The 214,941-nt window shown below is 49.3% G+C and overlaps 7 protein-coding genes, 4 long non-coding RNA genes and 1 pseudogene across 27 annotated transcripts; 6 read left to right on the top strand and 6 right to left on the bottom strand.

The window, feature by feature from the left end:
• Positions 1-24,708: 24,708 nt before the first annotated feature.
• Hexim2 (HEXIM P-TEFb complex subunit 2) lies at positions 24,709-34,396 on the bottom strand. Of its 7 annotated transcripts, none has more exons than XM_048367227.1 (3): positions 33,496-34,396; positions 31,992-32,101; positions 24,709-25,771 (listed from the first exon to the last, which is right to left on the bottom strand). In XM_048367227.1, the coding sequence occupies exons 2-3, from the start codon at positions 32,052-32,054 to the stop codon at positions 24,977-24,979; spliced, it is 858 nt and encodes a 285-aa protein (XP_048223184.1). In that variant the 5' UTR covers positions 32,055-32,101; positions 33,496-34,396; the 3' UTR covers positions 24,709-24,976. The 7 variants fall into 7 exon arrangements, with proteins under 7 accessions (XP_048223184.1, XP_048223182.1, XP_048223187.1 ...); XM_048367225.1 differs by having other exon boundaries at positions 31,992-32,098; XM_048367230.1 differs by lacking the exon at positions 33,496-34,396 and adding an exon at positions 32,803-32,828 and having other exon boundaries at positions 31,992-32,098.
• A 7,116-nt stretch (positions 34,397-41,512) lies between these two features.
• Positions 41,513-44,687, bottom strand: Hexim1 (HEXIM P-TEFb complex subunit 1). 2 transcript variants are annotated; one of them, XM_048367217.1, is made up of 2 exons: positions 43,881-44,687; positions 41,513-42,988 (listed from the first exon to the last, which is right to left on the bottom strand). In XM_048367217.1, exon 2 carries the CDS (start codon positions 42,952-42,954, stop codon positions 41,884-41,886), a length of 1,071 nt encoding a protein of 356 aa, XP_048223174.1. In that variant the 5' UTR covers positions 42,955-42,988; positions 43,881-44,687; the 3' UTR covers positions 41,513-41,883. The 2 variants fall into 2 exon arrangements, with proteins under 2 accessions (XP_048223174.1, XP_048223173.1); XM_048367216.1 differs by lacking the exon at positions 43,881-44,687 and adding an exon at positions 43,609-43,832.
• An 86-nt stretch (positions 44,688-44,773) lies between these two features.
• Positions 44,774-49,281, top strand: LOC125366493. The gene is made up of 3 exons (XR_007213848.1): positions 44,774-45,183; positions 45,842-45,910; positions 49,144-49,281. It is a non-coding gene; the product is annotated as an uncharacterized LOC125366493 (long non-coding RNA).
• Positions 48,578-56,368, bottom strand: Acbd4 (acyl-CoA binding domain containing 4). 6 transcript variants are annotated; one of them, XM_048367224.1, is made up of 11 exons: positions 56,285-56,368; positions 55,928-56,048; positions 55,764-55,848; positions 55,364-55,484; positions 55,054-55,140; positions 54,709-54,779; positions 54,524-54,614; positions 53,366-53,505; positions 49,746-49,766; positions 49,607-49,708; positions 49,217-49,337 (listed from the first exon to the last, which is right to left on the bottom strand). In XM_048367224.1, exons 1-10 carry the CDS (start codon positions 56,364-56,366, stop codon positions 49,655-49,657), a joined length of 873 nt encoding a protein of 290 aa, XP_048223181.1. In that variant the 5' UTR covers positions 56,367-56,368; the 3' UTR covers positions 49,217-49,337; positions 49,607-49,654. The 6 variants fall into 6 exon arrangements, with proteins under 6 accessions (XP_048223180.1, XP_048223175.1, XP_048223177.1 ...); XM_048367223.1 differs by having other exon boundaries at positions 48,578-49,708; XM_048367218.1 differs by lacking the exons at positions 49,607-49,708; positions 49,746-49,766 and having other exon boundaries at positions 48,578-49,337.
• Positions 56,369-56,517: 149 nt separating this feature from the next.
• LOC125366494 lies at positions 56,518-58,305 on the bottom strand. Its single transcript, XR_007213849.1, has 3 exons — positions 58,138-58,305; positions 56,750-56,826; positions 56,518-56,623 (listed from the first exon to the last, which is right to left on the bottom strand). It is a non-coding gene; the product is annotated as an uncharacterized LOC125366494 (long non-coding RNA).
• Positions 58,306-58,350: 45 nt separating this feature from the next.
• On the top strand, positions 58,351-81,938 carry Plcd3 (phospholipase C delta 3). Of its 2 annotated transcripts, none has more exons than XM_048367214.1 (15): positions 58,351-58,617; positions 70,324-70,485; positions 70,583-70,811; positions 71,253-71,382; positions 72,434-72,662; positions 74,000-74,201; positions 74,335-74,479; positions 75,353-75,505; positions 77,861-78,004; positions 78,123-78,273; positions 78,978-79,094; positions 80,372-80,538; positions 80,754-80,889; positions 80,970-81,119; positions 81,243-81,938. In XM_048367214.1, exons 1-15 carry the CDS (start codon positions 58,467-58,469, stop codon positions 81,329-81,331), a joined length of 2,355 nt encoding a protein of 784 aa, XP_048223171.1. In that variant the 5' UTR covers positions 58,351-58,466; the 3' UTR covers positions 81,332-81,938. The 2 variants fall into 2 exon arrangements, with proteins under 2 accessions (XP_048223171.1, XP_048223172.1); XM_048367215.1 differs by lacking the exon at positions 58,351-58,617 and adding an exon at positions 66,679-67,485.
• A 2,348-nt stretch (positions 81,939-84,286) lies between these two features.
• Nmt1 (N-myristoyltransferase 1) lies at positions 84,287-120,816 on the bottom strand. The gene is made up of 12 exons (XM_048365048.1): positions 120,650-120,816; positions 103,050-103,158; positions 100,093-100,237; positions 97,142-97,260; positions 95,641-95,732; positions 93,918-94,034; positions 92,786-92,956; positions 91,931-92,039; positions 89,154-89,324; positions 88,486-88,653; positions 88,091-88,228; positions 84,287-87,277 (listed from the first exon to the last, which is right to left on the bottom strand). Exons 1-12 carry the CDS (start codon positions 120,778-120,780, stop codon positions 87,257-87,259), a joined length of 1,491 nt encoding a protein of 496 aa, XP_048221005.1. The 5' UTR covers positions 120,781-120,816; the 3' UTR covers positions 84,287-87,256.
• Positions 90,869-98,363, top strand: LOC125365163. The gene is made up of 3 exons (XR_007213660.1): positions 90,869-90,899; positions 91,613-91,615; positions 98,142-98,363. It is a non-coding gene; the product is annotated as an uncharacterized LOC125365163 (long non-coding RNA).
• LOC125365737 lies at positions 107,418-109,903 on the top strand (annotated as a pseudogene).
• On the bottom strand, positions 118,752-120,642 carry LOC125365162. Its single transcript, XR_007213659.1, has 2 exons — positions 119,357-120,642; positions 118,752-119,271 (listed from the first exon to the last, which is right to left on the bottom strand). It is a non-coding gene; the product is annotated as an uncharacterized LOC125365162 (long non-coding RNA).
• A 6,594-nt stretch (positions 120,817-127,410) lies between the features above and the next one.
• Positions 127,411-163,241, top strand: Dcakd (dephospho-CoA kinase domain containing). Of its 4 annotated transcripts, XM_048365052.1 has the most exons (6): positions 143,538-144,403; positions 145,281-145,481; positions 145,993-146,196; positions 149,948-150,035; positions 152,082-152,431; positions 163,194-163,241. In XM_048365052.1, the coding sequence occupies exons 2-5, from the start codon at positions 145,370-145,372 to the stop codon at positions 152,419-152,421; spliced, it is 744 nt and encodes a 247-aa protein (XP_048221009.1). In that variant the 5' UTR covers positions 143,538-144,403; positions 145,281-145,369; the 3' UTR covers positions 152,422-152,431; positions 163,194-163,241. The 4 variants fall into 4 exon arrangements, with proteins under 4 accessions (XP_048221008.1, XP_048221007.1, XP_048221009.1 ...); XM_048365051.1 differs by lacking the exons at positions 143,538-144,403; positions 163,194-163,241 and adding an exon at positions 127,411-127,519 and having other exon boundaries at positions 152,082-153,260; XM_048365050.1 differs by lacking the exons at positions 143,538-144,403; positions 163,194-163,241 and adding an exon at positions 127,422-127,519 and having other exon boundaries at positions 145,284-145,481; positions 152,082-153,260.
• A 38,329-nt stretch (positions 163,242-201,570) lies between these two features.
• C1ql1 (complement C1q like 1) lies at positions 201,571-209,093 on the top strand. Its single transcript, XM_048366119.1, has 2 exons — positions 201,571-202,167; positions 207,954-209,093. The coding sequence occupies exons 1-2, from the start codon at positions 201,571-201,573 to the stop codon at positions 208,131-208,133; spliced, it is 777 nt and encodes a 258-aa protein (XP_048222076.1). The 3' UTR covers positions 208,134-209,093.
• The last annotated feature ends 5,848 nt before the right edge of the window (positions 209,094-214,941 follow it).

Raw genomic sequence — 214,941 nt, 5'->3', positions numbered from 1 at the left:
AAGTAGTTGATAAAAGATGAGCTGTGCTGGATGGGAAAGGTGGCTTGAATCTGTAATCCTAGCTACTCAGGAAGTTCAAGGCCAACTAGGGCAAAAAGTCCTTCACACACACACACACACACACACACACACACACAGAACCCCATCTCAAATAATAAGCTGAGCATGGTAGCTGAGATTTGAGAATTGAGGTCCAGAAGCAATCCAGCCAGACAAATCCAAGAAATTCTTTTTTATTTGCACCATGGGGCTTGAACTCAGGGCCTGAGCACTGTCCCTGGCTTCTTTTTGGTCAAGGCTAGCACTCTACCACTTGGGCCACAGCGCCACTTCTGGCCATTTTCTATATATGTGGTGCTGAGGAATCGAACCCAGGGCTTCATGTATGTGAGGGCAAGCTCTCTACCACTAGGCCACATTCTCAACCCAAATCCAAGAAATTCTTATCTCCAATTAACTAGCAAAAAAAAAAGCAAAAAGTTGCAAGTGGAGGTGTGGCTCAAGTGGTAGTTAAGTGGAGAGAAGAGTTTTACAGACTTCCTACCCAGGCTGACCATGAACCATAAGCATCAGATCGCAGCCTCCTGAGTAGCTAGGATTACAGGCGTGCGGTTACCTGCACCCAGCATTGAAAAATCTGATTTTTTTTTTTTTGAAGGACAGCTCAGGGCTTAATCCTCAGAGAGGAACTCAAAAGTTCTGTGAATCCCTTGAGGTGGAGAATCCTCACCCCAAGAATACAGCATGAGGTACAGTCATACTAGAAGTTCATACCCTGAATCTACACAGAAAAAAAATCCTAGACAGGGGCTATAGATGTATCTCAGTGATAAAGTCCTTACCTTACCTTAGGTTGTGCAAGGCCCTGGACTCCATCCCAAAACCCACCAAAAATAAATAAAAATAAACAGACAAACCTAAAGTAAGAAACATTCACTAAAAGGAAAAATGGGAAGGGCTCGACTTTGAAGAAATAACCAAGAAAGATGAAAGAGGAGAAGTAATTGCTCTAGATGACAGAAGTCTGGAGGTAAACATGTGACCCTAGTCTAGATCATACACTGGAGACACACATTCTAGAGGCTCCCTATTGAGTAAGAGCTAGCACTGGAGCATGGAACAGAGATAAGTCTCCTACCAATGTGAAATTTCCTGGGTTGATGCAAGAAAATGTTCTGTTCTTAGGAAATATATGCCCAGTGGAGCAGTTGTGGGTCAAGGAGCACAGCGGCTGCCAGTTACTCTCATTCAGAAAAAAAAAAAAATTCTGTCTGTATAGATATATTTGTGTGTGTGTGTACGTGTACGTGAGGGCTTGGGTACGTGCGTGCGTGCGCACACATGCATAGCCCCTGAACCCAGGGGCTAGTGTGCTAAGCACACATTGAACTATTGATCTATACCCAGCCCAAATGTATATGAGAGAGAGAGAGAGAGAGAGAGAGAGAGAGAGAGAGAGAGAGAGAGAGAGAGAGAGAATGAAGGAAAATTTTAACAGCTAGCAAAATCTGGGTAAAATATATAGAGGATTTTTTGGGGTTTTTTTCTCTATATAGAGCATTTTTATGTTTTTATGTCTCTTATTGTCTTGGTGGTGGTACTGGGGTTTGGAATTCGGGCCTCACACTTGTTAAGTGTGTACTCTATCATCTAAGCAACACTTCTAGTCCCTTTGGGGGTTGGTTATTTTCCTCCTCTCTTTTTTCTTTTTTTGTTTCTTTCTTTGTGTGTATGATTCATAGATAAGAGAAGCCTGACACCAGTAGCTCAGGCCTGTAATCCTAGCTATTCATGAGGCTGAGATCTGAGGATCAGAGTTGAAAGCCAAACTGGGCAGAAAAGTCCCTGAAAGACTCTTCTCTCCAATTAACCAACCGTTCAAAAACCGGAAGTGATGATGTGACCCAAAGTGGTAGAACGCTAGCCTTGAGCAAAAGAACTCAGGGGCAGTGCCTAGCCCCTGAGTTCAAGCCCCTGACTCCCCCCCACACACACACACACACACACACCCCTCAAAGAAAAGTGTTAAGAGTCTCACTGACTTTTCTGCCCAAGCTGACTTCTGCCCTGGCAATCCTCCTGAGTAGCTAAAATTTCAGGCATGAGCCACCAGTGCCCAGTTTGTCTTGGTTATTTTCAAGATAAGGTCTTGCTTTATGTGGAGGGCCTGCCTAGGCTGTGATCCTCCTACTTATGCTTCTTCCATCATGTTGCTGGGATGGCAGAGGTGTAGCACTGTGCCCACTCATTGTTTGAGATGGTGTGTTATGAACTTTCCGGCTCAGACTAACCTCATGGACCACATTCCTCCATATTTGAATCCTAAGTAGTTGGGATTACAAACAGTAGCCATGCTGGCCAGCTTTGTATCATTCTTGAAACTCTTCTGCAGATGTCAAATTACGTCCATATAAATGATATTTATGTATTTATTTATGCTGGTGCTGGGGCTTGAACTCAAGGCCTGGGCACTGCCCCTTAGGTGTTTTGTTTTGTTTTCTCAAGGCTAGCACTCCACCACTTGAGCCACAGCTCCTTGTCCAGCTTTTTGCCGGATGATTGGCGGTAAGAGCTTTGCATGCTCTCTGGGGGTTGGCTTCGATCCTCACTCAGATCTCCGCCTCCGAAATTAACTAAGATTACAGGTGTGGGATTTTACTTATTTTTTTTACAGGGCAAGTGTATTCGAAAGCAAAAGTTAGCCAGACTCTTCCATTCCATTTGGAGAGGGAGCCCGAAGAGAACTCCCAGATAAAAGAAATTTTTTTTTTAATACAAAAAATGATCCACACCAGGAGCTTCTTAAAGTTAGGGATCTTTATTCCGCTTCCCACCCCCCCCCCCGCCCCCCAACGTTGACCCAGGAAGCTGCCCTGGGTCTGTGTCCCGGGTGCGCAGGCTGTAGTCAGGGACACGGGTGGCCACCGGGGAGGCCGAGGCCCGCTCCAGGACACTGCTTGGCCCGGGATGGGTCTGGCCGCCGGGGAGGCCCGGAGTGGCTGCGTGGCGGGGTCCCTGGGGGGGGGGGGGGGGGAGTCCGCCCGCCTGCAGGGACGGCCTGGGCCGGTAGGCGCCGCTGTGGAGCCGGCTCCCACAGAACCTGGCTGAGCTCTGCGGGGACCCGGACCCGGTCAACCCTGGGAGTTTTCTTCCAGAGCCCAACCCTCCAGGGGCTGGGAGCTCCGCTCACCCCCCCCCCGCCCCGCCCTCCCCCCTGGCGATCTGGCCCGGTGCCCCAGCCCAGGGCTTCGCCGGGCCCCACCGCGGAGGCCCCGGGTGGAGGAGGGGAGGTCGGCGCCCACAGGCCCAGGCGCCCCGAGCAGCAAGTGAATCTCCGCTTTCCCACCTTCCCATCTCCCTCCCCACCTCCTCCTCCTCCCTCCTCACCTCCTCCTCCTCCCCCACTCCTTCCGTCCTCCCCTTGCCTTCCCCACCCCCTCCAGCAGCCCCATCTAGCCGAGCACAGTTGTTCAAAACAAACCCATCCCTGCCCATCCCAGCGCGCGGCGGGGCGGCCGAGGCCTTTCCTGGGAGTCGCGCGCGCGCGGGTCCCCGGCTCCAGTTCCTCCCGTGGGGTCCAGGGGGCAGGGTGGAGCCCGAGTGGGGGGGACCCGGAGGTGCCGTGCGGGGTGGGGGAGGGGACCGACCGTGCTCCCTAACACGATTTCCTCGCTGTCTGCTGGAGCTGCCCTCGCGGAGGACGCTCTGCAAGTCATTTTGCCCATCCCGACTCCAGGAAGGACCCATGCCTTCACTCAAGACACCCAGGAGCTCCAGGGAATGCAAGCGCCCACCTTAATGCTAACTAGGACCAGGGGAGACAGATGCCATTATTTAAGACTTCCTGTCCAGAGATCTAGTTCAATCCAGTTCTGCTTCCAGCCATTCCTTCTTTGGGCCAGCAATACACTGCAAATAAAAGTGTGTGTGTGTGTGTGTGTGTGTGTGTGTGTGTGTGTGTGTGTGTGCAGGTACTAAGGCTAGAACTCAGGGCCTATGTGTGGCCGCTTAAGTGTTTTTGTTCAAGGTTGGGGCTCTGCCACTTGAGCCACAGCTCCACTTCTAGCTTTTGGACAGGCAATTGGAGATAAGAGTCTAACAGACTTTCTTGCCTGGACTGGCTTTTAACAGTGATCCTCAGGTCTCAGCCTCTGGGTATCTAGGATTACAAGCATGAGCCACTAGCACTTGGCTTTCAAATAAAATTTTCTGTACTGAATTTGTTCCGGCAACCTCCATGTATTTGGTTTAATCCTCCCTTCCTCATCTACTTACACCACTAGACTGGGCCTCAGGTCATGGTGACCAGGACAATAATGCCTGGGGACCTTGCATTGGAGCATACCTTGTGGCCTTAAAGAAGGTCCCTAGGGGTTTAGTGTGTAGCTCAATGGTAGAACATGTATTTACCATTTAAGAGGCCCTGGGTTCAAGAGAGAAAGATACAGAGAAAGGAAAGCACCTTAACTTCTTCAGGTTCAGATTTCTCATCTATAAAAAAAAATTTAAACAGCAACACCTTCCTTATGGAGTTGACATGAAGGCCAAATAAAAGGTGCATATAAAGTACTTAGCCCAATAAATTTAAAGGGAAGAATATATCCAGGCACTGGCAGCTCACATCTACGATCCTAGGTATTCAGGAAGCTAAGATCTGAGGATCTCAGTTCAAAGCCAGCCCAGGCAAGAAAGTCTATCAGATTCTTATCTCCAGTTAGCTACCAAAGAGCCAGAAGTTGAGCTGTGATTCATGTATTAGAGTGCTAGCCTTGAGCAAAAAGAACTCAGGGACAGCATCCAGGCCTTGATTTGAATCTGATCGGTGGGACCTGCATACACACAAAATGAAGAGGAGGAGGAGGAGGAGGAGGAGGAGGAGGAGGAGGAGGAGGAGGAGGAGGAGGAGGAGGAAGGGGAAGGAGGGGGGGAGAAGGAGAAGGAGGGGAAGAGGGGAGGAGGGAGGAGAAGGAGGTGGAGGGAAAGGATGGGGGGAGGAGGAAGAGGAGGAGAAAATAAACCAAGCCAAGTGTGGTGGTACACACTTTTATTGCCAACACTCAAAAGTTGAAGTACACGGGCTGGGAATATGGCCTAATGGCAAGAGCGCTTGCCTCCTACACATGAAGCTCTCAGTTCGATTCCCCAGCACCACATATATGGAAAACGGCCAGAAGGGGCGCTGTGGCTCAGGTGGCAGAGTGCTAGCCTTGAGCGGGTAGAAGCCAGGGACAGTGCTCAGACCCTGAGTCCAAGGCCCAGGACTGGCCAAAAAAAAAACGTTGAAGTACAGCCAGGAGCTGGTGGCTCATGTCTGTAATCCTAGCTACTCAGGAGGATGAGACCTAAGAATCATAGTTCAAAGCCATCCTGAGTAAAAAAGTCTGTGAGGCTCCTATCTCCAGTTAACCACCAGAAAACTGAAGTAAGCTATGGCTCAAGGTGGTAGAGTGCTAGCTTTGAGCAAATAAGCCCAGGGACAGCACCTAGGCCCTGAGTTCAAACCCCACAACCAACAACAACAACAACAAAATTGACATAGTAGAATCTAGAGTTCAAGGCCAGCCTGAGCTACATAACAAGAGGAGACACTGGGATTTCAATATCAAGTGCCCTTCTCAGGTTCACATGTTAAACATTTGGCCCCAGCTGGTAGCACTATTTGGGGAAATTGTGGAAACTTCAAGAAGTGGTGCCTAGGAAGAAATGGTCACTGAAGTATACCTTATAATTAGGTCCCTTTCCCAGCCTGGTGGGCTTTGTTTCCTGTCTACCATGAGGAAAACACCTCTTCCTCCTGCCATGATGCCTCGCCACAGACCCAGAAACAATGCCGTCAAGGACAGTGGCCTGAAACCACCAGCCAAAATAAATGATTCCCTCCCCTCCTTTTTTTTTTTTTTTTTTGCCAGTCCTGGGCCTTGAACTCAGGGCCTGAGCACTGTCCCTGGCTTATTTTTTGCTCAAGGCTAGCACTCTGCCACTTGAGCCACAGTGCCTTCTGGCCATTTTCTACATATGTGGTGCTTGGGGAATCAAACCCAGGGCTTCATGTGTACGAGGCAAGCACTCTTGCCACTAGGCTATATTCCCAAACCTAATTCCCTCGTTTAAATTAGTTTTTAAGGCATTTGCTACAGAAACACAAAAGTAACTAACATAGGTGGAAACCAGAACAGCAGCAGCAACAACAAAAACATGTCTAGCATGCACAAAGCCCTCTGTTTGATCTTCAGTAGAGAGTTTTTTTTAAATCACATTAATATTAAAACAGGACAAAAGATTTTAACTATGAGTATTACATAAATAAATCTTATAGCAAAAATTTTTGAAGAAGCTAGACAATGGCTCATTCTAGTAATAATAGCTACTCAGGTACCTGAGATGTGAGGATTGTGGTTCATAGCCAGCCCAGGCAGGAAAGTCTGTGAGACTTTTATCTCCAGTTAACTACAAAAAGAAAGGAAGAAGCCAGAGGTAGATCTGTGACTCAAGTGGTAGAATGCTAGCCTTGAGCAAAATAGCTCAAGGCTAACATCCAGGCCTTGAGTTTAAGTCCCAGGATCATTACAAACAAACAACAAGAAGAAAAGAAAGAAGAAAGAAGAAAAAGAAGAAGAACAACAACAACAACGAGGAGGAGGAGGAGGAGGAAGAGGAGAAGGAGGAGGATCCAGACCTAAGGATTGTGATTTGAAACCAGCCTGGACAGAAAAGTCCTCCATCTCCAATTAGCCAGAAAAAATGCTGGGCTGAAAGTGTGGCTTAAGTGCTTGAGCATTAGTCAGGAGCAAAGAAGCTGAGCAAGAGCATGATACTATTACCCTGATACTATTGTGCCCTTGCGCGTGCGCGCGCGCACACACACACACACACACACACACACGATTTTGTCTGTAGGGGTTACCAGTAGATATTCTATAATTGCCTAACGCTTTATATTGTTTAAGCCTAGATACATTCCTCGGTAACACAAATCAAAGGAATGGGGGGAGTGATGATAAACACAAACTGTAAAACAGGCTTCTTTCCAATGAGAGAGAAAAAACTGAGATATGAACAAGGAATGTCTAATGTTTTTCTAGCTTTTTATTTTGTAAATTAAGTGGTTATCATGTATTGTTTACTTGATTTCAAATGTTTTATTGTTATTATAAAGGTCATGTACCGAGGGAAATGGAGTTTTTGGGGGGAAGAGGATTATTCTTGTCTGTCATGGGGCTTGAACTCAAGGCCTGGGTGCTTTCTCACTCAAGGCTAGCTAACACTTTACCACCTGGAGGCACTTCGGGTTTTCTGGTGATTAACTGGAGATAAGAATCTCATGGAGTCTCCTGTCCAAGCTAGCTTCAAACTGTTATGTTCAGATCTCAGCCTCCTGAGTAGCTAGGATTACAGGTATGAGCTACCAGCGCCCAGCAGGAATTATTTATTATCCAAGCAGTTTATACTTGTCTGATTTAAAATTACTTCACGGAGCTGGGAATGTGGCTTAGTGGTAGAATGCCCACCGAGCATGCATGAAGCCCTGGGTTTATTCCTCAGCACCACATAAACAGAATAAGACAGAAGGTGCTGTGACTCAAGTGGTAGAGTGCTAGCCTTGAACAGGGAAAGGCTCAGGGACAGAGCCCAGGCCCTGAGTTCAAGCCCCAGGACTGGCTAAATAAACAAATGAAATTTCATAATTAAAAAAACAAACTCTTCAACCAAGCACAGTGGCACTTACCTGTAATCTCAGTTACTTGGAAGGCAGGAAGATAAACAGGTTGAAGCTAGCCTGGCCTACATTTCAAGATCCTCTCGTATAAAAAGTGAGGAGAAGAGGCTAGCTAGGATGCCTGGTTAGAAAGAGCTGGAGACCCTGATTTCAAACCTCAGAACAAAACAACAATAAAAATTCATCTGTTAAAGTAAAATGGGAAACAAAAGGTAAAGAAAACTTAGAAGGAGAAAATTGTGTGTTACTTATCTTTGTATTTCTAACACCAACCTATTCTGTGCCTGGATTACCCAAATGGGCTGAAGAACGTTTATATGTTTGTGGGAGGCTGATATTTCACTAACTCCAATCAGAGCTCACTCTATCAACTAAGCCAGAAAAACATCAGAAGCAGGGTTCAATATTAGGTCTTCCCAATTGAATCCTAATTCCAGAGTGTTCTTTACTCTGTGCAAAGAATGAGCAGTTGAGGAGGGGCAGCAATAGTGGAGCCCCGGTTACGACGTAGTATTCTCTGTACCTAAGCACAGAAAAGCAAGAAAACAGTCTCACTATGGGAGTATACACCTGTAATCCCAGCATTGTGAATTTGAAGCCAGTTTGGGCTTCATAGTGAGATCATGTCTAGAAATAAATAAGAGATGAGTACCAGTGACTCACATCTATAATCCTTAGCTACTCAGGAGGCTGAGATTTAGAAGATGATGGTTTAAAGCCAACCCAGGGAAGAAATAAATGTCTATGAGACTGAATTTACAAAATAATCAGCAAAAAAGCAAGGCTGGAAGCATGGCTCAAATGGTAGAGCACCAGCCTAGCAAGTATGCTGAACTGAGTTCAAACCCCAGTACTGCCACAAATACGGGGGAGGGAAAAGAAAGACTTTATTAATAGTAATTCTCAAACTCAGAATCAAGTGAATACTATCAATACTGCCAATTCAGGAGGCTGAGATCTGAGGATCACAGTTCAAAGCTAGCCTGGATAGGAAAGTCTGTGTGACTCTTAGTTCCAAGTAACTACAAAAAAAGCCAGAAGTCAACCCCCAGTACCAGCTCAGAGAGAGAGAGAGACAGAGACAGACAGACAGACTTAGATCTGAGGGCTGCAAGAAAAGAAGCAAGCAGTCCTCAGCACGTTAAGTCTTTGCAAGCAGAGATGCCACTAATTACAGATGCGTTTTATCTGAGGAAAGCACTGTGCACCACTCAAAACCCACCGAAGCGAAGCTCACCCAGCCTGGAGAGGGACTTCTAAGAATGCAAATGACAGCCGCCTGGGCGACAGTGAGCAGAGCTAACCACCCAGTGGGTGCACTGGGGGCGGGGGGGGGGGGGAATGTGAGGATTGTTTTGAGGGAAGAGAAATCGGTCTTCCTTCTGTGGGAGCCTGAGGATTCGCTTAACTCCAATCAGAGCTAATCGTTTGAAGGGTTGTGAATGATGCCACTGGTGGTGCAAGCTGTGGGAATCCCATCTGGTCAGCGCATCGTTGCACACCTGTCTGCACAGAGGATTTCTCACCCTTGCTGACAGGCACGAAGGCAGCAGCTCTTCAAGGCAGAGGGCTTGCTGTTGTGATGGTGATAACAATGAAGATTTGTGTAGAACTTTGTTTTCTGTCCTCTTGTCACTAGCTACCTCCCTACCAGGCATGCTGAAATCAATGGAAGTCACTCATTGATCTATCTACTATTTAATAAATGCCTATGTGTGCCAACTACTGGGTGAGAAGTGACTAGTAGGGTCCCTACCCTCATGATTTCCAAGTAAAGCTAACTCTTAATCACTAAGGTTCCATGTGATTTCATGATCGAAAATGCAGGTCAGGCCCCAGAGGTTAGGATGGCTGCTTTTCTGTTTCTTTGACTTAGTCCATTTGGTGCTGTGGCTGTAACCCAATACAACAGACTGGGGATTTAAAAAAAGAGATTTAGGGGGCTGGGAGTATGGCCTAGTGGTAGAGTGCTTACGTTGCATATATGAAACCCTGGGTTCGACTCGGCACTACATATATAGAAAAAGCCAGAAGTGGCGCTATGGTTGAAGTGGTAGAGTGCTAGCCTTGAGCTAGCCTTGAGTGAAGCCAGGGGGCTGGGAATATGGCCTTGTGGCAAGAGTGTTTGCCTCGTATACGTGAAGCCCTGTGTTCGATTCCCCAGCACCACATATATAGAAAACGACCAGAAGTGGCACTGTGGCTCAAGTAGTAGAGTGCTAGCCAGGGACAGTGCTCACTCCCTGAGTCCAAGCCCCAGGACTGGCAAAAAAAAAAAAAAAAAAGAAGCCAGGGACAGTGCTCAAGCCCTGAGTTCAAGGCCCAGGACTAACAGAGAGAGAGAGAGAAAGAGAGAGAGACAGACAGAGAGAGACAGAGAGAGACAGAGAGAGAGAGAGAGAGAGACAGAGAGAGAGAGAGAGATATTTAGGCCAGGGCTGAAGTGGTAGACAGCCTGTCTTGCAAGGCCCTAGGATCAAATCCCAGTACTACCACACACACATACGCGTGCACGCGTGCACACACACACACACACACAGTTGTTGTTCTTTTTTAAGATGATATGTTCCAAAGGAAAACAAAATTGGCTTCACCACAATTTCAAAAGAGAAAGAAATGTATTTCTTCTTATAGTTATTAAGGCCAAAAAGTCCAAAGGCTAGTGAAAGGGCCATGACTGCAGGCTAGATCATGCATGGTGGCAGGCAGAAGGAATAAGGGCAATAATCTGTGCTCAAGAGATTGCTGGAGGGGCTGTGTGCTGGCGGCTGGCACCTATAATCCTAGATACTCGGGAGGCTAAGATCTAAGGATCATGGTTTGAAGCCAATTTGAGTAGAAAAGTCTTTGAGATTCTTTTTATCTCCAATTAACCAGCAAAAATCTGGAGGTGGAGGTATGGCTTAAATAGTAGAGTACCAGTCTTCAGTGAAAAAGCTAAGCAAGAGGCCCTGAGTTCAAGCCCTAGTACCTACAGAGGAGAAGGCAGAAATCATCTTTTTATTTTTTTTAAATCTATGACCTCATCAGATCAATAATGGATTAATATATTCCTTTGGGGTCTTTGTGACCTAAACACCTGTTTTGAGCTCCCACCTCCCAACACAGCTGCACTGAAGATCAAGTTCCCAACACATGAACTTGGAGGGACACATTCAAACCATAGAATTCCCCAAACCTGCCTCACACCCCTCCAGAAAACACAGTTTGACAGCCGTGTCCAACACCCAGCTCCCAAGGTCACTGCTCTGGGTCTTTGCTCAGCTCTGCTCAGCTCTGCTCAGCTCTGCTCTTGGGGAATGGTGCACACTTAGCCACACTCCCCTTCTCTCCCTTTCTCTAATTCAGGAATTGGTTCACTGGAATGATCAGGAATACAATTCCTGGGGAGTATTCATTTTTGCCAGTACTGGAGTTTGAACTCAGGGCCTTGTACTTGCTAGGCAGGTGCTCAACCACTTGAGCCATGCCCCCAACTCCTTTATTATTATTATTTTTTTTTTTTTTGGCCAGTCCTGGGCCTTGGACTCAGGGCCTGAGCACTGTCCCTGGCTTCCTTTTTGCTCAAGGCTAGCACTCTGCCACTTGAGCCACAGCGCCACTTCTGGCCATTTTCTGTATATGTGGTGCTGGGGAATCGAACCCAGGGCCTCATGTATACGAGGCAAGCTCTCTTGCCACTAGGCAATATCCCCAGCCCCTCCTTTATTATTTTTTAAATAGGATCTTAAATGTATGTCTTGGTGGGCCAAGATCTTCCCAATCTACATCTCCAGAGTGGCTAAGATTAACAGGCAACCCCTGCACCCAGCTCCTGGAATCTATTTTTAATGTGGTTTAGTCTATTATTCTCTATATACTTGCTCCGTCTGAAATAGCTCACCCATAACTTATTTTCAAGAAAAATTCAACTAGATCCTCTCCACTGATGCTCCCTGTTGATCTCACCCCACCTCTCGCTGTGCTTTTCTTGTCCAGAATTGAGCTCCAAAATCTCCTGCTGTCAGTCAAAGGCAACTTTGTGTTTTTAAGGATGCATGGAAGTGACTCATGTCACAGAATCCCAGATGCACGAGGGTGTGGGGTAATACCGGAGCTTACACAACCTCAGCAATGTGCTTCTTAAACCAGATGGCGGGTACAGAGGTGGTTCTCGGAAGGCTAAAATGTTGTGTAATAAACACTTGAAAAGCAACACTGAGGCCAGGCACTGGTGGCTCATACCTGTAATCCTAGCTACTGAGAAGGCTGAGATCTGAGGATCACGGTTCAAAACCAGCCCAAGCAGGAAAGTCCCCATGAGACTCTTATCTCCAATTAACCACTCTAAAACCAGAAGTGACACTGTGGCTCAAAGTAGTAGAGCGCTAGCCTTGAGCAAGAAGAGCTCAGGGACAGTGCCCAGGCCCGGAGTTCAAGCCCCACAACCAATTTAAAAAAAAAACAGGTAGGCAAGGAGAGACAGTGAGCAAACAGGTCTGATTTTCTGGGGAAGGAGACACTATAGCCACCTACAGTAAGCTATATTATATTGAAGAGCTGAATATTGGAGCTGTAATGCCCGGGGTCAGGCAATAATTCAATCTCTTTCTCATTAGCTACATGACATTGGGCAACTTAGTTCAACTTCTTTTTAAAAATTCTATCAATTCCTTTTTCTCTTGGACCTCCTTGTCCTGGGCTTCTGTTATCTGTTTTTTGTTTTGTTTTCTTTGTGCTGGTCCTGAGGCTTGAACTCTGGGCCTGTCCCTAAGCTTGTTTTTGCTCAAGGATAATGCTCCATCTGAGGGGAGCTGGGAAGAGGGCATAGAATGAGTGGAAGGAGAGTGGAGGGGCCCATTGGCCACATCCCACATTGAGGAAAGGGAACTAAGCAACTCAAAGGCAGTGATGGGAGGGAGGGAATGAGAGAGAAAGAGGGAACAGCTGATACTAAACAAAAGGAAAGAAATGTACATATCACCCAACCTGGAAGAATAGTTTTATTGTTAAAGTTCATAGAGTTAGTAAGCTTTGTAGAGAATGATGATTTTCACCATTGTGAAAGTTCAAATGTATACTGTGAAATATAAATAGTTTCTTAAACTCAATAAAAAAATAATTTGTGTGCAAAACAACAACAACAACAAAGGATAACCCTGTATCACTTTGAGCCACAGTGCCATTTCTGGATTTTTGGAGATAAGAGATCTCACAGATTTTCCTTCCCAGGTTGGCTTCTAACAGTGATCCTCAAATCTCAGTCTCTTGAGTAGCTAGGATTATAGGCATGAGCCTCCAGCTTTTAGTTATCTTCCCTGAAGATCAATTCTTCAATTCCTTCATTTTCCTGGTTTTTAATTTGCTGAGGTCTTGCTCCTGCACATGAATCCTCTCATAAAGTGTACCAAAAGTATCAGAAGAGAAGGTTTTCTTCTTTTGCTTGAGAGCTTTTGGCATTTTTTTTTTTTTACAAAAAATACCTTATAAAAGTCATCTGACACAGGCTGGGAATGTGCCTTAGTGGTACAGTGCTTGCCTAGCATGCATGAAATCCTGAGTTCAAATCCTCAGTACCACATACACAGAAAAAGCTGGAAGTAGCGCTGTGGCTCAAGTGGTAGAGTGCTAACCTTGAGCAAAGGAAGCTCAGGGACAGTGCCCAGGCCCTGAGTTCAAGCCCTAAGACTGGCAAAAAAAGATAAAAAAGTCATCTGATGCTAGCTGGGTCTTCCTCATAACCACATCCAATTAAAGCCCTATTTCTTTCAATTCCCTCTGTGATCTTTTGCAGTCAGATTTAATCAACAATTTAGATCATCAAAAGTAAACCTTTCCATTTAGTGCAATGAAATTCAGAACCTACTCCAATCCAGCCAGGTTTTTGGTTTGTTTTTGCACAGTTCAATTTACTTGTTTATTTACTTTGCAGTGCTGGGCATTGAACTTGGGGTCTTTGGCATGCTAGGTAAGTGTTCTACCACTGAACTACATCCAAAGTCCTGTCCCCTATTAAATTTTTAAACAGATTTTTTTATTAGTATGTATTAGTTGTAAAAGGGGGAGTTTCATTGTGACATATTCTTACATCATACAATGAAACCCATTAATCTCACCCTCTCTACCACTCTCCTTCTTCTCTCCTTCCTTTCTCGAAAACAATCACAGAATCAGGTGCCAGTGGCTCACATCTGTAATCCTAGCAACTCAAGAAGCTGAAATCTGAGGATCCTGGGTCAAATCCCAGGCAGGAAAATTTGTGACTCTCTTATCTGCAAATAATCACCAGAAAACCAGAAGTGGCACTGTGGCTCAAAGTGGGAGAACACTAGCCTTGAGTCAAAAAAGCTCATGGACAGTGCCCAGGCCCTGAGTTCAAGCCCCATGACAGACAAAAAAAAAATTACAACAGGTTTAATTGTTCTATTTTCATACATGCATATAAAATACCTGGACCATATTCATACCCATTCAATGGACCTCTTGTGACTGACACTCACTGCCCCCTCAACAGAACCTGTTTCACTGTTCAAATGGGTATGAGATACAGCAGAGCCCCCCCCAAAAAAAATCAGTCTTTAAAGTCTTCTTGTTACATCAAAATCAACAGCAAATACAAGAGTTTTGCTCCCTCAAGATGTTTATTCTTCTATCGTTTAAAGAACCAAATTTCTCAATCCCTAATTCAATGATATCCAGCAAATGGTAGTCATACATATGACCTGTCATTAGATTATTTTTCCTCCTCCTCCTCTTCCTGTTTCTTACTTCTTCTCTTCTCCTTCTCCTTCTCCTTCTCCTCCTTCTTCTTCTTTTCTTCTCCTCCTTCTTCTTCCTCCTCCTGGCCATGAAATTGAACTCAGGGCCTGGGCACTGTCCTTTATTTTGCTTTTTTATTTTGTTCAAGGCTAGTGCTCTACCACTTGAGCCTCAGCCGCATTTCCAGCTTTTTTGGGTGCTTAATTGGAGATATAAAAGTCTCATGAGGCTGAGAATGTAGCTTAGTAGAGTGCTTGCCCAGCATGCATGAAGCTCTGGGTTCCATAGTTCAGTTCCACATAAACAGAAAAAAGCCAGAAGTGGCACTGTGGCTCAAGAGGTAGAGTGCTACTCTTGAGCAAAAAAATAAAATAAGGGACAGTGCTCAGGCCTTGAATTCAAGCTCAAGGCAGGACCTGTACAAACAAACAAAACCCAATACCAGGGGCTGGGAATATGGCCTAGTATCAAGAGTGCTTGCCGCCTATACATGAAGCCCTGGGTTCAATTCCCCAGCACCACATATACAGAAAACGGCCAGGAGTGGCACTGTGACTCAAGTGGCAGAGTGCTAGCCTTGAGCAAAAAGAAACCAGGGAGGGGTTGGGGATATAGCCTAGTGGCAAGAGTGCCTGCCTCGGATACACGAGGCCCTAGGTTCCATTCCCCAGCACCACGTATACAGAAAACGGCCAGAAGCGGCGCTGTGGCTCAAGTGGCAGAGTGCTAGCCTTGAGCGGGAAGAAGCCAGGGACAGTGCTCAGGCCCTGAGTCCAAGGCCCAGGACTGGCAAAAAAAAAAAAAAAAAAAAAAAACTTCCAGGAATGACACCCAAGCAACTTTTAAATTTTCCCCAAGTAGTTCCAGTGGGCAGTCAGTAGGGAAGCAATGATTCCTTGAACAAAGAAATTCTGCAAGAGGTGGCAAGATGGGCCGCCAGCAGGGAAGCAGTCATGTATGTATAGAGACTTCTAGAAAAAAAAGAGGAGGTGATTGCTACAGGCCAGGGGGATGCAAGTGCGGAGTCATTGTTTTATGTGTACACAGTCTTAGTTTGAGAAAATAAAAAGGAGTGTTTTGGAGCTAGGTGGTGATAATGATTACACAATAATGTGAATGTATGAAATATCACTGAACTGTACATGTAAAAATGGTTAAAATGAGGGCTGGAAATGTGTCCTAGTGGTAGAGTGCTCGCCTAACATGCGTGAAGCCCTGGGTTGGATTCCTCAGTAACACAAACACAGAAAAAGCCACAAGTGGCACTATGGCTCAAGTGGTAGAGTGCTAGCCTTGAGCAAAACAGAAGCAAGGGACAGTACTCAGGTCCTGAGTTCAAGCCCCAGAACTGGCAAAAAAAAAAAAAAAAGTTAATATGAAATGGTAACCCCTCTGTACAAGACTTTAATAATCACAGTAAAATTATATTTAAAGAAATTGCTAAAATGGCATTTATAAACTGCTTTGTTGAATGGTAACTACTTTGTACAGCTACTTAAAGATACTAAAAAATACAGAAATAAAATATAAGCTAGGCCCTGTGCCTGTGGCTCACACCTTTAATTCTAGCTACTCAAGAGACTAAGATCCGAGGATCTTGGTTGTTTGAAGCCAGCCTGGGCAGGAAAATCCATGAGAGTCTTATCTCCAGTTAACCACTAGAAAACTGGAATTAGCGCTGTGATTCAAATTGATAGAGTGCTATCCTTGAGCAAAAAAGCTCAGGGATAGCACCCAGGCCCTGATATATACATAGTTAAAATGTGGGCTAGAGGTGTGATTCAAGTGGTAGAGTGCCTGTTGAGCAAGCGCAAGGCTCTGAGTTCAAATCCTAGTACAATATGCACAAAAATGAGTAAAATGAAGAAAGATGTGCTGGTGCATACCTATAATTCCTATAATACAAGCACTTTGGAGGCAGAGGCACAAAGATTGTAAATTCTAGGCTAGCCTGGGCTATGAGACTCTTTCAGGGAAATTAAAAAAAAAAAGCAGTGAAAAATGTACAATTTTATATTATATACATGTTCTAGTACACACAGACAGATGTATATAAAATAAAATAGATTTAGAAAGGTATTTAACCCAGCCTAAAGTTAGGGGATAGAATTAGGTAACATCTAAGAGTACCTTGAATGTCTCCAAGATATCTGTGTCTGTATCTACAATTGCATGTCTATCTACCTATCTGTATCATTACATAGCCATCTATAAATGTACACTTTGTAGGGAGAATTAGACAGGCTAATTTTAAGGGTATTCTGGAAGAAATTAATAAATGGGCAAGAGAATTGAAGACAGTTCTCAGAAGAAATGCGAAGAGCTAATAGATACATAAAGAAATGCCCATATGCTAAATTATTTGTTCATTTGATGGTTTGTTTGCCAGTACAAGGGCTTAAACTCAAGGCCTGGGCAGTATCCCTTAGTGTTTTTTTTTTTGTACTCAAAGCTTATGATCTATCACTTGAGCTATGTAGCTTCATTCCTGGCTTTTTGGTGGTTAATTGGAGATAAAGAGTCTCCCAGATTTTCCTGTCCTGGCTGACCTTGTGGTCCTTACACCTCAGCCTCTTGAATAGCTAGGAGTGAGCCAATTGGCACCTGGCTCATTTGTTCTTTTGCTGTTAATTTTTGGATTGATTTTTCTATTGGAGGTTTTGATAGATACTGCATTGAATCTGTAGATTCAATTGTTTTGACAATATGGCCATTTTATTTTCCTTTCCTTTCCTTTCCTTCCTTCCTTCTTTCCCTTCCTTCCTTCCTTCCTTCCTTCCTTCCTTCCTTCCTTCCTTCCTTCCTTCCTTCCTTCCTTTCTGTCAGTTGTGGGGCTTGAACTCTGGGCTTGGGTGCTGTTCCTGAGCTCTTCAGCTCAAGGCTAGTGCTCTATCCCTTGAACCACAGCGCTACTTCCGGTTTTCTGGTGGTTGATTGGAGCTAAGAGTCTCTGCTTTCCTGCCCAGGCTGGCTTTGAACTGCAATCCTCGGATCTCAGTCTCCTGAGTAGCTAGGATGACAGGTGTAAGTCACGGGTGCCCAGCAGTATGACCATTTTCACAATATTACTTCTGCCAATCCATGAGCATGAGAGATCTTTCTAGTGGTTGTCTTCAATTTCTTTAAGGTCTTAGTTTTCACTTAAGTTTCTCACTATTATTGTGCTGGGCTCTATCAGTACTTCTAAGTCCAGAAGTATTTGTTCAGTGAGTCTCGGTATACTGCTATTTGATGCATATATATGAACGTCTAATTTTCTCCTGATGAATTGTTCTCTTTATTAATATGACATACCTTGTCTCTTCTGACAGATTTTAATTTAAGTCTATTTATTTTTATCAGATATAAATATAGCTACTCCTGCCTGCTTCTGAGGTCTATTTGCTTGGAGGATCTTTTCCCATCCTTTTACCTAAGTTTATATTTGTCTTTGTTAATGAGATGTGTTTTCCTTTTTTTGGTGCTGAACCTTGTGCTTGAACTCGGGGCCTGGAAAATCTCTGAGCTTCTTTTGTTGAGCCACAGCTTTACTTCTGGGTTATTTTTGCTTTTTTTTTTTTGTTTTTGTTTTTGTAATTTAGTGTAGTTTAGTGGAGATGAGAGTCTCACAGATTTTCCTGCTTAAGCTGGCTTTGAACCACAATCTTAGTCTCCTAAGTACCTAGGATTATGAGTATAAGCCACCAGTGCCCAGCTTGAGTTGTTTTCTGTTTTGTTTTTGCCAATCCTGGAGCTTGAACTCAGGGCCTGAGCACTGTTCCTGGCTTCTTTTTGCTCAGGGCTAGCACTCTACCACTTGAGCCCCAGCGCCACTTCTGGCCTTGAGCCCCAGCGCCACTTCTGGCCTTTTCTGTTTATGTGGTACTGAGGAATCAAACCCAGGGTTTCATGTATTTGAGGCAAGCACTCTACCACTAGGCCATATTCCCAGTCCCAGCTTGAGTTTTTATTTTATTTATTTATTTAATTAACTCTGAGATGTGTTTCTTTTTTTTTTTTTTTTTAGCCAGTTCTGGGCCTTGGACTCAGGGCCTGAGCACTGTCCTTGGCTTCTTTTTGCTCAAGGCTAGCACTCTGCCACTTGAGTCACAGCGCCACTTCTGGCCATTTTCTGTATATGTGGTGCTGGGGAATCAAACCCAGGGCTTCAAGTATAGGAGGCAAGCGCTCTTGCCACTAGGCCATATCCCCAGCCCTGAGATGTGTTTCTTATAGTGTTGGGCCATGGTTATCAGTTCACGATGCCATTCTCCATGTCTATGGAGAGTTAAGACTATTTACCTTCAAAGTTAATATCGAAAGTAGCTATGAGAGAATGCAGCTTAGTGGTAGAGTGCTTGCCTGCCATGCATTGGGCCCTGGGTTCGATTCCTCAGCACCATATAAACAGAAAATGCCAGAAGTGGTGCTGTGGCTCAAGAGGTAGGGTGCTAGCCTTGAGCTAAAGAAGCTCAGGGACAGTGCCCAAGGCATGAGTTCAAGCCCCACAACTGGCACAATAAAGAAGGAAGGAAGGAAGGAAAGAAAGAAAGAAAGAAAAAAAGGAAGAAAGAAAGAGAAGAAAGAGTAGCTAGGATTACAGGTCTGAGCCACCAGTGCCTGTTCCCTTCCTTCTATCTTCTGTGAAACTGGGAAGGCTCTGAAGGCCTGTGGCTGGGGCACCCTGTTATCTCTTCTTTACAACTCAGTCTCTGGAGACTTCCTCCAGGAGCCACTAGGGTAAGGAGGGAGCAAGAGATGTGGGCTATTCTGGTAGACTGCGCATGCTTAGAAGTCTGAGCTAGGATGTCCATCTTGGATGGGGTCCAGAGAAGACCTCTGGGGCATTTGGATTCTGGAACACAGGCAGCTGGGACACACTGACCAACTGGGGGGCAGCTGCTCAGTCTGTCACATTGCCAGGCAAGGCCTGTGCAATCCCTTCTTCTCTGGATCCACAAAGGACTTTCTGTTTGTGGGGCAAGGGTGGGTGTTCAACCATGGTTTGGAGGAGGGGAAAGGTGCTATCAGCCTGTAGGCCTTTGGGTTCAGGCAGCTCCTTCCTGTCCCATAAAGGCTGTCACCCTACCCAGGTCAGAAAAGACAGCAGAAATTCTCTCTTAAAGCTAAGGGGAGGGGCTGGGAATATGGCCTAGTGGTAGAGTGCTTGCCTCGTATACATGAAGCCCTGGGTTCGAGTCCTCAGCACCACATATAAGGAAAATGGCCAGACTTAGCGCTGTGGCTCAAGTGGCAGAGTGCTAGCCTTGAGCAAAAAGAAGCCAGGGACAGTGCTCAGGCCCTGAGGCCAAGCCCCAGGACTGGCAAAAAAAAAAAAAAAAGCTAAGGGAAGGAGCCAGTGCCAACTCCCAAGAACCACCTTGGAATGGAGCTATTCATGATTACACAATGCCCAGAAAAGTAGTAAAATTTATGGCTGCTTCCATCCCAGAGTACCTCCCACAAAGCTGGCACTTAAGTGAAGCCCTTGACTTACTTATCTCTTTGAAGATGAGAGAGTAAAGCCAGTGGTCAGGGGCTGAGATTACAATCAGACAGAACCTGTTGCAACCCCAGCAACCCCAAGGAGCAGGAGTTGTGTGGCCTTGGGCAAGTTTCTCAACCTCTCTGAGCTAAAGTTTCTTCATCTCCATTGTGACCCCAGACCACACAATGTGAGTCACACTGTCCCCAGGGGCCACCTTCATAGTCTGGACCTACAGAGAGGAAACCAAGAGCGTAAAGGTAAGAAGCTAGATTTTTTTTTTTCAGTCCAAGGCAGGATAGCCTTATCTAGAGGGCCCAGGATATCCAGGTTAAAGCTTCTGACCCCTCTTTTGGCCAAATGAAGAAAGGAGGCCCCCAAGTCAGAACAAAAATGGGGGTGGCAGCATGCTTGGCCCAGTGGTCCCTCCTTCGTGGCAGACCATAGATGAAGAATACATCCAGGCTGAGTAAACTCAGAGGCACAGAAAGCTGATGAGTGGGTGTCAGGGCTGGAGAAAGGGGGGTGGGGGAGTGGGTGGGAAATAATTGTTTAATGGGTTTGGAGCTTCCTTCTCAACTGACAAAAGAGTTTGCCACTAAATGGGGAGGGGCACACTTTGTGAGTATACCAAATGCCACTGAATTGCTCTGTTGAAGGGTACATTTCACTTTACATGTATTTCCCATCCATTTAAAGAAGATAATGGGTATTTGAGGCTCAGAGAGGAGCAGGCACTGAGGAGGTAGGAAATCTCCCTGAGGGGCTACAGAAACACTACAGACACAGGTGAGTTACAAGTGGAGAGATTGGGGGGGGGAGGAGAAGATGCCCCCATCTGCAGCAAAGGATGCTACAGGTTGAGGATACCTGCTTTGGTCCCCTGGACCAGGTAACTGGACTCTAGAGAGAGAAGGGAGGAAGGGACGGAGAGGGAAGCTGGGGTAGGGCTTGCAGTCAGTCTCTGCTTCCTCTCCTCGGGGAAGCTCCTGGCGGGTGGGGGCGGGGCCTCACCCTTTCCACCGTCTTTCATTTTCAGAGCAGCATCACAGAGTTCTCTTAAAAACTCTGGCACCAATGGAATGAAATCGAACACGTCAAGCAGCTGGAAGACTGGCCACCGCCCACACCCGGGGAGGAAAGCCTGGCACTGGCTGAGTTGGCGCCGCCTTCAGGCAACTGGGAGACTTCCCAGAGCCAGGGGGCCTGCCCAGCACCCTGGGCAGCTCAGCCCTCAGGAGGGCGGTGCCCTCTGGGTCTGGGGTTGAGGAAGGGGCTAGGGCAGCAGGATGGGCTCCTTTGTCAGCCCCAAGAAGGAGGGTGAAGGCAGCTACAGGAAACAAGGGGGGGGGGGGAGAGCCCTCTGGAATCTATTCCCCACCCCCACCCCTCCTCTCTTGCACAGCTCCTGCACATGCTCAGTGTGCCCATGAATTGGGTTGGCTGGGGGAGGGCATTGCCTGGCACCCCCACTTAAAGGGCCAGTGCCAGCCTTCTGCGCTCAACAGGGGCGAAGGGACCTGGCTGTACTTTCCCCGATACTGAGTTACTTCCCCCTCTTGCTGGCAGCTTCCTCCTGATCCACCCCACTACCTCTGGCCACTCCATCACCACCTTTAACCCCTGGCCTCACTGCAGGCAGGGTCTGCTCCTGGGCACAGGGTCAGGGGGTCCCTAGTAGGAAAGAAGTGGGGGATCCCAGACCAGCCAGGCAGGCTTGGTGGGAAGGACTTGCTCTCTCTGCCTCCTCCCCTGGCCCAGATGAACAGGAAAGCAATGAAAGGGTTTTGTTTTTGGTTTTACTTTCCCCCCTCCATACTGGGGCTTGAACCACAGGCTCCACTTCTGGCTTTTGGTGGTTAATAAGTCTCACAGACTTTCCTCCCCAGGGCTGGCTACAAACCAGGATCCTCTAATCTCAGCCTCTAGAGGAGCCACCACACCCAACTCCTAGAAAGAAAAGAGCTGAGAGAAATAAGCCCTGAAAAGCCTGGGAAGGTGGGGGTGGGGATGGGGTGAGGTGGGGTTTGTCCAGGCCTCTGTTCCCCAGGCCCCTGGCTGAGGGAGTGTAGACAAAGGTGTCTGTGAACTTGACTGGCACTCACTGCAGACTCAGTAGACTAAAAGCCCAGGCTCAGGACCTGGCTGCTCCAGCTAAGGGAACAACAGGAAGGGGGAAAATGGAAGACTACAAAAAGTGGGCCCCTACCTCTCCCCAATACTGAACCTCCTCCCTCCACACCCCTCACCCTGGAGGTGGAGCCCAGAGGTGTGGAGGGAAGCAACTGGGACCTAGCTGATGGACAGCCTCTCTTCCACTGACCCCTCCCCTCCAGTCCTGAGTGACAAAGCCCCAGTTCCCACGCTCTCCTTTGCCCCCCATTCCCAACCCCCACCAGCCTTGGGAAAATGAATTCACCTCAGTGCTGATCTGGCCAAGAGCCCTTTAGCCATTTGATGTGTGTTTGTGATGGGGGAGGGAGCTGGCAGCTTTCCTCCGCAGACTCTTCAGCTCCCGAGTCAAGAAGGGCCAAACTCCTCACCCCTACCCCCCTTCCCCTACCCCCTTAGCAGCTGGGACTCACTCAGGGACCCATACACCCCTCCAACACCCTCCCCCACACTCCAGCAACCCTCTGGAATCTTCTGTTCCCTAAGCACACACACACACACACACACACACACACATCACACACCACACACACACACACACACACACACACAGTGCCTGGCCTCTGGGTAAACAACCTTTTCTGGCCTTCCTCCTCCCTCAGCACCAGGCCCCATGCAACAGCTGAGAGGCTGCCCACCTCGGGTCCGGGTCCCAGGCTAGTACACCCTTGGGAAAGGCAGGCCTCCGGTCTGCATTCCCACAATGTAGAAAGCTACTTCCTTTCTGAGCCTTGGGTTTCCCATCTGCAAAGTGGGGATCACCATTCCTGACAGCTATATGGGGATCAGAGGCTAAGGAGGCCAGGGCGGTAGGGATGGACTCCCCCCACCCCACCCCTTGCTGCCCCAGCAAGATTCTTTGCTTCCCCTTGAAACCTATCCCTTCCTAGAATCTGTTCTAAACTTGCTCTGCTGTATAGAAGGTGCTGGCCAGGCCTGGGTGTGGTGGTGCAGAAATAAAAGTTGTCCTGGCAATACACAGGCTTCGTCAACATTTCCATCCCCAGCAGCTCCCGGGCCAGAGATCTTTCCTTGCCCAATGTGGTGTCCCAATGAGTACCCAGAAGAGAAGCCAGGTTGGGCTGGCTGGGTCTCTACTCCTCCTGTGGCCGGAGGTGGAGAGACAAGGGCTCACTGGTGAGCTACCTTCCCCTGCCACCTGCTGAAATGATCCTTGTTGCTAGCCTGCCCCCCCACCCCCCCACCCCCCGCGCAGCGGCACAGAGGGGGTGGGAGCTCAATGCTGGCAAGCAGAGGGTTTTGCATCTGATGTGATCTCTGTGGAGCACAGCCAGGTGGGGGTAAGGCAGCGGAGACCCCCACTTCTGAGGAAAGGGACCACACATTGGATGGGCAGCTCCCCTAAGGATTCATGCACTGCTGCTCCTCCCTTCCAGCTACATTTGCCACATCTGCCTCCTTTCCTTGAGGCCTTACTTCTAAATAAATGTCCTTTCAGCAGGTGTTGGTGGCTCATGTCTGGAAACCTAGCTACTCAGGAGGCTGAGACCTCGGGGTTAGGTTCAAGGCCAACCAGGTAGGAAAGCTCATGTGATTCCTATCTCCAACTAACCACCAAAAAGCTGGAAGTGGAACTGTGGCTCAAATGGCAAGGTGCTAGTCCTGAGCAAAACAAAAAACAAACAAACAAACATAAAACAAACTCAGGGGCAGGAAACAAGCCTCGAGTAAAAGCCCCAGGACCAGCACAAAAATAAATAAATGCCCTTTTAGTAGGGAAGAGGACTTATAACCAACTGGGCACTGTAATGGGTGGAGAGGAGAGGCTGTGTAGGAGTAGGAGGCCCAGCCCTCTAATCTGTGGGGAGAATACAAGGGGAACCTGGGAACAAGTGCTGAAAGAACCTGGGGAACTCCACACTTCAGCCTTTTCCAAAAATCTTCCTTTCCTCCCTTCCACCCCACTACTTCTCCTCTAGGGGAGGCATCTAGCTTCTGCCATCTTTTTCTCCTTTCATGCTGGTACTGGAGCTTGAACTCAGGGCCTGGGCACTGTCCCTGGTTTTTTTTTTTTTTGCAAGGCTGGCACTCTACCACTTGGATCACAGCTCCTCTTCCAGCTTTTCTTCTGATTAGGGATGAGTCTCACAGACATTCCTGCCCTGGATGGCTTTGGACTTTGATCCTCAGATCTCAGCCTCACAGGTAGCTAGCATTACCGGTGTAAGCCACTGGTGTTGGCCCTTTTATTCATTCTATCTATCTACCTACTTACCTACCTATTTTCTGGAGACAGGCTCTTGAAAGATGCTGGCCTGGAAGTCTCAATCATCCTGCCTTAGCCTCCCTCACACTGAGATGGCAGCTATGTACCGCCACTCCCAGCTGCCATCTGAAATCATGGGCATCAGGTTCTGGCTCCACTTGGGTGTTCGTGACTGAGGGCCCTCCCACTTGTAAACTCCTCAGCACAGGCCACTTGATGCAGGACACAGAGCAGAACTGGGGTACTTTGACACCTTTCCAAGGCCCCATTTCGAGGTCTGCTGACCTCCCTAGCTCTGAGCAAGGAGGGGGAGGGGGCTGAGATATCTTTAGAATGAAAAAGTCTTGATTCTCAGAAGAGTACTGATGAAAGCAATCCTAGCCACTTCCATTGGGGTTCATCAACATCATTTAATTTCTCTGTAAAAAGTAAAATGAATAACAACCAAACAAGAGAGAGAGAGAAGAAGAAGAAGGGAAAAAGTAAGAAGACATCAAAAAGCCCACTGCAGAAGTTGGAACTTGTCTCAGCTGTTCTCAGGGGCCAGGCGTGCTGAGAGTGATTTTTGTTTGTTTGCCACTAGTGCCTTGAGACCCATCTAGCCTAAGTGGGTTGGAAATGGGGCCTTGTCCTTGGGTCCACACGCCTGGGGGTGCTCCTAGGTGCCAGGCTCCCCACTGCGGTGGCTGCCCTCTCGGAATCGCACTTCGTTCTCCTGCCGAAGCCGTTGGTTCTCCGTCCTGAGCCTCTTGACCTCAGCAGCCAGCTCCTCCACCTGGTGACAGGGCTGCTGGCCGGTGCCCCCCTGCCTCTGCTGCAGCCTCCGCGTCTCCTCCTCGGCCTGCGACAGCCGCCTCTCCAGATCCAGGTAGTCTTGAACCAGCTCCTGCTTGCTGCGGCCCTGCAGGCTCTCCGTGTGGTAACGCTCGTAGGTCTCAGAGAAGTCCCTCTGCTGGAACTCCCCGCGGGCCAGGTCCTTCCCATCACTGTCCTCTGCCTCACTGTCCCCACTGGAGCCTGGATGGGACACCCCATGAGACACATCCAGGTTGGGCTCCTCTGGGTCGCGGTCATTCATGAGGAACTGGGTGGTATTGTAGGGTGCCACGGGCTGGCCTTTGGCGAACATCTCCTCCCGCACTCGGGAGGCCCTCTGGCTCTGCCTCTCATCCCGCTGCTGCTTCTCAGCCCAGCTCAGCTCTAAGTAGGGCCGCCAGTGCCGCTTGCGCTTCGATGACCGCCTCCGGTGCTTCTTCCTGCCCAGCACAGCCCCAGAGGCACACGCCCCTGCGCTCTGGGCTGGTGGCCCCCCACTGCTGGGCCCTGGACCACTGCCAGCCTGGGCAAGATCTTCATCTTCGGAGATGCTCTCCTTTCGGGCGGTCAGGAACAGGCAACTACCATGGTCTGGAGTCTCAGGGGGTCCCTGGGGGCTCCCTGGGGCGTCAGAAGCCTAAAGAAAGGGTAGAGAGGATGGATCAGGACAGCGTCTCCTAAGGACAGACTCCATCCCTGCTCACCTAAGCATGGGGTCCAACCTTCCCACACCAGCTCACCTCGTCCCCTGCTCTGCCCTCTCACCTTTGAAACTGTTTACCCTCCTTACTATCTGGCTCCCAGCCCTTCTGGTAAACTCAGGTAAGAGCAGTATTTTCCCTGGATCTTTCACTACCGGTCATTTCAAACCCTAGAACAATATGAGCTACAGAGTTAGGTGGTTTATTTTTCTCTCTCTTTCTTTTTTCCTTCTTTTTGGTTACTGTTGTTTTATGTGCCAGTCCTGGAGCTTGAACGCAGGGCCTGGGTGCTATCCCTGAGCTTCTTTTGCTCAAGACTAGTGCTCCATCACTTGAGCCACAGCTCTACTTCTGACTCTCCCACCTCCCCCCAGTTTATTAGAGATAACCTTTGAGCTGCGATCCTCAGATCTCAGCCTTCTGAGCTGCTAGGATTACAGGCATGAGCCTCTGGCCTCCAGCAAGAATAGGGGTTTTATAAATACTATGGAAAAAGGGCTGGGAATGTAGCTTAGTGGTAGAGTGCTTGCCTAGCATGCATGAAGCCCTAGGTTCAATTCCTCAGCACCACATAAACAGGAAAAGCCGGAAGTGGTGCTGTGGCTCAAGAAGTAGAGTGCTAGCCTGGAGCAAAAGGAAGCCAGGGACAGTGCTCAGGCCCTGAGTCCAAGCCGCAGGACTAGCAAAACAATCAAACAAGAGTCTCAGGGGATCTGAGGTTTAAAACTAGATCCAGCAGGAAAAAGTCTGTGGGACTCTACCTCCAAATAACCACCAAAAAGCCAGAAGTAGAGCTGTGGTTCAAGTGGAAGAGCACCAGCCTTGAGAGAAAAAAAAACAACTAAGAGATAGTACCACAGGCTGGGAGTTCAAATCCCAGTACTGGCACATGAGAATGAACAGATAAAGAAAACAAATAAATAAATATTATGAACATGAAGGGCTGGGAATATGGCTTAGCGGTAGAGTGCTTGCCTTGCATGCATGAAGCCCTGGCTGGGTTCGATTCCCCAGCACCACATAAACAGAAAAAGCCGGAAGTGGCGCTGTGGCTCAAGAGGTAGAGTGCTAGCCTGGAGCAAAAGGAAGCCAGGGACAGTGCTCAGGCCCTGAGTCCAAGCTGCAGGACTGGCAAAAAAAATTTTTTTTTAATAAATATATTATGAACATGAAGAAACCAGGAAAGTTAACGGGGGATGGAAGACAGGTCCTGATGTAGCTGCTTTTCCCTCTTTCTGGAATGTGTGTCAGAGTGGCTTTCCATGATAAGCAACCTGTGCACTTACACAAAGGCCCCCATACTTACTCTGCTGTCCCTGACTACAATTGTGTGTATGTGCACTGGTACTTAGGGTCTGGGCACTGTCTTTGAGTTTTTATTGTTCAAGGCTGGCACTCTACCACCTGAGCCACAGCTCCACTTCTGGCTTTGTTGGTAGTTAATTGGGGGTAAGTGTCTCATGGGCTTTCCTGCCTGGGCTGGCTTTGCTTGCTTTTTTTTTTTTGGCCAGTCCTGGGCCTTGGTCTCAGGGACTGAGCACTGTCCCTGGCTTCTTTTTGCTCAAGGCTAGCACTCTGCCACTTGAGCCACAGCGCCACTTCTGGCCATTTTCTGTATATGTGGTGCTGGGGAATTGAACCCAGGGCTTTATGTATACGAGGTGAGCACTCTTGCCACTAGGCCATATCCCCAGCCCCCCGGGCTGGCTTTGAACAATGATCCTTAGATCTCAGCCTCCTGAGTTACTAAGATTACTTTTTCTTTTCTTTTTAAGATGAGAGCTTTGCTGTGTATCTCAGGGTACATTCAAAACTCATGATCCTCTTGCCTCACCCTCCCAAATAAATAAGCTTGCCAGGTGCCACCTATAATCCTAGCTACTCAGAAGGCTAAGATCTGAGGATACCAGTTCAAAGCCAGCCTATGCAAAAACATCTGTGAAACTCTTGCCTCCAATTAGCTAGCCAAAAAAAAGTCAGAAATGGAGGTATAGATCACATCGTAGAATGCTAGCTTTGAACAAAAAAGTTAAGGGAGAGCGCCCTGGGCCCTGAGTTCAAGCCCCAGTACTAGCACTGAACAACAACAACAAAAAAGCCAAGGTTCACAGGCACGTGACATTATGCCCAGCTTTTATTTGGTATTTGTTTTTGTTGCCAGTCCTGGGGCTTGGACTCAGGGCCTGAGCACTTTCCCTGGCTTCTTTTTGCTCAAGGCTAGCACTCTACCTCTTGAGCCACAGCGCCACTTCCAGCTTTTTTCTATATATGTGGTGCTGAGGAATCGAACCCAGGGCTTCATGTATACGAGGCGAGCACTTTACCACTAGGCCATATTCCCAGCTATGCCCAGCTTTTAAAAATTTTTTATTTTATTTTATTTTATTTTGCCAGCCCTGGGCTTTGAACTCAGGGCCTGAGCACTGTCCCTGGCTTCTTCTTGCTCAAGGCTAGCACTCTGCCACTTGAGCCACAGCGCCACTTCTGGCCATTTTCTGTATATGCGGGGCTGAGGAATCGAACCCAGGGCTTTATGTACACGAGGCAAGCACTCTTGCCACTAGGCCATATTCCCAGCCCTTATGCCCAGCTTTGAACTAAAAAAATAACCTTTTTTTGTCTTGTTGTTGTTGTTGATACTGCGGTTTGAACTCAGGTCCTTTAATCACGAAGGCAGGCACTCTACCACTTGAGTCACACCTTCAACCCTAAACTCAGTAATTTACATACAAGGGGCTGGCAACTGTATAGCTAGCTGATCCTGCTTCAGCCTTTTGACTCTTATTCTTTAGGGCTCAGTGCCAGTGTCACCAGTTCAAGGAGGCTCTCTGTGACTATCCTACTTTAAGCAGCTCTCCCTCCCTCCCCAGTGACTTTCTATCATGTCACACAGGTAACATACCACTCAATCTTCAACATTTTGCCATTTACTTAACCATCTTCCTTCCTCCCCTGAGAATGTCAGAATGTCTTATCTGTTCAATTTACCATTCTACCCCTATGCATGGCATACAGTAAGTGCTCAATAAGTATTTGTTAAGTGACCTAAATTTTCTAAGATAAGAGGATCCAGGGTGGCTATAATCTTTCCTTTGGAGGTGGGGATGAGGAGGATTTGGGGTTGAGGCCAGCCCAGGCAAAAAACTCCAATGAATTCCTCATCTAAACAAGCTGGAGAGCAAGTGGAGGTATGGCTCAAGTGGTAGAGCACCAGGCTTGAGCAGAAAAAAACAACAAGTGAGAGCACATGGCCGTGGGTTCCAGGCCCCTGAACAGGCAAAAATTAAACAAACAAGGGCTGGGGATATGGCCTAGTGGCGAGAGAGCTTGCCTCGTATACATGAGGCCCTGGGTTCGATTCCCCAGCACCACACATACAGAAAACGGCCAGAAGTGGCGCTGTGGCTCAAGTGGCAGAGTGCTAGCCTTGAGCAAAAAGGAAGCCAGGGACAGTGTTCAGGCCCTGAGTCCAAGGCCCAGGACTGGCCAAAAATAAAAAAAAATAAAAAAATAAAATAAAATAAACAAGCTTGGTATGGTGGCACATGTCTGTCACCCCAGCTACACAGGCAGGCAGGAAGATCAAGGTCCAAGGCTGCCTTGGGAAATAATGTGAGACCCTGACCTGAAAAGTAACTAAAACAAAAAAGAGGCTGGAGATGCAGCTCAAGTTGTAGGCCCTCAGTTCAAACCTCAGTACTGCCAACCAATCAATCAATAAATGGGATCCAAAAGGTGCTGGAAGAGACTACTTTCCTTTTTATCCTTCTAAAGGATGGAAGATAGAATGTGTTTATGCCAAGCACTTGTCTATATGAGTGTCAGAAAGAGGTCCTAACACAAAAGGGTCAATTCTATTCTGCAGTGCAAGCTCCAGAACTTACAAGAGATAGAAAGGATCTGTCCAGACAGTGTGTCTGTCTATCTCTGTTGTGGTGAGGGTAGGAATATTGGGTGTGGGGGATGGGAAATGAATTGCTCTAAGTTTGTGGTTTGGAGGATTTCTAATAATAACCAAACCATCAGCCTGTTGTTTTATAAAATACAACATGGGACCGAGAAGGTGGCTGAGTGGTAGAGTGCTTACCTAGCATGCACGAAGCCCTGGGTTCGATTCCTCAGCACCACATAAACAGAAAAAGACAGAAGTAGCGCTGTGGCTCAAGTGGTAGAGTGCTCGCCTTGAACAAAAGAAGCTCAGGAATAGTGCCCAGGGCCTGGGTTCAAGCCCCAGGACAGGGAAAAAATAAAATTCAACATGCTATCTGTGCATGGGTCCATACAGGTGGAGAGTGTATTTGGCTAATGTATTAGTTTTTGTTTTTTTCCATGGCATATTGGGGTTTGAACTCAGGACTTCATGCTTGCTAGGCAGTTATGCTATCACTTGAACTATGATTCAGCTCCAGCAAAGTGGTCTTTGCAGCCCTATAAGATCCAGGAACATATTATGTGTGTTTTGCAGATTCTGAGAACTTCAGGGGAAAGGAGGTTACAGAGAATGAGAGAGTAGGGAATGTGTGTGTGTGTGTGTGTGTGTGTGTGTGTGTGTGTGTGTGTGTGTGTGTTGTGTTACTTCACTTGCAGAGAGTTCATCAATCATGAACAACAGGTCTTGTCTCCATCAATTTGGGCCAACTAAGTCACAGCTGTTGTCTCACCCAGAGGAGAAAAGGCCTCTTGGAACTAAGTCAGGATGGCTGTGTGTTCATGATCATTCACTAGTTCTCTGCACTTAGTAATTGTCCCCTAGTGATCCTTCCCCCAGTCTTACATTCCACCTCCCTTCTGAAGTCTGCTCCCTCAACCACCATTATCATTACTGAAGATAAGTTGTGTGACCTGGGTGAGTCATTTGCCCTCTCTGAACCTTCTTGCCTTAACATGTCATGAATCCCAAATAAGATAAATCCATGAAACACTGAAACTGGCTAGGTAGGGTAGTTCAAAGCTTCTCTGAACCAGGTACAGTGGCACATGCCTGTAATCCCAGCATCTGGAAGGAAGAGGATCAATTCAAAAGCAGCCTGACCTACATGGTGAGACTGTTTAAAAACAAATCAAACAAACAAAAAACCAAGGGCTTGGGATGTAGCTTGGTGGTAAAATGCTTGCCTAACATGCAGAAGACCTGGAGTTTGATCCCTAGTACTTAAAAAAAATAAAATAAAATAAAAATGTGTAATAAAAGCTTATCTGTCCTTCGAAATCCTCATCTATGAGAAATTGTAAGGAGAAGAGAATGGGTAAGGTAAGGCAGAGTGACAGAATGAGCTAGAAGGGGTTGTTGTTGTTCTGTTTTGTTCTTGTTTTTGTTTTGTAGGTTGTAGGGCTTGAACTCAGGGCCTAGGTGCTGTCCCTGAGCTTCTTTGTGCTCACAGCATCACTTCCAGTTTTCTGGTGGTTAATTGGAGTTGAGTCTCGGGGACTTTCCTGCCCTTCCTTTCCTTTGAACCATGGTCCTCAGATTTCAGCCTCCAGAGTAGCTAGGATTACAGGAGTGAGCCACTGGCACCTAGCCGGATTCGGATTCTTATTGTCAGACTAGAAGTTGACATTCTCTAAGGGCCTAATATCTGTTTCTGTCTCTCTCCTGGGTTATTTCCCACTCCCTACTTATATCTCAAACTTTGATCCTAAACTATTTTTCTTGCTTCAGACTTGGTTCTTAGCCTGAACAAAATATAAATATTCAGCCAAATTATTTGCCCTTGAGTTTAAGACAATATTCTGTTGACAGAAGACCCTAAGTTTTCTTTAATCTATTTTTTAAATCTTAAATCTATTTTTAATCTTGGCAGTTCTGGAGTTTGAACTGAGGCCTTGCACTTGCTAGGTAGGCGTTCTACCACTTAACCACAGGCACAGCCCCAGAAGGCCCTAAGTTTAAACCTGATGCTTGTAGGTGACATGAATTCTAGAAAAGACATTTCAGCTCTTAGAACCTTAACTTCTGTGAACTGGAAGTGAAGGGCTACTAGGAACTCATGCTTTAGCACTGATTTACTGTCTGGCTTATTACCCAGAGCACAGTGGAGACTCAATTAAAATACTGGCTTTCCAACTCTGCCAGCACATCTGAGACAGGAAATTTGAAATGACAACTGGCAGTTCCCACGTTCAGGGTACTCAGGTGACTTGGAAGGCAGGACTTACCTTCACCTCCTCCAGGGCTGTTGGTGACTCTGTATTACAGTTGGGCTGATTCACAGTGGCCATCTTCTGTTCCCAATGTTTTGCCAGATGCCTTTAACTCCTGACACCTGCTTTGAACAACAGGAAAACCTAAATCCTGACGAGCAATTCTTAGGAAGAAGCTGGCTGCTCAAGAATTGTTTGCCCAGGCAGTGGCAGCCATTTTGTAGCCCCAGAACTGCACGGGGCCAGGCTTTGAAGGCCACTTCCACAGCCCGATTTTCACACCTCCAGCCAGAAAGAGGCCAAATGGGATTAAGTGGTCATCTTCCCAGTCCTGTTCCTCAGGCCTCAAACTATGGCTTCACCTGTACTTTTTCCTCTGAGAAGTCACTGAGGCCTGATAGGATGATAGGCCTACGCTTTGTTACCCCAATAACCAACAGAGAAAGGAGACTGGGAGCTCCTATGTTTTGACCTCAGTTCCACCTCAACCTCCTCCCCGGGCCAGGCAAAACCTCTGGAAGTTTGGCTAAGATCAGGGAGGAGCGTAGAGCTGAGGCCATTTTGTCTTGAACCTTGCCAGCCTCCCTCCTTCCTCTAGGGAAGGGAAACAGAGGAAAAAGGTTAAGAGGACTGCACTACATGCAGTTGGGAAGGAAATCCAACTTGGATAAGGACGGGTTTATTGGGGAAGGGGAAAAAAATCATGGAAGGGTTTTGCAAAGGTGGAACTGACCTACTTGCTGTCAGGGTTATGCACACCACTACCTCTCGTGTGTCTTTCTGTGCGATCCCCTGGCTGTGAGATTCCCAACGCCTCAGCCCTAACCTCTTACTGCAGTAGCAGCAGCTCGGTCCGAGGCAGCCGCTCAAGTACTAAAGGGGGGGGGCGGGGGGGAAGAAACAGCCTGGCAGCGCAGTGTCTGCTGGGGATTGTAGTTCTTCCATCTTGGGACAGCAGCCAAAGGTAGGGCACGTCAACAACCACACCCTAGAACTTCAAAACCCATCTGCCCTTGCGCGGAGTCCCGCGCACACCGCTCCCTTTTCTGATTGGTGCAATTTCCTGCCAATATTTTCAATGTCGTTAACGATTAGCTGTGCGGAAGCAGAAAACGGCCTCCCTGTCAGCCCTCAATTAAAGAGTTCATTGATAGTATTCATCTTTACAAGAGGAATACCGTAGATCCGGCCCGTGGGGGCGGGGCTTAGGCGCGGAGGGATCCCCAGCCCTTGAGGAAGGCGACGAGAAGATCGGCGGCCGCCACCGCCGCCATTTTGGGCTGGGAGGAGGCAGCGGAGGGACTCGCTGCGCAGTGAGAGCACCCCATGGGGGGTGGTCCGGGCGCGGGGAGAGGCCGGGCCGAGTGGGCTGCCTGAAGTGGCTGCGCCGGGAGACGACGGGGAGGGATACGGGGGTGGGTGAAGGTTGGAGTCTTCCCCGGCGGAGCCTGGTCCTCAAACCGTCCCGGCAGCCCCGCAGCCTCGCTTCTCCCGGAGCGCGGGGTTCTTTGATAATTACCGTGCGTTTCCCGAGAGCCCAGAGCCGGGGAGAGACCACCGAGACGAGGCTCTCTCTCCTCTTAGATCGAGGCCGGACTCCGCCAAGGCCTCTCCCCCCCGTCCCCCTTCTTCCTGGGAAGGTGGCGGCCCGGCAGGCCCGGCGTAGCGGGTCCCCCCACTCTTGACAGCCGAGGTGGGCGCGACGCCGGGTTCCAGTCTCCGGCACCGGTACCGCGGGGAAGGGCAGAGGTCGCAGCTCTGGTTCTCCCGACCCCCCACCCCCTCCCCAGGCGTGGTGGTTCGCTGGAGGCTCCGGGGGCGGAGATCCGATGCGTAGTCCCCTCCCCCGCGCCCCAACACTAAGGCCGTCCTGCCACTCTGGCTGCGAAAAGTAACCAATCTTCGAACTAACTGTAGCAACCATGAGTTCCAGTGGGACCGAGTGGATGGCGATGGGGGCACGCGGGAGTCCGGGGCTCCTCCAGCGTGGAGATGTCTGCGCGCGCGCTTGCCCTCAAAGTTTCTCCTGTCCAGTCCTGATTCCCAGAACCACCTGACCCCCCCCCCCCCCCCGCACATCGCCCAGCCACTTTTGGAAAACTGTGTCCTCACACTCCCTACAAAAGTGTGTCCTTACACACCAAAGGCATGGCGGGTGGGGTGGGGGCGTTTCTGCCTTTTGTAGGGTTGAGACATAAAATGATTCAGAATCGCCATTCGGATGCTTCAGAAACATCTGTTTGCATTTTGAAATCCGAGCCATACGTTTTACTAAGAGAAAAAAAAAAAAAAAACTTTTGGAAAAACGGCTGCCTTCCTAGAGGGGTAAAAGGAACTAATTCCAGTGTAATCTTTGTAAGACTCCACAATCTTTCCAGTTTGAAGAATTTTGACCCACCGATTAGACAAGATTTTGTGTGTGTGTGTGTGCCACTGACGTATTATTGTTGCTAAGGGAATCTCTTTTATAGATCTTGAAGCCACTAAAGTAGATAACAGCAACTTAAAAAAAAACCTTCCATATATATAGGGTGTGAGGAGAGACCTGCTTTAAAAGAATAAACTCTCAACCTGAAAGTATAGTTGTACCAGCTTCTTAAAACTTGAAGTTTGATGTAAAGTCATTGAATTGTGGCTTGTTTCCTCCTGTTTGACATCTAAATCCATAGAGGTTTGTGGCTTGGATATCTTCAAATTACAGTTTTGTGGCTAAAATGTCAGTTAAAATTATGAGTAGGTAAGCTCTGAAGTAGAAAGGTAACTGGGCAGTAAACTTTTATCTTTGTGGATACTTTGAAGTGAATCTTATTACCAGTTACAGAAGGTCAAATTCCTGAGCCTTACTAGCCAGACCTGTACAACTTTTTTTTTTTTCTTTGCCAGTCCTGGGGCTTGGGACTCAGGACCTGAGCACTATTCCTGGCTTCTTTTTGCTCAAGTCTAGCACTCTACTTCTTGAGCCACAGCACCACTTCTGGCATTTTCTGTTTATGTGGTGCTGAGGAATTGAACCCTGGACTTCATGCATGCTAGGCAAGCACTACCACTAAGCCACATTCCCAGCCCTGTACAACTTTCTTGAGAGCTAGAAGTACTAGAAGTACTCCCCCTAGTAATACTAGTTTTAAGTTTCCTTTTTTTATTTGTGGTCTTTGGGCTTGAACTCTAGGCCCAGGTTCTGTCCCTAAGCTCTTTAGCTCAAGGCTAGCACTCTACCACTTGAGCCATAGAGCCACTTCCAGCTTTTTCTGTGGTTAATTGGAGATAAGAGTCTCATGGACTTTACTACTTGGTCTGGCTTTGAACTGCAATCCCCAGATCTCAACCTCCTAAGCAACTATGATTACAGGCATGAGCCACCAGTGACCAGCTAGTTTTAAGTTTTATGAGTGATAATTCTCTTATCTTTATTTTTTTTCTTTCTCCACCCCTCAGACTTTCTCAGGATAAAATGTTACAACTAAATTGCAAAAGTAGGGTCACCATTGACCTGAGTTTTTGTTTTTTGTTAAAAGACAGGATCTCTTGCTGAGGCTGTGGTGCAATGGTAGAGCAAGTGCTGACGTGCTTGAGGCTCTGGGTTCCATCCTTAGCACTGGAAAGCAATAAAAATAAAACGTTTGAACTGTAAGCATGGCTCAAGGAGTAGAGTCCCTGGCTACCTAGTAAGAAGCTCTGAGTTCAAGCCCAAGTGCTTCTGGGGGTGGGGGAAGGTTAGGCTAAAACTAGGTAGTTCAGGCTAGCTTTAAACTCCCAATCTTCCTGCCTCAGCCTCTCAAGTTATGGGATTGTAGTCATATATTTCCACACTCATCTTTCTTTCTTTTTTTTTTCTTTTTTCTGGCCAGTCCTGGGGCTTAAACTCAGGGCCTGGGCACTGCCCTCGAGCTTTTGCTCAATGCCAGCACTATATACCACTTGAGCCATAGCACCACTTCCGGCTTCTTCTGGCTTTTTCTGTTTAAATGATACTGAAGAATCGAACTCAAGGCTTCATGCATGCTAGGCAAGCACTCTACCACTAAGCCACACTCCCCACACTCATCCTTATAGTTCTTCCTCAAAAATTTAAGCTGGGCACCAGTTGCTCACCCTGTTCATTCTAGCTACTCAGAAGGCTGAGATCTAAAGATTGTAGTTCAATGCAACAAGCCCAGGTAAGAAAGTCCATGAGATACTCTCACCTCTTCTAAAAACTTGTAAGTGGAGCTGTGACAAATAGTAGAGCAGGAGCCTTCAGTGAATAAGTTGGGGACAGCACCCAGTAGTAGCACCAAAAAAAAAAAAAAAGGCCAGGCACTGGTAGCTCACGTCTGCAATCCACACTGTTCAGGAGGCTGAGATGTAAGAATCATGATTCAAAGCCAGCCTGGCAGAAAAGTCCTAAGATTGTTCTCCAAATAAACACTGGGAAAAAAAAAAAGAAAGTGGAGCCTACATGGTAGAGAGCTAACCTTGAGCAAAGCTCAGGGACAGTACCCAGGCCCTGAGTTTCAAGCCCCAGGACCAGCACAAAAAATAAAAATTGAAACACTCCTAGGTATATGATGCCTCAGTGCACTTGTGTTGGTCGTAATTTGATCTTTGGCATGTTCATTTTATCCTGGTCAAAAAAATAAGTAAAAGACCTGGCCTGGTGATACATTCCCGTAATCCCAGAAATTAGGCTAGGCAGGAACATCTTGAGTTTGAAGCTGCCTAGACTGCATAGCAAGACCTTATATAAAACAAAACAAAAACCAGAAAAGATTAAGGATATCATCACTCAGTGTAATAGTGCTTGCCTAGAACATGCAAGGCCCTGAGTTCTGAGTTCAATCCCCAGTCCTGACACATTTGGTAGGAGTCCAGTTAAATAGTCATAAAAACTGCAAAGGGGGTTGAGAATATGGCCTAGTGGTAGAGTGCCTGCCTTACATACATGAAGCCCTGCGTTCGATTCCCCCGCACCACATATATAGAAAAAGCCGGAAGTGGCGCTGTGGCTTAAGAGCTAGCGTATTAGCCTGAGCAAAAAGAAGCCAGGGACAGTGCTCAGGCCCTGAGTCCAAGCCCCGGGACTGGCCAAAAAAAAAGCAAAGGATTTTAGAGATTATTATTTTGTTTTGTTTTTAACTAAGAATCTATCCAGAGAGGATCCTAGACTTGTGATTCATCCTCCATTGTGAAGAAATCTAGTTAAGCCTTCAGTGAGGTGACTGTACCAGGTACAGAAATTTGTTACATATAAATGAAAGATTCTTAAGGCTGACCCATAAACTTTTGCATTCTTTGACTTTAAAAAGTAGAGGATAAAGCCAATTTATTAATGGTCCTCTGGTTATGTACTTAGCAAAACAGTGAGCTGGAAGTTTAGAACTCCAAGTTCTATTTCTGTGTGTGCTGCTACTTGGTTAGCTTGGCTAGGAGCCAAATCCTGACAATGAGGCCAAACTGGACATTTGTTGAGTCTGTTGTTCATCTGATATTCTGCCAGAACATCAACTTCCTCCTCAGCATGTCCCTTGCAGATGAGTTGATTGGTGTTTGCAGACACATTTTTCAACCATGTAGCGTTGAATTCTTCATATGAAAATGGTATCAATGCTGTCTTTCTTATAAACACATTAAAAGTAACTCCTCTTCAGTAGTTACGTAAACATCTCTCTAAATGATTCTAAGGCAATTGGGAAGCCTGCCTTACTAAAGGATGGCCTTGGTTGTTGGACATTCCAAATTATGTCCGTGGTAGCCTGAAGGCTGCCATGTAGGTTGAATGAAGGTCAACTCTCAGGGTGCTTAGTTGTTACTGTGAAGTCTTAGACATTTTGCATGTGGCTGATGGCTAACTCCTTGGGAGGAGTGACTTTTATAAATGGGATTTAGAGATAGGAGTTAATTGTTTACAGCATTCCTCTTCAGGCTGAAGATGCTTGTTTTGAACTATTTGCTTTTTGTAGTTAATTTCTTCCTCTCTGTGTTTAGGTCCCAATATCCTCTATATAGGGTTTTGTTAAGTACTCTTTTGGTAGTAACTAGAGAGAAAGAACTAACTTATTAGCTAGTCCTTCTAGCCCCAAATTTGGTCTTTCGCCTTTCCTGAAAGTTGTACAAGTATTAGCTACATATACAGAATTGCATGTTGAAACATGTCATTTAGTTTAGAACTGTGTGTGCACATGTGCACGCACATGTGCATTGCTACTGGTGCTTGAACTCAGGGCTTTTGAGCTTTTGCATAGCTTTTTCACTCAAGGCTGGCGCTCTTACCACTTGAGCTTCCCGTAGCCCTCTAGAGGCTAGGCCTTCATACAACATAACCCAATTATGTGGTATGAAGTACGAAGTTTCCACATTTTCCTTCGGGAATATATTTTTTCTCAGTGCAGACCAGGGGCTTTTTAACACTTCATACACACAAAGCCAATTTTGATATTTCTAAAAGAATATGACTCCAGATGAGAATTTACAACTGCCTTCTGAATTTGTTCTCTTGGGAAAAAACATTAAGCCTAGCTTAACTGCTTTTGGTACCATATTGAAAGAAACATCACATTTCCTATGTCAAGACTTACTGACACTTTACTGTAGCAGCTCAACTATTTGAATTTTATTGATGTGTAAAGGAGGACCAGAGTTCAAGCCAGCCTGAGCTACATAGTAAATTTCAGGTGACCCTGAGATACAGAGCAAGGCCCTATCTCAAGGCTAGCAATTCTAACATTTGAGGGACAGCTCCACTTCTGGCTTTTTCTCTGTATGTGGTACTGAAGAATCTAATCTAGGGCTTTGTGCATGCTAGGCAAGCACTCTACCACTAAGCCATATTCCTAGCCGCAAAGTATTGTGAGAGTTACTTAAAACTATTTGAAACCATCCAGCCCCGGCAGGAAAGTCCATGAGACTCATCTCCACGTAACCACCAGAAAACTGGAAGTGGCTCTGTGGTAGAGCACTAGCCTCGAGCCAAGGAGCTCAGGGATAAGAGTCCAGGTCCAGAAGCCAAGCCTCATGACCGACAAAAAAGAAAAAAAAATTATTTGTACCCTGACGCTAGTGGTTCACACATGTAATCCTAGCTACCCAAGAGTCCATGATCTAAGAATCCTGGTTCATAGCCAGCCCAGGCAGGAAAGTCTGTGATACTCTTATCTCCAGTGAACTACCACAAAACCTGGATCCAATGGAGCTGTGACTCAAGTGGTATAGTGCTAGCCTTGAGCAAAAGCAGCTCAGGGACAACACCCAGGCCTTCAAGCCCAGGGCCCACAAAACAAAAAATGAAATATTTGTATATTCAAAAACAAAACAGTATATCTCCTAAAAGAACATTTTTTTCTTCTGATAAATGTATTTATGGGCTTTTCAAGATTCATTTTGGGACTTTCATACTTCTAATAGTTGTCTTCCTTAGGAAGAATATCTAAAATTAGAGGTTATCACTGCTGCATCCTTCAAAAGGAAGTAAGGCTCTATACAGTAAAGCCAGAGGGCACTCAAACTGCTGCCTTTTCACCACCCATTTTTTCTAGGGCTACTGCATGATGTCATGGCAGAAAAAATGAAAAACATGAAGAAAACTATTTCAAAATAAACATTTAATGTAATTTTTAGGCAGAAGAAAAAACTGATCATACAGTATGTCCCCAGTACAAAAAATAAACAGCTTCCTTAGGAAGTGGAGGTGTGATTCAAGAGGTAGAAAACCAGCCTTGAGTAAAAAAGCCAAATGAAAGAGTATGGAGACAAGTCCAGCCCTCCCACCCCCTAAAATAAAAGAGGGTCTCCAGAGTTACCACTTGGTAGAATAGGACCAACACAGTCCAGGATGAAGGCAAATTCCACTCTACTGCCATACATTCTCTTGATTTATTGATTAGTATATGTTTATGCATCACAAGGTGTATTTCACTTCTTGGGTTGTACTGGGTTTGAACTCAGTGCCTTGTGCTTGCTAGTCTGCCACTCTATTTCTTGAGCCATACCACCAGTCCAGCTTCTTGCTGGTTACTTTGGAGATGGAGTCTAACCTTTCAGGTCTAAGCTAGCTTCAAATCTTGATCCTCTAGGTCTCAGCCTCTTGTAAAGTACCTGTACCCTTGCAAGGGCCTTTCATTCTTGAAATTTCTACCTCCACTGTTGGCCATTTAGCTACAAAACAGCATCCCAATCGGGGTTTCCTTTCTCAGCTCAGGGTGTGTATGTGTGTGTACGTGCATGTGTAGGCACCAGTACCTGGGCTTGAACTCAAGGCCTGAGCAGTGTCCCTTGGCCCTTAGCTTATTCCACTCAAGGTTAGCACTTTACCACTTGAGCCACAGCTCCATAAATTGCTCTAGGGAAACACTGATGAAGAGCAGGTGCAGGAGGGCTATCCATAGTGACAAAAGGAATAGTCCTATCTTCCTATTTTGATTTGTGTTCCTCAGGCTCTGAGCATTTTGAAGAGAACTACTTAACCTAAACAGCCATTAGCATAAGTTAGGGGACTAAAAATAATTGACTGTAGAGAATATATAGGGTTCAGCCCCTCAAGACCTCATATAGGTCCTTATCAGAAGCAGTATAATTTTATTTGCAATGAGGGGCATCTTATCTCAATTTGACCATACGGAGAGGTGGTGGACAGCTCCCCCCCCCCCCTTTTTTTTTAAAGAGATTACTTTGTTGGGCAATTAGGACAAGTCCTTGGATTCCCTACAGCTATTTTCCTTTATAAATCCAATATTCTCCATCTTAAACATTGGATATAAAGAATTGCCCTACAAGTTTCTAACTAGTCACTGTTCGCAATAAGAAAGCAAAAAGTTTACCAAGAGATTCATGCAGTAACTCCTAGCTTTTTTATAGGGAGAATGGAGGATTACTGAAAACTAACTTGTAGGAATGAGGCTGTCAGGACAGACACCCTAACAGATTGCCAAATTAGATTTTTGTACTGGTTTTTTTTTTTTTTAATGTTGTGATCTAACTCCGGGCTTTGTCCTCAGCTCATTAGTAGCTTTGGCCAACAAGAAGCAGGATTTAAGCTTCTGATTGTGGCCACTTTCCACTCCCCAAAACACTCATTACTGTTTTATGTTTCCAGAATCAAGAAAGAAAAGCACAGCCAGGCACTGGTGGCTCATGCCTATAATCCTAGCTACTCATAAGGCTGAGACTGTTCGAAGCCAGCTCAGGCAGGAAAGTCCTAACCACCAGAAAACTGAAGTAGAGCTGTGGCTTAACATGGTGGAGCTCTAGCCTTGAGCAAAGAAAGCTCAGGGACAGTGTCCCGGCTCTGAGTTCAAGCCCCACAACTAGCACAAAGAAGAAGAAAACCAATATACTACAAAGCAACCATAGTTAAGTATTGAAGGTAATTAAGTCTTTATATTTTGCTTGAACTATATATTGTAGCATTCTGAAACCCATTCAAGAAAAAACATGGGAAACCACTTTGAGTGGGAAATATTGAGTTTCTTAAAAGACAAATTCAACACTTTTCTGTTATCCTTCGAAAGTTCAGTCACATAAATCATTATTTTGAATTAAGTCTAGAAATCACACTGGAACCATTACATTTACAAATATTAAATTTATTATAACTAGAATTTATTGGTTCTCAGATTTGGCCACCTTATAGCTTGGTTTGAGGGGGATTTCTCTTAACAGAAAAATGCATTATAATTTGGTCAAATTACACATTAAAAAACTTTAAAAAGGAAAACAAGAAAACAACCCTTCAGTTTCACATAATTAAAGAACAGGAGAAAGCACGCAAAGCTACATCATAGCTAAGTTTACCAAACCAACCAAAGCCGGAGGGGATTTTCTCTTCTGATTATGTCATAAAAAGATCCACTGTCTTATATACACATGTATATAATGTTACATTCCAGCACTGTAAAAAGTCCCCCTTTGCCCCCTCCCCCCAGAAGTTTACAGTCTAGTCTCCAAACTTGGAAAGCGGCGCCCGCTCCTGCTGCCGATGGAGTTCGTTCTCCGTCTGCAGCTGGAGGTTCTCGGCGCGCAGCCGGGCCAGCTCCAGCTCCAGCTCCCGCACGCGCGCGTCATCGCCCCCCAGCCGCTTGCTTTCCAGCCGCAGCCGGTTGTTCTCGTCCTCCATGCGCGAGAGGCACTTCTCCAGCTCCAGGTACTCCTTGATGAGCTCCTGCTTGCTCATGTTCTGCAGGCTTTCCGCGTGGTACCGCTCGTACGTCTCCGAGAAGTCCCGCTGCAGAAACTCGCTGCCGTCGCCCCCCATACCGTCGCTGCCCCCGTCCTCCTCGCCCGCCTCCTCCATAAAGTCCTCGTCGCTGGTGTCGTCGGACTTGGCCGCAGCCCGCTTGGGGTAGAGGCCGGTTTTGAGATCCGGCTCCTCTTGGTCGTGATCATCCATGAGGAACTGCGTGGTGTTGTAGGGCGCAACCGGTTGGCCCTTGGCGAACATCTCGGCTCGAATCCTCGAAGCTCGTAGGCTCTGCTTCTCGTCAAACTTTTTCTTTTCCTCCCAGGTCAGCTTGTAGTACGGTTTCCAGTGCCGCTTCTTCTTGGAGGGGCGTCTCCTATGTTTCTTCTTGCCCAGCTGCCTCAGCTGCTGTCCCCACGCCTCCTCGCCCCCAGCGGCGGGAGCCCCCAACTTGATGGTCTCAGGGTCAGGAACCGGCTGGGCGGGCGGCTCGGACGTCGGCTCCCCTCCCGCCGGCGGAGAGGCGCCGCCGGCGGACAGGTCGTCCCCATTCTGGCCTTTCTCACCCGCGTCCAGGCAGCTAGATTCCGGACAGGCCTGGGTCTGCATGGGAGGCGGCTGGGGCTCCAGGCTCCCTTCTCCCTCCAGCCCCGGACAGCCGCCCGACAGGGGGGACGCTCTCGATTGCCACCTACCGTCCTCCTTGGGCACCCGCTCCTCCGCGCCCGGGGGGCGGTCGGGGTTCTGCTCCTCACGGACAACAGCAGCACCTGTACAGTTGCTAGTTTGAGGCTGGTGTTGATATTCTGACAAGAGTGGCTCGGCCATGGCTAGTTAAGTCCTCCTCTTGAAGTTTGAAGTCCTTGTGGAGAAAAGAGGTTTACGTTTTAGAAAAATGTCCAAAAGTCCTCTTTAACCTGTAATTCCTCCAGTGACGACTTAGCGTCTTCCTGTCAGCGAACTCCCAATTGCAACTTGAAATCAAGTCAGCAAAGGGTTAAGCGCCCACTGCGCGGTCAGCGAGCAGGTCCGAGGGGTGCAGCGGCACAAACAGTAATGTGAGCAGGGGGTGGGCTTCGAGCCTCCCCGCCGAGGGCCCCCACGGTCTCGGGAGTCGGGTGGCCAGGAGATGAGGTTTAAGTCCAACGGGTTAAAACTCAACCCCGAAGGGGTTAAAACTACCCGATGACGCTGCCTCCGAGGGGCCGAATCCACAAAGGGTTAAATCCCCTGCCGCAGAGCCCACAAGGGGTTAAAGTCCCAGAGCCACCTCCTCCCACTTCCACGGGTGTCGCTCCAACCCGAGCTCTTAGTTCCCTAGGCCGGGCCAGAGCCTTAGCCGAGGACAGACAAACTCATCTCCCCTTTGGCTCGATGCTCTGCTCAGCTCAGTTCTCCTCCGCCTCCTCCTCTTTTCCTCCCTCCCTCCTCCCCCATCCGACAGCTCCTCTTCCGCCTCCTCCCCCGACTTCCCCTCCCAACCTGCTTTTCCACCTGCCAACTTCCAACTGCTGCCTCCCAGGCCTCTGCACCGCTTTTATATAGAAGCCTGTTCGCCCCGCCCATGCGCACGCGTAATAGGGTTCCCCAGGCGGGGAGCCGGGAAGCGTAGTCCTCGGCTCTCAGGCCCGCCCTCCCCTTGCACCGTGCGACGTAGCCAATCCCTGGGCCCGAAGGGGGCGTCCCCCAGACCGCAGCTTGCCTTCGCTGGTCCCTCGCTAGAGAACCGTGGGTGCCCATTGGCCAAGACTTACTCGTCTCTCCTAGGAAGGAAGACCAATCGCGGAGAAGACGGGGCGGGCTCTGGACCATACCATTCTGAGTCAGGAATATGAGAAGATTCCATGACCGATGGGAGCCCACACAGAGTATCTTTAAGAAAAGGTGTGTTTAAGAGACTGTTAGCGTACTGTGCCTTCGGCGGGAAGGTTCTGGCGGTCACAAACACTTGCTAACAAAACTTTAAAATGGTTTATTCCCAAAAAAGTAGTCCCTAAAGTGTAAAAGGATTAAAAATCACATACAGAGAGGCTGAACATCGCTGCAAACTCCTGATTTACGAGATTTGCAGTAATAGCTTCAAGGCAGGTAGCTCGGCTCCAGAACGGATCTTTGCGGAAGGATATTGTGGATATAATTCTCAAAAAAAAAAAAAAACCGAAGAGCGCAAGAAGAAGTAAACAAATGCCGAGTAAAAAGTGCCGCCTTAAAGGGACAGTGCGACAGTTCGTTTTCCAGCAGCCGCCACAGACTTAGGCCTCTGGGGATGAGAGGGCGGGTTCGAGTCCCGGTGACGTCGACTCCCGCCTACCCGGGGGACCCTCCGCTGGAAGCGGCCCGGATCCCGGCCCCCCGCCAGGGATCGGCTATTTCCTCCCTGTCCCCGAGGCCAGTGCACTGTGATCCACGACAAAACCTCTCCTGGGCCAGATAGGAAGCGCCGGGTGGGGCTGAGGGAGCCGACCCCGGCCTCGGCTTTGGTCAAAGAAAATGGCCTCCCGGGGCCGGTTTGGTCTCGTCACTGCCCTGTCTGGGGGAGTGCATGACCGCCGACGAGTGTCTTTATTGGGGAAGGGTTCAAAATGAATGAGTTTAATCTAGACGGAGCTCTCCCCCAGGAGCCCTCCCTCCTCGGGCGCCTGGGAGCACGCCGGCCGGGCCGGGCCCGAGGCCGCCCCGAGGTGGAGGCCGGGCCCGGGAATGAGGCGCGCGGGGCCTGTTCTCCCGGAGAAGCCTCCTCTGGACTCCACCCGGGCCCCCAGACCCCTCTGAAGACCGAAGACGAGGAGGGCTCGGCGGGATCGCTGCTCCTCCCCGCGACGCCCGTGCAGTAACACATTATTTCTTACTCAAAAGCCATTCCTTCCGTTCCATCCCCGGTGGGCTGCCCGGCGTCCCACGCGCGCAGCCGGTGGGCCTCGCCACGGCCCCCAAGCCCGGCAGAGTAGGAACTATAACCGTCTCCATTTTAGAAATAGGTACTCAGTAAAGACTTAAATCTCTTAAAGAGTTAAAGACTAGGGGAAAACAAGTGACTTGTCCAAGGTCACATGACAAGTAAGTGGTTCTGACTAGAGTGACTCCTGTGCCATTTGTCTTTGTCATAAACACAAAAATGCCTTTTTTATTTCTTTTTTTCTCAACAACTCTGAATTGAGTTCCTTTTTCGATCCAACAGTTTCCTTCTAATGCAAAACCCACGGCAGACGCATTTGGCAGTCATTTGTTAGGAAGGCACAAAGCTGAATCAAACGTCATCCAAAATGGCAAGTGATGAAAACCTGTACAAGGAGCTTGTGAGCCAAGCCATTGGCAGGTTAGGGTTTACCAATAGGCAGTGTGGAGGGAGCCACTTCTTGGTCACCCCTGAATGATAAAGAATTTGTGAGCAAAGTAGCACAACAAAAAGGGGGTATTTTACCTTCCTGTCTTTATTTTTGAGTTTCTATATAACGCAGGCTGGCTTCAAATTTATGTCACTACTACTTCAGCCTTTAAAATACTGTATTATAGGTATGAGCAATCGCTCGAGTAATTTGTATTTGATTTAGGATTTTTGTTTTGTTTTGTTTACCAAGGTTTGGTTGCAGTCTTGTGCTGCTAGGCAGGCACTCTGTCTCTCCAGCCCCAGTATTTGTATTTGAGAAGTCATTATGTTGCCTAGGCTGGCCTCAAACTCTGGTCTTAAGTGATTCTCTTGCCTGGTCTTCCATAGTAGATGGACTACAGACCTGCCAGGCAAAGAGGAGCATTTTATGAAAAGCAGACATCTCTCATGTGAGAAGTCAGTGATTGTCTGAGAACTTCAGAGTGGTCTGCAGGGCAGAGGTGACCCCTAAAGGGAAAAGCAAGCAAGAATGGCCCTGGGGCATATCTAGCAGTTTTGGAAATGACTTGTTAGGAAAATGGAGAATGGACTCGGGACTCATCATCAACAGGGGAGGGCCAACAGGGGAGGACCGTTTATACAGCGGGAGGCACAGATCATCCCTCCGGATTGGAGGTTGTGCGAGAGGGTGAGTTTGGGACCAGGCTTGTATGGGGGTCTGAGCAAGGAGGCAGAGGTTAATGAAAGTGCCACTAGGTCTAGGAAGTTGGGGCTTTTCCATTTGGCCCACAAGGATTGTTTACAGCTGGGCCTAGGTGATATGTCCTGCCTGCTTATCAAAGCAGGTTCCAATATTGAGGTTTTGCCTGGTGTCTGCATATCAAAGCAGGTTCACATATTGAGGTTCTCTGCCTGGTGTCTGTATGGGCCTGAGGCAATGGGGTGGGGGGAGGTCAATCCTTCATATTCCATCTTTGGATACATAGAAAGAATGGGCCTAGAGGGGAGAGGCAAGTCCTTTAGATAGGACCTTTGGATACATAAAAAAGAATGTGTTGAGAGGGGAGCAACATGGATTTAGAACAAAGCAGACTCCCATCAACTGTCACAGTTGGTATTTCTAGGCTTTTTGAAATTTAGGTCTAGCCTGGTGCTGGTGGGTCACGCCTATAATCCAAGCTACTCAGGAGAGGGAGATCTGCGGATTGCAGTTCAAAGCCACCCAGGCAGGAGTTATCTCCAATAAATTACAAAAAAAAAAAAAAAAAAAAAAAAAAAGCTAGATGCAGGGCTGTGCCTCTAGTGGTAGAGCGCTAGCCTTGAATACAGAGAAGCTCTGGACAGCACCTAGGCCTAGAGTTCAGGTCCCAGGGCAGGCTAAAAAGGAAAGGTCTATCCGAATGAGAAACCTCTTCTGTTTCTTTATCCATCAGTTGGGAGGGTCCAGGAGAGCAAGAACCAGAAGAAAAAGGTCTTTGCAGAAAATCTTCTAAACTGCCACTGTATTTTCAGGCTTCAGAGGACTTGGGTCCCCCCACTCCCCCCCCCCCCCCGGCTCCCAGGGGATTCGGAGGGTGCATCTCTGAACCTGGGCTCAGTTGTAGGCTGTCATTTGTAATATTAGGAAAGGGGTGATCAGAATGATAGGTTATGGATTTCTAGAGTTCTCTCAAACAAGAGCCAGGCACCTCCATATTAGATGTGGTTTGCAACCCTTTGCCAGGCATTTTATGTTTCTTCTTTCCTTGTAAAATCCCCAGACCTCATCATGATGTTGGGGAATCTTTCCTATTTTACAAAGAAGGCAACCTTGCCTCAGGGTCTGGGCTTATTCCAGCCAGCAAGAGGAAGAGCAGGCTCCAATCTCCCTGCATCCTGGCAGTTACATTGCTCCCACTGCCCTCCACCATCCATCCCTATTGGGTTTATTCAGCCTCTCTGCTTGTGACCCTGGCTGTGCCCTGTAGAGCTACAGAATGTGTAAGGACTATCCTCTATACTTTGAGAGAATTAAAGGTCAAGAATGGCCTAGGGCCGGGCATCGGTGGCTCACACCTGTAATCCTAGCTACTCAGGAGGCTGAGACCTGAGGATTGTGGTCCAAAGCCAGCCCAGGCAGGAAAGCCCACAAGACCTTTATTAACCACCAGAAAACCAAAGTGGCGCTGGTGGCTGAAGTGGTAGAGCACTAGCCTTGAGCTGAAGAGCTCAAGAACAGCACCCAGGCCCAGAGTTCAAGCCCCATAACTGACAACAAGCAAACAAAAAAACCTGTGGCCTAGGATTCTAGTGAAGGAAATGATGGTCAAGGCTGGGGCAAAGATCAAGGCTAGGGGCTGACAGGAGACCCTTCGGAGTCTAAGTGTCTCCAAATTGGGCCTTCAGGTCTGCTTCTTCCTCACAGCCCAGGGAGCAGCTTTAGGGTATTCAATGCTTCCGTAGCCCTTCTTCACTTGCAGTTTTGGCCAGGGTCCCAGAGCCATGGCTTGCCAGGAATGGCCAATTTGAAGCCAAATACACATTTGTGGCTAAAGCCAGTGAAGTCCAGTGGGACAAGAGGACTGGCAATCACTGGAGGCCAGGGTGGCTAGCCAAAGTCCGGAAGCTAAGCAGCTCATGAGGTCTTCTTCATAGGCCATAACTGCATCAACTGGGACTCTGGAGGATGCACAGCTCTGCCCTTCCAGAAAGTTCTCTGGGAGGGCCAGAGGGCATGGGAGGGCAGCACCAGCTGAGCAGGCAGCAAGTATGTCTGGGATCAGGGCCTGGTGCCCCTACTTTATATCCAGAGATCAGAGCAGGAAGCAGCTGCCCTCCCTTCAGGCTGGGTCCCCAACCAATACCCCCGCCTCCCTCTCCGATGTTATCCCTTCGGCTCCCACCTTGTCGACCTCCAGCCAGGACCAAGACCAGGTAGGAGGCCCACCCTGCACCCTGATTCCCTCCCAAGCCCACCTGAGACCGGCTTCCCCAGAGAGAGGAAGCATTTCTCACAGGGAAACACAAGCGGCCTCTGGGGGTGCCACGTAGCCCTGGGGAGGCCAGCAGGGCAGATTCTTTTGCCCCATGCCCCAACACACCCCACTTCTGCTTCCCTCCCCTCCAAGGGGGGCCCAGAAAGCAGAAGATTAAAATTTTATTTTATTTGGTGAAACATTCATTTGCAAATGAATCTTCAGTGAGGATGACCTGAGCTTGCACGCGCTCTGTGTGTGTGTGTGTGTGTGTGTGTGTCTGTGTGTGTGTGTCTGTGTCTGTGTCTGTCTCTCCCAGGGGCGATACCTCAGCGTTCTCTCCTCCCAGTCCCCAGATCTTTGTTTCCTTCCCTGCTCTGCCCAACTTTCCTGCGACCCTGCAGCCTTCCAGCCAATCCATCTTGCGGCCAGGCTCAAGTCCCAGCGTGCCCTAGAGCTGAGCCTCCTCCGGGAGCAGCTGGGATGGGAGGAGAATTTAAGTGACCCAGAGAGTGGCATGGAAAGGTGAGATGGACAGCACCACCCTGCCTATTACCAACCCAGAAGTGAGAGTCTGTGCACCATGATTGATTGCAGTCTTCCAAGGCAGCCTAGGCCTGGGGGGTGGGAGGGGGAGCTGTGAGCTGCAGGGGGAGGGTGGCGTCTTAGTAGGGGAAGGGGTGCTAAGGCAAAGATGGGAGGGGAGATTTCTAATGCTATTCTCCTAAACCCTAGGAAGGCTCAGGCACAGCAGGACAGAAGCTCCTAGCTTTCTCCATTGCCAGAGAACTGGTCCTCCAGAGTCACCTCTTCTGGGTCCGAAACTGTCGGAAGAGCCACTGGACGACGAAGGGCCACAGAAGCAAGAAGAACAGCGTGGGAGCCGAGAGCCTGAGGGGCCAAGGCCGAGCCCGGACTGGGGGTCTCTGCTGCCAAGAGGGAGGGAGTCAGGGGCCAGCCCAGGAGCAGCCCAGCCCTCCCTAGGAACCTGTTTCTAGAACTCATAAGGGTCATGTCTCCGAAGGGTGGGAAGATGAGTCTCACATGTATAGCACTAGCCGGTGGTATATCATCTGACATCCTGTAGCTCCAGCTCCCTTCATCACAGTCCAACCCCAGGTGCCCAAAGAGGGTGGAGAGAAGGACTGGCTCCTTTGGGCACAGTGCAACCACTCTGTTGTTACAGGACCTGAAGTGCCTGGATTGTAAAGTATGTGCCCCCGATTTCAAAGGAGACCCTAGGTACTCAGATACTGCTTTCTAAGTAGCCTTTTCCTCTAGAAGGAGCCAGGGGTCCCTTAGGGTAATATTTTAGTATTAAATTTTTTCATGTCCTCGAGAAGCAGTTGATTCCAGAGCTGGGCAGGAAAAGCAAGGGAAAATATGGGACTTTTTATACCAGAAAAGCAGAGTCATTTCCAAAAATGAATGAGGTTATAGTCTAAGGCCATAGGACAAAGTTGTGACCATCTGGGCACCGAAAAGAATAATTAGGCCAAGGGTAGCCTGTAAGCCTGGCTACTAAGAAGGTGGAGCTCAGAAGGACAGCAGATCAAGGTGAGACCCAGCCAACAGTGAGACCGACCACTCTCCCATCTCAACCAATGAGCCGGCTGTGGTGGTACACACATGTCCTCCAGGTGGCATGAGTAGAACTGTGGTCTAGGCTGGCATAGGCAAAAACGTGAGACTCTATCCAAAAAATAAAGAGGACGTGGCTCAAGTGGTAGACTGCCTGGAGGAACTAAGTTGAAGACCCTGAGCACAAAAATAAAATCAATCATTACTGGTGATGTTAACACTGAATATAAGTTCAGGAGTTTACATTAATACTCAAGACAACTAGAGATGGGCACCGGTGGCTCATATCTGTCATCTTAGCTACTCAAGAGCTGAGACCTGGAGGATCTGAGTTTAGAGCCAGCCTGGTCAGAAAAAAAAAAAATCTTTGAGACTTCATCTCCAATAAAGCCAGCAAAAGGCCAAACTAGAGGAGGCAGGGTTCAAATGGCAGAGCACCAGACCTGAGCAAGAAAGCCGAGAGCCAAGAGCCCTGAATTCAAAACTTGGTACCTGCACACACACACACACACAAAAGAAAAATAAAACTAAAACCTTGTCATCATTAAGAAAGTTTTCAAGTCAATTCCTTACTTTAAAAATAGATAACGGGGCTGGGGATATAGCCTAGTGGCAAGTGTGCCTGCCTCGGTATACCCGAGGCCCTAGGTTCGATTCCCCAGCACCACATATACAGAAAACGGCCAGAAGCGGCGCTGTGGCTCAAGTGGCAGAGTGCTAGCCTTGAGCGGGAAGAAGCCAGGGACAATGCTTAGGCCCTGAGTCCAAGGCCCAGGACTGGCCAAAAAAAAAAAAAAAAAAAAAAAAATAGATAACGAGGGGGCTGGGGATATGGCCTAGTGGCAAGAGAGCTTGCCTCATATACATGAGGCCCAGGGTTCGATTCCCCAGCACCACATATACAGAAAACGGCCAGAAGGGGCGCTGTGGCTCAAGTGGCAGAGTGCTAGCCTTGAGCAAAAAGAAGCCAGGGACAGTGCTCAGGCCCTGAGTCCAAGCCCCAGGACTGGCAAAAAAAAAAAGATAACGAAGGGTTCAGGTAAAGCATTTGCCTTGTATGTGAGAGGCCCTGGAGGACCGTAAAAAACAACAAAAAAGAAAAATTTAAAAAAAAAACTCATCCTGCCTTTCCATAAGCAACTGTATTTGAAAGTAAGGTAAAAGTTAGCTAATAAATGTTGGAAGAACAACAGAATTAAAAAAAAAATCAATGTTTGTTTGCAACTGCTAAACAAATCGTTATTCAAAGATGATCAATTGTCAAACACTGAGTGTCAGACGAAGTTGATTTGGACCTGGGAACCCACTGGCTCAGAGGATAACTTGACTTTACACAGGCGGGATGCAACAGTCACCCCTACATCCATGCCGGCAGTCCACACAAGGCCCACTAGAGTGGCAGGAATCCAGATATGTACCCTCCCCCACCTCGCAGATGTACAAGCAGAACTCTGCTGGAATCAGGCCCAAAATGTCTAACCAGATCCTAACCTAGTCCTTCATCTCACAGGTAGTTCACAGGAAATACAGAGGTGATCAGACACACAGGTGGAACATTCTAAGAGGACCTCAGCTCAGCTTGGTAGCAAAGGAAAAGACCGGTCTAGATTAAAAACCACTTAACTTAGGTTGGGGAGCTAGCTTAACGGTAAAGCACTTGTCGAGTGTGCTTGAGGCCCTGGGTTCCATCCACAACACTGCAAAAAAAAAAAATGATAGCAATAGTAACAATGACACATAAAGGACGGAGGAGGCAGGTGTGGGGTGCAGTCCCGCACTGGACCGCCAGCAGCTGGAAAAGGCCATCCAGGACAGCTGGGGAAACCTAAACTTGGATTCGATTTTGGTGCTATTAAAGAATGGACTGTGTGGGGTAAAATGGTGTAGGCTTGAGCTAGATAACAACATTCTTATTTGGAGAGATGTACACCTCAGTGTTTCAGGGTGGAGTATTATGAGGATGATAATTACTTGAAAAACCTCAGCACTTCAACTTTGTAGGAGAAAAAAAAACACCACTGAAAAATAAAAGAATGTCCTGGGCTGGGAATGTGGCTTAGCGGTAGAGTGCTTGCTGAACATGCATGGAGCCCTAGGTTCAAGTCCTCAGCACCACATAAACAGGGAAAAAAAAAAGCCAGAAGTAGCGCTGTGGTTCAAGAGGTAGTGCTAGCCTTGAGCAAAAGAAGCTCAGGGACAGTGCCTAAGCCCTGAGTTCAAGCCCCAGGACTGGCAGAAAAGAAAAGAATGTCCTGAGGGGGGAGGGAGGCAGTGTTGAAACCTCTGGCACCGTGGATCTCAGCCACAGTGCTTAGTGGGTTAGGGTTCACCCCTGGGAGCTCCCACAGAGAGCAGCTCAGCCCTCTTCTGCTCCAGCCACCTCAGGCTTCTCAAGTATAGATCACTTCAGAGGCTGGAGATGTGATTCAAGGGGTACAGAGCTACGCACAATGATCTGAATTCAAACCCTAGTACAAAGGAAAGAAGGAAGGGAGGGAGGGAGGGAGGGAGGGGAAAGGAAGGAAGGAAGGAAGGAAGGAAGGAAGGAAGGAAGGAAGGAAGGAAGGAAGGACGGACAGACAGGGAGGAAGGAGATCACCAGAATTGTAAGTACCAGAAGAGGAGGTGGGCCTTACTGAGGTCTATCATTTAAGGTTAATTATCATCATCATCATAATGGACCCCATTCAAGGAGGCCTTGCTGTGTACTGGGCACTATTAGAGCACCTGTGTGCATTGTCTTGGGCCATGACAGCCCAGTGAGCTTCCCCAGGCTGCATGCCTTTAAGAACCTCAGCTTCCCTGTCTGCTGAGGGAGAGAAAAGAAAAGAAAACCTGTCAGAGGGTCACTGCTCAGAACCAATGAGAATATGCAAGTAAATGTTTGGTATACAGCTGGGCCTCTAAAAATGACAACTGTTAATTATTCCATAGGAGCTGGGGTGGAACAAGATGAGAGAGGAAGGGGTAGATCTTGGGGGGGAGGGAGGGGGAAATCGATGCTAAATCAGGGGATGGGAGTTCTGGTTGAGGGGCAACAAGGACCCCAGCCCATTGCAAAGGGTAGACACTTCATGGTCTTTCTACCTCGGGATTGGCCTCCCACTGGACTTCTCAGACAGAGAAGAGCCAGCAGGGAAGGGTCTCCTTTCTTGGCAGGCCTTTCTTACTATTCCAGAAGAAAGAAAGACCTCCCAGCCTGCGGCAAAGGCCATACCATTCTCTGTATAAAGCTATGAACAGGTAGGTAAAGGCATGGGGCAAGGACACACATGGCTGCACCAGGAGCCCAGAGTAATAACCCAGAGGTTTGCCTATAATCTGGCCCCAAGCTTGAGGTGATGGCTATGTGGGGTGGGGTGGGGGGAGATCTCACCTGCTCAGGGGGCTGGGGCTGGCTCTCTAGACTCTGAAGTCTCCCCTGGACGTCCCGCATGCTCTCCTGCAAGGCCCGAACTGTCCCCATCAGCCATTTGTCCAACTCCTGGGGCCCCAGCAGACTGCCCCTCAGCCTCTCTGTGGGGCAGCAGAGACACAAGGAAGGGCACTCAGGAAGCAGTTCAGCTCCTGGCCAGGGGGCACAAGGAGGGCAGCCTAGTATAGTGCTCCATCCTTATCCCTGTGTGATTCACGAAAGGTTCGCCCAGAAGGCTGAGAAATGGGCTTCGGGGTCAGGGATGGGGAACAGGATCCTGAATCCCAGGACTGCCACTGAGTAGCCCAAATCAGTAGCTTTTCTGAGCCTCACTTTGTCACCTGAAATTTAGGGAAGGAGCAGAGCTCCAGTGGCTTCTACCTGTAATCCTAGCTACTCAGGAGGCTAAGAACTGAGGATCGAAGTTCAAAGCCAGCTGGGGCAGGAAAATCTGTGAGACTCATCTCCAATTAACCACCACCAAAAGTAAATAAGTAAATCAAAGCCAGAAGTGGCACTGTGGCTCAAGTGGTAGAGTAGGAGCCTTGAGTGCTCAGGGACAGTGCTCAGGACAAGAGTTCATGCTCTGGGACCAGCGTGCACACATGTGCATGCACACGCACGCGCACACACACACAATTGGGAAAGGATGTCACAGGTCATCTTTCGCATTGGGCTGCTTGGTCAGAGGAATTAAGAAGACCATACTTGGGGCTGGGAATATGGCCTAGTGGCAAGAGCGCTTGCCTTGTATACATGAAGCCCTGGGTTCGATTCCTCAGCACCACATATAGAGAAAAGGCCAGAAGAGGTGCTGTGGCTCAAATGGTAGAGTGCTAGCCTTGAGCAAAAAGCCAGGGACAGCGTTCAGGCCCTGAGTTCAAGACCCAGGACTGGCAAAAAAAAAAAAAAGAGAGAGAGAGAGAAGACCATACTTATGAAAGTGTTCTATTGGGGCCCTTGGGAAAAGAGCTGGGAGCAAGTACTTTGCCCATTTGGTCCAGTGTCTAGCCAGACAGCAGCTACTGTCTAGTGCCTGAGCTGGACTTTCACCTTTGCCTAAGAGGACAGCCAAGGGAAGGCTGGGGTGAAGGGAGAGAAAGGTCAACGGGAGCTCACCATTCTCACTGGGGGATTCACTGGGGGGTTCAGGGCTGGTTCTGCTGTCAGGCTCTCCTCCAGCTGCTCCCCTGTGCTCTGCCCAAACCTGCTGAGATGAGTCACAGATGCCAGGGTGGGGATGGAGCAAGCAAGGCACACCGGGGGAGGGAAGGGAAGGGAAGGGGGGAGCACGAGAGTCTCACCAGCTCAGGCTCCAGCTGTTCCAGGGAGTCGCAGAACACCTCCAAGTCCAGGTCTCTGGGCGGCCGGGACTCTGGGAAGAGGGAAGGGAAGGTTACTGCCAAGAGAGAGCTCCTGGAGAGAGGGGAAGGGTGCACAGCTGGGTGGCAACACCTGGTTAGGAGATGCTAGAGCTCCTGCCAGGGCAGGAGGCCCTGCCACAGGCTCTAGGCCTGCGTGGCCTTGGGCACACAGGAGCGCTCAGCTTCCGTGGGCACGAGGCCTGAAGAGCATCCAGGCTCCTCCCTTCCCCTCCTGGAGATGCCCCCCACCAGCCTGAGTCTGTCCTTTCCTAGTCAAGGGCTAACCTGGATGTGGGAATGCTGGTTCCCTGGAGCGGCAGGGAGGCTCAGGGGCAGCCCCATCATCTCGATTCTGTCCCTGATCTTTCCAACCTGTCAAGACACAGCACTCAAAAGGTGGGGCAGGAAGGCGGGGCAGGAAGGTGGCACGTTCAGTGAAGTAAAAATCTCTCATCTCCATTCATCATGGACAAGGCCTGATAATGTCTCTAAAGGGACATTATAATGCCTTCTGCCTCCAGCACCCCCAATATAGCAGTCCCCCCCCAGTCTAGTTCACTCTGCGCATTCCGAGCTCTCATCCCGTGGGTCTCACCTGTGACTCTTCTCAGGAAGGTTTCCGGGGGCTTTGGCATGTCAGGGATCAATTGGTACAGGGGCTCAAAGCAAGCAAAGGACTCCTCAGCCACCTCACCTAGGGGCACAGTGTCAATCACCTGTATGGGAGGAGTTAATGTGCTTATAGGGTCCAGTCAGATCCTCCCCCCATGCACCCCACCCCCCACGTCTTGGGCTGGGCTTCTGCTCCCCATCACACACCTCCACCTTGCACCCAAGTCAGGACCAGGCAAGCAGAGTGGGAGACAATGGGACGGTGGTAAATCCCAGGGGGGGGGTATCAATGAATAGGAAACATGGAGGTCAGCACTGGAAGTAGGAGGAGCAGGCCACCTGGCTGGAGGCTTGGGGACAGAGAATGGCAGCCCTCTCTCTACCTTCTGTGCCACCAGCTTCATCTCAGAGATGTAGGCAGACATGGCCTCCTCCCTGCTCATCTTGCCCAGGCGGTTCCAGGCATCCCTGGGGGATGGGAGGACAGAGGGCTGTGAGCAGGCTGGCTGACAGCTGAAGTAGTTGGCTCAACAGACAGGGAGCTCACCACTTGTATCGTCCAATGGGGTCCCAGAACCCAGGCCGAGGCACCACGCAAGGCCCCGTGGTCGCTTGCTTGTAGTAGCTGTAGAATCTCAGCATCTCTTCATAGGAGGGGCGATAGGAGCCTGGGCAGAGAGTTGAGAAGTGGGGCACACAGCATGACCCACCCAGCCCCAACAAGGTGGAGCTGAGGGGGGAAACCATCCTTGGAGGGAGGAGTTGCCCAACAGGACAACCCTGGCGGGGACTTGCCAGCAAACACTGCCCTGATCTCAAGGGCCACTTGCTCCTCCAAGTGGAACCTCCCCCCCCACCCCGCCCCAGTCCCTCCGGCATCCTGAACCCCCAAATGCAGTCTCACCATTCTTAGGCAGGTTCTGAATGACGCTGACGGCGGCTTGGAACTGTTTGTGGCAGTCGAGCTCTTCATCCTGGGTACCCATGCTGCGCTGGGCCCCGCAGCCCTACTTCCCAGCGCCCCTCCAAGAACAGGCCCGAGGGCTCCCGGTGGGAAGTCACCCCGTCTGCTTCCCAGAGGTGTAAAAGGAAGCTGAGACGCCCCGGAGTGGTCGGAAGTTGCGGCTGTGGGGGCAGGTGAGTGGGGCCAGGGCATCGAGAATCGCAGTGGTGGGCAGCGGGGCAGCGATAAGGGTCGCAGAGCAGACCGGTCCCCGGCTGAGCCTCCCTCTAGGTGCAACTCCTGGATAGAAGAATGGACCAGCAAAGAGGAGTCAGGGCGGGGCCAACGGCTTCCCAACGTGCCCACCTCCACCCCACCCACCCCCCGCCGCCGTCCCCCCGGCACCCCGGCCGCCCCGACACTCACCCCGCGGGGCCCATCTAACTATTGAGCGGCTTCCAACTGATCTCAGGGTCCGCGGTGGCAGGGAAGGCAAGGCCGAGCTAAAGGGAAATTTTGAGCCAATCAGAGGTACCGTTTCACATTCGGCGTCTATATCCTCACCACTCAGAGTGGCCCTTTCAAGATTATGCAAATAGACTAGTGGTGCCTCGCCCAATCAGGAGGAGCTAATCAGATTTTTTCCCCCATTTCCCCTCCTCCCTACACCCCCCCAACCTGCGACCGTCAGAGGAGGATGGCAGCGCCCTCAGGTGGACATAGTGAGTGTCCGCGGAGTTCTCGCGCCCCCTGGTGGAACTTCACCACAGCCGATACCATCCCCCGCCCCGATGCCCGGCCGGAGGTTCTGGACCCCAACCTCCACCCCCCCCCCGCCCCCCACTCAGCTCTTCGGATCCATGGGCGCGTTGGACCAGGGACCCGGCGTTCCGAAGGCGGGACATGGGAGTGGTTTTGGAAGACAGGAGTGCGGTAGGAGAATGGAGAGGAAAGGTGATTCTTAAGAGGATGGAGCTGAAGGAACCAAAGTCACAGACAAGGCTATTATTCCGCAAGAAACTCCCTGATGTCCGCGGGAGTGGGGACCCAAGCAGGTACGTGGAGTCTGTGGGTGGGGACAGGGTGGATCGGGGCAAGTCGACGACAACTCTAGACCAGGAGGAACAGCTTTCCGCGTGGGAGCCCCAGCCGTGTGCGCCAGGCCCTCCTCCACCCCGACCCGGGCACCCGCCGCCGCCGAGCCACGCAGCCACCGGGGGCACGCGCCCTCCGCGAGCCACCCGCGCCGCGGGGAGGCCTGCCCGCAGGCCGACGTCATCACGGACACCTTACACGGAAGGCGGCGGCCGTCCTGGGACCGTGAAACTGGGGTTCCCAACCCGTCCAAGCTTAGAACCCCAACACTGGTTTCCGGCACTCTCATTCCCCAGGACAACCAGCGAAGAGACTCCCACCACTAAGGGGCGGGAACTCGCCTGGATCAAGGAGGTCAGGCCGGTGACGTCGATCCAGTGACGTCACTGCAGACGCCTCTCTGCCGCCCCCCCGCCCCCCCGCTTATAGTGTTTGTGGGTTCTCCCGGCCCGAAGACGTTTAGTCCAAGACCGGCCCACCCAGACCTGTCTCCTGTTAGCTCTTGATGGTGCCGGGCGGGGGGGGGGGGAGGGTGGAGTGGGGCTCTGAGTCCTCACGGAGAGTCCCAGAAAAAGCAGGGGTGCATGTGGAGGACGGCCCCGCCCCCTCGGGAGTCGCCTGCCCACCCCCACCCCTAGCCCGTGGGGGGGGGGGGGTCTCTGACCACGGATGGGGCCAGGATCGGAAGATCGTTTGGAAAACTGGAGTGCGAACTCAACGATCGGGGCGAACGCGGAGACTCGGGTGGGGTACGCAGGGCTCCCGGGGTGCGGGATGGCCCCCGCCCCGCCCCCCGGTCCCCCGCCTCGCCCCGCCCCCCCGCCCCGCGCCGCCCTCGCCCCGCCCCCCGCCCTCCCTCCTTCCCTCCCTCCTTCCCTCCCTCCTTCCCTCCCTCCTCCTCCCCTCCCGACGTCTCCTCCTCCCGACTCTCCCGGCGCCGCTAAGTTTCTCGGCTCCCGGCCGCGCACCCAGCCGGGGCCGAGCGCGAGCGGAGTCCCCGCCGCCCCGTCCCCGCCGCCCCGACCCCGGGCCCGGCCCCCGCCGAGCCATGCTGTGCGGCCGCTGGAGGAGGCGCCGCTGCCCGCCCGAGGAGCCCCCGATGCCGGCCCCGCTCGCCGCGTCCCCCGCGCGCCAGCCCTCGCCCGCGTCCCCGGACGGCGCCACCCGGAGGCCCGGACCGCGGGCCCTGAAGAAGATGGGTCAGTGACGCGCGGGGCTGTCCCGGGGTGGGGGGGGGGGGGCACAACCCCAGATGGAAGTCGCACCTGGGGGTCACCCGAGGTGCCCGGTGCCCTGCTCCCCACCAGGAGGCGCCCACGCGGCGTGCTGGAGCCGGGATTTGGGCCGGGGGCACATAGGGGGGTCACCGGAGCGGGAGGTGGGGGGCGGTCAGGCAGAGTGAAGCAAGGTGGAAAGGCATGGGGTGTCCCTCACCCACCTCCCCAGCGGCGCCTGGACGGGCTGTGGGTGCCCCAGGGCACCCCGGTTCTCGGCGGTCCACAGGGGGGATGCGCTGCTTAAGGCTGGCTGGGGGGGGGGGGGAGGCGGGGGCGGCCTCTCCCTCTGGCCTCTCACCTTGGGGGGCCCTCGCAGCTGAAGCAGCACAGCGCTGGTGGGCCTGGCCTAACCAGGGGGAACACTGTCAGAAAGTCCCGGTCCCCAGCTCCGGAATAGAGTAAGTAGAGTAACTCACTAATCCCAAAGGAGTATTCTGGAAGGTACTGGAACGTAAAGGAATGTACTGGATATTGGACATGAACCAGAAATAGCTCAGTATCGGGGTCTGTACATGACAAGTGAGGGCATGCAATCCCCCTCTCTGGGAGGTGAGTGACATAATCCCCACTTGACAGATGACGAAAGGACTCAGAGTGGAGGAATTTGTGTGTGACCACACTGAACAAAGGATGTTCAGGCTGGGCTCCCCGGGCGCCCTCAGAGTCTGGGCAAAGTGAGACTCAAGATGCAAAGAGCTGTACAACTTGAGGTGATCTACGGGCTGAACTCGGGGCCTGGGCCCTGTCCCTGAGCTCTTCTGCTCACAGCCAATGCTCTACCACTTGAGTCACAGCTCCATTTCCAACTTTTTGGTGGTTAATGGGATTTTTAAGAGTCTCCTGGACTTTCCTGACCAGCTTGGCTTTAAATCATGATCCTCAGATCTCAGCCTCCTGGGTAGTTTAGGATTACAGGCATGAGCTATGAGCACATTTTGAGCCAAAATCCAGGGTTCCCATTATTAACCTTGGCTTCCTCCCCCACTGCCCCTTCCTGTCACGCATTCCCCCTGACTTTGCGTCACACTGACTGTTCTGAGCCCTGTGCTGTTCACAGAAACTTAAGATGAGATCTCTGGTTTGACCTCCATTCATTCGAGCCTGTAGCTGCCATTAGAGTGCCTGTAGTGTGTTCTGTCCTTAAAGGCCTCAATAGGAAAGTGTGTACGTGTGTGTGTGTGTGTGTGTGTGTGTGTGTGAGACCACTGATCCACAGAATAAGACCTGGAAGGGAGGGGGGGTACAGTGAAATGCTGGGGGCCTGCTGCACCCCAGAACTAGAGAGATCCTGGAGTGGAGAAAGATCTGGCAGGTGGGGGCTAGATCCTAGCCCTCCTCCCCCACAGAATTATCGACTTTATTTGGAGGGCATTAGGGCCCCCAGAAAGATCTGGGGCAACAATAATGTGGCTGTGAGTTATGGGGATCCACAAGAGGAGTTAGGATAGGGGAGTTGGGGCTCACGTTTGGGCTGGCACAAGGGAGGTGAGTTCCAGAAGCCTCTAGGGGGTAAACTGTGATGTGTCTTTCTCTGTACTGAGAAGCAGTGTGGTTTGGAGAGAGGGGGTGGCCACGTTTGGATGACCCCTGGCTGAGCAGGCTGTAGTTCTGGGACTCAGCCCCTCCTGGGTGAAGGATGCTGCGGAAGACTGAGCTGAGGCTCGGGCACGAGGCTCAGGCACGAGGTGCCCCATCCTCAGAGGCCACAAACAGGAATGGTTCCAGTCTTGCCCTCAGGCATGCCGCATAGTAGGCTGAGACTTCCAGACACGTAATTACTGCAGAACCCGACTCAGCACCCATCCACTGAACAAGGCTGCCCAGAAGCACGGGGCACCTGGCCAGGGTGACACGATCGGGAACTATGTGGGTATTGGAATGTCATCTGTCACTAGCCCGTCCTGCTGAGCGACTGCTGAGTGACCACTGAGAGAGGCATGAGTCTGGACAATGCCCCGCTCCCAAGCTATGCTGAGCCCAGGGTCAGGCAAAACCCAGGGCTCCTAGGGCTCTCACCCAGGTAGTGTCAGCTCCCCGCAGAGCCTGTGCTTCTCCCCAGAGTCCCCTCATCTCCAAACTCACCTTTGCCAGCACCACACCCCTTGGGCAAAGAGAGAACAAGTCTTATTTCAGATCAGGTGGAGGAACTGGGGCAAGGGGCGGCTCAGAAGGAAGTTCTTCCCCAGGGAAAACTAGACCTTTAGTGCCACATTAGGGGAAGCAGGCCAAGGAGGAAATTGGGGAGACCCCACTGAGTGGGAGCTAACCGTGCAGCACTAGGCCAGACCACTGGCTTGGCAAGAAATATCAGAGGGTGTCAGGAGCTCTGTCCCTTGACTTAGTCCTCATCCTGCTTAGACCTCAGGCACCACACAGGGAATGTGTGTCCCCGGTGGCTAGCAAAACTGGACGTGGAGGGGTGAAACCAAGGCTTGGCATCTGATGAAAGGATGAAGAGGAAGCATCTAGGGGCTGGAGGTGTGGCATGGTGGAAGAGTACCTGTCTAAGCAAGTATGAGGCTTTGAGTTCAAACCAAACTGGAACTGGGCGCTGTCCCTGAGCTCTTTTGCTCAAGGCTAGCGCTCTATCACTTTCAGCCACAGCACCACTTCCAGTTTTCTGGTGTTTTATTGGAGATAAGAGTCTCAGGGACTCTTCAGAGTCTCATCCTGCCTGGCATGACTTTGGACAGTGATCCTCAGATCCCAGCCTCCTGAGTAGCTAGGATTACAGGCATGAGCCTCCAGTGCCCCACCTCAGCCCTGATTTATTTTTTTTCCCAGTCTTGGGGCTTGAACTCTGGGCCTGGGCGCTGTCCCTGAGCTCTTCAGCCCAAGGCTAGTGCTCTACCACTTGAGCCACAGTACTACTTCCTCAGCGCTGATTTTTGTTTGTTTGTTTTGTTTTTTTTTGCCAGTCCTGGGGCTTAGGACTCAGGGCCTGAGCACTGTCCTGACTTCTTTTGCTCAAGGTTAGCACTCTACCACTTGAGCCACAGCACCACTTCTGGCTTTTTCTGTTTATGTGGTGCTGAGGACTCGAACCCAGGGCTTTGTGCATGCTAGGCAAGCACTCTACCGCTAAGCCACCTTCCCAGCCCCTCAGCTCAGATTTTATTGTGCACTTTTTTCTTCCTTTCCTTCCTTCCTTCCCTCCTAACCTCCCTCTCTCTTTTCCTTCCTCTCTCTTCTCTCTCTCCACTCTTTTTTTGTTGCCTTTTGGTTTTAGGGTGGTTTTGTTGTGACAGTACTGGGCTTAAACTCAGGCTTTTCCCACTGAAAACTGGTGCCTGAACCATCCCTCCACTTCCAGCCTTTTGATGGTTAATTGGAGACTTTTCTTCCTGGGCTGGCTTTGAATTTTAATCCTCAGATTTCAGCCTCCTGGGTAGCTAGGATTACAGCCTGAGCCAACGGTGCCCAGCTTTTCTTGATTTTTTTAGACAAGGTCTTGCCCAGGCTGGCCTCCTGCCTCAACCTCTCAAGTGCTGAGATTATAGACATTCACTACCACACCCAGCTCCATGGTGCTCTTTATTGCAAGATTTAATGAGTGCTAATGAACACCTGTATAGTACTGTGCTAAGTACTCTTTGTGTACTATCTCCTGGAATGTTACAAACCACGTGAGGTAGGCATGGCAATGAGTGTCATTTTATAAATGAGGAAACTGAGATCAGAGATGTTGGATAACTTACCCAGGGCTCAAAGACAAGAGTAACAGAGATTTGAACCTTGGCAGTGTGACTTTTTTTTTTTGCCAGTCCTGGGGCTTGGACTCAGGGCCGGAGCACTGTCTCTGGCTTCTTTTTGCTCAAGGCTAGCACTCTGCCACTTGAGCCACAGCACCCCATTCTGGCTGTTTTCTATATATGCTGAGGACTCGAACCCAGGGCTTCATGTATACGAGGCACGCACTCTTGCCACTAGGCCATATTCCCAGCCCTGGCAGTGTGACTTCTGTGTAGGGAGGGCCTGCCGCTCTCCTCCGCCGTACCACAGGGGCACTGCAGCATGCAAAGCTATCCTCTTGTCTAAAGCAGAAGCTACATCTGACACGCACATGAACAATGGATAATTTGGAACGCATTTCTGTCTCTTTACATCTGTGTGTGTGTGTGTGTGTGTGTGTGTGTGTGTGTGTGTGTGTGTGTGTGTGCTGGATCTGAGGCTGGAACTCAACGTCTGGATGCTGTCCCCAAGCTATTCTTTTGCTCAAGACTAGTGCTCCACCATCTCAGCCACACCTCTACTTCCGGCTTTTTGGTGGCTAACTGAAGATATGAGTCTCACAGACTTTCTTGCCTGGCTTTGCTTTGAACCTTTCATCCTCAGAGCTCAGCCTCCTGAGTGTCTAGGATTATAGGGGTGAGCCCCTGGTCCCCCAGACCCCTTGTTTTGGTAGTGCTCTGCAGCATCCTAGGGCTAGACGACTGAGCCGCACCCCTAGCCCAATGGGACATCCCCAACAAGTACTTGCTGTTTGTCTGAAACTCACATGGAACTGGCACCCTGGGTTTCATCCAGCCATCCCATCTCCCAAGCTCTCGGTCTGCGTCTGTGCCCTGACACTCCGCCCAGACCCCTAATCCCCCGCAGTAGGCAGAAAGCTGAGTAGTCACAACCCTGTCCCTGCCCCTCTCCTCTCTGGTCTGCACATACCACCAAATGCCCGCTGGACAACAGGGCTCTCCTGATGGCAGGCAAGGGACATCTCTTGAAGGGTGAGTGGGGCTGGCAGGAGGGGGCGTCTTCAGAGTGACCTCACTCTAGCAGGGGCCTGACCTTGGTAATGGGAAGGGCTGGGCAGGGGTGCTCAGGACATGGCTGAGGCCGGGCCCTGCCACACCCTGTCCTCCCCTCTTGCCTTACCTCCCCACCCATCTATATCCTGGGCCAGACTTTGTGCCTATCCTAGCCAAACAGGGAAGGTGCTTCACCCTTGCCTTCCTGGTTCACAGACCTCCTGGGGCCCCCCTGCCTGCCCTTCCTGCCTTTGTTGACTCTCCCAGGAATGCCCACTTCCAGCCTCAATGTGGCAGGCCGCTGGGATGGGGGAGCATGCTCAGTGCCTTCCCATCGGGGCTACGGCAGGCCAAGGGATTTGGGTGGGAAGGGGCTGGGGACCTTGTCCGTTAGATGTCCAATGTCAGCCACCAGGAAAAGCTGGCTCTTTCCCTGCCCCCTGCTTGGCAGAGCCGGGAGCTGCATGTCTCACATTCCTGCACAAGCCTGCGTGCCCTTCCTGAGCCGGCCCTGCCCTCACGCACTGCCTGTTTGCTTTTGCAGGCTGCACCCTTCCCCACTCCCTTCACACACACACACACACACACACACACACACACACACACACACACACACTGCCCTGCACACACCCTGGCTGGAGTCCCACCCCTCCTTATACACCCTGCCCTCTGCACACCATCCCCTGGTAACACAAACCTGATAACATTCACTCCTCCCCATAGCCTGTGCCCCAGCGTGACTCTGTGTCCACCCCTGCAGGAGGCCCCTGGTGGTGTTTCCAGCAGGCACAGCCTGCCCCCGTCCAGCTTCAATGGGACATCCACAACAGGGTGGGATTCAGGGACCCTGGCCAGCTCTGGCGTGAGGCAGGTGTCTGCCTTCGGCCGTGGCCACCTATGTGCAGGTCCAGATTGTACATCCCCCAACTGCCCTGGTGTGGGTATTCAGAAACACGAGGCCTAAGATAAGCAGCGGGCTCGGCAGCAGTGTCTGAACCCCAGATGACAGCACAGAATAGGGCAGGAGGTGCCTCTGGCATCGGTCAGGGAGGACAGAGCTGAAAACTCCTGGCCTGAGGAGGGAGAAGCGTTGGAACCCCAGGCAGAGCCCTGCCTCTGCTCTTCTGTCATTTTCCAAGTACCCATGACAAGCCAGGCCTGGGACTCAGTGCTGTGTGTCTTACCCTTTACTCTTTGAGCGTAGACTCCCCATCTTCTAGCGCAGCAAGCTTCACCTCCCATTTACCCCACCTCATGACAGAGCCAGCTCCATGCATCTTAGGTTTATTGAGATAATGATCCACATGCTATATAATTTATCCACTTAAAGTAGATGGTGAGCTGAGCATCGATGATCCTAGCTGCTCAGGAGGCTGAGATCTGTGGGTTGAGATTCGAAGCCAGCCCGGGCAGGAAACTTGGGATGTCCGTGAGACTCTTATCTCCCATAAACTACTCAGAAACAGCCAGAAGTGGCGCTGTGGCTCAAGTGGTAGAGTGCTAGCCTTGAGCAAAAGAAGCTCAAGGACAGTGCCCAGGCCCTGAGTTCAAGCCCCAGGATGCCCCCCTTCCCCCCAACAATTGTGAAGTATATGTAAAATTAGCCATCCTAAGGCTGGAAGTATGCTTGCCTAAGATGCATGAGGCCCTGAGTTCAATCCCTAGTACTGAGGAAGAAAAAGAGAGAAAGAAAAGATCCACCAACCTATTTCTAAGTGGCTACGACACTGGCACTAGTTATATTCACACTCTTGTGCAACCATCACCATTACCTATTTCCAAAACTTCTTCCAAGTCCCAAACGGAAATTGCATAATCACTGATTCAGGCACCAGTGGCTGCTGCCTGTAATCCTAGTTACTCAGGAGGCTGAGATCTGGAGGACCGCAGTTCAAGGCCAGTGTGGGCAAAACTTTTGCTGAAGTCCATCTCCAAAATAACCATCAGAGAGCAAGGCTGGAGGTGTGGCCCAAGAGATCAGCTAATTAAGCAAGCGGAATGAGCACAAGGCCCTGACTTAAAGCCCAGTAAAAAAAAAAAAAAAAAAAGAGGGCTGGGAATATGGCCTTGTGGCAAGAGTGCTTGCCTCATATACATGAAGCTCTGGGTTCAATTCCCCAGCACCACATATATAGAAAACAGCCAGAAGTGGAGCTGTGGCTCAAGTGGCAGAGTGCTAGCCTTGAGCAAAAAGAAGCCAGGGACAGTGCTCTGGCCCTGAGTCCAAAAAAAATAAAAAAGAAAAGAAAAAAAAAGTAAAAAACAACAACTCTGTAATTACTAGCAGTAATTCCCCCATTCCTTCCTCTGCCAGCTCCAGTAACCTCTAATCTACTTTCTGTCTGTGAAGGAGCCTGTTCTGGGGGCCTCCAAGTAGACTCAGATAGTACCTTCCATCTGGATTCCTTCACTTAGCATCAGGTTTTTCAGGGTTCGCCTATGTTGTGACCTGTGTCAGACTTCATTTCGTTCGACAGATGTAGGCGTCACATTTTCCTCAACTCTTCACCTGTGATGGAGACGAAGGTTCTTCCCACCTTCTGGCTCTCCACCCTCTCTTCCCTGCTGTCATTTCATGGTTCTTCCCCCCACCCACTCAGTAGAGACTGGCTCTAGCTCCTGCTGAGATAGAAAACCAGATGTGGGAGACCTGTACATCTGTTCAGAGCCTGTAGGAATAAGGTAGAGGTGACATCTGTGAATGTGGAACTGTGTCCTAGGGGGCTTGGTGGAGAGCCAGGGCCATCCCAGAACCCCTGCTCTGGCTCTAAGCCTCCTTCTGACTTGGCCTCTCATGTTTGTTGGCCTTCTCTGCCTTTCCTGTCTGATCCCAGTCCCTCTCCACCCATGGTTTGGTTGTTTATATATTTTTTGCATGTATGTGTGTGTTTGATTTGTTTTGTTTTTGTTGCCAGTCCTGGGGCATAGACTCAGGGCCTGAGCACTGTCCCTGGCTTCTTTTTGCTCAATACTAGCACTCTATCTCTTGAGCCACAGTGCCACTTCCGGCTTTTTTCCTATATAAGTGATGCTGAGGACTTGAACCCAGGGCTTCATGTATACGAGGCGAGCACTTTACCACTAGGCTATATTCCCAGCCCTATATGTGTGTGTTTGAGAAGTGTGGCCTGGGTGCTGTCCTTTAGCTTTTTTGCTCAAGGCTAGTAACTCTACCACTTGAGCTACAGCTCCATTCTAGCAGTTTCATGGTTAATTGGAGATAAGCGTCTCACAGACTTTCCTACCCAGGATAACTTCAAACCTTCATCCTCAGATCTCAGCCCCCTGAGTACCCAGTAGTAGTAGTACTAGTATTATAGGCATGAGCCACTAGTACTGGCATGAGCCTGGCTCTCGCCAAGCACTTTCCCAGGCTCTAGCCCCTGGCCCAGCCTGATTCTGTATTCCTTCAAAGACCAATGCCACTTGGATGGGCATCCTAAAAATGTCACCCCTCTCCTAATAGACTCCAGCATTGGGGGGAGGATGGGAGGAGCCAGGAGCAGGGACCCCTTCGATGAATAAGCCTTTGGGACTGCTTGTCTGTTTGCAGAAGCTTTGGACAAAGCAGGCCCACTGTGACTCACCTCCATTTCCTGCCTTAGTCATTGGCCAGCCCTCTCCACGCCCCCATAGGCTCAGCATCGGAGGACTGGTGGGTTGGGGGGGGAGTGACCTCAGCGGGAGAGTGGCGTGAAGGGGTGAGGCCTGCCATGACAGCACTGCGGCTTCCCCCACTGTCCTGCCCCCACGATGCCGTGTTGTTTCTCAGGAGAGAATGCAGAGATTGTCTGGCTGTGGCCGGAAGGTGACAGGGGACTGGAGGAAGTTTGGCGAGTCCCTTGGCCTGGCTCTTTGTCTGGAAAGAGGGTTTGACCTCCCCTTCCCGGCTGGGAGCACTGCAAAACAGAAGGCCACAGCCTAGATAGACTCTGGGAGCCCCGTTAGGGCCCATAGGAAACCATAGCTACCTGAAGGAGGCAGATTTATTTCCCTTACTCCTGAGACCCCGATTCTCCATCATGGTCACCCTCAAAGCCATAAGGTAAAGAATTAAAATATGAATTGCAGGCTCCATCCCACACTTACTGGCTGAACATCTATGATTCCAATGCCAGCCAGCGCTGAGAAACCCTGACCCGAAAAGACCTGCCTGCCTGTCCTTCTATAAAACAAGCACACAGAAGCACAATGTGAGATAAGGCTTCACACTGCCCTTGGGCTTATTAGAGTCTGAGAGAGGTGGATACTAGGAGTACGCCTGTAATCCTAGCTACTCAGGAGGCTGAGATTTGAGGTTTGTAGTTCAAAGCTAACCACGGTAGAAAGTCTGGGAGATTCTTATCTGCAATTAACCAGTAAAAACAAACAAACAAACCAGAAACAAACCAGAAATGGAGCTGTGGCTCAAGTGATAAAGTGGCAGCCTTGAGCAAAAAAGTCAAGGGACAGTGTCTAGGCTCTGAGTTCAAGTCCCAGTACTGGCACACACACACACCAAGAAGTCTAAGAGATGTGGTGGTGTTTTGGTTTGGGTTTTAAGGGGTTGTTTGTTTAAAGAGGGTCTATGTAATCCAAATTGACCTTAAACTCAGGTCCTCCTACCTCAGCCCCCTGAGTGATAAGACTACAAATGGGTACCATTATACCCGACTTTTTTGTCTTTGTTGCCATACTGGGTTTGAGCTCAGGGCTGCTCACTTATTTGGTTGGCTTGCTTGCACTCTTGAGCCATACCTCCAGACCAGCTTTTTGCTGGCTACTCTGGAGACAGAGTCTCACAGAATTTTTCTGTCTGGACTGGCTTTGAACCATGATCCTCTAGATCTCCTCCTCCTGAGTAGCTAGGAATATACATGTGAGCCACTGATGCCTGGCTTTTTTTTTTTTGGCCAGTCCTGGGCCTTGGACTCAGGGCCTGAGCACTGTCCCTGGCTTCTTCCCGCTCAAGGCTAGCACTCTGCTACCTGAGCCACAAGCGCCCCTCCTGGCCGTTTTCCATATATGTAGTGCTGGGGAATCAAACATAGAGCTTCATGTGTAGGAGGCAAGCACTCTTGCCACTAGGCCATATTCCCAGCCCCTGGCTTTTTTTTTTTTTTTTTAACTAAAAGAAAAAGTGTAGTTGGTGATCAGTGAGAGCTACTTGAGAAGAAATCAAGGAAAGCTTTCCTGGAGGAGGTGGTGGCTGAACTTGTCTTTAAAGAACCCAGTTACTAGAAACAGAGGTGAAAGGAAGTTAGACTTGACTCAGATTTTGCATTGGGTGAGCAGGAACCCAAAGGCAAGCCCAGAAATGGTATGTATTTTTAAAAAAAGTTAGGGCTGGGAATGTGGCTTAGCGGTAGAGTGCTTGCCTAGCATGCACGAAGCCTTGGGTTCAATTTCTCAGAACCACATAAACAGAAAAGGCAGGTAGTGGTGCTGTGGCTCAAGTGGTAGAATGCTAGCTTTGATCAAAAGAAGCTCAGGGACAGTGCACAGACCCTGAGTTCAAGCCCTAGACTGACAAAAAATAAAGGGATGGAGATATGGTGCAAGTGGTAGAGTGCCTGCCTAATAAGCATGATGCCCTGAGTTCAAATCCCAGGACTACAAATTTAAAAATAAAAACACAAAAAATGGAGGAGAGTAAGAGACCCTGGGCTTCAAGTCCTAGTATAGGTGTATATGTATGCGTGCACATACACACACACGCATACACACACACACACACACACACACAAAGGAAGAGGCACATTGTGAAGTTTCATTTGGCCCCAGTGGTTGTGGTTTTTTGTTTTTGTAATTTGACTTAGTTGCCAACATTAAAAAATGTGGAGGCTTCCTATCCAGGTCTGGATTCCTGTCCCGCGGAACGTCTGGGCGCTTGTCCACTCCTGGCTGGCCTCTCTTGGGAAGGGTGTGGGCTCTGGAGCAGCGTGTCTGGTTCCCACCGCTCCTGATAACTCAGCTCCGGCCACTTCGGTATAGCCGCTGTGAGGTGTTCAGATTTGGCTTACACCAGAGCTCGCAGCCAAAGCCCACCAAACTTCTGCAGGGCAGTGCAGGTCACGCTGGAGAAACCGTTGGTTTAGGATTGCTACTGAATGGTGGATTTTACTACAGGAGTCTCTATGTTATGAATGGACAGTACGTGACTTAGAGCAGTCTCATTAGTGTGTCACCAGGGCCATATAACTGAGATATGGCCCTTAAGTCTTAAGTCCTCGTTGCCCAGGGCACTCCCGGGGAGAGGAGGAAGACGAGGGAAGCGGCAGCAAGGCTGTGCTGTGTGGCACAGTTCCGCGGCGCCGCTGGGGCTGGGCCTGGAGTCCTTGTCCTTTCCCTGGCAAAACAGTGGCCTCTGCTGTCCTCCTGGTTTTGGGGAAACCAGAAGCAAGGAGCTTGGGTTGCAGCAAGGCAGATTTAGGTTAGATAGTGAGACTTCTTTCCTGATGGTTCCAAGTTTCACATCGAGGGAAAGGCTAGCAGGTCAGCAGTGGCCACTCACACCTGTAATCCTAGCTACTCAAGAAATCTGAGGATCATGGTTCTGAAGCAGGAAAGTCCGGTGACACGCTTAGCTCTAATTAGCCACACACACACAAAGCCAGATGTGGAGCTGTGTCTCAAGTAGTAGTGTGCCAGCCTTGAGGCCTGTGTGCCAGGCACTGCCTGTGAGGGAGGGAAGGAGGGCCTGCTACTGGCCCACTCGGTGGGGGGATTTAGGAGATGCAGAGCCTGTGATGATGGTGGCCTGTTACAATGAAGAGAAAAAGAGCCAAGCAGGAGGGGCAGGAAGTGGGCCTAAGAAGGCCTGGCTTTGGAGAGGCTTGGGGAGTGGGGCGGTGCGCCTCATCTGGGCGGAGGAAGCTACATCCTAGGTCACCGGCCCCTGCAGGCCTGACAGAGGATGAGGACGTCCTGGCCATGTTGAGGGGCTCCCGGCTCCGCAAGATCCGCTCGCGCACGTGGCAGCAGGAGCGGCTGTACCGGCTGCAGGAGGACGGCCTGAGCGTGTGGTTCCAGCGGCGCATCCCGCGCGCGCCCTCCAAGCACACCTGTGAGTGGCACGGGCTGGGTGGCCCCCGGGCCGGGTGGCAGGGGCGGCGGAGCCTGGGGTCCCGCGGACGCCATCTGACCCGGCCCTGCCCGCGCAGTCTTGGTGCAGCACATCGAGGCCGTCCGGGAGGGCCACCAGTCCGAGGGCCTGCGGCGCTTCGGGGGCGCCTTCGAGCCTGCGCGCTGCCTCACCATCGCCTTCAAGGGGCGCCGCAAGAACCTGGACCTGGCGGCGCCCACGGCCGAGGAGGCGCAGCGCTGGGTGCGCGGCCTGGCCAAGCTGCGGGCGCGCATCGACGCCATGAGCCAGCGCGAGCGGCTGGACCAATATCCTGCTGAAAGAGAGGTGGGGGTGGTGGTGGAAGGAGGGAGGGCAGACACGAACCTGGACAGCACTCGGCCCTGGCCAGACATGGCCCTGGGCCTTAGCAACAGCCTGAGCTTAAATCCCTGGTTTCTGGGGGCTGAGCATGGGCGCACTCACGCTGGCCTGCTGAGATCCCTTCATGGGTGACGGCCCTGCCCCTCCTCCACTGGCTTTGGCGGTGGAGATGGGGGCTTCCTAGCTTGGAGAGCACCAGCCCAAGGACAAGATGTTGTTACTGTGCTCCAGAAGAACACAGGTCGACGAGAAAGCGCAGCCACTAAGCCCTGGAGCCCCCAAGACTCTAGGCAGGGGTGACTTACCTGCCCTTACCTGCCAGCCCCTGGGGGAAGGAGGTTCAGTCTACTGGTTTGGTGGTGGTGTTTTTTCCTGAGCATTCATACCTGGATCCACTCCTATCTGCACCGGGCAGACTCGAACCAGGACAGTAAGATGAGCTTCAAGGAGATCAAGAGCCTGCTCAGGATGGTCAACGTGGATATGAATGACATGTATGCCTACCGCCTCTTCAAGGTGAACCCAGTCCCTGGCCCAGCCACCACTTTGCTGTCCCCAGCCTCCTCTTCCCACTCCAGCCCTGTGAGTGTGTGTGCACGCGCGCGCATGCACACACGCATGCACCAGGGCTTGAACTCAGAGCCTAGGCGTTGTCTCTGAGCTTCTTTTTGTTCAAGGTGGATACGCTATCACTTGAGCCACAACTCCACTTAGGGAGTTTTGCTCCTTAATTGGAGTCTCACGGACTTTCGTGCCTGGAATGGCTTCAAACCCTGACCCTCAGATATTAGCCTTCATGAGCCACTGGCAACAGGATCCTCCGGCTTTTCTCTAGGAGCTTCCTACCTCTCCCAATAGCAAGGCAACATCTGGACTGGTTCTCCTTTCCTCTCCCTTGGGGTTCAGAGACCAGAACTCTCCTCACCCTCACATTCATTCCCACAGCAGAGCCCTTTTCATGTCCCCAGTCTGCAGAGCACGGCTGGTCCATGTGGCCGTGGTAGCTTGCACACAGGAGCTGCAGACACAGGCACACCCACCCCCCTCTGTGAGGATGTGCGATCCTTCACAGGTGTTTGCACAGAAGCTCTGGGACTCAAAAGCATGGACTTTGCACCTGTGGATGGGTTGGGCTACATGGCAGATATCTGTGTGGGTGCTGTGTCACCGGCCTGTGACCCTGAAAGATAGGAAAGCCCCTGGCGCCAGTACCCAGGCTGACAGCTGTACATGGCTGCTCCATGAAGTTCTCATTCAGTGATTGCTCATTGACCAGGTGCGCATATCAGGATAGTGATGTGTACACACGCAAACCTGTCCCACATCTTGATTCCTGGGGTAGGTCGTGGTGCAGAGGGACAGGCATAGACTCTGGAGACCTTTCTAAAATCCTAGCCCTGTGGTTCACCAGGCACAGGGGCTTCAGTGACCTGGGTCTTTCTCGTGCTTTCTCTTCCTGGGAAATGGAGCCATGACTTTGACAGCAGTGGTGGAATTATGGAGTGTCAATGAAGCCAGGTTTCTGAGGGTGTCCCCTCCTCTGAGCCGCTGCCTTCTGTTCCTCCAGGAGTGTGACCATTCCAACAACGAGAGGCTGGAGGGGGCTGAGATTGAGGAGTTCCTACGGCGGCTGCTCAAACGCCCAGAGTTGGAGGACATCTTCCACAGGTACTCGGGCGAGGACCGCGTGCTGAGCGCCCCAGAGCTGCTGGAGTTCCTGGAGGACCAGGGTGAGGATGGTGCCACCCTGGCCCACGCCCAGCAGCTCATCCAGACCTATGAGCTCAACGAGGCAGGTGAGCCTGGGAGATGGGGGTGCTCCACACAGCTGTCTTGGCAGCTCTAGTTTCCCAGACAGGCGGGCTCTGCTCTCAGCGGGCTGGGGACTGTCCTGGGCCTTTTCCCTTGTCCCTTTCAGAGTACACTTCCACACCTGTAGAATCACTCTAGTGGGCTCGCCTCACAGGGTTTGAAGATTAAATAGCATAGATGGAAGTAGAGGTGGGGCTCAAATGGTAAGAGTACCCTGAATTCAAGTCCCAATACTGGCACAAAAACAAAGCAAACAGGGCTGGGAATATGGCCTAGTGGTAAAGTGCTCGCCTCGTATACATGAAGCCCTGGGTTCAATTCCTCAGCACCACATATATAGAAAAAAGCCAGAAGTGGCACTGTAGATCAAGAGGTAGAGTGCTAGCCTTGAGCAAAAAGAAGCCAGGGGCAGTGCTCAGGCCCTGAGTTCAAGCCCCAGGACTGGCAACAAAAACAAAACAAACAAGAACAAAGCAAACAAACAGGGGTTGGGAATGTGGCTTAGCAATAGAGTGCTTGCCTAGCATGCACGAAGTCCTGGGTTCCATTCCTTAGTACCATATAAACAGAAAAAGCCAGAAGTGGCACTGTGGCTCAAGTGGTAGAGTGCTAGCCTTGAGCAAAAGGAAGCTCAGGGACAGTGCTCAGGCCTTGAGTTCAAGCCCCAGGACTGGCAAAAAAAAAAAAAAATAGCTGGGCACTAGTCGCTCACATCTGTAATTCTAGCTAGTTAGGAGGCTAAGATCTAAAGATTGAGGTTTGAATCCAGCCCAGCAGACAAATCCAAGAGACTCTTACCTCCAGTTAATCAGAAAAAAAAGCTGAAAGTGGAGATGTGGTTCAAGTGGTAGAGCACCAGCTTTGAGAGAAAAAGCCAAACAAGAATGCGAGGCTCCAATGGGACTGGGAATGTGGCTTAGTGATAGAGTGCTTGCCTAGCATGCATGAAGCCCTGGGTTTGATTCCTCAGCACCACATATATAGAAAAAGGCCAGAAGTGGCGCTGTGGCTCAAGAGGTAGAGTGCTAGCCTTGAGCAAAAAGAAGCCAGGGACAGTGCTCAGGCCCTGAGTCCAAGCCCCAGGACTGGCAAAACAAAACAAAACAAACAAACAAAAAGAAAGTGAGGCCCTGAGTTCAAGCCCCAGTACCAGTAAAAACCAACAACAACAACTACAACAAAGCCCAGCATAGCTTATATAGTGCGTAGTCTTCTGTAGGGAGTCCAGTCGTTGCCAAGTCAAGCGAACCAGAGGGGTATTTATTTAGGGCTGTAGAGAGCACCCCTGTGGCCTGACCTCCTTTCCTGTCCTTGCGCGTAGCCAAGCAGCACGAGCTCATGACACTGGATGGCTTCATGATGTACCTGCTGTCACCCGAGGGGGCTGCCCTGGACACGGCCCACACTCGTGTGTTCCAGGACATGGGGCAGCCCCTCGCCCACTACTTCATCTCCTCATCTCACAATACCTATCTGACCGACTCTCAGATTGGGGGCCCCAGCAGCACCGAGGCCTATGTTAGGTACCGTGTTGGGCGCGTCTGGATGGGTGGGGGGGAGGAATAGAGGGCTCAACCCCTACTCTGGGCTCCCTGGGCCTTCCTGGCTCAGCCTGCCCATTGCCTTAGCCCGTCTACCGGTCCATCCGCTCCGCAGAGCCTTTGCCCAGGGATGCCGCTGTGTAGAGCTGGATTGTTGGGAGGGGCCAGGAGGGGAGCCCGTCATCTACCACGGCCACACACTCACCTCTAAGATCCTTTTCCGGGATGTGATCCAAGCTGTTCGTGACCACGCATTCACGGTAAGCCCCTGGGACACCACGCCTAGCTCTGGAGCCTTCCCTTTGCCTCACCCCTTGCTAGCTTCCCTTAGTCCATTCAAAAGCAAGCCCTGGCCAGAGCATCATTTATTCACCAAGTACTTCAGGGATAGCTGGCTAGTGGGGTAGAATAAAGCGAAGTGAGCTATTCCCTCTTCCCAATTCACCTGTGTACTAAATGTATTAACATTACCAAAGTTCCAGAAGAAAACCTTATGGGGAGGGAAGGCCATTTAATCAGCTTCCAGCTTAGAAGTCTAGCAGCTGCATCTAGATACACATTGGTGGCCCACGCCTATGATCCTAGTCAGGAGGCCAAGATTGGAGGATCAACGTTGAAGGCTAGCCTGGGCAGGAAAAGCATGTAAGACTCCTGTCACCCATGAACCACCAAAAAGCCAGAAGTGGAGCTGTGGCTCCAGTGGTAGAGCTCTAGCCTTGAACAACAACAAAAAAAGTTAGGTGAGAGCTCAAGGCCCTGAATTCAAGCCCTAGTACCCACAGGAAAAAATGTCCCACTTTTGTTGAGGTTTTCAGACCCCATGGATACCAGGTTAAGGGGGCAGGGTTGGAACATAACTGAGATCGTCAATGTCAATAACACATACAGAGCTTTCCTGTGGCTGCCCTCAGCCTCCCAGACAATGGGTTCCCCCAGAGATGCAGATCTGACCACCTCTGGTCCTCCCCGCTCCCCCCAAGCTGGTCCTGGGGTGGCCTGTACCCTGTGGTCCCTTTCAAAGGATTCTCTCAGCACTGCTTTCGCCTGCCTGTCCTGAAGCGAGCAGGGGGCCTGGGTGGAGGGGAGGGGGGGCGGGCTAGTGGCTCTGAACTGCTGCCCTTCCCCCCCCACAGGTGTCCCCATATCCTGTCATCTTGTCCCTTGAGAACCACTGCGGGTTAGAGCAGCAGGCTGCCATGGCCCGGCACCTGCGGACCATCCTGGGAGACATGCTGGTGACAGAAGCACTGGACCTCCAGAACCCCGAGGAGCTGCCGTCTCCAGAGGTGATGAGCCCCGGCCTCCCTGGGGGTGGCAGGAGGGAGGGTCTGACTGGGGCCTGCTACCCAGTCTGGCTCATGCCACTCCTCTGGCTCAGGACCTCTCACCTCTCTTTACCTTGCGCTTCTGTTCACCTGACATTCAGCACCCCCTGTCTCTCTGCTGTTTTCTGGCTCTCCCTTCCTGACTAGACCCAGCTCCCCCACTTCCCTAGCATGCAAGGCCTTCTATGACCCGGACCTGCTCTGCATCCCTGCCCACAGTTCTCCGCAGACTCAGCCAGTTCCACCTCCGAGGTGTGGGCTGACACTCTTTTCCACCAGGACCTCTCTTCCCAGTCGTCTGCACCGGCCAGCACCACCTGCGTGGAATCCTGGCTCGGTCCACAGGGCTGGGATGTCGCTTGGTGGTCTAGCCCTGACAGGAGCATAGGTTCCATCCCCAGCACTGCAAGAAGCAACCTGTAAATACAGAGTTCGAGCTCAGCTTAACCCATCTCTCCCGAGTCTTCTGAAGCCCAATGGCTTTCCTTCTTCCCTCCTCTTCTCCAAACTCAAAGCATTTAATCCCTCTGGGTACTTAACCTTCCTGAGCATCTTGTGCAAACTCTCCTTCCAACACTAAACACACAGCAATGTTGTCTCACTTTTTGTTTTGAATTTGGGCCTCATACTTCGCTGTGCTTGCTTGCTCCCAGCCTGAGCTCTACCGTTTGAGCCACACTTCCAGCTCAGCATTTTGCTTGTTTGGAGATAATATCTTGTAGACTTTTCTCCCCTGGCCTATCTTTCAACCATGATCCTCCAGGCTTCAGCCTCCTGAGTAGTTAGGATTATAGGTTTGAGTCACTGGCACCCGGCTTGACTCATTCTTATGTGGAGGACAAGATCGTGTGTGTGCGTGTGTGTGTGTGTGTTGAGGCTTGAACTGAGGGCTGTACCCCCAATTGGCTTTTTCACTCATGGATGGCACTTTACTCCTTGAGTAATGGCTCACTCTTTTTGCTGGTTAGTGATGAGTCTCAAGGATCTGTTTGTCTCAACCGGACCTGAACCGGAATCCTCAGATTTTTTTTTTTTTTTTTTTTTTGGCCAGTCCTGGGGCTTGGACTCAGGGCCTGAGCACTGTCCCTGGCTTCTTCTTGCTCAAGGCTAGCACTCTGCCACTTGAGCCACAGCGCCCCTTCTGGCCATTTTCTGTATATGTGGTGCTGGGGAATCGAACCCAGGGCCTCATGTATACGAGGCAAGCACTCTTGCCACTAGGCCATATCCCCAGCCCCGGAATCCTCAGATTTTAGCCTCCTGAGTAGTCAGGATTATCAACATGAGCCACCAGCACCTGGCCTGAAATATGAAAATAAATGAGCAGGGTGCTGGTGGCTCACACTTGTACTCCCAGCTACTGAGGAGGCTGAGATCTGAGGACCACAGTTTGAAGCCAGACAAGGAGAGAAAGTATGTGAGACTCTGATCTCCAATGAACCAACAGAAAAGGCGCTGTGGCTCAAGTGGTAGAGCGCTAGCCTTGAGCAAAAGAGCTCAGGGACAGAGCCCAATCTCCAATTAACCAGCAAAACTCTGGCTCCAGTGGTTAGAGTGCCTGCCTTGAGTGGGGGTAAAAAGCCAAGGGAGAGTTTGAGGCCTTGAGTTCAAGTCCCAGTATGGCGCATGCATGAGCGTACACACACACAGTCACATGATTCTATGTTATGAGCTCACTTCTATGAAAGACCTGTTTTAAAGAGGGCTCCTTTGCCTTCAGTCCTGTCTTGCTCATGGTAAGGGCCGCCGCATGGTGGTCTGAGTTATGGAGGCTCGCTGTAAGCTTCTTCTATGCATGGCCTTGTGATCATTTCCCACTTTTTCCTGTTAGAAGCATCCCTTCCATCTCCTTCCTGTCCCTACCCCCCCTCACTCAGTGGTGTTTGTTGAATGACCACTGTAAGGTTTGCCAGAAAGGAAAAGGGCCACATGGTTCAGACAGAGAAGAGCTTACTGGGGGGGGGGGGGGGGGAGCAAACTGCCAGTGCACACAAGATGGAGGCGTGGGGAGACAGAGGGGAAGGAAGAAGAGGAAAAGAGAAAAAGAGGGAGAGAGAAAGAGAAAAAAGGAAAGAGAGCGTTGAGCCAGATTACACAAGGAAAGGTGGGAGGTCTGGCCAGGTGGATTGGAAGTGACCTCAGAGAAGGGGGTGGTAACTGCCTCCAGGTGCACCAGTTACCTAGGTGACGCAGGTACTGGGCGCAGACTTAACCAGGTGGGGGCATCTGCATGGAGCCCTCCCAAGGGTGGGCCTTACACCCACCATCTGCTCTGAGGGGCAAGAGGGCTTCAGCTGTCCACATTGGCCTCTACAGCAGCTGAAGGGCCGCGTCCTGGTGAAGGGGAAGAAGCTGCCGGCTGCTCAGAATGAGGATGGCCGAATTTTGTCAGACAAGGAGGAGGAGGAGGAAGAGGAAGAGGAGGAAGAGGCTGTGGAGGTTGCCGAGCAGAGGCGGCGGGTGAGTGGGCTGCGTGGGAACTGGGTCCCACTGCTAGGCGTGGGTGAGGTCAGGAAGGATGGGGAGGTAGGACTTGGGGATTTGAGTCAGGGGACCCCCACTGAGCCTGAACTCCTAGGCCAAGCAGATCTCCCCAGAGCTATCTGCCCTGGCTGTGTACTGCTGTGCCACCCGCCTCCGGACCCTGCACCCCAGCCTCGGCCCGCCGCAACCCTGCCATGTCAGCTCCCTCAGTGAGCGCAAGGCCAAGAAGTTCATCCGGGAGACAGGTAAGAGTCTGATATTGGGCATCTGCTAGGGCGCTGTGTGTGTGTGGGGGTGCAGCTCCCAGCTTCAGGGGGGCCTGCAGTTGGTCTCCAGATGAGAGAGAGAATGATGAAGTCAGGAGGACCTTAGAGAGGAACTTCACTTGGGCTAGGTTTGGGGGAGAGCCCTAGGCTGAAGAGAGGCTTACAGTGGCCTTCACATGCTCACAGCCGAATGGTAGGCCAAACCCAGATGGGATGGTCAGGCCATGGCGGGGGCTGGGAGAGCCCAGCAGGAAGGTGTGGGATCAGAGGAGGCTTCCTGGAGCAGGTAGGTGATACCTCAGAAGACACATCACCTGAAGGGCAAGGAGGAAGCAGCCAGGTGAAGAAGGGGAGGGGACTTCCAGACAGAGACAGAACAGGTTTTCCAGTGGCTGGGAGCCATGACCTACAGGGGCCCATGTGTGGTTGGAGGGGGGTGGGCAGAGTGAGTGATGAGTTTCATGGAATGTTAGCCTGACGTCATGTGCCAGGTTATGTGACCACAGGGCCTGCCTGCCCCGGAAGGGCCTTAGCAGCTTCCTTGGTGAGTCCCCTAAGGTCAGAAGAGAGTGAAGAGCTGGGGAGAGGGAGTTCAACTCCTGTCTCCAGGAAGCTATAGGCCTGGGCACTGGGCATGGGACACCTCAGGGCCTGTCACAATCCTGGCCCCAATTCTGCCTTAGGGAACAGCTTTGTCAGGCATAATGCTCGCCAGCTAACACGTGTGTACCCACTGGGTTTGCGGATGAACTCAGCCAACTACAGCCCTCAAGAGATGTGGAACTCGGGCTGTCAGCTGGGTAAGTGTAAGTGGCTCTGTTGGGTGGTTTCTGGGAAGCTGTGGCAGCCTCAGCAGCCAGGGGGCCATGTGGCTTTCTAGAAGGTAGAGATGTATTTTGGTGACAGCAGCACTTAAAAAAATGTAGCCAGAAGCTAGATGCTGTTGGCTCATGCCTACTGTAATCCTAGCTACTCAGGAGGCTGATCTGAGCCTGAACAGGAAAAGTCCATGTGACTTTTATCTCCAACAAACTACTCAGACGGCACCCAGACCCTGAGTTCAAGCCCCCAGGAGTGGCACAAAAATTAAAAAAAAAGTGGGCTGGGGATATGGCCTAGTGGCAAGAGTGCCTGCCTCATATACATGAGGCCCTGGTTTCGATTCCCCAGCACCACATATACAGAAAATGGCCAGAAGTGGTGCTGTGGCTCAAGTGGCAGAGTGCTAGCCTTGAGCAAAAAAGAAGCCAGGGACAGTGCTCAGGCCCTGAGTTCACGGCCTAGGACTGGCAAAAAAAAAAAAAAAATTAAAAAAAAATCTGTGAGCAATATAGGTAGGGACATCAAACCAGATTCATTTGTTCTTGACAGTGTAAAGCTACATTTTTCTTTTTGGGCCAGTAATGGGGCTTGAACTCAGGGGCTGGGAGCTATCTCTTACCTTTTTCACTGAAGGCTGGTGCTCTACCACTTGAGCCACAGCTTTGCTTCTGCTATTTTGGTGATTAAGTGAAGATAAGATTCTCATACTTTCCCATCCAGGCTGGCTTCAAGCCATGATCCTCAGATCTCAGCCTCCTGAGTAGCTAGGATTATAGGTGTGAGCCACCAGTGCCCAGCAAAGACACATTTTTATGAAAGTATAAATTAAAATCCGCTACTTCCACTTGCTGCCGTATCCACAGACACCTGGCAGTCCCACGAAGTCAGCACGGTGGAGGTGTCTGAGGAGTATGGTCTCCATGGGGGAGGTATGGGAACCTAGCTCTGCAGGCCATGGCTCTGACCCAGACCTAGGTCTAGCTTGCATGATGGAGTTTCTCCAGCATCTTCTACCCTAGTTCCATCCCCCAGCCATGAGGGATGCTGACACAAGCTAGAGGTGACAGTGGGACCTGGGTCTCCTGGCTGTCATAAACCTTTCTCTGTAAGTAAGGGCAAGGCAACACTGACCGGAAAGTATGTCACAAGGCCCGCTGTGGAGAGGAGCCAGTCCTCTCTCGGGCACAGTTGTCCCCTCAATCTGAGCAGTGAGGAGAGAGCCACTAAAAGCCCTGTGCAATGCTTCTGTCCACAGTGGCCTTGAATTTCCAGACACCAGGCTACGAAATGGACCTCAATGCAGGACGTTTCCTCATCAACGGCCAGTGTGGTTATGTTCTAAAACCTGCCTGCCTGCGGCTACCTGACACAACTTTTGACCCTGAGTGTCCTGGACCCCCCAGAACTACTCTAACAGTCCAGGTCAGCAGGCCGACCCAAGCCCCAGGCTGGGGTCAGAGCTCGCTCTGCCGTGGTGCCAGTCTGAGGAAGAGGAAGATAAGGGAGGCCAATGGCAGGCCTGCCGTGAGGGTGGCTGGAGGATCTGCATGTGTGGGAAGGTCAGCCTGGATGATGAGGGTCAGGGATCTGGGGGAAGGGGGGTTGCACATGGATGCTGCCCATCCTACCTTCCACAGGTGCTAACTGCCCAGCAGCTGCCCAAATTGAATGTGGAGAAGCCCAGCTCCATCGTGGACCCCCTGGTGCGCGTGGAGATCTACGGGGTACCAGCAGACTGTGCTCGAAAGGAGACTGACTATGTGCTCAACAATGGTGGGTGGGCTAGTAAGAGGAGAGAGGGGAGCTAGGCAGACCTGGCGTCAGCAACCCTGACAGACACGTCTGTATCCCAGGCTTCAACCCCCACTGGGGACAGACCCTGCAGTTCCAGCTGCGGGTCCCGGAGCTGGTGCTGGTCCGGTTTGTGGTAGAAGATTATGATACCACTTCTCCCAATGACTTTGTCGGCCAGTTTACACTGCCACTCAACAGCCTGAAGCAAGGTCGGTAGAAATGGGTGGGGAGGGAACAAAGATGGGGTGCCAGCTTCTCAGGCCGGTTCACCTTTGTGCCGTCATTCCCATGGGCTGAGGGCCGACCTGATGCCTGGCTGCCCTCCCCTGCAGGATACCGCCATATCCACCTGCTGTCCAAGGATGGGGCCTCACTGTCCCCAGCCACACTCTTCGTCTACATTGGCATCCGGCACTCTTGAAGACCACGTGTGGCTCTGTGCGGGGCTTGTCTGCCTCACCCACAGAGTCCTATCCCCTGAAGTGAGGGATCATGGGAGTCCCAGCCCTCCCGTGGGCCCTGCTCACCAGGTGCGGGTTTCACCTGGGTGCTGAGGGCTGGCTGCTTGGCTCTTCCTGAGGGGCCAGCCTGTGAGCTGCATCCTGCCAAGCTGCTCATTGGACTTCAGAGGGCTCCCCCCCCCCCCCCCGCCCCGGCCCAGGGCCCCAGGTGGCCCTGACCTGGAAAGCCAGGCCTGCTGTGAGCACTCAGCCTTCCTAGCTGAGCTATCCTAACCTTCCCTGAAGGGGCACAGCCACCCACATTGCCCCTGTCCAGGGCATTAGCTGTCCCCTAATCCCTCCTCCCCGACCCCCCCCCCCCAGACTTTCTTGGCCTCTTCTCTCTGGCTCTTGAATTTGATCCCCTATTCACTCCCCTCCCTCTCCTTCCTTTTGGAAGCAAGAAGGGAACACAGGCGGAGCCCTGGGGAGTCTGGGTAATGCATTTGTAACTTGTGTCATAGAAAAGCCCTGGATAGGGCAGTAGGAGAGTATTTAAAATAAATAAAGGAGCTTAAGTTGATTTTACCAGCCCTAGTCTGGAACAACTCTATGGCACCCCCTACCAAAGAGGAACTGGCTGGAATGAGGGGTCCTTGGGCTTCTTCTCCCAGAGGGCCCGGCCTAAGACCGGCAAGGCAGTGGCAATCACCACAGGGGATGCCATGGCTCAAAATAGCCTTGACCCCTGCTCTTGGCTTAAGCAGTTACCACCATGTCACAAGACTGAGGACACCAATTTACAAGGTCAAGTATCCTGCCACGCATAAGTGACCTTAAATGGGGGAAGAAGGGCAGGTCCCTGAGAGACTACTTTCCAGGCTAAGTTTCCTGTCTGCTCGGGAGGACACATCCCAAGGACCATGAGCCCCTTTCTACCAGCCAACCAGCTTTGGGACTATAGGCCTGGAATATGGCAGTCTGCTTAGGCTGCCTCTGAAAAAACAGGTGACAGGTGACAGGAGGAGAAAATCCTGGGCCCAAACCTATCACAAGTGAGCTTTTCATGAGACTAGTGAAGGTACCAGGGGCTCACCTGTAATCCTAGCTACTCAGGCTGAGATCTGAGGATCATAGTTTGAAGCCATTCTGGACAGGAAACTCTTATTTCCAATTAGCTAACCAAAAAAGAAATGGAGCTGTGGCTCAAGCTGTAAAGCATCAGCCTTGAGCAAAAGAGGAATGTCTAGGCCCTACATTTAAGCCTCATAACTGGTGTGCACATGTGCGCACTCTCTCTCACACATACACATATAGGACTAACTGTAGATAGAACTATGGTATTTTAGGTCCCACCAGGCAACCAGTTTGGGACAGGACAGAGCCTGAAAGCCTGGTAAGGGGAAGGAGCTGGACTTGGCCCCAAGCCCCATAAGAACAAGAGCCCAGGACAGTATACATCTTCCTACAGCCAAGACCAAAGGCCGGAAGTGCTGGCTTCTCCCTACTCTTGGTTCCTGGGAGTGGTGTTTGGTTCTGATGGATTTGTGTCTAAAAAGGATGACTGGATCTGAGGCAGCCCAGAAGGAATGGGCTGGGCAGCCCAGACCCTTGGTGCTTGTCAGGTGGTTTTTGTTTCTTGGGGACTGGGTGTGTGTGTGTGTGTGTTTGAACTCAGGGCCTGGTGTGTGTGTGTGTGTGTGTGTGTGTGTGTGTGTGTGTGTTTGAACTCAGGGCCTGGTGTGTGTGTGTGTGTGTTTGAACTCAGGGCCTGGTGTGTGTGTGTGTGTTTGAACTCAGGGCCTGGGTGTTGTCCCTGAGCCTCTTTGTGCTTAAGGCTAGCATTCTACCAGTTAAGTCACAGCACCACTTCCGGCTTTTTCTATGATTAATTGGAGATTAGAGTCTCATGGACTTTCTTGCCCTGGCTTGCTCAGAACCGCAACCCTCAGATCTCTGTCTCCTGAGTAGCTAGGATTACTGGTGTGAGCCACCAGCACCTGGTACTAGTGATTCTTTTATCTCCATTAAACCAAGAAGAGCACCACCCATAAGATAAAAAGCAGAGTATGAGGCCTTCAGTTCAAGCCCCAATACTAGTTTGTTGACTCAGTACAAAACAAAAGAGCTGGGCAGGGTGGCTTAAGTCTGTAATCCTAGATACTCATAAGGTGGAGATAGGTTAGATCATGGTTTTGGTCAGCCTAAGCAAAAAGTAAGACCCCATTTCAAGAACTGAGCATGGTGGTATACATGCCTGTAATCCCAGTTATGCAGAAAAATTAAAATCTTTAAAAAGTAGAAGGACCACGGTCCAGTCTAGCCAAAGCATAGCACAAGATCTTATTTGAAAATAAAGGCAAAGATGGACTGGAGCAACTGGCTAGCAAGCATGAGGCAGAGTTAAAACCCCATCTATGTTATCAGTACAGCGCCCCCTGGTGGCTTACAAAACTACCTGATTGGTGGCCTAAAGTGATAGGACATCTGGACATAGTGGCAGGAGCCATTTATGACCTGGCCGGAGGGGGGAAATGGATGGGTCAGGACAGCTCCATCGCTAAAGCACGCAGTGCTGACCCAGGCCAGGTTGCTTCTCCCAGCCTTTCAAAGCCACCTGGCACTGTGATTCCAGGTAGCCTTTCTTGTCACCCTTGTTCTAACACAGGCCCCCAGGCCCCAAGACTCCATCTGTCTCACTGCCACCTGCTGACCAGAGGAATACCAGGAGATCAGTTTGTTCAGCTGCTTCCTTTATTAGAAACAAGTGAGATGTACGGAGCAGAACAACAATGCATTTGGTATCACCTCCCCCACCCTGGAAATGGATGCCCCCCCTACAGCCAAAAGAAAAGCCAAGACAAAACGGTGCAGCTTCCCTCCCCCTGTCCCCAGGTGTGGCACCTTGCTTGCCAATATTTTTGAGTTTTTGTTTTTAATGAAATTGTCCTAAACAGTCTCCAAGGTGGTCTGTTGCAGGCCTGCCTGCAAAACTGAAACCTTGGGTGTCCTCTGGTTCTGAGGCAGGTGAGACCAAGCCATGGGTTACCCCAAAGCACTCCTGGCCTCCCCCGTCCTGACAGTTCCTTCTGAACTGTCAACTGTCCAGGGCCTTTAGGCCCTCAGGCTGGCCAAGTGCTAGTCATCTTTAGGGAAAGAATTCAAGACCATAAGACACCACCTCTGGGCTTCAGAGAGCCAGCAAGGAAGCAGGGAAGGGCAGATAAGAAGAATTTGCAGGCAAGCCTGAAATTTTCCATTGAAAATCAGAGTCAGAGTACTTGCCATGAGCCAGCCTTCAGACATGTGCATCTCTGGAAACACGCATGTGTGGGGAAAACAAGTAGTATGTAGGCCTCTTCTCTATCTGGCTCTGTCCCTACAGACTAGGAAAATGGACGCCATCCAAAGGGCAGAGTGGTCTTCGGAACACAGCAGCCAAGACTGTGCAGCGAGGAAGGGGGCCAGGCCCCAGAGGCCTTCTCAGTGTCTGCTAGGAGCCAGTCAGCTGGGAGGTCTTAGGATCCTGCCTTGTTTGATTCAAGTCAGCTTCGAGGCCCCCATACTACACGGCTCCTGCAAGGTGGCCCTGAATGCCTTCATGCTCTCTGGCCCCAAATCCCAGAAGGGGCTGAGTGAAGAACCCAGAGAAGGTTAGGATAAAAAAGAAGCTCCTGAGCCGACTCCTGCAGACCTGGCTAGGCCCCCACCATGAGGAAATGAGTCCAAGGGGCAGGCTGCCTGACTTTGGGGAGAGAAATACTGGGACAGTTGCCAGGAGATGTTTCTTTCAGATCAGCCACCTGAGACTTTCTTTTGTTTTCGTCCCATGACCAGAGCCAACCAAATTAGAGCTCATTCCAGAGATAGGTGTACCCCAGATCTCAGAGGCAAATGAAGCCTGAACCTGGCTCAGAACTGATCAAGTTCCAGGTCCTGCCCAAGGTAGGAAAGACTAAAGCACTTGTTCTTTGATATCTAAGAAGCCTGAGCAGAGTGAGCACTCCGGCCCTTGGGGCACCAAGTCTGAAGTCTGAGACTCACTCCTGTCTGCATCTGCGTCTGTGGAACTCTGCTGGATCTCTGTGCATCTTGCCGAGAACAGCAGCTTCTTTGGTCTGGGTATCTTGGAGTCAAAGGTCAGCCACCTTCTCTGGTGCCTGTAGTTTTCAGCACAGGACAGTGGGGGAGGAACAAGGCCCCCAAGATCCTGTGATGAGAATCCACCACATGAGAGCTGCTGCCCCTAGCAGCAGTCTGCAGAAAGCAGGCAGCTTTCCCACAGAGCCACAGCCCCATCCCAAGTACACAATCTCCTCCAGCTTTGGAGACTGCAGAATTAGCCTCTGGCAAACCATACCAGAATCTATAGCCGGAAGCAAATCCCAGTTGGCCCGTACAGTGGCTTCAGCTTGTGGGATGAAGCTGACCCTGGCTCCTGGCTAAGGATTTCTTCCCCTTCAAGAAGCTGAAAGGTGAAAGAGAAAGGAAACTCCACACCACACACCTCGATGCCACACACGGAGCTGTCCCCCAGGGGCTTTCTCCAAGAGCAGGCTGATGCAGCTGGCTGACAGTTCACAGCCTGAACCTGATCCTCCCAGGCCACTTGGCTGAACACCACTGAAGAATGCTGACGTGGGCCACCACATGACCAGAGGCTTGGTTACTTCTGGAGAAACTGGCAGCATCCAAACCCATCACTACCACCACAAAAATCCACAAAATATCATCAGTGAAAACCAGACTTAGACAATGGCAATGTCGCCAAGTCCCCACTTCTTGCTGTCCCTGTGGCTTTGTGTCCTAGAATGGAGACACAGGGAGGAGCAGAGCAAGAGATGGCTGATGGGCTGGAAGGCACAGGCCAGGCGCTGGGGCTGGAAAGGCCTGGGTGTCAGCCTAGGTCATCTCTGCCCAGCCACCCTGGGGACAGGAGGGCACTAAGTAGGGCTTGCACTGATGTGGTCTTCACAAGGTTCCAGATGCTACAAGGAGGTTCAAGGTCCTCTTCAAACTGCCAGTCATCCCAGGCAGTAAAAAGGCAAAATCTCACAGGGGACACGTCCCTGCAAGGTTGGCAACAGCTGGCTCAAGAGCCCTTTTAAGTCACTTGGCAGGATGACCTCCTAGAGGGAGCTGGCCTGAGGGGGGGTGTGTGTGTGGAAGAGGAACTTATTTGATAAATGAAATCTGCTTCCATGATTGTCCCCACTGCTCAGTCTCAGTGCAGAAAAGGGCTGAGCCCTTCAAGAAGAGCCTTGCTAAGGGTCAGCCCCACCCAGGGGCTCCACCTTTCACCCTGAGAGATCTGAGCCCTCTCCCAAGCTGGAAGAGTCCTTCCTCTTCCCTCCCCAATTAAAGGCAGCTGATTCCAAAGGGGAACAGGTGGAAGTGCTCCCCTGAAAAAAGCCAATGCCTGCTTCTGAAGGAAGTGAGCTGTGCCGGTATGTCTGTCCACCCCTGCCTTTAGGTTCTAATTCTGAGGAATGACTGGATTCAGCTTCTCATTAGAGATCAAACCTCCTTGTACATTTGGAACATGAACGATATTTAAAATATTTATATATATAATATATATATACTTTTATTATTCACCCGTTAACTCCATAATATGCCAATCACGAGCTAGTTTTCAGCAGTTACATTCCCTTGATCACGGCTGCATGAGGATGTGATTAATTAGAAAACAGGGAGAACCAGAGATTCGGCCAGAGGTGACATCACGCAGCCGACGCCATTGCAATACAATTGTCAAGTTCGCTGGCCGTTTGGTAAAGCCGGTTCAGTTCTGTTCCCTTTGCCAGGGATGCTCACGTTTGTGAAAGTTGGACCAACAAGTGGTGGGGTTCCATTTCCTGGTTTGAATTTTCAGTGGCTTTATCCAGAATCTCACTGGTGATTGGTTACTGTAACACCAGTCCAACCTAGGGGAGCCAATGGGAGAGTTGAGTTGTCAGCTTCTAGGACTCTCCTGTCTCCTCACCCGGGAGTGAGGTCCACTGAACTCATAAAACAACCCTCTTGCTTTGGGAGGGCTCATACTAAGCCCAACGAGCCTCTCACCTCACCTCCACACCAGGCTTACACTTCTCCAGGGCCTTCAAGTAAAGCAATGGCAGCATCCCAAGGATACAAGGCCAAAGGCCTCCCTCTGGCTCACAGGACAGCATTCTATAAATGCTCGTGATACCCATATCCCCGGGCTACTCTAAGGACAGGATAGGACAGACAAATCCAGAGATTCTAGTTTCTTCAGGCAGTGTAGAATGTTCTGCCTCAGCCAGACAGGTGGTTCTCGGTGGGAAAAAGAACCAGAGACAAGCCTCTTGATTCTGCGAGGCTCAAGGGCCTGGCCCTTGACCATCATCACCCACTGCAGAGAGAGGAAACACCAGCAGGCCATCTTCCAAGGGCCCAAACACCAGGGCCCAGACCCATGCCGCATCCCAGACCCATGATTTTTTCTCTGGCTTGTCCTGGGGCTTGAACTTTTGGCCTGGGAGCTGTCCCTGAGCTCCTTTTACTCAAAGCTCTCCCACTTAGGCCACAGCTCTACTTCTGGCTTTTTCTGTGATTAATTGGAGATCAGAGTCTTACAGACTTTCCTGCCCGGGCTGGCTTTGAACCTCAGATCTCAGCCTTCTGAGTAGCTAGGATTACAGGCGTGAGCCACTGGCTATTTTTGCTGGAGACTCCAGCTCTCTAGCAGGCTTTACCCCTGGCTGCACCACTCGTACCTTCTCGGCCCCCATGCTGGGGCACTTCCAATTGTACAGGTAATACTGCAAGTTGCCATCCCCTATGCCGAACTTGAGCTTCTCCAGGAACGTTTTGTTCTCCATGAGATCCAGTGCATTAAACACATCAAACCCTTTCTGCAGGGCAGCAGGAGAAAGAATAGATAAGATCAGAAAAGGACCACGAGCTACCCGTTTACTCCACGGTGATCTGACTCTCAGGCTCCTGGTGTGCTCCAAACTCTCCTAGCTTTGAGTTTGGGGCTGGGAACTGCTGGGACCGTGCCTAAGATCAGGAGGGTGAAGGGCTTGTGGGCAAGGCTCTACTGGAAGCTGTGCTCACCACTGCTCCCTCCCTTCCTCTTATATATGAGACCCTCTGGTCTGCTCCTTACCATTTTGGCGAGAACAAGGGCATCGCTCATGAGGTCTAGAAGAGGGGTCTGGGTATGAACGTTGTAGAAAGAATAAGCAGCTTTTAGACTCTTGTGGGTTGGATGGTTCATGATGGTGGAGGGAAGTGTATAAAAGCTCAGGAAATCTGTCACCTCACCGTTTGCATTCTGAAGGGAAGACAATGAAAAGGTATTGTCACTCGTGCACAATGATAACGTGGACCAGGAGCACCACATTCTCTTACACACAGCTTTGCCCTCTAGCTGAATGGTGAAACCGGATATGCAAGGAGAGGAAGTACACTGGCTGAGAACACTTGAGGACGGAGCTGGGCTGGGCTCTGCTCTGAGCTAATCCTCCTTCCTGGCTGAGCATTGCCAGGGACGTTTTCTAACAGTTCTCACGGCCCAGACTGGGTCTCATGTGTGGGACACATAGAGCAGCAAAGTCTCACCTAGCTACTGACAAGGGATTTTATTCTTCTGTTATTAGGGACTAGGAGGCTCAAGCCAGAGCCAAAGTTTTCACCAAACACAATCTAGAATGCCCTGTCTTTTAGATGACCAAACAGAGAGGGCCCAAGAAGCCTGGAGTGCCAATGTAAGGTATTGGGGAATCTGGGTGCTTCAGGGGGCCACCTCGCTAGGAACCATTCTTTGTGACTTACCTCTACCACAAAAGTGTCAATGATGTTCTCCTGGGGGTAGAACCAGTGCTCTACCTCCTCCTGGCTCATAACTGGCGTGAGGTGGAACTGCTTCAAGTACCTGGTGAGCAGCTGGTGCACTACTGGAATGTCCTTTTTTTCCATTGGTCGCAGCCCCGCTGTCTTGGGAGTCTGGAAGACAGAAAAGATGTCATCTGTGGACCTGCCATCACTCTGATCTGTCCTCCCAGGCCCTCAAGAGATAATCCTTGGTCACCCTCAGCATGTTTCCCAGGACTCTGGGAAGACTCAGCTGGATGAAGCCTCTACAGTGTTTCTGGCCCTCTTTCTCCTCAGGATGGCTGCCATCCAGGCTGAAGCTGTTGGATCAGTCTCTTTCATCTACGTGACCCATCTATGTTTCTTAAGAAAACACAGACTAGCCAGGCACAGGCGGCTCAAGCCTGTAATCCTAACTACTCAGAAGGCTGAGATCTGAGGATCATGGTTCAAAGCTAGCCTGGGAAAGGAAAGTCTATGAGACTCTTATCTCTAATTAATCACCAGAAAACTGGAAGTGGAACTGTGGCTCAAACTGGTAGAGCACTAGACTTGAGCGAAAAAGCTCAGGGACAGTGCCCAGGCCTGGAGTTCAATATAAATAACTAAATAAATAGGCAAAGGCTTGCCATCAGAACACTGTATAAATCTGCATGTCTATAATCCCAGTAGCTGGGAGGCTGAGGCAAGTCCTAGTCAGGAGGCTGAGATCTGAGAATCGTGGTTTAAAGCCAGCCTGGATACGAATGTCCATGAGACTTATCTCCAATTAAGCACCCAAAAATCTGGAGGTGGAGCTGTGGCTCAAGCCTTGAGCACTAGCCCTTCAGCTTAAGAGCTCAGGGGCAGCCCAGGCTCTGAGTTCAAAGCCCCAGGACCTGTATACAAAAATAAAATAGTAAGGGGCTGGGAATGTGGCTTAGTGGTAAAAGTGCTTGCCTCATACACATGAAGCCCTGGGTTCAATTCCTCAGCACCACATATATAGAAAATGGCCAGAAATGGCGCTGTGGCTCCAGTGGTAGAGTGCTAGCCTTGAGCAAAAAGAAGCCAGGGACAGTGCTCAAGCCCTGAGTTCAAGCCCCAGGACTGGCAAAAAAAAAAAAAAAAAGTAAAAATCCTTCCTAACCCAGATCTCCTTAGAGAACCTGATCCTATATGGCAGCCAATAGTGACACCTCAAATTGTGGGCTGAAAACACAGCCATCATGGGCTCCCTCACCCCAACACAGATCCAGAGCATTTCTTTTATTTTTGTTTGCCAGTCCTGGGGCTTGAACTCAGGACCTGAGCACTGTCCCTTGCTTCTTTTTGCTCAAGGCTAGCACTCTACCACTTGAGCCCCAGCGCCACTTCTGGCGGTTTCTCTATCTGTGGTGCTGAGGAATGAAACCCAGGGCTTCATGTATGCAAGGCAAGCACCCTACCACTAGGCCATATTCCCAGCCCAATCCAGAGCATTTCAACATGGCTCTCCACCTGTCTAGAACACAGGACACACTCACTGGCCATGCTAACACAGGGGAGAAAACACCCACTAAGGCTTGAACTTAGGGCTTGGGCACTGTCCTTTAGCTGTTTTGCTCAAGGCTGGAGCTCTACCACTTGAACCACAGCTTTTTGGAGGTTAACTAGAGATAAGAGCCACTCAGACTCTGCCCAGGCGGCTGCTGCTGGGGTGGTGGTGGGGTGTGTGTGTGTGTGTGTGTGTGTGTGTGTGTGTGTAAATGTACCAGTCTTGTGGACTTTCCACCTGTGCTGGCTTCAAACCACAATCCTTAGATTTCAGCCTGAGTAGACAGGATTATGGGCATGAGCCACTGGTGCCTAGCTCTCTCAATCCTTTGTTTTTGTTTTGAGACAGGGTCTTACCAGGTAGCCCTGGCTGGTCTAGAACTCTCAATCCTCCTGCCTCACCCTCCCAAGCAGTGGACCAGTCACACACCATCCATACCCAGCTTCCCAAATCTGTTTTTGGCAATTTGTAACCATGTTGCTGCATTCTCCAGATGGGACTCTGGTAACCCCAATCCAGTGGCAGGCTAGCCCCATGCTGGGGTAAGCAGAGACCGGGTGCAGCTGTCTGCACTGCAGCCCTCTGCACTGCATGGCAGGTGCTTGGTCACTGGGAGGACAGCAGAACAGAAGTGCTTCAAGGAAAGAGAAGGGGTTTCCCACTCACTGTCCCAGGGCCCTGAAGCCAGGCACTACTGGACAACAGGAACTTATTCCTTTGGGAAACAGACAGAGACGCATAGCAGAAAACCAGCGTGTTGCAGACTGCCAGTTCCTCAGTGCCCAAGCTGAGTGTGTGTGGTGCGGGGGGGGGGGGGGGGGGGGAACCAGGATTTGAAATCTGGGCTTCTTTCACAAGCTTAGGCCACATAGAATAGGACACTAAACACATCCCAGCAGCGTAGAGGGTTCAGGTACACTGGGCTCTGAGACAGGTGTGACAAGTCCATGTATTAAGATTCAGTAAGTGGATTCATCTTTCCTACTTATGCCTGGCAGGCTAATATTAGAGAACAGGGGTTTCTTTGAGCTTATCAACAGATGGCAGAGAAACAAGCCTAGGCAGACTCAGCAGAACCAAGAAAAATAAAACTAAAATAAACAGAAAAAAGAATCTGGAGACTGTAGGCAAGCTCTCCACCCTCCGCTCTGCTCCTTCCCTGCTGAGGCTGGGCCTTTCTGTCTCTATCTGCCCCTATTCCCCGCCTCAGAGTGCCACTGGCCTCTGGCAGTCGGTAGAGCTTCATGGTGCGCTGCATGGTCATGTTTCTGCTCAGGTGGGAGAACTTCACTTCAATCAGCTTCCGTGGGTTTAGGGACCGATGCCAGTACCTGTGGAGACACAAAGGTCCTGTCTTCAGAGAACGCGGACTAGTCGTATTGCTAGAGAGGACAGTGGCAAGGATGGCCAGCAGGTGGCGTGAGAGATGCATCAGGCCTTGCTTGGACTCTGGCATCTCTGCTAGCCTCCCAGGGTGGGTGCAGAGCTACCATCATGGCTCTTTTGATTGTTTCCCCTTTATTTTCCTTTCTCAACTTCAAAAGCCATTCCCTCGTTAACAGCAGTTGCCTGGGGGAGTGCATCCTCTCTTCCGGAACCAAGTCAGTGGGAAGACTGACAGTCATGCCAGAAGATTGGCAGATGTGCTTACCCTCCTCCTTCCTCCTCTTCTGCATTCACCTGGTGTTTTTATTTTCCAGTTCTCTAGGCAAAGATTATTCAATTGTTTCCAACAACTTTCTAAGACAGGAGTTGTCCTTAGATCACACAGAGATCAGACAAGCTCTCTTTGGCTCACACGATATTCAAAACAAACTTGAGCTAACCACTTAAAACTCTCAGCTTTTGTTCCCCCCTTCACCTCCAATCTCTAAATGGCAGTAACTGCAGGAGCTGAGAATGGCTAATCTCCTTCCAGTCTGCTCCCCATCATACTCCCTGCCCACCAGACACTAGCAACTGGAGCTGCTCCAGTGCATGGCTGGAGCAGAGGTACAGAGCTGCACCTCATGGTGACATTAGCTTTGCAACTAGAGCAGGACACCTGCATTTTTAGGACCAACACCAAGATTCTTACCTGCAGGTGCCAACAGGCTTTGGCAACACCACCCCGGCAGTGTAAACAGCCTGGAAAATGCCCTCCAGGTGGACTCTTCGGGTTATCTCTCGGATCAGCACTGGAGCCACCCTCTTGGAGCGCAGCTTCTTGTGGACACACAGGAAGTTGATCTCCACCATCTTCTTCTCTCTGAGGAGAAAGAGAAAATGCCAATGATACCGCAAGTACTGGTAATGTCTTCCAGCATGTGGAGCTGAAGGGGGAACTTTAGCACAGGTGTGCATTTAGATGCCACCTGCGCTTAGCAGTCAGCATTAGGCTCTTTCTCTCATTACTCTACCAGCTTCCACCAGGCAAGATGGCAGCCTTACCTCCATATGGACCCCATTTACAAAGGGAAGCAAGGGTGCCATTAATGTCTTTACCTAAAGGTACCATTAACTCTGTGAATCCCCTAGAGTGGACTGGGGAATCCTACCTGCAGCATTCAGGGAGCCTGCACAGAAAACCCCAGATTAAGTCAAGGCTATTGTAGCATTTGGGTTCCCACAAGAATGTACAGCTTATAAACCCAGAAGACTCGCAGATGGCTGTGCCATTTCCAGGGAAAAAGATCAGTGATGATGGGAGGCCCTAATGGCCCTCTAAATCTGGGTCATATTGGTTTCAATATTTTTATGCCAGTCCTGGGGCTCAAACTCAGGGCCTAGGCACTGTCCCTGAGCTTCTAATTTTGCTCAAGGCTAGCACTCTACCATTTGAGCGACAGTGCTACTTCCAGCTTTTTCTGTTTATGTGGTGCTGAGGAATCGAACCCAGGGCTTTGTGCATGCTAGGCAAGCACTCTACCACTAAGCCACATTCCCAGCCCTGGCTTCGATTTTTGAAGCTGCTTATGAGCATGATGTGTAACTAGGTAGGCCAGGAGCACAGTAGTAGTGGGCAGGCATCTCCCAGCCCAGGTCACAGACAGGAACCAGCCACAAATGAGCAAGACATGTGACACCTATGAGGAATTTGCATTCCCAGTACCAGGGTGCTCCCTTCCATGGGCTCCTCCCTTTTCTTTTCATGAGGCTCATGTAACTTACTGCTCCTCCCTCCCAAATGAAGTAAGATGGGTACAGGGTAGGGAGATAAGGGTGCTTACGTGTCATAGATGTGGATATTTGCTGGGATGGCACTAATGAACCCAACCAGTTTCCGACTTGAGACCACTCGAACCCCACAGTGCCACTGGGGAAGCCATCCTGGAGGCCGGAGAGCCCTGAAAAATATACAAGGGTTGGTGCTCTTTGCAGCAGCTGGAAATCTTTCTGGGCTCCAGAGCCGTGTTCAGGTCAAGCCTGGCAATACCACTTCCTTAGAGATTAATAGCTTAATTCTTTAGGGCCAGGCCTTCCTGGAAACAAATGGAATCCTGCCATAGCCATTTCTCAATGCTCAGCCCACTTGGCCTTACTCACCAAAACAAGGCTGTCACACTGAGCATTTCACTTCTGACCCAATTTCTCTCTTTCTTTCACCCCCCTCCCTTCCCTGTGAGTGTGCGCTCATGCCTGTAATCCTAGCTACTCGGGAAGCTGAGATCTCTGAGGATCATGGTTTGAAGCCAGCCCAGGCAGGAAAGTCCATGAGATTTTTATCTATGATTAACTACCAGAAAACTGGAAGTGGTGCTGTGGTTCAAAGTGGTAGAGCACTACCTTGAGCAGAAGAGCTCAGGGACAGTACTCAGGCCTCGAGTGCGACAGTTCAAGTGACAGAAAGAAACTATCTTGTGATAGGATCTTGCTACATCTGGCCTTACAGTTGTGATTCTCTGGTCTCTGCCTCTCAAATAAGAGCATGTACCCCATACCTGGCTCTTTATGTTCATTTTGACAACTTAAACACCAAAGGACTTCAGGGGGCCAGTGGGTCTTTTGACTGGGAGCTGCCTCTCCAGGCATCTTTCTGCCTGTCCGTTCTGCGTTTCCTGCCCTTTTCAGGCAGCCCTCTTCACTTCAGTCCCACATGTCTGTCTTCCTAGATGCATTTTTCTCTTGATGTTACTGGGGACTGAACCCAGAGTCTCACGCATACAAAGTAAGCACTCTACCACTGAACTATCCAGCCCTTAAAATTTTTTTTTGAGACATCATCTTGGTAAGATTGCCAGGCTGGCCCTGCACTTGTGATCCTTCTTCTTCAGACTAAGCAGCTGGGATTACAGGCTGGTATCACCCTACCCAGCTTTTCCTGGAAGATAAACATGACTCAGATAGGCAGACAGCTCATCCAGCACACAAATGAGCACAGTGAGAAACTGGATATAAAATGATCCTTCTGCCAGGGACTGGTGGCTCACACCTATAATCCTAGTTATGCAGGAGGCTGAGATCTACAGATTGTGGTTAAAGTCTGCCCACATAGAAAAATTCATGAGACTCTTATCTCCAGCTAAAAACACCCAAGGCCAGAAGAAGGCTCAAGTGGTAAAAAGAGCTCAGGGGCTGTGCCCTAGGCTGGAGTTCAAACCCCAGGACTGGCACAAAAAAGCAAAGCAAAACAAAACAAAACAAAAAACATGAGAAATGAATTTATATCCAGGCATCATGGTAGGGCACAGCTAGGACCTCAGCTACTCAGGAGGAGGTAGGACAATCAGTCCAAAGTTGGTCCAAGCAAAAGCCAGAGACCCTATCTTTAAAAAAATAAAAAAGGACGGGGAGGGGTTTTGGTGTGTGGCTCAAGTGGTAGAGAACTTGCCTAGCAAGCATGTGATCCAAAATCTATTCCCAGTACCACAAAAAAGAAAAGAAAAAAAAATCCTGAAATTTCTAGTGTTTACGAAGTGAAAATAATAGTAAAAGAAAGCCCTTTCAACTCACCACAAAAGAAACTCTGGGGAATAATCAAATCGGAACATATTGTCATCATCTTCCACATAGTTCTCATTCAGGAGGGTGTAGAGCTCCTTCAGCTGTAGAGAAACAAGGAGCTCACTGAGAGGCAGCAGACCAACTCCAATATCCTGTGGCTCTAGATGTTACAGAAGGGCGGGCAAGGTACCCTACCAAACTCCCCTGAATCCCACAAATTCCCTTTACTCCAAGCATGGCAGGGATTTTTTTTGGAGGGAACAAGCTCTGTTAGTTGTAAGGCAAAACTAATCCCTAAAGAGTACACTCATAGACTTAAGTACACAGAGTGGTAGACCAAGAATGTCATCTAACAAACCAACTACTCTATTATTCTGACTCATCACCAAGAGGGAGCAATTGGTTTCTACTGATCCTCCCCACTCCTCCCATGGTACTGGGTCAGTTAAGGGCATCAATTTGCTAGGCAGGTGTGTTGTATCACTTGCAACATGTGATTGGTCAATCACTGCCTCTTTCAATTACATGGTTTTGTTTGTTTTATTGTGCTGATCCTGGAGCTTGATACTCAGGACCTAGGTAACTGTCTCTCAGCTTTTTTGCTCAAGGCTAGCTCTCTGCCACCACTTGAGCTATAATTCTACTTCTGGCTTTTTTTGGTAGTTTAGTGTACATAAGAGCCCATCACATACTTACTTTCCCAAGCTGGAACTGAACTGCAATTCTCAGATCTTAACCTCCTAAGTAGCTAAGATAAGAGGTGTGAACCACTGATGCCTGGCTATATTTGGTTTTTAATCATATGACCCAAAGACCTTTTTGTGTTTCTTGCTGGACTGTTAAAATTCAAGCAATCCAGCGGTGAGTGGCTCACACCTGTAATCTTAGCTACTCTGGAGGCTGAAACCTGAAGATCATTGTTGGAGGCCATTTCAGGTAGGAAAGTCTCTAAGATTCTTATCTCCAATTAACCATCAAAAAAAAAAAAGGCGGAAGTGAAGCTATAGCTCAAGTGGTAGAATACTAGCCTTGAGGAAAAAAAAAAAACAAACCTAAGCAAGAGTGTGAGGTTCAGAGTTTAAGTCTCAGTTCTGACACACACACAAGAAAAAGGAATTAATGAATGAACAAATGAACAAAAAATATATCCTACAGAGGATAGCTTTCCATTTGCCATATGCTAAGATGTCGAACACTATTTCTTTCTTTTTTTTTGCCAGTCCTGGGTCTTGGACTCAGGGCCTGAGCACTGTCCCTGGCTTCTTCTTGCTCAAGGCTAGCACTCTGCCACTTGAGCCACAGCGCCACTTCTGGCCATTTTCTGTATATGTGGTGCTGGGGAATCAAACCCAGGGCTTCATGTATACGAGGCAAGCGCTCTTGCCACTAGGCTATATCCCCAGCCCCTCGAACACTATTTCTGTGGAGTCCTGAGCAGGCATTTTAGCTCCACTAAAAGTCCTAGAGGAGGGATCTAGAAGCTACAGACCCCCCCCCCCCATCTACTCACCACCCCACGGTCCCCCAGGTCCAAGGCGTCCCAGGTGAAGCCCTGGGGTAGGGTGTAGGGTTCTTGGCGGATGTTGTCTTTGTCAGGCTCCACAGGACCATGAGTGTTCACCACCTCTCCTGGAAGAAGAACACAGCATGAGCCTCACCCTCTCTCCTCCCCTCTCCCCTCTCACTCTTCCTCAGGGAGGAGGTAGGGGAGGAAAGAAGAGAGGTAGGGCTCAGCTTATAGACTGACCAGGGCAAAGTTCCCCCTGTCCCTAGGAGCCCTGCATCTGAAGAACATTCTGTGCTTGGCAATGGCAAACCTACCCTCTGGCCATCCTGTGCCCCTAATTGAAGGCCAGTGCATGGCAAATGCTCAGAACAATCACTGGGATCTAAGGTGGCTCATTTTTGGAAATCCTTTTAAATCTCCCTAGGGTTCCTGAATGACAAACATTTATCTTTACTAATCTGGCTTCCTGCCTCTTGGCTAGTGTAAAGAGGGCTGCCATGCCCTAGCCCAGGACCCCTGGTGTGAGGGGATTTGTAAGGAGCTGCGACAAGGATGCCATTGTGTCAACAGCAATAACAATGCACTGCACCCATTCCTGAACCAGAGAGATGATGGCTTCCAGGCGCCAGGCTCAATCCTGGCCCTGCAGCCTGGGCTTTGGGCAGTGTGGGCCAGCTAACGGTTCTGCCAGCTCTGGCTTTGTGTTTAGAGTCCTACAAGTGCCTTTAAGCTGAATCACCAAGTCTGCGCAAGTGGCCTGAAAGCTTTCTCTAACACAACAGCTCCACCCTGGCCTGCACAATCCTCCTCTGTGCCAGAGCATGGAAAGGCTAGAAAGGAAGAAGGGGAGGAACTGAAACTAGATGAGGCTGGAGAAGACACCCAGGCCAGTTCCCAAGGGCCTGTACTCCAGGACTAGACTTTATCCTTAGAGCTGTCAGACAATCTTAATGGGGCTGGAGTGGGGAAGAAGGAGGTGGCACAGTGGTGGGGGAGGAGGGAGGGTTGTCAACTTCAGAGTTGTATTTTACAAAGAGCATCACTGTTCATGCTAGATACATGACATTACCAACAAATGTCTTTCTTTTCTTCTCCCTCTTACTCTTTAGACAGCTGTCACTAAGTAGCCTAGGTTGACCTGGAACTTGCCTCAGCCTCCCAGCTACTGGGATTACAGACTTGCAAATGTATACAATGTTCTGATGGCAAGCCTTTGCCTGCCTATCTATCTGCCTATCTATCTGCCTGCCTAGCTATCTATCTATCTACCTACCTATCTTGTCAGTCATTGGGCTTGAACTCCGGGCCTGGGCTCTGTCCCTGAGCTTTTTCACTCTAGTCTAGGGCTCTACCAGTTTGAGCCACAGTTCCACTTCTGGTTTTCTGGTGGTTAACTGGAGATAAGAGTCTCATGGGCTTTCCTGCCCCGGCTGGCTTTGAACCACGATCCTCAGATCTTAGGCTCCTGAGTAGCTAGGATGACAGGTGTGAGCCACTGGCACCTGGCAGCTCACCATGTTTTTACAGAACAGCAGCAACATTGACAACCTGGCACTTAGTTACATACGGTATTGGAAAATGCTTTTGTAAAACATCCTCACCTCCCCAGCCATGAGGAAAACAAGAGGTGATCCTTAGTGATCCTAGAACCACGATGCAACCACTCCTGAAACTTCCTGTCAACTTCAATCTCTGAAGCTAGCTACTAAGGTTAGCTGTGGCTCAAGCAGCAGACATCTCTACTAGGCTCAATCCTTCTGGAATGTTTGCAAGTTCTAGCTGTCTCATTCCTTTAAAAGCTTATTATAGCCAGATGCCAGTGGCTCATACCTATAACCCTAGCTATTCAAGAAGCTGAGGCCTGGAGGATCATAAGTAGAAAAGTTCATAAGCTTCCATCTCCAAAATAACCAGCAAAAAGTTGGGCTGAAAGTATATGGCAAGCAAGCTGAGTGAATGAAAGGTCCTGAATTCAAACCCTGGTATCAGGGGGAAAAAGTTTATTCTAGCTTTTTGGAAGACTAGATGAAAGCTATATATAGTACTCCTGAAGTTGAACCACCCCTGTTAAGGAAAATGTCGCATTAGTCCACATTTACTAAACACAGTATCAACTAAGAAAAGGGGGAGGAGGCTGGAGAATCTATAACCATTCCAGAATTGCACATCTGCCTAGACAAATAAACAATCTCTCACAAATCTAAGTGGGAAAATAGACCCATAGGCAGACATTCCCACTCATCATGTATCAAAACACTGTTCTGGAGATTTATATTGGATGATAATGGACTACAAGAATCATCATCGGTCTCAGCATATGCTTTGTGAGACGATACAATCTCTATAAAACAACAGCCTTTTCTAGATGCCATCTTAAAGATTATCTTTTTTTTTTTTTTTTTTTTTTGGCCAGTCTTGGGCCATGAACTCAGGGCCTGAGCACTGTCCCTGGCTTCCTTTTGCTCAAGGCTAGCACTCTGCCACATGAGTCACAGCGCCACTTCTGGCCATTTTCTGTATATGTGGTGCTGGGGAATAGAACCCAGGGCTTCAAGTATATAAGGCAAGCTCTCTTGCCCCTAGGCTATATTCCCAGCCCTAAAGATTATCTTCTAAAAATAATCATCAAGAGACTGCACAGGGGCTGGGAAAATGGCCTAGTGGCAAGAGTGCTTACCTCGTATATATGAAGCCCTAGGTTCAATTCCTCAGCACCACATATAAAGAAAAAGCCAGAAGTGGCACTGTGGCTCCAGTGGCAGAGTGCTAGCCTTGAGCAAAAAGAAGCCAGGGACAGTGCTCAGGCCCCGAGTTCAAGGCCCAGGACTGGTTAAAAAAAAAAAAGAAAGAAAGAAAAGAAACTGCACAGCTCTGTGCCAACCTTACAGATTCAGCATGGAACCCCATGGAAGCTTGTTCCTGGCTCTCACCTGGGGAAGAAAGCACATACATACCAAGTTTGGGGACAGGCTGTGTATCCCAGAACTGGTAGCTCCGCTTGCTGGCCTCCTCCATAGTTTTGGCAGGTCCCTGACCCACTGAGAACAGCTCAATAGCCTTCTGTATTTCCTGGATTCTCTCTGCTGGCAGAGAATTCATCTGGACAAGACAGAGTTGAAGAGAAAAAATTCCTATTGTGTTAAAGAGTTTTGATTGACTATAAGCTCAAAAGTTAAGGGGTACTACTCAGAAAGAAGAAGCATGGTCCCTTGATCCTAATCCCAAAGCCATACAAGGAGAATGACTTACAATGAGCTAACAGGTGCTGCCTGCCTATTCGGTTTGTCCCCATTCTAGTCTTGTGTTGAGCAATAAACAAATACGATCATTTCAAACAATGCAGAAGACACATAGAAAGGAAAAACCTAACAATCTCATCCCTGAATTAAAATCCTTTCTTCAACAGTTTTGACCTGCAAAGTCAATTATAACCCCAGCCTTCCCTGCATGCAAATTCTAAATACACACACACACACACACACACACACACACACACACACACACACACACACTTTTCCCTCTTGGGAATTCAACTCAGGGCCTGGGAGCTGTTCCTGAGCTTTTCTTGCTCCAGGATAGCACTCTAGGGCTGGGGATATGGCCTAGTGGCAAGAGCGCTTGCCTCGTATACTTGAAGCCCTGGGTTCAATTCCCCAGCACCACATATACAGAAAATGGCCAGAAGTGGCACTGTGACTCAAGTGGCAGAGTGCTAGCCTTGAGCAAAAAGAAGCCAGGGACAGTGCTCAGGCCCTGAGTCCAAGGCCCAGGACTGGCAAAAAAAAAGGATAGCACTCTACCACTTGAGTCACTTTCAGCTTTTTGGTTGTTAAATAAAGGTAAAAGTCTCATGGATTTTATTGCCCTGGCTGGCTTCAAACCACAAACCTCAGATCTCAGCCTGGGTAGTTAGGATTACAGGCATGAGCCTGTAATCATGCCTGTAATCCTAGTCTAGTACCTGGTCACCTGTATGAATTTTGATAGCAGATTTGGCTACAAACCAGGTTCTAGAGTTATGACCAAAAGACTTGGGTAAGTTATCTCCCTTGTATTTGAAATGGGAAAAGCTCCATCTGCCTTGTAAGGATAGAGGTTTAGAAGCACCTAGCAAAAGGCTAGGTAGTGGGTGGTCAACAACACTGTTTTGTCTGTGTGCCGGAACTGGGGCTTGGACTCGGCCTTTCAATCTCTCAGGTTTTTTGCTCATTGTTGGCACTTGAGCCATGCTTCCATATCTGAGATTCTTGCTGGCTATTGGAGACAAATCCTATAGATCTGCCTACCCAAACTGGCTTTAAACAGAGATTCTCAGATCTTAGCCTCCTACATAGCTAGGATTATAGGCCTGACATACCAGTACTTAGCTTCAACAGTTTTGTTTTTCTTTTCCATTTTTTTCTCAATGGGGCTAGCATTGGAAATACTTAAAAATTACTTGCGGCCATGTCTTAGTAAGATAAGAGAACAACATTTGAGGCATAAAGCAAAGCAGAGATACACTAGCATGAGACTACTGTTTCTAAAGCAATTCTGAGAGGGGATTTGAGCTGGTTGGGTGCATTGGCATGGGTGACACCTAGGCAACATGACCAAGCCTCCAGCAGAGGGGTTGACCACAGCGAGGCAGAGCAGATGGGGAAAGATGTGTATATTGGCTTCCAGGTCCCTGATCTAGAAGGGACCTATCAAGATAAGCTGGTTGGGGCTGGGAATGTGGCTTAGTGGTAGAGTGCTTGCATAGCATGCGTAAAGGGTTCGATTCCTCAATACCACATAAGAGAAAAAGCCGGAAGTAGCACTATGGCTCACTATGGCTCAAGTAGCTAGCCTTGAGCAAAAAGAAGCCAGGGACAGTGTGTGCTCAGGCTGTAAGTTCAAGCCCCACAACTGGTAAAAAAAAAAAAAAAAAAAAAAAAAAAAAGCTGTGTTTGAGGGCTAGGAATATGGCTTAGTGGTAGAGTGCTTGCCTAGCATTGGTTAGATTCCTCAGTACCACATAAACAGAAAAGGCTGGAAATGTCATTGTAGTTCAAGTGGCAGAGTGCTAGTCTTGAGCAAAGGAAGCTCAAGGTCAGTGCCCAGGCGCTGAGTTCAAGCCCCAAGACTGGCCAAAAAACCCCAAACAAACCTGTATTTGAAAATTAAGTGAACAATATTTGTTTTCTTTTGATGCCATCTTTTGAGTCACACCTCAATTTCCAGCCTTTTTGGTGTTTAATTGGAAATAAGAGTCTCACGGACTTTCTTGCCTGGGCTGGCTTCAAACCACAATCCTCAGATCTCAGCCTGCTGAGTAGCCAGGATTATAGGCATGAGCCATGGGCACCTGCCTTAAATGAAGGATTTATGTGTGCTCTGAGCTGTCTCCCATCACCACCATTTTCCCACCAGGTCTACTTTGAAGAAAGTAGACAAGCGCTACCTCAAAGAAAAGTGTTTCTCTTGCAATGTTGCTTTATTTGAAGAAAAAAAAACCCTTCCCCATACGTCTGGGTTTTGTGACAGTGTGTTAATCTCAATATTTCCCAACTTCAGGACTCTGTTTTCATGACATGGTGAGAATGCTTGCAAACAGATAAAAGTCTTCTTTAGGATGGAGAGGATTTGCCAGGTGCCAATGGTCATGCCTATAACCATGAGAAAAACTCCAACAAGCAATAGAGGTGTGCACAGGGGCTGGTATTTTTCAGAGCATGGGTACCATGCTTGGGAGTCACTGTCTAACCTGTCTTTTAAGGTACTGAGAGCGTTTCATCACCAAGGTCTGGGGAAGTTTAGGCAGCACTGGAGTCTCTCCCATCTTGAAGTAATACTAGCAGAGACCAATGATCTAAATTGTTTCTATACATTAACACATTAACCTTAAAATGCTCTCATCATTCCCAAGAACACAGAAACTCCTTGTTACCTTCATAGGTGGATCCTGGGTTGAATCTGTCTCACTGCCTTTTTCTTTCTTCTTTTTCTGTTTCTTTTTCTTCTTTTTGGCTCCAGTGTCATTGGCTGGACTCAAACCTCTGTAAGACAAAGTAAACACTGATGATGCAGGCCTTTTTTTTTTTTTTTTTTAATCATCTGTTTTGAGCTATCCTGACAATGAGCTTTCTGTGGAACAGACCTTCTTTAATCAAGGTTCTTGGCTGCAGAAGCTGACGAGAATCCAGCTCCCAGAAGGGACATTTGGAGGACACCAGCAAGCACAGTGCTCTTTCTACTCCCACCCCTCAGTCCCCAGAAGGAAGCACTATGCAAGACATCTCTTATTTGTCTCAAAGGGCCTTTTCTAGTCTTGCTTTTAGATTTTTATTTTAGATAGTCTGATGGCACCAAATGACGATTGTCAACAGGGCATTTGTACCACCAAAATTTGCTTAGTTCCTAAGTTAAAACAACAACAATAGCTTATATTAGGTTTCTTGAGTTTCTTGTACTTTAAAGCACAAGGCAATAGGGGAAAGGAAGAATGGGGAAAAGAGGCAGTTTAACTCTGCTGCAATTAGTGTCTAAAGTAGTTAATCAGAAGAAAGGCCTACATAAGGCCTGCAGGATTCAGGACAGTGTCAGTCAGTTCAGATTGAGTGAACGATCACTAATGGCAACACTAGCACTAGGCATCTTGAAAAAATTAAGCCACATTAGCAATACCCAGCAATCTTACATGGAGAGAGATTATATGAAGTGTGTGTGTGTGTGTGTGTGTGTGTGTGTGTGTGTGTGTATGTGTATACCATATAGTAAATGAGGATTTCCTATGCTGTTTTCCTTCAACATGCAACAGCCAAGTTCCCTAGCCACATTAAAAAATAAAAATCTGGCCAGGTGCCAGTGGATCATGCCTATAATCCTAATTACTCAGGAGGTTGAAATCAGAGGATCCTGGTTCTAAGCCAGCACAGGCAGAAAATTCCAAGAGACTCCATCTTCAATTAACCAGTAAAATGCTGGACTGGAGCATAGTTCAAATGGTAGAGAACGAGCCATGAGTAAGAAAGTCAAATGAGCAAGGCACTGGTGGCTCATGCCTAGAATCCTAGCTATTCAGGAAGCTGAGATCCCAGGGTCACAATTCAAAGCCAACCTGGTCAAGAAAGTCCGAGACTCTTATCTCCAATTAATAACCAGAAAACTGGAAGTGGCACTGTGGCTCAAAGTGGTAGAGTGCTCACCTTGAGCAAAAGAACTCAGGGATAGCGCCCAGGCCCTGAGTTCAAGCTTCAGTACCAACATAAACACACACATAACACACCAATCAAAATTAGAGGAGGCAACACAGTTCAGTGGTAGAATGTTTTGCCCTGAATATGTAAGGCATATGCTAGGTTTGATTTCTGATTCTAGAAGGAAAAAAAAAAAAAGACAAAATGAGTAGTCTAACCTGAGAGAAAAGTGAATGTGGTGAATGTGAAATCTGCAGGATCAGATAAGCATAGGGTATGATTTCCACTGTATATCCTGATAACCAATTGCTAACAAACTAAGATATTATAAAATATACTTCCTGTCAAGAGTGATGATGGTAATCGCACCATAATCCCAGCAGTGGTAAGCTGGAGGATTTGCATGTTCCAGAGCAGCCTGGGCTATAGCAAGACCTCTGTCAAAAACAAAACATGCCAAGCTTCAGCGGCTCATGCCTATAATCCTAGCTACTCAAGAGGCTGAGATCTGAGGGTTATGGTTTGAAGCCAGAAAAACTTGACATTCCATTCCAATTAGTCTCAGAATTCTTGGCTGGAGCATGGCACAAGTTGTAGAGTGCCAGCTCCAAGGAAAAAAGCCAAGTGAGACTGTGAGATCCTGAGTTCAAGGCATTAAAAAAAGTTACACTTCCAGATAACTTTATGGCAAATACCACTTGTAATTCAGAAACACTTCAGGGTTTCAGGCTGAAGACCAGGGGGACAGGGAGAGAATTAAAGACTTTAGGGACACAAGGGAAGCCGTGACACTGCTCAAAATGAAATGAACTCTTTGCCTAACTTATATAACTGTAACCCTGCCAGGCAATGGTGGCTCACACCTGTAACCCTAGCTATGCAGGAGACTGAGATCTGAGGATCATGGTTCAAAGCCAGCCCAAGCAGGAAAATCTATGTAACTCTTATCTCTAATTAACCACCACAAAACCGGAAGTGGCACTGTGGCTCCAAGTGGTAGTGCTAGCTTTGAGCTGAAGAGCACAGGGACAGTGCCCAGGCCCAGAGTTCAAGCCCATGAGCGACCAAAAACAAACAAACAAACAAAAAAACCCACAAAAGCAAAGTCATGAATTAAATCCACAGTACTAAGAGGAGAGGATAAAAAGTCTAACATAGGGGCTGGGGATATGGCCTAGTGGCTAGAGTGCTTGCCTCGTATACATGAGGCCCTAGGTTCGATTCCCCAGCACCACATATACAGAAAATGGCCAGAAGTGGCGCTGTGGCTCAAGTGGCAGAGTGCTAGCCTTGAGCAAGAAGAAGCCAGGGACAGTGCTCAGGCCCTGAGTCCAAGCCCCAGGACTGGCCAAAAAAAAAAAAAAAAAAAAAAAAAAAAGTCTAACATACTCACCCAAAGGGAAGACTGGTAATATTCTGAGAGAGTAAAGTGAAATCCTTGAAACTAGATGCTCAGCAAAACTCCAAGGCAATAACACAGAAAAGAGGCCATAGTTATTCATGGCCTGAGATAACTTCTTTCCTTTTAACAATTTACTGTTACCATACAAGACCTATTTGAAGCCTATCACAATATTCTCAATTCAGTCTAAGGATTATGTGCAGCAATGTAAGGTTTAGACACTGGCTGGTGTTAGGAAATAAAAAAGAGTCCCACAATTAGATACAATTTTTTTTTTTTGCCAGTCTTGGGGCTTGAAATCAGGGCCTGAGCACTGTCCCTGGCTTCTTTTTGCTCAAGACTAGCACTCTGCCACTTGAGCCACAGTACCACTTCTGGTTTTTTCTATATATGTGGTGCTGAGGAATCGAACCCAGGACTTCATGTATACAAGGCAAGCACTCTTGCCACTAGGCCATATTCCCAGCCCCTGGATACAATTTATCAGTATTTATTTCTACCAGTTTATGGGATTGATTATCTGGTTCCTATACCTCAATTGCCTTAAGAAGCATTTATTTTTATTTTTTTGCCAGTCCTGGGACTTGGACTCAGGGCCTGAGCACTGTCCCTGGCTTCTTTTTGCTCAAGACAAGCACTGTACCTCTTGAACCACAGCATCACTTCTGGGTTTTTCTGTTTATGTGGTGCTGAGGAATTGAACCCAGGGCTTCATGCATACTATGCAAGCACTCTACCGATAAGCCACATTCCCAGCCCCAAGAATTTTTAAAAAATATAATCTCACAGAAAAATGAATAAAAAAAGGTCAAGGTAAAGAATTGCTACATATGAACTAATCTGATATCTGCTAAACATAAATTCACACAAAGAAAATAAAAGGCCTAATCCAGCACCAGTGGCTCACATCTGTAATCCTAGCTACTCAGGAAGCTAAGATCTGAGGACTGAAATTCAAAGCCAAACTGGGCAGGAAAATACATAAGACTCTTATCTCCAATTAACCACCAGAAAACTGAAAATGGTGCTATGGCTCAAAGTGGTAGAGCCCTAGCCTTGAGCAAAAAGAGCTCAGGGACCCCATCTAGGCCCTGAGTTCAAGCCTCATGAGTGACTGAATGAATGAATAAATGAATAGACTTCTCTCAACTTTACAAGTCTTTACAAGTGTGCAAAAACAACCTCCCTTTCCTCATGGCTATTCAGTGGAGATGCTCTGCCATTGTCATGTCGTGAATTTAACTTTTGTGGTAGATACATGGCTGCTTGCCATTCTTGTTCTTTTTATGCATTACTAGTACGAGTATCTGACAAATACTAAGACCAAAACTAAAATTAGAGCTAATTACATTTTCCTTGTATTGGCTTGAAGGTGCACATGCTGCTACTGAGCAACCATCCTGTTTCAACTTGCACATCAATCATACAGACAGCTGAAGAACACGGAAAGTTTGGGGTTTTTCATTGAATCACTTTCACTGAGAGATCAGTGAGTACTGAGCCACAACCATGACAACAGATTAACAACTGACCATGATATTATAGTTAACATCCCCAAACAGGAAGATAACTGCTTCAGGGAAGAGACTTTCAAGAAGCCCATCAGGGTTGGCTTTCAAGGTAATATAAAAAGTTTAATTATTCAGCTAGCACTAATGTCAGCTAGCACTGCTGGGCCTGTGTGTTGAGCTGCAGGTACAGGTCTCTAATCTGTGGGATGAGGTTTGTTGAAGTTGTCAAGAATAAAGCCTACTTTAAGTGATATTAAGTGAAATTTAGAAGACAGCAAGAGGGCAAAACTGACGACTATGCTAAGAAAAGCTTGGTGATCCAAGAAGGGGATGTGACAGTTTGGTGAGGCATATACACATAAGCTACCCAAGTACAGTGTGCAGCTATTGTGCTGGCCTGACCCCAGCCTGCAGGCTTCTAAGTGGGTTTGGCATGGACAAGCTCTATAAAGGCCAAGTGGAAATGACCAAAGATGAATACAATGTGGAAAGCACTGATGGTAAACGGGATGCCTTCATCTGTCATTTGGATGCAGGCCTTACCAGAACTACAACTGGCAATATAGTTTTTGGTGCCATGAAGGGAGCTGTGGATGAGGGCTGTCTATCCCTCATGGTACCAAATGATTCCCTTGGTGATGGTTATAAAAGCAAGGAGTTCATTGCAGAGCTATATCAGAAGCACATCATCAGTCAGAATGTTATGGATTGTCTGTGCTACCTAATGGAAGAAGATGAAGATTCTTTTTTTTTTTTTTTGCCAGTCCTGGGGCTTGAACTTGGCCTGAGCACTGTCCCTGGCTTCTTTTTGCTCAAGGCTAGCACTCTGCCACTTGAGCCACAGCACCACTTCTGGCCATTTCCTATAAATGTGGTGCTGAGGAATCGAACCCAGGGCTTCATGTATACAAAGCAAGCACTCCTGCCACTAGGCCATATTCCCAGCCCCAAGATGAAGATTCTTATAAGAAGTAATTTTCTCAGTATACAATATAACTTCAGATATGATGGAGAAAATCTACAAGAAAGCTCATGCTGCTATATGAGAGAATCCAGTCTATGAGAATAAGGAAAAAGAACAAGAGTCTGGGGGCCAGTGGTGTGAGCCATCAACACTTGGTTCTTTTCTTTTTTTTAAAAAAAGGGACTTGAAGCTTCTAGGCACAGTAGCTCATACCTGTAATCCTAGCTACTAAATAGGCAGAGATCAGGAAAATCAAGGCAAGGAGGGTGAACTACAAAGGGAAACTTCGGGGCTGGGGATATGGCCTAGTGGCAAGAGTGCCTGCCTCATATACATGAGGTCCTGAGTTCGATTCCCCAGCACCACATATACAGAAAATGGCCAGAAGTGGCGCTGTGGCTCAAGTGGCAGAGTGCTAGCCTTGAGCAAAAAGAAGCCAGGGACAGTGCTCAGGCCCTGAGTCCAAGCCCCAGGACTGACCAAAAAAAAAAAAAAAAAAATACAAAGGGAAACTTCATCTCAACCAATAAAATAATAGAAGTAGTTGAGCACTGGTGGTTCAAGCCTGTAACCCTAGCTACTCAGGAGGCTGAGATCTGAGGATCACAGTTTGAAACCAGCCCGAGCAGCAAAGTCCATGGGACTCTTATCTCCAGTAAGTTACCAAAAAAGCTGGATGTGCAGCTGTGGCTCAAAGTGGTAGAGTGCTAGCCTTGAGTGAAAAAGCTCAGAGACAGCACAGCACCCAGGTGCTAAGTTCAAGCCCAACAACAACAACAACAAGAAATGTCATCTTTTATCCTGGCTCAGTGGTACTTGACTGTAATCTCAGCTAGTCATGAGGCTATGACAGAGAGATCTTAAGTTCAAGGCCAGCCTGGGCAACACAGTGAGACATTGTCTCAAAACAAGACAAAACAAACAAGAAATGTAATCTTGTCCTTTTGTTTTCTTTTAGGCCTGTACTAGGGCTTAAACTCAGGACCTTGTACTTTAGCTGGGCTTTTTCCACTCACAGCAGGTGCTCTACCACTTGGGCTACACCTCTAGTTCCAAAAAGGTTATCTCTTAATGAAGGCCTGAAATTTTATGTCTGAATATGTAAGAAATCCTGTGTATGCTTGTATATGAAATCAGGGCTGCAAGAGATAGATAGAGAGCCTCCATACTTACTTACAGAAATAGAATGAAATGCCGGATGGGAGTGGGTGGGAGGAAGGGCAAGCTGACAGCTGAGCAGGAGGAACAGAGAGCTTCCAGGCAACACCAAGGGTCTATAATGTGGGCTTCCTCTCAGTTTTAGAGGAAGACAAAATCCACTCACATATGCGTGCCTGGGAACTCAATCATCATGAGGGAGTGTCAACTAAAAAGGCTTCAACTCTAGAAGGACCTCAGAGCCATTTGGCTTCACTGGTATTTACAGATAAGGAAACAAGGGCAAGACAAATTGTTCAACTACAGAACCGGTACCTAGGGACAAACTATCAATCTCTAAAGGCTTGGGGCCTTCTCTGTCCAAATACTAGAGTCCCATACCTTCTAAGGATTTATCTGAGAGGCTTCCAAAGCCAAAAGAATAAAGCTTTTACCACTAAAACAAAGTTTTGGTGCCTAATAAGGGCAAGTACTCAAGATAATGAGGAGTTTGACCATGTTTTATCCAGAAAGTAACCTCTGACTCCTCCAGCTCTCACCGACAATTGCTTTAAAACTATGATCTACTAGCTGGGCACTGGTGGCTCACACTTGTAATCCTAGCTACCCAGGAGGCTGAAATCTAAGGATCATGGTTTGAAGCCAGCCCAGGCAGGAAAGTCCCTGAGACTCATCTCCAATTAACCAAGAGAAAACCAAAAGTAGAACTGTGGCGCAAAGTGGTAGAGCACTAGTCTTGAGCAGAAGAGCTTAGGGACAGCATGCAGGCCCTGAGCTTAAGCCCCCAAATAGCAATAAATAAATATCTACTAAACAATGCAATACTAATATATATGGTTGCTTTCTTGGCTTGCCAAAGATAAACATAGGAACCATGTCATTCACACCTGTCTCTCACAGCCCCCTGAGTTGTACTGAGCACACAGCTAAGGGTTCAACAATTACATGCCTGACTGATGCTTTCCAGGCATAATAGACTGAAAGCTGTATCTGAAAAACTGTATCCCAAAAGAGGCCAGCGAGAAACATCTTTAGAGCTGTTTCCATAGAACAGCTGTGTTAACATTCTAAAAAGCAGTGGAAATGCTGTGCTGTTAAACCCCTGCTTGGTTGAGGATTTAAATTCCCAACTTACTATCTTCCCCCTCTTTGGGATCCCTTCTATTCCTAGAAGAGTCAAAGAACAACAACAAAAAGCTCCACTGTAACTCTTTGAAATGTTAAACATAAACCCTGTGTTGATGAGATCAAAAGAAGAAAAACTCAGAAACTAAAATTTACAATTTCAGTCACTTATTTTCTATCTCTAAAAACTGGAAGTTTGGAGCTAAAATTCAAAATTTCCAGAGAAATTTGCTAAAATAAATCCTAACCTCTAACTCTACTTTTAGAGATCCTTTTGCAAAATGAATTAAGTCTCTTGCAAATAAATTAACTCTGGAGAGGTGATACAATTCCCCAGAACCCTCCCACACTCCAAAAGCCCAGAGAGGGAATGAAGGGCATCGGCAAGGACATTTACAAGGACACCTAGAAGGAAACCACAATGCATGAGTCAGAGTCTGCTGCCTACTCCCTGCAGTGCTATGGCGGCAGATCACTTGATCCGACACCCCAACCTCAGCATAATCCCACCAATGAGTTATTTAGGAAAAAAGAAAAAAGAAATCACTTGTAAGCCCTAAATGGTGGGAAAAATAAGATCACAAAAGCTTGGATACAAACTGATTAAAATGGAAATGAGGCACACATAGAAATTTCATATACTGATAATTCCGAGGTCAAACTAAATACTGTTCAGAAACAATTATCTATAATTTTCTGAGCAGCAGACTCAATGCTAGCAGCAATCCACACGTTTGTGTGGCCTCTGCTGAAGAAGACACTAGTCTGTCAAGGAGAGTTTATAGGGCCAGCAAGTTCCTTACCACCCAGCACCCGTTTCAGAATGTACATGTGCTGCAAACAGATCCAAAGACAAGACAATGTGCTGCAAATTCAGTATAGAGAGGTCAACTCAGTAGAGCAAAGTAACCCAACAAGTTCAAAAATGGATCTTCTGAGATGTCAGCAAAGTGCAGATGCAAATCCCCAACCTCAAAACAAGAACTACACCAGTCTCTGAAAGCAAAATCATGGATTAGATGACCCACGTAAAAGTTGCAATGCCCAACACACAGTAACAAGAATAAATTAGTTACTGAACATTTAACTGTAGTGGGGGGGGAGGGGAGATTTAAGGCAAGTACTAACCGTGACAAAGAATTTTATCAAGCTGTTTTAACTGCTCTCAATTGCAAAGTCCAGATTTTTTGTCTTAATGGACACAACCCTAAGGACACCTCTGGGGAAATTTTTTAAAATGGCAAAAGAGGGGCTTGGGAATGTGGCTTAGTGGTAGAGTGCTCGCCTATCGTGCATGAAGCCCTGGGTTTGATTCCTCAGCACCACATAAACAGCTGGAAATGGCACTGTGGCTCAAGAGGTAGAGTGCTAGCCTTGAGCAAAAAGAAGCTAGGGACAGTGCTCAGGCCCTGAGTCCAAGCCCCAGCACTGGCAAAAAAAAAAAAAAAGGCAAGAGTAGCAATTTCAGGTAAACATTAAAAAGAGTTAAGAAGTACTCTCTTAGCTTAGAGCCAGTGGCTCATGCCTGTAATTCTATCTACTCAAAAGGCTGAGATCAAGGTTTGAAGCCACAAATTGGAGAAACTCTTAACTCCAATTAACCAGCTGGAAGTGGAGGTGTGGCACAAGTGGTAGAGCACTAGCCTTAAGCAGAAAAGCTAAAACCACCCTGGATTGGAGTCCAGCCCACTATTGGCGGAGGCGTGCATGTGCGGACGCACGCGCACACAAAACATCCTTCTAAAATTTCTAAATCTGTAGGCACCACAGGAAGAGTTAACTGCAGACTTGATAAAGCTGGAACATTTTAGAATGAGCACATTAAACAATGTGAAAAATCAGCACAACTAGTTTGCCATGAGCAGCAGTCTCCCTGAAATAGGCTCTCATTTACTCTTCCATTTCTCTTGCTTTCCAGTCTCTTCTCTTTGAAGCAGCTCTTGATTAGTTTCTTTTTTAATTGCCACTTAATTGGGAAACAAAATTAGAATACTTATTTGATATCAGTGATGAGAGTTCTCTTTTCATTTCTGCTTTGATCTAGTTTTGAGAAATCAAAAGCTAAAGGAAAACATGAAGAAATTAAGACCAAAAAGATTTCTTTCTTCCTAAGGGCTAGATGGAATTACAAACCAAAAAATAAATGGGTTCGATTTCTCAGTACCACATAAACAGAAAAAGCCAGAAGTGGTGCTGTGGCTCAAGCGGTAAAGCGCTAGCCTTGAGCACAGAGAGGCTCGGGGACAGAGCCCTGAATTCAAGACCCAGGACTTGGGGAAAAAAATAATCCAAGCATGGTGATGTATTCCTGTAACTGTAGTTACTCAGAAGGTGAAAACAGAAGGGTCTTCAGTTTGAACACAGCCAAAGTTAGACAGACCCAATCTCAAAAACAAAAGGGCTGGGGATGAGAGAGCTGGAGTAAGAATCCAAGTTAACCTGTCTCACGGAGTAGGAGTAGGATGGGGACATTCCTCATCAAAGGGCTCTTGACCATGGCTTAGCAGTATCTCAGTGGTGTCTGATGACATTGTAGATCTTTGTAAATCTTGATGATATTATAAAATACATTCCAAAAGGGTGCTAGAAATAGAAGTTTGTCTTTCTTGTTCCAAAACATCCTAACTTTTTACTTGTTATTCCCAAATGAAAACATATTGCCAAGATGGGCACTGGTGGCTCACATCTGTAATACTAGCTACTCAAGCAGCTAAGATCTAAGGATTTCAGTTCAAAGCCAGCCCAGGCAGGAAAGTCCCTGAGACTCCAATTAACAAGCAAAAAGCCAGAAGTGGAGCTGTGGCTCAAGGAGTAGAGTGCCAGCCATGAATGGAAAAACTAAGCAATCAGGCCTTGAGTTCAAGCACCAAAAATAAATAAACATAACAAAAAATTCACCACCAATTGATAGTTTACACTTTTTTTTTTCAAACATTTTATTTATTTATTATTTTTTTTTTTTTGGCCAGTCCTGGGCCTTGGACTCAGGGCCTGAGCACTGTCCCTGGCTTCTTCCCGCTCAAGGCTAGCACTCTGCCACTTGAGCCACAGCGCCGCTTCTGGCCGTTTTCTGCATATGTGGTGCTGGGGAATCGAACCTAGGGCCTCGTGTATCCGAGGCAGGCACTCTTGCCACTAGGCTATATCCCCAGCCCTAGTTTACACTTTTGTTGGTGGTGGTAGTGGTGGTCGTGGGGCTTGAACTCTGGGCCTGGGCGCTGTCCCTGAGCTCTTCAGCTCAAGGCTAGCACTCTACCACTTGAGCCACAGTGCCACTTCCAAAGTTTACACTTTAACAATACTTCTTAGAAGGCCTTTCATTAATAAAAGGAGGAAAGAAGAGCTAGGGACACAGCTTAAATCTTGCCTAAGCTGCACAAGGCCATAGGTTCAACCCTCAGCACAGCAAAACTAAAAATGAAAAAAAATAAATGAAGGAGGTATGGGCTGGGGATGAGTGGTCCCAGGGTTCCATCTACAGCAGTGGGAAGAAAGAAAGGCAATTGAATCAAATACATGAATGAGGAGTGATAGAGAGATGCAACATAAAAATGATCTTGCCAGGGACTAGTAGCTCATACCTATAATCCTAACTACTTAGAAGACAGAGATCTGACAATCTAGGTTCAAAGCCATAAAAGTCCATGATACTCCAATTAAGCACCAAAAAAGGCTGGAAGGGGAGCTGTGGCTCAAGTAAAAGCATTAGTCTTGAGCAAAAAAGCCCAGGGACAGTGTTAGTCCAATAGGCTCTTTCCCTATAGCTTAGCATGCTCTTTTCCCAGAGCCTGGCAGGCATAGAGCACTACGCCCATTTGGTGCAGGTAGCAAATGGAGCACTAGGCCCATTTGATGCAGGCAATAAATAATAGGCTTCCTTCCCCCTTACCTTGAAATGATTCTCCATTGGAGCAGTTGCAACCATATAAGGTAACAGGACCCCCTCCCTCAAAGTAACAGTCAATCTGGCCAGCTGCAGGCCCCTTATCTACTACTGGGGCAGCTGCCATAAATCCTAGCCCGCCATGATGAAGTCCTCGGCCCACACGCCTGTCCGTCCGCACTAAGGTCCCTACCTCCTAGCCCCTTTAGGTCATAAAGGTCACCTTGGACAAAGACTGCCACTTCTTCCTGAAAATTGGCCTTGTTAGCTCTTCTGCTGGCCATAAATCTTTCTTTCTTTGTTCTACATGCGTGGGTGTCACTGTGTTTTTTGTTGTTCTTTTAGCAGTTCAAGCTCACCAGGAGTGGCAAAAAAAACAAAACAAAACAAAAAAACAACCAAAATCTTATGCCAGGTGTAATTAATCCTAGCTGCTCAGGAGGCTGAGATCCAAGGATCACGATTCAAAGCCAGCCCAAGTAGTTAAGCTCCTGAGACTCTTACCTCCAATTAACCACCAAAAAGCCAACACTGGAGCTGTGACTTGAGGGGTAGAGCCCTAGCCTTGAGCACAAAAGCTCAGTTCAAGCCCCCCGGAACAGCACAAAAATAACCTTGCTCTGACTCTCCTCTCAATTGCTCATGGGGAAAGCAGAAGGGATGACACTGATTTCCTCTCCTGTTGAGTGTGGTTTTGGGGACTTTAGGTTTTGGGATTTTTTTTTAATAGTTATGTAGAACCCATAATGGAAAGAGGCCTACAAGTAAGGGTTAGCACTGTGTGTGTGTGTGTGTGTGTGTGTGCGCGCGCGCGCGCGTGCTGGCCCTAGGGCACTGTCCCAGAGCTTTTTGCTCAAGGCTAGCACTCTACCACTTGAGCCACATCTCTACTTCTGGGGGGGGTGGGGTGGTGTGTGTGTGTGTGTGTGTGTGTGTGTGTGTGTGTGTGTCTGTGTGTGTGTGTGTCTGTGTGTGTGTGTGTGTGTGTGTGTGTTCTTAACTGGAGATAAGAGTTTCAAGGACTTTCCTGCCCGGGGTTGACTTTGAGCTGCAATCCTCAGATCTTAGCCTCCTGAGCAGCTAGGATTACAGAGCCAGCGGCATCCAGCCAGTTAGGGTTGGCTTTAACTATTATTAACCCTCACTGCATACTGTACATCAAAAGGAGAAATTTCCTTTTAATTGTTATGAGTCTTTTTTTGGGGGGGGGGAGGCAATTCTGAGGATTGAATTTAGGGCTCTACATTTGCTAGGCAAGTGTTCTACTATGTGAGCCACACCTCCCTTTTGGCATTGGCAGGGTCTCCTGTTAAGCTTAGGCTATGATCCTACCAGTGTTGCTGGGTATGAAAGGCTTGCACCCAGACCTTCTGTAGCAGGAATAACAGGTATGAGCCATGTGCTCAGAAACTAGTTGAGATGGCATCCTGCATATGCCTTTTTGACTGGGCTAGCATTCCCCAATTTCCACCTCTTAAAGAGCTAGAATGACAGGCTAGAGCTACCACACCTTAACTTGGACTTTGACTTCTCTTTTCTTTTTTGTGTTGGTTGTAGGGCTGGTACTCAGGGCCTGGGTGCTATCCCTGAGCTCTTTTTTTTTTTTTTTTTGGCCAGTCCTGGGCCTTGGACTCAGGGCCTAAGCACTGTCCCTGGCTTCTTCCCGCTCAAGGCTAGCTCAACGGCCGCTTCTGGCCGTTTTCTGTATATGTGGTGCTGGAAAATCGAACCTAGGGCCTCGTGTATCCGAGGCAGGCACTCTTGCCACTAGGCTATATCCCCAGCCCAATCCCTGAGCTCTTTTGCTCTAGGTGAGCACTCTAGCACTTGTTTATTGGAGATAAGAGTATCTCTGGGACTTTCTTGCCCAGGCTGGCTTTGAGATCCCAGATCTCAGCATCCTGAGTAGCTAGGATTACAGGCATGAGCCACCAGCCCCTGGCTGGACTTTGTCTTTTCATTTCCCCTTTTCTGTGTGTTTGGACCTGCTTGCCCAGATGCATGCTGGTCCTAGAGCTTGAACTCAGGGCCTGAGTGCACTCTGTCCCTGAGCTTTTTTTTTTTTTTTTGCCAGTCCCGGGCCCTGGCTTCTTCCCGCTCAAGGCTAGCACTCTGCCACTTGAGCCACAGCGCCACTTCTGGCCGTTTTCTGTATATGTGGTGCTGGGGAATCGAACCTAGGGCCTCGTGTATCCGAGGCAGGCACTCTTGCCACTAGGCTATATCCCCAGCCCAGTGAGCTTTTTTGTTGTTGTTGTTTCCCTCAAGACTAGGGCTTGAGCCATAGCTCGACACTGGTTTTGTGGTGGTTAATTCGAGGTAAGGGTATCATAGACTTTCCTGCCTGGGTTACTTCGAACCAGGATCCTGACAAGTAGCCAAGATTGATTACAGGCATGAGCCACAGCCCCTGGCTTTTCATTTCCTTTCCCCGCCTGCCTCCTGCTCCCCTAGATGGATATAACCTAAGCTTATGTCACCACATTCAGCTCCAACCTGACTTTTGAAAAATTTTTAAATATTTAAGAGAAGAAACATTTCAAGGAAGTAGAGGTGCGGTGCAAGTGGTAGAGTATCTGCCTTCAGTGAAAAAGCCAAACACAACTGTTAGGTCCTGAGTTCAAGAGAGAGCCAGAGCCAGAGAAGGAAGGAAGGGAGGGAGGGAGGGAAAGACTTTTTAAGAAGTAAAAGCACAGCGGAAAACTTCCACAACAAACTGGAGATTGCTTGATTTCTATATGCAATTCACAAAATTGTAGCTAGATTTAGAATACTGTAGAAAATGTCTAAGAAAAATCTAAAGCTGAGCGCCAGTGGCTCATGCCTATAATCCTAGCTTCTCAGGAGGCTGAGATCTGAGGATTGTGGTTTGAAGCCAGCTTGGGAAGGAAAGTCTGTGAGACTCTTATCTCCAATAAACTCAGGAAAAGTTGGAAGGGTGCTGTGGCTCAAATGGTAGAGTGCTAGCCCTGAGCACAGAGGTTCAGTGACAGTGCCCAGGCCCTGAGTTCAAGCCCTAGAACCAACAAAAAAAAAAAAAAAAAAAAAAGGAAGAAAGAAAAGTAAAGAAAAATCTAAAGCCTGGAGCTAGTGGCTCACGCCTATAATCCTAGGAGGCAGCTATCTGAGGGTTGGTTGCAGTTCAAAGCCAGCCCAGGCAGGAAAGTCCATGAGACTCTTATCTCCAATTAACCAGAAGTGGCAATGTGGCTCAAGGTGGTAGACCCCTAACCTTGAGCAAAAGAACTCAAGGACAGTGCCCAGGCTCAGAGTTCAAGCCTCATGACAGATTAAAAAGTTAAAACAAAACAAAAACAAAAAACACTAAGAAGAGGGCTGGGGATATGGCCTAGTGGCAAGAGAGCTTGCCTCCCATACATGAAGCCCTAGGTTCGATTCCCCAGCACCACGTATACAGAAAATGGCCAGAAGTGGCGCTGTGGCTCAAGTGGCAGAGTGCTAGCCTTGAGCAAAAAGAAGCCAGGGACAGTGCTCAGGCCCTGAGTCCAAGGCCCAGGACTGGCAAAAAAAAAAAAAAAAAACACTAAGAAATGAAGCTGCTAACATTGGGCCAAGCACTTTAGCAGTTACCACTCCTATGTCCCAAACACTTATTAATCCCCGCTAAACTCCAGGCATCTCAGGGGCACAATTTCTGTTCTCATGTACTTTCCAGACAGGGCAAACAAGAACTGAACATATTAAACAAAATAACCAAGCATGTTATTTAAGTATAATAAAAGCTACTAGAAATACAATATGTGATACGAATAGAGGGCAAATTGGGAAAGTTAGGAAGGATGTGAAGAACAGAAGGGAGGGCTGCATTTCAGATGTTTCTTATTCCATGCCACAAACAACCCTAGCCTAAGTAACTTTCCCAAGAACATAGCACTATTAGCCATAAGAACAAGGCTATGAAACTAGGTTTAAATGATTCCAAAGTCCATTCTTTCCAGTGGACTTCCAGTCCATGCTGCCTTTCCCCAAGACACTTGCCCCTGAAAGTTAACAGAAAAACTTTTACCCCAAATCCTAAGTGCCAGAAATAGGCTCCTCTGACTAGGCCCTCTCTCATCTGCCACCTCCAAATTCATTTTTAACAGAGATCTAGATTTGGGATACTAAGAAATGTAATTTGGAGCTGGGAGCTGGTGGTGAGGATTATGGTTGGAAGCCAGCCTGGGCAGGAAAGGCCATGAGACTCCTTTCTACAATTAAACACCTAAAAAACGGAAGTGGAATTGTGGCTCAAAGTGGTAGAGCCCTAGCTTTAAACAAAAGAGCTCAGAGACAGTGCCCAGGTCCTGAGTTCAAGCCCCATGACCAAACAAACAAAGTAATTTGTTTTACCATAACCATGATCAGTAACAATTCCCTGCCCTACAAAAATAAATTCCAAAAAGTTGGGTTGTTTTTGTTTTTGTTTTTGTTTTGGAGGGGGGATCACTTTGTTGTACTAAAAGCAAAACAAAGAACTTTCTGGCAAACAGGTTTTTCTGTTTGTGTTCATGTTGGTGCCTGAATTCAGCATGCTGAGCACGTGCTGTACCACTGGGCTGCTTCCCAGGTCACAGCAAGAGATTTGCAAAGTGATTCACAGGTTAGATACAACAAGACTTATTAAAGAACTATATACATTGATGAGACCAACAGTTTAGTAGAGAAAAATAAAAAGAATTTCATAAAAAGAAGGAAAAAAACCATACTTTCACTTCTGAAATGACTTTCACATTCAACAGCTCTCATCTATATTCGATCTTTCCTCAAGAGGGCTGCCTTTTCTCTTCTTCCGGTTCATACTTCCTCTTTCTCAACACTTCCAATATTAGCAATATCTAAAGTCAAAATAGGCTTTCTTTACACTAGACCTTCTTAAGCTACAGCAACAGACCACAGTCATAAAATAAAATTTTAAAAAAGACAAGCGCTGGGAGTGTGGTTCAAGTGATAGAGAGCCTGCCTAGCAATCAAGAGGCCCTGAGTTCAAACCACAGCATCACCTAAAAACAGACAAGCTTTCTTCCACATTCTCTGGCTGAAGAACAAGAAAGCTGGATCTTTTTTTTTTTCTTTTCTTGCTGTATGGGGGACAGAACCCAGGCTCTTGGACATGCTAGGCACACACTACCATTGATTGTGCTACAACCCTAGTGCAATCTAGATCTTTGCCCCTAAGATTCACTACAGCAATCCACTATTAACCATTTAAATAATCCTTTGCTCTCCCATCTCTATAAAGCAGAATGAAAAAGAAAAGAAGAGCTTATACAAAGACCTCAACCTTCTACTTATCCTTTGGCTTTACCTGGACAGAGGTTAGGAATTAACAGCTACTCCAAATGATAAGCTGGCTATAAAAACCAGACCACTAGACTTAAGTAGTTTTTCACTCAAAACAGTCTCACCCAATGGAAGGCAATCACCAGATAGTAAGAGTATGAAGATGAATGATACACGGTGGCTTACAAAGGTGAAAACTGACTTGGAAAAAAGAACTCAACATTCACATATCTGATGCATTTCCTCTTCTCAAGAAACAAATATCAAGCAGTTATGAACAGTAAGACCCTGAAAGTATACAGCATATGTGGGAGTTATCCCACACATATATATCAAGTACTGTCCAAGAGGTAACATCAGTCATTTTCTTGAAGCTTCCTGTACTTAATAAAGTTAACTGAGCAAAGAGGCAAGACCTAATTATATATTGTACAAGACACACAGATCATTTGGAGCGACACTGTATGAACTAAAATACCATACAGTTTATGACCTACGGTTTATTAGTTTATATTTTGGAATTCTCTGGTAGTGATATTTTACAACATAATTATATATATATATATATGGGTCGTATAGCCTGGTCAATTTCCTCACTGAAGGTGAACTGCAGCGAAATGTTTTATTATGCGTTTATTACTAGCCACGTTGTTCACACAACACCTTTACAAGTAACGTTCCTTCCGAACCGTAGTTACTACATTGCCCTGTGTTGTGCCACCGAAACCCATGTTCGATGGTATATGTTCTGTTCCCCGGTCGCGCCCGAAGCACACGAGTGCAACATTACACAGAAGAACTTTTATATAATAAAAGTATTGAATGTCTCCGACCCTTAATATACCAAGCACCCACCCCTGGTAAATGGACAAGGGCAGCAACCAATCGCCAGATTGGATCCCAATGTCTTAGCCAATAAAAACACGGGGGTGGGGTTAGGCTAAGCTCCCGGTGACTTCCCCGCACCCTCAGAGACCCAGGTTGCGGGAGACTGGACAGGAACTGGGTTGCAATGATCTCGTTACCCGCGGTTGTAGCTGTTCTCCTCCTCGTTCTCGCAATCGCTGCAGTGCTCATGGCTGTTTCCGTTCCCTTCCATCACCTGCGGCAGCGAAGGTGCCGGCGGCTTCACTGCTGTCTCACTCTCGTCCGCCATCTTGAGTTGCCAGAGCCGGGCTCCGCGCCCCACTACATGGGGGGGGCTCCTATTGGACGAGGGAAGTTTGCGTTGTATTCTGGGTTTTGTAGTTTCTATGGGGAAGGGAGCGGCCACCAGAAGCAGCTTATTCCCGGGGAAACCGGAAAAGATGGACTACAATACCCAGAAATCACGAGGGGAGGCTGTCCTGGGAGGTGTGGGCAACAATCCCGGAAGCCCCCCGGAGTTCGGCCGTACTCTAAAGGAAACTGGGCCTGCAAGGTTGGCAGGTCCGTTCACCGGCTGAATGCCGGCGATCGCGGTGCATTCTGGGAGTTGTAGTTCAATGTTGGATTAAAGGTTTGGGGCGTGGAGCCTCCAAAGTCCAAGGTTTGACTTCAGCCTTCCACTGCAAGTAACTGAGTAAACCGTTATTGGCTGTCATTACCAACAGTCATTGGTAAGTGAGAGAGACTGAGAGGTCCGTGCATGCTAGCTGCTGGAGCCCCAATGCTCCCAGATCCTGGAGGAGACTGCTGCCTGGACCCAGGTTGGCCAGACACCTTCCTCATTTGAGACCTTGAGTAGCTCCAAGTCGTTGGCAGCTTGAAGGCCTCCTGACAGATGGGGACTTGTGCATCACTGGCCCTGAGCCAGGAGATCCGACTCCTTGGCAAGAAGGGCTCTCCCCAGTGTGGCCTTTCTCCATCGAGCTTTTCTGCATACCTTGTCCTTTTCATTCCCCACTAAAGTTCTCCATGACTACTCTAATGAGCACTGATGTGCCAGTGTAAATAAGGCTTTTAGTACATCTCATGTCGCCTGCCCAACAAGCCTGGATGGAATGTGGGTGTCATTATTTTTCTCCTTTTTCACAGACGAAAGAAAAACAACACATAGCTCGGAAAGTTAATAAATTGCACTGTCACATAGCTAGTAAGTGGTAAAATCAATATACAAATCTATATCTGTCTACTTCTAGGCCCTCTAAATCCTTTACCACTATTGAAAGTCTCAATGTCTGATACAGGCATTGATAACACTACACACATACACAAAAAGGCAGTATTAAAAGGTAGAACTGATACTGTAAATCTATTTTAGCCTTGACTGGAGGCTTCAGTCCCTCAAATCTTACTACTCGGGTTGAGTAATCTCACCAAACGCCTGAGGAGCCAAAGACATGGTTCCCATTCTTAGAGATTTCCTATTTAGGCTGGCTCTGGTGGGTGGCGAGGGAAGGACTGGTTCCTTCTGAGAGTGTATGGCCAAAAAGGGAAATGATCTTTGCTTCTTGGGAAACTCTCAACATGAGAAGGGTATGGTGGGAAGAAGTACTTCCCATCTGACTCAGGGAAAGAAAATAAAATCATAGCGCTAAATATAGTGAACTCTATATAATCAGTAGCAGGAGAGCAGAAAAGTAAATATAACCTAAAGCTGCAGATAACCTCAAATCAAACCATTTGACTTTAGAAAGCAGTTAAGCTGCCCACTTGGGCTGAGAGCTGCCCACCTACACTCACCTCTCCAGCACAAGAGTGTTTTCAGCATGATGCTGTATTGGCACTGAGGTTACTGCTCAGTGGTAGGGTATTTACCTAGCATTCATGAGCCAATCCCCAGCACCACAAAAACAAAACAAAACAAATCAGTGGGCTGGGGATATAGCCTAGTGGCAAGAGTGCCTGCCTCGGATACACGAGGCCCTAGGTTCGATTCCCCAGCACCACATATACAGAAAACGGCCAGAAGCGGCGCTGTGGCTCAAGTGGCAGAGCGCTAGCCTTGAGCGGGAAGAAGCCAGGGACAGTGCTCAGGCCCTGAGTCCAAGGCCCAGTACTGGCCAAAAAAAAAAAAAAAAAACAAATCAGTGATGACATATAAGCAATTGTAGTGAAATTGGAGGGCAGAGATAAAAATTCTTACCTGAGCCAGGTGCTGAGGGCTCTCACCTGTAATCCTAGCTACTCAGGAGGCTGACATCTGAGGACTGCAGTTCAAAGCCAGTCCAGCCCAGGTAGGAGAGTCTTAAAAGACTTTGGGTGGGTGGTGGGGGCCTGGATGCTGTCCTTTGACTCCTTTTGCTCAAGGCTAGCATTCTACCACTTGAGCCAAAGCCCCACTTCCAGTTTTCTGGTGGTTAATTGGAGATAAGAGTCTCAAGGACTTTCATTCCCAGACTGCAATCCTCAGATCTCAGCCTCCTGGGTAGCTAGGATTACAAGTGTGAGTCACCAGCACCCAGCCAAGTCCTTGAGATGCTTATCTCCAAATAACCACCAGAAAGCTGGAAGTAGCTCTGTTGCTTAAAGTGGTGGAATGCTGAGGCTGGGAATATGACCTACGGTTAGAGTGCTTACCTCACATACATGAAACCCTGGGTTTGATTCCCCAGCACCACATATATAGAAAACGGCCAGAAGTGGCACTGTGGCTCAAATGGCAGATTGCTATAGCAGCCTTGAGCCAAAAGAAGCCAGGGATAGTGCTCAGGCCCTGAGTCCAAGGCCCAGGACTGGCAAAAGAAAGAAAAAAAAAAGTGGTAGAATGCTAACCTTCAGCAAAAAGAGCTCAGGGACATTTCCCAGGCCCTGAGTTCAAGCCCCATGACTGGAAAAAGAGTCCAATTTCAGCCTGAGCAACTTAGAAAGAACCTGTCTCAAACTAAAACAAAGAGCCTGATTTGGTGTGTACATCTGCAGTCCCTAACTTGGGAGGTAGAGGAAGGAGTATGCAGAGTTCAAGGCCAGCATGAGGTACATGAGACCTTCGTCTCAAAAACAAAACCAACAAGCCAAAAACAAACCAAGGTCCAGGCTCCCAAGTGTGTCCCCCTGGGCTCTAACATCCGACTCTGCCCATGATGAATAAGTGACATGAAACAAGCCACTGCGCCTCTCCTCAGCGCTTCGGTGTCCTTATCTAGAAAATGAAGCATGGGTGAGCAGTTAGTGTCTGAGGACAGAGTCAATATCCAATTAACTATTTTCCTTCCCAAGAATTTGTATTACTCCTGTGATAATCAAAAGAAAACTTGCCCATGACGTCCATTACCGATTCTGGCCCTTGCTGTGCTTCTAGCATATCAGAGACATCCGGTCTCTTAGTGGGCTTAGGAAGATGTGAGTCAGGTTGTGATTCATTCACTCGGCATCTTGGAGCACTCATGACATATCAGGCCCACGGCAGGAACTATGGGATCAGGCATAGGACAACACAGACCCTGCCCTGGGTTCACTCCACATGGTATCCAGGCTGACATTACAGTGTAGTACATGAGGCATCACAGGTGTAATAGGAGTCAAAAGGGTTCTAGAAAATGAGAATGCTGGAGGAAATGATGGCTGAATGGGCTTTGCTGGAAGAAAAGACCAACTGAAAAATCCAGTGGCCAGAGAAGGGGATGTTTTTGTAGCATGAATGATGCAAATGGAGACTGGAGTATAAGGAGCAATTTTTCTCTTTTTTTTTCTGGTATTGGGGTTTGAACTCAGGGTCTTGCTAGGCTTTGCCTGCTTGGCAGGTACTCTACCCCTTAAGTCACACTTCTAGCCCAGCTTTTTTGCTCATTATTTTGGAGATGGAGTCTCTTGGACTTTTCTGCCCATTTTGGCCTTGAACTGTAATCCTCTAGATCTTACCCTTCTGAATAGCTAGGATTAAAGATATGAGCTACCGACACTAGGAAGTGGGGAACATTTTTTATATTTATTTATTTTTAATTTTATTATCAAGGTGATGTACATAGGGGTTACAGTTACATAATGAGGTAGTGAGTACACCCTCCCTCATTTTTCTTTCCTTTCCCTAGCTCAGATAAACATATATACAATATCCAGTGTACCACAATCATATACAGTGACCACAGGGGGTATGCCATAGGGAATTCACCTAGTACATTAAACATAATGACAATAAGATCCTCCTGTTTCAATCTCTTGGAGTTCATTTTGCTTAGCCTCTTCTTATATAATCATATGTACATAGCTGTTGAGCTATTGTGATCCTCTGATAGGTGGAAGTGAGGAGCATTTTAAAAACAGATTAGATGGATGCTGGTGGCTCATGCCTGTAATCCTAGCTACTCAGGAGGCTGAGATCTGAGGATTATGATTTGAAGCCAGACAGCAGGAAAGTCTGTGAGATTCTTTTCTCCAATTAATCACCAGCAAACTGGAAGTGGAGCTGTGGCTCAAAGTGGTAGAGTGCTAGCCTTGAGCAAAAGAAGCTCAGGGCCAGTATCCAAGCCCTGAGTTCAAGTCCCAGGACTGGCAAAAAAAAAAAAACCACACACACACACACAAAAAAAAAAAAAATAAGGCATTTCCCTGGCTGGACCCAAACTTTCCATCTTCCTGCCTCACCCTTCAAAATGGTAGAATTACAGGTGTGCATGCCATCACTCCTGGCTCTGGAAGCTTTTTCTTTTTTTTTTTTGGCCAGTCCTGGGCCTTGGACTCCGGGCCTGAGCACTGTCCCTGGCTTCTTCCCACTCAAGGCTAGCACTCTGCCACTTGAGCCACAGCGCCGCTTCTGGCCGTTTTCTGTATATGTGGTGCTGGGGAATCGAACCTAGGGCCTCGTGTATCCGAGGCAGGCACTCTTGCCACTAGGCTATATCCCCAGCCCTCTGGAAGCTTTTAAATAAAGGATAAATATTAATAGCATTTGTGGAGTGGTATAATTGCATATTAATATTTATTTAAAATAAACACATGGAAACTACATTTAGTTTCAAGAACCAGGAGACAAAGGAGTCATTTCTAGTAGACTCATGGGTTGTTCATCAAACAAAACTTGAAGTGGCTGACTTACTTTAGGCATCAAGCTGGATACTAAGTACACTGAGGAGCCTGAGATGCAGGTCATTGTCAGGATGAATTGAAATCACTGTGTAAGCAGCTGGGCTGGAAGCAATGCAGAGTTTCTCATTACTCTTGTGAATAATGGAGAATATGTGTTTGAGCTGAAAAAGATCTTGATGGTATCATCTGGTAACTTCAAAGGCTAGGGAAGTGCCAAGGCTGAAGCCCTGAAGCAACCCTGAAGCCTCCCCTCCCCCCCCAATCACTCCAGGGCAGAGGTACAGCTGCTCTCAGCAGATTGGTTGGTTGTACAAGCATACCTAACAAGAAGGCAAGGTCCTTGTTTATACACCAATAGTTCCTACTATAAGGCAGTATCTGGAAAAAATAGGATCATCTGGAGAAGTTTCTATACAATATGCCCTAGGAAAGGTCAGATCATTTGTGAGAGCAGGGAAGGCAAGTTCCTACCCCTATTCCTATTATAGCCAGGCATAATTACTGGGATACATAATTTCCGTATCAGGGATACTGATGAGTATCCTTCTGATGTGTTAGGCCCCATGACTCAGAACTACAAGAGAGTACAGGACTGGACTTCAACGATAGTAAGAAGCTGTGTTGAAAGGCAGTGAGTTCTCAAACACTGAACACACATCCAAGCATAAACAGCTGAGATAATATGGAGGAAACGTCCATACTGTTGGGGATGTTTGAACCAAATGTCCCTTTGATCATAAAATAGTATTCTATGAGTTTCAGGCCAGTCTGTGCTATATAAGGAGATACTCTTAAAAAACAACAACAACAAGAAAATGCGTGTCTCTGATCATATAAAATAATATTTATCAAAGTCCAGGAAATGGAAAAAACAAACAAACAAAAAATAACTCTCTTTACTTGGTGATAGTAGTAATTAAAATTTCAGACACCAGGATCATCAGATACAGATGTTAGATTACTTCATTCTTCAACATATTGAATCTTAGCTGTGCCAAACACTGAGTATATTAGTGCTAAAAATAAATTCAAGCTGGGTGTTGGTGGCTCATGCCTGTAATCCTAGCTATTTAGGAGGCTGAGATCTGAGGATCATAGTTCAAAGCCAGATCCAGCAGGAAAATCCATGAGACTCTTTATCTCCAGTTAACCACTAGGAAACCAGAAGTGGCATTGTGTCTCAAAGTGGTAGGGTGCTGCTAGCCTTGAGCAAAAAGAATTCAGAGGCAGCACTGAGGCCTTGAGTTCAAGCCCCACATCCAACCAAAAAAAAAAAAATTCAATCCCTTAAAGGAAGTCAAGGGGAGAAATATAGTTTAGGGAGAAGGAAGGGAGACAGGCAGATGGAGTACCTACTATTTATGATGCTTCACACATATTTCCAATGCTTTCAACACTACACAGTAGTGATTATCCCCACTCTAAGGAGACAGGGTGAGAGAGGGCCTAAATATGGACAGAATATAAGCTTAAATGACTTCGTTTGAGATCGGTCAAATGATTAACCTCCAAGCACTTCTTGTGTAAAATGAGATTAATGAGAGTGTCCATCTTAAGGACTACAGAGTGCTCTCAAGGCCTGGCGAGCGAGAAGTGCTCGGTAAACTGCCCTAGCTACCACGTGACCAGCTTACAGCCCTAACTTGAAGACTTCCCAGCCTTCTCCCCGGCACACCAACAAAGAGCTAACTCCTCCGAAGCGCGACCCGGCCACGCCTACCTCATCCCTACCTCTCGGCCACGCCCACCCCATCCCTACCTCTCGGCCACGCCCACCTCATCCCTACCTCTCGGCCACGCCCCTGCGAGCCTCGGGCCCCGCCCCTTCCGCAGGCCGGATGTCCGGTTCGCGTGCTGGCTCCCGGTCCCCGCCCACCCCTGGAAGCCCGCTTGCGAGCGCGCTGCGGAGATTGGGCGAAGCCCCGCTGCGTGCGCTCGTCCGAGTCCCGGTACGTGGCGCCGGGTTGGCGGTGGCGGTGGGAGCGAGCGGGCCCGGGAGGCTGCGGGCCCGGCCCCGGGGCGGGAGCCGCACTGTTTCCCTCCGAGGTCCCCGCGCTGGGCAAGGCTGGAGGCCCGGCCTCAGGGCGCGCAGGACCGCTTCCCGGGTGCTCGGTGGGGCGAGGAGACCGTGGAGCGAGCCACCGCTTTCTTTATCATCGTCTTGACAGCCAGCCACCCGCGAGGCCAGGGGTTGATTGCAGTGGCACAGGTGTGAAAAAGGAGAAAAGTGTTCAAGTTGAAAGATGATGGCAACTTTGCATTCAAACAGTTTCAGGCCAAAACCGTTTGGCGTTAGAATCGTATAGTCAGACTTAAATTGATTTTTTTCCCTTTGTTCTAATCGAACCTCTGCTACTTCCATTTGTGTGACCTTCAGCCCCTTCGTGCCCTCGGTTTGCTCATCTGAAAAATGAGGATACCTACCCTGTAGCGTGCATGTCCAGTGCTTTGCCACTGCTGTTTTGCTGACTGTCTTTAGGCCCTTTGAGATCTTGTTTCTTCTGCCCTCCCTTTCTCTAGGGAGGCTAGTACAGTTTAGTTAGATTAGGCACGGGGGCGGCACCGATTTCCCAGTCATCCATTAGTAAAGAAGGCCTTACAAGAGTATAGAAAGCTTGAGGCCAGGCTGGACTACATGGCAAGAACCTATCTCAAGAAACCAAAAAAAAAAAAAAAAAAATTAAGAAAAAAAATTTGAACAGTACTGGTGTTTGAACACAGGGTCTTTCACTATACAGGCATTCTACCACTTGAGCCCACACCTCTACTTCCAGCTTTTTGGTGTTTAATTGGAAATAAGAATCACATGGAGGGGCTGGGGATATGGCCTAGTGGCAAGAGTGCCTGCCTCATATACATGGGGCCCTGGGTTCGATTCCCCAGCACCACATATACAGAAAATGGCCAGAAGTGGAGCTGTGGCTCAAGTGGCAGAGTGCTAGCCTTGAGCAAAAAGAAGCCAGGGACAGCGCTCAGGCCCTGAGTCCAAGCCCCAGGACTGACCAAAAAAAAAAAAAAGAATTACGTGGACTTTCCTGCCCAGGCTAGCAATCCTCAGATCTCACCCTGCTAAGTAGCTAGGATTATTAGGATGAGCTTCTGGTGCCCAGCTAGTTATTTTTTATTTTCTCATGTTTTTACCCTGGTTAGTCCAGGACTGCCATTTCCTCCCTCTCTAGGTACTAAACATCACAGGCTACTAAGCATAGAGTCTCGATAACTTACTGCCCAGGCTGGCCATGATCCTTATGATTCTAGCTGAGATTACACATGTGAACTACCATACCCAGAGAACTAAAGTATAAAACAAAAAAATATGGGGCTGTGAATATGGCCTAGTGGTAGAGTGCTTGCCTCATATATATGAAGCCCTGTGTTCGATTCCTCAGCACCACATATATAGAAAAAGCCAGAGGTGGGCTGGGAATATGGCCTAGCGGCAAGAGTGCTTGCCTCCTACACATGAAGCTCTCGGTTCGATTCCCCAGCACCACATATATGGAAAACGGCCAGAAGGGGCGCTGTGGCTCAGGTGGCAGAGTGCTAGCCTTGAGCCGGAAGAAGCCAGGGACAGTGCTCAGGCCCTGAGTCCAAGGCCCAGGACTGGTCAAAAAAAAAAGAAAAGAAAAAGCCAGAGGTGGCGCTGTGGCTCAAGTGGTAGAATGCTAGCCTTGAGCAAAAAGAAGCCAGGGACAGTGCTCAGGCCCTGAGTTCAAGCCCCAGCACTAGCCAAAAAAAAACAAACCAAAAAATTACTAGAAAAAAATATGAAGCCAACCACCAGTGGCTCACACCTGTAATACTAGCTACTTAGGAGGCTGAGCCAGCCGGGAAAGTTCCTGAGAGACTCTTTTCTCTAATTAACCACCAGAAAACCAGAAGTGGTACTGTGGCTCAAGTGATAGAGCACTAGCCTTGAGATGAAGAGCTCAGTGACAGCGACCAGGCCCAGAGTTCAAGCTCCAAGACCACCACCACCAACAACAAATATGTAATACAGGTGGGAACTTAATTTTAAGTGGTAGAGCACCAACCTAGAAAACTGAAGGCTATGTTCAAACCCTAGTATCACAAATATGCATGTGTGTATATTCACTTATTTATATTCTACAGTTATGTACATATATGTATATGTGGTAGTCTGTGTGTGTATGTATGACCTCTAGTCTCCAGAGGAGGCATTGACATCTCTGGTGTTGTTTGCTTTCAGAGTTTTCAAACAGCTCTCCGTTAGTTATGATGAAATTATCACCTGATTGAACCCAGTGCCACTTCTAGCTTTTTCTATTTATTTGGTATTGAGGATTTGAATCCAGGGCTTCATGCATGCTAGGCAAGCACTCTACCACTAAGCCACATTCCCAGCCCTGTTGTGTGGTTTTTGTTTTGTTTTTTTGCCAGTCCCGGGCCTTGGACTTAGGGCTTGTGCATTTGTCCCTGACTTCTTTTTGCTCAAGGCTAGTACTCTGCCACTTGAGCCACAGTGCCACTTCTGGCCTTTTGTATATATGTGGTGCTGGAGAATCGGAACCCAGGGCTTCATGTATACGAGGCAAGCACTCTTGCCCTAGGCCATACATATTCCCAGGCTCCCGGCCCCCCCCCCCCAACGTTGTGTGTTTTAAAACACAAAAGGAAGGTGGTATGTTTTGTTTTGTTGCCGCAATGAGAGTGCTGCTTTCTCCTAAATGAGTAGATTTGGTGTAGTAAAGAGTGCTGGCCTAGGAAATAAGGTTAGATCTGTTTGATGAATAGAGGTAGGCCCATTGAGGTAGTTTTGTTCTAGCAGAGCTCTTGGTCTGCAGATCAGCAAGTTTTCCTGGAGAGACTTTTTTTTTTTTTTTTTTTGCCAGTCCTGGGCCTTGAACTCAGGGCCTGGGCACTGTCCCTGAGCTTCTGATTTTGCTCAAGGCTAGCACTCTACCATTTGAGCCGCAGCACAACTTTCAGCTTTTTCTGTTTATGTGGTACTGAGGAAGGGGACCCAGGGCTTCGTGCATGTTAGCCAAGCACTCTGCCACTAAGCCACATTCCTAGACCCCAAGTTTCTTTTTGCTCAAGGCTAGCACTCTACCACTTGAGCCAGAGCGCCACTTCCGGCTTTTTTTGTGTGTGTATGTGGTACTGAGGAATCGAACCTAGGGTTTCAGGCATGCTAGGCAAGCACCCTACCACTAAGCCACATTTCCAGCCCCACTTTTTTTTTTTCCTTTCTTTCCATTTTTGGTGCTGGAGATCCAACCAGGATATTGTAGTTGCTAGGCAAGTGCTTTGCAACTGAGCGACATCCCAGCCCCTGGAGAGAGATTTAAAGGGTTTCAGAGCCTCTCTGGAGGCTTCTACTATAAGAAAAAAAAATAGGGCTGATAGCTAAGGGCAGTTAAGTAGTGATTTAGTTTTGTTTTGAAACCATGCAGCCAGTACATTTTTTTGATTGACAGCTAATTTTTTTTCTATGAAACTTTCAATATTTGTAATGTCTATGATTCTTTATAAATATTGACTTTTTTTTGTCAGTTGTAGGACTTGAATTCAGCGCCTGGATGCTGTCCCTGAGCTTTTTTTTTTTTTTTTTTTTTTTTTTTTGGCCAGTCGTGGGCCTTGGACTCAGGGCCTGAACACTGTCCCTGGCTTCTTTTTGCTCAAGGCTAGCACTCTGCCACTTGAGCCACAGCGCCGCTTCTGGCCGTTTTCTATATATGTGGTGCTGGGGAATCGAACCTAGGGCCTCGTGTATCCGAGGCAGGCACTCTTGCCACTAGGCTATATCCCCAGCCCACTGCTTTTTTTTTTTTTGCTCAAGGCTGGCACTTTACCACTTTGAGCCTCAGTGCCACTTCCCATTTTCTGGTGGTTAATCAGAGATAAGAGTCTCAGGGACTTTCCCTCCCTGGCTGGCTTGCAAGCATGGTCCTTAGATCTTAGCCTCTTGAGTAGCTAGGCTTATAGGCGTGAGCCACTGGTGCCCAGCTTCCTTAAGACTTTAAAAAGAAAAATGAGCTAGTTTTTAACCCAGTAGTGGAAATCTCACATCCTCCTTTTTTCCATTTATTTATTTTTAAAGTCTTAATATGTAGCTTTAGCTACATGTTCTTCCTGCCTTAGCTCCCCCAGTGGTGGGATTAGAGACATGCACTACCATGCCCAACCCTTTTTCTTCCTTAAACTCCTACTCTGTTTCATTAAAGAAAGTTTTTTTCCTACTATAAGATTTTTTTTTTTTTTTGCCAGTCCTGGAGCTTGGACTCAGGGCCTGAGCACTGTCCCTGGCTTCTTTTTGCTCAAGGTGAGCCCTCTACCACTTGAGCCACAGCGCCACTTCTGACCATTTTCTATATATGTGGTGCTGGGGAATCGAACCCAGGGCTTCATGTATACAAGGCAAGCACTCTTGCCACTAGGCCATATTCCCAGCCCCCTACTATAAGATTTTGTGCTTGAGTATCTTTGATTTTTCATTCTGCTTTTCTGCTGCAAAAGTGCCTATAAAATTAAACCATTAAAAATTGTTTTTTATTTTTTTATTTTTATTTTTATTTTTTGGCCAGTCCTGGGGCTTGGACTCAGGGCCTGAGCACTGTCCCTGGCTTCTTTTTGCTCAAGGCTAGCACTCTGCCACTTGAGCCACTGCGCCACTTCTGGCCATTTTCTGTATATGTGGTGCTAGGGAATCGAACCCAGGGCCTCATGTATATGAGGCAGGCACTCTTGCCACTAGGCCATATCCCCAGCCCCTAAACCATTAAAAATTGTGTGTCATCATAGTATTATATATTTCTTTTTGGATTGAGTTTTTGTGGATTCTAAGTATACTGAAAGTATACTGATTAAAACAACTGTTAGTTTTGATAATTTTATGAAGTGCTTTTTTGTGGGTTTTTTTTTAGCCAGTCCTGGGGCTTGAACTCAGGGCCTGAGCACTGTCCTTGGCTTCTTTTTGCTCAAGGCTAGCACTCTGCCATTTGAGCCACAATGCCACTTCTGGCTTTTTCTGTTTATGTGGTGCTGAGGAATCATGCATTGTGCATGCTAGGCAAGCACTCTACCGCTAAGCTACATTCCCAGCCCTGAAGTTTTATTTAATAAGCTGGCAGAGCTTTTTTCTTCTTTTAGTTCATGTATCCTTGCATATTAGAAGCTGAGGGTGTTGCTCAGTGGCAGAGAGCTTTCTTAGTTATGTGTGAGACCATAAGTTAGCTCCTAAACAACACACACACACACACACACACACACACAGAAAAAGCAGCTCATTTGTGTGTGATTGTGTGTGTTAGTAATGGAACTTGAACTCAGGGCCTTAGCACTGTCCATTTGCTTTTTCAGCCAAATCTAGAGCTCTACCACTGGAGCCACAGCTTCACTTTTAGCTTTTTGGTGCTTAATTGGAAATAAGATTCTTAAAGACATTCCTACCTAGACTATCTTTGAACCTGGATCCTCAGATCTCAGCCTTCTGAGTAGATAGGATTACAGGCATAAGCCACCAACACTCAGACTCAGGTCAGTTTTTTCTTGTGCCGGTCCTGGGACTTGAACTCAGGGCCTGAGTGCTGTCCCTGAGCTTTTTTTGGTTAAGACTCTACCATTTGAGCCAGAGTGCCACTTCCAGCCTTTTCTGTTTATGTGGTGCTGAGGAATTGAACCCAGGGCTTTATGCATGCTAGGCAAGCACTCTACCACTAAGCCACATTCCCCCCCTCCCTGAGCTTTTTTGCTCTAGTCTGCCCTCTGCCCCCACAGCTCCACTTGTGGCCTTTTTTTGCAGTTAGAAATAAGAATCTCATAGGCTTTCTTACATGGGTTGGCTTCAGTCTTTGATCCTCAGATCACAGCCTCCTGAGTAGATAGGACAATAAGCATGAGCTACTAGCACCCAACCTAAAGCTCCTTTTTTTTTTTTTTTGCCAGTCCTGGGCCTTGAACTCAGGCCTGAGCCTGTCCCTGGCTTCCTTTTGCCCAAGGCTAGCACTCTGCCACTTGAGCCACAGCACCACTTCTGGTTGTTTTCCATATATGTGGTGCTGGGGAATCGAACCCAGGGCTTCATGTGTGGGAGGCAAGCACTCTACCACTAGGCCATATTCCCAGCCCTAATGATTCTTTTATGATCCTCTGTTGGGGTTTAAACAATTCAGATCCCTGAGCCTGCTAGGTAGCTGCTCTACTGCTGAGCACCTTCAGCCAGTTTTTTTTTTAATTTAATTTATTTATTAATTGAACACAATTTTTTTGACAAGATGTTGTGCAAAAAGGGTACAGTTACATAGTAGGGCAGTGTGTACATTTCTTGTGATATCTTATGCCCTGTTTTTCTATCCCTTCTCTAGGTCAGGTAGACATATATACAATATACAATGTATCAAGAACATATACAGTAGCCACGTGGCCACGCCCAAGAAAGTTCGCCTAGGGCTTTAAATGTAATGTGGACATTAGACAATATGTCGACAGTAGTCTTATATGAACGTACATACATAGCTTTTGAGCTATTGTATTCCCCTGAGAGGTCAATTTTTGACCTTTTATGTTGAGTAATTGTTTCAGCCAGTTTTTGTGCTGATACTGATCTTGAGATGGGTCTCATTTCCTGCCTGTGCATAGGTCTGGACTCTGATCTGCTTGTTTTAGGCACGTCTTAGTGGCTGGAGTGACAGGTGTGTACCAGCATACCCAACTACTTCCACTGACTTCTTCCACTGGGCTTTTCTGCCCAGTGCTAGCCTGGAACCCTGATCCTCCTGAGTTTGGCTTCCCATTTAACAAGGATGCCAGGCATGGGCCACCTAATCCAGCTATGGGTTGAGAAAGGGTTTCAAGAACTTTTCTATCTTGACTCTCCTTGAATCACAGTCTTGTTCTTAGCCTCCCAAATATCTGTCATTACAGGTGTGAATCACCAGTGCCTTTAACTGTGTGTGTGTGTATGTGTGTGTATGTGTGAGAGAGAGAGAGAGAGAGAGAGAGAGAGAGAGAGAGAGAGAGAATATGCAACATTTATTACAAAGCCAAGAAGATACAAATGTCTCAGGGTAGGATACAGTCACAGCACCTCAAATGCAGGACGAGATACGAGCACAGACCCATAGGGGCTCCGGCTCCCCCACAGATGGTGTTTGGCCTCTGCCAGTCTGTGTACATTTGAGGAAAACCAAGGTGGCCGGGAGTTGCCCCAAGGGGTGTTCTGCTGACCTCTTGGAGGTGGAGTTGGGATCAGAGCTTACACTTTGTTTTCTTGTGCTTCTAGATGTCCTGGGCTCAGCTAGAGATGAGGAAGAGGAATGGAGGGCTATTGGCCTTTGGGAAGCCTAAGGTCTGTGCTTGTCAGATGCTGCAGGAGTGGGGGGATTCTATCCTTCCACTTTAGGCTCCAAATGAGGCATTCCCTCCAGTCTTGCTAGTAAGGGTTCCTGGGCCAGGATGGGGCAGGAAGGGGGTGAAGCGCTCACAATGTCAAAGCCACAGAGAGACTTTCAGAGGCCGGTGTCCCGTGGCCTGAATCTTCTCCTTTACAAGATAAATGAACAAAGGCCACACAGGAAAAGAAGCCTTTAACTTTTTAGGGCAAAGTTAGGCTATCACTTGCCTCTGTCAGGCAAGGATTTATTACATAGTATGTATGGGCAGTCATATTCTCAGCTTACAAACTGACATTCTGAGTTTGTGGTACTTAGGATTTTTGTACCATGGTACAGTGCAGCTTAGTAAGATTGGACATGAGCAGGTGGTTAGGCCTTTGTCTGAAAGAGGAGATGATTGAGCTGGTAAAGCAGAGGCTGCATCACCCACTCCCCTTGGGAACTGCTGTGGGAACCAAGTTGGAAATTTATTCCTCCTATACTGTGCCTTTATACTCCTTGCAAAGTCTTTAGGCTTTCCTCAGAGATTCTTGCTCCCCAGTGTGAAGTCAACCTGAGGGCATATATATAAATTACTTTTTTGAGCTAAGTTCCTCCTGTAGCCCTGAAGTCTGTGGAGGACTCTGCAAAGATTGGCTTGTGTGGTGAGATGGGAGCTCCTACAGGGCTTTGAGCAGGGGCTGACCTGAGCTGACTTGCATTCTCAAAGATCACAGGAACTGCTGTATTAGAAACAGTTCGGTAGCAAAAGTGGCAGCAAGGAGATGACCTAGAAGCTACTTCAGTGATCTAGAAGCAAGATGACAGGAACCCAGGGGTGTTGGGGTGGGAAAGTAGAGGCAGGGGCACTGGTGGGCTGGATATTAAGGGTTTGGGGGTGTTATGTATGTGTGTGTGTGCGTGTGCTCTTGTACACACAATGGTGCTGGGGCTTGAGCTCGGAGGATTAGGCTCAGGGCCTGGGTGCTCCACTACCAGCTTTATTGGGTGGTTAATTAATGGTGACTCTCATGGACTTTCCTGTTTGGGCTGCCTTTGAACTGAGATCCTCAGATTTCAGCCTCCTAAATAGCTAGAATTACAAGCATGAGCCACTAGCACCTGGCTGTAAGAGTTTGTCTTGTTTTGCCATTTTTGCATATGGAATTTGAACTCGGGGCCTTGTGTTTACTAGGCATGTGCTCTACCACTTGAACCACACCTTCAGCAGGTAGATTGGATAAAGGATGTGATGAGAGTGGATTAAGGAAATAAGAGAATGCATTGAATTTTTTGGCATAAGCAAGTGGTTTTTTGTGTGTTGGTTTTCATTCTTTGAGACTCTCACCATGTTGCCCGTCTGGCATCAGACTCCTGCCTCAGCCTCCTGAGTGGCTGGGACTACAAGTGCCCATCACTGTGCCTCCTTGGGGCCTGGGCAAGAGGAAGGATAGAGATGCTGTTTAAGGAGAGTAAACCACAGTGATTGTGACATCACACACTGAATTGGGAAGACAGGTGACTATGACCTCTGTTACCTCATTTAATCTTGACAAGACCCCTGTGAACAGTCATTGCTAATCCTATCTTTTGTTTGTTTTTTTTTGCTCAAGGAAACAGCAGTTCTAAATGATGAAGAAAATTGCCCAAGGCCACAAAAGTAGTTAGTGACAGAGCTGAGATCCATCCAAAGTCCTGGTAACTGCAAAGCTTCTGAAAGTGACCTTTCCTGTGACCGGCATAGTTAGTATCCAGTCCAAACACACACTCCCCTGCCCACTCACAGACATTCCCCAAAGTGATGCTTTATGGCTGTGCAGAATGCCCCATGGAAAGCAGACGTGCTAGCTAGGGGAGGAAGGAGAGGGGACTGACCCAGCCACCCCCTCTTGCTTTTCCCTCTAGGTAACTGGCAGCTAGAAAAGGTGGTGACTTAATAGGCCCAGCAGGGAAGAGAACTTGGACTGAGAAGTTTAAATGGCAACCCTTCACCAATAATGAAAGATTAGGAGTGGGGAAACTGTATAAAAATAGCACTTAATAGTTAACTGGAAAACAATATATTTTTGCAACCATTGGCTCCATGAGAAAATAATTGGGTCCCAAGGCGGGAATAACTCGTTTTCTTGAATGATTATATTGATCATTGGAGGAAAGTAGATATGTCCCCTTTGGAAAGCAATTCAAAGGAGAAACGGCCGGCCGGCCAGGCTTGTCCAGTGTGACACCCTGGGAGCTGCAGAGGAAGAAGCAAGCTGCAAGCTAATGAGCAGCCAGGTCCTGGCCCGGTGCAGCAGGTTGGGGGCTGTTGATTGGGAGATGTGAAGCAATAGAACTTGTTTCCCACTTAATGTCCTCAGCTCTCCCAAGGGAGGAAAGAGAATCAGAGCAACAGCTCCTGTTCTAATTAACCCATTGAGTGCTTTGTGTCCCCCCCCTTTTTGTGTCCCCTCCCCGAGCAGTCATTTATTAGCATATTCTAATGGCCAAAAAGTAGACTGGGAGGCCACTGACAGGATAATGTGATGGCAATGTTTCCCCCTCCTCTGAACTGATGTCTAGGCTGGAGCTTGGACTTCTTTGGTCATTCACTCTTTAGGGACTTACTAAAACTGCCAGTCACTCTGAGTTCTAGTAGGGAACACAGGGATGAGGGCCTGATGTGCCTGCACTATTCTAAGCACTCTACATGTATCAGCCTATAACAACTCTTCAGAGCAACTGAGAGAAGTCGATAACATCACCTCCATTTTTTTCCACATGAAGAAGGTGGATCAAAGAAAGGTTAAATAAGCTGGGCACCCATGGTTTATGCCTTTAATCCTAGCTATTCAGGAGGCTGAGATCTGAAGAGTGCAGTTCAAAGCCAGCCTAGGCAGAAAAGTCTTTGAGACTCTTTATCTCCAGATAACCACCAAAAAACCCGAAGTGGCACTGTGACTCAAAGTGGTAGAGCGCTAGCCTTGAGTGAAGAAGCTCAAGGATGGCTCCCAAGCCTTGAGTTCATGCCCCATGACCAACAAAAAAAAGAAAGAAAGGTTAAATAATTTGAGCTCAAGTGATCACCTGCCTTGTAAGCACAAGGCCCTGAGTTTACACTGCAGTGAGAAACTTGGATATGATGCAAGATTCTAGAGACAGGTACAAATCAGACATGTTTTGTGGCCTCATGGAATTTGTTTTATTTAACACTTAAAAAGTCACACAGAGACAAGTGCACGGGTAGGAGGGAGAGAAAGTAAATAAGAGTAGTGCCAGGGGCCTGATGTGGGTCGGGGTTCAGAGGGGGCTGCTCTGAAAGGGCTGTGACCTGCTCCCTTGCTGCCTACAGGCAGCCCTGGCTGCGAGAGCCAGGTCCCTCATTCTAAACAACCCTGCTTCCACCACCACACACACTGGATGTGTTGTTTATGCCCCTCCTCCCACTGCCACCTCCCACTCCAGAGGGGGAGCTTCATGTGGGCTGGCACTCTTGTTTGCCCAGGGCCTGGGTTGGTTGACAGAATAGGTACAAGCAAGATGAGAGGAGTAGAGGTGTGGCTCAGGCAGGGTGCTTGCCCAGCAATGCTAGGCCCTGAGTTCAAATCCCGGGACTACCAAAATCCAGCAGAAAGAAATCACTCAGGAGGTCAATGCTGTGGCAGAGAGAATAGCATGCTGGGAAATTTGGGGCTAGGAAAGAGCCAGCACCTTCAGGGCCTGGGAGGGCCAGGGTGATTGATGAGCATGGGGCATGGACAGGGGTGCTTGAGGGGGATCACACAGCACCTGAAAACCTCTGTGAGGGACCAAAAGAGGAAAAAGAAGGCAGTGAGGGTTATTGGCTGGCTGTTGTTTTTGTTGGCTGTTGTTATTTTTCTGTACTTGGATTTGAACTTAGGACCCCAAACCTGATTCTACTACTTGAGTCACACTTCTGGCCCTTTTTTGCTTAAGCTGTTTTTCAGCTCATGTTTTTGCCCAAGGATGCCCTTGGAATGTGATCCTTCTATTCATGCCCCCACGTAGATGGGACCACACACCAGCATGTGTGGCTTATTGGTTGAAATGGAACTTGCTAACTTTTGCTGGAGCTAGCCTTGAAACATTATCCTCTTGATCTCTTGTCACCTTAGTAGCTGGGATTAAAAAATGTATGCCACTTGGGCTGGGGATATGGCCTAGTGGCAGGAGTGCTTGCATCGTATACATGAGGCCCTGGGTTCAATTCCCCAGCACCACATATACAGAAAATGGCCAGAAGTGGCGCTGTGGCTCAAGTGGCAGAGTGCTAGCCTTGAGCCAAAAGAAGCCAGGGACAGTGCTCAGGCTGAGTCCAAGCCCCAGGACTGGCCAAAAAAAAAAAAAAAAAGTATGCCACTGTATCCTCAGTAGTGAAGGAGTAGTGAAGGTCCTAAGCAAGGGAATAGCATGATAAATGACCTTTTTTTTTTTTTTTTGCCAGTCCTGGGCCTTGGACTCAGGGCCTGAGCACTGTCCCTGGCTTCTTTTTGCTCAAGGCTAGCACTCTGCCACTTGAGCCACAGCGCCACTTCTGGCCGCTTTCTGTATATGTGGTACTGAGGAATTGAACCCAGGGTCTCATGTATACAAGGCAAGCACTCTTGCCACTAGGCCATATCCCCAGCCCTGGATGACCATTTGAGCTGTGAGCCCTTCTGTCTGGGAGAGAAGAATGGCAGAGACCAGAGAGTCAGGCCCCGAGGCTGCAGTGTGGGGCTGTGTAGAGAAGCAGCAGTGGGGCTTTGTGTGGGGGTGAGACAGCCCACTATCATTTTTCTCTAAGAGAAACATGGCCAGCGGAGTTTTAAGGGAGGCAGTTCTTCTCAAGTGTCCTTTCTTTGTCGTCTCTGGGAAGTTAGGAGAAGGTCGGTGAGACAAGCCCACCATTTATGGAACAGGATAGAATTCCATCCTCCTAGCCAGGCACCAGTGGCTCATGTATGTAATGCTAGCTACTCAGGAGGCTGAGATCTGAGGATCACAGTTCAAAGCCAGTCTAGGCAGGAAAGTGTGAGAGTCTTATCTCCAATAAACTCAGAAAAAGTGGGAAGTGGCACTGTGGCTGAAGTGGTAAAGCACTGGCCTTGAACATAAAGAAGTTCAAGGATAGTGCCCCAGGACTGGCACAAAAAAAGAAAAAAAGAATTCCATCCTCCTCTTACACTTGCAGACACTGGCTCTCTACCTTGAAGTCCCTGCTACCTTTCCTCTCCACTCTGTGCCTTTCCACTGTCATGGAGAATTGGAGTGCGGGGAGGGCGAGGGTGAGCGTTGAGATGTGACTCCCTTGAGATCAAAGTTTCACTATATTCCAGCTTGCATTTTCCTGCATTGAGCATTAACTTCTCTCTGGCCAAGTTCTGCCAATAGCCTTTGGTGTGCAGGACGAGTCCCAGACATCACTGCCACAGCATTCCTTGGTTCACAGGTGAACATTTATTAACGGCATCGGGAGAAGAAGAGTCTGTGAACTTCACAGCCTCTCCCAGTAGCTGCCGCTGCCCTGACGCTAGGAGCCCAGCCTCGTTCACATGTGGAGGCTGAGACCTAGAGAAAGCAAGGCAAGGACTTTGGTGCTCTACTATTTCTCATTTGTGGAGCACTGACCACCATGAGCCAGGCTGGTGAGACAGCTCCTTGCAGTTGTGTGGCAGAGTTCAGAGACTAGCCTCTTAGCTGCGGCTGACAACTTTGCCTCTTAGCAACAGCTTCTAGCCTGATTCTGATCAGTCAGGCAGATGTACAGCCTGCTCTCTGGACCCTTTGGCGGTTTCATAGAAGATTCAGACCATAGCCAGGATTAGCAGTGGCTGTGAGATTTATTACCAGAACTGGTGCGGCTCTGGGTGAGATCTTCCAAAGAGAAGAGGCCTGTGGGTAGCAGGTTCATGATGCTGTTTCAAAGAAAGAACTTTAGGCCAGGTCAAGGTAGAAACTAAGAAGTTCATTAGGAAAGGGAAGGAAGGGTAGAACACTCAAAAAAAAAAAAAAAAGTGGGGCTGGGAATATGGCCTAGTGGCAAGAGTGCTTGCCTCGTATACATGAAGCCATGGGTTCGATTCCTCAGCACCACATGTATAGAAAACGGCCAGAGGTGGTTCTGTGGCTCAAGTGGTAGAGTGCTAGCCTTGAGCAAAAAGAAGCCAGGGACAGTGCTCAGGCCCTGAGTTCAAGCCCCAGGACTGGCAAAAAAAAAAAAGGTGTGGGCACATGTAGTAAGAGGCATGTAAGCTGGACACCAGTGGCTCACGCCTGCAGTCTGCAGTTCTAGCTACTCAGGAGGCTGAGACCTAAGGACTGTAGTTCAAAGCCAGCCCTGGCAGGAAAGCCCATGAAACTTAACTACAAAAAGCTGGAAGTGGTGCTATGGCTCAAGTGGTAGAGTGCTAGCCTTGAGCACAAAATCTCAGGGATAGCATCTAGGCCCATAGTTCAAGCCCCAGGACTGGCATCAAAAAGAAAAAAAAAAGAGGCACCTGAATGCTCTCATGTACCCAAGGGAATTTATGTGAAAAAGTGAGCTGTGGCTTTTTTTGTAAATTCATCTTGGGATAAGTGCTGCCATTTGTTCTGGAAACCTGGCACATTCAGCTCTTCTTGCTGGTACACAGATTTTGGTTGGTCAGCCTACGACATTTGGGTCATTGTGGCAGAAATGTCTTTTTTTTCCTTGAGTACCCTTTAAACAAAGGATAGCTTTCACCTGATGCTTCTTTTAAGCCAGGAGCTTAAGCTCCGTAAGATCACTTTCACCTCTTTGTAAACACTTCTCTGATCACAGAAGTCATTTTACCAAATGTCTTTCCCTTGGATAAGTCTGTCTTTAAGATATTCTTGGTCATTTCTCATCATGTGGTAATCATTTGGGCAATCAGTCAAGATCAAGAGGGAGAGAACTTCTTCTTCTTCTTCTTCTTTTTTTTTTTAACCATATGTAGCAGTTTAGAGAGGGATTGTGCAGCTTCAAGTAAAAGAAGTCCTGCCCATGTGCTTTCGGTGGAGCTATCCGCTGATAGAATGTTTGTCTCTGGATTCCTGGCTTCTGTTTCTCGTGCCTCATTTTCCCTGACTTATCCTGCAATCTGTCCTTCTGCTGGGTGAGAGGTGGCGTGGAATGAGGGAAAGGGATCGGATTGTGGAGAATGATGACTTCCTTCAGAGCAGGAAGAACAGAGGGTCATGAACGTAGGTTCTTGACTTATCCGTGTGTGCCTGGGGGAGCTGCTGGCAGGTTTGAGTGGGACTTGAAGAAGGCATGGCAAGCCTCCCTTTCTCCCTTGCTAGGCCTTGAGAGGAGCATGGGTTCTTGCTTTGCCATGGCTCTTTCTTCCTTTTTTTTTTTTTTGCCAGTCCTCAGGCTTGAACTCAGGGCTTGAACACTGTCCCTGGCTTTTCTTTGCTCAAGGCTAGCACTCTGTCAACTTGAGCCACAGCGCCACTTCTGGCCTTTTCTATATAAGTGTTGCTGAGGAATCCAACCTAGGGCTTCATGTATAGGAGGCAAGCACTCTACCACTAGGCCATATTCCCAGCCCTTGCTGTGGCTCTTTTTCTTGCCCACAACAGATCTGGGGGCAGCAAGGGTGGCAGGGGCTCCCATAGCAGCTGGCCCGGGTGAACACAGCCTGACAGCTCCCACTCCTGTCAGTGTGCTCTGTTCCTCCCAGCTGTTCTCATTTGTTCCTGTCTCCAGTTTCCCCATGGTTGAGACCAAGGTCATCGCAGCCATGGCTGCCAAGCACGGAGAGGCTCGGTCAACAGTTGGTGAAGGAATGAGCCACTGAGGGGCTTACTGGACAGAAGCAGCTGGAGCTCAGCCTCTTCAAGCCAGCAGGCCAGACCCTCCCCAGGCACACACTTGCCTATCCCCCTGGCCTTCCTCACAGAGGCCAACCACCCATCTGTTCCCACAGATGGCCATCCAAGACACCAAGAAGAGAAAGGAAGCGATTCATTAGGTTACCCTGAGAGCCTACAGTTTACATTGGGGTGCTTAAGCTCTTGCTCCCATTCTGTAAAAGAAAACACTGCAGTATTTATCTGCCTAGATAGGTGATCCAAGTTACAGAGCACTTGCCTAGCAAACACAAGATCCCTAAACCACAGAAAGAATGAATAGAAAGGAAGAAGGAAAACACTTCTCTTCGGTTCTGAATTTATCTGCTTCCTGATAGGTTCACCTTTCTTACTTTGTCTTCTAAGTCTAGGTTAACTATTCCTTCCCAGAGTACATTAAAGACCAGAGTCTGCACAAGTATGCTAATAACCAGAGCCTTGGCAGGTCCCTAACCCTCTGCTCACTCCATATAACTGTGAGTAAAGAGTTAGGATCTAGTTCACTGGGTCTCAGGAGGGGTCTGGCATCTATGTACAGGTGGATTGGGCTCTGCTTGCTAGACCAGGTGGTCTTCCTGGCCACTTCAGCTCAGCCTGGCAAAGAGGTGACAGAAGTTTGCCTCAATGACAAGAGATCAGGGCCCTGTCCTTTGCCTTCTCACCAGACCTGACCTTTCCCACTTCTGCCCCTCCAGACTGGCCTGCAGCAGCAGAATAGCTTGCTTCATTGACAGCAGCACTGGCTCAGAGAGCCAGACACCAGTGGCTCCTAACTTTAATCTCAGTTACTCAGGAGGCTGAGATCTGGAGGGCACTGTTTGAGGCTAGCCTGGGCAGAAAAGCCCACTAGACTCCATCTCCAAAATAACCCACCAAAAGCAGGGCTGGAGGAATGGCTTGTAATAAAGCACCACCCTAGCAAATTAGCAAATGTAAGTTCAATCCCCAGTATTCTCCATTAAAAAGGAAAAAAAAAACCCACTGGTGCTATATTCTTTGTTACAGATATTCAGATAAAAGGCCCAACTTTTCAGTACTGGGGTTTGAACTCAGAACCTTGCACTTGCTGGCTGGGCTCTCTGCCGTTTAAACCATACTCTAGACCTACTTTTTGCTTTAGTTGGTCTCTGGATGAGGAGAGTGGTCGATACTCTCTCTGCCCTGAGCCCCTGGGTGAGAATTAGCCTAAGCAGGTTTAAACTTCAGGCTGGTTCCCTGCAGTCCCCAGGCACACACCCACTCAGCCCATATGTGAGCAGCCGCCTCCCCTGTGCTTTGGTTTGTCATCAGGGGAGGCAAACTCATCTCAGGCTAAGCCTGAGCGGAGTATAATTAGGACAGCAAATCCACTGTTTAACAAATAGGTCCTATGGCAGATTTCAAAGGCCTAGGGAAATGACTTGATGCTGAAGGAAGGACGATTTGATAAAATTGCTTCCAGCCAGGGCATGAAGTCTTAAGACATGGTTTGCTGCAGAAAATGCAGCATGACCATTGTGAGGCCGCTGAGGTGGTAGGAGTGGGCATGATTTTGTCAGTTTCTTTGTTTTCATGTGCCTCACAATATTAGCCTTCCCTTTACCCTAATCACCAGCCTCAATTCCACCCAGGCATCAGTTGCTTGTGCCAGCAGGAGCAAGCAAGCCAAGTGTTCATGAGGTAAGCTGAGTTCAAGCTTCAGTATTGCCCCACCCCACCCCCACCCCCCCCAAAAAAACAAACTAACAGCCAAGAATAAAGAAGATCTAGGCATCTGGACTTTATTTTGATTCTTCCTGACTGCAGGAAGTCCATCTTTTTTTCCCCCTCACTGAACCAGTGTCCCAGACTAGAGGGAAAGTCTGTGGAGATCTGAGGGTGTCTTGGGTTCACTGCAAATTGACAATATCACTTTCCTGTAGGAAGTCTGCCAGCAATGGAGCCTGCTCCTTCCAGTGAGCATTCTGCCTAACAGCCCCAACCGTGTCCTACCTGCTGAATTGAATTGGTCCTTCCTTCCCTCCTCCCTTCCTTCCTCCCTTCCTCCCTCCCTCCCTCCCTTCCTTCTTTCCTTCCTTCCTTCCTTCCTTCCTTCCTTCCTTCCTTCCTTCCTTCTTTCCTTCCTTCTTTCCTTCCTTCCTTCCTTCCTTCCTTCCTTCCTTCCTTCCTTCCTTCCTTCCTTCCTTCCTTCCTCCCTCCCTCCCTCCCTCCCTCCCTCCCTCCCTCCCTCCTCCCTCCCTCCTTTCTTTCCTTTTTACCCTTTTCTCTCTTCTCCCCCCCCCCCCCCAGTATCTCTTTTCCCCTATTGTTACTCTTTTTCTTTCCTTTCTTTCTTTTGGTGATAATGCATTTGGAACTTGCTAGGCAAGCCACTCTATCACATGAACCAGCCCTGTATCTGTGCTTCTTAACAAATACTAGAGCATTTCCTCTTCACAAACAGCAGAGTTCTCTAAGCCTAGAGTTGGGCCCTGCCTGCTGAGTCTCCCTTTCCTTTCTCTTCCTCCCCCAATCCTGTAGCAGCCCAAGGATGACCAGGCCTATCTGCTTTTATCAGCAGGTCCTTCTGGCAAAGATCTTCTCACCAGTCATTCCCTGGCTCCTGGCCCCCTGTCTGGCTGAACTTCCTTCCTCTTTCCTGGGAAGATGTTCCTGGTGGGCCTGACGGGAGGCATTGCCTCAGGCAAGAGCTCTGTGATCCAGGTGTTCCAGCAGCTGGGCTGTGCAGTGATTGACGTGGATGTCATTGCCAGGCATGGTGAGTTGGAGGGGAGATGGGCTTGCACACAGAAGCTTGCCCGCATTACCTTTCTTCCATTGGTTTCCTCCTTTTTGTTAGTCTTCTTGAGGCCTTGAAGGAGACAAAGGCTTTGTTGTTGGCCCTGGTCTGAATTCCTGTCTGCCCCAGCTTGCCTGCTCACCTACTCTTTTTTTTTTTGCCAGTCCTGGGGCTTGAACTCAGGGCCTAGGCTCTGTCCCTGAACCTCTCTGTGCTCAAGGCTAGCACTTGAGCCCCAGCACTGCTTCCAGCTTTTTCTGTTTGTATGGTACTGAGGAATGACACCCAGGGTTTCATGTATGCTAGGAAAGCGCTTTACCACTGAGCCATATTCCCAGGAATGTTATGTTTATTCACTTGGCTCCATCAAGCCTGAGGGATATGCTCTTTCTTGACTGTCTCTCCCCTCCCCCCCCGTTTTGTTTCTGCCCCACTGAAAGAAGCAACCTTGGGGTCCCCCATCATTTTGCCTCTTCTTGTCTTACCACAGTTGTCCAGCCCGGGTACCCTGCTCACCAGCGCATTGTGGAGGCCTTCGGCACTGAGGTGTTACTGGAGGATGGCAATATCAATCGCAAGGTCTTAGGGGACCTGATCTTCAACCAGCCTGACCAGCGCCAGCTGCTCAACTCCATCACTCACCCTGAGATCCACAAGGAAATGGTGAAGGAGACCTTCAAGTACTTCCTCCGGGGTGAGACCTTGGGCACAGTTGGCAAGGGTGGGCCTGGGAATATGGCTTAGTGGTAAAAGTGCTCGCCTTGCATGCATGAAGCCCTGGGTTCGATTCCTCAGCACCACATATATAGAAAAAGCCGGAAGTGGCGCTGTGGCTCAAGTGGTAGAGTGCTAGCCTTGAGCAAATAGAAGCCAGGGACAGTGCTCAAGCCCTGAGTCCAAGGCCCAGGACTGGCAAAACAAAACAAAACAAAACAAAAAAAACCCAAACAGTTGGCAAGGGTGCCAAGCCCCTGCAGGGCTGGGGCTTTTTCCTCTGTGAAGGGTGGAGCCAGGGAGGGAGAGCTGGTCATCTAGGCTTCTGAGTTCACACTGCTTATTGGCACTTCCCTCTGTGCAGAGTCCCGTGCCACGCCCTAGAGGAAGCAAGCCCAAGTCCCTCACATCTCAGGAAGTTGACAGTTTAATGAGAAGAGACACGTGAGACTTTTGAGCTGCTATCCCTAGGAAGTAAGGACTAATGGTAGCTGATGAATAATGCAGATGCAGAACCTGCAGTCATGTCCTGGCCCTGACAGTTTCTAGCTATGTCAGTTGGTCGAATGGCTTGTTTCCTCAGCTGCACTGTTGGGAAAATGCCAACCTTGAAAAGCTGTAGGAAGATGGTATTCATGTCAGTGACTTGATTGCCCCACAAATAGAAAGCATAGTCAGTTGGTTTTGATGCTGGCCAGGGGGGGAACTCAGGAGAGGAGAGGAATTCATCCTCTGGGACTAGGCCTCCATAGAGGCGGTCAGCCTGGAAGGTCCAGGGCAGCCAGGGATGTGGCAAGATGGAAAAGAAGAGTGTTGGAAAAGCAAGGGTCCTTGGTCAGGTGGCAATAACCTTCACTGTGTTCTGTAAGACAATAGTAGGCAGGGGTGACCTGACAACCTTCTAGGATGGAGTGAGACACCAGAAGGAAGGGCAGAAACTAGCCTGGAGCCCTGGAGATCTTCCCTATGGTCCTCCAGCTTGGGCTTTTGAGTTGAAGGCCTGGCTGCCACTGTCAGGATGGAGAGGCCTCAGTTCCTGGAGGGATATGGAGCTGCCTTTTACGTTTTCTTCAGGCCTTTGCATTGTGACTATGGCCGATAGCCACGATAGTGGGGAACCTCCCTACCTCATGCCCCTCTTGCCAATGACTCGCTTTCCAGAGAGGGTGATTTAACCAACCTCCACTCATTCCCCCTGCCTTTCTGTTTCCATAGCTCTGGCTGGGGCTGGAGTTGGCTCCCAGCATCTGTGTCTCTGGACCGACTCATGCTGTCTGTCCCAATGGCCCATTGCAGCCCCATCCCTTCCTCCTCTCTCAAAAGGAGCCTGCATTTTCTGCCTTTGTCCTCCACCCGTGTCTGCCAGTCCCCCTCCTGCCTCTGTGCACTAGCGAAGCCTTCTGCCTCTCATTCCTGCCCTTTGCATCTGCTCCCAGGCCAGTTACAAGTACATCTGCAGGGCTGCAAGGCGCCAGTGGCTCCCCTGTTCTGAAATTAAGCATTGGATAATGTCACCCGCTCCAGAGCTCTCCCACTGTGTCACCCACCCAGTCTCCCCACCTCCCCAACCACCACCGTTAAATAAAAGCCAGAGAGCTCTTTTCAGCTCGATAAGGTGAAAAATGGGGACAACAGCTGTGGCTTCCATAGTCCCAGCTTTTCCCTGATGAGTATAACAAATACAACTGTCAAAGTTGGTATAATCAAACGTCAGATAAGATCACCAGCTGTTGGGGAGGTCTCTGCGTGGGCCTGCGGATGTCTTAATAGAGTCAGGATGGTTTGCAGGGCTTATCAAACAGGAGGGATGTGACAGCTGAATAGCCCTTTGCCGGTGAACCAAAGAGCTGGCCACCGGTTCCCGAGAGAGACCCAGGAGAAAGGGCAGTGAGAGGCGAGGCGACGGGAGCCGAGAGCAGGAGAGGAAGATAAGAGGCCCAGAGAGAATCTGCTCTTTTCTCTTGCTCTGAGCTGAGGAGGATGCGTTAGGGGGTGGGGGAACATGCACTGGTGGGCCTCCTTCCTCCCGGGAACAATAGCAATCATAAGTATCATTTAGGAGGTGCTCAGTGAGGGGCTAAGTGGCAATATACGCTCATCCCAAGCTCAGTTCATCTTTGCCGTGGCCCTGTGAAGTAGGTATTGCTTGTTGCACAGATGAGGTTTGCTACGCGCCCTGTGTGGGGGGACATGGGGGCCACCAACTGAGGATGCAGGTAGAACCGTGCTCTCAACCCCTCATTCAACTTCAGGCTTCATTTGGGCTTTCTGAGCCACAGGTCCTGGGGAGCAGGAGCACCAGCAACTCAGGTTGTCACCCCCTAGCCCCCCCTCCGCATCATACTTAGAGCACTGGTTTCCTATGACACCTCTGACATGTGTGGTTCTGTGGTTGGAGTGAGACACTGCCCCTCTTCTCTTCTCTCTCCTCGCTTTATCCACTCTGGGAGATGAAGGAAAGCAGAAGCAGGCAGCCTGGGGACTCAGCACTCCTAGTAGCCCTGGGTGCTGCCTCTCCCTGGCCTGGCTTGTGCTGGGGGGGCTGGCAGTGCTGGCCTAGAGGGAGTGCTGTTTGTTGGAACTTCTGCTTCTAACGCAAGAAACAACTTCTTTTTGGTGCTGCCGCTGGCCCTGTTCTGTTGGCTTCATAGTGAGCTGCAGAGATAGCTCCAGGACTCTTCTGCAGGGGCCTAGGTCTGGGCTCTGGAGAGAACCTACCTTTTGGGGAGTTTTAAGCAAAGACAGAACAGAATAGGGTAGAAAGATCCCACCTACCCTCAGAAACTCTCCTACAACCCCTTACTATGTCATGCTCCTACTCAGAACTACTTGTGTGTGTAACAATAGTGGGATTTGAATTCAGGGCCTGGACACTGTCCCTTATTATTTTTTTCCCCCTCAAGATTAGCACTTTACCAATTGAGCTAGAACTCTATTTCTGTTTAATTGGAGGTAAGAGCCTCAAACTTTCCTGCCCCGGTTAACTTTGAACCAATAATCCTTGGCTCTCAGACTCCTGAGTAGCTAAGATTACAGGCGTGAGCCACCAGTGCCCGGCTTTAAAAACAACTTTTGAGGTTTTGAAGAACAAGAGGAAATAAACCCTCTGTGCTTGCCCTGACCCGCCTGGTCAGCTTCACTGCACTGTGTGAGGCCACCACTTAGGCACAGGGGACCTCCTGGGACCCTCCCTGCTCCTCGGTGCTGCAGCTGCTCATTCCTGGACTCCTCACCTTGACCTTGTTTCAAGTATCAAGGCTCGGGGCTGGGGATATGGCCTAGTGGCAAGAGTGCCTGCCTCATATACATGAGGCCCTGGGTTCGATTCCCCAGCACCACATATACAGAAAATGGCCAGAAGTGGCTCTGTGGCTCAAGTGGCAGAGTGCTAGCCTTGAGCGGAAAGAAGCCAGGGACAGTGCTCAGGCCCTGAGTCCAAGCCCCAGGACTGGCCAAAAAAAAAAAAAAAAAAGTATCAAGGCTCTCCCTCGCTTATCAAGACTAGTACGATGCCAACCTTTCTAGAAAGTCTTCCCTGGACAGGCAGCCATAAGTGATTTTTCTGTAACATTCTGCTCTGAGTGGCATTGGAACTGGATGCCATCCAGGGTCTATCTGCCCTTGGAATGTGTCCCCTCTGCTGTCTCCTCTAGCTGGTCAGGACCAGTCACATACAGGCTCCTCTGGTATGCTTGCAGAATTGAACACAAGCATTTTCCATGTTTTCCCAGGATATCGCTACGTGATCCTCGATATCCCCCTTCTGTTTGAGACCAAGAAGCTGCTCAAATACATGAAGCATACAGTAGTAGTATACTGGTGAGTGTGTGGCCTGGTGTGGCCCATTGAGCCTGGAAAGGAGGACCCCCGGGGTGAGACATGTGCCAGGGAAATGGCTTACATCTCTTAATGTTTTCCCTAAGGGGTGACCAGTACACACAGGGTTAGAGCAGCCATGCCCAAGCCTTTAGAAACCAACTTCTGTGCCTGTCTCAGATACATCCCGGGCAGGTGTGGGATGTGAGGGGGGCCTCTCTCATGCATGGGAAGGGCTCCCCCTGGTGGCTGCTTGGGGTGCTTCAGCCAGATGCCAGGCCTTGCCCCGGGCTACTGTGCTTTCTACTGGCTTCCTTCAACTCCCAAAACAACTCCTACACTCACCACTTGGTTCACTTTTCAGCGTGAGGTGCTCAGTGCAGGGATCCACAGACACTAAAGTGCAGGTGGTGAGAGAATTTGTCTAGGGTAGTCTGTTGGCAGCACCCAGGAACAGGAAGCTGTGGGGAGGAAGCTGTCAGAGCCCATCCGAGGAAGTAGCTTTGTTCTTAGAATCCCCCCAGGACATGAAGCAAACTAGAAACCCTGGTTTGGTTTGGCGAACAGAGAAAATCAAACTTTTGGAGAACATGAGTCACAGTCCCCAAGGGGTGAGAGACTAGATGAGGCTACAGGGCGTCTCTGCTTCTCTGAAGCTTCCTGCATGTCATGCGACCCCCCCCCCCCCCGCCCCAGCTACAGCAGACACATAGGTGGGCACTGGGCTCTGCAGGTATTTTGGGCGCAGGGTGGCTCTCAGGAGATTAAAGCGTGGGAGCCTCCCCGTACACTGGGGGTGAGCATTGCCCTTCCTTTCCCCCAAGTCCCTCATGAGTTGTCACTTAAAACACTGTCTGGTGTGGAAACTCAGAAATCCTAGCTTTCCTACTGGGCCATGCTTTTCTGGGCAAAAGTTGCTACCTCTCTTGTTCTTTTTTTTTTTTTTTTCTTTTTCTGGTGTGGTGGTGGTTGTGGTTTGAGGGGCGGTGTTGGGAATTAAACCTCTAGGGTCTTATTTGTATTAGGCAAGGGTTCTACCAGTCTTGGTCTATGGGTTCCTTGTTCCCTATCTGTGGAAGAGTGATTAACTTAAGTCTAGGAGGGCTCCGCCTAACACACTTAGAACCTGATACTTAGGGACCAAGGGGAGGCAAGAAAACAACAGCAGCCAGTTGCCTCTGCCACCCCAGGATGCCTCTTTACCTGCAGCCTGTTCTCTGGCTCCTTTTGGTAGCTTACAGAGATCCTCTTGGAAGGCTGAGGGAGCTCCTGGAGCAAAGGGGCTCCTGGGGATTGCACTCTAGAGGACTGACCACAGTCAGCCATGCAGGGCAGCTCCCCTGGGCTCAGCCAGGAGAGGGACTTCCCAAGGAAGGACTCTTGATGGCTTTATCGAGGTGGGTGAAAAGCTTTTTTGAAGTTCTGGGAGACTACATGTGGTTTAGCTTAATTGCAGTGCTTAGTCCTGTCCTGAGACTGGGGATCCACACTTGCAGTCTTTGCTCTTTTGAAGTGCCTCGGACTTGCCCACTCCACTTCATGAGGGGCAGGAAGCACAGCCCGTCCTTTTGCTCTAAATGTACTGCTGTAGGACGTGATGGCAGGGGAAGGGGTTACTTGTGATGTTGCAGGATCAAGCCCCCCTAGGGAAGCGCAGGAACATTTAGAGTGCAGGCCCCCTGCAGGGACCCCATACAGCTGATAGGTGACCCAGTCTTCCTATCTTGTATGTGGGGGAATCATAGCCCAGGAGCCAAGCAGACACCCCAGATGGCAGAGCACAGCTGCGCCTCCTTGTCAGGATTAGGAGCTTAGATGGCTCCTAGAGCTAATAAGGCCCTTACAACGGTGAAGCTAGGGAGCGGGAAGCAGTGAGCTTCCAGTCCTCCCTTTCTGGTCAGAGGACCCTAAGGAACCCAAAGAGCAGAGGATTCATAGGAAGATTTCATCCCTAGCCTCTATTCCAAGCCAGGCCTGACTTAGCTGCCCACTATTTCTTGCTGGTAAAAGGGAGCTGAGGCCTATAGTGCCCTTTTGCCCTGTTCTTAGCGATCGAGACACGCAGCTGGTCCGGCTGATGAAGCGGAACAACCTGAATCGAGAGGATGCAGAAGCACGCATCAAGGCCCAGCTGCCCCTGAAGGACAAGGCCCGCATGGCCAACCATATTCTAGACAACTCCGGCGAGTGGAGCATCACCAAACGCCAGATCGTTCTCTTGCATGCCAAGCTGGAGCACTCCCTGGAGTACTTGCCGCTGAGGCTCGGGGCCCTCATGGGTTTGGCTGCCATCGCCAGCCTCCTCTACCTGCTTACCCGCTACCCTTCTGCCTTCTCCCTAGCTGGAAGACCAAGAAAGGAAACACCTAGGCCTCCTCTTGGAGGCTAAAGTCAGATACATGTCTACACACACACAGACACACACACACACACAATCTGAGTCAGTGCCTGTGCTGGACCAGCCCTTCCTCGGATCACATCCTGACAGGCAAGAAGCAACAGGTCCCTGCTAGTAGGTGCTCCTTCCCACCCTACCCCTCCTTTCCACCCCTCCTTCCTCTTGCAGCGCCCGCAGAACAGTATCCATCATGGCAGGTTCCACTTAGGCCTGTGGGCAGAGTGCAGTCTCTGCAGCTCTTGCATCTGGATGGCTAGAGGTTCCCTGGCTTAAACCTTGAACATCTGTCTCAAGATGACCAAAACCTTCTTAGTACATCTTAGAAAGTCCTTCTGGAGCAAGGGTTTTTCAAACAGAACTCTCCTCTAGGTCGAAGCGTTTGGCCAGAATACAGTACGGATCATTTCATTAGCAATGCTATGGCCAGGCAAAGGCAGAATTTTTCTGACCTGTTTTCTCACTGGGCTTTCTCCGTGCTCCCTCACCCTGCCTTCTGCCTCCCAGCCCTGAACTCCTGCTACTCCACAAGCCCAATGCTGTCTCACCTCTGTGCCTTCCCCTGGATGCTCCCTGGTCTGCTTTTAGTTTTCCTCTTCTAACTCGCTAACCCAACTCAGGCACCATCTGAAGCCCCAGGCAGGGCTAGGTGCTCTGAGACACCAAACTCCCTTGTTCTGCTTTAATCAGTGGTGGAGTAATCAACCAGAAGCTGGTTGGTTTCTCAGAGATTGTAAGCCACTTGAGGGCAGGGCTGTTTTAGTCATCTCTGGGTTCTAGTGTAGGGCCTGCTCACTGTTGGTGCTCAATAAATTGTTGATCTGAAAAACCCACGTGGGGTTCCACAGGGTCTCTCTTTTTTTTTTTTTTGGCCAGTCTGGGCCTTGGACTCAGGGCCTGAGCACTGTCCCTGGCTTCTTCTGCTCAAGGCTAGCACTCTGCCACTTGAGCCACAGCGCCGCTTCTGGCCGTTTTCTGTATATGTGGTGCTGGGGAATCAAACCTAGGACCTCGTGTATCCGAGGCAGGCACTCTTGCCACTAGGCTATATCCCCAGCCCCCCACAGGGTCTCTTCTCACACTGAAGCCCGGGCCTCAGAAGCACCCCAGTGGGTCTTGTTTGCTTCTGAGGGTGGTGGATGGAGGTGCCCAGGCTGTATGGCACCCACTTCCTTTCCTGCTCTATCTTTTCTCTTCCAATCCAATTAGACCTGCAGACATCAGCCTTCCCTACCAGCACCTGCAGACCTGCTGATGTGAGGATCCTACACTCAGCAGCCTATTAAGGCAGAAATGAGTGTGACTAATGTGATTGTGGTGGTGGCCATATTTAATTTTCCTTTTCCAAGGCTGCTCATACCTCAGAGACCCAGCTTGTTAAGTTACTGCATACTCGCAAGCAGCAAGGGGCTGGGCCAAGTAGGTGAGGAAAGTGTTGGGCAAGTAGTGAAAGCACTTGCTTCCCCCATTTGGGTGGGGCCTGGCAGGATTGGGGAGAAGGGACCCCCACAGTGCCTTGTTAGGCCTAGTAATGGAGAAAATGGCTTTGTAAATGTCTGTGATGCTGGACACTGCTGTGTGTCTGACAGTCTATTCCAGGCACAGAGATGGAGGGATCTGGCTTGTGTCACACGGCCAGGCTCTGAGCTGTCCAGACCCAGCGCCGCCTCCAGGAGAAGTAGGAGACCCAAGCCTGGGACCCAGCTCTGTCTCCTACTGCAGTGAACCTGCATCCTTCTTGGGTTGAATGAAAACCTGGTCGTTTCTCCTGTCAGGTGTGCGCGGTGCTTACAGTATAGGCTCTAATAAATGGAAGGCCGTGAAAAACCATTTTGCAAAGTAGGAAGTGGAATTCACCTTCCTGACCCAGGCTGGCAAGTGTGGAGAAGCCAAGTTCTGCCTGGGTCTGACTGCACCAGGCTTCCGTCCTGCTCCTTTGCCTCCCTCCATCAGGTCCCCTGACCCAGGATTGGTGGTCGAAGGTGGTTTTAGGAAGCGCCTTGCTGTCTTAGGAGAAGGGCTAAAGCACTGAAGACGGCCACCGCCAAACCGGAGCAGCAGGGCACCCACCGTGGCGGCAGGCGGCAGCACGCGCCCAAGTTCGGGCACCCAGGTACCAGCTGGGCGGGCTGCTGGCTCTCCAGGACCAAACTTTATCCAGGTCGGCCTCAGATCTCCCCTGGCCATTGAGGAGGGAAGAGGAAGGGAAGGGCGGGGCCAGAACCGTTCAGAGGCTGAGCCTGGGGTGTAAGCAGCAGCAGGCATGACTGCCCAGGCTCTAGCATGTCCCCCATCCGTAGCACCCCTGCTGTTTAGTAATTGTCAGCTCTTCAGATATTCTGGCTTTCTATCCTTAGGGGAAAAGAGGGGCAGGAAGGGCAAGTGGTGGCTCGGGACTCTCCATAGTCTCCATGGGCTAGAAATGGGACTGGCAGGAGGATAGAGTGCCTGCTGAAGACACTGAGGTTAGAAGAAAACAGTGCCGGGGGAAGGAGAGGGAATGAGGTGACAGTGGTGACCCGTGGGTTATGGGGTACTCGGGGATGGGCAGAGGAAGCCCCTGGAGCGGGCCAAGAAGGCCCACCCTGAAAGGTAGTGAGGTACAGGAGTTGCTTTCCTGCTTCTTCCAGGAAAGGAGGTGGCTAGTGGGTCCTGCCACCCCATCCCACCCTGTAGAGGTGAGGCTGCACCCAGCTGGGACCCCAGGCCGCCTCAGTTCCCCCACCTTCCTCCCCCCTCCCTGTTGCTCAGATTCCAATACAATTTCCAGCTAACCAGCATGTCGATAGAACAAGCTGGGCGGCCGGATTGCTGGCCAATTACAGGAAATCATTCTGCTCCACAGCTCAGGGCTCCGGGTGAGGGAGAGAGGGAGGAAAGGATGGGAGGGAGCAGGCGCCGGCTTGCAGGCTGGGATGGGGCTTCAGGCAGGGAGTGCTGCGCCCCCACCTCCAGGAGTGAGGGTGGGAGCAGGATGGGGAGGGGGGGCTCCTGGGGACAGTCTTGCCCCCAGCTCTTCCTCAGCCTCTGTGAGCTCTGTATCCAGCTCCTCCATCATGGGCAAGTTGGTGCCCGGAGCCATAAAGAGAAGGAACTGGGACCTGAGGACGGCTGAAGAGAGTGGAGGCGAGGCATTTGCTGGAAGCTACGGAGGACAGGAGTGGGGGTGACAGCATAGAGGAGTGGGGGCAGGGATGGCACCCAGGGGAGACTTTCAGAGGTCATGTGGGGGCCTGAAAGCTGGGGCCTGTTCAGGCAAGACCTCTGTTTCCAGGGGTGGAAGGCAAGAGATGCTGGGGCCCAGCCTCCGCTGAAGGGGCGGCTTGGCTTGGCCAAGGGGTAAAATCGCACGTGGTGTTCCACTGCACATAGGACAAGATCCCCTTCGCTCACCCTCCTGTCCCTCCTCAGGCTCTCAGGGGCCACTTCCCTTATGTGAACCCATCACAAGACCCTTCCACTGTCCATCTGCCTGAACCCTTGCTATGGGGGTGCTCCTTTGCTGACCCCCCCAGCCCCATCATTCATCAAGGCTCTCCCCAAACCATTTAAGCCCTCCTCCACAAGGACCCCCTGCAGACAGACCCCAAGACTCCCTATTTCCCAAGCTAGACTAGGTCTTCCCCCAAAAAAAACTTCTGGAAGATCCCTGAGGGGCAGAAACTTGCTATGTACTAATCAGGAATGATGGTTGCTTGGCCTGTGTGGGGATCCAGTCATCAACTCAATCCTCTGTTCCTCCTTAGAGACTTCACCAGACACCCTAGTTCCATACTCTCTCTTCAGCTCACGCTAGGTCTAGGTCCTGGATTGAGTTCCTCTCTAGCTTTCTAGCCCACCCAAGGATAACCAGGACCACTGTGGGAACAGATGTGGACCTCTCTTGCAGCATTAAGAGAAGGGGGGAGGAGGTGTTAAACCCCTCGTTCAAAAATTCCTTTGCAGCCCTACACCTGTAATCCCAGCTACCCAGGAGGCTGAGATCTGAGGATCAAGGTTCAAAGCCATGTTCATGAGTCTTATCTCCGTTGAACCCAGAAAAGCTGAGAGTGGAACTGTGTGTGGTGCAAGCCATAGAATGCTAGCCTTAAGAAGAACTAAAAAAAAAAAAAGCTCAGGGACAGCGCTCAGGCTCTGAGTTCAAGCCTCATAACTAGCCAACCCCACCCCTCCCCCGCCCCCCAAATATAAGTCCTTTGCCCAGGTGCATCCAGACATTTCCCCAGGACCCCAACTTCCCCAGCGTCTCTCTGCCTTAGTACACAGGCTCAGATACCGAACTAGTGATCCTATTGGTGTCCCATTCCACTGAGCCGCGATGAAGCCACTGCTCTCGGGCTGTGCCCCGCGTGGGCCTGGCTCCCGGGGCTCGGTGATCCGGAAGAGGGCGCCGGCTCTGCCCGCCCGCCTGCTGTGCCCGGCCTGGCCCGGCGGAGGCGCCCGCCCCTCCCGCCCCGCGCGCGCGCGCGCACGGGCGCAGCCCTCGGCAGCCCGCGGGCTCGGTGCCATCGATCGGAGCCGCGGGGACCTGGGCTCGCCGCCTCCCCACCCCTCGCTTTTCGCTTTTAATTGAAGTTTGTTTGAGCAGAGCGCGGCGCAGGCTGAAGCAGAAACCAAATATTTAGTTGCAGCAAATTGGCACCTCCAGATCAATTACCCGGCCCGGAGTCAGGGCGGGCGCCGCCCCCCGCGCCCCGCGGAATCTCAATGCCGCGCCGCCCGCCTCCGTGCCGCCGCACGTTTCTCATCAGCTCCAGCCATACATCACCCGGGGCCGCCGGGGGACGGGCTCCCAGTGGGACGAGTTCCCGGGAAGGGACCTGGTTGCTGATTCCCACGGCGCCCGGCCCCAGCGCGCCTGTCTGGGGTGGGGGTGGGGGTGGGGAGACCCGGGAGGATTGGGGGGGGGGTCCTCATCGTGGTGTCTCCTTTTACCCGCAGGGTGACCTTAGGGGAGTTATTACTGCTCCCCGAGTCTCAGTTTCCCCAGCCCACATACGAGGGTCCAACTTTCACTGGGTGGAATCAGCCCCGGAGAGCAAAGGGCGTCTTGGGGGTGGGGTGGGGGGCCTCGCTGGCTTGCGCCGTGGGGTTTTCTGTGTTTCATAGCTCGGGGTTCACTGGGTTGCCCAGGTGGGGTCCGAACTGGCAATCTTCCTGCCTCCGCTTCCTTCCGGACTGCTGAGATTACAGGCGTGGGCCGCCAGGCCCTAAACACGAGATTTCTGCACTGTGTGGAGATAAAATAGGTTTGAGAATGAAATGAGGAGACTGAGTGGGACGCAAGCCAATCAAGCCACCCCCCAAAAAACATACAGCGCGGGGGGCGGGGAGGGGAGGGCAGGAGGTCCCCTAGGAGCAGCCAGACCCCTGAGGTCCCTAGTAAGGCGGGAAGTTCAGCAGGGGCTGAACAGGTTCTTTCTAGAAAAGTTCTGACCTAGCCCAAGTGCATTTAGCATCGCCAGAAGCTTCTCCAGCCCCGTGGAGAATTTGGGCCCAGAGAGGCATGGAAGACAGCCACGACGCCGCCGAGCTTCAGGCAAGAGAGGGTTGGGGGCGTCCCAAGAAGGCCGCCGGTGGCTCCAGGCCCAGACCCTGCTGAGCCCCAGGGCAGCTGGGTCACGGTGAGGCTTTGCCTTTCTCTCAAGCTCAGTTCTCCCATGTGTAAAATGGGGTCAACACCCTCTACCTCTCAGAATGTAGTCAAGGCAGACAGGAAATCCAGAGCCCAGCCTCCGTTTTCCCAACTGTGAAATGGCACCACAGGCCACAAGCCACATAGTACTCAGAAAGATGGGTGACTTCTAGAGGTAGCTGAATCCACCGCCCTGCCTTCCTCCCACCCTCCCAACCCAGCTATACCCTTTTCTTCTGGGGGGGGGGGGATGTGGACAAAACCCTCTTTAGGAACGGCAGGCCACCATTTATCAAGTCAGGAAGTCCTTCTGACAGTCTGCCTTAAATCTTTCATTGCTTCCTTCAGGGAAAATTTAAAGAAGAAACAGGAAAAAAAAAAAGATAAATGCTTATGGGTAGGTGATGACACGCTATTTTTTTTTTTAAATACACCCAAAAAAGGACCACAGAGATGGGGGCGTTACTTTCAGACACAATGGTCTTTACAACCAAACATCTTGGCGATAAATATAGCTGTGTAATTCCTTTTTTTTTTTTCTCCTTGGCAGAGAGAAAGGCTGAGGTTGGGCAGAAAAGCAGAGGGACCCGAAAATATAAATCAATATGTGACTTTAATATATGTGCTCTCGGTGGCGGTGTGTGCTGGGGATTATTAGTAACCTTGATTCCAGCTCAGTGTCCGTGCAAGGCGGGGAGACACGCAGCCCCCAGGGAGGAGAAGAGAAATTAGGAAGCCAAATTCTTCTCCTGATTGACACCTGGGTAAACATTATCCTGGCAGAAGGGGAAGAGAAAAAAAAAAAAGATCAATGCTGGGTATTTTTATCACGTTCCAGGGACGATGGTGTATGGGGTGTGGGGGGAAGAGGTTGAGAAATTAAAGCAACAGTCCTGTAGCATCCTTGAATATGCTCATCTCCAAGGAGGAGGCCAATGGGGTGGAACCCAGATGGAGAGGGTCCAGCACAGGACCATGGGTCTGTCTGGAAGAAAGTGGATCTGCCCCCAGGGAGCAGCAGCCAGGACTTGTTTTGCCCTGAGGCATTCCTGTGACTGGCAGCAGGTACAAAGGAGCCAGGCCTTTAATGGCTGGGGAAAAGGCATCAGCTTTGATGAGGAAATCATAGGCCAGGGGGTCTAATGTGAGATCAGACTGGCGCTTCCATGGATCAAGAGGCCTGAGTCTCAATGGGCTGTTTCTAGTGGGAGGTTCACAGGTGCTTGGGGACCGGACAGTGGCTTAGATGGAGAGAGGAAGGAGGGGGGAGAGTAGGGGGGGGTAGGGGAGCAATCCAGGGCAGTTCCATGCTAGTGTGGAGGAAAGGATCTCCCTCTGGGCTGGTTCAGATCCAGGGTCATGGAAACTTTAGGCTTCTACTCTGTCCAGGCTGTATGATCTTCAGCAAGTTGCTTGACCTCACAGAGCCTCATCTTCCTTATCTGTAAAATGAAGGCGGGCAGCTCCTCTCTGCTCATCTTACAGCTTGAAAATGAGATGATTGCCAGGCATTTGGTGATTCACACCTGTAATCATAGCTACTACTCAAGAGGCTGAGAAAAATCCCTGAGCCTCTTTATTTCCAACAAACTACCAAACAAGCCAGAAGTGGTGCTGTGGCTCAAGTGGTAGAGCACTAGTTGTGAGCAAAAGAAGCTCAGGGACAGCACTCAGGCCCTGAATCCAAGCCCCAGGACCAACGAAAAGAAACAAGAAGAAAAAAAAGAAAATGAGATAAAGTATTTACAGGGTAGAGGGGTTATGGCTAGCTACAGCAGGTCTGTCACTGATACAGATATGTTGGGAGCCATATAAATATGTCTAAATGCTCCAGTAGCTGTATTTTATTTATTTGTTTGTTTATTTATTTATTTATTTATTGCCAGTCTTGGGACTCAGGGCCTGAGCACTGTCCCTGACTTCTTTTTGCTCAAGGCTAGCACTCTGCCACTTCAGCCACAGTGCCACTTCTGGCCGTTTTCTGTATACGTGGTGCTGGGGAATCGAACCCAGGGCTTCATGTATACAAGGCAAGCACTCGTGCCGCTAGGCCATATCCCCAGCCCCCAGTAGCTGTATTTAAAAGAGTAGAAAGAGGGCATGGAATGTGACTTAGTAGCAGAGTGCTTACCTGGCATGCATGAAGCCCCGAGTTCAATTTCTCAGTACCACATAAACAGAAAAAGCAGCAAGTAGAGCTATGGCTCAAGTGGAAGAGTGCTAGCCTTGAGCAAAGAAACAAAAACAAACAAACAAACAACAACAACAAGAACAAAAAACACAGGGACAGTGCCCAGGCTCTGAGTACAAGCCCCAGGACTGGAAAAAATAAAAAAGGGTAGAAAAAGGGCTGTGACTGTGGCTTAAGGGGTAGGTAGAGTGCCCACTACCCTGATGGAATTCAAACCCTAGTACTAAAAAATAAAGAAGTACAACCAAACACAGTAACTCCAACCTGTAATTCTAGTCACTCAGGAATCAGAGATTAGGAGGACTGTGGTTTGAGGCCAGCCTGGCAAAAAGTTTACAAGACTCCCATCTGAACCAATAAAAAGTTTAAAGCTCAATGCTTTAAGCTGAGCCAAGGCAAAAAGTATGTGAAATCCTCCCCATCTCAACCAATACAAAGCTAGTACAGTGGTATGCACCTGCTAGCCTAGCTACATAAGTGCAAACAGGAGGATCACAGTCCAGATCAGCCAAGGCAAAAAGCAAGATTCCCATTCAAACAGCAGCTAAAAGGGCTGGAGGTATGGACTTGAGTGGTAGAATACCTGCCTAGCAAGCACAACCACTATTACTAGGGAGGGAAAAGTGAAAAGAAATATATACAATTAATTCCATTAGTATTTTAAATTTAAACAGTATGTCTAATATATGATCATTTTTCAGCACATGGAAATGCTATAATGGAAACCATATTGTAGTGCTCAGGAGTTGCGGGAGCTGAATGCCTGCCATATGTAGCCAATAGACATTTAGATTATGAAGCCCATGATAACAGCAGGAAGAGGGCCCAGTGTGCCCCTGAGAAATGTAAGGCAGGTCATGCCTTCTGTGTGTGTTTGGGTGTGTGTGCTATTTTATGGCCTCTAAAAGGACCCTGGCCCCGCAGGGGCTCTTTAAGGGAGGTAGACTGATGGCAGTGGCTTCCTCGGTGTATCTGAGCAGCACCTAGGCTTGGGGTACACATGGAGTTCCTCTTTCTTCTCCTCTCCCCTCCCTTTCTATTTCTTTTCTTTTATTTATTTTTATTTTGCCAGTCCTGGGCTTGGACTCAGGGCCTGAGCACTGTCTCTGGCTTCTTTTTGCTCAAGGCTAGCACTCTGCCACTTGAGCCACAGTGCCACTTCTGGCCGTTTTCTGTATATGTGGTGCTGGGGAATCGAACCCAAGGCTTCATGTATATGAGGCAAGCACTCTTGCCACTAAGCCATATTCCCAGCCCTTGTCCCCTCCCTTTCCTTCTAACCTCCCCACCCTCCTTTCCTCTTCCCTTCCTTTCCCTCCTCTTCTCTCTCCTCTCCCTTCTCTCCTCCCTCCTTCTCCTCCTTCCTCTCTCCCGCTCCCCCCTCTCTCCCTCTCCCCCCCTCTCTCCCCCTTCTCTCCCTTTTCCCCGCCCCCTCTAGGGTCTGGCTGTATAATCCAGACTAGAACTCAAGATCCAACTTGGCTTCTGCCTCCTAAGTGCTGGGATTACAGGCTAGTGCAACTGCACTTGGCGTTTGGAAGTTTTTAGTTCTTGGTACAGTTGCTTCTGGCTGCAGACTGGAAGGCAAGGTTTCTTTCCGAGCCACACCATCTCGCAACCAGAAATGGTCCCCATCAACCCCACTTTGCACAGCAGGACACTTTTCCACAAAACATGCCTGTTGGCAAGCTGTGAACTTGTATGACGAAAAGAGAAAGTAAGGAGGGGTGGAGGAGCGGAGCGGGAGAGGTGCCTCTCTTAAAGCTGCCTTTCACTTGGGTGGCAATTACTGAACATGCTCCTAGGTCAGCAAGGGTCAGTTGGTTTCTAGAGGAGACAGGCTGCAAATGGAGATAAAAGGTTGAGAAGAGGCTCAGGAAGGGTGTGATTTTCCAAAAGGCCTCCCACAAGCCCAGAATGGGGGTGTGCTGGAGCATTAGATTCAGGTTCAGGATACCAGGGTATCTTCTCAGCGGCTCTCAACACTAGGGCTTGTGGGAAGGAGCTTACCAGGCTATTTCAGGACCATGTGAAGGGTGGTAGCCTTCCCAGGGACAGCCTGACATTTCCTGTGAAGGCCGGAAGCCAGAGAATGGAGCCTGGCAGCCTGGAGCCCTCACGGCTCCAGCCCTCATGGTTGCTAATCCTTTGCCCAAGTTGCTTCAGTCCTTCTTACCTATCAGTCTTCTCTGCCCTGGCTGCAAAATTGCACTGCCAGAGAAAGTATAGGAGGCACCAGGCTGCCCCAAGACCAAGGGCCCCGGCAACGCCCAGGGTCCAGCAGCAGCCAGCCCTCTGCTATGTCACTTGCAGACTCTGTAATGAAGATGTGAGGTGGGGGGAGATTTTAGAAGATCTACACAGAAGAGAGTAGAGCAAATAGGCCTCAGGAGATCTTGTGAACCCATCTGTTTCCCCATCACCAAAGGCAAATGTCTGGATAGTGAGTGAGTGTGTGTGTGTGTGTGTGTGTGTGTGTGTGTGTTTCTAAGCTGAGGAGCTCAGCCTTTGCCAAGGCTTGGAGGGACTCTGTCACCTCTACACACTTGTTCATAGGCATAAATTCCTGTCCCCCTTCACAAGTAAACACAAACAGACCCCCTCACATGTACACAACACACCAAGTTCATGTGTACACACACAGACACACCCACACATATAAATATGTGCTTCCCTGCTTCCTCTCCTTGTGTTTCAAGGCTTTTCCATCTGGTTCTGTCCTTCACAGAGCCACTTGCACTGAGCTCCTTCCTCCTTAGCTTTGTCAAGCCTGTTAGAGCCTTTCTGTGTTTCCCAGCATCAAGCCAAATCCAGCTTCAGACTCCGTGGCTTGGCATCCAAGGAGCCTTGAACAAAAGTCTTCTTCCAACAGTCACCAACAGCCAAGCTCACTAACCAGCCAGCCTGATGCCTTCTAGCCTCTCCACCTTGGCCTGGGGAGTCTCTCTCTCTCTCTCTCTCTCTCTCTCTCTCTCTCTCTCTCTCTCTCTCTCTCTCTCTCTCTCTCTCTCTCCCAGAACTCTAGGCAGTGTACCTGAGCTTTGTTGCTCAAGGCTAGTGTCCTACCTGAACCACAGTTCCACTTCCAGCTTTTTTTGGGGGGGGGGGGGGCTGGTTAATTGGAGACAAAAGTCTCATGGACTTTCTTACCTGGGCTGGCTTTGAACCAAGATCCTCAGGTCTCAGTTTCCTGAGTGGCTAGGATTACAGGATTATAGACATGAGCCCTTGTACCCAGTTCTTCCACATCTACCCCTCCCCATCCACTTCTGCTTACTGGAATCCCTCCCTCCTCCCCCCCCCCCCCATTCTGCAAGGCCTGGCTCAAATGTCTCTCCTGTAAACCTTTTCCTGGGAGTCTAATGGGAAATGCCTGCTCTCCTCTATCTATCTGCTATGGCCCTTTCATGGCCCTCTCCCTCAGCCTCTGTCTCTCACCTTTCGGAAAGGGTAAGCCCCTGGAGGGCAGCGCTATCAGCAGAGTCAGTGCATCCCTTCTGAATCAGGTTTCCGCCCTCCCACCTCCTGCCCTGCTCCCCCGCCCCCCCCCCCCCCCGCACCTCCATCCCCACCCCAAGGAAACATCAAGGTCACACAGGGAGGGAAAAAGAGATGAACCGACATTTCACCAAGCACAATGTGAACCCCGCTCAGGTGCTCCCCTCCTCCCAGTATTCTTACTGGACTCCGGCCTGCCCTTGGCTCGCCTCCCTCTGGCCCCTCCCATCCACCCGGTCCAGATGTCCGGAGCCAGACGCAGCCGTGCACTGCTCCTCCCCGAGCCCGCGTCTCCATCGTGTTGCCGGGACCTCTGTCTGGCCTTCCCCGTTGGGACTATGAGGACCTACCTTTCCTTGTCTGTCTTTTGTCTTTTCTCCTGCCATTCAAATTAGGATTTCAGATAGCTCTCAGAGACACGTGTGACAGATTAAAAAAGAAGAAAAGAAAGAGTGGAAGCCAGAGTGGAGCAAGGAGAGGTCCCGCCGCCGCTGCCTCCTCCAGGCTCGGTATCTGGCACCCCACAAAGAGTGCTTTTCAGAGCTACCGCTGCCCCGCTGCCCCACGGGCCCTTGCTGAGCCCATTCATCCTTTCCAGCAACTTCAGGTGCCCACTTGGCCAATGCCCTACTCGCTTCCTTGCCAAATCACTGGGCTCCGCTCCAACCCCAGCCCTGCCAGCCCTAGTTCACCCAGCCCAACCCCTCACGCTTGGCTTTCTCTCTCCCACCCCCATCTGCAACCACAGCACATCCCAGCTGTCTGATTAACTCAATTGATTAATTAAGCTCTAATGAGAGCTGTGACTCACCCCTGCAGCTGCTGACCAGGAGGCCAAGCATGCCAGGAAGGGCACCGGAGCCACCAGCACAGCCTTCAGAAGGCCCAGGGGCAGGAAGTTCAGTGACTGGTGTCACTAACTGGTAGGAAAGACACAAAAACTTGCCAATGGCTAGGTTGCCTCCAGAGGGGAGAGGGTGTTGGGGGGTGGAGAGGAGGGAGTCACCTCCCCAGCCAGCTGGTACATCCCAGAATCACACACTTAGTGCCAGCCCTGATGGAGGCAGAACAGAGGTTGATTGGCTGCAAGTTACAGAGGGAAACCTAAACCTCCCTTCGTTCTGGGACTCAGAATACCCAAAGCCCAGAGAGTACTGGGGGTGCACTAGAAGTTTGGTACTGACCCTGGCATTTCTTCCACCTCCACAAGTACTAGCTAGGTGATCAGGCAATTTCCACCTCTGATGCTGACTCCTAATCCCAAGAGCAAGCCTTAACCTCTCTTCCTTTCACTTCCATTCTCTCCAATCAACTGTGGATACCCCCTTCCTATCTCTGTCCCTTTGTCCAGAATGGGTCAGGGATGCCTTTCATTAATAAAATAAGCAGTTGAGTGGCGTTTTCCATTTCACACATGATATCTGTCCTGGGTCTTCTCCAGAATCCTTTTTTTTTTTTTTTTTTTTTGCCAATCCTGGGGCTTGGACTCAGGGCCTGAGCACTGTCCCTGGCTTCTTTTTGCTCAAGGCTAGCACTCTGCCACTTGAGTTACAGTGCCACTTCTAGCCATTTTCTGTATATGTGGTGCTGGGGAATCGAACCCAGGGCTTCAAGTATACAAGGCAAGCGCTCTTGCCACTAGGCCATATCCCCAGCCCCTTCTCCAGAATCCTATAAGGCAGACAGAGCCTGGTGTCCATTCTAGAGAGGAGGGCAGTGAGATCTCAGCCTGCCCAGGATCTCACCCGATTCTTCCTTGCTTCCCAGCCTTTGCACGAACACACTCCTGCACAACCTTGAGAATTCAGCTTATAGCTCACTTCATCCAGGAAGCCCCTGGCCTCCCCTGCTGCAGGAGAGGGTGCTCCTCCACCAATCTCTATGTCCTACTTTATGATAGCAGCTTCCATTTGGTTTACTTCTGCTTTCCCAGTGTCCCCAAGATGAATATTTCCTGAAGGAAGAAGGGAAGAAGTGAATGACATCACAAAGTGCAGATGTTCTGAGCTCTAGTCTAGGGCTAGGAGGAAGGACATGGTGAAGGACCTGACAGGTAGGAAGGACAACGCCACCCAGTCTGGGTATGAAAGATGTTTCTTCACTGCCTGCATGGCCCATTGGGTCACAGATCAAGCAAGTAATCTCTTTTCTTCTACCTCTTCCTCTCCCCCGCCCCCTCCCCCCCCCCAGGAGATAGGATGTGCAAGGCTAGCCCAAGGAATCATGGGAGATGGTGGGGGAAGATGGGCAGGGGAGGAGAGGTGGGGAAGTGTGTGGTTATGGGAGGGACCAGTCTTAGGGCTTCCTTCAAGAGAGCCAGGGCACTGGCTGGACAGTCAAAAACCTGGGCTGGAGTCCTGGCTTTGTCTCATCCCACTGGGTGACAATGTATATGTGGCCTTCCCAAGTGAACAAGTCTGATGGCATAGGCTTTGGAACGTGGTCCTCTCTGAGTATTCTGCAGCCCCAAGAGGCATCAGTGAGGGGAGGAAGGGAGATGGTGATGGACAGTAATAAGAGAGGGGTTGCAACACACACACACACACACACACACACACACACACACACACACACAGTATGAGGGGGTAAACACAGTCAGGAGCCTCCAGTCCTCTGCCCTCAGCCCCTCTGCTGTCACTGCCCCTCAGATTCAATTACCAGCTGGGCTTTCAAATCAAGTTCCAGCCAGTAACTTTACTGGAGAAAATGATTATGTGATTATTTCAACCTTGCTCCAAACACTGTTTTAATTGGATCTGAGAAGGGGTGATTTGTGCATCCGAGGGGCCACGGGAGGGCGGGAGCAGCATGGGAATGCCAGGCAGGAGCCTTGCTTGCGAGCGCGTGCGCCCTTGAAGGGCAATGGATGGTATTGCTAACAGGAATCCCATCCCCAAAATCTCCTCCCTGTGGCTGGAACCAGTGGGAGCCTTAGCAGAAAAGAGGAAATCAGAGTTAGGGGAGGGATCAGGGGAGGAGGACTTCCCGCGCCAGCGCCAGCGCACTAAGGGGAGGTTTAGAAGACAACAGGATCTAGAGGCTTTGTTTGCTGCCCACAGTGCCCTTGGCCACTTAGAAAGTCAGTTTTCTGGCTAGGTAGGGTGATGCAGATCTGTAATCCCAGCCTCTCAAGTGGGAGAAGTAGGAGGCTCAAAGTCCAAGGCTGGCCTTCTCAGAAATAAACTAACGCTGGGCTGGAGAAGGCTCAACTGGTGGAGCGCTAGCTATGAGCAAGTAAGTTCAAGGCCCTGAGTTTAAGCACCAGTACCAGAAAGGAAAAAAAAAGACAAACAAACTAGAAAAATGGCAAATGAAGAAAACTGAGAAGTTTGGGGCCAGAATCAAGCCCGATAGGTTTAGTCTCCCCTCCATGCTAGTCCACTTTAAAAAAAAAAAAGGAGTAATTACCAGGTGTTGGTGGCTCATACCTGTATTTCTAGCTTCCTGGCAGGCTGATACTAGAGTTTGAAACCTAGAAAGTCTGGGAGAAGCCAGGTCCTAGTCGCTCATGCCTGTAATCCTAGCTACACAAGAGAGTGAGATCTGTGAATGGAGGTTTGAAGCCAGCTCAGGCAGACAAATTCAAGAGACTCTCATCTCCAATTAACCAGAAATAGGAAGCATAGCTCAAGTGGTAGAGCGCCAGCTGTGATCGATAAAGCCAAGCAAGAGCAAGAGCCACACATACACACACACACACACACACACACACACACACACGACACACACACACACACACACACACACACCTCCCAACACTGAAGCCAGTCACTAAGCCAGGCTGGATAGGATGAAGTCTAGGAAGACTTCCTTGAATCTGTTACCAGGTGGTGAGGGTAGCTGAGCTACCAGGAAGGGGTTGGCACTGAAAAAGATCAAGCAGCAGAAATGCAGACACAGGAAGGAGGGAGAAATGGAAGAAGGTATCCCTCATATGTTTGCGTCATTGTACTGCATAACCCGCCCCCCCCCCCCCCCCCCCCCCCGCCAAATGGAGCAAATTACAATTTCCATTTCACAGACTTGAGTCCTGAGGCGGGTTTACACACCTGTGAGGGTCACACACAACCAGGAGGGGCTGAAACAAGGTCTGCCCTGGCCCAGAACCTTTGTCCTGTGCCTCTCCCTGAGCCTGCCAGCCTTCACACCCAGGATACCTAGGGATCATCTAGGAATTAGGAGGCCAGTTCCCAAGAATTTCTGGGACAGACAAGAATCTAGGACTGAGATCTGAGACAAGCAGGACTCCAGGCCTCTGGGCCAGTGTCTGCCTGGAGGAAATCCGGTCTCAAAGGCGTCGATCATGAAGCAGAGGAGATGATGGTATTGTCAAAGAAGAAACCTAGTGCTGCCGCCCTCCTTCACTCATTAATTTCTGGGGAAGTATTAGCTGTCAGCAAGCAGCGGTCCTTCAATTCAAATTACAGAATTTGAATTCTTAATTTCTCCTAATCCATCAGTGAGCTGCCTTCCTGTGCTAATATTAGCAGCGCTGGCGAGGCTCGGGAGTGGAGTCTCTGATGTGTCCTCCCCTCACAGAATCAATAGGGCTGGGTCTGGGCCGTGTACCCTCCCAGGTAGGGACTCCTGGCTGCTCCCCAGCTGCCTCCAGCCCCATAAGGAGTGCAGAGTTTTAGGAGGTGGTCCCATGAAGGAAAGAGTGACCTCAGGTGTTAAAGCAAAGGGGTGGTAGGGGAGATGAGAAAACGCCAGGAACAGGGAAGGGAAGGAGGGAGAGAGGGAGAGACTCAGGAACTACATAATTAACTAGACCAAGAGAGGTGGAGGCAGAATGATGGGGAGATTAGGTTGGGGCACAAAGGGATGGATGGAGACAAAGCTGGTGAGGAGGGGAAGGAACCTTCCAGAAACCTAGAGACAGGACACTCTGTATACCAACTTAAAAACAAACAAACAAACATAACTTGGGCTGGGATGTAGCTCAATGGCAAAGTGCTTGCCTAGCAAGTGCAACGTCCTGGGTTCGATCCCCAGTATCAAAAAAGAAAAGACAAAAAAATACAGTTTAAAAAAAGAACCCGGGCTGGGGATATAGCCTAGTGGCAAGAGTGCCTGCCTCGGATACACGAGGCCCTAGGTTCGATTCCCCAGCACCACATATACAGAAAACGGCCAAGCAGCGCTGTGGCTCAAGTGGCAGAGTGCTAGCCTTGAGCGGGAAGAAGCCAGGGACAGTGCTCAGGCCCTGAGTCCAAGGCCCAGGACTGGCCAAAAAAAAAAAAAAAAAAAAAAAAAAAAGAACCCAACCAAGACATTGTACAGAGGGGCTACCATTTCATAAGTCAGGTAACGAGTACATTTCCTTGCCGGATAATGTCACCCTTTCCTTCATTTTTTCCCAGTTTTCCCCTCCTGACCCTGTCTACAAGTTCCATAGTTCATTTTTCCATATAGTATTGTAAATTGATTTTTATTTTTTATTTTTTGGCCAGTCCTGGCACTTGGGACTCAGGCCCTGAGCTTCTTTCTGCTCAAGGCTAGCACTCTACCCCTTGAGCCACAGTGCCACTTCTGGCTTTTTCTATATATGTGGTACTGAGGAATCGAACCCAGAGCTTCATGCATGCTAGTCAAGCCTCTATTGCTAAGCCACATTCCCAGCCCTGTAAACTGATTTTGACTGGGAGAAAACATAGCAAGGCAAAAGCAAGTATAGTGTCACAGTAAGTATAGTGTCTTGTGGATAATGTGGGCCCTTTACCATGGAACCCAGCAGTCTATTTTGCCTATCAGTGTTCTAGAGAAAGGCCCAGAGTCTCACATTAATGTCTAAAGGCCTTCTCTGCCAAGAAGTCCTCTTGCTTTCTTGTTAGCAGTGCCAACTTCTTTTTTTCCCAGTCCTAGGGCTTGAACTCAGGGCCTGAGCACTGTCCCTGAGCTTCTTTTGCTCAAGGCTGGCACTCTACCTCTTGAGCCACTGTGCCTCTTCCAGCCTTTTCTGTTTATGTGGTACTTAGGACTTGAATCCAGGGCTTCATGCATGCTAGGCAAGCACTCTACCACTAGGCCACATTCCCAGCCCACAGTGCCAACTCTTCTTATCAGGCGGCACTACTCCCCAGGCAAGCCACTTGAGATCTTTGAGACATGAAGCAGCAAGGACAGCTGCTAACCTATGCACCTATGTCTATTTTTTCCTTGAACTTTGTGGTAGGCCATGAGATAGGGGACTACTATTCCTGTTTTGTTTTGTTTTGACATAGAGTCTTGGTTTATAGCCTAAGATGCTTCTGAAATCTCAGCCTTCCTTGTTTGAGCCTAGAAAGTGCAAAGATTACAGGCATGCACAACTTCCCCCTGGCTTACCATTTTACTTGTTACTTAGCAGGTAAAGAAGCAGGTCTACAATTAAGTCCCTTGCCCAAGGCTATGAAGCAATGGTACAGTAGTGTTGGGATTTGAACCCAAGGAGATTAAATCAAAATCCTAACACTTCACGCCCCATCACAGAGTCTTGAAGGAAATCCCAGATGTTGTGTAGTACAGTTCCTTGCCCTTGTTGAACTACTAATGGTGGAAGGCCACACCAGGCCACTCCTGCGACTTGATCACATGATCACAGTCCCAGGGGCCAGTCTTATGAACATCCATATGGCCATGCACCTTAAAGCCTCTCTCTCAGCTCAACTGCACTTCCTGTCTCCCTCCTATCCATCTCCCCTAACAGACTCTTTGCCCTGGCAGGCCCTGTTGAGGACAAGCCTGGAAGCTTCTTCTCGACCTTACCACTGATCCCTATGGTATTGTCTCTCCCTGGCCTGGTCCTTGCCCTTTCTGTGACGGTCCTGCTTCCTCAGCAAGTTGTGAGCCTCTCCCTGCACAGCCAAGTGCCCTCTAATGTCCTAGGACCCAGCCTTGCCCTGGCAAATGCTCCGTAAATATTTGCAGACTTATCAACTGATTGATCGGTGAGGTAAAGACAGGAAACCCAGGGTGATGATGTTCCAAAGCTGAGCAGTGTTCCTCTCCGCCTGGGCCCTGGAGAAGTGTCAGGGAGATGAAGACCCCGGTCCCCATGGGTGTGTGCGTGGACCAAGATGGGCTGCTGCTATCCTCAGGTGATTTTGTCTCCCCAGGGTGAGTGGGCTTGGGGATGGCACCTAGGAAAGGGGAATTGGAGAAGGCAGAGCCCCAGACTTTGCTAGCAACTTCAGCCATCAATCTCAGCTCAGACACCAAGCAAGCAGGTGGCGGACTCCAAGGTCTTCACCCGCCCCCCTCTCCCCAATTTGGTCCTGCCCCTGCTCCTCCCACCTGAAGGGGAAGGTCTGAATAGGACTATTATGGACCAGTCCTCTGAATTATGCATAGCCTGGCCTAGGGAGCTTGGCACTGCTGACCAGTGGCAGGAGATTTGGGAGAAGTCATCATGGCAGTTTTGTTTGTTTTCTGTGGCATTGTCTGGGGCTTGAACTCAGGGTCTGGGCACTGTCCCTTAGCTTTGTAGCTCAAGGCTAGCGCTCTACCACTTGAGCCACAGTTCCACTACTGGCTTCTTGGTAATTAATTGAAGATTACAGTCTTAGGCTCTTTCTGCCCAGGCTGGCTATGAGCCGTGATTGTCAATCTCAGCCTCCCAAGTAGCCAAGGATTATAGGCATGAGCCACCAGCACTCAGCTCAAATGTAAGTTTCTTTTTTGCCAGTCCTGGGGCTTGGACTCAAGGCTGGAGCACTGTCCCTGGCTTCTTTTTGCTCAAGGCTAGCACTCTACCACTTGAGCTACAGCACTTCTTCCAGCTTTTTCTGTTTTATGTGGTACTGAGGACTCGAACCCAGGGCTTCATGCATGCTAGGCAAGCACTCTACCGCTAAGCCACATTCCCAGCCCCTCACATGTAAGCTTTTGTGACTGATGGGTTATGAATGATCATGGGTCTACAAGTAGGGGCTGTAGCATCCCAGAGATATCTTTCTTCTCTCTGAGGCACCAGGATGGTAAGCCCCTGGGCACTGCCCCTCCGTGCAGATCTGTGTGTTAGTGCAGATGGGGCGGGGGGGGGGAGGGGGACTCAGTATATGCTATTATGTCCGCTTTACTGATGAAGAAAACAAGAATCAGAAAGAGTTAGTAATTTGATCGATACAACATGAAAGCAGAATCAGGATCTAAATGGCTAAGAAAATATTAAGACAAGCTACAGCCTGGGGGAAAATATTTGCAATACATACATCTGACAAAGAATTTGTGCCCAGTGAACTCTTGCAACTCAATAAAAAGAGAATCAGCTGAGCACTGGTGGCTCACATCTGTAATCCTAGTTAGGAGGCTGAGATCCAGAGAATCACAGTTTGAAGCCAACTTGGGTAGAAGAGTCTACAAGATTTCATTTCCAAAATAACCAGCAAAAAAGCAGAGTTAGGTTGGGTGCCTATAAGTTAGTTACTTAGGAGGCTGAGATCTGAGGATCTCAGTTTGAAAGTCCATAAAACTCTTTTCAATTAACAACCAAAAAAGCCAGAAGTGGAACTGTGGCTCAAGTGGTAGACCATTAGCCTTGAGCAAAAGTAGGTCAGGGCCAGTGCTCAGGAAGAAAGGAAGGGGAGGAAGAACAAAAAAGGGAAAGAAAAAAAGCAGAGCTGGAAGTGTGGTTCAAGGGTTCAAGTGTCAGCTCAGCAGGCATGAATGAGGCCTTGAGTTCAAATGTCAGTACTGGCAAAACCCAGCAACTGGGATTTGAACTCAGAGCCTTGCATTTAGTAGGCAATCACTCTGTCACATGAGGCTTGCCCCCAGCCATTCCCCTCCCCACTCAAGATACTCTTGTTATGCTAGGTAGCACAGGCTAGCCCTGAATTCTCAAGCTCTTGACTCAGCCTCGGGAGTGCTGGAATAAACAATCTAGTTTTTGTATGTGTGTGTATCCAAGCCCCCATACAACTATTACCTGCATGAACTAAGATTACAGGCATGAGCCATTGGTGCCCCTCCTGTACTGTTAGTACTTTTAAGAAACTGATAAGCTACTTTCTTACTTCTTTTTCTTTTTTGGTCAGTCATTGGGCTTGAACTCAGGAATGAGCTCTTTTGCTCAAGGATAATGCTCTACCACTTTGAACCACAGATCACTCCCAGGTTTTGAGTGGTTAATTGGACATAAGAGTCTCACGGGGACTTTTCTGCCCAGGCTCATTTTAAAGCAGGATCCTCAGATCTCAGCCTCTTGAGTAGCTAGGGTTACAGATGTGAGCCACCAGCACCCAGCTGGTAAGCTACTTTCTAAAGTAGTTGTACTTTTGTACATTTATTTTCAGTGCACGCAATTTCCATTTGCTCAGTTCTAGACTTACCAACATGTAGCAACTTTAGTCTTTTACTCGTTATGGCAATGAATCTCACTGTGGCTTTCATTTGAACTTCCCTGATAACAAAGAAGACATTGGATCACTTTAGATCTTCTTTTTGACCCTTTAAAAATTGGATTGTTAGTTGGGCGCCAGTGGCTTACACCTATAATCCTAGTTACTCAAGAGGCTGAGATGTGAGGATTGTAGTTCAAAGCCAGCCCAAGCTGACAAATCCATGAGACTCTTATTTCTAATTAGTCAGCAATAAGCCAGAAGTGGCAATGAGCTGGTGGCTCATGCCTATAATCCTAGCTACTCAGGAGGATGAGATCTGAGGATTGTGCTTCAAGTCCATCTCATGCTGTTAAGTCTGTGACACTCTCAGCTCCAATAAACTACTCAGAAAAAGCCAGAAGTGGCACTGTAGCTCAGGTGCTAGAGCACTAGCCTTGAGAAAAAAAAGCTCAGGTACAGTGGCTAGGCTCTGAGTTCAAGCCTCAGGACCAGCACACACATACACACAAAAACAGAAGTTGAGGTATCGCTCAAGTAGTTCCAGCTTCAAGTAAAGAACCTAAAGTCAAGTGCAAGGTACTGAGTTCAGACTGGCACATGCATAAACAAAGACATGAATAAATCACCATAGGACTTATCCTTCCACTCGTCTCTGTTTCCATAAGGAAAATGAAAACATATGTTTGCAATAAGACTTGTATGCTGGGTACCAGTGGCTCACTCATATAATCCTAGCTACTCAGGAGACTGAGATCTGAGGATTGAGGTTCAAAGCCAGCCTGGGCAGGAAAGTCTGTGAGACTCTTATCTCCAATAAACCACCAGAAAACTGGAAGTGGCGCTGGGCCCAAGTGGTAGAGTGTTAGCCTTGAGCTGAAGAGCTCAGGGCCAGCGCCCAGGCCCAGAGTTCAAGCTCCATGAGCTACAAAAAAAAAATCAAACAAATAAAAAAAAACTTGTCTGCATATGTTCATTGTAGCTTTATTTACAACAGCTCAGCTCTAGAACTAACACAAATATCAGGCCTTAGGAGGCCAAACTGTCATCTCCCCATACATACGTCTCCCCATCCATACCACTCAATAAGAAACTCCTTCCAGAACAACATGGGTGAATCTCATGAACATTATGTCCAGTGAAAGCAGCCAGACACCAAAAGTACATATTACATAATTCCATTTATATGAAACTCTAGACAAGACAAATTTATAGTGACAGAAAACAGATCAGTGGTTGCCTGGGGCTGGGGGCAGGGTGGGGATTGACAGGGAAGGGACACCAGGGAGCTTTTAGGGATGATGGAACTGTTCTATATCTTTATTAGAAGGTGGTTATATGTGTATATAAATTTGCTCAAACTCTTCAAATTGAACATTTTAAATGTATGCATTTTACTGTATGTAAATTATATTTCAATACACTTGTTTAAAAAAAAAAAGAAAGCCCAGGAAGCCTAGTCAAAATGCATGCTGGAAACTATTGTGCTACAATAGTATCTCTCAGGGGTATAAGGTCAACAGTGGATACTTAGAGCCCCATATGAGTAAGTGTTCATATCTATTTTTTTGGTGCCAGTCTTGAGGCTTGAATTCAGGGTCTAAACACTGTCCCTGAGCTTTTTTTTTTTTTTTTTTTTTTTTGCCCAAGACTAGTGCTCTACCACTTGAGCCTCATCTCCACTTTTGGTTTTTCTTGTGTTGTTGTTGTTTATGTTAGTTGTAGGGCTTGAACTCAAGGACTGGGCCCTGTCCCTGAGCTTTTTTGCTCAAGGCTAGCCCTCTGCCACTTTGAGCCATAGCACCACTTCCAGTTTTCTGATGGTTAACTGGAGAAAAGAGTCTCACACTTTCCTCCCTGGGCTGGCTTTGAATTTCGATCCTCAGATCTCAGCCTCCTTCCTGCGTAGCAGGATTACAGGTAGGAGCCACTAGAACGCAGCTGAGTGTCTATATCTTTAGAACTGAAGCACCCACCTGTCCATCCTCTGCCTCACTGTCCACACTATCACATGCTCTCTGTAGCTTTTCCTGTACCCTGGAGAACTGGCTACCCTTGGGGGGTGCCCAGCTCCTGTGTGAGCTCCTCCCCCAGGAAGTAGCATCCCATAGCTTCCGATTAGGAGCTCAGGAATCTCCAGAGACTCAACATTTAATTTTCTGCTGGGGTACTAGTGCCTCACGCCTGTAATCCCAGGAGTCTGAAATCTGAGGATCACAGTTTTAAGCCAGCCAAGGCAGAAAAGGCTGTGAGATTTTTTTATTTCCATTTAACCAGCAAAAAGGTAGAAGTGGAGGTGTGGCTCAAGTGGTAGAGCACCATCCTTGAGCAAAAAAAGCTAAGGGAGAGTACCTTGGTTCTGAGTTCAAGCCCTGGAACTGTAAGGGGGAAAAATGTTCTGTTTTCTTCAAGGTCAAGTCCTCCTCAGAATGTCCACCCTCCCCAGAAATCTCTCTGTCCACCACCCAGGGGCATGGTGATAGCGCTCCGGGCCAGTGGGAGGAAGCAGGTACCAGACTCACCCACCACGTGACCCTTAGGGTGTGCAGGAAGGGCTGGCCAGCCAGGGGGAAGGCCAGTGTGTCCATGCCCCAGGTTTGTTTTTTTTTTCTGTCTCACTGGCTGTTATTGCCACTCATTTATTCAATGCTTATTAAGTACCAGACTTTGAGTTAAGCCTATGCCTGCATTTCCTGTTAATTCTCCAGACAAAGGCACTGTGAAACTGCAGCTACTGTTGCCCTCATTCACAGATGAGGATGCTGAGGCAAAGAGAAGATACAGGTCACATGACCATCAGATGAAAGACTGACAGCTGCCAGTGCTGATAACTTCCCAGCAATCCTTGCACCAGCTCCATTCCAGTCCTCAAGAGGTGGTTGTTGTTGTGTGTATGTGTTAATAGTTTTCTGGGTCTTTCCTTTGTCCTACCTCATTCCCTCTAGATTCTCAGAAGTTTACCTAGGTAAAGAACAAGATGTTTTTTCCCACTCCCACCCCTCAGTCTTGAGCCCTGGGCTCCCTGTGGCTGGGCGCAGTGCCAATCTCTGTATGAGCAGGGTAGGCAGGGCTGAACTTGGTCAGGACCAGCCAGAGTTGCGACCAGCAGGGAAATGATATCTACAAATAACAGTAAATTGTTCATTGATTTCTACGCTGTTGAGGGGAGCCCTGGGACCAGCAAGGACAGGATTGGGTTTGAACTAGAGAAGTGGGAAGGGCAATTCAGCCTGGAGCAGGCAGGCAGGTGAGATCACCTGGGCAGGTACCCAGGACTCCAGTACCTCTCAGGTACTGAGGCCTTATCAGTGATCCTGCAGATATAGTACTCTTTTCCACTCACCCCTGGGGATATTAATTCCTAAAAAGTGTGCCCAGAATCTAACTGGTATAACCTGCAAGTGGAAAAGGGGTAGGAAATGCAAGAGAAAAAGATTCTACTACCAAAAATGCTTACTTTTCCAAGATGGCCCACATTTCCTAGCATCCTGCCCCATTAATAGGCCCTGATGCTCATAAACAGAGATCAGAAAATCATCTTCATGCTTCTATTAAGGCTTCCTGGCTCCTGGAGTTGGTTACCCTGTTTTTATTCCTCACTCTATGTCTTTGCACAGGCTGTTCCCTCTGTCTGAAATGTTTTGTCCACCTCTGGTCCACAAACCCAAGTCATATGCGATCTTGAAGACCTAGACAAAACTCTGCCTTCCTAGCTGTCCCCATCCTCTTTGTTCTTCTGTCCTCTAGCTCCTGGAGTCTGTCTTAAACAATCACACTCTTGCCTTAGTCCAGTGTACATGTAGTTCAAATATTTCTATGCAGAATCTCAAAGAAGGTTGTATTCCTGTTGTTCCCTGGGAAACAATGGTGCTCCTTCCCCTGGAGGACTTTGCTCTCAGGAGCCACAGCAACCCATCCTCACCCACGTCCCTAACTTGCATCCAGAAATACAGGACACGGTGGCTGCCTGGTCAGGCTGAGACACAGGCTTTGAAGATTACTGTGGCTGGAAGGAACCACAGGGGCAGCAGGTTTTCCGCCAATTCAGAAAGCTGTGATGGAGGACAGGCCTGTGTCACTCTAGAAGTTTCTGTGCCATCATCTACAGGAAGGAGCTTTCCAGCTGCTGAGCCCACCCCACTTCATGCTGTGACACAAATGTCCCTGTCCGTTAACCCAGAGAGCAGATGGCGGCTCTCACAGAGTCCTCAGGTGAGACCAGAAAGCAGAAAAAGGATCCAGTCCTGAAGTCACTGCCAAGCCTGGTGCTGGTGGCTCACTCTTGTAATCCTAGCTACTCAGGAGGCTGAGATCTGAGGATCATGGTTCAAAACCAGCCCATGCAGGCAAGTCTAGGAGACTCTTGTCTCCACTTAACCATCAGAAAACTGGGAGTGGTGTTGTGGCTCAAAGTGGTAGAGCACTAGCCTTGAACAAAAAGAGCTCAGGGATAATACCCAAGCCCAGAGTTCAAGCTCTAGCCATTGCCATCAGATGGAGCCTTGTTTCAGCTCTGAACAAGTTACAGGGGTTCTGTGCCTGTGCCCAGGAGAGAAAGGAGGAGCCCCAAGATCACCTCTCAGGGAAGCTGGGGACAACAGCATTTCTCAAAGGGAGAAACCTCCTTATTTGAACCTCCTTATTTGGGATGGTAGGGAAACTGAGGCCTGGTTGCTGAACCATAACCTGATCATGGCGTGGCAGAATCAAATCAAAGAGCCAGCACCCATTCACTATATGGAGTTCTGTCCACAGTTGGCGTTGGGTAGGACAGGGCCTCACAGCTGGCAGATGCAGATCCCTAGACAGGCTCACAAAGGCCAAGGGTAGACAGACAGCCTCCCAAGCCTCTGGCCAGACCCAGGCCAGAGCTTCCAGGCAGAGTGATTTCCTGTCACTCAGTTCCTGGGCCCAGAGCAGCTGCTCCTTTGTTTAATTAATGGCCCTGGTTCTGAGTCCTTGGTGAAGGGGGATCATGAGCCATCGCTCAGCTCCAGCCTCAGTGGAGCTTTCCATTAAGCCTGAGAAGCCAGGAGGGGGTGGAAGTGGCTGGGACAGCTTGCAGGGCTGACATGCCAAGAACTGTATCCCTTCTCACCTCGCATCCTCCTTTCTGCCTTTGCTGCGTCTTAGCTCCTTCTCCTCCTTCCCCTTTCCCAGGCCACTACTGCTTCTCTGTCCATAGGTCTCCAACCAACCTCATCCTCCTCTTCCCTTCAAGCCTTGCCTTGATTCCTACATCTTGAACCCCACACCTGCACCCTGAGCCTGGCTCTAGCAGGGAAGCAGGCAGAGCTCAGTTCTTCCTGCTTATAGCTCGCATTAAAGATGGTATCTTGAGGGGCTGGGAGTATGGCCTAGTGGCAAGAGTGCTTGCCTCCTACACATGAAGCTCTCGGTTAGATTCCCCAGCACCACATATATGGAAAACGGCCAGAGGGGGCACTGTGGCTCAAGTGGCAGAGTGCTAGCCTTGAGCAAGAAGAGACCAGGGACAGTGCTCAGGCCCTGAGTCCAAGGCCCAGGACTGGCCAAAAAAAAAAAAGGTATCTTGAGGTTTTCCCTGTGAGATCGGTCCTGCCCAGAGCCATAATCCTACCTTGGAAATCACTCTTAACAACTGACACCTTGCTTAGCAGGGAGAGGGGAGATGGAGGTACCCAGTGGGTAGCAGCTGGATTTCTCTGAGCATATTCCAGGGTACCCCAACTCTGGCCTGATGCTCAGTGCTGGCTGAGGGGTCATGAAGGCCTGATCAGTTGGAAGGGACTAGAGACCCAACTTCTCTACCACTGGCCAACTGGAAAAGTCCTAAGAGGCAGAGAAAGTCATATTCATCTCAATTAGGGCTAGGGAAGTCCAGCAGAACATGACACATGATGGTAGCCAGTGATTTTTTTTTTGGAGGAAGTTCCTCGGTGGACAGATGGTCAGTAGAGAATGCTTCATAATGGCTAGTTTGGGGTGGTCAGTTTGGGGAGGTCTTAATACACTCACTAACGGGTATTGGTTGTATCGATGTTGGTAATGAGTGCCAATGTTAGGCATTTTGTGTTGAGAGGCCAATGTTCAAAGGCTTTTATTAAATATTGGTGTTATTGGTCAGGGGTAACTGGTCAACAGCAGGTAGCTGGGATAGCACTGGATGTTGGATGAACATAGACCATATTATTGGGAGGCTGGGGTGAATCATTGGGTGATCTACTTTTGAGGATGGTCAGCTTGGCTAGTCATTGTTAAGATGGAGATGTTGGGGGCAGAGGGTGTGGCTCAAAGGATAAATGCTTGCTTAGCAAGTGCAAGGTCCTGAGTTCAATCTCCAGTATCACATACATACATACATACATACATACATACATACATACATACATACATACATACACACACACTTCAAACAAAGAGGTAGATATTGGATCAGTATTTAGAATTTGGGACAAGGTAGATAATCACAATATCCCTAAAGCATGGTACCCCTTCTTTCATTTTGCATGGTGTCTAATAAAGCCCAAGCAATCCTGACCCCAGCCGCAGGTTCCTGGCCCTGTCCTCCCCCAGCCCTATTCTCCATCCAAGCAAAGACATCCAGCTCCATCTCTTGGCATCTCACAGGTAGAAAAGCAGATCCAGGTCCCTAGAAGTGATGCACAGAGGGAGCAGGAAGTAGAGTGTTTAGGGATGCAGCAAAGCTACTGAGGGGGGTAAGGACCAAGAGGCCGCGATGCTTATTGATGAATTGATTCTCATTATTGATGCTCCTTGGATAAATGTTGAAAGATGGAGCTGAAGGAAAGGATGAGGTTCTCTCAGAGAAAGCCATGGTGTGGTTTGGCCAGTGGGAATACAAATGAGATGTCTGCTAGCTTGGCCTGTCACAGCTGCCTCTTGCAGCACTGGTGGGAGGTGGGGACACACACCCAAGTGAGTACCAAGCGGCAGATGTGGGGGTTAGTTGTCTTATGATAGGCAATGAGCTATCATTCTTGTATAGAGTGAATGTCCAAGCACCATGCAAGAGAGATGGATTTGGACTTTCTGTGAAGACAGAGAGCAGGTTGTTCTAAGAGAGAGCTTCCTTGTTCCGGACTGGAAATATCCTGGAAGCAGAACAGAGAGCATTCCTTCTGAGGAAGGTGGCTAAGACCCCTTCCCACCAGCTGTCCTTATATTGTCACAGGTGTCCTAGGTGTGCTGAGTGGTGAGAAATGGATATTTGTGGTGAGAAGCTAAGGGAGTCACTATTGATGGCCATCTTCAAGGCAGAGGGAAAGGGGTCCATTTAGAGTTGAGTCCACTTAATAGCAGTCATAGCAAGAGTCTTCAGGTAGGCTCCAAAAAGGGGCAAGCTGGGCTGGGGATATAGCCTAGTGGCAAGAGTGCCTGCCTCGGATACACGAGGCCCTAGGTTCGATTCCCCAGCACCACATATACAGAAAACGGCCAGAAGCGGCGCTGTGGCTCAAGTGGCAGAGTGCTAGCCTTGAGCGGGAAGAAGCCAGGGACAGTGCTCAGGCCCTGAGTCCAAGGCCCACGACTGGCCAAAAAAAAAAAAAAAAAAGGGGCAAGCTAACTCAGGGAGGTGGGACAGAGTTGGAGTTGGGGTGATGGTTCTAGATGGACCCATGCTGGAGATGCTGTGACCTTCAGGGCACAGGATTTGAGGGCTGCAAGATGTAGTCTAATGGACTAGGTGAATGCCCAATCTGATGGGGGAGGCTCAGCCTCTGTTGTGGGAGTCTGAATGTGATAACAGAGACATAGTCCTTGTCTTGGGGAGTCCCCAAGTCTGAAGAGGGTGGTAGCTCTTGCCCTGAGAGTGTTTATTGTTTGTGAGACCAGCTGTACTGCTTGGAGATGCTCCAGGAGACCAGGCCTGACATGGAAGGCTACCATGGGAGACCCCTGGGGCCCTGAGACTTTAGCTAGATCTAGTGTGAGGACCTAAGCATACCAACCTCCTCTCTCCAACTTTCTCATGCTGGCTGAAATTCACCCCCATTGGATGATGGGCCCTGCTGTACCACCTGTGTGCAGCTCCAGGCTCTGCTCTGTCCCTGATGAATTATTGAAGATACTCAGCCTGGCGGGAGGCTTCTCCAGGTGTGCCTCTCCTCTGCCTGCACATGCGCACAGCTCTCTGCTCGAGCTCTGTACTCTCCACCAAGGGAAGCCTGCCTTGCTACTCTTTGCCTAAGCATCCCACCTACAGAGAGCCCCCACGGGGACCTGGACTCCAAAGATGGGCAACCTCTCTGTGTGAAACCAGGATCTAAGCAAGTTGTGACAATGGTTTGCTGTATGACCGGGCTAACTCCTTTCCCTCTGTCCCTCTGGACATTAAGTGGGTTGGGTCTGGCCTCTCAAAGCCTATGAGAGTCTTATCTCCGATTAACCACCAAAAGGCCGGAAAGGGAGCTGTGGCTCAAGTGGTAGAGTGCGAGCCTCAAGCAACAAAGTCACGTGGGAGCTCAAGGCCCTGAGTTCAAACCCCACCACTGACAACAAAACAAAATTCTGGACACAAGAGCACATGATTATTGCAAACATAAAGTGATGAAGCCAGTCAAGTGCTTAATACAGTGCCTGGCAGGTAGTCCATGCTTAAGAAATGCTGTTGATAGCCAATGCTATTATTATTTTCCTTCCAGAGCTCCATATCTTGGAAAGCTTTTCTCCAGCCTATCCCCACTTCTTCAGACAACTGCACCACAGCTGTCCAATTTCTGTTTCATATGATCAGCTCCCATGCAGACTACCAGCTCTTTTCTGCCAATGTCCCCTTCCCGTCCTCCCCTTCCCATGGACAAGGCCACACAGCCCCCTCCCTACACACTCACCACCACACAGAGGGCTCTCCACTGCTGGGCCCCCTCTCTGGCAATTATGTAGAGCAAACAAGAGCAGCTGATGAGAAAGGAGTTGCTATTAGCTTAACCTTTCGGGACTGAAGCTGCTTGGACGAGATGGGCAAGTGCACAGGGAGGGGACTCTGGCAGCAGGTGGGCAGGGGAGGAAGGCAAGGGAGCAGGTGGAAGGGGCTGTAGCTCTGAGGGACTAGTGGGTGGATGTAAGCCAAGAAAAAGCCAGAATAGGGACAGAGAACAAAAGGGAGACACCGAAGTAGAGGAAAGGAAGCTGGAGCAGAGACAGGTATGAAAGAGAGGTAGATGAAAGGTTGGGAAAGAAAGGCCCAGGTAATTGCATCAGATCTCTGTCCTGTCCATCACATCTTCAGCACCTTGCACACAATAGGATGGCACATCTATTAGGTTTGTTATCTAATTTAATTACTTTTTGGTACCAGTACTGGGACTTTAACTCAGGGCCTCATGCTCTCCCTTGGCTTTTTTGCTCAAGGCTGGCATTCTGAAAATTGAGCCATACCTCCACTTTTGGATTTTTGCTGGTTAATTAATGAGTCTCATAGGGGCTTGGAATGTGGCTTAGTGGTAGAGTGTTTGCCTAGCATGCATGAAGCCCTGGGTTTGATTCTTCAGCACCACACAAACAGAAAAAGCCAGAAGTGGCACTGTGGCTCAAGTGGTAGAGTGCTAGCCTTGAGCAAAAAGAAGCCAGGGACAGTGCTCAGGCCCTGAGTCCCAAGCCCCAGGACTGGCAAAAAAAACGAATCTCATAGATTGTTCTGCCTGGGCTGGCTTCAAACCTGGATCCACAGATCTCAGCCTCCTGAGTAGCTAAGATTACCAGTGCCTGACTTACTAGTTACCATTGCACAGCTATGACCAAAATACTTGACAGAGCAACTTATGGGAGAAAAGATATATTTTGCTCATGGTTTCAGAGGATTCAATCATAGTCGCATGGCCCAATGAGTTTAAGCAAAATGGCATGGTGGCAGAAATATGTGGATGATGAGGCTGTTGGCCTCATGGTAGACAGGAAGCAGAGAAAAGGAAGATCTGATATAATCTTCAAAGACAAACCCTCCAGTGACCTACTTCCTCCAGCTAGGCATCATCTCCTGAAGTTTCCAGAAACTCCCAAAATAGTACCACCCGCTAGGGACCAGGCATTCAAAACATGAGTACGGGGTGGGGGGGGAGGGAGAGGAGAGGACATTATAGTCAAACCACAGCAGCACATTAAAGGCTGAATGGTCAGTTTTACTCTGACACTAGGGAGAATCAGTGAGTGAGGATTGCCAGAGCTGGGAGAGATCCCAGACACTGTTTGACCCAGCTCTCCCACTTTATAGAGAGACTGACACCCAGAGAAGGCTTCTATTACCCTAAGTCACAGTGAATGTTCATATAAATTGGATGAGCATTCAGACTCATAACTGAGACCTTCCCTTTACATTACTTCCCATCCATCCATCTATTCATCCCTTTACCCATCTGTTCTCCAATCACTCTGGGGACACAAGCTCTCGCTCAGCCAGAGCTGTGCAGGCCAGTTTAATTTCCAGCCTGTAGGATCTGGTGAGAGTGACCCACATATATAAGGAAAGGAAACACAGTATGGAGAGGTCCCCTAGAGAGACCAGGTGCTCACTGGGCATGACATATGACTCCTTGTCCTCAGTTGATTTGCTATTAAGGTGTATCAATATGCACAAATGTCTCCTGTGTGAATCAGAAAGGCTTCGGGGGGGAGGTTACACTGGGGTTCAAAGGATACATTGGAGGAAGATGTGAACATTGAGATTTTTGTTTTATTTTTTGCCAGTCCTGGAGCTTGAACTCAGGGTCTGAGCACTGTCTCTGGCTTCTTTTTGCTCAAGGCTAGCACTCTGCCACATGAGCCACAGTGCCACTTCTGGCTTTTTCTATATATGTGGTACTGAAGAATCGAACCCAGGGTTTCATGTATAGGAGGCGAGTACTTTTACTACTAGGCCATATTCCCAGCCCCTGAACGTTGAGATTTTAAACAGCCAAGCCAAAGGTCTGGGAGCTGGGGATGGAGAGACACTCTGACTGTCCCTTCCCTCTTCTCTCCTCTGAGTTCTGGCATGATAAAGCAGGTATGCAGGGAGGTGAAGACGGATGATGGAGGCAGTTGGTCCTGTGAAAGCGGCCAGGAGCTAATTGAGTAAGAGTTTGCTAAGGGTGGTCAGGTAGCATGACGTGCTGTAGGCTTTCTTCCTGTTCTCACTTGTGTCTAGCCTGCTTCTCTTATGGTGGCTTAGATGGAGCAGACTGGAGAAGGCAGGAGTGGGAGTCCAAGATCTTTGGGTGGCCTGGATGAGAGTCCTCCTACCTGACCTGGACTTGGCCAACCATAGAACCCCACCATGACCCTCGCGCTACTCAGGAGGCTGAGGAAGACAATGTAGGGGGGAAGGGAGACCTGACTCACACTTTAGCCCACATCCTGGGCGAGACAGCAAGGAATATTTTTAGGAGCTCATTAAACAGGGAAGAAAGAAAGGGAAGGGAAGGAAGGAAGACGAGGATTATGCATTATTTTTCATCCAAGTGACAGCTCTGAGCATCTCCACTGGAACTGTCATGCAAAAGAAATGGCATGTCTAATATTATTATGGAACGGGTATGCGTGAAAGCCTATGTGCAAGTGAGCGTGCCACATTGTAGGGTGGGGGGGGGCGCTGGTGTGAGCCCATGCGTGTGACACCAGGAGAAGGGGCTAGCTAGAGTGTGTGACAGGGTAGGGGCAGCAGCTTGTGGATGTGGAAGGTGGTGTGGGGCACCGGGAGCCTGGAACTGGAACTGTGGGAACAACTCTGCAGAGCTGTGTGTAATGGGGCATGCAGACTGTGTACAACTGTGTAATTGGGTGTGTGTAACTCTGCGTGCGTGAGACATCGCTAGAGAGCTTGTGCCCTGGAGCTGGGGGGACATAATCACAGGTGAGAAGGCAGCCAGAGTACATGGTGTTGAGCCCGTGGGGGGCCACAGGAGGTGCAGAGGTAATTCCCAGGCAACCCCAGGAGGCAGTGGGGAAACAGAAAGGGTGAAGGACACAATGGGCCTAACCATCCTCATTGCAAAGAGAAGCAGAGAATTGGCCAGAGGCCCCAGCTCACATTGACCCTGTCCTCTGAACAGTCCTGGCTGAGTAGGGGCTGGAGGACAGTACCAAACCAATGTGAGTTCAACATTCTCTTCTTCCTGTGTGCCAGTATTGGGACTTGATCTAGGGTACTGTCCTTTAGCTTTCTTTTTCCCCCTTTTTTCTCAAGGCTAGCATTCTACCATTTGAGGCACACTAATTGGAGATAAGAGTCTCATGGGCTTTCCTGCTGGGGGCTGGCTTCAAACTGTGATCCCCAGCTAGGCACCAGTGGCTCATGCCTGTAATTCTAGCTCTTCAGGGGGCTGAGATCTGAGGATTGAGGTGCAAAAGCCAACTTGAGCAGGAAAGCTTGTGAAACTCTGATCTCCAATTAGTCGTCAGAAAGCTGGAAGTGAAACTGTGGCTCAAGTGGTAGAGCACTATCCTTAAGCAAAGAAGTTCAGGGATAGTGCTCAAGCCCTGAATTTAAGCGGGGCGGCGGGGGGGGGGGGGGGAGAAGAAGAAGAGGAGGAGGAGGAGAAGGAGGAGGAGGAGGAGGAGGAGGAGAGAGATTGTGATTCTCAGAGATCTGAATAGCTTCCTCCTGAGTAGCTAAGACTTCAGGTATGAGCCACCAGCACCATCCCAACATTCTCTTGTTAGGGTTTCAACTATTTGGTGGGTGCTTCACAACAAAGATCTCATTGAATTTCCAGAACATTCTGGTGAGGTAGGTAACTGTTACTATTCCCAGTTTATGGGTAAAGCTGACCCTTCATATCTGAGAACTTCCCTGACATCACAGGGGCTGAGATGTGAATAAACCTCTATGTGGCTTCTCACCAACAGAGCTGAGCCCAGAGGAGGTGACAGAAGGAGATCTAGGGAGCCTTACCAGGGTGTCTCTGGGATCCTGGTGATGTGAGCCCAGAAAGGGGTGTGGGGTGGTTACAGGAGACCTGGAGAGACGGGAGACCCAGAACTGGGCAGGGTGAGCCGCTTCACTACTGTCAGCGGCTAAGCTGCGGTACAGGCCCTGCCGACTCGGTAACTAAAGCCAACCTCGTAAGTGGCTAATTGATTTCTGTTCCCTGATTAAATGCGCAGCACTTTACATGGCAGCAGAAGGAGGTCAGAGCTCCCCCCCCACTTCTCCAGCGCAGTGTGCGGAGAGACAAAGAAATTGATTTTCCAATCGATGCTCTGAGCAATGATTAAATGTTCTCTGCACAGCGGGCCTAATGAGTCCCAGAGGGGCGTGCCGGCCCTTTAATTAGAGTCTCCCATGGGGGCCTGGGATGGGGCTGCTTTAGAGTGAGGGGATTCAACTAGGGAGGAGACCTTATCCTCAAGGACTGGTGGGCTGGGTCTTTGGGGGAGCACCCTGGGCTGAGAGATGCTGTCTATGGATCCCTGGGCATTGGGACCCTCTGGAGGGGGTCTGTGGGCACAGCCTCCCTGGAGGGGTTCTTCATTAGGGAGACCTCATAGAAAGACTCCTAGGCTAAGGCTGAACTCTCCTAGAAAACCAGGGATAAGAGAGCTGGAGTCTGGAGCCCCTCTAATCAAACGCACAGAGCCATTGATGTGGGCAAAACCCAAGGCCCCCACCGGGGTGGGTCCTGGGTGCTCAGGGAGCCCGCAGTCTTCCCTTCGGTCAGTCTCGCCCCTGCACTGGAGCAGAGACCCAGACAGGAAATGAATCCCCTCTAAGCGGCTGCTGCATTTTCATTACCCAGCTGCCCCATTGGAGGAACCGACTAAAGACTTTAGAAATTCAAATGAGGCTCTCCGGGGAGACTGGGGCTTAAACATTCCCCTGCGCAGGCGGCTTTATTGAAGGAATAAACTATATTTGCAAAGTAAGATATTGAGGCTGTCAGTTTCTCTTAGGGATATAATGAGATCCTGGGAGGGAGGGAGAGAGGGAGGGAAAGAGGGAGGGGCAGAGTGGGGCTGGCAGGAGGGAGCTCCCTAGGGTGGGAGCCCCAGCCAGGAACTCTGGGCTGAGCTGCCCCCACGTGGAGCTGGCAGAGCTCCGCCCCTATTATGATCACCCAAGTGGAGTCCAGCTCCTCCCCCTCGCCACAGCTCACTTCCCTTGTCAGAAATGAAAGGTAGAGGCTGATGGGGAGGCCAGAAGACAGATGGCACTGCTAGGTCCTGGAAACCCCAAGATAGTATAGCTCCCTGGAATCTTTCACCTACTTACCTGCCAGCTCTGCTCCCTGGATATCTCAGGAGGTAGCAGAGAAGAACAGGGGTGCAGGCTCTGACAGGTGTTGCCTAGGCTCTCTTTGCTATGTGTCTGACCTTAGGAAAATTACTTTAACTTTCTCAAAGCCTCAACTATCTCTCTTCTTGAGAGGGATTAAGTGAATGATTACAGATAAAGTATTTAGTAGGCCTTTACTTGTTTTTCATTTGTTTGTTTGGTCAGTCATGGGGCTTGAACTCAGGACCTGGGCAGATGTTCCTGCTCAAGGCTCTACCACGTTGAGCCACAGATCCACTTCTGGTTTTCTGGTGGTTGGTTGGAGATAAGAGACTCACAGACTTGCCTCAGATCTCAGCCTCCTGAGCAGTTTGGATTAAAGGTGGGAGCCACTAGTGTCTATCATACCTTACCTGTTTTATAGATAACCCTCCTAGCTAATAAACCCTAGCTATTATTAAAGAACAGGGGGAAGATGTTGAAGAAGGTAGTGATCAGCCACTTCTGTTCCTCTTAAGAGGCCCTACTCCACTCTGACCATCCAAGAGACAGTACGAGCACCTCTACTATGTCAGCATCACTACTACCATCATGCAATCATCATCTTTTCAATTCCTTCTTACTAACTGCTAGTGGATCCAAAGCAAAGCTACCTTCTCTTTCTTTCTTTCTTTCTTTCTTTTTTTTTTTTTTTTTTTTTTTTGGTGGTAGTACTGGGGTTTGAACTCGGCGCCTCATGCTATGCCTGAGCCATAATCGTCAACCAAAAAAAGAACCCAGAGAACAAATTACCTGGATCCCTTAGCTCACCACCTCAGAGCCCAGACAGGATGAGGGTAGAGGGGTGCCAACCCTGTCCCTCTACCTTAGTGACACTCAGAGCTCTGGCATGATGCTCAGGCCAAGAGAGGTCCTCAGTCAGGTCAGGAAGAGGAGGTGTCAAGTTTAATGGGTCAGGCAGCCAGTGGGCTGTCTGTCATTCTCACTCTGAGGCTGGAGGGAGTATTGGAATTGACAGTGCACAGGGTCTGGAGGACAGCAGATACAGAGCCTGCCTGAGGGGCTACAGGAGATCTGAGCTGTCAGGGCTATCGGGGTGATGTGCTGGGGGTCGTTCCATCCTTCTTGGTGGGACCCCAGTCTCTGTTGACTAAAAGGCCACTGAGACCTAGAAATGTAGCCAACATGGCTAGACTCTGCTTCTAACTGCAGCATGACCTTGGACAAATCACTAAAGCACCCTGGATCTGTAAAGTGTGGGTAGCTTTGTAATGACACAGAAGAAAGACGGGTTAGAAGTCAAAGGACTCGGTGTTTATCTCTCCATGTCTCTAGCAGGTCTTTTGAGCTATCTGGTCTCAGTGTTCTTATCTGCAAGAGGATATAGCACTATGGACCTGACACATAGTAGGCACTTGGAGATGAGGTGAACCTGAGCTCCCAAAACCTGAGCAAGGCATTCCAAAATGAGTTCCCACCCGCACCCCCACCACCTCTACTATCTCTGCCACCACTATCACCACTACCACTCCTTCACCTCTACCACCACCTATAGCCACCACACACATAATAAGCCAGCACAAGGAAACTGTGGAATATTCTGGCATCCAGGTGATCAAAGAGCAAAGATAAGCATCTCCATCCTCCTCCCTCCAAATAGGAGGTTCCCTTTAGAGCAGTCAGATTGCCTGGGAGGATGACATGAAGCTCAGATTCGTGAGGTAATGGAATGCTGGGTCTTCTTATGCCCCAACAGACCCTAAGCCCCCCACCCCTTACCAGCAAGAAACGAAGCAATGGACACCATTGGCAAAGGATCAAGGAAAGGGGCTAGCATTAGCTGAGGTCCTACTAATATGCCAGGCACTATCTCTGGTGCTTCAGATACTTTATCTCCTTCAAGACTCTGGTTTCCTGTGATAAGTATCAGGTACTCCATTTTATAGAGAAAGGAACAACAGTTTGTGGTCACCAAGTCAGTGAGTATCCAAAGAAAGATTGTATTTCATGCCTCTACTCCTCTTGTTCCTCCATTCCCAGATGGAGGAGAATAAACCTGTAGAGGTGAGGCAGACACGGTGTTGATTCTGGGACAAGATCATGTCTTTGTTTTTGCTGGTCGTGGGGTTTGAACTCTGGGTCTGGGTGCTGTCCCTGATCTCTTTTTGCTCAAGGCTGGTACTCTACCACTTTGAGCCACAGCGCTACTTCCACTTTTCTGGTGGTTAATTGGAGATAAGAGTCTCACAGACATTCATGCCAGGGGTAGCTTTGAACCACCATCCTTAGCTCTGAGCCTCCTGAGTAGCTAGGATTATAGATGTGAGCCACCAGCATCTGGCTTTTCCAGATCATTTTGGTTTTGTTTTTGTTGCAGTCCTGGGGCTTGAACTCAGGGCCTGAGCACTGTCCCTGGCTTCTTTTTGCTCAAGGCTAGCACTCTGCCACTTGAGCCACAGCACCTCTTCCAGCTTTTTCTATATATGTGGTGCTGAGGAATTGAACCCAGGGCTTCATGTATACGAGGCGAGCACTTTACCTCTAGGCCATATTCCCAGCCCTTCCAGATCATTTTGAAGCATCTTAACAGAAGAGCAAGATGTTTGGGTCCCGAGGCTGGGCACTGCAACATGGCATCCTGTATGCTAGGGAATCCATTTGCTGTATATTCTGTTCATCTTTGATCAACATCAAGCAAGCAAGAACATTGTCTGGCTTTTTCATTGGGTCCCAGGACACAGCATAAGGCCTGCACTGGGATGAGTAATGGTGGTTGAGTAAATACATGAATGAACCCGTGAAAACATGAATCAATCAGGACGTCAAGACCTGGAAAGCTGCTCTGACGACTGGAAACCAGGAAAACAGCAGTCACCACAGCTTTCCCTGCTTTTCATTATTATTCTTTTTTCTCTCTCTGATTTTATAGAAATGGTAGATTTACAGAATACAAACTGACTGATGCCCCAGAACTAATACCCTGAAACAGACCCAGAGGGAGAAGGGTGATTACTTAACACAGAACCCAGGGGCATGAGGTAGAGGGACATCATTCTTGTGCAGTGAAAAGCAGGTGAAATGAAGTTTATACAAAAGACACATGATGCTCCTTGCAGTGGCTTTCTTCCCCCTCCACCCTGCCCCCAAGGCTCTGTCTCCTGCATGGGTTCCTGCGCACGACTGGAAAGTCTAGGGCTCTTAGAAATGGAAACTGGGACCATACTTCATAAACCATGCTTCAGGGTCCAGATCTGGTTAGCACTGTCTACCTTTTGGAGAGAGGGGTTCAGTTGCTCCCCTGCCCCATTTATGACCCTGCAAGGTAAGGGCAAGCTACTACTCATTGGTCTCATCTGGGCCCCTGTGGGTGATGAGATGGGCACTGATGGGTGAGTTGGCAGCAGGCTGGAGTGGCACAGCCAGCCGCCCTGGGCGCTGTCTTCCCTGCTTGTCACCACTCCCGGCTGCCCAAGCAGCAAAGCAAAGCCACAGTGACAAGATCCAGAGGGGAGAGGCTCCAGCGTGAGGGGGATGTGCTGGTGTCACAGGCCACTGGAGCGGCAACATGACAGCTTCTCATATGGGGGGAGCCTTCTGTCCCCAGCTCCTGCCCCCTCTGCCTTGACCCTTGTCAGTCTCCATTGCTTTGGCTTGCTTTGGTCCCTGTCTTCTATTCCAGGGTGACCTCAGCTTTGAATGGCCCTCCGGTCCACTCCTCCGGATATCTCCAATTCCTTCTTTCCCCACCACCTGACCTCAGGCCTATTTCCTCCTGCTCCCCTGCACTTATACACACACACACACACACACACACACACACACGCGTGCACGCACACACACACACACACGCACACACACGATCTCAGACAGGAAACTGGATTTTCCTCCTGGGACCGGTGTAACACCTATGGTGAGTGGCTGGGACCTGGCTCCTCACTGGGTTTGTAAGTGTGAGCTGTCATGCCTATGAGCAAGAAGGACATCCGTGTGAATGTGGGAATTTTCAGATGTGTGTGCACACATATGAGTATGACAGGGAAGGTATAAAAGAGGCGAAAGAATCCATGAGATGGGGGTGAGTGTAGCCATCTGTGTGAGCCCTCAAGTGGGCTGCGTGGGGTGGAAAGATGTGAGTGACTCTGGATGTGGAAACTGAACCCAGAGGCAGATAAACAAATGCCTTCCCTCAGCAGCTGTTTCTGGACGTGGAGGCTGAGGGAGAGGGGCATATCCCACGGACCACCCCATTCTCTCCCCTTTGTCATCCTGAGCTCCCTCAAATCAGGCCAGAGTGTGAGGAAGGGGGGAGTGAATCTGCTGAGCTCTACGCAGGCCCCTGCCCGCTCCCTGTCAGCCACTGATCTGTTCGTGTTCCTATAAATATTTACAAATCCCAGCTGCTGAGGAGCAAGACATTCTCTGCCAGCTGGGGCTCCCAGGCTGGAAGCTGGCAGTGAGGAAAGTGGTAAGTGAGGACCGTGGGGGAGGGAAAACGGGACTGCACTCGACAGGCAGGTGTTCAGGACTCCCCAGATCAGCTCCGAGCTCTGCAAAGCCCTGCCTCCGTCTCCTATTCCTCTACCTAAGGACAACTTGATCATTCCTCAGGCTCTTTCTAGACAGTAGGAGGCTGATGGGGGCTACCGCATCTTCAGTTAGACTCCTTCTCTATCCCAGCCTACTACGCTTTTTGGAGCTGGGCTGGTTGTGAGAATCTTGCAGGAGAAGGAGTAGGATGGGACCTGTGGGGAAGCCTCACTTGCTGTAACCATCCACACTACAGTGTGGTCAGCCTGGGGAGCTAGACCTAGGGAGCAGAGACTGATTGTTGGTTATTGCTCCTCGATTCCCGTGCCCATCCCAGTATCCGACATACCATAAGCCATTGGGCATCATGTGGGGTTGCCTTTCCTATGTTCAGATCTTGAAGTAAAGCATTCCCAGTGGGACTTGGGAGTGAACTCCAGCTCTAAGTGGTAGAAGACAAGTTCCTGAGAACTGGCATCTCAAGGCCCAGATATCCTGGGCCTTCCAGTTCCAGTATGGACCAATGTTTAGTGGGTACTACTGAAATCTAAAATCAGAGCTGGGAGTGTGGCCCAAGGGGTAGAGGGCCTGCCTAACAAGCAGGGCCTTGAGTTCCAACCTCATCACTACCAAAAAATAACTTCAGATTGATGATTTCACATGAAAAATAACTTCAAATTGATGACGTATTGAGCCCTGATGAGTGGGACACTTCATAACAAGGTCATCATTAGATGCTGACCTAGGTTTGTTCAAGAAACCAGGAACTATTTTGTGTGTGTGTGTGTGTGTGTGTGTGTGTGTGTGTGTGTGTGTGTGTCAGAAGAAGCAGGTAGAAGGAACTGTATGACATTGAAGGGCCATGGCTGATTGTGTGGAACACTCATCTAGGAACTAGACCCAAGTGGGGATATTGAGGCAGGTAGGCAGGGGCTGTGCTCTTCCAGAGGGTAGAAGCCAGGACAGTGGCTTTCCATCTAAGTCTCTGGTGTCCAGTCCAGCTGTCTGCACATGGCTAGGGAGTCCACATCATTCCAATTTTATGCAATGAGAAGGACTGGGGTGATGCTCATATGGACTCCTCTCCTTTCTAGAACTGTGGGGTAGTGGAGGGGGAAAAGGAGCAAGGTACTTAGGGAATTTTCTTTCCTTGACAAAAGTCAATTCACCCCACCACTGAGAAAACTGGTCTTCTCAGTTGCCAGGGAGGAAGAGCAGGGGCTGAGGAGGAGAGAGAAGGGGAAGGGACAGTCTGAAGCTGGCATGTGCTTGTGACAGTAGTCTTGTGACAGTAGTGGTATGGGAAGGGTTAAAAATATTCCTAAAATAACCAAGTCAGAGCCTAAGCCAGCCGGCTAGTGCTGCTCCCAGAGAGCCAGATCTATAGCCGGAAAAACCAGCCTGCTCTGTGCCCTACCTCCTGCTGCCTGGCACTGTTGCTAATTAAGCCTTCCAGTCCCTTCCACCAACCTCTCCTGTCCAAGCAGGGGGCTGAGTGAGGAGTAAGCAAGGAGCCTGTGTCTCATCTCACCAAAGAGAGGCGACTCCAGCTAGGACCAGGAGTCTCGTACCCAGTATCCACCCAAATTGCACCCTGACTTGAGTTGGGATGGGACACAGTGGGACAGACAGGCGCAGTGCCGATCTTGTGGATGAGATCAAGGCTGCAGGACAGAGTCTACCAACACATACATGGCCAGCATGGCAGGATGGGGACCCCAGGAAGCACATAAAACATCAGCTTCTGGGGGCTGGGAATATGGCCTAGTGGCAAGAGTACTTGCCTCATATACATGAAGCCCTGGGTTCAATTCCCCAGCACCATATACATATAGAAAATGGCCAGAAGTGGCGCTGTGGCTCAAGTGGCAGAGTGCTAGCCTTGAGCAAAAAGAAGCCAGGGACAGTGCTCAGGCCCCGAGTCCAAGCCCCAGGACTGGCCAAAAAAAAAAAAAAAAAAAAAAAAGGCTAGGTCTGTGTCCACTGTGTTGGGACAAGGAAGGGTCAGAGGAGCCCCTCTAAGAACGTACCACATTTCCATTTCAGGAATAGGACTAGCTCCACAATCTGCAGAGCCTCTGGGAAATGAAAACATGGAGTCTGTTCAAACATGGGAAGGAATTTCAAGGTAGTGACAACAGAGCATTAAACTAAGTTCAATTCCCTTCTGAATGCAGGTTCTGTACATGGCATAGGCTACTTGCCCATGAAGCCAACTCTGTTCAGGGGTTCTATTGTAAGCATTTACTAAGCACCCACTGCTCAGCTCTTCTAATTTCACTTCCCTTACCATCAGAGTTCTGCCCCTTCCAGTGAGCATCCTCCTCCCTAACCAAATATAAGGATATGAGGGGATAAAGAGCCCTCTCAGAACATGAGCCATCCTGAACCCTGGCTGCTACTGCTACAGCCATAGTTCCACCCCTACGCCTAGTTGTTGGGACCTCTCGGAGCCCTATCTTCTATTACTTTCAGAGGGTCTGTGGGAACCATCCAGTACAGAGGTACATGATGAGGCCCTCCTTCCTGGCCATTTGATCTCCTACCAGTGAGATCCTGAAAAGAGCACCAGGGATTCCCATCTTGGTTCTGCCTAAGATCAGACCTATGACATTGAGCAAATCATTCTTTCCCTGGGGCTCAGTTTCCCTGTCAACTAAAGAGTCTCAAAGATCTCTCTCAATTGTAAGGTCTACCTGAAGTGGGAATGGGAAGGGAATCTTTTTTCCTATAAAGGACATTGCTAGGGCTAGGGGCAATGTCCTTAGTTCAAACCACAGTCATGGTAGAAAAGATAACATTCTGAGAAAGAAAGTCATCTGTAGTCATGCTGGGGACCAGAGCCTTCTTCCAGATGTTCCCATCCTCAGACTCAGATCCCAGGAAAACCAGTCACTTCCCACCAGCCCCAGCTCCTTCTCCACCCTGTCTTCCTCAATCTCACCTGGGAGCTGGGCCAGTGGGACTAGAGGAACCAAGTCTTAGGGAAGGGGAGAGGAGGAGGAGAGGCCTGCAGACTGTGCTAGCCAGGCAGGCTATCTCTGCTGCCTTTGCAGGAGGCTCAACATAATTGCACTGCCTGTCACTCCTGCGTCCTGCTATCTGTCTCTCCAGCTGACCCCACGCACCCGCTATTATATTGGTTCCTGATGGGGCTGCGGAGCCTCATCACTTATACATGCAGCTGGGAGATGCAGGCTGGGCGCAGGGAAACAGCCTATCTCTTAGGTCTCCTCCGCCCTCAGTCAGGGCCTTTTCCTATCCATATCCCTGGAGTTTGGCTCTGGGATGGGCAGCTGCTGATCAGAGTAGGTAAAGAAGATGCCCAGGGCTGGGCAGGTTCCTGAACTGCCCAGGCAGAAAACCCAGAGCTCTTTGGTGAAAGAACAATGAGTAAATCTGCTGCTGGGTGCTGATGGCTCATGTCTGTAAATCCTAGCGACTCAGGAGGATAAAATCTGAGCATCACAGTTCAAAGCTAGCTTGGGCAGGAAAGTCTATGAGACTCTTACCTCCATTAACCACCACAAAGCTGGAAGTGAAGCTGTGACTCAAGTAGTAGAGTACTAGCCTTGAGCATAAAAGCTCAGGGATAGCACCCAGGCTCTGAGTTCAAGCCCCAGAACTGGAGAAGAAGAAAGGAAGGAAGGGAGGGAGGGAGGAAGGGAGAAAGGGAGGGAGAGCAGGCCACCACTTACTCTTATCTCCAATTAAACACCCCAAAAAGCTAGAAGTAGGGGCTGGGAATGTGGCTTAGCCGTAGAGTGCTTGCCTAGCATGCATGAAGCCCTGGGTTTGACTCCTTAGCACCACATAAACAGAAAAAGCCAGAAGTGGTGCTGTGGCTCAAGTGGTAGAGTGCTAGCCTTGAGCAGAAAGAAGCCAAGGCCAGTGATCAGGGCCTGAGTTCAAGCCTCAGGACTGGCCAAAAAAAAAAAAAGCTAGAAGTAGTCTGGTACTGGTCGCTTACACATGAATCCTAGCTACTCACGAGGCTGAGATCTAAGAATCATGGTTCAAAGCTAGCCCCAGCAGGAAATGAGAATCTTATCCCCAATTAACCACCAGAAAATTGGAAGTGGAGCTGTGATTCAAAGTGGTAGAGCATTAGCCTTGAGCACAAAAGCTCAGGTACAGTGCCCAGGCCCTGAGTTCAAGCTCCACGACTGACCCCCTCCCCTGCCAAAAAAGCTAGAAGTGGAGGTGTGATTCAACTGGTAAAGTTCTAGGCTAGAATAAGAAAGCTAAGAGGCAGTACCCAGGCCCTGAGTTCAAGCCCTGTACTAGTATACACACAAAGAGTACTCAGAGCATCTGCCACATATTGGTACTCAGGTAATGGCAACAATATCCATCCTTATCTTCCTACCTTTATTAAACATTTAAAAATCCTTCCAGAAACCTGGAAATCCCCTTGCCCCCATCCCACCCCATCACTGACTCCTCTAATTAGTCTCCAAGTCAGCCAATTCTGCCTCTTGGCTTCCCAAGGTAGTCTAGGATCATCTCTTACCGAGACCACCAGAACTGCTTCCTAGTTAGTCTCTCTAGCAGCATTTTTACTCTATTTTAATCTTTCTTCTCCACAGTAGCTGGAGTGATCATTCTCATCTGAAAATTCTAATTATATCACTCATTCAACACTCTTCAGTAGTTTCTAATTGCCCTTAGGATAAATTGTAAACAACTTGTCATAGCTCACCAGATTCCCACACGCTTGGTCCTTCGCACCTACTGTTCCTTCTGCATGGGATATTCTTCCTTTCCTCCCTCCCCTACCTCTGACAGTCATTTTCTTCAACTTGCCATCTCCCTTGGTCAGTGCTTAATTTAAAATATTGCCTCCTCCAGGAAAACGATGCACATGCTGAAGCCACGTGTTCGCATAGCATGCCACACATTGCCAGGCAGTACGCTTGTCAGACTAGGTAGCAATTGCTTGTTTAATTGTCCAGGCTCCAGTGATACACTGTATACTACATGAGGTCAGAAGCCTTTTCTGGCTCATCGCTATGTCCTGTGATAATAAATCTGGCAAGCAGTCAATTAAAAGGGGTTTATAGAATGGATGGAGGATGGATGAATAGATGGAGAGGGGAAAAAAATGACACCTCCTCTGCAAGGTCTTTCTGGTATCCTCGGGCAGGCTGTTTTTCATTTGTGCTTCATAACACCTAGTTCAAACCCCTACCTAAGCCTTAGATTCCTCAGCCATAAAATGGGGGAAAACAATAATACCTGCCTCACTGGATTTGTACCATTAAATGACATAAGCCATGTAACAGTTTTAAATTCACGATAATAGGTTGTTAAGTTGAAATGAGGCAATCCACATAAAGTGTTTAGAATGCGATCTGGCACTTTGTAAGTGCTCAAAAAGTTGGCTACAATGATAATAGCATTTATCATTCCTTTCTGTCTGGGTCCCCCAACAACTACTAACCTCCCTGAAGGAATGGCTTAGATCTTCCCTTTGGGTATATGGCTACCATCACCTTGCCAATGCCCAGCGAAGTGTTTTCAGTAATTGAAAAAAAAAAGAAGAAGAAGAAAAAAGGAATGAATGCAGACTCACCAGCTGGTGAGTAAGGCTCACCCCCTTCATCACTCATAAACCCAGACACACACTCACACAGTCTCTTACACATTCACACCCACTCACATTCATTCAGAGCACCTCAAAATACCAAGGAACAGCCATCCAATTTCCTAAACCCAGCCATGCATAAGTTAAGAGCTTTGCCTTCCCCCGTTTTCTTGTACCCCTCCAAGCTACCCCAGCATTCAGCACCCTACTCTACCCCTGGAATAGGGAAGGGGAGCTGTAGGAGTAACCCTCACACTCAGCAAAGAAAAGCAAAGTCAGACTGTCAGCACGGGCTATGGCAGGGTGCTGCAGGCCCTCCCAGCAAAAGCATCCCTCTTGCCCCTTCCAGAATACCTGGCCCCTGGTGTTGGCCAGAGGTTGAGAAAGGGCTTCCTGGGAGCCAGAAGTTCATGCTTATAACTCTATTTAGGAGGCTTGAAGATAAGTCCTTAAGGCAGACAAATCTTCAAGATTCCATCTTCAGAATAATCAGGAAAAAGCAGCACTGGAGTTGTGGCCCAAGTGGCAGAGCACCAGGTGAGCAAAGAAGGGGCCCTGAATTCAAACTCTAGTAACAGGGGGAAATTTTTTTTATTCTTTTTTTTGCCAGTCCTGGGCCTTGGACTCAGGGCCTGAGCACTGTCCCTGGCTTCTTCCCGCTCAAGGCTAGCACTCCGCCACTCGAGCCACAGCGCCGCTTCTGGCCGTTTTCTGTATATGTGGTGCTGGGGAATCGAACCTAGGGCCTCGTGTATCCGAGGCAGGCACTCTTGCCGCTAGGCTATATCCCCAGCCCCCGCAAATTTTTTTTAGTAAGCCAGATGTGATTGATGGTGCACACTTGTAATCACAGCACACGAGAGGTAGCAGGACCCCAAGTTTGAGGCCAACCTGCACCTCGTAGTGAGGTTTCTCTCTCAAAAACAAGAAATAAAAATAAAAGCAACAAGAGGAGGCTTGGGGATCAAAACCCTAGGCTTCCTTCTTGTCATTTGGCTCTGGCTCTGAACCTTGAATCTTAGACGCATTTCCCCTCCCTCCAAAGCATAGAGAATTTCAGGAAGATGGTAGAACACGGGTGAATTAAGGCCTGGAGAGGTGACATTAGCTCCCTTTTTTTTTTTTTTTTTTCTGGGATTATACATGAGTCAGATACTGAACCTAGCACTTTACTTACATTGTAGATCCTTGAATCCTCATAATTACTCTTTTTTTTTTTTTCCCCAGAAGAAAACACTTGAGACCCGCTTGTGAAGCAGGTTACCAAAGCATTTGGTTGAACTGGCGCTGCACGCAGGTCTTTTAATTCTAGTATCTTCGATTAACAGGCCTTTGAGAAGCGGAAAGGCGTGGGGAGTCTCCAGGAGTTGGGAGGGGGAGACACCACGCAGTCCGTCGAGATCAGCCCGGCTTGGTCTTCGGGACCTGGAGGTCTGCGCACTCGCGGGTGGGGGTGGCCTCTTGGCGGGGGGGGGGCCTGGGCGGGGCCGGGGCGGTGTCTGGCAAGCCCAAGGGAGGGCCCTCGAACCGATGGCTCCGTCTCACAGGCCAACATGGTTGTTAATTAAAGTGCTGGCACCAGCTCCTCTCTGCAAAGTTTGAAGCCGTTATTTTCCACTCCAGCGAAGCGGGGAGAATCCGGCTGGGCTGACGGAGACGCCACACCGCGCCTGGGGAGCGGGCGCGCTTTCGGGGCGGGGTGCGGGGCGCCGGGCCGTGGCGGCGAGCGCGCCTCCCGGACGCCCGGGCGAGGCCCGGGGGTGGCTGCGCCCGCCCGCTCCGAGGCCCCGCAGGCCGGCCGGCTTCCCCCGCCCGCTCTGCGCGGGTGGCGGTGGCGAAGGAGCCCTAGCAGCGCCGCGGAGGAGGGGCCCACGCGCACGTCCTGGCTGGGGGTAGGGGGTGGGGAGGGGGGGGGAAGGGGAGGACATGGTGCAAATCAGACTCCAGTGACCATGCATGTGCCCTGCGGGTCACCAGCTCGGTCGTTTTTAGGGGTGTCATATTGAAGAGCCTGCACGGGGACTGGTAGGCCAGTTGACAGCCAGGAGCTGAGCACTACTCAGCCTGGCTGGGGAGGTGTGGGTGCCCGCGCCTCCCCCTTCCTCCCCTCCCTGCACTTTAGACAATACAATTGGAGGTTGGAACAGCTGGGAGCCAGACTGCGGGGTTGCAATCTCGGTTCTGTCAGTTCTTACTTGTGTGACTTGGGGCGCATCTCGTAACTTCGCAGCGCCTTACTTCTCCATATGTAAAATGAGAATGATGGTGGGCTTTACGTGCGGATTGGTGTGACGATCAAGAGATCTCGTACCATACAGGTCCTGGCACACGGTGGCCCTGATTAAATGCTATCTTTTGAATTGTAGTAGCAGAGCCCTCCCTGGTGGGCTGGCTAACAGAGGGTGAAAGAGGTGCGGTAGCCAAGCACTGGGCCTCAGACAACGTGACAAATATTTTGATGGAAGCAGACACATTTCAGTTTATGCAACCTAAACACTGCTGCAGTAGAAGAAGGAAGTCTCCTCATACGATCTGATAGGGAGAGGAATTGGGGGGCCTATGGGAAGCGGAGAGGCTAGAGAAATTAGCCGATGGAAAAAAACATGACCACCACCCAGGATGTACTTGAACTGATCAACATTGAGAAATAACATGGCGTCCTCTACCTTCTCAGGATCCCCACTTCTCCCTTGTTTTAGAAGCAGGAATAATAGGATGATCAGAGGAATACAAGCAAAGAGGCCTCCAGGTAAAAGCAGCCTGGCAAGTAACGGGATGAGGAAAGCAGAGGCCAGGAAGGAGTTGAAGATCCTGGGAGATGTGGGTCCCAGAGCAGTCAGAACCAGACAAAAGGAGAAGGCAAGGTGGCTGCTCTCCGAACTGCAGATCCCTCTGGACATCCTTGAAAGCAAAGGATCTAGATGGGTGATTTGCAAGTGTTTAACGGCTTTCCCCAATTCTTTGTCTTCTCTTCTTTTCCCTCATCTCTTTCTAGTCTTGCCCTCAATCTCTCCGTTCCCAGAAGAGAGAGGGGCATTGCCTCTCGTCACTACTGCCCCCTGCGGGTTGTGGTCCTTTGCCCTTCCTGCTCTGTTTTCTTCTCCCCACCCCAACCCTGCGCTCTCTAGCTCTGCCTGTGGCCCTCTCTTCCGTGGCCGTGCTCTCCTGCTTGTAAGCCTGATAGCCCCCTCTTCCACAGCTTTAGCACGCTCCCTTCCTAAGCAACAATAGGCCCATGTAAGGATGTAGCAAACATGTAGCCCCCCACTCCCACTTCCCCCGAGACGACATTGCTTTAGTACATTTTATGACCATATAAGGTAACGAGATCCCCTTGCAAGTGACCTCCAGGGTCAAGGCAACTGCAGGACCCCCCTACCCATAGCTGCTATCAATTATAGCCCAACATGATGAAGCCCCTGGTCCGCACGTCCACACCGAGGTTCCGGCCACTAAGACCTCCTAGCTTATATATGTCACCCCAGACAATAGACCGCACTTCTCATTTCTCTAGGTGAGAAGGAGTCTTGCCAGTCGCCTTTGCTGGAAATAAACTTTTCCTTTGTTCTTCTCCACCTGGATGTCTGCGTGGTTTCTGGCAATGTCTAATATATTCGAACACCTGCCCTCTAGGCTCCTCTCCTATTGAACGGACTTTAGCCCCCTTTTCATTTCCAAGTGCCAGCGGTTCTGTTTCTCGGTCTCCCCTGGTCTCCACTGGCGCCCACCTCCGACTAGGAAGCCCCGCCTCCTTTCTGCCCCTCCCGCCCCCAAGCGCCCGCCGCCCAATTAGGCGTCGGACCCGCCCATAGCCACGCCCCTCGCGCTCCGGAGCCGCGCGGAACTCTTGGGGCGGGGCCCAGAGAAGGGGGCGGTGGCCCGAGCGCGGGGAGGCGGGAGGAACCAGGCGCGAGGCGGGAGGCGGCGGCCACCTCACACTGTCCGGCCGCGCAGCGGGAGGGAGGCGCGAGGCCGGAGTCGCCGGCTGGGCTCCGCAGCGCAACCAGCGCAGCGCCGCGCCCGGGTCTCGACCCCATGCCCGCAGCCCCGCCGGACCTCCCTTGAGCGCGGGCACTCTGCCCGCGCCCCCTGCCCGCCGGCACCATTGCCCCGACGGCGCGGCCGGGTGGCCCGGCTCTCCCCAGGCTCCGCGCGGGCCGGAAGACCCTGCTAGCAGCTGCCGCGGGCGTGGTGATGCTGTTGGTGCTGGTGGTGCTCATCCCCGTGCTGGTGAGCTCGGGTGGCCCGGACGGCCACTATGAGATGCTGGGCACCTGCCGCATGGTGTGTGACCCCTACCCCGCGCGGGGCCCCGGCGCCGGCGCGCGGCCCGACGGCGGCGACGCCCTGAGCGAGCAGAGCGGCGCGCCCCCGCCTTCCACGCTGGTGCAGGGCCCCCAGGGGAAGCCGGGCCGTACAGGCAAGCCGGGTCCCCCCGGGCCTCCCGGGGACCCGGGGCCTCCGGGTCCCGTGGGACCGCCCGGGGAGAAGGGTGAGCCAGGAAAGCCAGGTCCTCCGGGGCTGCCGGGCACCGGGGGCAGCGGCACCATCAGCACGGCCACCTACACCACGGTGCCACGCGTGGCCTTCTACGCTGGCCTCAAGAACCCTCACGAGGGTTACGAGGTGCTCAAGTTTGACGATGTGGTCACCAACCTAGGCAACAACTACGACGCGGCCAGCGGCAAGTTTACGTGCAACATTCCCGGCACCTACTTTTTCACCTACCACGTCCTCATGCGCGGCGGCGACGGCACCAGTATGTGGGCAGACCTCTGCAAGAACGGCCAGGTGGGCCGGGACGGGGTACGGGGCTGGCCTGGGGACAAGGCACCTGGGGAGCCCGAGGAAAATGCGCACCCTATTGCGAGTTGACGGGCACTCCAGGCAGGCGAAGGTGGAAGCCCCAAAGTGGCCCCCTTAAGCATCAGCGATCAGCAGGCACCCCTGACTCTTTGGTTTCGGGGCGCTAGCTCTAAGGCAGATACTGCCGGGCACCCGCGGGGCGGAAATGGGGGAGATGATAACCGAACCAAGCCAGAGCACTGGGCTCTCCGGCGCGCGTTCTGGCTCTGGGCAAGTGGATTTTTGGCCATATCAACTGAGAGCCTGGCTAGCTTCAGGCTGACGCCAACGGGCGATTTAGGGAAGAACAAGGCTCGAGGGCACTGGGTAGAGAGAGGCAGACTCCACGCCCGCGGGCGCTTAGTCGCGCGGGGGTGCGCACTGGCGGGGAAGGCGGGTAGCAGGAAATGTTTTAGGCACAAAGGCAGAGAGGGAGTCGGGCGCGCAAAAACCTTAGCTGCAGTACATCGCCTCTTTGGGGCTGATCTGACATTCTGCATAATCCGAGAATGCAAACCCCCTCCCACTGTGCCAGAGAGCTACCTAGCGCAACAAGGCAGCCTCCAGAGAAAAGTTTTTCCTCCAGAGGCGGGGTGGAGAGATGGAAAACTCCTCTTCAGGGTCTTCCAGGTCCGACTCCTCCTTGATCCTAGTATGTGGTGGCCCTGTCTGTTCCCTAGACTGCACCGGAATTCTGATACTGGAAATGCCTATGTGCAGCACTTTCCTCAGAACCAATATGGACTCAGCCCTGTCCCAGAGCAACAATCCTTCTAGGTCTCTGGCTACACTACCTCCCTTCCTAGTGCTCCCAGATCTTTTTTGCATGGGGGCGCCAGGGGGTGTGGTCATCATGAGCATTCTCTTAAGAGGGACACCAGGTCAGACTAAATCTGGGCTAGTGAGAGGTAGTGCCATTGAGACCAAAGATGTTGGAACCCTTCCTTCCCACCAACATCTGGACCCTGAGAGTCGGCTTGCCTGGGGGTCTTTTAGGTTTGGAGGAGGGGATAGGAGTGCACAGAAAACCTCTGAGGGTGGAATCTGCCCCCTTTTCTCTTTCTTCTGCCCTGTAGGTTTCTCCGAACCCTCTCAGTTCTGCCTCTCCTTTCTGCTCATGTCCATTTCTTTCCTGTGTCTGATCATCTTTTATGTCTCTCACTGGCTTCTGGTCTTTCTCCTCTGGTCTAACCCCCCTTCCCCTCCCTCTTTATTAATGATTGTGTCTCTCTTCCACTTGTATCAGGCTTCATGGTATCTCTCCTCTTTGTCCTTGGTTCCTGACCAAATGGGAGATCCCAGTATCCAGCAAGTACTCATTCTGCAGACAGACCCATGTTCCCCTTATTAATCACCAATAAGGGATGCAGCAATGTCACCTTCATTCATGGAATTTCTTTCTTCCCCCAAAGTTTGGGCTGGCAAAAAGCTGAGGTTTTAGGGCCTGGGGGTTTGTCTGGATAGGCAAGTGGTCAATAGGTCATCACTGGGCCCTCAGGGAATGAAAAGGGCCTGAAAGATGAAGCAAGAGGAGGCCTCAAAGATGACGTGTTTGGGGTGATGCCACTTACTTCAGTTCCTAGGAGGTAAAATTGCCTCCAAAGCCCCTTCTTTACACTGTAGTAGAAACTGTGCAGTAGAAGCAATGCCTGATGAAGGGGACTCACAGGCTACTAGAAAAAGATAGCTTTGGATAGCATTTACAAAGACTTGTTTTTTTTCCTTTGGTGGCACTGGGGTTTGAACTCAGGAATTCAGGCTTCCTAGGCAGGCACTACTGCTGAGCCACACCTCCAGTGAGACACTCTGGTACTCAGGACCACTCTCTCCAAACAAAAACCCAGCAGCAACAATGAGGCCTACAACCTTATCTCTCACATCCCTTTGTGACTTCTAGGTGTCCATGGGCTCATCTGGCCCTACCAGTCATTCCACTTTAGTTTGGGGCCTTACTAAGAAGTAGGTTTGTGGTTTAGTCCTACTTGTCCAGTAGGACTTCAAGGCCTATGTAGGCAGGACAGTATTAGTACAATAACACGCCCCAATTAGTAAAGGTAGACTAGGAGCCCAGGTAGTTACTTTTTTTTTTTTTGCCAGTTCTGGGGCTTGGACTCGGGGCCTGAGCACTGTCCCTGGCTTCGTTTTTTTGCTCAAGGCTAGCACTCTGCCACTTGAGCCACAGCGCCACTTCTGGCCATTTTCTGTATATGTGCTGCTGGAGAATTGAACCCGGGGCCTCATGTATACGAGGCAAGCACTCTTGCCACTAGGCCATATCCCCAGCCCCTTACTTTTTTTTTTTCTTTTCTTTTCTTTTTTTTTTTTTTTTTTTTTTTTTACTAGTTCTGGGGTTTGGACTCAGGGCCTGAGCACTGTCCCTGGCTTCTTTCTGCTCATGGCTAATACTCTACCACTTGAGCCACAGTGCCACTTCTGGCTTTTTCTGTTTAAGTGGTGCTGAGGAATCAAACCCAGGGCTTCATGCATGTAAGCCAAGCACTCTACTGCTAAGCTATATTCCCAGTCCCAGTAGTTACTCTTATCCCCAAGACAGATGGGCTTGAAGAATGGTTCAACATGTATAGACTCACATGACACTAGGGAAAGGATGATGGTAGATCAGGCCCATAGGTGAGGAAACATAACTAGGGAGAAAAATAGATGGTCAAGTGTAGGGAAAATATAAATGGCTCAGAGGTGAAAGATGTTTCAGTAAGTAGAGAAAACAATGATAGGGCTGGGCAATGGGTTGGGAACTGAAAAGAGGAGTTTGTATTTCCCCTGCCTTTCAGATCAGGACCTACCATGGGCTTTGTGTGCCTGGCTTCCTGTGTCTGCACAGAGGATTTCAGAAGTTCTTTGGGAAGGCAGAGCCAAATCTGGCCTTTTCTTGGGGCAAGACAAGTTGGAGATGGAGGTTGCCATCTTCATGCCTAGTGCTGAGATTCCTTGTCTGAGGTTCACTGGCCCCTCTCCCTAGGATTAGCTTTGAGTCAATACCCCTCAATCTGCTGGCACCAAGCACTGGTCATTAGGACATGAGGAGCCGGAGGAAAGGACTTTAAGGCTGGGCAGTGTTGTGGGTGAACTGAGCTGCCCAAAGCCACCTCCATATTCAAATGAGTCAGCGAGTACACAAAATTGATAAACTGGGCTGGGGTAAATACTAGGGCTTGTGGCCAGAGTGCTGCTTGGCAAAGGAAGGGATTTGGGGAAGCCCTTGTCCAAATGGACCAAGGCTTGGACAACAGAGTCCAACTAAGGTACAAATTGACCTAACTGGCAATCACCTGCTTTCCTGGTGGCAGGTTATACCTATATATTTAAGCCTCCAGCCTCAACTTGGGACAAGAACACATTCCTCCCCCAACCCAATTCCTCAGGTGATGCCACTGCCTCAGTTTCCCTTCCTGACAACTGGAGATATTTTGACAGTGCCCTGGCCTCTTCTCCTCCTTCCCCCCACCCCCATGATCACAGACCTGCTTTCCTGCTTCCATGGCAACCTCAATTCCCCCAACTTCCCTTAGGCTCCCGGTAGGAACCAGATGCCTCATTCACTTCCAGTCTTGGGCAGAGAATTGGGACCCCTGGGTTCTGTTCTTGGATCCCCTACTGTCTGAGGATGGAAGGGCATAAATTCTCCCTGCCTCCATGGATAATTAGGATAATTACAGCAACAATCATGGTGATGAATAAATAATAAACAAGCATACCAGTTCTGATGCCTGTCACATCACCAGGAGATTCCTGATGACAGATGACTATATTCTGATGGATTTGGCTATTAAGGAGCACACTGTTTTAATGAGTTAAGGCTAAATTAATCTGGGTAATAAAAATAATTGTTATTAGTAGTAATTTATTAGCAAAGATAATGAAATGCATGTATAATAATAAATACTACCAGGATTAGGGCCCAGGGAACAATACAGAAGTTGGCTGCTTGCTTTCAGCTCTTTACTAAGTAGCTCAAAGACACATCAAGATTTAAATTTTCCTTTTCTTTGCCATCCAAAAGCTTTTGTGAAGGTGGAAGTGGTGAGATGAGTTCTGGTCCATCTTTCTAGACAAAGAAACTGACCTTGACACAGACTCTCCCATCATTTTGTTCCCTCCCACCTTTGGCTGGACTAGGAATTTTCCAGCTAATGGAAACAAATAGTCCATCCCAGATTTAGGGAGGTATTGAAGGGAGACAAAAAGCTGGAAGGATCTGGGATTTGGGGGGAAGATTACAAATACATTGACTCCTGTTCTTTGTGGCATTACTGCTGAGTCAGTATCTTGGGCCCAGATGATCTACAGTTCTGCCTCCAGACCTACAGAGGGAATAGGCCCTTCCCCTAATTTGGGTTGATTCAGTGGAGACCTCAGTCCTAGGATAGGCAGCAGGATGGAGAACTGCCTTCAGGGAAATGGGCAGGTTAGAGAGGGGCTGAGGACTTTATTCTGTGCAATCTCCCTTCACGATCCAGGTGATGCTTCTACTCCCCTTCTCTACCCAAGATATCCTGGGCAGGTCCCAGTCTCTAAGGCTGAGGCAGCACATCGCCTTAGCTGTTTGAGAGGAATGTCCACAGGTAATTTAGCCACTACCACTCATCTCCAACATCTTGTGATAGAGCTACTAAAAGTGACAATAAGCCTCAAATCCAAATGCTGGCATCCTATTGTTCCATCCCTCCGCCAGCCCACCTGCCAACCACCTATGTGCCCATCCCTCTTGAGAACAAGTACTAGCAAGGATGTCTGCTTAGACTAAGAGCTGCAGATGGATGTAAGGCCCTGATTCCTTTCTTCCCACCCAGACCCTCTCTGCCTTCCTGAGCTAAGACAAGAGGAGTTCTTCGGCCAAAGTAATACTCGCAGAGATATAGCTAGGCCAACCTCTAGGCCAATTTAAGTCTTGGGAGGGGAAATAATTACCTGACAGGACTTCTTTCTCACTGTCCTTGTAAAAGAGACTCAAATGGAGTTTTTAGACAAGGAGAGCAAACAATCCTGGTTCTGTGATGGTTGCTTACTAGCAGCCCGATACTGGTCCAGCTGCTTGACCTGTGGAGCAAAGGTACGTCCTTTTGTCCATCCATAGAAGTGCAGGGGGTGTGGCTTAAATATAAGTCATCATTATTATTAAAGCAGAGAGATAGGCATGCTGAGGAGAGAGGGAAGGACTTACAGGCTGGGCCATCAGAGGAGGTAGTGAGGGTCTCAGAAGGCCAGATGGGAACACCTGCTGTAGTTGGGGAGCAAGATCTACTTGGACTCCAAGTTCAGACCCAGATGGAGGCTGGGAATATGGCCTAGTGGCAAGAGTGCTTGCCTCATACACATGAAACCCTGGGTTCGATTCCTCAGCACCACATATATAGAAAACGGCCAGAAGTGGTGCTGTGGCTCAAGTGGCAGAGTGCTAGCCTTGAGCAAAGAGAAGTCAGGAACAGTGCTCAGGCCCTGAGTTCAAGGCCCAGGACTGGCAAAAAAAAAAAACAACAAAAAAACCAGACCCAGATGGAGTCTTGCCCTTGAATCTAAGGCTTCTTCATTTCTGTCTCCCAAATACATTGTGTATATTAGGAGGGGCTTGGGGAAGAACGTCATAGAGAAGCAGGCTGAGCTTCCAGAAAGGGCTGAAGCTCCCTGCCATGTAGTCACCTTACCTCCCTCCCCTCTCACCCCCTACCCTTCACTGCCCCACTACCCATTCCTGCCCCAACCCCATCCGGCAGGTGCGGGCCAGTGCCATTGCTCAGGATGCAGACCAGAATTACGACTACGCCAGCAACAGCGTGATCCTGCACCTGGATGCAGGTGATGAGGTTTTCATCAAGCTCGATGGAGGCAAAGCACATGGAGGCAACAGCAACAAATACAGCACTTTCTCCGGCTTCATCATCTACTCTGATTGAGCCCTGGCCATGGCTCTCCATCCTCTGTTCTTCATCCCCCCAGGATCCCTTCCCGGGAGAGGCAGACACTAACCCATCCCTTACCTACTCCTGGCTGCCTGACCCTGGCCACCGACCTCCCTGGCTGAGAAGCCCCCAGCTACCCTACGACCACCTAGGCTATAGCTAGGCATTTCCACTGCAAAGCCCCTGGCAAAAGATGTCCTGATGGAGGCAGAATGACTGCAGGGCCCCAGCCTGCCCTGTATGTTTCTATAATAGAACTGTTTATTGCCCAACCTAGCCTGCTAGCCAGCAGTAGCACAGGGATGGCGGGGTGTGTATGTGTGCGTGTTAGTAGGTTGTTTCCTGCACTGAGATAAGCTGCCCTTCCTGGGGGTAGATGAGGGGTGGTAGCTTCCCAGCACCAGAAACACTCTGGCCCAGTTGTGTCCCATTTGACCAAAGTTACAATTTTTTAAAAAAAGATTTCCATCCTGCAGGGGTTTTAGTATGTGTCCTGAGGAGGAATACAAGAGGGCGCCATAATTCCTGCCCTCTAGATTGGTAAAGGGATCTGTTGCAAGCTTCTGGGGACAACCGGATGCCAGCATGAGAGCTACTCTAGGAGGAGAGAGGACAAAAGACCTGCTACCCACATAGCCCAAGTTGGCCTGGGCATGGGAATGGAAGCAGCTCAATTACATCATCTTCCATGATGGGAAAGTTCCATTTTTGCATTGCTAAAAGTGGCACCAGCATTCTCAAAGCACAGGCAGTCCTTAAACTAGGAGACCAAGGGCCTCCTCCCTGTGACACTGTGTGGTCCTGGACGAGTCACTCCTCTCAGACTAGTGTTAAGTTAGTGATGGCCATTTTAGAAGGAGCAAGCTTTACACTAAAGGCTAGTGACCGAGGGCCAGGCACCTCACCTGCGGCCTCAGTTTTCTCATCAATAAAACATAGATAAGGAGAACAACCTTGTTTGAGGATTAAAGAGGTATTCTGTATGTGCTCAATAAACATAAATATTATTATTTATACATCACTCTAATGTTTGCAGAATGCTTTCAAATATGTCATCTTAAGTTTCCCCCAAACATCCTGGAGGTTGGATGGGTATGTTTGCGCTCTAGGAAGATTAATGTGACATAATTATGAAGTCTTATGGCTGCGTTTGAATCCAAGACACATTAAGATTTCCTGCCATGGCCACTGTTCTTTCTTCTAACTAGGGGACCATGACATGCATACAGGACTTTCTTAAATAATTATAGTTAATGTTCAGCAGGCACCCACTGTGCTAGACACCATGCAAGCACTTTATGAATATTTTCTCATGGATATGTGAGGGGTAAAGGAGTGGATCCATGAGAGATGAGCTCATGCCTTTTAACACAGATGCTGTTATTTTGTCCATTCTATTTATTTTTGTATTTGAGATGAGGCCTTGCTATCTTGCCCAGGCTGGTCTCAAAGCCGCCTGCTTTGGCCTCCCAAGTGGTTGGAACTACAGGTGAACTTCACCATGCCTAGATAATTTATTCATTTTAATTCATTTCAGGGGGGTCTGGGGATCAAACACAGGGTCTTATGTGTGCTAGGCAACTGCTTTGCCACTGAGCTACATCTTCACCTTGCTTTATCCATTTTAGATGAGGAAACTGAGGCTCAGAGAGGTTATATAACTTGCCAAGATCACATAGATAGGAACCAACAAATGCCAATATTCAAACCAAAGACCCAGTATATCATATTTCATAAAGAGCTAGGATTTCCAAAGCAGAATTGAGGCTGGCATTGGGGCAGCCCAGCCCTGCAGAGGCTTGATGTATTTATAAGCATCTGCCCTGGGCAGCAGCCATGGAGTGAGACTTGGAGACTCCAAGGCTTTATATTGAGGAAAGGTCCCATCTGGCTCCCTAGTCTGGCTCAGCTGGAGAGGCAGGAAGGAGGGGCAGCCTCTCTCCTGGCCAGATTCCATGTATGGACCCTTGTCATGACTGACAGACCTGAATGACTTCCTTTATTCTCCCTTTTCTCCCCTACTTTCCCCCAACTACCAGCTGTGGCCATTTAATAAAATTAGCTTAATGCTTGTTCCTTCCCTGTGGGGTCTGGAGATTGAAATCTGCGGGTCCCCACAAACCCAATAAAACCCCTGGCAGGTCTGGCTGGAACTAAAGTCTCCATGGGAAGAGTGATTAGATTAGAAGGTACTCCTCCTGTCCCCCAGTGCTCCCCACAGCTCCCTGTGATTCTTTAATAGCCACATTGGCCTGGAATTACCCAGCTGCCACACCTGGGGGGCTTCTACTCTCATCCCAGAGGCCACAGGGACTGGCCCAAGACCTCTGTTATAATAAAAAAGCATGTTAATCATTTCTGCAGTGAGTGCCCGGCTACCTGGCTTACTTGCTTTTCTTTTTGGTGACAACGATCGTGTCATTTTGAGAGATGGGATTGAAATCTCCATTTTTGCAGATGAGGAAATGAGAGTCTAAAGAAAATTCATGACTTGCTCCATGGTCATGGAGTAAGTTTATGTCTCAGTTGGGACTGGATTGAAGATACTTTTTTCACATATATATATATATATATATGGAGGTCAGTCACAGGGCTTTAACTCTGGGCCTGGGTCCCTGAGTTTCTTTTGCTCCAGGCTAGTGCTCTACCACTTTGAGCCACAGCTCCATTTCCAATTTGGGGCTGGTTAGTTGGAGATAAGAGCCTTGCAGATTTGTCTGCCCTGGTTGGCTTTGAATCATGATCCTCTGATCTCCTGAGTAGCTAGGACTATAGGCATGAGCTACCAGCTAAAAATTAGCTTTAAGTAATTGTATAAAGGAGCTGCCCTTCAACAAAGTAGTTTATGAATACAATGCACTTTGATCAGTATTATCCCTATCCCCTTTTTGGTGGAACTCAGGTTTGAACTCAGGGCCTAGAGCTTGCAGGCACTTGAGCCATGACTCCATCCCAATCAAGGACTTTTCTGCCTCTTTTTTTGGTGTAAGTCCTGGGGCTTGAACTCAGGGCCTGGGCACTGTTCCTAAGCTTCTTTGGCTCAAAGCTAGCACTCTACCACTTGAGCCAAAACATTACTTCTGGCCTTTTCTGAGTAGTTTATTGGAGATAAGAGTCTCATGGACTTTCCTGCAGGGTCTGGCTTCAAGCTGTGATCCTCAGGTATCAGCCTCCTGAGTATACAGGCGTGAGCCACCAGCATCCAGTTTTTTTCTACCTTTTCAAGACTCTAGGAGTGTCTTGCACAGCTAGATGTTAGCTGCTTGTCACTTAGGTAACATCCTAGCTACAGAGGAATTTACTGGGAAGTGCTCCTCCCATGAAACAGCTGTTCCCTAAGGGCAAAATCTGTAGGGTTCCTCCCCACCCCCAGACTTGGGCACACCTAGGGGTAAAAGCTGTTGTCTCCATCATCAGATTGGGAAGGCAAGTTGTGTGTCTCCTCCATCAGACTAGGGGACTTTAAAGACAAAGACTACTTCCTCATTAGATTGTCAGCTCCTTGAAGTTTGAGATGTACTGCAACCGCCACAACCAAGGATTTGTGGGTTCCTTGGAACAGAGACTGCCTTCCAGTAAGTGACTCTGATGGAGACATCAGCATAACTTTCTGTTAAACTAGTCCTTTCCGAGATAAAGGGACCATATGTACCTTTGGGCTGGGCTTTCCCTGAGGAGAAGACCTTCTCAAACTGAGGGCTTTCCAAGGGTAGAGATTATGTCTCCATCACCCTGCCTCTAGCCTCCTCAATCAGGGGGGTTTCTGGTACAAGAACATTCCAGGGAACAGAGTTGGGTAGGTGGTGGAAAGGACGTTGGAGAGGCAGCATGGTGGGTCCATATTGGAGGAAGGAAGCAAGAAGCCTCCCCAGGCTACCTACCCTTTAGGGAGATGTGTGATTAATTAGTGAGTAATGTCCTGCCAGGAAGGGAGTGTGACAGAGGTGCCCCTGGAGCTCACCCACACAGAATAGCAGGCCATTTCGTGTCCAGGTAGCTCGCAGCCCAAGGGCCCAATGTCACCCCAGTTTCTGGGATTATAGGAATCAGAGGGGCAGTGGGGCTCTCCACTGGGGGTTGCCTAATTGGATGACTTTGTAGGAAAGCCAGGCAGGTGTGCTCTGCTCTCTGCTTCAGCTTCCTACAAACACATCTGCCATGGCAAGGTCCAGGGGTTAATTGGCTCCTGCCTCACTCCTGGTAACCGATATTTCATTTACTGCTCAGAGGGGGAGCAGCCCAGACAATCAATCCTGGACAAGCATCTAGGAGGTAGAGAAGCTGTTCTAGGAGGAGTTCTGAGCCCCAGAGGAAGAGATAAGAGGCAAAGACCTAGAGATGGTGGTCAGTTGCTCAAGGCAGCTCTGGCCTCACCAGTTCTGCTGACCCTCACAACAGTCCCAGCACCATAAGAATTAAGATAAAATCTCAGGGGTATGGAGACTTCTACCCCAACTAACTGTGATACTTCTCCCTGCCCTGGTTCCTTTACATTTATTTATCTGTGTGACCCCTCCTTCAGATAAAATTGTGGTGGGTTAGATGCTGTTAATAAGGTTATTTTCACAAGTTGAAGAAGGTATATTTGAGAAACGGAATTGGAGGTGTGAGCTCCTCACTCCCAGGTAACAAACCTTAAAATCCTACAAATGAGGTGATAATAAAGTGGAAGTGAAAAGTCTACACATGTTTGGAACAGGAAGGGAGTAGAGGGTTTTTGAGAAGTGACAGCTGGAGGCTAAAGGGGCCAGAGGGCTGCTCATTAATACCCATTCTTTTATTATTTTCAAATAGTTGTACAAAGGGATTTCAATTTAACATATCCAATTATGTATACAATTCATTTTGATCACTGTCACCTCCTTCCATCATTCACCCCATCTGTCCAATCCCCATTCATCTCATTTCTTAGTTGCATTTTCATGTATGTACATTGACTATTATGATTATATCTGCCCACACTTCCTCTCTCAATTCATCTGCCTCCTACCCCTACTTATTCCTCATCCCCCTCAGACAAGACATGTTTCAGCTTCTGGATACTCATTTTGCTAAGCTGTTCACTGTTCAAAGGGGAAACACATTCCTGCACTAAGGAAATACATTCCTGCATATACAACTTGAGATAATTTGCGCATGTGACATGGGAGTTTCAAAAGCCCAGTTCCCCTGTACAGCCATCCATCATTCTCCTGACGACCACTCAGTGCCTTTCCAGCATCAGAGCTCCCAGCTCAACTTTTCCCTTTGCTTCATCTGGCTTCCTTCTCTGCTCTTCAGCAAGTATTAAATATACCAGCACTATCCCCACCAAACAAACAAACAAGCTTCCTATACACAGCTCCTCTTCATAGAGGCTGCTTGGGAAATATACCCCATCTGTGACACCTACTCCAGTTTCTTTCATTCACTGGTTCTTTCAGCCGATATTTATTGAGTACCTATTATGTCAGGCCCCACAAGGGCATGGGGATAGAGTGTGAAACTGTCTATCCAATGGGTGATCCATTTCCTACTTCATAGATTAGCCAGAAGTCACAAGAGGAAGACTTCATCAATTTTCCACCATAAACACAAGCTTCCCTGCACCTGTGCCCTTCTCTCCTCTTTTTTTCTTGCCTGCATGGGAGATGTTCTTCACCCTTTCAGGGTGACCAATCTAATATGGTTTTCTCAGGACTGTCCCAGTTTTAAACCTGAAAGTCCTGTATTCTATGGAATTCCTCAATACCAGCCAGGCAAACTGAGGCAGTTGGTCACCCTACTCCCACCTTCTTGATGATCCTAATAATTGCATGTGTGTGTGTGTGTGTGTGTCTTTTTTTTTTGGCCAGTCCTGGGCCTTGAACTCAGGGCCTGAGCACTGTCCCTGCTTCTTTTTGCTCAAGGCTAGCACTTGAGCCACAGCGCCACTTCTGGCCGTTTTCTGTATATGTGGTTCTGGGGAATCGAACCCTGGGGTTCATGTATACAAGGCAAGCACTCTTGCCACTAGGCCATATTCCCAGCCTGTGTGTGTGTCTGTTTGTATGTGTGTGTGTGTGCCTGTGCACACAGGGATACTGGGGCTTGAACTCAGGGCCTTGTGCTCTTGATTGTGTTTTCCCCTCAAGGCCAGCATTTTACCACTTGGCTTACACCTCCACTTCCAGCGTTTTGCTTAATTGTAGGTAAGAGTCTTACCACATTCCTATTCAGGCTGGCTTCAAACTTTGATCCTCAGATCTCAGTCTCTGGAGAAGGAATCTGACCCTCAAAAGAGCCCAAGTGACTCCCAGTCTCTTTACTCATTGAGCCTGGACTGGAAACTCCCAATCCCAATGGGAAGTTCTTCTGGCAGTTGCAGATCAGCGTGAGGTTGGCACATCAGAATCTAAGCAGAGGGAGGCTATGGAGGATTGAGTCTTTGTAGTCTACTGGCACCATGGCAGGCCAACCTCCATTTGTACCACAATGTCAGGAGATAACCCTGAAGTAGGAAGGGATGCCAGTCAGTGGTTGATAATCCCCTCTTAGATATATGCAAATGTTCACTTACGCCACGGAAAAGGCAGGTTTAACCTGTCCAGGACTGGAGCGTGGCTCAAGTGGTAAAGGGCTTGCTTGGGTAGTGCAAGCCTTATGAATTCAAGCCTCAGTATTGGATAAATAAGTAGCCCAAGTACGGTCCGGTTGCAGGAATTGACAATGAACCAGCAACAACGCGCGCGCGCGCGCACACACACACACACACACACACACACACACACACACACACCCGCACTCCCACCCCAAACGCCAAGCAGGCACGTAGATCCAGACT

This window comes from Perognathus longimembris, chromosome 17 (genome assembly GCF_023159225.1).
Source record: "Perognathus longimembris pacificus isolate PPM17 chromosome 17, ASM2315922v1, whole genome shotgun sequence".
Classification (NCBI taxonomy): Eukaryota; Metazoa; Chordata; class Mammalia; order Rodentia; family Heteromyidae; genus Perognathus; species Perognathus longimembris.
The sequence above is the reverse complement of the archived record's forward strand: the minus strand, read 5'-3'. Positions and strand labels throughout refer to the sequence as shown.

Excerpts from the sequence above, each read along its gene's own strand:
- Nmt1 (XM_048365048.1), bottom strand. The coding sequence starts at position 120,780 with ATGGCGGACGAGAGTGAGACAGCAGTGAAGCCGCCGGCACCTTCGCTG. Across the intron at positions 100,238-103,049 it reads CCCAGGATCCACCTATGAAG|ATGAATTCTCTGCCAGCAGA; the intron begins GTAACAAGGAGT and ends TGTCTTGTCCAG. Across the intron at positions 92,040-92,785 it reads AAGCCTGTTGGCACCTGCAG|GTACTGGCATCGGTCCCTAA; the intron begins GTAAGAATCTTG and ends GTGTCTCCACAG.
- Hexim1 (XM_048367217.1), bottom strand. The coding sequence starts at position 42,954 with ATGGCCGAGCCACTCTTGTCAGAATATCAACACCAGCCTCAAACTAGC.
- Dcakd (XM_048365052.1), top strand. The coding sequence starts at position 145,370 with ATGTTCCTGGTGGGCCTGACGGGAGGCATTGCCTCAGGCAAGAGCTCT. Across the intron at positions 145,482-145,992 it reads GGATGTCATTGCCAGGCATG|TTGTCCAGCCCGGGTACCCT; the intron begins GTGAGTTGGAGG and ends GTCTTACCACAG. Across the intron at positions 146,197-149,947 it reads CTTCAAGTACTTCCTCCGGG|GATATCGCTACGTGATCCTC; the intron begins GTGAGACCTTGG and ends ATGTTTTCCCAG.
- Acbd4 (XM_048367218.1), bottom strand. The coding sequence starts at position 56,366 with ATGGGTACCCAGGATGAAGAGCTCGACTGCCACAAACAGTTCCAAGCC. Across the intron at positions 56,049-56,284 it reads TCAGAACCTGCCTAAGAATG|GCTCCTATCGCCCCTCCTAT; the intron begins GTGAGACTGCAT and ends CTCTCTGCCCAG. Across the intron at positions 53,506-54,523 it reads TGAATCCCCCAGTGAGAATG|AGAGGCTGAGGGGCAGTCTG; the intron begins GTGAGCTCCCGT and ends GCTGCCCCACAG.
- Hexim2 (XM_048367227.1), bottom strand. The coding sequence starts at position 32,054 with ATGGCCACTGTGAATCAGCCCAACTGTAATACAGAGTCACCAACAGCC. Across the intron at positions 25,772-31,991 it reads CAGCCCTGGAGGAGGTGAAG|GCTTCTGACGCCCCAGGGAG; the intron begins GTAAGTCCTGCC and ends CCCTTTCTTTAG.
- C1ql1 (XM_048366119.1), top strand. The coding sequence starts at position 201,571 with ATGCTGTTGGTGCTGGTGGTGCTCATCCCCGTGCTGGTGAGCTCGGGT. Across the intron at positions 202,168-207,953 it reads ACCTCTGCAAGAACGGCCAG|GTGCGGGCCAGTGCCATTGC; the intron begins GTGGGCCGGGAC and ends CCCATCCGGCAG.
- Plcd3 (XM_048367214.1), top strand. The coding sequence starts at position 58,467 with ATGCTGTGCGGCCGCTGGAGGAGGCGCCGCTGCCCGCCCGAGGAGCCC. Across the intron at positions 71,383-72,433 it reads ATGCCTACCGCCTCTTCAAG|GAGTGTGACCATTCCAACAA; the intron begins GTGAACCCAGTC and ends CTGTTCCTCCAG. Across the intron at positions 81,120-81,242 it reads ACTCAACAGCCTGAAGCAAG|GATACCGCCATATCCACCTG; the intron begins GTCGGTAGAAAT and ends CCTCCCCTGCAG.